This window comes from Antechinus flavipes, chromosome 5 (assembly GCF_016432865.1).
Source record: "Antechinus flavipes isolate AdamAnt ecotype Samford, QLD, Australia chromosome 5, AdamAnt_v2, whole genome shotgun sequence".
Taxonomy (NCBI): domain Eukaryota; kingdom Metazoa; phylum Chordata; class Mammalia; order Dasyuromorphia; family Dasyuridae; genus Antechinus; species Antechinus flavipes.
In genome coordinates this window covers 152,535,797-152,824,154 of record NC_067402.1, presented here as the reverse complement: position 1 = coordinate 152,824,154, position 288,358 = coordinate 152,535,797, and the positions used below count along the sequence as shown (strand labels likewise).

At 32.9% G+C, this 288,358-nt stretch overlaps 1 long non-coding RNA gene across 1 annotated transcript; it reads left to right on the top strand.

Moving 5' to 3' along the window:
- The first annotated feature begins 187,082 nt into the window (after positions 1–187,082).
- LOC127538107 (uncharacterized) lies at positions 187,083–189,082 on the top strand. Its single transcript, XR_007947676.1, has 3 exons — positions 187,083–187,175; positions 187,968–188,037; positions 189,056–189,082. It is a non-coding gene; the product is annotated as an uncharacterized LOC127538107 (long non-coding RNA).
- Positions 189,083–288,358: the final 99,276 nt, after the last annotated feature.

Below are 288,358 nucleotides of genomic sequence, written 5' to 3'. Positions count from 1 at the left end.
TGTTTGAAGAACATGTAAGCCAGTGTCATTAGAAAGTAGAATAACATATAGATAGGTAAAATACAAAAATGGAAAGGTAGAAATAAGCCAAGTTGGGAATGATTTTGGAAGCCAGAGGAATGTACTGGATTTTATTGAATGGAAGGGTTATATTGTCAGACCTACACTTTAGGAAAATCACTTTGGCAGGTGAAGAGAACAAACTGATAAAAAAGTGTCTTGAGATAGAAAAATCAACTAGCTCTCCACTGAGATGGCTCTGGCACACATTGATGAAGGCTTATGCCAGAGTGGCAGCTATTGTCAGAAGAGAAAAGGGCAAGTAGAAGAGAGATGTGGAGGTACAAATGACAAGTCTTGGCAACAGATTGGACATTTGAGGTGAGTGTAAGGGATTGAGGATGTCTTTGAAGTTGTGAGCCTATAAAGTGGTGCCATTGTCAGTTTTAAAAAAAATGGAAGAATTTATGGAGAAGATTTATGGAGAAATTAAAAAAAAAAGATCTATTTTGGTTATGGTGAAATTGAATTGTCCACAGGGCATCTGTAGTGAGCTTTTTCTTCTCAAAACGCAGCCAGGTGATAAAAGTTCAGATCTTTTATTATCTCCAATATAGCCCGGTTAGCTTAGAGGCCTATCTCTCTGCTTGGTTCCAAGAGCTCTCTCCAAATGTCTTTAAATCCAAAGGTCTGGTCCTTCAGCCTCTGCCTCTGCTTTCTTCAGCCTCCAGCCAGCTCCAGTCTTCATGTCATTCCAGTGAAATCTCGACTTGTAGCGTCTTCCTCTCTGAAGAACTCTCTGACTGGCCCATTGGCCTATTTATGCTCCTTCCAGAGAGAGGGATTATGGGTAGTTCTACTTAGTACCTTGTTTCAGGTTCTGCCCAAAACATCTTCTTGTAAGATTAGATCAACTCTAATTAGTTAGCAGTTAGTAAGGATTCCAACATCTCCCCCTTTCTTTTGTTTTAAAACATAGGGGGTTTCTGAGGGGGTACACATAAATCCATCAATATGGGCCAGAACTTTGTAACAGATATACATGGTATACATAAATCCATCAATATGGGAGGCATTATACATAATTTACATAAGTACATAGCAATATAACACAGGCTAGTAGTAATGTAACAACATGAATCAACCTAAAAATTTACACATGATAAGTCCTAGAAACAGTCCAATAGGATTCCATTGTCCATTAGTTCATGTGCCAGGAATCCAATAGTTCCTGTAAGCCCTGAAGTACTGCAAAAGTCTCATCAACAATTTTTCATCTCAGGGAACCCAATGATTCTTGCTGGTTTTTCAAGAAGTAAAACAGTTTCATCTTGTGTTAGGAAATCCAATGATTCCTGAAGTTTTTAAAAGTCTTTTTAACAGTTTCATAGTCAGCCATCTGATTCTTTCTCCATCTGTGGAAATATAAGCAGATCCTCTTCCCCAAGCAATTAACCTAATTCCCTTCTATTTACCAAATTTGGGATTTCTCCTCATCATTTGGTAATTACATTGGAGCCATTTGCACTGGATATTGCCTTGTTGTCTTAAAAGGCCTGTATTCTTCCCAACTGTAATCCTGATTGCTTTTCTGTTGGTTGATGACATCAGAGTTCTGAATTTCTAAAGTCTCTCTGGGTGTAACCTCAGCTGCTATCATGCCCCACCTGTCCTTTGATTGATACTTTGGAGCTGGGCCTTGCCTCTCCTTCCTCTGGGTCAGTATACATTTAGAGGCCCAATGAAAGCCTCGATTACATTTTGGACATGGGGTTTGGGGTTTTCTCTCACCCTGTCTTCTCACTCTATCTCCATTTCTACAATGAGCTCTCAAATGTCCAATTTTTCCGCACTGAAAACATCGACGAGTTTCTCTAGAATTCCTCTGCCAAGAAGGACCTTGTCTTTCCATGTTCATCATAGTCTGGGCATAATAAGCATTTGTGCCCACTGTGGCACAGCGTCTTATGATTTCTTCTAAAGGAGCATCTTTGTCTAGCCCCCATATAATTCTTTTGCAAACCTCATTGGCATTTTCCTTAGCCAAATGTTTAGTCATTATTTCTGTTGCTGCATTATCTCCAATGGTTCTTATTACAGCTGTTTGTAAACGTCCCACAAAATCTGCAAAAGGTTCATTGGGACCTTGCTCTATTTTTGTGAAAGCATTATTTCCATTTTTCTGTCCAGGGAGAGAATTCCAAGCTTTTATTGCAGCCTTAGAAATTTGCTCATACACTGTTATGGGATAATAAATCTGTTCTGAATTCTCTGCATACTGACCTTCTCCAGTTAGTTGGTCAAAAGTGATTTGTACAACAGCTCCTGTTTGCCTATTGCGTTGGGCTTGAATCCTACATAATTCATGAAACTCCGAAAGCCACAATAAATTTTGTCCCGGTTCTAGACAAGTTTTCACTATGGATTTCCAGTCATTCGGGGTTAGGATTTCATAAGACAAATTATCTAGTAACATCTTCACATAAGATGATGTAGCCCCATAAAGAGTGCAAGCCTTTTTCAAATCTTTAATTTTTCCCAAATTAAAAGGAGTGTATTTTCTCTCTTTTTAACCTGAGGAGTTGAGCTCTTCAGTCACAGGATATGCATTTATAAAATCAGATATATCTTCTCCTTCATTTTTTGCCTTAATTAATGCTTTTTCTAATCTTGTCAAATTCTGCTTTACAGGAGAAGCTGACTGTGTTTCTGTCTCTCTCCCTCCCCCTTGTTCTACCCATGAAGGGTTAATTGCGGGGGGAGGGTCATGAGATGTGGAATCACCTAATTCCTCCTTCTGTGAAGTATCATACTCAGAACTGTAATTAACTCCATTCTCATCTGATTCGTCCTCCTTTTCACCTAGTAAAGTTGGCACTTCCTCCTGTACTTTCCTTTTCATCATTCTATCACTTAAATAACTTCTTATAGCCAATTGTATTACATTATATGTATTAATTATTGAGTTAGGCCCATTTTTATCATAGAATTGACAAAGATCCTCTCCAACCAATTTCCATTCATTTAGATCTAATTCCTTATCAAGAGAGAAACAAGGACATATGTCCTTTACAGTTTGTAAAAGTTCAGTGATTTGCTGTAAACTTATAATTAAACCTTGGCTTTCCATAATTTTGACAATGCTCTCTAAACATTTTCCTTGAACAGAAACAGACTGTTTTCTAAATATCTGTCCCATCTTAGCTGAAATTCTACTTTAACTCTTCTGACAAAATTTCTTTGTTGCACTCACCCTAATTTCTGGGTTGAAGTTTTTTCCACTGGATCAGGATCACAGGCTTTTCCACTTGAATCAGGATCGGAGCTTTTCCACTGAAATCCACTGGGGGGGGGGGGGGGTCTGTTTGCCCCACGTTGGGCGCCAAAATGTAGTGAGCTTTTTCTTCTCAAAACGCAGCCAGGTGATAAAAGTTCAGATCTTTTATTATCTCCAATATAGCCCGGTTAGCTTAGAGGCCTATCTCTCTGCTTGGTTCCAAGAGCTCTCTCCAAATGTCTTTAAATCCAAAGGTCTGGTCCTTCAGCCTCTGCCTCTGCTTTCTTCAGCCTCCAGCCAGCTCCAGTCTTCATGTCATTCCGGTGAAATCTCGACTTGTAGCGTCTTCCTCTCTGAAGAACTCTCCGACTGGCCCATTGGCCTATTTATGCTCCTTCCAGAGAGAGGGATTATGGGTAGTTCTACTTAGTACCTTGTTTCAGGTTCTGCCCAAAACATCTTCTTGTAAGATTAGATCAACTCTAATTAGTTAGCAGTTAGTAAGGATTCCAACAGGCATCCAGTATGAGAAGTCTAATAGGCAACTGATCATGCATAATTGGAGGCCATGAGAGAGTTAAAACTGGATAAATGGATAGGAAAATCATCTGCATAAATTCATGAGAGTCAATGAGATAACCAAGTGAAATAATATAGACAAAGAAGAGGGATCAGAACAGAGCCTTGAGGGGCAACCAAAATTACTGGGTGTTACCTGAGGCATGGTTTAGGAAAAGAGACTATGGAGTCATTAGAAAGTTAAGAGGAGAAGCAGGAGATAGCAATCATGAAAACATAGAAGAAAGAAAGGAGAAAAATGGAATCAGCCACATTAAAATCTAAGGAGAACTAAAGCAGAAAGATGTTTGAGGGGAAAAGGCCATTAAATTTGGCAATTAAAAGATAAATAACAACTTTGGAGGGAATAGTTTCAATTGAACAATGAAATTGGAAACTAAGATTGTAAAGGATTTAAAAGAAAATTGAGACCAGAGGAAGTAGTAGGCTTTCTCAGAGAGTTCAACTACTAAAGGGAGGAAAGATAAAGGAAGAAAACTAGGAGGGATGGCTGGATCAAGTTAAATTTTTTGGGGTTGAGAGAGACATGGAATATTTGCAAGCATCAGGGAGGCAGATGATAAATAAGAGTGACTGAAGATTAGTTCAGGTGATAGAAGGGGGAATTTGCTGAGAATATGGGTTGAAATTGTATTAATCATTCATGTAGAAAGGTTTGCCTTGGAAAGTATAGGGACAATTTCTTCATGTGAAATGGGGCAAAGGATAAGAGTTGAGGAAGACAACTGAGTGACAGCAGATAAAGAGAAGAAAAGGAGTTCATGGATATTGACTTCATTTTTTTTTTAAATAAAGTGCTGATGAGGTATTCAGCTGAGGAGATGAGGGAGTACTATGGGTAGCACAGATATGAAAAGGTTTTTAACAGACTTTGTGGTTGATGGGACAATTAATCAGTTAGGGAGATGTGAAAAATGACTGCCTTCTTAATTCAAATGTCAGATTTACATAGTGTTTTAAGGTTTTTCAAGATATTTCCTTCACAAAATGGGTTACAAATGGGTTTTTCAGGATTTTAAGGCTCAGAGAGCTTTATGGAACTGTTTCTTGCCATATGCTTGGAACATAGGAAAAATATACTCAGTTGTTTTGCCTAGTAAACCACAATTCAGTGATCTAAACCAAAATTTGGTAAAATCCATTTTCAATTTGAATGTACCATGCTTTCTCCCATTCTTGTAATCCAGGAAATACATAGAAATAGTTGAAGGAATTGCTTCAACTATTTCTCCTTTCTGCTATAAAACAAAAAACTAGAGCTAAAAAAATAGATTTTTCCCATTGTATTTTAAATAGCCTCCTAATTGAACAGTCATGGTTTAATTTCTCCCTTTACATCTCAGTGAATAGCAAAATGCCTACAAAGTAGGCCATTAACAAAAGTTTTTGTTTATAGAGTGATTGATTTGGATTGTTTCCTGATTTTTTTTCTTTACGACTGTATGTTGATTGGTGATCAAGAGAAGCACATCAAAAAGAAGAATTCAAGGTATCCAAAATTGATACACAGCTATTGAATTTTCAAGAAGAAAATGAGTGATAAACAAGTTTGAGGGCTTAAATCTTTGAAATAGTTGGAAGAAGGGATTGTGTAAAAAGTCCTAAGAGATCAATAAATTGGATTATATGTGTTTAAATTTTTTTTTCCTTAGTGCTCAGTGAAGATCCCTCTCCCTATTCTCCTCTAAATGCTTGAAAATCTCCTAAAGTTACCTCTCATTGAGATGTGGAGATGACATAACATTTTGCCTTTGTCAATGGAATAGTATTATGCAGTATGTGAAATGTTTAACAAAAATGGGTGAAACTTGGAGGATAGTTTTGGAGATAGACTGTGTTGGCCTTTTGTGGACTAGTTAACTAAATTCAGAGAAATTTAACTAACACCAAAAAACAAACCATTGGGTAACAAAGACTTTTTGGCAATGAAAATATATGAAATCAACAAAAATTTAAATGGCTCTCAGGCTGATATAGCACGTATCTGCTTCTATTATAATGGTGGCATGGTAGCCAGAGAAAAAAAGAGTTGGCAGAATTTGTTTCATCTTGTGTCCAAAGGTAACACAAAAGAAGAAAGATTCCATGGCATATTTGAGCATTTGAACACATAAGAAATGAAAGTGGGATTTGTTTCTGTCAGCTCTTTCTTTTTGCAAAGACATGGATTAGTTAGAATAAAGTGAAAACCACCATAATTTCAATTTCAGAAGAAAAAACAAATATGAGAAAGTGACAATTTTGTGTTTGTTTTTTTTTTTTTTTGCCTTTTTAAAAATCCCCAGTGCCTGGCAGATAGTAAGAATTTAATAAATGCTTGTAGATTTGACTTGATTTGTGTAATGAAAAAAGCTAATTTAACTGATCCCTCAAAAAAGGTTACTGGATTAAAAAAATGAGCTTCCAATTTGTGCCACTTTCTGCAGAAATTTAACCAATTTAAAACAGCCATTACAGAAAGAAGCCCAAAGAGTCAATAAACCACATTTACCAGCCTTGACTTCCTTGCCCAGTGGAGACACCTCAATTTCTTTTCTGTGACTGCCTATTCTTTCCTGCATCAAAAATAACTTTCTATTCCTTATTTCTCTGTTTAATTCTACCCACCTTCAAAATTCAAATCAATGTTACTTATGCTTCTGGTTGGAATTTTATAAAAAAGATTATCAGATAAAGGCCTCATTTCCAAAATATATAGAGAACTGACCCTAATCTTTAAGAAATCAAACCATTCTCCAATTGATAAATGGTCAAAGGATATGAACAGACAATTCTCAGACGAAGAAATTGAAACTATTTATAGACATATGAAAATATGCTCCAAATCATTATTAATCAGAGAAATGCAAATTAAGACAACTCTGAGATACCACTACACACCTGTCAGATTGGCTAGAATGACAGGGAAAGATAATGGGGAATATTGGAGGGGATGTGGGAAAACAGGGACACTGATACATTGTTGGTGGAACTGTGAACACATCCAGCCATTCTGGAGAGCAATTTGGAACTATGCTCAAAAAGTTATCAAGCTGTGCATACCCTTTGATCCAGCAGTGTTTCTACTGGGCTTATACCCCAAAGAGATACTAAAGAAAGGAAAAGGACCTGTATGTGCCAAAATGTTTGTGGCAACCCTGTTTGTAGTGGCTAGAAGCTGGAAAATGAAAGGATGTCCATCAATTGGAGAATGGTTGAGTAAATTGTGGTATATGAACGTTATGGAATATTATTGTTCTGTAAGGAATGACCAGCAGGATGAATACAGAGAGGACTGGCGAGACTTACATGAACTGATGCTGAGTGAAATGAGCAGAACCAGGAGATCATTATATACCTCAACAATGATACTGTTTGAGGATGTATTCTGATGGAAGTGGACCTCTTTGATAAAGAGAGCCTTAATTGATCAAAGATGGACAGAAGCAGCTACACCCAGAGAAAGAACACTGGAAATGAATATAAACTGCTTGCATTTATGTTTTTCCTCCCGGGTTATTTATACCTTCTGAATTCAATTCTCCCTGTGCCACAAGAAAACTGTTCAGTTCTGCACACATATATTGTATCTAGGATATACTGCAACCCATTCAACATGTAAAGGACTCTTGCCATCTGGGGGAAGGGGTGGAGGGAGGGAGGGGAAAAATCGGAACAGAAATGAATGCAAGGGATAATGCTGTAAAAAATTACCCTGGCATGCGTTTTATCAATAAAAAATTATTTTAAAAAAAAGATTATCAGATTGTTCCCTTTAATAGTCAACCAAAGGTGTCTTCACTATCATTATTTCTATACACTGAGTAAACAGAAGTATAATTTGGAAATCATGTGAAATCTTAGTCAGTAAAAGTTTTGTTTGTACTTTCCCAAAGATTTAGTTAGAGTTTATGGAGTCAAACTAATCCAACAGACTGATTCAGCTAATTTTTTTAACTGTTAGAATTTTGAAGAAATCATATAGTGGAAAACTCTGACAAAGGGAAAAATATTTATTTTGGAACAGCCAAACTGCCAATCTGTGTTCCAGTTTTGAAGGGTGCCTAATTTTTAGGGGCCTAGTGAATTAAGAATGTGAGTGATGTTTGTTTCCATAGTAAGGACCAGAGAGTCTACCCTTTCTTCTTCCCTAGTTGTTGAGTTCAATTCTAGCATTATTTGATTTAAAATTCTTACTTCTAATTTTTTGGGTTCATTTTGACATATTTGTTAGAATTGTGAAATTTATACAGAGAAATGGACACTAAAAATGTTCAGTATCCACTTGGATTACAGTTGTATGCCACATTCTTAACTATAGGTATGCATAGGTATTAGAACCACCTATATTCTTGGTGCTATGGATTTGTATTTAGTGCAATGGAGGCAAAGACTTTTAAATTATATTGATATATCTTATTGTTTTATATTATCATATTTTCCCCATTATCTCTCCCTCTGCCAATGAGCCATTCCATATAAGAAAGGGATTTTTAAAGACAAAAAAATGGAAAAATTAGTTTAATAAATAATAGCTAATAAAAGCTAACATTTATATGTGCTTAATATATATTTGGCACTGTGCTAAACACTTTGCAATTATCTCATTCAATCATAACAAGAGCTCTGAGAACTAGGTTCAAGTTTATTAATTCCATTTTACAGATAAAGAAATTTGTCCAGGGTCACAGTTACTAAGTGAAGAAGGATTTGAACCCTGAGCTTTCTAACTCCAGGTCAAAGCATCCTAGTCAATTGTACAACCTTGCTAGCTGTGTAACACATCAAAAAAGTTTGAAAATGTATGCAACATAGACCTCTCCCAGATTAGCCATGGGATGGTGTAGGAGTAAATTTTTATCATTCCTTTTGAGTTATACTTTGTTTTAAAAATTGTGACATTCACTTCTTTTGACAGTTATTCTTTCCATTTGCATTACTATAGTCACTTTACAAATTGTTTTTCTGGCTCTGCTTACTTCACTCTGAATCAATCATGCAGATCTTTCCATGCTTTTTTGTATTTGTCACATTCATTGTTTATTATAGAACAATAATATTCCATTACATTCACATACTAGAGTTTGTTAAATCATTCCCAAACTGATGGACATCTACTTTTAAAGGGCTTTAAAAAATTCTGCATGTATACTATATTAAAAGAAGAAAATTTCTTTAAACATTTGGTTTTTTATTTGTATAGATTTATGTAGGACAAAGTAAATTGAAACAGAAGAACAATTTTTGTAGAGACCACAGCAATGTACAGGTAAACAACACTGAAAGTCATCAGATATCAGTCAATACAAGCAACCAATCTTGACTTCATAGAACTAATAGTGAAACATGGTTCTCTCTTCTTGGTTAAGAGGTAGTAGTCTATACAGTATGTAAAAAAGGAGTCATACAATGCAAACATGGCTCATAGATTGTATTTTTCTTAGTTGAATATTAATGTTATAAGGGAGAGCTCCATGTTGGTTATAGGGTAGAAATGACTGTAATACAACAACGTTTTTTAAAAAAAAAGATCTTCCAATTTAAAACATATTTTAAAAGTTTTGGTTTCTCCTACTGGGAGGTCTCCATTTTCCTCAAAATTAATGAATTTGTAGAGTCCCATAATAAGTTGAAGCTTCAAAGACAGGGAGAAATGGAAAGGTTGTACCCCTAAGCAGATGAAATGTAGATAAAAATGTAGTTCCAAATTCAAAATGATGTAAGATATAAACCTCTGCAAATTAGGTCTGCCGAATTAATTTAGACACTTTACTTAGAATGAGTAACAAAAAAAAAATCCTAAATTTTCCTTCCCCTGGGACAGTTTTTAAGAATCCCTTATGTAGACAGTCTTTTCCTGTCTGTCTCCATTCTTACCTGCCTGCATCCCACAGAGCTATTTTTTAAGCATATTAAGTCACTCTTTTTCTCCCACAAAAGAGGGCTTGAAACCACAAGTAATAACTAATATACATGTATTTCTTTGAAGCCAAGGAAATATGAGTTCATGCCAAATCAAACTCTAAACATTAATGCTTTCACGCTTAAAACATTTCAGTCTTATTGTTATATGATGTCCAAAAGAACAATATTTTTTCAACATCATTATGTGAAAGGAGAAAAAAAAAGTAGAACATTTTGATTAAACTAGTTATCTAATAAGATATAAATAAGTTTTCCCCACCTACTTAAGTATTTATTCTAAAGCTTTAAGAGGAAAGTATTTGATTTTTCCCTCATAATGAAAACTATGTGTTGGAACATAAAGTATTTTTTAAATAATCTTTTTCAAAGATGAGTATATGCAAAAAAGCTCCCTGAAGAACATGTTTTCCAAGTTGAAAATAAACATGGGCCTTGTGGATTCAAAGTCAGCAACATAACCAAGCTTTCTCCAGTCTGTTTTTGTTTAAAGATAAAAAAAAAAAAAATACCACCTTGGATTTACATAGTGCTTTTCCTTCAAAGAGTTCAAAGGATAACTGACTGTAATTTCTCTCTTCTACCATAAAATTTTTGATGTCACAAGGCTAAGAAAAATATGCATTTCTTTAAAAAAAACACTTTATAAATGAAGTTGTGAATAATTCAGGCTCTAATCTGGATATATATATAATAGTTTAACTATTGAAGGACTTGTCAAAATGTATTTGGTTTTTAAAAAATGCATTGTTGTAAAAGCCGGTATAGAAATCTGTCTGGCAAATATAAACAAACAAGAAACATTTGGCCTATAGTGAACAAACTCTCCAGAGGGATAATGCTCCTCCTAAAGTTTGTTAAAAATGACCCTATTCATTATAGAATTATAGAATCTCAGAATTGGAAAAGACTTCAGTGTAGACAGTTCTCACTTTACGTAAATAGACTGTTCTGCCGAACTTTACCTAAAATGATTTTTTACATAATATGGATTTGCTTCAGATATAAAGATGGGAGGGAGGGAGTCAGGAAGAATACATTCCTAAAAGGAAGAGATTGGCCCATGATTCAAGAACGCCTGGGGTCAGGACAGAGAAATGAGAATAGAAGGAACTTATGAGAGGGGTTAGGTAAGCTCCGTCCTGTGGGAGACTAGCCAGAATTGAGAAGAAGAATTCATATTCTTGTGGTTGGATGGTAATAGACACTTGGTAGCTAAGGGGAGATTGAGGAAACACAAACACCCCGTCAAGACCCACAGGCAGTTGGCAGAAAGGAGCCACTAAGAGAGACTCACATCAAACCCTTATCTGTTGTAGAATGATGGGTTTTGTACATCCATTTCAGCTATTACAGGAAGTTGTTTTTTTAATGTTTTTTATTTTTAGGATTTTTTTTGGGGGGGGGTGTTGGGAGGCTATGGAGCATCCACTTAAGGGACAAGAGCAAGGAAAAAGGAAGAAAGTAAAGTTTTTTTTTTTTAGGGAAGAGGAGGTTGTCTGTTTTTTTCTTTTAGAACATGAATTTCTTTCAGAATTTTTTAAAGTCAAATTTGTGTAATTTAAATTTACATAAAGTGAGAATTGCCCTTATTTAATCTAATGTATATACGATGAGAAATAATCCTTATAATATACCAGACAAGTGGTCATCTAAGCTTCATTTGCTTGAAGATTCCCAGGAAAAGGAATTCACCATCATCCTGCTCCCATATGGGTTCATTTCACTTTTTGATAGCTATGATTTTTATGTTTTGCTTCTATCAAACTGAAATCTGCTTCTTTATAAATTCCATATATTGCTTCTAATTTGGCTTTTTGTGTTCATTTCTAACTAATATTTTTGTCACATAACAGTCTTTGAAATACTTACAAAAATTTACCATGTCTTCAGATTAAGCTTCTCAAATATTTTTATAAGGTCTGATTTTGAGGCCCTCTGCCTTCCAGAGGTCACTTTCCACTGAATGCCCATAAACTCTTTATATACTTAAGATGTAGTATATTGCTGAGCATAATACTCCAGATGTCCAATCATACCACAAAACTATGATCTCTTTTGTGTTAATCACTAGGACCACTTTCTTTTAACTCTGGGAGATGATTAAGAACCATTACATTGAATTCCCAATCCCTATATTTTTGCACACCTGCATTTTTGAGTTCCTTCACAGGCTAATTGTACAATATTTCAGAGTCCGATTCTTTTTGTACAGCAAAATAACAGTTTGGTCATGTATACTTAGTGTGTATCTAATTTATATTTTAATATATTTAACATCTACTCGTCATCCTGCCATCTGGAGGAGGGGATGGGGGGAAGGAGGTAAAAAATTGGAAGAGGTTTGGCAATTGTCAATGCTGTAAAGTTACCCATACATATAACCTGTAAATAAAAGGCTATTAAAATAATAATAATAATAATAATAATAATAATAAAAAGGACCACTTTCTTTTAAAATATACTATTTATTTATTTTTAATATTCAATTTAAAATAATTCAAAATTCGATATCTTCCTGCAGCCTCCTTCCTTATCCATTAAGATAAACAATATGATCTACAAAACATGTAAAATCATGGTAAACATTTCCATATTTTCTATGTTGCAAAAAGATCAAGACAAATAAAGTTTAAAAAACCACAACCATATTTTAATTTGTACTCATTAGTTCTCTCTTTGGCAATGGATAGCATTTTTTATCATGGACTTTTAGCACTGACTTGGATTATTGCTATTTATCACAGACCATCATCATTAACAATATTGTTGCCACTTTGTACAATGATTCATGCTTCTATTCATTTTACTTTCCATCAATTCATATAGGTCTTTCTAGGTTTTTCTGACACCACCTTCTTATTATTTCTCATAGCGCAACAGTATTTCATCAAAAGCTTATATTACAACTTGTACAGCCATTTCCCAATTGATAGACATCTGCTTACTTTCCAGTTCTTTGCCACCATAAAAAAAGAATGATTAAAATGTTTTTGTACTTATATATGTCTTCATTTTTCCTTTGATCTTTTAACATAAATCCAGTAAGCATATTGTTGGGTCAAAAGTGTGTGCACAGTTTTGTATCCTTTTGAGCATGGTTCCTAATTGTTCTCCAGAATGATATTCTCCAAATGTTGTTCAGGTTTCAACTCTACCAATAGTGTATTAGTGTTTCTGTTTTCCCATGTCCTCACCAGCATTTGTATTATTAGTATTAAAATAAATATAAATTAATATTAAAATTAATCTAAGCAAATATAAAAATCATAAAGCATAAGAAGACTTGTATGAACTGATATGGAGCAAAGTTCTGTGATTCTGCTTACTTCTCTTTTCATCATTTATACATAGTATGATTGAAATTAAGGTGAATTGAAGTGCAGAGTTGCCAATATGATCAATTTATTAGTACAGCATGAATTTACTGATAAATAGGAGCTCAACTTCCCCAGCAAGCTAAGATTCCCTGAATTAGGGGGACAGCTCCCTTTTATAAATTATGGGGAAGAGAGAAGAAAAAATAGGATTTTGTAGATGGGGAACAAATTATGATTTTTTTTTGACATTTTGTTTTTATATTGCCTAATTTTTTTCCTGTATTACTTCCTCTCTCCTTCTGATATAATCTGATATAATAAAGCAATCTGATATAATAAACAATTTGTTGAGAAATATTAATTTTATTATTTAATTGTTTATATTTAATGTTCCACGTTCCTTAATAAAGATTTATTTATAAACCAAAATATTTAAATATAAAAAGAATACAAAAAACAAATCTATAAAATTCTCAAGTCTGCTTTTTAAAAATTATTATCCACTATCTCCTTAAGGCTAACAGTTTTAGCTCTTGTGAACTTAATATTGAAAAGTGTTAAATGACTCCCATAAATATGCCCAAATCAGGAGACCCAAGTAAGGAATCATAGCTCTAGTCGAAAAAATGGATTTAGTGGAAACTTGTTAAAGAGTCTTGGTCAGAGAAATCTCTACTTAGGACAATGACACCCTAACTCTTTTGATTAGAGACCACTCTGATGGGACAAAAGATGCTATTATAGATGAACTATTTTGTCCAATTGTGCTAGATTCAATAAAATTCTACTTATCCAAGCTCTTGCAGTGGCAGCAAACTGCCAACTACAGGCTATGTTTATAGCTAAGACTTTGAGTTTCCAGCAATAATGTCATTCTTAGAAACAGCTTCCCAACCCTTCTGTTTTTTTCATCCAATGAAAATAGGATAATCTAGACATTATTACAGCTCATCCTGACATTTTGAAATAGCCTATCAATCACCTGAAAATAATCCTAATCTCCCTGAGAATTTAAGACATGATCTACAAACAGGAATATGGAAATGATGCAAAAGAATATTTAAAGAAATACATTCTTCGAATCACTCATTGCATATGACATGTGACAGTAAGACAAGGTTGGTTAATATGGTATCTTCAGCAAGCAAGAAAAGATATCAAATAAGATGAATAGAAATACTCTTAAATCAACTTGACATAAAATGCCTCTGACAAAGAGAATGAAATCAATGTTCTGAAAGTTTAAAATTATAATTTTTCTGTAAGTAAACAAATATGGGATATTATTTTAAAGATAACAGCTTCACAGAACATATCTTAAATAAAGCCTAGATCCATTCAAAGGAGATTAACCTGATGTCATCCCTCCAAACACTTAACACCCAAAGTAGATGTCAGGATATGATAGTTATTTATTTCCTTCATCACAAAAAATACTTAAAACACATAACACCCACAAGTGTATATGAAGTCCAACATGAAACAATAGCATATTGTTCTAAAAGGTAAAGGGACTTTATGGGATATCTCTTTCACCTCTGACATACACTGTGCAACTTACAAGTTCAGATTTCCTGGCAAACTGATCTTAAGTTTTCTAATACCTTTCAGTCACAATATCCCTCTGAGAATGATCATATTTTTCAGTAAGCCATGTAAGAACAGGAACCACTTATGCTTGGAAAATCAGCATCAATTCAGGTACTTCTAACTACTCATATTCTTAAAACACCTATGAAGGCTAAAAAAAATTAATCTTTCAAGGTTTCTATTCAACTACTTGTGCTCAGAAAAAGAAACCCAAAGCAGAAGAAGCATGGAAGGAAGGACCTAGAGTTCGTTCTAAGACTTATGAAGGCAAACATATATTGATTGCTCCAGCTTCTGGTGATAATGGCTACCTAGAGATAAAGGATAGTGATGTACCTTTCTCCTCCTAAGCTGGGAAGATGATGGGTAAGATGCACCTCAAATCATCCAAGGCCTAAAAAGAGAAGGAAACCAAGCTTTTGTATAGCTAATGTAATCTCTTTAGGAAACAGCTCCTTCCTAGTTTGATCATCCATAACCTTACACACAGCCCAAATGAATGGGGGAAAATCAGTCTTAATCAGTTGCTTTTGGGAATGCATATCTTTTGCATATGGCCTAATGGAAGAAGCCTGAATGCATTCACAGCCCCATCACTGATTTGATGTATTTCTGCTTCTAGGTTTTCACCACATAGTCATTTGAACCAAACCAAGAGAAGTTATAATCAAATGAATTATACCAGTTTGGAATATTGTAATTTATTCATTAAAGTAAGAAAAAAGAAAGACTTCATCATCGAATGAGATTACAGTAAATACTCAAAAGTGATCCCAATAGTGCAGAAGCTTCAAGAAATCTTACCAATCTGTTATGTGGCCTCTGTAAAATCTGGAAAGTGTGGAATCAAGAGCACATTTCAAAGCATTAGCCTTGGCATGAAGAAGAGTAATATTTTGTCAGAAACTGAAAGAAAGAAGAAGTTGATGTTGAAGACAAGGAGATTTTGAGATAAAATGAAGGGAAGAACAATACACTTATTTTAGGTGTAAATTTTTTCAGTAAAATGAAACACAGGTATCTCACATGAGAGAGTGAGAAAGTGAGAGTGAGAAGAAGACAGATACATAGAGAATGAGATGAATATAGAGACACACAAAGAGGGACAGAGAGAAAGAAAGAGACAGAGAGATAGAGATAAAGGAAGAGAGACAGACAAACACAGAGACAGAGACAGACGAGAGAGAAGCAGTTATAGGTATCTTTAAGAGGAAAGAAAAGGTATAGAATAACTTTTGATCATATTATGTATATATGGAGTCAATGAAAGTAAATACCCTCATGTTTTTAAAGTCTTACGGGAAATTCACAGCAGAAAGGCTGGAGGAAGGTGGTGCAATAGGAGAGATTCAGTTTGGAATAGTTGCTGTAGAGGGTGAGAGTAAATTCATTAGGGAATAGAATAGTTATTTTGCTAAAAAGTCAACACCCAATTGCATGTATATAATAAATGCTAAATTTTATAATTTATCATTAGAAATTAGAAGTTTCTATAACCAAAAGATTATAAAACTGTGTATATTCTTTGATCCATCAGTGTCTCTACTAGGTCTGTGTTCTAAAGAGATCACAAAAAAGAGAAAAGAATTCAAGTATGCAAAAATGTTTGTAGCAGCCCTTTTTTGATGGCAAGGAATTGGAAACTGAGTGGATGCTCATAAGTTGGGGAATGGCTGAATAAGTTATGGTGTATGAATGTTATAGAATGTATTGTTCTATAAGAGACGATTAGCAGTATGATTTCAGAAGGGCTTGGAGAAACTTACATGAACTGATTCTAAGTAAAGTGAGTAGAATCAAGAAAACATTGTACATAGCAATATGAATATTATGTGATGATCAAATGTGATGAACGTGCTCTTTTTAAAAATGAGGTGATTCAGGACAATTCCAATAGATGGAGAGAGTCATCTGCATCCAGAGAGAAGACAATTGGAAACGAATGTAGATCACAGCATGGTATTTTCACTCTTTTTATTGTTGTTGTTTGCTTGCTTGTTTTTTCTTTCTCATTTTTTCCCCTTTTGATTTGGTTTTCCTTGTGTAGCATGATAAATGTAGAAATGTGGAAAACTATCTTTGCATGTATTTTGAAAAATAAAAAAAATCTATTATAAAAAGGTAATAAGTTTCATGATTTATCATTAGAAATTATGTTTATCATTATAAATGATAAAATATTAACATCAAATAAAAGAATCTCAAGTTGACAAATACGAAAGTAAAAAGCTGGGTTATGGAAAGATTAAGATATTCCATCCTTGTGTGTAGTTGAGGTAGAGTAGAAGAATAAGTCAGGGGAACTGAGGAGATTGAGGAAAGGAGAAGGTAAAGTATTTGAGAAAGCATCAATTATAATGTTGAAGACCTGTAATATGAGATGGAGAAAATGATTGAAAGATGCACTGAGTTCATTGAGGAAAGAAGAATGTAATGACTGTCAACAGATAATAGCCACAAACATCTTGATTAATTGTTACTCACCTAAATTCAATGATCTCATTGGGGATGTCAAAATACTCCATATTATTATTTTTCACAGACTCTTACTCTCATTTAGAAACTTATTCCTTTTGGACAGTCTTGTTATTCAGATCCTCCAATGTGCTAACCCCTACCAATCAGAAGCTAAATCAAAATAAAGTGGTCATTTGGATTGCATTGCAGTTAATGTGCTCAAAGGGTTATTATTTATGATACTAAGATCTAGGATCATGGAATTTAGAGAGAGGGAGAATCTTTCTCTAAATGACACATTCCGTACTTCCTGTTCTTAAAAGACCCCCAATTTAGCCCAATGTCACATAGGTAATGATGAGATAGAAGACAATGTTAGATTTTTGCTTCATAGTGATTTTCTAAACCAGAAGAGTGACTTATCTACACAAATCATTGAATTGTGGCATAGATTTTGGAAGGGAGAAAACTGGGAAATGCTAGAAGACCACAAGAAATAATATGAATTTAATTCTGAGTAAAGAGTTTATTACCAGCTAGGGAATCAATTAATTAATTAGTAAGTGGGATAATTATACTCTTCAAATATTCCAGATAATGAAGTTCTTTCTATACAAGGCAATATTTATTAAGAAAAAAAAGTTTAGGGGTGTGATGACCACGTATTTAAAATTAGCCGGAGTCAGGAATTCAGGTTAAAGGAAAAATCTTCAATCTTTATTCTCAGTAGAGAGAATTCTCAGTAGAGGTGAAGAAGGATTGCGATAGCAATATGGGTAGCTGCGACAGGAAGCCAGCTAGTAGAGGGGGATTGGAAGTGAAGGGCCATCACAATAGCAATGAGAGCAGCTATGTCAAGATGCCAGCCAGCAGTCTCTCCTTCCCCTTCCCTTTTCACTCCCCTGCCTCCACCCACCAAAATCATCATTTCCAATACACATCAGGACTTGTACAAAGAGTGGGCAGGGGCCAGTCTTTCTCTAAGCATATGTATTAATAGAGTATGGTCCAATTAATATTTAGCCTCATGTGCTTGGGACCTCAGTGCATCAACTCGAGCCTCAGCCCATTACATAGGGGCAGCGAGGTGGTGCAGTGGATAGAGCATTAGCCCTGAAATCAGGAGGACCTGAGTTCAAATCTGTTCTCAGATACTTAACACTTCCTAGCTGTAGGACCCTGGGCAAGTCACTTAGCCCTAATTGCCTCAGGGAAAAAAAATGTTTATTAATCTGATACAACAATATAGACAACCTATTGAATGAAAAAAAAAATTAACAATTCTTCAGGAATAATAAAAAAAAAAAGATGGTCTTCCTTACTTTATGCATCATTACTTTTGTGGAACTTTAAATGTTAATATGTAAAGTTGTAAAGCAGACCATTTTTCTTTCAAAGATTACATATTTTAATTCATCCTGTAATAAAGAACTGATAGCATGTTTTTTTAAAGGAAATGAGAGCTAGATAGTTGTAACTAGCTAAATGTACTTTTAGATGTAAAATCAGATGTAAGTTTAATTTTTTTTAAATTCCAAATTTCATGAACCAAAAAGAATTTAGTACACTTAAAATTAATTAAAAATCTAAAATAATAAAAATAAACTTTAATAGATACTAAATATTATTTATGAAATAGGGTAGTTTCTGAGAGAGAAAAGGAGAGTAATACAAAAGTAATTGTGATGATGTAAAAAAGTTATCGATAACAATATATTTAAAAATCAGAAACTACAATCTTCTATCTAAAGATGATTCAAGTTCATTTTAAAAATTCAAGGTATTTTATATTGTTTTGAATGATCATATATAAAAATAAGAAATTCAGTTGTATATCTATAATCTATTAAATACATTCAGGTTACCATTTAAATTTTTTTTTTTTTACTTTGTTATCCCAATATATTTACAATTTATTTTGGGATCTTTTCTTGTTTATTTACTTTGGGATAAAGGAGGAATTAGTTTTTATTAATTGGAGGCCAGTGACTCTGGGCAAGTCATATAACCTCTCAAATTTCTAAGCAACTCTCTAAAACTATAAGCTACATTGAAAGTGCTGACTTTCCTTGGGAGTTATCTGTATCACTGCAATCACAGGTCTATCAATTAATGGAAAATTAATTTAGATTTTGCAAAAATTATTATTGTTTTTGCTATTATCATTTAGTTACATACATAACAATCCATGTGATTCCTTCTTCTAAATGACATGAGATCTTTCACTTTCCCTAGACTTTGCTGAAATTATTTCAAAGCTTCCCTAGTTCATTTACAAAGATTCCTGTTTTTATGGTCCCATACCATGCTGTTCATTGACTGGGATGCACATTATAGTTGAAGGTTGAATTTTGTTATGATTATAAGACTCTACTGGGTTAAAGCTTTCTAATCTGATTGTTTAGACTAATTCTAAACCAGTTGTAGCCATGTACCAGATGAAGAACCTAATAATTTCCAGTAGATTCATAAGGTCATATATGAAAGGAAGCCTTTGTTTACTGCATTAATCATTCCCTACTTTGTTATACTATGTAGTCCGACAATGATTTCCTAAATAGAAAAGAAAACAATGAAAATTATAGCATAAAATACAATGATTTGAAATCTATAAAATTTAGTTATTTTCATTTTGACATAGCATTAGGCATTGATTTTCAAAATCTGTACCTTTCTACGATTTCGTACTAAAACATATCATTTGTATACCATTTAAACCAACACATTTCCTACCAGTGAATTTTAACTCATAAATATCTTCAGATTTTAGAGAATTAATTTTGTCAATTTATCCTCATAACCTTCCAACTAAAAGATAATACAAACATGTATATTCAAGTAAGACTAATTTAGAATTGGAAAAATAAACCTAAAATCTTCAAAATAATCACATTTTTAGCATCCAAAATGTTGTGAAATATGGAAAGCATAAATTTAAGCAATGCCCAGAGAAAATGCTCATTTTCATGACTGCCATTTTACATAGTCAATCACTGTCAATCTTACTGACTTAGCCACAATTTAAAGCACAGTTTAATGTATATGACCTATATTCCTAAAGACATTAATGTGTTGAGCAAAAAAAAAAGTTTCAATATCATCCAATAATTGGCTAAACTGTAAGTTCAATTAGTATTCTTCTAAAGACCATTTTCTATAAGATTGCATACATAGCCAACATATACACACAGTAAAGTTATCCCTTTAGTAGAGAAGTAACTTTTTAAAAGTTTATTTTAAATATGATGTTAAGAAAAAAAAATTAAAGCACTGATTGAAAATTTCTTATTATCCACATTGCATAAATGAAATTTCTTTCTCAGAATTGATGTATCTGATAATTATTGTGTTTTTAAATACCTATCATTATTTTACATAATCTTTCAAAAGCAAAAGTAAAGTTACTTGTAACTGGGGCAACTAGTAGCACAATAAATTGAGTGCCAGGCTTGGAGTCATTTTAAATTCCAATCTGGCCTTAAATACTAATTATGTTATTTTGGGTAAGTCAGTTATCCTTGTTTACCTCAGTTTCCTCATTTGTAAAATGAATTGGAGAAGGCAATGGCAAATCATTTCAGTATCCATGCCAAAGAGGTTCCAAAGAGTTGGACATAACTGAAAAACAATGGACAATATTACCATAAATATTAATAGACCCACAAGATACCTTTAGATCTCATATTTTTCTTAGGGCACTAAATAAAAGTGTTAGTAATTAATACACTTTATAGGACAGGTAGGTGGTTCAGTGGATACAATTCTGGGCATAGAATTGGGTAAGTCTGTATTCAAATCAAGCCTCATATACTAGCTGTGTGATCTCAGAAAAGTCACTTAACCCTTTTTGTCTCACAAATCACTACAATTTCTTTGCCAAGAAAATTCTAAAAAGAGTCTGACTCAGAGTCAGACACTGCTGGAAAAAAAAAAAAGATTATGTGAAATTCAGACAAAGAATTAAAAAAAAATATTCCCTAAATGGTAATTCAAAACAGATGAAAATTGTTTATTGAAATATTTTATTGAAGTCTTACAAAATGATTCTTTGATATAAAATATATGCAATTTAATTAGATATTTACAAACACAAAGTTCATTGTCATTTATGATGCCAAAAAATATTACTTACTAATACTGCATCATCAATATACTCTTCATATCAAAAAAAAAAAAAAAAAAAAAAAAAACTTAGAAAGCAATCTGCATCCAGAGAGAAGACTATTGGGACTGAATGTGGATCACAGCAATGTATTTTCACTTTTGTTGTTATTGTTGTAGTTTGATTGCTTTTTTTCTTTCTCATTTTTCCCCTTTTGATCTGGTTTTTCTTCTACAGCATAATAAATGCAGAAATATATTTAGAAAATTGCAGGTATTTAACCTATGTTGGATTACTTGCTATCTAGGGGAAGAAGAAGAGTGGGGAGGGAGGAAACAAGGTTTTGCAAGGGTGAATGTTGAAAATTATTTTGCATGTATTTTGAAAAATAAAAAGTTACTATTATTAAAAAGAATTTAATACTGAATATTACAACAATAAGTTTTTAAAAATAGTTTCATTAACAACCTAGAGCTAATTTTTTGACATCACTTTTGCAAAAGGGCAAAATTTCTTCTACCAAAAAAAAGGTACCTATCATAGTTTTCAAATTATTTATTTATATGAAATAGGACAAACCTAAATAACTCTTCCTTCTTTCATTCTATGCCACAGCCTTATGTTACATGGTAAGAATGAAGGTCCACTGATTACAAGGACATATAAGGGAAGATTTGAGAAAAGCATCATGAAAATTTGAGAATAATTACTTTTAAGGTAATAGTGTCTATCTGGCCCACATTATTCAATTTCACCAGATAATTGTTAAAATGTTAATTTCACTTCATAGATCTAAGAGATTATTTGGGTTATACTTCTCTCCTTTCAATCCCAAAACATCACTTTAATAATATATTATGTTTCACATTGTAGGGAGGTTTCTAACTATAACTAATCTTCCCTCAAAATGGTCACCTCAAATTAGTAGAGCCACTGAAGAAGTTTTGAAGTAGAGACAATATCCCAAAATTCTGGATCAAATTAGAATTTTGGATTCTCAATTGTAATCCAAGTTTCTCTTAGTTTATGAGCATCATTCTCCTCAGTAGGGAGGGATATCAATAGCTTATATAAACATAGTGATCAGACCATTGTTATGAACCATCCATAAAGAGTGTTCATACTATGAATGTAATCATGAATACAATAGATAAAAGTATTTTCCTTTATAAGTAAATGCCAAAAATAGAATAGAAAATACTGGTGGGGAAAAATAATTCAAAGATTGTCAATAGATTTACAATTAGGTAGAAATAATGTGGAAAGGGTCATTAAATGAGATTAAATGGGAAATTTGTCAAAAAGTATGACTCCTTAAATGAAAATGTCTGAAAGTAGGAAGAAAGGATAATAAAAAAACATATGGGAAGTCTTTACATTTAACACTTAAAAGTAGAAAATTATTTTTTTCTATTTCTTCAATCTTACAGTTATAATTTTCATATACATAAAATGCTACTTGTGCCACAACTGGAATGAACCAAATCCTAAGAGATTTAACCATCTCTTCCTGGAACTCTTCCCCTGAACCATGACTTGATTGATTCTGACCTTATCCTACACATGTAGTTGTGGTTCCAGTCACCCTTACCTTCATTGCCTTCTTGCTAGCTATTACCATTTCTTCTGCTTTCCCTTGTCTAGTTCTGGAATATAATTAACTCTGTCCTTATTCCAAAAAATTGATGAGTTTATCTACCTTCCTATATCTCTACTCATCACAATTACAACTTTCCAAACAAAAATAGACTACTTTGGTCCCCATTCCTTTCATCTATTATCTCCTTCATTAGAAAGTTCCTTGAGGGTCAGAACTATCTTCTCTTTTTCATTTCATCCATTTACTCATTCATTCATCCCACCCAAATATTTCATCATTTTATTAAGTTCATTATTTTAAGGGGAAAGCAGTGAAATGATATTCTTTACAAATATAAAGAGTACAGCTCTAATCATCTCCTTGAAAATATTACAAAGAACCAACACCTTAGCTTTCTTATTTCCAGGATAAAATATCAACTCCTGTTTGACATTTAAACCTTTGAAAAGCTGATTCTCCCTTACTTTTTCAGGGTAATTATGCCTTCCAGTCAAAGTAAATCAATGCAGGGTCTTTGCACACATTACATTTCCCATATCTGTGCCTTTGAACACATACTTGAAAAGGTCTTTCTTTTCATTTCAGTCTTTTTTCAACAGAAATCCTCAACTCCCATCAAAGCTCAGCTCAGGGACTACCTCCAAATGACATCTTTACTGATGCCCTCACATGCTTTTGACGTCATCCAACTACTTTGTATATATATTGCATTAAAATATATTCATGTACATATATATACTCATATATCTGAAATATATTTTGTATTTGTGTGTGAATACATATACATACACACAAAATAGAACTTGAATTTTATATATGCTTACACAAATGCGTATGTATATATGTGTATGTTTGCATGTATACACAAATACATATAAATGTATTATATATATCCACATATGCTATTTCCTTCAGTAGAATTCCCTAATTCCCCCAGGAGAATAGTTCCTTGAGTAATGGACTTTTTGGTTTTTCTTTATCATCACTACTTAATAATGTCTGACACAATGTGAGAATTTAATAAATATTTGCTAAATGACTAATAGAAAATAATCATTTTTTTCTTACTTAAAATAACTAGGACAGAAGAAAATCTATATTAATATTATGGCACCTGCTATTTTAAAACACTACTTACTTCTTGGAATTTAGCTTAAATAACAAATATTAGTTATAAAGAAAACCATTAGATTTCATGTCAAGAATTAAATAAATTCTTTTTTTTCTTTTTAATTTCAAAAGTCTGAAAAAAAACCCAACAATATGCCTCCTTGCCAAATCTTCTGTTGTCTGTCACATATGTGCTATTTTGAATTTTTAAAAAGTACTACTTTACTTTTGAATGACATATATAATTTTTGTATTGAGAGACAACATGAGAGACAACAGTTTCTCAATAATACAAATTTTGATAAGAATATAAAAATATTCCGAACAATAAGAATATGATAGAAATGATGCTCACTCAGAAATGATGCTTTGTTCTAAATTATTCCATCTGGTATGGTTAGTAAAGAAAGATAGTGTCCTATAACCAAAGATAATATAAAAATGATCATAGAGTAAAAAGTGTGGGACAAATCTGCAATACTTATGGTACAATTTATAACAACAAACATTTCTTGCAATAAAGAATTGCTTTAAAGCATTAATGCCACCCCCAAAAAAAAACCACTCTTGAAAATGTTCCTTACAGAATTATAGCTCTTACTGAAGCTATGTCTGCACTGATAATCCTTCTGACCAGAGTTTTGCCAACATTTGTCATCCATTCCCACTGCAAAAAAATAAAAAATAAAAAATAAAATAAAATGGATGTTTTCCATCTGCAACAACACACAGTCAAAACAAATGTATTTCAATTGGAAACACTTGCTGGTAAAAGGTCTGCTCTCCATTAAAACATCTGGTTGTATTTTAAGGTCATTGCCAAATAAACGGATGCTGGAACATCCATTTTATATGGCACATGGTTGCTAGTATAGACGCAGCTTAAACCTGTGTCAGTATAAGGGCAACACCCTATTTTAGGGAGGAAAATATACATTTGTTTGAGCCTAGGCAATGGTTTCTTAATAGCAGAACTGGAATGTAAATGTATTTTCTGAACCTGTGTACTCCCATATAGGAAGGGGAAATAACGGACATTCCTTTTAAGCTCTCAGCTAGACAATACAAAGACTGTGAAAAGGGAATTGAAATAGTTGCTACTTGCTAGTAAAGGCTTCCTGTGGTTAGCAAGCCTGCCTGGCTCCATTAGTAAGTAGTCCCTAAATGACTGAAAACTCAAATGAATCTGTTTTCTATCCCTTGTTGGCTCATGGTGTATTCTCTCTCCCCACCCCCCATTTTGAAGGTGATGTTTTTTATGCTGAGATCTCAGCACCTTCCACTGAACCATGAGATTTGAAGGGGGCACATCTAGTCTCTCTCCATTTGTCTTTTTGCCTCCTTTCTTCCTCCAGGACAGCTGGGTCAAGGTAGGCGAACCATCCGAGGCTGCTTCTTTTCCCTAAGGTAGGGGAAAAATGCAGGCAAAGCCATTTGCAGCAAGGTGCAAAGAACAAACCCACTTCTGTAGTGGAGCTCTGCAGGCTAAGTTCTACTGGTAAAGAAAATGTGGTTTTATTTTGTTTATTGATATGATGATTCTTGGATATATTTCCAAGCATTTATTGTGGTATCATAAGAATTTTTTATGAACTTAATATATATGCACTGCACTGTGCTATTTTCAAAAGCAAAAAATAGCCCCTGATCTCAAAGAGCTCACAGTGTAATGAGGGGTACACATGCAAATAATTATGTATAAACAAATCTCTCTCTCTCTCTCTCTCTCTCTCTCTCTCTCTCTCTATATATATATATATATATATACACACACACATATATGTATGTTTGTGTGTGTGTACCTATCTACACAGGATAAAGTGGAGAGAATCAGTAAAGAGAAGGCATAAGCTTTAAGGGAGACAAAAGATTCTTATAGAAGTCTGGATTTCATAGGGGTTTTTAACCTGAAGAATGAATATTTTTTTTAAAATTGATGCTGTGTTTTTAACATAACTAATTTCTGGTATAATCTTATGCAATACTTATATTTTATGCAATACTCGAAAAGGGTCCACTGAACCCATCAGATTGTCAAAAGGGTCCCTGACATAGAAAGATTAAAACTTTTTTTTTTCAATCACACCAACTCCATCTCTAACCTGTGGGTGGCTAGAGCTGCACAGAGCAGGCTAGAGACAGAAAAATCAGGAATCAAACAGAATTTTAATTTCAAAGTGAGGGAAATAGCTTACAATCAAGGAGGTAAATTGGACACATGTGCCGGGGCCTTCCCCTTAATGGAGGGGTCCCTTCCCAGTGTGGCTAAAATGGCTATGAAGTGAATTGTAGTCCTGACAGTGAAGAGTAAGAGCAACAATGAGACAAATTTGATTCAAAGTAGGACTTTATGGCCAGAACATCCATACTGGTCCAGTGCTTGTCCGAGTTCAGAAGCACACCTGGAATTGGTCAAAGCAATACAATAATTATGTGATTTTGTCAGAGAATGAGTATAAAGGACTGTTGTTATGCCAAGCTCAGGGCACATGCTTGCTGGGCCTTAGCTCTGGAAAGCAGAATGTCTCCTAATATGCTGGCACATCCTAGTAAAGTGCAAAGAGAACTGGTGCTTAGAATCAACAGACATGGATTTCAGATGTATTTCTGGGCAAGTGTGTAAAAGGGGGATAATAAGACATCCATTCTCTGTCATATGCAAATACTTTGTTAATTAAAAACTACAGTATATTCATGAGCTACCATTTTGACTCAAATCATATTCATAAGGATATGAATTAGAGTATAGATAAACTTGTATATATAAGATGATAATAAAATAACTAAATGAAAAAATTAAAAATCTAAATTATCAATCTGATAGTTGATCCACATGAATCAATTAGTGTACTAATTTTTTTTACAGAATTGATATTTAATATTTATGTAATGTAAATATATCCTTAAAAGAAAAATTAATTTGTACTTCATTTGGTGAATGCTAAATCACAAAAGTTCCTTCTGAAAGAATTTTAAAATAATACAATACTGAAAGATGTCATTTTATGGAGATAATAGGAATTTCAAGTACAAATTTACAAATGACCAGAAGGAATAAATGCTTCCCCAACTAAGTTTTTCATTTTCTCCTTTTACTAACCACAGTCTATTTTTTATAATTTTAAAAGTGATGATTGCTTATTGATTTCATGGCTTTTCTTCCAGAGTTTGATAAGTCTTAAAATTTTAAGTTTATACTTTCTGAAATGTTCTGGGAATTTTCATTCTGAAAAGTGCAAACTAAACGCAAAAGGGTAGTCCCACTAGAATAAAATGGATAGTCCAGAAGAAGCTTATAAATAAATGCCAGTTTCTGTATTAATACCAAAACATTTAAGAATAGTTTTTGATTTGGGTGAGGTTCATTATGTCACTGAATTCTCCACAGTTATGTGGGCTGTGTAATAAATGCTGAGACAGATTGAGAATTGTTCTATTTCCTCCAAGGGCTACTTAAGGCATCAGTTCAAAAGATTTTCAGTTACTCACGAAAGATCTGTATATTTTCAGTCAAGCAACAAGAATGACTCATAGGGTGAGTAATAGAGCAACCCCTTTCCTTTTTCCTCCCCCATCTTTGTCTCTATTTTCCCTTTCCCAGACAGAAAGAATACCCCATTTGGCTCATTTCCCCCTATCTTTCAGTTAAATTCAGTCTGCTTTTTCAAAGCTTACTTTGATATTACCTGGGGTTGCTTAAAACTACAAACATCATTTGAGAGGGACAGAGATAGAAAGACAGAGGGAAGCAGAGGGAGGGAGAGATAAGGAGAAGAAGAAAGAGAGAGAGAGAGAGAGAGAGAGAGAGAGAGAGAGAGAGAGAGAGAGAGAGAGAGAGAGAGAGAATGAATATTAGTTTGATAACAAGGTGTGAATAAAGAGGTTCATTTAATTGAATCATCTGTTATCTAACTGGGTTACCTTATTGTCCTTATGTGTCATGATATTAGTCAAAGATGAAAATTATCATCATCATCTAATGCAACACCTGCTCCCTCTCCCTACTCCTCTCCAATGTATGGCATCAATAAATCCAGCTAATATAGAGGAACTGTTCCTCTCAGTAAATTTCTTTTTGTTCTAAGTGGTCTCAGTGACTCTTACCTCTAAAAACTCTCTAAGAAAACAGTCATGGAAAATGGTTCTTGTCCCTAGTCCCCAATATGCAAATACTCAGGTGAACAAAACATCAGTTATAGGAAAGGCAAATCTTTTTAAACAACACCTCTCTCAAAATTTTTCTCAAAGAACTATTCTATAGGCTAGTTCAACTCCCCAATACCCATAAGAGGAAATAACTTGGTTTTGTTTAAGAGTCAAGTAACTTTCCCCTCTGGTGAGCCCTACCTTTCAAAGTACCTAAATAGTTTTCCAGACTTACAGCTCTGCCATATGTCACTGACCCTGGATCTCTACATGCTTTGCAATACCACTGCAGGGCCTCCATGGTCCAGGTTTGCTTTCTCATTTTGGCTCAATGTTTCATGGGGCTCAGTTATGGCTCCCACAGCTCCATGTATCCTTCCAACACTCTACCATCAAGTTCATCAATGTTCATCCCTGGAACTGTGTAGTTAGTTACCTGGAGGGATCATGTGATTTTCTACACATGTCTCCAGGAAATCACGTCTTCTATCTTATGTTCTTAGGCTCTCTAGAGTGCATGTGTAGCTCTCTATGTTACTAAAGGTGATACCCAAGTCCAAGAAGAATGCACATGAACTAGTCATAAATTTAAATGTTGTGTCAATGAGAGAATAAAGACCTAGGTTATATCTTGTCAAAGAAGTAAATTTGTCCAGAAAATTTTACACCCTTTTGAGAGAAATGAGGAGTCCTCTTGGGACATAACTGGACATATGCCCTACTTAAAAATAATCAGATTATTCATATTATATATGATTATATATGTGTGTATACACACACACATACACACACACACACACACACACACACACACACACACACATATATATATAAATACTTAAATCCTTGTCTTTGACTAACAATATTTCAAATTAATTTGCCCAAATTCAAATTTCAAATTCATTTTCCTGGAGATACAAGTAGCAATTGGAATAAATGTTATTTCTACTCTACCATACCATGTCATAGTATCAGCAAAGGTGCTATTCCTTATTACAAAGTAATGAGCATTTTATTAAAAACCTCTGGAAATCTGGAAAATAAACTTAAATGAAAATATTTCTAAAGGTGAACTTTGAGGCAGTATAATAGTAAAAGGGCTGTTTGTTGAACAAGGCCTTCTTGTTATGTATAAAAAAAGTACAGTGTAGGAGCAGACATGTCCTTTCCCAATTGAAACAGTACATTTCCATAATTTTATGTGGAAAAGGGACTATTAGATGTTGAAGCAACTTCTAAGTCCATCTAGACCAATATCCATTCCAATAATGAGCAAATGGTATCTGTAATATCCTTGATGGTCATCAGGCCCATATTGAATCCTCCTAGTAATACAATACTCCCTCTCTAATTAAATTACTAATTAAGTTTCAACGATTTAATTGTTAGGATGTTCTTTCAAGCATTCCATTGAAATGCACCTCTTTGTACATTTTTGTATACTGTACCCATTAGTCTTTTTTCTTTGAAAAAAATGATTCTGCAATAAATAAGTCTAATGTTTTTTTTTTTTTTTTTCATGTGATGGTTTTATAATATTTGAGGGCAACTGTTTGAGGACAAGATGTATACAAGCATCATTTTTGTGCCTTTGCCATATGTGTGTGTGTGTGTGTGTGTGTGTGTGTGTGTGTGTGTGTATGTGTGTGTTTGAGCAGTTCTTAGTACAATTCCAGTTAGATAGGACAAGCTTAATAAATGTTTACTGATTCATTGATTAATAATTCCTGATTTCACTCCCATTCATGCTAAATATCTCCATTTTTTTCAACAGATTTTCATAAGACTTAGTTTATTGTCCCCTAGCCATTCTGTTTATCTGCCTCTAGATATATTTTAGTTTGCTAACATGCCTCTTATAATGTGGCACCTGAAATTAAACAAAATACTCTAAAAATTATCTCTCTGGCAGCTTACACTGAGATGATTACTTCTTTATTTCTAGAAATAGAATTGTATTAATTACATGCAAGGTTATTTTAACTTTCTTTTTTGGCAATAGTATAACATTAGCAATATGTTGCATATATAATAGTGAGCAAAATCCCCTAAATCTGTCTGTTTAGTCAGTTTTCCTAATTATATAATTTGATTTAAAAAACTGAATTGTGAGACTTTACATTTATTCAGTGCCATCATTAGGAAATTTATTAATGACCCCACCAGAAATTGTTATAAGGCATTCTATATTAGGAAACAGAGCTTACCCCTTCATCCTCTTCCTAACAATGATATTGGATGGTTGAACTCACATTCATCATTAGCCCAATTTTTCAAAAAAAAAAAAAATGTGGTCATTAATTAGATGTTGATTTAATTAGACAATGACTTGCCTTCCTTCTTTCCCATTCCACTGCCATCTCTCCTCAATTCCATTTTTATTTCTACACAGTGAGAAAGTTTGAGGCCTGAGGATGCCAAGTCTGTATAGCTGTTCCAGTGGCAAGAATTACTATCAAATCCTCAAACTATTTACTTTGTGTTTTCTCCTTCACCTTTTACATGAATAGGTTGGGTTACTTTCCAGTTGAGGTTCTGATATATTGAAAGGTACTGTATCAGTTTTGCCATTAAATGATCCAATATGGTAATAGAAGCTGCAGTCACATATGTTAAGTTTCTCCTTGTTAGAGTCAACCATGATTCTAGACTCAAAATCTTTTTTGGATAATAATATTTATCCTAGTTTGTTGGAATCCTTACTAACTGCTAACTAATTAGAGTTGATCTAATCTTACAAGAAGATGTTTTGGCCAGAACCTGAAACAAGGTACTAAGTAGAACTTATTAAGACAAGGCTTGTGTTCACACCTTTACTCATTGGAGTCCACAAGTATGCTAGCTTCACAAAGTACACTTTCTAACTTCAAGGGAGTCCACCTCCCTTAAAGCTCATTGGGCCAGAGAGCACTATGGGAGAAAACCCATAATCCCATTCTCTCAGAAGAGGCAGATAAAAGGCCAGCGATGAGGGATCTATGGCAGAATACATTTTTTCCTCTTGGCTGGCTGATTGCGCTGGACTCGAGAGGAACGACTCTGGTGCAGAGAACACTTTGACGGATTTCAGTGGAGCTACGCCAGAAGCCCTCTCTCCGCGGCAAGTTGGTGGCTGGGCTCCCCAGAAGGAGATAAGAGAGACCTTCCATCTCTGTCTTGGTTGGAGGCAGAAGAAAGCAGAGGCAGAGGCTGAAGGACAGAACCTTTGGATTTGGAGACATCCGAAGGGCTCCAAGCCTCTAAACCGGCTGTGCTTTGAGAAGAACAAGAATGCCAACATTTGAACTCTAACATTTGGCGCCCAAGCGTGGGATCCAAGGACCCTACTTTCACTGAAGAAGTCTCCAGTGACCAGGAACTGAGTGAGTACAACCTTTTTTGGCTGAAATGGGACAGATCCTAGGTAAAGATTCTCCATCCCCCACCCCAACCCCCCCAACCCCAGCCCCACCCAGGAGTGGTGCTATAGAAAGCCTGCTTAAGCTGATAGAAGATCAAGGGCTACTTGTAACTTGGGGACAGGCAGCTAGACTTCTGGCTACATTAAAACGCACCTCCCCTTGGCTCTTAGAGCAAGAGAAAATCTCTCTAAAAAACTGGGCATTGGTTGGTCAATAGCTCTCCGCATATTACAATGAAAACGGTCCTCGTTCAGTTTCCATTGAAGTATTCTTTTTATACAATACGATACAGATGGCCTTAAAATACCATACTTGTTCTAGGAGAAAAGGAAAAAACTCTAGGAATAGCCAAAGGGGGAAGCCTGAGATAAAGGAGGAAGACAAAGAACAGATTAATGGCCATATCCCCACAGGGCAGGGAGACTTAAGTGAGGCTCAAGGGTGGGGTGAATCTGAGGCAGTCTCAGCCCCACCTAAGGAGCAGGTAATTGACTCTCCTTCATCAACTCCACCCTCCGGGATGGAGGGAGGAGGGGTAGTGGGGGGGGGGCAGTGACAGCACCAGCACCTCCCCCCCAGCATCCAGCACCTCCCCCCCAGCATCCAGCACCTCCCCCCCAGTATCCAGCACCTCCCCCCCAGTATCCAGCACCTCCCCCCCAGTATCCAGCACCTCCCCCCCAGCATCCAGCACCTCCCCCCCAGCATCCAGCTGCTCCTATGAGTATATTGCAAAAGGGACTTATTAAGGCCAGAGAAGAAGGGAAAAATGTATCAGAATTTCGACACCACATTTTTCCTGTAATTCAACAGTTTAATTCTTCAGGTCAAGAAAGTAGAAGATACTCACCTTTTGATATAGAAATCCTCAAAGACCTGAAAAAAGCTTGTACTCTTTATGGGGCTACATCAGCTTATGTTAAGATGCTATTACAAAATTTGTCTTTTGAAATCTTGACCCCTAATGACTGGAAATCTATAGCAAAAGTATGCCTAGAACCTGGACAGAACTACTTGTGGCTTTCTAAATATAGTGAGCTCTGTAGAGTACAAGCCCAACAAAATATTCAAAGTGGAGTTCATACTGCAATCACCTGTGACCTACTAACAGGTACAGGTCCTTATGCAGATGTCGCAGCACAAATTGGTTATTCTGTAGCAGCATATCAGCAAATTGCTGATAATGCTATCAAAGCGTGGGCTTCTCTTCACAATAAAGATGACAAGGGGGGGGGGCCTTCACAAAAATAACACAAGGGCCAAATGAACCCTTCGCTGACTTTGTGGGACGCTTGCAGACAGCTATCATAAGAACAAATGGAGAAAATGCAATAACAGACATTTTGATAAGGCAACTTGCTAAGGAAAATGCTAATGAGGTTTGCAGAAGAATTATACTAGGACTACGCAAGGATGCTCCTTTAGAGGAGCTCATAAGACGCTGTGCCACAGTGGGCACAGGTGCCTTTTATAGCCAGGCTATGATGCAGACTTCCCAAAATCCAAACATGAGAAGACAGAGTCCCTCTTGGCAAGGGACTTCCAGAGAGACTCGTAGATGCTTTCAGTGTGGAAAAGTAGGACATCTGAAAGCTCAATGTTGGTATAGAGATAGAATGGGAAAACAAAGTGGGAGAACAAGACCCCAAACCCCATGTCCAAAATGCAACAGAGGCTTCCATTGGGCCTCAGAATGCAGACAGATTCAGGGAAACGGGATGAGGGGCCCAGCCCCAGGGCCCAAGGCAAAAAACACTTGGGGCATGATGGCAGCCAATGGTGCACCCAGAGAGTGCCTAGAAGTCCAGTACCCAGACATGACCAATCAACCAGAAAGCCATATGATGGGCTCCCCAGAAGGAGAAAAGAGGCACTAGTTAAACAGCTTCCCCCTTGTTCTGTGCTACTTTCCTAATGTGACAAGCATATCACTTATGTCTTCATACATGTTTTTAATAAAAATATCAATCAGAACTCTTTGGTTATAGCTAAACAACCAGTTTTTGAATCTTCTTTGTTGTAAAATCAGTAAGTCTGTATTTCTTAATTTTTTTTTCCTCATAGAATATGTGAAACTTTTGGGAGGTAGTCTGGTATTGTGGAAAAGATTCTGGAGCTGAAGTCTGAGGGACCTGGGTTCATGTCTTGAATATGACATTCTTACATGGGTGACCAGGGTCAAGTCACTTGGCTTCATCATGACTTAGTTTTTATAGAAGCAAAATGGAAGGAACATTAAATGTAATATCTTTCTCATTGTAGTATTTTGAGAATTGAATGAGATTATGAATATAAAAGACTTGGAGCCTCCCTAAAGTCAAGATACAATATAGTTGTAGTATTCCCCTGAACTATTAGCATAATATCCCTGTTTCCAAATGTAAATTGATTAATCTGAAACAGTTTATTTTTACTCAATCCATGTTTATTCCTAATAATTAACTTTTCTGAGGGTTTACAAACTATTTAATAATTTATTCTAGAAAGTTGATAGGGGTCAATTTCCAGTTCATGATATTCTTAAGTCTTGAATTATTCAAGATATTTGTCTGTCTTTAGTCTACTAGCATTTCTATTGCTATTTTTATAATAATGGATCCTAAGAAAACTGAAAAATGGAGACAACTTTAGCTTTTAAGTCAAATAAATGAGTAGAGATTAGGTTTGTATACTACTTGAGAATAATGTTTACTTTGCCATGGAAGCATTCATAGGAGCATGAATATTTTTGGTTACAATGGCTTTCACATTGCTTTGAGTTCTTATTTACATGGCAAAAATCTGATTTAATTATGTAAAATCTATTGAGGTTTCCCAATGATGTTTAATCTGTAGCTAACAGCATGAAAAGATGATCATTTGATCAAACTACACTCAAAACTTGTAGTAGACTTGGAATGAAACCTATACCTCAAAAAAAAAAAAAAAAAAAAAAAAGCAATCCTTTGTCAACTTTAAAGAGAGAACCTTATATTCAACAACTTCTTTGACTGATCCTTTCTTTTAAAAAATTCTATACTGAACTTCAGGAAAATACTTTAACATTTCATGCTATAGTTCCCTACTATCTGGGTCACTGTTTAAAAAAACCCAAGCAACATTTTATACCCAGTTCTCCAACTTGATAGTGAGAAGATAAGAGATTACTTTGTCATTTGTCCGATGAATGTCATTATATATAATGAGTCTAGCAGCCTTTTAATCTTATTTTTATTTACATTGCTGTAATCAATATGAATATTGTTTTACTTTCTTTGCCATACAATACCTTGAACAATTCTCAAGCAAATTTCACTTAATTTTTTAGCATAATAATCCATTATATGCTTGTACTATAATTTGTTTAGACATTCTCTAATTAATGTTTATACTCTTTATAGCTTTTTTTTTTTTGTTGTTATTCTGTCAAAATACTCTATTGCAAGTTTAGTATGTGGGAGATTTAACTATGTCTCCCTTTAATCCCTCATTTAAATTTTTTTCATTTCAATTTATATTCCAGTAGTACTCAACTATACTTTGGAGATCATGTTTATTTAAATAATATAAAAGTCCTCAGTCCATGATAGAGGTGCCAGCTGATAATATTTGTTCTTTGAGGAACCTATGTTCAGGGAATGTATCTCATCTTAACATTGCTTCCTCACAGGTATCTGTCAGAATTTAATATATAAATTTAATTGAACTGAATAGTATGGATAGATTACAATAACTGTGTGTGTATGTGTATGTATGTGTGTGTGTGTATGTGTTTGTGTATAACCAATGATACATATATTTAAGATAATATTTCTGCTTAGTTTTTATCTTTACCTGAAGCCAATTGCCTTGTGGAACTGTTGTGCCATAGTTCCCTTTTATTATCCTGTCTCAGTTTTCCTAAATTGCCCTGCCTCAGTTTACCTAAATTGTTTTGCCTTAGTTTCCCTAAGTTTTCCTGCCTCAGTTTCCCTAAATTGTCTTGCCTCCATTTTTCTAAATTGTTTTGCCTCAATCCCCCTGGTTGCAAACCCCTCCCCCCATCTTTAAGACTGATATAATTTAGGGCTGGCTATTCTAAGGTTATAAATTATAAATGTGTAAACTCAAGATAAGAGGGAGCTCAGACTTCCTGGCTCCTAAATCCTAAGTTATCAAAAATTTATGGTCCTACCCCCAGACCCCGGTTTGTCAGAACCGGATTGATGTTCCTGCTCGCCAGAGTTTGGACTCTACCCCCTTGCCTTTGTCTACCAGAGCTGAGAGCCACATGTATATATATTTCATGGGAATCACATATTGACTGCTGGATTCTTTGCAACAAAAATCTGATTCAGCCCTGAGACCAAAAATGGATCTTTTTGGTCCCAGAAAATCTCTCCCTCTCAGAAATCCAAATAAAATATTTAAAACTCTCTAATCTCTATCTTACCTCAGTTTCTCTGGCATTACAGAACAAATCATCAGAAATAAAGTTAAATATAATCTTCTGTGTGATCAAATTCATGACCTAGACTTGTTTGCATTATCTTTAAACAACTGAGACACATGATACAGATTTTCCTACCATATATTTGTAAGAATTTGTTCATTCTAAAATATCAAACCTTACCTTAAAAGATAAGTTTTTTCCAGCTAAAGTGGGTTGGTTGCATTTTGTTTGTTTTCCATTTCCAATGCCACCACTTTAAGTCCTAATGTTTCTTACTTTTATCTTTCAATAGCTTTTTAATAAGTTTTCCAGCCAAGTACTTCTGCCTAAGACTGTAACTTCAATGGAATCAAGCTGCCCAGTTCTCTCACAAACATTCCAGTAAAAACTTGAAATTTGCATTCGAAGATAATCTACAAAATACTATAGTTTCCTCTTCTTCTTCCACTCTGGAAATGTACAAAAAGCCACTTGCATATAGCCAGGGAGTTCCATCCTCAGGTCTGCCAAGGGTCAAATACTTCTATTTTGGGGAGACAAGGGCAGCAGCTTTTCTGAGCCTTAAATGCTCCTCCTGACTTGAGCAAGAACATTCCCACCCACCCCCATTTCAGAGTAGGCTGTTCCCCAGATCTTCGTCTGGTGTCTGTGGGGTTGCTGAAAGAGAAAGATCTCTAGATATTTCCAAAATTTAGATTTACATGCCTGACCACGGCCACAAAGGCTGCCTTCAGGGCACTAACTGGCTTCCACTATAATCATTATAATCCCAGAGGAGAAAGTGGGGTGACAGGATTTCTACTCCTTTTGAGATTGATGGTGAAAAGAGTTGGAAAGGTGGAATGCTCTTCTAGTTAGTTTTACCCACCAGCAGCAACAGAGGTCTGTACCTTATTGAAGCCCCTTAAAGAACGGGCTATCTGCTGACCAACCTAGGAACTGGATATTGCAAGGGAAAGCCTGGGCTAACCACTGAGCTGCACGAGACAAAACCATGCATAATCCTTCCCCAACTGCTCCAGTTGAAATGGACCTGGCACCCTTCCAAATAGCTTGAAGCCCGGCCTTCACCTAGATTCTAGGAAAGATTTTCTCTTGCTTCACTGGCTAATAAGCAAATAATAAATACCTCTTCTCTCCTCATTATTCTACAGCTACATCTGCTTACCTCCTATGAGCCCATTAATATTTTAATAGCTCTAAAATCAAATTGTTCATAATCACTCCCTACCACATTTTGGAAGAAAAACCAATTACCTGGAGCCCCTGCATTTCAGTGGTAACCCTGATTCTAGCAAAAGCCAATGTTGAGCCAAATGAGCAGAACAGCATCCAAGCAAGACCTGACACAAATGTGACTCTTACAGTTTTGTTTTTGAAGACTTGCAAGAACTGAAGGCTTCAAGAAAGATTCAGGAAAATCAGAAATTCCCAGGGAGACATAAGGACCAGAGTAGTATGGCAGCCTTCTAACATGTATAGCCAAGGCCCAGAAACAAAAGTTCTTACTGCATTGTTTTGAGGTTCCATAGAGCAGGGCTTCCTACACTTTTTTCCCATTCCTGTTAGATTTTTTTTTTTTTATGTGACAATGGCTATATAGACATAAAATAGTTATACAAATCAAACATTTACTGATAATAAATCATAACTTTGCCACCCCCCACATTCTGTTATGAGACTCCATGGGGTTGAAAAACACCTTTTAAGAAGCTGAGCCATAGAAGACTCTGAAGATCCTGTGCTTTCTAATTCAAATTTGAGGGTGGGATTCAGGGAGGGGGTAGAAGCCAACAGAAGACCACAGGAAGAAATCTGTGTAGTCTGGCCTTGGAACAAAGCCCCAATCAGGAACTGAATTTGGAGAGCTGAGTAAAGCTATCCATTTCCTGCCTCAATTCTCTCCTCACTCTGATTCATCTCACTTGACTGATATCAGAGTAATTCTCTCCAAATGTAGCTCTAATTGTAGTACTCTCCCATTTAAACCCAGTGTTCCTTAATTTACTGAGGAAAGTCCAGACTCTTTATTCTGACACAATCCTCCCCCAACACACGTTTCAACTATTGCCCAACACAGTTTAATATTCACAAAAATAATTATTATTGTCATTTCTCAAGCACTTATGCTTTCATTATGATTTCTTCTACTTTCTGCTTAGAATACTAATCCCATTCTCTTCTGAGTAGTTAATCTCTTTCCCATATCGGAATTCTACAAACCACATTGGGATGCCACACTATTACAGATATTACAGCCAGTAGTTATATCTTTCTGCTTTTAAGTCTCATAGCACTTTGTGTGTATGCTTTGGCAAGTATGACACATACCTTGTATTCTAGTTTAGTTTATGTCTTTCTATTACTGAACTAAAAATTTCTTAGCCTAGAGATTAGCTTTATTCTTCTTTGTGTTTCCCATAATTCTTTCTCTAACACTATATGTAGTGTTTTTTATAATAACTTTGTATTTAATAAACAAATAAATTAATTTTGGAACATAGTCATAAAACACACATGTAAGATCATCAGCTCAGCATATTCATTTCTGTCATAAAGGGCTTCTATTCAGGATTCATTTATATAAAATGCAATTCTGGGAATCTGATTCTCTCTCACTCCATCAGAGCAAGTTTTTCCCTCCAGAATTTCTAGGTCATTATAACTCTTCCACACCTGGAGAAGAATTCCAGGGGAAACAATCTTTTAAACAAAACTTAAATTTGGTTCATGTCTAGAGAGTCCTCAAAATGGAATGAGTCCAAATGTACAAAATAGTAGGTAACACCTATAAAACAGCTACCTTTTTTCTTCCACAGCAAAAGAAATATAACAATAAAGACTTACAAGCTTTAATTGACAATTTTTAAAACATGAAACAATAATCCAAAACTGGGCATTCAAAGGAACCCATAAAGAAAACACATGAGATACTCATAGGATTCAGAGGAGTTCATCATCCCATTATATTTTCTGGAAATATAAAATACTCCAGGAGACTATGGTGCTGCTGATTTTGCTTTCACCTCATCACCTCAGTCGGCTCTGAGAGAGAGAGAGAGAGAGAGAGAGAGAGAGAGAGAGAGAGAGAGAAAGAGAGAGAGAGAGAGAGAGAGAGAGAGGAAAAAAGAGGAAGAGAGAAAGAGAGAAGGAGGGAGAGAGAGCAAGCAAGCACAGAATCAAACCTCTTAGGTGCTTTTCCTAGGTCAGTAGTTAATCCATTGTGACACAGAATGTATCTTTCCCCATGGAGTCAGGGCTCATGATCCATATTACGTATGTTTAAGTGTGTTCATATCTTTAAAAATCATACTCCAACTTAAAGATAAATCTTTTAATTTTTACCCTCAACTGCATAGGATTTGGAATCAAAAAATCTGAATTCAAAATATGGCTACTTACTGTTTATGTGAATTTAGGTAAATTTTAGGCCTCAGTTTTTCTCATGTATAAAATTTAAGAATTGTACTTAATGATTATAGTTCTAAAATTGAGTCTATAAACCTATGGGATTTTTTAAAAAGTATTTTGGCATCAGTTAAAAGAAAGAAAAAACATCCAGTTCTCCCTTTCCTATTACCTTCCTCCATTAATTACAAAAGTTCTATATTCTAAAACTCAAGTTTCAAAATCATCATTCATTACCTTTAAGCTATGTATTCTTGGCATTGATGAAAAACATCTTCACCACCTATGGCTGGAAAAAACAACAACCAAAAAACAAGAACCTAGCAACAGAAATATGACCCATGTGTATAGTTCTTTGGTGAAAAAAAAAAAGTAAGTGGATTTACTATTGTGTAAAAAATCTGTTGACTTGTTGGCTTAATTTGAATACATAATAAATAGGTATAAATAAAGGGGAAAAATCTGTTTGGAAAACATTCTCCTTTTGAGTGGTAGCTGAAGAAAGTCTTAATATGAACATCTTCAGGACTCTTTTAATGTGCTCAGGTAGGATTAGATTCAGCTATTGGAGAATTATAATTTTTCATTCATAAATTTTGGTCATTAAATTTAAAAATAATGATGATTTTGTATTTTAAAAAGCTATTTTTGTGGGATCATATTCATGTTTAAATATTTTAAGTCATTTTCTTATAGATATAGATGCATATATTCCTCAATACATTTTAAAGAAGTATAATAAGAAACAAACAAAAAAAATGTTAATCAATACTTTATTCATGGAAGTAGTAGCAGGTTGTTTTCTATAATGCTTAAGAATTTTTTCCTATAAGAATATTTCATAGATTTCAATCATTAATTACTTTTAAAGTAATGTAATTGAGAATTTATAAAATGGCTATAAACATAGGCTAATGTCAATGTTCAATTCCTTAGCATCTGACCATATGTTGTGTTATACTCTTTGAATTTTTGCCTTGCATAGTAAATTGAGTAATCCTAGAAGTCAGATTCAAACATAACTATTTTTATACTTAAGCATATGCCTGGAATATTGTAAAAAAAATTGTTGATTATACTAGAATGCCTATAAATGCTCATTTAAAATTTCTAATAAAATAATTCAATGTATTTGGATATAAAAGACTAATTTTTTTGTGGTTTTATACATAGCATTATAGATAGAGCTGACAGGACGTTATAAGTAAATACATTGTTAATTATAAATAATAATTATAAAATACTTTATTCTTGAAAAAAAATAAATTTTTATCCTATTTTGGCATTCAAATTCTTTATCACTTTATTAAATCACTTACAAAAATAGACTCCATTATTTTATATTATTAAGATCATAGATTCCATTTGTTTTCAAAGACATTGTTAAGTTGGGCTAGTGAACTTGATGTGTATCTTTGGGTCTGCTTTAATGATACTGATTCTAATACTAAAATAGTACAAAAAACTGATAATACTGAATAGAATAGAATAATTAACTTTTACACTGTTTGGGGAAAATAGATTTTTATTATTTTAGTAAAAAATCCAATTCTCTTTTAGGCAAACAATGGAAATATTTTACAATTTTTTTTTGACAATTAATCAGAAGCCTTTTCTTATGTTTAGTGTTTTCCAAGGTTATAACAGAAATCCAGATTTTGATTAACCCTGTGAATTTGCCTGAAAATATGCCTCCTGGTTCACAACTAAGCCGAGCTTATGATAAAGATGTGGTTGGAAAACCAGATGCTTATCATTTTTTGAATAAAACAGATGAATTTATAATTAATCCAGGTATTAATTTTAAATATTTTTTATCATTTAGAGTATACTTGTTGATCTTTCTAGCTCCTGTATATGCATGCTTTACAAGAACTTCTGTGGTATTTAAATTTTCTCACCACAACTTATTTGTGTGATAGTTGCAAAAATAGAACACCATATTTCTTACTTTGTTGAAAAGCAATTATGAGAAACATTCCAAAGTTCCAGCAGGAGAAGGGGAGAGGGATGACACAAAATAATACTTCAAGGTTTCACATGTTGATTAATTAAATGACATAGAATGAAACAGGAAATTATAAGGTTTTTTTTTGCCTCTAAACAAAGATATACAAAATTCTTAAAATACTTTACATAGCAGTTTTAAATAAGAATTAAGTGATAAATATTTATTATTATAAATTATATATGTATGTATGTATATATTGCTAAGGCAATTGGGGTTAAGTGACTTGCTCAGGGTCACACAGCTAGAAAGTATCAAGTGTCTGAGGCTGGATTTGAACTCAGATCCTCTTGACTTCAGGGTTGGTGCTCTATCCACTGCACCAACTACCTGCTCCAAGAATATAATTCTTTAAATAAAGAATTAAATATTGTTTTTTCCTTTAAATATTGGTTTGCCAGTTTGAGTAGTCGTGGATCATTGTTGTTTTTCAGTCATGGTCTACTCTATGTGACTCCATTTAGGGTTTTCTTGGCAAAAATAATGAAGTGATTTTTCATTTTCTTCTCTGTCTCATTTGATAGATGAAGAAACTGAAACAAACAGGGTTTATTCAATAACTTGCTTAGGGTCATCCCAACTTTTTGTAACTAGTTTTGGAGGGGATACTCTGAAAGATAGTATTATAGATCCAGTGGAGTATTTTAAATGAATTTTTCCCTTAAGAACTTTATGGATCTATGCATCTGTTTTTATTTCATTTGTTTTCTGATGTAAAATATCACTGGAGAGTTCTGTGGCTCTGGACAATTTATACAGGAATTTACTCACCTCTAAATTGATGGCATTGAATTAATTGTTCTTTATTGTCCCTCTGAGGTCCAAAAATACAAGATTATGTATTCAGCCTTTAAGGCCTGTTTATATATTACTTAGATTCTGGTGTGATCACAAGTACCAAAATATTTAATTTTGAAACGGATCCAAGAAGATTCCTGTTGATAGTTGATACAGGAGGACTTATGAGACATGTTTTGACAATCAATATTATTGATTTACCTGAACCACCAGACTGTTCTGCTGATCCTCAGTTTTCTTCAGGAACGGGTAAGAAATAAAATTTTTATTCACTAGATTTCTGGATTAGGGAATATCAGAGATGATATATTTGGGTTGGATTTAGAGACATCTGAACAATAAAATAAAAAAAGTTTTGAAAAGTAATGAGAAGTTTATAATATGTAGGCTTCGATATGTGTGTATATAATTGGAAATTTCAGTTGGTATCCCTAGGGTTAGATAATAGAGGCAGGGAAAAGAACAATAGGGATCTTTCTTCAGAATAAAAGGAGGGTACACAATATAGAGAAGAGGAGGAAGTATGAAGTTGAAATATAAAATTCCTATTAAATTCAAAAATCAATTTATATCTGTAGTTGCAAAATGAAACATTGAGAACATGGTCTATAGCATCAAATACCCCTTTTTAGAACAGAAACTTAGGAGAAATGATTTCTTCTATCTTTCTTTTAGAATGTGGAGATAAATGGTAAATATATTCTGTAATTAGATTTAGGAGTTTACCCATTTCAATCCATAAGTATATAGGGGATTTCCCTAAGAATATAGAGGATCAAAGCTATTTTTGCAGTAAACAAATGAGGGCTTATGTTCATGTGGTAAGATATATGCTGAGTTCAATGATGCCAAATTGGCCTATAGTGATTGAATGTAAGGTTTATTGGGACTAGGGCATTGGGTCCACTCCCTTCTTGAGTAAGGGGACCCCTACTTTAGACCCACACTTGCAGTCTGACCAATTTGATCCCAGATCTTGACTTTTAATGAGAAGAGAACTAAATCACCTTTTCTCGAAACTGTCTTCTCATTAAAGAAAATACTTCACTACCTGGAGTGCAAATTGCTTATATAGCTGATATCTAGGGTTTCCCTCAAGGTATTAAATGAAGAACTTAATTAAAGTTTGGAAAAGATATTTTCTACGCAAAAAGAAATCTTGATGGAAATTCAAGACTCATAATATATTTAGAAATAACTTAAGATAAGATTCAGTAAATTAACTTATAATTCTTATATTTTCTTGAGGGCTGAAACATTAGAATATAAAGTCATTTTTAGTATTGTATTTTCTATTTTACCTCAGCTTTGCAATTTCCAAATAAATCCTTCTATGTATATTTTGGTAAAATGGTCAAGGCTTGGGCTCATCCTTATTTATTGGGAGGGTGTTAATACTCATCTGTCTAAGATTAGGATATTATAAACAAAAACCAAACAAAAACCCTATGCCCAGCCCAGGCTCAGACTTGCCTAGACAGGTCATATGCTGAGATGACATATACTCATGTTTGCATAGCAATCAAGGTGAAGGAATAGGAAAAAAGATCTTGTTTTAAGGAAATCATGATGTAATTTATAGCCAAAAGGGAAGAGAAAGCTGATTATGAAGTTGCTCCATTTGAAATGTCTATTGAAGTTATGGCCTTCCTTGTTTAATCATCAAGAAGGGTTCTATTCATCATTTCAAAGCATAGACCCTTTAAACTTAGAGTCACATATGACTAGAAGCAAGCCCCCCAATCCCCATATGATGGAGTAAAACCAGTGAGGACAAATCTGAGCATACTCTAATGGGATGGCCTTTATTATATTTGTTTTAAAAAAGCCTTTTTTTCTATTGAGTTTATTTTCTTTCTTTCCTTTCTTTCTCACTTGAGATCATATTTACATTAAGAGTAAGATATAAGGATAGTTTTTGTTGAATTGCTGTAGTTTGGTTTCTTACTCTTCTGTAGAATAGTAATTAGTTTAAAACTTGGGATTGTAAATAGTCAGCTGACCTTGGAATAAGAATGGGTTTGATTCTTTCATTAGGCACTTAATAGCAGTGAGACCTTAACCAGGTCATGTTATTAAGTGCCTTTTTATGTCTCCAACATAACCTCACTTTCCTCATCTGAAAAAAGGAGCAATAATAATAGAATCTACTTCACAGGATTATCGTGAAGCTCAAATTATACACACACACAAACACACACACACAGACACAGACACATACATCTCTTTATTTCTATAACTTTTCATGGTCTAAAGCTACATATATACATACCATATATATATACATACATATTGTATATATTATGTTATATTGATTTAGAGGCTACCTAAGAAGTTTTGAAATTTCAACCTTTTTGCATTTTAGAATTATAATTAGCAGCATAAAGTATTTCAAAATGATTTCTGAAACCTTTAAGTCTTTTCTCTGGTACTACTTTTTCCAATGATTGTCTGAAACAATTATTCTTAGGAAACAAAAGAAATGTTGGGGAAAATGTTGACTTGAAGTGACTATTGACTTCACAGTACAGAAAGTTTCAGGTGAATATTGTTTCTCCTACCACCTACTATAAGCTCAGGGGAAATATGTACACATACCCACACTCCTAGGGAAGTGATTTCAATACCGGTCATAGTCTTCTATGTTATGCTTTTGAGATTAGAAGGAAAAGCCAACTGAAGGATATAGATTATACATTAAGTTATCCAATGAGGTCTAGCTCATCTGTAAGTTAAAATAATTCTCATGAGTGACAGGAAAAGTCAGAAAATAACTTAAAGGCGAAGAAGGTGCCAGGTCTCTCTATCATGCATATCTAAATTTTTTTTCCTTTGTAATTAAATTTGAAAGGATATTGTTCTTAGTTAAATTGAAACAAAATACACCTTTCCAAATCTAAACTCCTCTTGATAATTCTAGGTTTAAAAAAATATTCCTGCAGGACAATAGGAATTCCACTCAAACCTCTGACACTAATATCTCATTAGTTATGCCTTTTAAAGTCATTCCCTTGAAGTCAAGGATTTCAAACCAATATTTCAAGTCCTAAAGCACATCTTTTAGAGCCCTTAGGGCCTAAGTAAGGCCTATTTAAGATGAAATCAGACCAGTCAATATAAGACAGGTACCATTCCTATGACTGTAGTTTTGTGCTAGATTGTGAAAAGACGTGAATATGAGGCAATGGTGTTTGAACTGTAGGCAAAAGAGAACCATTTTGAACAGAGCTGTGAGAGCTCTGAACATTTTGAATAGAGGATTATGCCAGGTGATCATGTGAAGAATGTATTGGAGAAGAAAAGAACAGAGAGGCTTTTGCAATGATTTAGGAGGAATGAAGACCTATCCCATGGGAGTGGCTGAGGGACCCCAAAGAAACAATGGTATCCAGTGACATTAGATTTAGAGTCAGATGACATTAGTGGAGCTATTTACCTTGGTTCCTTTTCCCATAAACTGAAGGAACTGGATTTCAACTTTCAACTCTAAATCTATGAACCTATGCAAGGAGATTGTATGTAAAGAGGAGGAGGTGGGAAGAAAAGATTTTTGGGGAAAAAATGGATTTGTTGAGGAAATCAGGACTATTAAATGGACTGTGAAATTAGTTTGGTGTAGTACCATTGGTAGTAAAATTAAATTAATAGTCAAGTTAAAAGGGGAGCAAGTTTCACAGAAAAGCAACATTAGCCTACCTTTGGATGTGTTTTGTGGTAATGTTTGAACATTAGACAGAGATATAGGCCTAGAAAATAAGATCAGTGGTCAGGATTTGAGATAAAGATTTGACATATTTTATGAAGGAGCAATAGTTGGAGCCATGAGAGTAAAGTAAAAGTAGTTGCTATTAGAAGTTTTTGTGTAGAGAAAAAGGCTGAGGGCAGAGCCTTGGCAAAAACTACTTATCTTAATGAATGTGGAAGAAGAGATATCAGTGAAGGTTCAGCTATGATCCTTCTGGTCAATAGCTGTGATTCTCTGCTTGGCTTCTCTTCTAAAGAAGCCTTATGGATTCCCTCAGTCACTAATGCCCTCCCTCTCTTCAGAACTGATCTTGATTTTGTTTTCATATATATACATATTTGGGTACACATAATCTCCTATATTCGAATATAAACTCCTCGAATAAAAGGAACTATTTAATTTATGCCTTTATGGCTCCCATACCTAGTCAATAACAGGCACACAGCAGGCATTTAAAAATGCTTATTGGGAGCTAAGATGGTGGAATAGACAGGAAGCTGCTCAAGCTCTCCCAGTTTCCCTTAAAAACCACATGAAGCCGAGCCTCCAAACAGAGTATGATGGAATGAAACCTCTCTCCCTCCAGCTTAAGATAGATTGAAAAAAACTTCAAGAAATGTTAGTCTTACTGGGGTGAAAAGGGTGTTCAGCCCAAGTCAGAAAAACTCTGGGAAAACCTGGAAGAGGGTCTTAATCATAGAAAATCGGCAACTAAGAACTCTCAGTCATGGCTCAATAGAGGAGCAAATCACAGGGGCAGCTTCCAATCCCAGCTCAGAAGGCAAACTCCAAGAAACCAGGCTGTTTCCTGAACAGAGCAGACAAAACTACCCCCTACAAAGACAAGGGCCCTTGTGCTCAAAGCCAAAGCTCAGAGCTGCACAGGAAGCTTGGGACAGCTCCTTCTTTACCTCAGGAACAGAACTCTACCTTAAAAGTTAAAAAAAAAAAAAAAGAGGAAATGCCAAAAGAAAATAAGCAAGAAACAGAAAAAAACCTTGACCATTGAAAACTACTATGGTGAGAGGGCAGAGCAAAACACAGTCTCAGATGAGGAGAAAATGCCCACAGAGGAAACGAAGAGTGAGATCAATTGGTCTCAAGCTCAAAGAGGCTTCTTGGAAATCCTCACAAAAAAATTCACGAGGCAAATAAAAGAGGTAGAAGAATTAAATGGAGCAAGGGAATGAGAGGTATGCATGAAGAGAGCTTGGAACAGGAAGGAAAAAATTGTCTGAAGAAAACAACTCCTTAAAAAGTAGAATAGACTAAATGGAAGAAGAGATACAAAAGATAACTGAAGAAAATCACACATTAAAAACTAGGGCAAATGACTTTGTGAGATAGCAATAATCACTCAAACAAACTAAAAAGAATGAAAAAAATGGAAGAAAATGTGATATGCCTCATTAGCAAAACAGCTGACCTGGAAAATAGATCCAGAAGAGACAATTTTAAAATTATAGGCCTGCCTGAAAGATCATAATGAAAAAAAGAGCCTGGATAGCATTCTACAAGAGGTCATTAAGAAAAACTGCCCCAAAGTTCTAGAAACAGAAGGGGAAATAATCATTGAAAAAATCCATTGATCTATGGAGATCCCACGAGGAAAACTCTGCCATCAATGAAAAACTCCAAAACTATAATCTCAAAGAAAAAAATACTGCAAACTGCCAGACAAAAATGCTTTTTGATTGGGTGATTTCCTACAATGCATGGTCTTAAGGCTGAAGTTATGTAAGACCTTTCTCCTTTCCTCCTATACCTCAATTCTTACCATAGTCCCCTACTTCCCATATTTTCAATTTAAATTTTAACTTATTTTCAGATATATGTTCTTTTCCTCTTATCCTTCTCCTGTCTTTTCCAATTAAGAAAAAAAAAAACTCACATAAACCAGAAGAAAATAAAAACTGCTACAAACATATATAATTAAACAAAGCAAATGGCTACATTGGGTAGATCCCTTCATCCCTTCCAAAAAAAAGTCTCAGTCTCTACTTTGAGTCCATCACTACTTTATCAGGAGGTAACAGAATGTTTCAGCTTATTTCCTTATAATTTTGATCGGTCATTGGATTGCTCAGTGTTCCTAAACCTTTTAGGTTATTTATCACCACAGTCTTTTTAATATATAAAAAAGCCTTGGATATCTTTGGATTCGGGTTTAAATATCTGTGAATTTTAGGTAAATGCAAGTGAAATCTGATTTCTCTAATGGTCTCAGGTTTACATTTAATTTTATTATTATTTTTATAATTATTATTGTAGGCTAAAATTAAAAAAAAAATTTCCATTCCTGTCCTTAAAGAATTTATAAGCTCACAAAGGAGACAATATGAAAACCATTATGTGCAGATAAACTATATACAAGATTAATAGAAATTTAATGAACAGAGGGAAGGCTCTAGAATTTAAGAATGATTATAAAAGCTGTCTGTAGGACTTGGGTTTTATCTGGAACCTGAAGGAAGTCAGGAAATCCAGGTGGTCAAGATAAGGAGATAGATTTTAAGATTTAAGAATATGGGTGGTGGGGGGGAAGTTCACCAAGAAGGGAGAGAGGAACCATGTCATAAAAGGTGTTTGAACACTAGAGGATTTTGTAATTGTTTTTACATAAATAGTCACTAGAGTTTATTGAATAAATATCCTCAATAGGTGATTTAATCTCTGTTTAAAGAAGATATCTTTGGAAGCTGAGTGAAGGAATGATAGACTAGAACTGGGGGTACATAGGGAGATTTGAGACAGTCAGACGAACCAGCAGGTTATTGTTATAGTTCTGGCATCTGTATTAGGATGATGACATTATCAAAGGAAAGAAATGAGCATTTCAGAGAAATTTTGCAAAGGAATCAACAGGTCTTAGTGAAAGATTGATATGGGAATTAAGAGAAATTAAAGATATTGTGAGTCTGGGGCAATAGGAGAATGGTTCTATTTAAATAATATGAAATATTTTTATACCTCTTCTAGAAATTTCTACAGACATTGATCTAAAAAATGTAAATGTAATCAATTAAATTGAAGATCTAACAACTCTTTAAAAGATCTGTTTAGGTAGTTATTTGCACAGAAATTATGAAAAAGTTAAATGAACTCAATTGGAATTAAAATATTTTTCATTCTACCAAATAAACAATATTAAAAATGTAATAACTGTTATTTATTTTTGCTTTGCAGCTACTGTAGTAATTGATGAAACATATCCAATATTTCAGTCCATCTATAGAGTGATGGCCACAGATGAAGATTATGCAGATAATGGTAGACTAAAGGTACTTCTCTCTCTCTCTCTCTCTCTCTCTCTCTCTCTCTCTCTCTCTCTCTCTCTCTCTGTCTCTTTCTCTGTCTTTCTCTTCTGTATCTATTTATGTATCTATGTTTTTATACATCTGTCTGTCTATGGGTCATGGTATTAGAAACAGACTGTGCAGCTCAAATAGAGTACTGCGCTTCAGCAATATTTTAAAGGATGAAATCCAAAGCACTAGTTAAGGACATGAAATCCTTAGTCTATGTTTCTGGTCAGTAGCATTTAATTTCAAAAGATTTGGTTCATGAAAGTGATTAGCCAATAAAGCACATGGTTTATAAATCTGTGGAGATTGTATAAGGAAGAGAGCAGAGTATAATTCTTTTCCCACTTTCCATGTTAACCTTAGAAGAAACAATATTAACAGATGACATTTTCTTGATGTTTTGGAGGAATTAGCATACTAGTCTTTCCAATTAGAAAAAAATACAGTTTAATGCTGAGGCAAGACAAGTACCTTACATTTCTATTTCCATTTCTAGAAGTTTAATTGTCTCATTTATTTTATTTTTTTGTAATGATCTCAGGTATATTATCAATCATGATTTCATTTCCTATTTACCAAATGTCTTATAATTATATCCTTGAGCATCTCATAATTCATCAATGTAAAATCTTTTAGCATCTTGGGAAGTAGAACTCCCTTATAAGACTTCTATCAAATGTTGGCTTAAGTGCTATATCAGATTAGTAAATAGAGAAAGGAGAGTATTTTTTTCTTACTCTTTACTTCATTTTTTGCACCAATAGAAATAATATCATACTAATTTTTTTATACTTCTCATAACATGAAGCAAAGATGTACTCTTAGGGCATTATATAGATATAAAAATTCAGACTCATATAATCAGTATGGGTAAGAAGTGGAACATGAACTTAGGTCATTCTAGTTCTTGGACCTTTGTATTCATTATTCCATATGGCTTTTAGATTCAGCAGTATACTTTATTTTTTTTTTTAAATCAATTCTTTAATTTCTTGGAGAAGGATAGTATCCTGGAAATCAGTTTCCATCTGAAATGAGATAATTTTCATTAAATAAGTAAAATTAATGGAGTAAATAATGTAAAATTTAGATATATTGCTTTGAGGTTTGCAAAATGCTTTATGTGTATCATCTGAATTGATTTTCATACCAGTTTCATTAGTAAAACAAAAAATCCACTTTTAGAATTATTGGCATAGAATTGTAAGGAATCTCAGAGGTTACCTATTCATACACTTACTGTAGAGAAAAATGAAGGTCTGGGAAGTTAAATGGTTCATCTAAGTCAACATAAGAGAAAGGATTTGAATGATGGTTGTCAGACTATATATTCAGTACTTTTTTTTTTCATTAAACATTCAATATAATAGCATTACTTAATCGACCATTTGCCATTTTAGGAAGTGAGAATTAAGCAGTGCAAAAATGTATTAGAAAGAAGGCTTAAGAGTTGCATGCAATCTAAATAAATCTGTATATGTTGGGGGCAGGGATGGAATTTATGGAAGAAGCCATCATGATAAGAAAATTCTCTCTACCAATGTAGTTTTTCATCATCTGCCATACAACCTTTAATCTTGAGAGATTTGCCTGTGGAACAGAAACATTGATTAGCTTGTTCAATGTCACTTAAACAAGAAATGACAAAGACAAGACTTAAAATTAAATGTTCTCGACTCTGAAGGTGACTTCAAGTTATGCAATCTTCATATCATAAATTTATGAAAACCAAAATATTTTAAAATTTAATTATATTCCTATTCTTATTGTTATATTACCATTTTATTTATTGAAACAAGTTATCTTGATACTTAAATATAAGCTATTTGAAAATATCCTTAGATTTCTTACCCAACTTCATATCTTTTGGTATCATTTTGCAAGACTGTTTTATAGAAGAGGGATTAAATTTATTTTGTGTGGCTTAAGAGGATAGAATTAGGATTTTACTTTACTATAATGAAAAACCTCAACAATTTGAGGCATTCAAAAATGAAATGGTTTGTCTTCTAAGGTAGCTAAGTAGCCTGATAAGTGTTTGTTCAGAAGCTGAATGGCTATTTATCTAGGATGTTTTAAAAAGGGATTCACAAATCAATAGGAAATTGGACTCACATCCGAAATTCTCTCTCAAACTGAATTTCAAAACTCAAAATGTTTTCTGACAATCTTAGAAAAAAGTAATAGTAACTTGTTCTACATTGAAGTCAATTTCTAAACACTTGAAAATATTCTAATTGTGTTGAAAAGCTTTACAACTGAACTACAGATAATACCTCTCAAAATAATATAAAATTGTAGCTCTATTAAGAAACTAACCACACTAAAGACTGAAATTAAACAGTTTGAAACTGATAGTATTGCCTAAATATTCCTCATTCACTAGAGTGACATATGATTCAATGTTTTTCCATTCCTTTGATGGTAAGAGACGTATTCTTTTTTTTTTTTTAATAGTATTCAATTGAAACACAATCTTCTGGACCCAAGAATGGAGCAAACTGCTTTGGTGTGGATTCTGTAACTGGTATTGTTAGCCTGAGGTCTGAAGAATCTTTGGACTTTGATGCAGGATATCATGTAATTAAAAATAGTGTTGTTTGGTTCTTTCTTTTAACAAAAATATTTTTGTGGCACGAAACTATAAAATTATTTTGATTCATTTCTTTTTAAAGTGAAATTCAAAGAAGAAACATTTATTTAAACACTATGATCATTAATATACCTAGATGGCTGATAAAATTATTTATCTCTATAATGGTCAAGCCTTATTAAGACATTAATTTATTTTTATTTTATTTATTTATTTATTAATAAATCCCCCTCATTAAAGGGAATAGTAAAGTACAATGAAAAAGTGTGTAGTTTTGGAGTTAACTTCAGAATAAGAGAATTTTAAAGTCAGAGAATTTGAATAATCATCTATCTCAAACTCCTCATTGTACAGATGAGAGAAGAGGGGCTGGAAGATGCAAAGACTAATTAGTGGTTGAACAGGACTAATACTTGTTGGAATCCTTACTAACTGCTAAGTAATTAGAGTTGATCTAATCTTACAAGAAGTTGTTTTGGCCAGAACCTGAAACAAGGTACTAAGTAGAACTAATCAAGACAAGGCTTGTGTTCCCACCTTTACTCATTGGACTCCACAAGTATGCTAGCTTCACAAAGTACACTTTCTAACTTCAAGAGAGTTCACACCTCCCTTAAAGTCATTGGGCCAGAGAGCACTATGGGAGAAAACCCATAATCCCATTCTCTCAGAAGAGGCAGATAAAAAGCCAGCGATGAAGGATCTATGGCAGAATACATTTTTTCCTCTTGGCTGGCTGATCGCGCTAGACTCGAGAGAAACGACTCTGCTGCAGAGAACACTTTTGACGGACTTCAGTGGAGCTACGCCAGAAGCCCTCTCTCCGCGGCAAATTGGTGGCTGGGCCCCCCAGAAGGAGATAAGAGAGATCTTCCATCTCTGTTGGAGGCAGAAGAAGGCAGAGGCAGAGGCTGAAGGACAGAACCTTTGGATTTGGAGACATCCGAAGGGTTCTAAGCCTCTAAACCGGCTGTCCTCTGAGAACAAACTCCAACATTTTGAACTCTAACATTTGGCGCCCAACGTGGGGCTGTTCTTCATACCCTGTGGCAAAACCGTCCATTCATATCTTTTATAAGGCTCAGCTAAATTGACACTGGGCACCGAAAAGGCAAATCTCTTCATATCCTCCTTATCCAGAGGAATGGAATAGAAACAATCCTTGATGTCTATAACCCAAAGAGGCCATTCTCTAGGAAGCTGAGTAGGAGATGGAAGTCCAGGCTGAAGAGTTCCCATAGTTTCCATCTGTTCGTTCACTTTTCTTAAATCAGTGAGCATCCTCCATTTTCCCGATTTCTTTTTTACAACGAACACTGGTGAATTCCAAGGACTTAGAGAAGGTTGTAAATGCCCTTGTTCAAGCTGCTCCTGTACTATATCTAATAAGGCCTGAATTTTATCGCTACTTAAGGGCCACTGTTCTATCCACACTGGTGTATCAGTTTTCCATTGGATAGGAATAGGTGAAAGTGTTGGCAGGCCTTCAACAGCAGCCCTGCTTAAAAAACCGAAGTACTCATTTTTAACCCCAATTGTTGTAAAACGTCTCTTCCCACAGATTGATGGGGATTTTTTCAACTATAAAAGGAGTAAAAACTCCTGTTTTGCCTTCAAAAGTCCATCTCATAGGGGCAGCACTAATTTCAGCTGCTATTGATCCTCTACTCCAGACATATAGGTATCTGCTTTAATCTTTGGCCAGTGACTGGGCCAACTGGCACCTCTAATAACTGTACGATCCGCACCTGTGTCTACCAATCCTTCCAATGGTAGGCCATTTATATAGATAGTGAGCATAGGTCGGTCAGCCGTTACTGCTGCTGTCCAATATATTTCTGGTTTTTGTGGTGTGGAGTCAGAACCTGGGTGACTATCACGAGGCTGCTTATTAGGATTCTGTATGAGTAACCCTGATGCTACTACGTCTCCTGGGTGATAAGTCACACATTGACTACCTGTATTAGTGACTGGGATATTATCTACACATTCCCCAGTTTCCCACATCAGTGTGTGGATGGACACTGTTTTGTACATACAAGAAGGTGAAATGGTCAAGCCTACTGTGCCTGGAGGTAAGGGATCCATAGGCTGGAGAGGAACAGATTTCACCTCTCCAGGGGGTATCTCAGTTGTCCCAGCTGCATATAGCTCTATTCTCCCCAATTGTAATTCCCTTCTGCCATCAGGTTGCTTCCTGGCTGGTTGACTGTGTAATCCCCTTCTCCCATCGTATGGCTTTCTGGCTGATTGGTCATGTCTGGGTACTGGACTTCTAGGCACTCTCTGGGTGCACCATTGGCTGCCATCATGCCCCAAGTGTTTTTTGCCTTGGGCCCTGGGGCTGGGCCCCTCATCCCGTTTCCCTGAATCTGTCTGCATTCTGAGGCCCAATGGAAGCCTCTGTTGCATTTTGGACATGGGGTTTGGGGTCTTGTTCTCCCACCTTGTCTTCCCATTCTATCTCTATACCAACATTGAGCTTTCAGATGTCCTACTTTTCCACACTGAAAGCATCTACGAGTCTCTCTGGAAGTCCCTTGCCAAGAGGGATTCTGTCTTCTCATGTTTGGATTTTGGGAAGTCTGCATCATAGCCTGGCTATAAAAGGCACCTGTGTCCACTGTGGCACAGCGTCTTATGAGTTCCTCTAAAGGAGCATCCTTGCGCAGTCCTAGTATAATTCTTCTGCAAACCTCATTAGCATTTTCCTTAGCAAGTTGCCTTATCAAGATGTCTGTTATTGCATTTTCTCCATTTGTTCTTATGATAGCTGTCTGCAAGCGTCCCACAAAGTCAGCGAAGGGTTCATTTGGCCCTTGTGTTATTTTTGTGAAGGCCCCCCCTTTGTCGTCTTTATTGTGAAGAGAAGCCCACGCTTTGATAGCATTATCAGCAATTTGCTGATATGCTGCTACAGAATAACCAATTTGTGCTGCGACATCTGCATAAGGACCTGTACCTGTTAGTAGGTCACAGGTGATTGCAGTATGAACTCCACTTTGAATATTTTGTTGGGCTTGTATCCTACAGAGCTCACTATATTCAGAAAGCCACAAGTAGTTCTGTCCAGGTTCTAGGCATATTTTTGCTATCGATTTCCAGTCATTAGGGGTCAAGATTTCAAAAGACAAATTTTGCAATAGCATCTTAACATAAGCTGATGTAGCCCCATAAAGAGTGCAAGCTTTTTTCAGGTCTTTGAGGATTTCTATATCAAAAGGTGAGTATCTTCTACTTTCTTGACCTGAAGAATTAAACTGTTGAATTACAGGAAAAATGTGGTGTTGAAATTCTGATACATTTTTCCCTTCTTCTCTGGCCTTAATTAGTCCCTTTTGCAATCTAGTCAAAGGAGCAGCTGGATGCTGGGGGGGAGGTGCTGGATGCCGGGGGGGAGGTGCTGGATGCTGGGGAGGAGGTGCTGGATACTGGGGGGGAGGTGCTGGATACTGGGGGAGAGGTCCAGTGCGAGCAGCTCCACTATCTTTAGATAATCGCCAGGTGATGTGGAGAGACCCAGAAAGTGGTGAATGGAAGGGACCAGATAGACTAACTGCTTGGGGGAGAGGATTTGCTTGCATCTCTACAGGTGGAGAAGGAATCAGATGGGTGCCTACGAGCCGCATTCGCCTTGTCCATCGCAGAAAGATGGAGCAGACCCTTGAAACAAAGGAGAAGACCCAAGAAATATCGGGTGGTTCTGTTGCTGATTGTGCTCATAAGAATTATTAGATTCCTGGCACATGAACTAATGGACAGTGGAATCCTATTGGACTGTTTCTAGGACTTATGGACATGTGTAAATTTTCAGATTGATTCTTGTTATTTGTTACATTACTACTAGCCTGTGTTATATTGCTATGTGCTCATGTAAATTATGTATAATGCCTCCCATATTGATGGATTTATGTATACCATGTATATCTGTTACAAAGTTCTGGCCCATATTGATGGATTTATGTGTACCCCCTCAGAAACCCCCTATGTTTTAAAACAAAAGAAAGGGGGAGATGTTGGAATCCTTACTAACTGCTAAGTAATTAGAGTTGATCTAATCTTACAAGAAGTTGTTTTGGCCAGAACCTGAAACAAGGTACTAAGTAGAACTAATCAAGACAAGGCTTGTGTTCCCACCTTTACTCATTGGACTCCACAAGTATGCTAGCTTCACAAAGTACACTTTCTAACTTCAAGAGAGTTCACACCTCCCTTAAAGTCATTGGGCCAGAGAGCACTATGGGAGAAAACCCATAATCCCATTCTCTCAGAAGAGGCAGATAAAAAGCCAGCGATGAAGGATCTATGGCAGAATACATTTTTTCCTCTTGGCTGGCTGATCGCGCTAGACTCGAGAGAAACGACTCTGCTGCAGAGAACACTTTTGACGGACTTCAGTGGAGCTACGCCAGAAGCCCTCTCTCCGCGGCAAATTGGTGGCTGGGCCCCCCAGAAGGAGATAAGAGAGATCTTCCATCTCTGTTGGAGGCAGAAGAAGGCAGAGGCAGAGGCTGAAGGACAGAACCTTTGGATTTGGAGACATCCGAAGGGTTCTAAGCCTCTAAACCGGCTGTCCTCTGAGAACAAACTCCAACATTTTGAACTCTAACAAATACTCACATCTTCTGATTCCCCTTCAACTATATAATGGCCTTGGCACTAGTGTGCAGGATGTCCTTGGGAAAGAACATGGACCAAAGGAAAAGGACATAGCTAAATGCTGCTGGAGCAAAAAAAAATAATAATAATTAAGAAAATCAATAAATAAATACTACAAAACCTTGAATTCTCTTATCATTCATAATAATTCACAATTGTTTATTGTTTGCTAAAGTCTCATGGATATCTTCTCAGATTTTTATCAAATTTGCCATCATTATCAGTTAATCAGAAAATAGAAGGAAAAGGGAATATACATTTATTAAGTACATACCATAGTTCAGGCATTGTGCTAATTGCATTTCACATATTATCTCATTTTAGCTTTGCAACAATCCTGTGAAGCAAGTGCTATTATTTTCTCCATTTTTCAGTTGAGAAAACTGAAGCAAAGTTTAAGTGATTTTGCGAGGGCCACGCAGCTAATACATGTCTGAAAGGAATTTGAATCTCCCTCTTCCTGATAGCAGGCCCAGAACTGTATTCCCTATACTACTTAGCTATATTTGAAAAAAAATCGTAATTGTCAACTATAGCATATGTCAGATATTGTGCTAGATACTGTTTCTAAAAAATAGAAATGAAATCATTTTGCCTCACTGAATTTACATTGTATTAGGAAACAGTATACAATTCTTATATAAATATATGCAGAATATATTAAGTGCAAGACACTTTTGAGAGGGATACAAACAACAATATGAGGAATAGGAAAGCCTTCAGGAAGAAGATAGTAATGGAGCTGAGCTTTCTGGGGAAATAGTTCCAAGGTATGCATATTGATCATTTTCTCAAAGGTATACCTGTTGAATGAAGTGTTCATTCATTCATTCAACATGAAGGGTTATTAAACAATCAGGGGGTGTTGGTATCCTTACAAAGTGTTAAGTCATTAGAATTGATTGAGACAATAATGATCTAATTTAGCATGGTTCAGTATGATTGATCTGATCCTACAGGAAGATGTTATGAGACAGAACTTGAAACAAGGTGATATCTCAATGGAATTGATAGAAGCAATGCTTGTGTGCTTGGGTTTGCACGTTTGAGAGTTCACACATTAGCTCACACACATTAGTTCACAAGTTTGGAAGATTCACAGGTGTTCACAAGTATGGGAGATACACAAAGTTAGCTTTGTAACTTTGTGAATTCACACCTCCCATAATCCCACTCTCGGAGGAGGAGTCAACCTTTGAGAGAGCATAAAAAGGAGCTGAGTTAGTGAAGTCAGTTCAGTTCAGAAGATTGCAAGGGGTTGGAGTTGATCTAGAGGCAGAAGCTGGAAGAGCTAAAAGACAAGCTGCAAGAGCTCTTGGAACCAAGGAGGGAGAGAGGCCTCTAAAAAAGCTAGCTGGACCCAAGGAAAGAGATAAGACTTGGAAGGAGAAAGTAAACGTTTGGATTTTATCAGCTGGCTGTATTTGAAGTGATGATTCCTCTAAACTGAAACTAAGGCTGCCTCCAGAAAACCTCCCCAAGAAATCTGCGACCAGAGAACCATTATATAATAAAAAAGAGAACACCACAATGGGGTACTGTTGTTATCTTTTGAGAGTATTAATATTAGTGCCGTAAGATATCATATAAAATGATCACTCAATATTTTAAAAATTGATGTACTTTTAGCAAGGATGCTCTCAAGATTTATAGGCTTTGGTCCAGTTGCTCTTCCTAATTTCATTTTCTCAAGTGCCATTCATTTTGACTTACACATATCATAGTATAACATGGACTAAAAAGGTAGATTCTGTTAAAGACCACACCTAAGTATGAAACCCAGGAAGCCTGTGAAGGGATAAAGGGAACTATACCATTAAGTGATGGATTAGTTCTCTGAAAGCCCCCATAGCTGTGAATCATAATGCATGAATTGGGAATGAAATAAATCAGAGGGAAGAGAGAAGAGGAGAGAATCAGAGAACGCAACTTCCTCTTAGTCTCCTTATATTGTTATTATCCTCTCACATGAAGGGATTTATTTTGCTGGTTGGAATTAGATCCCCAGCAGCTACTAGAAGGTTGCTCCCATAACAAGATTCCAAAAGTGTTAGTTATACTGTCAAAAATAAAAATAGATTGTGATAGAAATACTGTCTGACAAGTCTGTTTCAATTCATTTCTACTTTTTGTCCTCTTTCCAGTTTCTCATCTATGAATTCTTATGGGATTATATACTTTAGATGGGTCTTTTAAATTTAATTTTGCTTCTATGAATTCTCACTGTTTATGAAGTGATACTACTTGTAATCTTCTACCAATTTTCATCATAGTGCTTTATCAATGAATTTGATTTTGAAATTTTCCTTGGCGTCCATTTCTGCATTTGGAAATCAAGTGTTTGCTGGTTAACATTGTTTTGTGGTTTGTTTTGTTTTGTTTCTAGTTTGCAGAAAATGGTAATAAACCTTATTAATAAAGCACAGCCTCATTGTATAGAAGTGCTTTTAATTTATTCATTATTTTCATTTCTCATTTTAGCATATTGATGACTCATTTTGGATGGATCAGGTTAAAGCGGTTCCACTTTTATATAGCTTCTTAATTTCACCTCTATCTCTTTTAACTAAATTTGGATGTAAAATATTTGTTTTAACTAATATATGAGACATAAATCTGATGCTACTCATGTCAGTAATTAATTATCTTCTGAAAAAAATGAATTTTATTCACTGTGATTCACTGCTTGTCACTTTCTTCCTCAAAATATGTTGATATAAAAATATACTTTCATAATGTTTACAAGATGTTAGTCTCTTGTTTCTTAAATCTGACCTGTGTTTTCCAATTATTTTCTTAGTGAGCCTCCCCAAGTCCCATTATTCCATTAATTATCAGTATAGAAGATCTCAAATTATCTAATTTTTCTACATGTTCATTATTTTTATTCAATCTTGAGGTAGATAATGCCATTTTTTCCCTCTGAATCTTGATTTGCTGTGGCCAAAAATTTCATCCCTATTATCTATATGACTGATGATGAATCATTCTGTTAATTAAATCTTCAAACAGAAGATTCAGTCAGTTGTCAGGATCTTATTGTGTTAAAAGAAACAAAATAAGAGAATATAAGGACAATAAGCATGTAATAGAGGAAGAGCAAGGAGCATATAAGGAGCACAGCTGGAGCTTATTTTCCTCAGTTATCCTTTATTCTAAAAGAACAAACTCCATGAGTCTGATTCTGGTGATTGTGTCTGGTCATCTTCCAAGATAGTGATATTGACTATCATGTTTTTTTTTTTTTTTTCCTGCTAAAAAGGATTATTGTAGAGTCAGAACTCAGATCCTTTGCGGCCTGGATATTTGTGGAAGGGGTTGCATGATTGTTATTTTAATTTTCATTGACTTTGATCCCTTTCTCTTATCCTGTACCCACTATACTTATCTAGGTTCTCTCATTGATGTGTTCCTTAAATAGTTCCTTAAAAATGGTCAAGGAGGCCTCTAAATTTTGTCTCTGAGGTAAAGGATGAAAAATTAGAAAATTAGTTCAGATTGCTACAAGTGATATTGGCTATTTAAAGCTACATTTATCTGAGAGTCTATCTCCAAGTGTTCCTATATCTTAAGGGATGAGACATTCAGAGAAAAAGGCAGAGAAATACACATTTCTATATATACACATACTGGATTCAGTCCATTCGTGTTAACTTTGGAATAATGGCAAATCATTGATACTTTAAAAGTCATATTATGGGCAATTAAAAATATGGAAATTGAGTGCTGCTTAAAAGACATTTGAAGATAGATTTTTGAGAGTTATCTATGTATAGATCTCATTCACTAACAGAATAAGTATATTCTAAGAAGTTCAGTTGATTGGTGGTCTTTAACATTTTGTAGAACATTAAAGAGAACATTAAATTTGGCCAAAAAGATCATTGTTGACATTTAGGAAAGTAGTGTTCATTAGCTAGAGTGCACTAGATTAAGAGAATAAATGAACAAAAAAATGGAAGTGACTGGTTTAGATTTCTCTATAGAAGATCTAGAGATTGCAGCATTGAAAAGAAGAGAAGTTATGTTTTGTTTTGGGAGATAGAAGAAAGCAAAGTTTTATTTTTTTATTTTTAGGAGAGGGGGAATGTGTGATAGACTAATTGATTTTAAGGTGAGATTGTCTCAGTGTGCTACTCTTTTTGGGGAAAGATGTTGGAAGAAATTTTTTCTAATGCAAGGGGATGATTTTACAATCCTTAGAATTTGGGGGATTATAATAGGCTAATGGTGACAATATTATTGAGGCAGTGGAGAACTTCTTAGAACTTCTAAAATCATATCACATAGGTGACCACCTGTTCTGTCTCCTCATAAAGTTGGCCTTTTTGTGACAGTTGACATCAACCATTCTGCTTTGCCAATCGTTTGAACACAGACTAGTTTGAGTTTATGACTGAATCTGGAATTCATTCCCTTTCTTGTCCAGTTTCATCTCTTTTCAGGGCATATTGCCAACGCATACAGATCTTTGAGTGAAATTTAATGGTGTATCAAATTAGGTGAGTCTGAAATTTATAACTAACCAAGTTAACTACATTTAGAAGAGAATGGTTGTATTTCTTTCAACTGTCTAAAAGTGCAAAAGGGCAAAGCTGACTGAAAAGGCAGCTGCAGAAATTGTGACATAACAGATTCTTGATAGATGAAAAACCCCTAACAGATTCATAGTTACCAGTTTTTTTTTTCCTGAAGTTTTCTTTTCTTTTCTTTTTTTTTTTTTTTTTAAACAGGTATTCCAACTTGCAGTGAGGGCAACAGACACAACAGATCAGTTCTGCCAAGGAACGCTAACCATCATGATCAGAAACATAAATGATGAGAAGCCTCAGTTTGAGTAAGACTATATATTTCTTTTAATTTTTACAAGATTGAGGAATGATCACATTTCGACATAATTATGGTTACTATTTTATATTATTGTGTTATAAATGTGTTCATGGGAAAGAAGGGATTTCTTATCAACAGTCATACAGGTCACATTTCCATTTTCCGATGTTCTTGAGGGAAGTAACTGTCCCTATGTCTTCTGCACCAAAAAGAAGGTATCTAATGATTGTTTCTTAAGAGGAATTGATAGCAAATGAGAGATTTTCTTTGGGATTGAGAATAATAAAAGGAATATTTAGGAAGTTCAAATAATTTGCCTCAGGTAACCCAGAACATACTCATAAAGTCCAGAAGAAAGAAAAGGGGATTATTAGCTCAACACAGTACTTGACTTTGGTTTTGAAGTTCTAAATTAGAATGTTTTTATGGTAGCTTCCATAATTGTTGAGGAATCAATGCATAATGGAAGGAGTTCTGGACTTAGAGTCGGGAAGAATTACATTCAGATTCCTATCCTCGCTATTCTTTAATTTTCTCATTTGTTAAAAGAAGGAATTTGTCTCCTTGATGTCCAAGGACCCTTCTAGGTCTAAATCTATGAATTTCTGAACTCTTCAGAAGAAATGTCTGTATTAATTCAATAAATACTTATGTAATACTTTGGGGAATAAAAAATACATAATATAACTATGATTTATCCTATTCTCAAGGTATATCTACCTACATGAAAAGTTAAATTAAAATGAATTAAATTATTTATATATTATACATAATGTATATGTATTTATATATGTACATGTGTGTTTATATAATTGATATGGTGATGTTATCTACAGATTTGTAATATCATCATACTTTCTTTGTGAAAATTCCCTTCACCACTGCATAACAACAATTTGCTAGTATCAGAGATCTGATAACTTTTTTTTTTTTTAACATTTAAATGTAAAAAATATTCTTAGATCTTAGCCATACAAAATATTCGGAGGGCTAAACAAGCTTTAATTTGCTGAGAATTGCCAAAAAAGATGAAAAACTGAGTGACAACCATAATTCCAGAATCATGTGATCTAGAAAAAGGGATTAGAACTGAGCTATTCTTGACTTTGAAGTTAATCCTTTATTTATTAAGCCACTTGATTTGTCCACATTTTATGCCAATCAATAATACATGAGCTCTAGCAGTATATTATAAAATATACTATTATTTACTAATATACTAACATTATAAATTAGTACCTACAATAAAAGTTATGTTTGTGGAGTGATCACTGAGTAGTAGCAGTCAAAGAGGCTACTTTGAAGAAGTTGATCTAGATCAAAGCCTTGAATAACGAGAAGGATTTGCAAAAATGGAGAGGATAGAAAAGGCATTGTAAGATGGAAAAATTATACTGGAGTAAGTTGTTAATTTTAACATTCTATATGATGCCAGAAATCCAGATGAAATACTAAGACAATGATCGAATTGTTGAATGTTCCAAATCTTAAATGTTTGTTGTTTTGTAATAATGCAAATTACACATTTATATAGTACTCTAACACTTGCAAAATTCTATTTGTGTATGTGCATATAAATATATACATGTACATATCTCATGTTTAAAAAATTTGATTATTTCTCTAACATTTTACATTTTCATCTAACTGTCTGAAGTCATGTTAATATAGCCAGAGACTAAATAGTTTGGAAGAGTTAATATACCTACAAAAAATAAAGTAACCTTGCACCACAGATGGATTTTCTCAAGTACTTGAATAGTTTTTGAAGAAGTTTAAATACCAGAAAACAGGAGGGTGGTATCATCACAAATCTCAGTGAGGTTTTGCAGACCTCCATAACTTGGCAAATGTGTGTGCCTGAACTTGCATCCTCAACATTTTTCATTCAACAGCAAATGATTTTCTTTGGTTTAGATCATTTCCTTTCAATTCCATTAATGTGACTGAGAAGAAATCTGTTGGAGATATTATAGCAAGAGCAAAAGCTTCAGATCGAGATGAAGATAGCAACATCACCTATTCTTTTAAAACTCAACAGACTGTGTTTGGTTTGGACCCTGGTAAGTTGATTACATGCTTTTAAACTATTTTGGTTAAATATCCAGTCTCTAGAAATAACAAAGACAATTAATTTGTGTGTACCTTCCCTTTTTTAGAGAGAGTGTTAATAAAGTCCTCCCTTTCAAAATGAAATTTACTATAAAAAAGAAGAAATAGAGGCTGCCACTAGCCAAATTGGATAAAAATGGCAGAGCAGTGAATGTGTTGGTCACCAATTTGTTAGTAGGCTGGACATGCAGCTTCTTCTCATATCCATCTTTGAGAATCCTTATATTCCTTTAAACAATTTACTTATTTCCCCCCAACAACACTAATCAAAGGGTAAGCAAAAGAAACAAGCACATACATAAAACTAGTCTCCATGCCTAATTAAGAGCAATATTTTAAATGGAGCATTTTTAAAAGAGCTGAATAACAATATAAACATTATTACCTTTCTGTAATATGCTACTGAATTAAAAATAATCATGTGTCCTTTAACTAGTTATTTGTTTGGCACTGGTTCCTTTTAAATAGCTGAAGTCATTGTGTACATTGCATTTTTGGTGATTTTTTTTTTATTCTGCTTCATTTCATATCTTTTATCTTTACATATTTCTTGGTAATCCTTATATTTGTCATTCCTCACAGCAATATAAACATTAAAGACACTACATTTATGCCATATAAGATTCATTGAAGAGACTAAATATATTTAGCTTGGAAAAAAAAATACTTAGCTCCCCACTCTTCAAGATATGTGAACCCTCTTGAAATATTTGAAAGACTGTCAGATCGAAGAGGGATTAGACTTGTTCTTCTTGTACGCCAAAGGCAATAAGTGGAAGCTACAAAGAGTCATCTCAGCCTTTCTTTAAGGGAACATTTATTAATAATTAGAGGTATTTCATAGTGTAATTGGCTGCTTTGGATAGAGTTAGATTTCTCTCAGAGGAAGTCTTTAAACATTAGCTTTATGCTTGACTTTTAGGAATTTTTTTTTTTTTTTTTTTTAGTTTATTATATGAGTGATTACTGGATTTTGAGATCCCTTTCAATTGTGGATTGAAATTACATGAAATTATGGAAATATTCAATTATGTGAATCTATATTAATGTAGGAAAGTTAATTTATTCATCCTTCAATTGTTGGGTACAAATTTTTTGTTTGTATTCTTGCTATTGCTAACAGTTCAAAATATAAACCTAAAATGTAGTATCAGAGTCAAAAAATATTTTTATAGTATTTAATATATATCCCACTATTGTTTTACAAAATAGTCAAAACAATTTAAACCACAGTTAATTGCATATTACTTTGAATTTTCAACAAAATTAAATTGTCATCTTTTATAATACTTGCCACTTTTCTGAGTATTATTACATATTATTACATGATAGTTGTTTTAAGTTGTATTTATTTGATTATTAATGATTTATAATACTTTTAAAATAGATGTTCATAATTTGTGCTTATTTTCTTGAAAATTGCTTGTTTATATTCCTAGATCAATTATCTATTGGAAAATGAAAGTTACTCTTATCAGTTTATAGAAATTACATTGAAATTATTTTGTCTAGTAATTTTTACCTAGTAGTTTCTTTATATTTTACATTAACTTACTTGTATACATGTAGGATTATACCAGTAGAATGTAAACTCTTTAAGGTCAAAAATTTTAGTTATAATTTTATGTATCTAGCACCATTCATAGTATTTTGTATGGTATCTTAAAAAATGTTCATCCAATTGATTTCAATGTTTTTCTTAAAAAAAAAATAAATAAACTGGAAAGAACTTTGGGATAAAATGGGAGTATGACCCGCCCACCCACCCCACCCCACCCCACCCCACCCCACCCCCACACACCAGAGAGAGTAATGATCAAGAAATCTAAAGAGGTAACATCAGTATATTACTTCATTCAGGCAAGAATTTATGAAGTCTATCTTCTTATGAAGACAGACAAAAGCACTGACCACTGGAAAGTTTTGGAAAATCCAAATAAACCCAAGAGAAGAATTCTGAAACATATTAATAGCACATGATTCAGAAATGCCCTAATGGAACAGAAACCCACAGAAACACCTGGATCAGAAAAACTCTCTTGGAACACATGGCACAACACAACAACAAATAAGGGATACTTTGCTGGATTCAAAAATCTATAGCAGCAACACAGTGCTTTACACTGCTTTGAATGTACACATATTTAGAGAAGTAGAAGTCAATGCTAAAAGCCCATGAAATTGAAATTGAACAAGTAGGGACTGAACATTTCATCTAAAAATGCAGTAAGTGATGGAAACTAATCTTGGCAAAAAAAAAAAAAAACCCTCAAATCAGAAACTGAGAAGGGATATATGAGAAAACAGAAGACAAATGCTCTGAAGAAATACTCTGGATAAAGAATTGACTAGAGGTAAACCTAGAAAAAATCAGCAAGTTCAGCACTACAAGTAGCTCTTAAGAGGAAAACAAAGTGACTTGGTCATAAGAATTTCAAAAATATCAGGAAGAAATGAAGTAATAAGAAAAAAAGGGAAATATAAATGAAAGATTTCAGTATTGGTAAACCATAAGGCTAATATCTGGCTTAGGAGAGACAGTGGAAAACTTTTCAAAGTAATGGATTTTTAATCCATTTTGATGAATTTTAATGAAAATTTAAATACTACAAATAACACTCCAAAAAGTTCTGCATGAATACCTAGATAAATGAAGCAAAAGATTAAAAATGAAATAAAAATTCTGGAGGAAAGAAAAGAAGAAAAAATGTGGTAAACCTTACTCAAATATCCCTGAGAATTAGAATAGATTACAGAGAAATCAGTGACTCTAGGAATAAAGATCAATAAATATCATGACAAAAATGTTTAAAATGATGGAAATAAATGTAAGATATATACTTTCAGAAACAACTGATTAGAAAACTGACTTGACCAAAAAATAAAAAAAAATAAAAAAACCCAAACCAAAAATAATTTCAAGACATTTTCATTTAAAAATTTTATTAGAAGTAGAGGAGAAATAGGAAAAATATAATCCACTGGTTATCTCTTGAAACACCCCAAATAAAAATTTCTAGGAGCATTGTTTCCATGATCCAGAATTTTCATGTCAAAGAAAAATATTTCAAGCAACCAGAAGAAAGAATTCAAAACCCAATGTTTCATAATCACTATCCAACAATTTCTGATAGTTATTATGTAATTAGAGAAAATCTTAGAATATAATATTTTAAAAGGGAAAAGAGAAATACTTACAAATAAAAATGACAGATTTTGAAATACATCCTATAGAGGGAAAATGGACTTTTTAAATATGTTGTTCAGGCATGTCCAACTCTTCATAACCCCATGGACCACAGCATGCCAAGGTCCTCTGTTCTCTATCTCTTGAAGATTGCCCAAGCTCATTTTCCATCCTTCAGTAACACTATATAACCATTTCATCATCTGCCTTCCCTTTCTCCTTTTTACCTGCATTAGATTTTTTTCCATTGAATCCTGCCTTATCATTACAAGAACAAAATATTTAAGTTTCAACTTTAGTATTTCTCTTTCCAAGGAAAAGTCAGATTCAATTTCTTTAATTATTGACTGACAGGTTTTTTTTTTTTTAGTTATCCAAAGTATGAGTAAATAAACATGAAGTCGAGGGAAATGAAGAAATGTAAATGCACTTCAGGGATATAATGAAGCTAAACAACATGAGGTTCATTCATCCTTAGGGAAAAAAATCAAGCATCCCTTCAAAATCCTAATGTGTTCAATAGTCATAGAAGGAATTCAAGAAGGCAAACAGAAGAACCAAGGATATTTGTTTGTTTGTTTTGGTGGTCTTAAGAAAGGAAAATTGCAGAGTCATTATATTCTCATTCTCCAAAAGGAATGGACAAAGGAAAACACTTGGGAAGAAATAAGGAAGAAGGTGGCATAAATTACTGTGCTTCAAAATGGGGTGTGTAAGGAAAGTATACACAAATGGAAGAAGAATTTTAGCGAGAGGGCATAGCATAAACCTTATTCTTATCTGAACTGAACAGATACAATAAATTGTACAAAAATTTTGATGAAAACATTATATTTAACAGGGAAATAAGTAGAAATACAGATAGAGTATGTGGAAATTAAGTGGGATGGTAAAATCAGAGAGGAAAGAGTTTCACACAAATTAAATTTCAACTTCAGAGGATAGGTCATAAAGAGGATAAGAAGAGAAAAATAAAGATCAAGAACAGTGATCTGATTCTGGGCAAAGAAAAGGAAGAAGAGGCAATCTGGTGAGGACATGAGGGGAGAGATTCTCTTCAATTAAACATCAATTAAACATTAGTGTTAAGAAAATGTTGTTTTCACCTTTCCCTTTCAAATGAGTAGGGGTGGGGGAGGGAGTACAGCCACATCGCTGCATATTTCCAATGTACTGGAGTAATTTACTCTATTTTACATAATTATAAGTTTGAATAATGTAAATTTGAATACATGTGACTACTTCATACATAGGATTTATTAATCCCACTGATCAGGGCCAACATATAAGAAGATAAGATGGAGGGAACTATACAATTTATAGTCACGACTGTGAATATTAATGAGATTAACTAACCCATAAAATGAAGACTAATATAAGAATGGATTAGAAACTTAAATTAAAAAATAATAGATTATTTATATCAAACACATGTGAAACATAAAGACACATAATTAAAGTTTATTATATAGCATCAGAATTTATAAGTAATTTTTTTAAAGGGATAATAATCATTTTGTCAATTAAAGCAAGAGTAGAAGTAGACATATTGAAAAGGAAAGAGGGATTTTACCTTAAGCTCAAAATCATCAAATAGTGAAATAATATTATTTAATATATATGGACCAAAATGCAGAATTCCCATGTATTCAAATAAAGATTAATTGAACTACAGGGGAAAATTGAGAGCATATTTAGGAACTTCAATATATCACTTTTGGGCTCAGAGAAAAGTCATAAAAAGATAAGCAAGGACGAAACTAAGGATCTAAATACATTTTTAAAGAAAGGTTAGATATGCTAGAACTCTGGCAATTATTGAATGCAAATATGAAAAGTGTGTGTGTGTGTGTGTGTGTGTGTGTGTGTGTGTGTGTGTGTGTGGTATTTTGGTGTACTGGAACAAAAAAAAATCACACAAATAAATGGAAAAAAGGACAAATAACTTACTAACCCTTTATGACCATAATTGTGTTAAGGGACAGGTCAATTCCCCGAGATCCTCCACAGCTGTGGATAATAACATTGGAAGGGTTTGCAAGATAGCCTTTGCTGACACAGGTGTTGCGGACTAGGAATGAAATAAAATAGAGGCAGAGGGAAGAAGAGAGAAGTCAGACAATGCAATATCCTCTCAGTCAGAGAGGTCAGAGAACAACAACTACCTCTCATTCTTCTTGTATCATCCTCTCACAAAAGGAGATCCATTCTGGGTTAGATCTCCAAGCAGCCATTGTTAAGTGGCTCCCATGTATTTCAGCAGATCTCTTGTGTATTCCAACATAATTCCTTGACATTATAAGAAATAAATCACCTTTGAAGAAAGCACTTAAATTTAAATACAGATTATTCTTAAAGAATTAATGGATCTAAGAATAAACAATGGAAATAATGCATAATTTAATCAAATATGAGGACAACAGTGAGATTATACCATTATACCAAAAACTTTCAGGATGTAGCAAAATCAGTGCTTAGGGGGAAATTCAGATCACTTATAATGTTATTAGTTAAAAGTCATTGAACTGCTCATATCATTAAAAAAAAATAGAAAAGCAACAGATAAAAAAAAATCTCCATAACTACACATAAAAACCATCATTAAAATGTTAAAATTTAAAAATAAGACCTTTAAAAACCTTTAAAAATGAAAATTATTAGTTGTTCTGGTTTTTGAATTTTAATTTAATTCTTGCCATAGTCAAAAATGAAAAAAAGAGAATTCACAATAAACAGACAATAAAAGACATTATTAAGTATTATTTTATCAATGCTAAAAAGTTGATTATTTAAATGGAATGGATGCATTTTAACTATATATGTGCATATAATATATATATATATATACATATATATATTACACAAAATAACTAAACAAGAAATAGAGAATTTAAATAAGCTAAACTTAGAAAAATGAATTGAATAAGTCATAAATTAACACCCTTTTAACATTACCAAAACATTTAGGAGCAAATTGATTTATAATTAAACTCTATCAAACAATAACCAAACAATTCTAATATTACAAAATAAAATTTTGTAAAAATAAGATACCCTTAAAATGATCTTGAGATTCAGAAATATTCTTCATAACTAAACCTTTGAGAAACAAAGCAAAGGAAGAAAATTTTAGACCAAAATCCTTACTATCAAAAGAAAAATATTGAATAGACAATCATATATTGTGGCGAGGTTGGATTTACATTAGAAATGAAGGGATGGATCAATATTAGGGAAAATATAGATATTCTAGACAATATTAATAAGTAAAATAACAAAAGTTACATTATTTCATCAAGAAATATAGAAAAAAACACTTGTGACAAAATGCCATGCAAATTTCAGCTAACTACACTAAAAAGCATTGGGCTAAATAGTATCTACCTAAAGCTAAAAGTTAGCATTAAATATAATATAGAATGCTAGAGGCTCAAAGAATCAGGGTTAAGACAAGTTTGTTAATTTTCACCACTATTACTGGCTATTTTTCTTGAAATTCTAGCTCTAGCAATAATAAAACAAAATGATAATCATCAATCAATAACATTAATTGTCTACACTGTGCCAGGCAATAGATTAAATATTTGTAATTCAAATAGGGGGAAAAGATAGTTCCTCTGTTCAAGGAATTAGGAAAATGACATGTAAACAGATATGTATAAAGCAAGATATATAGAGGATAAAAAGGAAATAACAAAGGAAATAAGAAAATATTAAAAAACTAAAGAGAAAGAACATAGTTAATAAGGAAATAACTTTATTTTTTGTAGATTTTTTTATTTAAAGAATCCTAAAGAGTCAAGTAAAATTGAATTGAAAGAATAACTGAATATAAAATAAATAATATTAAATAGAAATCTTGCTTTTATTACAAATGCAATCTAGTAAGAGGAGATCAAAATCTAGGGAGAGTCAAAACAGAGGAAAAAGTTAATAGGTCAATATTTCTAGTGAATATTGACAAAAATAATTAAATAAAATTTATAGAGGAGAATACAGCAACATAACATAAAGATTATAGAGCAATTTTTGTAGCAAAGAATCATAGGATGCTCATCAAACAAATAATGGCTGGAATCATCTTGCATATGAATTTAATAGAATATCAATATACTCCAAAAATGACAAGATTGATTTCAGAGACTCCCTAGAAGATTTTTATAACCAATGCACAATTAGGTGAGCAAAAGAAAAAGAATAATTTATATAATGATGGAAGCATTGTACAGAAAATTAATCTTGAGAGATTCAAGATTTCTAATCAAAACAAGTATATAGAAAATTGATAGCTGTTGTACTAAAGATGAAAAATTGGATATATGTCCTTGGGAGTGCCTGATGTATGAATTTCTTTTGATTGATTATGCTTGTTACCTGATAAATTTTTTGGAAGAAAGTAGAAAATTGAGGGTAGTAGAAAGACTCATGCAATGGTACTATCTAGTATTTCATACCCATAAGAGAATAAAGAAAAAAAAAAGGAAAAAAAAGTCTTATATGTACAAAAATATTGAAAGCAATTGTTTTTATTTTGTCAAAGAACTGAAAACTAAGATGATGTCCATTATTTGGTGAATGGTATTGGGATGTAATGGAATATTAATTTTCTAAAATAAATGATGAGAAAGATTTTTAGAAAGAACTGAAAGGGATTATATAACCAGTTACAGAATGGAGTGAAGAGAACCAAGAGAATAAGTTAGATTATACTAAAAAATATTACAAACTTTGAATAAGTAAAGAAATCTACTCAACACAAAGTTCAACCATAATTTTGGAGAACAAGTGATGAAGAATGACACCCATCTCTTGACAGAGAGATGATAGAATAAATTAGAATGAAAAATTCTAGAAATAGCCAAAAAAATAGAGATTAAAAAAAGAAAAGGACAGAAGAGTTTAGAGCCACATTCAGAGGATAACAAACACAAATGAAACAGTTTTAGAACTGATGTGATATTCTGAGTAAATACTTACTTATAAAACATAAGTTGTAAGTAATAAAATTGTGGCCTCACATAAAATCCTTTTTTCCTTTTCTTTTTTGTATATGAAAATAGTCATTTTAGAAAAAAAATACCATAAATAAATATATTAAAAAGACTGGAAGAAACCCTGGATTTCTCTAGCATAAGCAGTTTAATTAATTTAATTTATTATAATACTTATTATAAGTTTTGATATTTTAATATAATTGTTCTAACAAATTTCTCCTAACACACAATTCTTTCTTACCACAAAGAATCAAAACAAATCAAAATATTGACCATATCTGCCTATTAATGTCTCATTATTCAAGTTTACTTTATCATCTTTCTGCCAAGAGAAGGGAGGTTTTTTTTTCCTGCCAGTCTTCTGAAGTCAAAATTGGTCACAGCATTGATCAGAATTGTGATGTCTTTCACTGTTGTTTTCCTTTACATTCATGCACTCACTATGTAAATTATTTTCTTGGTTCTGGATACCATGCCATTCAAACAAATCTTTCCAATTTATTCTGAATTCTTCATTTTTTTTCCTTTCTTGTAGCAAATAGCATTCTATTATATGCGTGCATCACAATTTGTTCAACCATTTCACAATCAATGACAGCCATTTTCGTTCAAGTTTGTGTGTATGAGTTTGCTACCATGAAAAATGCTATAAAGTATGTCTTAAGATTTGTCTTAAAACTCTTTGGTTTGTATGAATTTGAATTCTCTTTATCCTTATGGATCAATACTTCCTCCACAATTTATCATCTCAAAGCATTCTTCAAGCATGGTACCATGAGTTTAAATGACTTTCCTGGGGTCACATAGTCTGTTAGAAACAGACTAGAATACATGTTTGGACTCCCAGGCTAACTCTTTTTTACTACAACAAACTCCATTTTCCACCTTAGCTATAAGAACTTTATCAAAAATATATGATGTGTTACTACTGGGCTTATATCCCAAAGAGATCTTAAAGAAGGGAAAAGGACTTGTATGTACAAGAGTGTTTGTGGCAGGCCTCTTTGTAGTGACCAGAAACTGGAAACTCAGTGGATGCCTATCAATTGGAGAATGGCTGAATAAATTGTGGTATATGAATATTATGGAATATTATTGTTCTGTAAGAAATGACCAGCAGAATGATTTCTGAAAGGCCTGGAGAGATTTGCATGTACTGATGCTGAGTGAAATGAGCAGGACCAGGAGATCATTATATACTTCAGCAACAATACTATATGATGATCAATTCTGATGGATGTGGCCCTCTTCAACAGTGAGATGAAACAAATCAGTTCCAATAGAATAGTAATGAATTGAACCAGCTACACCCAGCAAAAGAACTCAGGGAAATGAGTATGAACCACTACATAGAATTCCCAATCCCTCTATTTTTGTCTGCCTGCATTTTTGAGTTCCTTAACAGGTTAATTGTACACTATTTGAAAGTCTGATTCTTCTTGTGCAGCAAAATAATGGTATGGACATGTGTGTGTGTGTATACATATATATGTTGTATTTAACATGTATTTTAACATATTTAACATGTATTGGTCTACTTGCCATCTAGGGGAGGGGTTGGGGGGAAGGAGGGGAAAAATTGGAACAAAAGGTTTTGCAACTATCAATGCTGAGAAATTACCCATGCATATATCTTGTAAATAAAAAAGCTATTATATCTATCTATATATATATATATATCTATATATTATGTAAAGATTACCCCCAGTCGATGGATTCATTTATTATGGCTCCATTAAACTTTTGTGCAAAAGTATTTTAATTTAATTCATATTATATATTTTCTCTTTTATGTTCTTGTATCATTTATTTTCTCTCAAATTTCATAATTGCACAAGTATCTTCTTCCATTTGCCTTGAATATTTTTCAAGTAATGTGACCATTTATATTTAGGATACATGTTCTTTTAGATATTATTGCAGTATATGGCTGAAAATATTGCTCTAAATATAATTTCTCCCAAACTGCTAACTTGCTTTATAGCATTTTTCTAACACTTTTGTAGAGAATCATATCCAGTAGTTTTTGTGCTTTGTTATATCCAATATAAAATTAAAACATTCAATTGATTCTGAATCTTTCTATTTTTAAAAAAGTACTAATTTTTTTAATGATTATTACCTCTGTATGTAACATAATGCTAGACTCCTTTAATTTCTGCTATTTTCATTACTCCTTTTTGTATTTTGAGTATTTGTTCCACTAAAATATATTTTATTTTATTCCATAATTGCTTTGATATGGCAGTAAATCTATAGATTAAATTAGGTAATATTTTAATATTTCTTATATTGGCTGGACTCAACTATGAATTAAGATCTCCCTACTTATTTTTCTTTCTTTCTTTCTTTCTTTTCTTTCTTTCTTTCTTTCTTTTTTCTTTCTTTCTTTCTTTCTTTCTTTCTTTCTTTTTTCTTTCTTTTTTCTTTCTTTCTTTCTTCTTTCCTTTCTTTCTTTCTTTCTTTTTTCTTTTTTGCTGAGGCAACTGAGGTTAAATGACTTACCTAGGGTCACACAGCTGGGAAGTATTGCATGTCCAAGACCAGATTTGAACTCAGAGCTGATGCTATATGCATTTCACCACCTAGCTGCCTCATCTCCCTCCTTATTTAAAGCATTCTTTATTACTATAAAGTGTTGATTTGTAGTTCAATCTGACAGCAAGAATTGATTAAGTAGTTATTGTGTGAAAGGCAATGGAAATATAAAGACAAAAACAAAAACAAAAACGAAAACAAAAACCTGAAACAATCCTTGCTCTCTCCTTCAAGGGAGATAACATGTACATGTTAATACAGAACATACATATGTGATTATTAATATAATTAAAAATATAATGCAGTGAGGTGGCATACAGGATAGAGTTTAGGCCTTGTTATCAGAAAGACTTTAATTCAAATCCAATCTGAGATACTTACAAACTTTGTGACAACAGGAAAGTTATTTAGCACTGTTTGTCCCAGTTTCTTCATCTGTAAAATATTCTGGAAAAGAAAATAGTAAACCATTACTGTATCTTTGTTAAGAAAACCCCTATAGGGGCCACAAAGAGTCCGATACAACCAAAAAAGACTAAAATATTATGTATATAAATTGAATGCAAGGTAGTTAAATACAATGTAGTTAGATATTTAGGGAAATAGTAGTTGTGGGCATTAATGAAGGTTTTATGTATAAGTGTATGCTTGATCTGCACTTTGAAGCAAGTGAGGGATTGGATTCTCTGAGTTAGAGGTGAGATGGGTGTACATTCCTGGGAATGACTAAGGCAAAGGCATGGATGTAGATGGAAGATGGAATGCCATGGATTGGAATAGAAGTCTGACTATACTGACTAGAATGCATGAGAAGAAGTGATAAAGAGGTCACAAAAATAGATTGGAAGTAAGTTATAAAAGAGCTTTAAAGCTAAACAAATCTTTCAGAATTGTTGGTTTTTTACAATGCTTTTGCTTTAGTTTAATGCAATGGGAACTGTTCTCTGTACAGTTATCAATGATCTGTTATCACCATCCTAATAACCTCAATCTTTATTCTTTTATGATCTCTTTAAAGTTTTTGACACTAAATCATCTTCCTCTTCTGAATAATACTCCTTCTAATTATCCTCTTACCTATATAATACCTCCTTCTAAGCCTGCTTTCTTGAACTTCATCCAGGTCACACCCAATAATCCCTAAGTGTACCTCATATCTGAGCTATTTCTCTTTTCCCTCTATCCTATTTCATTTAGTAACCTCATCAGCTCCCATGTCTTCAAATCATTTAATTCATCTATGTGCTGATGATTTTCAGATTTACTTATCCTGCCATAACTTTCACACTGAGCTCCAGCCTCTAATTAACTTTATCTGTAAGGGACACAGCTTCTTAACTTTCCTATTCATGTTGAGAGCACCATCATTCCCCAGTCACATAGTAATGCAACATAGATATGATCCTCAACTACTCATTCTCACTTCCAATTTGCTGCCAAATTCTATAAATTCTGCTTCTATAACATCTCTAAAATATATTTACTTCTTCCCTCTGCCACAACTCTGGGATAGGCTATCATCACCTTCTACCTGGACTACTGCAAAATGGCCTGGTGATCAATATTTCTACACTCAATTCCATCCTTCATTTACTTATCAGATGTATCTTTTTAAAGTGCAAGTCTGATCATGTTTTATCTACTCCCAATAAATTTCAATGGTTTTCTGTTGCTTCTAGGATTAAATGTAAAATCTCTCATTTGGCTACCTTTCACAGAGGTTGCAAGCCTATGACACTGACTTCCTTGCTGTTTCTTGAATAAAATACTCCATCTCCCGACTCTAGACATTTTCTCTTACCATCCCCTTTATCTGGAATTATCTCTCTCTTTATCTTTGGCTCCTGACTTTCCTGGTTTCACAGTTCAAATTCTACCCTCTATATATGAAGCCTTTCTTATTTGTCTCAATTCCTCTCAATTGTCTTAAATTTATCTCTCGCATATGTACACAAATATCTATATGCATATCCATATATAAATACATCTATATGTATATATGCATGCATACATGTGTGTACATATGTATGTATATATGTACATGTGTGTATATAAAAACCTATATGTGTATTGTGGGGGTATCTAATCTTGATTTTTGTATGTTCTCATCAGATTGAATGCCTTGAAAGTAAGAACTTTTTATTTTATTTTTTTCCTTGTCTTTGTATACTAGGAGGTTAAGATTTTTTTTTTGGAGGAAGAGGCACATAGTAGGTGCATAATAAAAGCTTCTTAACTTGGCTACTGGTATAATTTGCTCTTCTGGTTCTGTTCACTTCATTCTTAATGATTTTGTTCAATTCTTCCTATTTATCTGAAATGGTCCCCTTTATTGATTCTTTTAGCAAGATAAATTTTATTAAATATATATATATTATATTTATATGTGTATATATATATATATATGTATATATATATATATTTTATATTTTGTTCTAAAATTTGTTCAGCTATTCCCCAACTGAATGGCAAATCTTACTCTCTAATTCTTTTAGATGAATACAAAGGAATATAAAAGTTTTTGTATATAAAGGAACTCCCCCCCCTTTTTTTTTGTTTTCTCTCTTCTGGGTAAAAATCTAGTTATGGTGCCATTGGGTCACTAGATATACAGTATCTAGTAACTTTTGGAGTTATAGATCCAAATCAATTTCCATAATGGCTGCATCAATTCATAGACCCATTAACTATGCTTCAATGTAATTGTTCTCTTATTGCCCCTGTGATATTTGTAAATTTCCCGTTTTTGTGTCACTGTTCTCAATCTGATAGGTATAAGAATCTCAAAGTTGTTTTATTTTTATTTATCTAAGTATTAGCGATTTTATTTTAGCTTTAGAATTGCTTATTGGTATTCTTTGTCCATTTATCAATTGGGGGATTGGTCTCAGTATTTTAAATTTGAACCTGTTTTTTGGAAGACTTATCAGAGAAACAAACTTCAAAGATTAGTTTGTTTTTGTTTTTGTTTTGCCAGTTAACTATTTTCATTTTAATCTTAGCTGAATTATTTGCATTTGGTTGAACAAAACCTTTAAAAAAATGTAAATATCATCCATTTTATCTTCTGAGTCCTCTCTATCCTTTCTTTGGTCATAAATTCTTCTCCTGTTGTGCATCCAAAAGCTAATTTCCTTTTTGCTCTCCAAATTTAATAATAATATGATCTTTTATGTCCTGATGATATATCTATTTGTTACTTGTTTTGGTGAGTAAATATGCAAAATATATGTATTATGTGATAGATATAAATATGCTAATTATATGTAATTAATAAATTATATATATATATTACATTTATGTTATATATATACATATATATATTCTCTCAAGCTATAATTTTTTTACAATCATATCTTTGATATATAATAGTGGTCAATATTCTCCTACCTTAGAACTTTTGGGAAGACTTCTAATGTTTTTACATTACAAATATTTTTAGCCCTTGGTTTTAAATATCTATTGTTTATAGTATAACTAAAATAACCATTTATTCTTATATTTTTAAAATGTTTTTGCCCGAATGATTTTATTGAAAGTTTTTCTGCAACTATTAATAAAATCCTGAGGTTTTATACTATTTGTATTACTATAATTAATGTTAATATTCACAGCTAATATTTATGTACTGCTTTAAAGTTTGCAAGCTGATTTTACATATATAATTGTCCTTGATATTCATTAGAATTCTTTGACACAGGTGCAATTTATTATTCCCATTTTACATAAGAGAAATCTGAGACTATTTGAGGTCACATGATTTTTCCCAGAGTGACATGTTTAGTAAATATATGAGGTAGAATTCAAACATAGGTCTTTCTGATTCCAAATTTGGCACTCACAAATATTAAAATTGTTTTTTCATGTAATTCAGAAAAAGTAAACACTGGATAAAAAAAAACACACACACACAAAAAAAACAATAGCTTGAATGTCTTAGCTGAACAATGATCTTAGAGAAATAGCCAAATATACTTTTTTTGGTTACAATGAATGGGGTACCATGTTTCCTATTGCTACTATACCTTCCCTAGTTGCCTTATAATCTTAATCTTCTGATCTTAAAAGTTAAATGTATAGTTATGTGTTTGTTTGTCTGTTTGTTTCATAATCTGTCTTGTATGGTATGATGTGACTAATATTGAGTAATATTCTATGCCTAAATAAATATATTGCTTATGATCTTTCAGATTTCCTAAAATTCTATTATTAGAATTATATTCTTAAATTTTAGAAAGCTTGATGATTTTTAAGTTTCATACTGAAATGAAAATGTACCTTCATATGAACATTTGTATATTGAGTCCTACATTTTCTTAAATAATAAATGAACATAAAGAGAACATGAAAATATGAAAGCCTGAAGGAAAATAAAAGTCAGTATTAATATTCATTTAAAAATTTAAATAATGACTATTTTAATGTAAAAAAAAAATTGGAGCATGAAGAATTACCAAAACTTTATCTCCATTCTTGAAGAAAAACATGTCCTTCAAGTAAGTTAAGAGGCTCTATTATTTAGTTTTATAATTTCTTTTCTTTGTCATTAGTAACAGGAACAATTACTCTGCTTCAACCTTTGACCCTTGACAACTCAAATCGTCCTAATGCTTACCCTTTGGAAATAGAGGCTAAAGATAATGGAAATAACACCAGCTCCTACTTATTTACAATTTTTGTGGAAAATGTAGATGATCCTGTCATATGTGATCCTGGTTTTTCTACTGGAGGAGGTATGTTAGTCTTCAATGTTCACAACAAAGATTAATGTTAGACAAGTTTTTAAAAGGAAACAACCAAAATCAATATGAAAACAGAGGGTAAGAATTTCACATTTTGAAAATAACACTTGTAATTATGTATTAAAAGCCTCAGCTTCTTGAATGAGAATGATGAAGGTCCCAAATATTATGTGATTACTTCATCTTCTTTATTTATCTGTTTTAAACTTATACATCCCCAGAATGGAGTAAAGTAACAGTAAAAGGGAATGTGTACACCTGGAAGAAGCCCTTCCAACTCCAGAGTGAATAAGATGTGTTGTTTTAATTGAGACAAGCTTCAACTGTTGTTTTTTTGTTTTGTTTTGTTTTGTTTTGTCTTATGTGGGTTGTGTGTTTAAAATGTCTGTATCTCATATAACAATGCAGGCTAGTAGTTGTAGCAATAGGAAACAGAGCCACATTCACTATGATCAATACGTACCTTTGGATCTTTTTCTAAGGTTTTTGTTCCTCACTTCATGCAGGACACTCAAGCTAATTTTTTTTAGCATTTTATTTTTTTCTGAATTTCATTTAAAAACAATTTTAAAACTTGTTTTTAAATTTTTTTGAGTTCCAAATTCTCTCCTCCTTCCCCCCTTCTGGCAATGAGAATGAAAGCTTTTTGATATGTCATATATGTTCAGTAATGCAAAACAAATTTCCACGTTAGTCATATTATAAAAGAAAAAAAAAAACAGACCCAATTGAAAAAAAAAGTATATTTTGATCTGTATTTAGATTCTATCAGTTCTTTCTCTGGGAATGGATAGCATTTCTTATCATAACTCCTTCAGAATTGTCTTGAATTACTATATTACTGAGAATAGTAAGTCATTCATAGTTAATCATCATACAATATTGCTGTTACTGTATATATGTTCTACTGGTTCTGCTATTTCACTTTGTATCAGTTCATGCAGTCTTTTCAGTTTTCTGAGAGGTCTTGATCATCATTTCTTATACCACAATAGTATTCTGTCACAATTTATTTGGCTATTCCCCAATTGATGAACATCCTATGAATTTCCAATCCTTTGCTACAAGTAAAAGAGATGCTATAAATATTTTTCTACCTATAGTTTTTTTTTTTAATTTCTTTGGGAAAATAGACCTAGTAGTGATTTTAGTTTATCAAATATACATAATTTATAGAATTTTGGGCATAGTTCCAAATTGCTCTATAGAATGGTTAAATTCTAATACTAATTTTAAAGGAATTATTTTCTCAAGGAATTTATTTTCTTTTTGCACCTTCTTTTCCATTTGACCAGTTCTGCTTTTTAAGGAATTCTTCTCTTCAGTGAATTTTTGTATATATTTTTCTATTTGACTAATATTGTGTTTTTCAAGGTGTTCTTCTCTTTCATAACATTTTTTCACCTTTTTACTACTTGTTCTATTATTCTCTTCAGAATTTTTTGTACCTCCTTTACCAGGCAGTTGACTCTTTTTTTCCAATTTTTTTTTGAATCATTATTTCTCTTCTTAATTTTTCCACTACCTCATATAATTGATTCTTAAAATCCTTTTTTCAGTTCTTTCATGGCCACAGACCAATCAATTTTTTTTTTTTTTGGCGACTTTGGATTTAGCAGTTATTACTTTGTTGTCTCCTTCAGAGTTTGTGATTCCATCTTCCGTGTCTCCATAATAAATTTCTATAGTCACAATTTTTCTCCTATTTGCTTGTTTTTTCCAGTCTACCTCTTGACCTTTAAGCCTATGCTAAAATTGAATTTTGCTTCTTGAGTGGATGGGGGAAACTGTGCCAACGTTCAGGTTTTTTGTGCAGCTGTTTGCAGAGATAATTTTAGTGACCTGTTTTTTATTCTTCCTAAGATGGCCTGATCTAGAGAGTGATGTGTTTACTACTCTCCTGGCCTATATTTTCATCTGTGAGCACTCTTTTCCATTCTGGAACTGTACCCAGAGTTTGAACTTTATTGTAGACCCCAGGTCTGGTGCAGTAGTGCTCCTCACCATTGGACTGAAACTCAGTACTGTATACCATATCCAAATATGGGCAAGATAACAGAATCTTGCTCCTGATGTCTACAAAGGGACCTCCCTAATCTTCTCTTGACCAGTTTGATGATTTCTCTTTCCCGGTCTTTGGACTGAGAGATCTGGAAACTACTACTGCTATCATTGATTCATTTGCTCCCAAGGTCTGCTGGTAGTTTACTGGGTTATAGCCAGTACTGAACTGTACTCCTCTCTCACCCTGCTGCATCACACCATTTTTTATTGATGTTCTTTGGCTAAAAAAATTTCCATCCCATCTTTTTGTGGGTTCTGATGCTCCATAATTTTGAAGGACATTATTTAAAGTTTTTTGGTGGTGTCTTAGGGGAGAGCTCAGGTGTGCTCTTCACTTTTCTCTGTCATCTTGTTTCTGTGCCATGCTCATCAGCATCATTGCTTGTCTCACTGCAGCTAGTTTTAGGAACCACGGATAGGTGATTTTTACATCTCCATTCATAGAAACTCAATATACAAATGTGGCCATTATTTCTATCTTAGTTCAAAGAAAATGCAGATCACTAACTTATAACATCTATTTCTAAATGGTATCATATACAGCCATATAGCTGTACTCAAAATACTCTTTACAAATGTCACAGTGCATGAATTTAAGATTCAGATTTGGTGGCTTAACTACTATGATAGCAATTCTTTGATTCAATGTATTTGTCCTTTATTAATGTATCTATTCTTTGATTTTTGTTCCTTTGATTTCTGGCATAACATTAAGCAAAAAATCTGTTATTTAAAAAAAATAAATGTTATTTAAAATGTATTTTAAAAAATTATTGAATTACACTGAATAAAAGAGATTATGTCACTCCACATTGAGATATAGTATATACATTTTCAGTTTCTCTAAGGCAACTTTCCCAGACAGGTAAAGAGGCTGTGGTAATGTAAGAGGATGTGTGTGTGTGTATGTGTGTGCGTGTGTGTGTTTCCTCTAATCCATATGTGTTCTATAGCCTTCTGGGAAGACACACAGAGGTAAGAGTTGAATATCCAAGAGTCTGACATGAATGAATCAAACAATTAAATTCTGCAGCTGTTTTAAGGGTGGATCATGTCCCAGTGACCACCCACATTTTACTCAACATGACTGCCATTTAACTTCCCTCCCCTCTCCCCCCATCCCAGCCTCAGTCTATACTTGGCCAAATCTGGAAGTGTATAAAAGAAGGGGCACAAGGATACTGAGACATGTTGGCTAGCATGGAAAACATGGAAAGCATGGAGTCATCAAAACAGCTGTGAGGTTTCTCAGTTAAGAGCCTGCAATAAAAGAATAAATGTTAAAAGCAGGCCTATTCTCAAATAAGAAATAGAAATGGTAATAGTCTATTTTATTAGTCATAATTGTTTCTGTAATGGTTTAGGTATCTCTGTAGTTGTTCCTGAAAACATTCCATCATCTGCTTTCATATACATGATTCTTGCAAGTGATCCAGACCCAGGTCAAGAGGTTGAAGTAAGTTCATAATCTTTTAAAATTATCATTCTCATTGAATTTTTTCCTAACTTCTTTGTTAACTATAAAATGTTATTTAGTAATGAAAATGAAATCATTTCAATTGGTATTTGTTATTTAAAAATTTTAAAATCTTATGTTTACATAGAATAAATACAATGCATTTTGAAAAGAAAAGGCAATAAATTTTCAAAGGTGGACTGAGAACACTATATAAAAATTGTGCTTACTTTTCTTTTTGTCCATTTTATTACATTTACACAAACTGATTGAATATCCTTTCATGTTTCATTTCCTTTTATACATCCCATTTCAGACATATTTTCTTTATTACACACACAATTCATATAAAGGATATTCTGGATCTTTATGTGCTTTCTGGTTTCAGTGTTCTGTAGGATTAATCAAGAAGAGATGACAACATAATTACATATTAGCAAGATTTAGAGGAATAAAACAGATTTAATCATTTTAGATTTTTCCATGGTTTTATAGAGTAAGAATAGTCTGTATTCTAATTATAGTAATAAAAACTATCTAATCTCTTAGATCACATATTAAATAATAAATCATATTACTACATTGAAACATATTATCATAAATTTTGTATTCTTTCATATAAAGTCTCCATGGAATCAAAAATCAAGTTCCTAGCCTTTTCACTTATTCTGAGCTTTGATTGCAGCTATCAATTGGCAATTATTTATCATTGGATTCCTGTTGATGAACTCATACTTACTATTTGAAGAATGAAGTATGTATTAGATCATCACTAGGAAGTTGAGTTGGTTTTGGATTGTTGTTTTTGGATTGATATTTCTGATCTCATCTCAACAATGTATATTTTACCCTTTAACTTTCCAATATGGAACCCATCCAACCCCATCTCCTCATAATTTCACTACAAATATTTCTCCCTACATACAAGGCCTCATACTAGTATCTTGAAATTGCAAGGGTATAAGTGGAACCTATGGGCTGTCCATTGGTAATTCCTCATTTTCATCACATGACCTTTGTTTTTGTTCAAGCATTTCTTTGATGATATCCTTTCTTCTACTTCTTTTTTTGTCATTATTTTTACAATGTATTATAGACTATTCTTATCAGCTGTACAATCCCTTGATACTTATATGTATGTGTTATTATAAGTATGTAAATGCACATAATTTTCTTTTTAGTATTTATAAATACTTTTAGACAGATATCACACACATATATGTATGTATTCATACACATGTAAATGAAAAGGAGAGAGAACTTGTCTTTGGAAAATTGCAAAGTTCTTTTAATGACTCCAAACTTTGCCAAGAAAAAATTCTTTGTTTTAATACTAATATTGTTATTCTTGTTTCATCACTAAAAGACATGAAATTATATTGCCTGTTTAAATCATCTGTTAATCTTGAAGAATAGGACATGAACAAAAGAAAAAAAAATGACAAAAGTTACTATTTTGGGAGATAAGTTAAAACAATGAAAATTAATTGTTATACTGAGAAGAACAGAGAATGCTGGAAACCACTGAGCCATACACTTGATCTCCTTTTCAAGTAGAGTGTTATGGTCAGCAAGTCCATGGATTTGAAGTGAGTTGATTTGCAATCCATTATTGATAAAAGTAACAGGAAATAGTGAGGGACCTATATCTCCTCAACAAAAAGGTAAGAAAGGGGAAAAAAGGAAAGAAGGAAGGAAGGAGAAAAAGAAAGAAGCAAAAAAGGAAAAGAAATGCTATAAAGTTATAATGAACAAACTTATACCTTAGGAAGAAGAAAGAAAATTCTCTACTCTTTCTTTTTTGCAAAGGTTGAGAAATGTAGCTGTGAACGTTTTATATACTATACTTTTGCTGAGCTCAAGATAAAAACCTGCATTATGAGAATGTAAAAGAAAATGATCTGTAGTTGCTGATGTTTTCTCAAGTGCTGGGGTGGGTGTGGGGAAGACAAAATTTTTATAGAATGATTCAGGCAGGCATTACTAGTATATAATAAAACATGAGAAGGAAACAAGAAGACTTTTATAAGTGATTTTCTAGTCAGTTACATCTTCAGAAATAAAGAACTAAGAAATAGGCAAAGTAACTTTAAGATTATTCTGCTTTTTTCATTAGTTTTCAGAATAATTTTATATAGTAAAGCAAAATATTACGTAAAAACTTTTCTCAAAGTAATTGCTTTCCAAATCTTTAAGAATATAAATGATTATATGACCAATGCCAACTACATTTTTTTTGTGTCACCTGCTTGATTGTAACATCAAGCAACCTTCATTTAAGTAATTTATAAGTATCATGTAAGCCATGTTTTACATAATCAAAATAGAAATATTCTCTATGAATGACAAGGTTCTCCATTTAAAGCCCATAACAAACATCATTGTACCAAGTGCTACAATGCCAAAGGTCCTCCTGAGTAAAATCCATTGCTATTTAAGAAATGTTTAGCAACCCATACTGAAAGAAACAAATTATGTTAAAATGTATATTGCCCAATTTATGATATTCTGTTGAAAGAGCTGTCCTTTGCATAGGTCTATCAAGATAAATTCATTTGTATAATACTGCAATTTAGAGAATGAGTTGGCTCCATAACTGAATAGAAAGAGCAAATCAAGGTATATTGCTTTAAGGAAACTGTTAAACAATTCCATGATTTCAACTTTCTTAACTGCTCATCTTTTCTTTAAACACTAACATTCTTCTAGGGGTAGTTTATGACTATGAATCATGAGCAAAGAATTTAAAATGCAAAGGACTCAAAGGAATGATGAATAGTGGTACCAAGAAGTCTATGGCATATTACCAACTATGTAATGTGTAGAAAAAAAAATACTGGGCACTTATATAGTATTTCAAGATTTATAAAGTGATTTATATGCATTGCTTAAATTGATCTTTTCTATAAATTTGTGAGGTATTACTATTCCCATTTTACAGGTGAGGAGAATGAACTTAGAAATATTAAGTAGTGAATTCATCATGGTCTCAGAATTGTTAATGTGTTGCATAAGACATTTAAATCCAATTCTTTCCTAAGTTTAGTTACCACCTTCTCCTGCCCATGTTGCCATTTATAGTATAGTGAATAGCACCAAGACAAGTATATATGTAACAACTGTAGATAGAACTTAAGAGGGTTAAAGAAAATAGATGAATAGGCCATTTGTAGCATTGATATACCTAAAATATGAAAAAGAACCTAAAACTTCAAGTACACTGAGTAGATCCTCTATGGAAGATTTAAAGAAAAATATGAACATACAAAAATCAGATTTAATGAGAAGGGATGGAAAGATTACACTCTATCCCAAAGGAGGCAGTACCCATACCAATGAAATCATGAATCTGAGTATTTTAGTCTGTCTCTTCTAGCTTCCTAAGTGAGGATGTTAAAGCTGAAGCTTAAAGTATAGCTCTCTAGAGAACTGAATCTATAAGTAGAACATTTGCACATAGCAAATTGATTATAATGAAGCATTGTTCTGAAAATGTAGCTATTCTACACACACACACATACAAACACATGCATGCACACACACACACACACACACACACACACACCCCTACCCTCTGTGTAATCTGTCTTGACAATTAAGATATTCAAAAACTTACTTAACTTACTGATTTGCCTACTTTGGAAGACTCATCCAATAACCCATCAGGGCTCCTCCACCCCCAAATCACAGACAAAGGAAGAAAAAGATAACAAAATTTTGGCAACAGGGAAAGAGGAAAGGTAATCTTTTTTAAAAGCATCTCTAATTAGATTTTATCATAAAGTAACCAATTTATCTTCCCAGTAATAGACTAGCCAGCATAAGCCAATTTCCTCTCAAAAAGTTGGGAAATAGATTGAAAATAATTATTTTATTGTTCACATCAGGAATTTTGCTAAAAAAAAAAATGGGAAAATTATTCTTATTTTACACATATTACCTTGGTCTAGACCAGGGGAGGATAACATCCAGCCTGCAGGCTGAATAAGGCCCAGAAAATTATTTGATCTGACCCTGCCAAAGCAAAAGCAAATAATGATGAACTGAAATCTAGGTACAGCAACCTCCCACACCTTGAGTTCTATAAGTTGATAATTTTGTATGGTTTGTGAATGATGTTATAAATATCCAAAAGGCCCTTGGCAGAATAAAGGCTCCCCAGTTCTGGTCTAGAGAATAGGATTTATTATCATTATTATTTTCACACTTGATGCTATTTAGTCAGGCAGGCCATTCTAGTAAGTTTGCTTTAAAAGTTAACTATAGTCATATAAAGAAGCTATGAGTGGAAGGATGCTGATGCCCATAAAAACAGTGTGTTTGTCCAAAATTGTAGTTTTTTTTTTTTGGATGTGCAGATCATTGATATGGAGCTAAAGTCAGGTATTTTCTTCCAAATGACACAGTGCTTTTCCCTTGTGTGGTGGTTGTTTGACTTAGGAAGTAGGAAATAAATTTCTTTATTTTCAGTCTTAAAAATTCAGCATTACGGTTTCAATTAATAATTCAACAAATACTAAATGTTTATCAAAAAGCTGTGATACTGAAACTAAATGATACACACATACAACTGTGTTTGAAAGTATGTATAGATTGTTTTTGAAGTTTGGAACTGAATGAAAGCTCTGCTTGCTTTGTGGAATGTCTTCACAGAATTAATTTGTTTAATTCTTGCCAAATAAGATTTTTTTCAACAATGTCAGGACTCAAAACATGCCTTTTGCTGAAATATTAACCATTTGTTTTTCTAGTTTTCAATATTAAATTCCACAGTTAATGCCACAGATTTCTTTGCTTTGGATTCAACAAATGGTATTCTTTTTAAAACTGTTGAACCTCATCTGGATTATGAAACAAATCTTAAGGTGAGAATTGAAGAAAAAATATTGCCCAAAGGATATCTAAATATGTTACCAATTTTTTTAATGTTTATATGTTTTTGAAGGCAGTTCTTCCCCTACTCCTAAAATCCAACATGATTTTTTTTTCCTGAATGTTTTCTCTCCAACAGTTATAAAGCAATGTTTCGATTGAAATTAAAAATAAACAGAGGGTTCTATAATATGTATTCATATAAAATACTTATACATATGTATGCTTTATGTATGAATGTGTATACATTAATATGTTTATATGTTTACATGTATACATACACATATGTGCACATTATAATGTATAAATGTATGTGTATATGTAGATAAGTATGCATGTATTGGCATTAGTATATGAATAAGGTTCAGATCTGCAATTTCAGTAGTGTGGTGAAGTATCTGTATGGCAATTCACACCATGATTTATAGTTGATAACTTTTGCACTTTATAGATTTAAAGAGTTTTACATGAAAATAAGAAATTATGTAGCTAGCTGATAGTCATGCATCATGTGTCAGATTCAATACTTGGAAGTTAGAACTTTCTGAATCCAGTGTCAAAGTGCTTAACTTCTGTCTGTCCTTCTATACAACTATGTTTTGTTTGTCTCTTCTGTGTCTCTGTATCTTTGTTTCTACCTCTATTACTATTTCTTTGTCTCTCTGTTTCTCTCTCTCTCTTTGTGTCTTTCTCTGTCATTTTCTTTCTTTCTCTATTTGAAAATTCATTTAAGATTAGGAACATTATTATTATTATTACTTTTCTGGGCAAGTAGAAAGAAACCATCTTAATGTGTATCTCCTAAATTTTATTAACATTATTTCAGAGGTTTTTTTGTATCTCCATAGTCATGAAAAATAGATTGAGGCAGCATTTAGAACAATTAAATGATATTATATTTTTTTATTTTATTGAATTATCAGAAGAATTTATTAAATAAGGCTTTGATTTACCATGGAGATCTGGCCTATATTTTAAAACCCCTGATCAAATTTAAATTAGTTAATGTTTGGAAGGAAGAATGAAGTACAAAGGAACAGAACAGTATAATAAATCATTCAGTTTATCCATTGTCTCTTGGTCCATTATAATTTCAAATATCCAAATAAAGTAATGCTGTTATTTCTTTAATGAGATAATTTAATTCTCAATTATTTTGAATCCAATATCTCTTTTCTCACAAGATAAATATAATCATATATTTTCTATTGTACAGCTTCTACTTTTTCTTTGTTTTGGGGATGGAATGGGTATGTGTATCATATGGTCTAGAGGAAAGTGCTTTTGGCTGGAATTTAGAAGACCTAGATTGAAAGTTGTAGATCTACTTTTTTTTTTTTTTTTTTTTTTTTTTGGTATTGTAACTTTAGGTATATTATGGAAGTTTTTGGCTGTCAAGTTTTTTAACTATAAAAGGTGGATCATAGGCATATAGATTTAGAACTGAAACAACTTTAAGAGATTATTATGTCCATATCACTCATTTTACAAATGAGAAAACTGAGACTCTTGAGGTTGAGTGCTTTACCCAATAAATGGCTTAGTCCACATTCAAACTTGGGTCCAATTCTCTTTCACTGTTGCATAGCTTTGTTTTGAAATTAAGTATAATAATATTATAATGTTAATGTAATGATGTAATCTTAAAATGCCATATGAATGTGACATATTTTATTTTTAAGTTAAAATAAATTTCAGAAGAAAAAATGAGAAATTCTGTCTAGTAAAATTATTTGGTGCTATGTCCTAAAAATTTTCCATACTATTTAAAGTTTGATTTTTCTTAGTAGAGTTTGCACTTCTATACCTTATGGTAACCAAATTAGATTCTTGGATTGCTGAAAAGCAGGGAAAGATGGTCACCAGAGCTGAACTCACAATGTTTCTTAATTGTACATGTTCCCTCTTCCCTCCCTTGTCTTCCTCACCCTCAATGGCCTGAATTGAAGTCATATTCTAGAATTTTGACTTTTAGATTTTTAGCAAGAGGTAAACTGATTCCTGTAGTGAATTACTATGTTCAGATATGATAGTTCTTAAATCAATATACCTACTTCAAAACTGTTTTTTTTTTTTTTTTATCTATTAAGAATGAGGTGAGAGAGGATTATTAGGAAAGTTTTTTTTTTTTTTAATTTCTTATTAAATACTAAGTTCCAATTTCTTGGTAAGTAATCTTCAAGGCCAGAATTTCTCAAAATAATTTGGGCACAGAATACTCTGAGGTTTGAAAAATGCTGATGGAACTTATAAATTCATGGCTTGGGGTCAGATTGTTAGACAGTTCTAACTAGAATGGACAAATTAGTATCATTTTTAGCAAAATTAATTTGTTTCACTTCATATTTTTTTCATATTTAACCATGTTAGAAATCTTAATAAGTAGAATAAGATTAATATCTATATTTTTCATTTAACACAGATGTTTTCTTTCTCTGATCTGATGTCTAAGCAATTTGTATCTGACTCTGACCTGCTTAGAACTTATATTTACCAGTAGTATGTTTGTCAAATCAGAGTTCAGTTACATTTGCCAAATTATACTTCATCGTATCTTGTCTTTTCTTATTTGTTTGATGTAGTCCACACTTGTAGAATAGTTTCTTTCCTACAGGCTTGAAGGAGTAAATAATCCTTGTAAAACTTTTTCTCTGTATATCTATCCTATTAAATTATTTGTCAGGCAAGCTAGCAAAAAAAAAAAAGTTAAATGTGGGGAAAACATCTATCATCATTTTAAAACAGACAACCTTTTTTTATTTCTTTTTTTTGGACAGATATTCATCTTATTTTTCATCTTAATAAGTAGCATGAATTATAAATCAGCACATAACAGACACTAAGTGTTGGTTCAGTGAATAAATGCATTTTTCAAATATTTGATCATTAAAGAGTTAATAGTTACATCATTGTCAGTACAGATATGATGTACAGTTTTGCTCATTAGTCCTCGTTTTATAAATGATCAATAATCTTAGTACATTTTTAGATTAGATATCCTGTGTTTTCAACACAGATATTTTTTAACGTTAGTATTTTTCCAGTTTTTTTTAATTGTAAGATTTAAATTTATATATTTTAAGCAAATATAACTGGCTATATATATATAAGATTGCCAAGTCTTTTACTGTGATTATAGATTCTACAAAAGCAGAAACAATTTTCCTTTGTCTATCTTGTAATGCCAATGTCAACGCATTCGTTATATTAGCTATTTTAAGAATTTTTGTTCAATATGAAGTTGATCTCCCTTGTTCCACCATAAACTTTGTGAAGAAAGGAACCTTTGGCTTTTCTAGAGGGTGAATCTTCCCCACCATAGAATAGCACACAATAGGCACTTAATGTATGATTGTGGAATAAATGGAAGGTGCTCAATAAATATTTTTATTAAATAAATGTGCAATTAGTACTTATAATTCCAATATTATTATCTGAGATAAATTTTTAATTTCAAAATCAATTTAATTCACTATCAAATTCAATTCAAATTATAATCAGATCCAATTCTACAAATGTTTATTGTATAGTAATATCTGTAATTATGAAACTCATTTTTCAAGCTTACTTATATAATTTGTGATAAGATAATGTTCTCTATTTATATTTGTCATGATAAACTCCCTCGTCAGTTTTTTTTCCCTAAATTTAAAAATGGTTTCCTTTTGTTCAAAATTTTCCCAATACAATAAGAAAGCATTCTGAATTAGACTTTGTCCTCTAAATACTGAAGTGTAATTGCTTTTTCATTCCTAATTTAAAAAAAAATCTAAATGGTACCTTAATATATTACTTCAGATACAAGATTCCAAAAACCAAAATTTTTATGTTTTATCACATTTATGAGGCAACATAAACCATAAGAATATGGGGGGAATGAGAAATGTCAACTTCCTATTCTCCATAAAAGGACTAAAAAATAAGTAGTTGTTCTGGACTATGCTGTTGTTTCAAACTATCTTCAACTTAGATTTCTAAACATTCTTTTAAAATGTGAAATAATTTAATTTGCACTTTTGGGGGAATAAAAAATGTACTGTCTTCTTTTATTTGTTTTAGCGTTTCCAGATAGTGATTGCTGCCAGAACCAGAGGAAACATGTCTCTTGAGTCATGCACTGGCACCATCACAGTAAACATCCAGAATGTTAATGATGAGATTCCACTCTTTGTGTAAGTTTTGGAAGAAACTAAGTATGTAAATTCTAACATTTTTACCCCCTACCCCAAATACCATGCTGTAATGTAAATAGAATGTGTTGCATTGATTTATATTATTCATTATCTTTAAAATATTAAAGGTAATGTACAAAGTATCTCTAAGAGTTAAACAGCATTGTCTATTTTTATTTATGAGTGAGGTTGGATCAAGTTACTTACCATGCTTTAGCTCATATAGCTGGTCATTTTCAGGGATAAAATTAGAATACAAATCCTTTTCATTTTTCTATTGTATTTTTTAAAAAGGAAAAATGATTAAATGAGAGTGAGAATGGAAATGAAATAAGTTATATCAATTAACTCAATAATTTAAATTTTAAAATCTATTGTTCAATAACTAAAACTTTTTTTGTTTATTTTGAATTATAAAAAAAAAAATTTCCCCATAGATATTTACCAGATGCACCTATAAATATTTATGAAAATCTACCCCTTGGAAGAGAACTAATCAAATTAACTGCAAATGATAGAGACATTGGAGACTCTGTTCACTATGAATTTGTGGGAATTTTTAAACAGTTTTCTATAAACGATGGTAAGCCACAAATATACATTTTATTCATGTTTCCATCAAACATAACATGAAAGATACTAGTCATTATTCCACACAAAACTAATAAGATTCTATCTATGGACTCTGGGAAACAGGCATCTAACAATGTACAATTAATATGAATTTAGGAAGTAAGAAACCTTTGTCCCACAATATGTTTCTTTTTCATTCTTGATTTCACACAACAGCTACCTTGAATTTTCATATGCTAAACTCTGTGTAAAGAGAGCTTTGACTGACCAAGAATCTAGAAGTTGCCACAGCTTACCTTGGCATAGAGAGAAGTAGAAATAATAATTGTTAATGGTTGTATGATTCCAAAGACTAAGGACAGATTTAGGCACTCTCTTCAACTCTGTTTTTATTTCTGTCTCTCTCCTTCTCTTCCCTCTCTCCTTATTTCCTCCCTTCTTCCTCTTCCTCCCTCTCTCCCTCTTTACCTTCCTCTTTTCCCCCTTTTCCCCTCCTTCATCTTCCCTTTCTCCTCTTCTCCTTTCTCATTAATAGAAATGTAAATTAATCAGTATATTAGTATAACATTTCTGTATAACAAATGTAAAAATGGTATTACTGAACAATGTTGTGCTTATCAACTTCATGTTGAAATCAGTGAGTCTCAGCAAGGCTGGCTTGGCCCTTTTCTACCTGTTTTGATCTTGGACAAGTCACTTAAACTCATTGTGCCAGTTTCCTCATCTGTAAAATGCAAAACTTTGTTTAGTCTGATTTGCTTCTGAGGCTTCAAGAAACATTAAATCCAATTCTATGATTTCTGGATTTAGTAGAAGGGCTAGTAGTTTGAGATAAATCTTAATCTAGTCATGTTTATAAGTAGCTAATGAGTATCTAATATATATATATATATTGGAAAAAGAGTAACTTTCATTTAAGACTTTGATAATCTAGAAAAGGAAATAAAAGTGCTTACTTTGTAAACTTTCTCCAAACTAACCAGAATAGAATTGGACCATTATGTCTATCCAGATAGCTTTTGAAAATTCTTTTAAGAAAAGTGATGAAAGCAACTAGGTGGCAATGGATAGAGCACCAGCCCAGAAGTCAGGAGGACCTGAGTTCAAATCTGGTCTTAGATGCTTAATACTTCCTACCTGTGTGATCCTGGGCAATTCACTTAATCCCAATTGCCTCGGGGAAAAAAAAGAAAAGTGATGGAATATGTACATATATTAACATATTATATTTCATGTTTTATCATTGAACTAAAGAAAAATATATATCAAAAGCATCATATATTTGAGATGGGCTATTCTATTAATCCTTGAACCTAAACATCTATAGAATTATAAAATGCCCTTGCATCTTTTTTGTATTTCTTTCTCTTTTTTTTTTTTGTCTTTTAGATTCTGGAGTGATCACAATTTCACAACCATTGGATTATGAAGACCCTGATATTCCACATTCTTGGATATTGAAAATCAGAGCTTATGACAATGATCGGATACATTCCATCACTGGAACACTAACTGTACTTTTACAGGATGTAAATGATAACCCACCCCAGTGTACTCAGGACCATTATGTGTAAGTTGCAATAAACATAAAAATCTTCCCTAATGTTTATGGATCAAATAGGAGGGAAGAGTGGAGAAAGGGAGAAGCAAATCAAAAGGCAAACATTATTATTCTTCAAGTCCTGGAAGGACTCCTATATTCCCAGAACATCAAAGTACTTTGTCTCTCTGGTATTGGAGCCCAGTGGTCTTTCTTATAGACTCATAGAATTGCAAACTTTAGAACAGCAACAAATCTATATAGAGCAACTTTTTCTAGGATGATCAGTCAGCCTTGGGAGCAATAGAGGCAGAATTACTATAAAATACTTATAATTTTTTTTTAATTGCTATTTCGATTCAATATAACTTCAACTTTTAGCTCTAAGACTTTTAGCATGAGAAAGTTTATGCTCAAATTCTTGAAGGTATATAAGAGATTGGAAGTGTTTTTCATGTGATTTATTTCTATAAAGAATTTTTAAGATAATTTGGTTCAATTGTCTCATGTTGCTCTTGAGAAAACTGGTGCCACATGATGTAAAGCAACTTGCTCAAGATCATATAGGTAATAAATAGCAATATTTATTTCAACAATAAATGATTTCAATACAATATTGTTAGATAACTGTATCAGAGAATTATAAAACCAACTATTATGTAACCTTTGAGATAAAAACCACAACCAAATGGGGATAAGGGAGGGGAAGTGATAGAAAGATAATGTGAGAGAGGATAATTTTATTACAGTTTACTGCTCTTTCCTTCCTTTTAAAAAAAATTAAAATTATACATTTAAAGAACTAGAAAATGACTACTTTTAGAAAAGGTTCCAATGAATACTGAACTATCATGGATCACCAATTTTTATTTGTATTCTGTGCTCCAGCTATTTAATTCATCACTTAATTTTACAACTACTAATGATGAGAAAAATGTCCCCATTCTGCATACTGTTTCTTGGTTAGTGGATATGGTCAAAACTTTTGCATTTTGCTAAAATCTTCCAGATTGTGTTTTGCTGGTACAGCCTTTGAGAGGTCAAGGTCATAGCAATATCATGATGATGTACTAGCACAAAACTTTTTTAAGGAAAATTCCTCAGTATAGAAGGAGGGAAATAAAACATTTGAAATTTGAATTTGAATACATTGTTTCAAATAATATTTATGAATGTAAGTTTTCACTTGAAGGAATGTAGGCTGTCATGTTAATAATATATTTCTTTATACATGTTGCCTTAATGTAGAATTGAACTTCCTGAAAATATCCCTGTTGAAACTCACTTGGTGTCTTTAGTTTGTACTGATAAGGATGGAACAGATCCCAATAATAACATCACTTATCACTTGATCGTGGATACATTTTCAAATGAAACATTTACCCTTAACAACAATGAAATAAAAGTAAGTATTTTAAAACTACTCCCTGATAATGACATCGAGATATCCCTTAGATTAAGACATAGGATTTTTATTAATACAAAATTTTAATGAATTTTAATAGTTTAAATAATTGATAGCAGAATATGTTCTCATCTTTTCAAATGAACTTCAGATCACCAACAGCTATTCCAATATTAATGTTGGAATGCATTTTTAAATCATTGGAACAAAATTAGAACAAATTGTTCTCTAATAAATTACTTTTTTTTAAACTTGGGAAAGAATTAATTTATAAAATGTCATTACAATGATCACCAGCAATTAATGCAATTTTGTGAATTAATGAATGTACTCTGGCTTGTAGCTCCAAGACACAATAGCATGTGTATAAGCTATACTAGTAAAACTATCTCAGCACAAAACAGGTTGAAGATAGGCAAGAGGCTATAAACCCATTGGTGATCTCAGGAATACCTACCCTAAGCATTGTTAAGACTTTTCTCCATCTAATAGGTGCACAAGAGCTACTTGTTACAACAACTATGAAGATGGATCAAGGAAGCAATGTAGGGCACTTACAGTTAGGTCAGTCATTAGATATGCCAAAGTCATTTACTGGCTCCCAAACCACTGACAATCATCTTGATCTTTGTCCTGCTACTGTACTTCAGTGACTCTGAAAGAAAGAGTGAGACTAATATTGTTTAACTGCCTCACTTAAATCCAATTCTCGGTTAAGTGAAGATATCTCTAATCCTTATTATTGTGATGTCATGGGTCTTTTTCAAAAACAAAGCATGTCTAACAACATAGGATTGTATTCAATAATAATTGCATCAATAAATTAATATGTGATAGTTATACATAGTTATACACTAGTAACAATATTAGTAATTGTATTTAATAATATAATAAATAGAAAGTGTCATGATTTAAATATATGAGGCATTTAAGTTTATTAAGTTCTACACAGAACATTCTTGCCTTCTTTCACTTTGCAATTCATTCTTTTGTTATCTATTGTATTTCCTTGCTATCTTTCACATCCCTGCCTTTTTTTCACTCTAAATGAAACCAGTGAAGTTCAGATTATCTTTATCTTTCACCTTGACTCCTGTATTTTTTCCTTCCTCCATTTTGTCCTATTTATGTTCCTTTGTCAACCCTTTCTAGAGAAATCTTTCCAATGAACTTAAATTGATAAAATCTAGAATTTTAAGTAACATTCAATAGAGCAATAAGAATTATATTTCAGTAAATATAGCTTTATAGATTTTTTTTTCATTTAGGTTTTTGAATTTTATAAAAATTAAAAGTGTTACAATTGAAGATTTGAATGAAATGCTAGGTGCATGAAAAGAATTTAATTTCTCTGAGCTTGAGTTCTTTACCAACAAAACATGAAGCTCTATATAGATGATCTCTAAGAAACCTTGTAGTTATAAACATATGTTTTTCTGATATTTTGTTTCTGAGAGGTAGCATGGCATAGTAGAAAGTGAACCAGAGTTGTAATTAGGAGCTTCACCTCACAGTGTTTTTGATTCTATCAGTTTAATGATAATCTGCTTATCAATAAAGAAGTAATATTGCTACATGAACTACTTGACTCATAGAATTGTATCTTTAGGTAAAATTAATAGTAGAATGATAGCCCTGTATAATATGAGCTGGAAAGGACCTCAAACATCATTTAATCTGAATATAGAAAAAGGTTCATCATCAATATATAGTGTAAATTTACATGGTTCTATTTCTAATACTTGGTTCTTTCTTGGTTCCTCTTGGTGAGGAATTTCAAAATTCCTCATATATATATTTTGGAAGAATAGTTGTGATGTATTCTTATAAATGTAAAGTGGATAAAAAGGGCATCTTTTTCCTGGGAATTTAATAAATAAAAATATTTTATTAGCACATTGAAAATAAATATAAATATCTAAGCTTGATTAATAACAGTTTAAATTTAAATCAGTTAATTTTGAAACATAAAAAATCATAAATTTTAGGAGATGCTTGAAGTTCTAATCAGTATTGAGTTCACTCATTCTTATTTACATTTCCTCAGATAGTTATAATTTGGATCTACCCCATTCTACTCTTTCATCTTCTTTCATTAGACATTTCATAAAAAATTTGTCTAGAAGTCTTTGTATTTCTCAGATTTGTCCAGAACACTGATTGAAGACAAATTTCAGATTAACAACAGATTAAAGGATAAAATGAAAAGAACCTGCATGCAATTAAAAGTGCCTTTAACTTTACCTATTTAAACAAGTTCTTGACCCTAAAAAATAGGAAACTAAAAAAGCAAAGCAATGATTTTGATTATCACTATTTCTTTTTTAAAATTTATTTTATTTTTAAAAATAGTTAAGAAGAAAAGATAAACAAAAAAGAAATACAAAACAAAATAAAGCAACACAAAAAAAGAACATTGTCATGTGCCCAGCAGAATATCAAGGAGGATTTGAAATATATAAAAACAAATTACCAGATCAAGAAAGTGTGTATGTTAGTAGAAGAAATTACATTCACAAATGTCCATTTTTTCCCCCTTTGCTTCCTTATAAATTATTCTTTGGTTCTCTGCTGTGCACCCTTATTTACTTTATTATTTTCCCCCTTTTACCCCTCCCAATTCCATACAAGCTACAGTTAAGAAAATATATATTATGTATTCATATATAGATATAACCTATATCTACATATGTAGATATATACATACATACCCACATATGTAGATATATACGTATGTATACTTACCCCTCTTACATACATACACATATGTCTTTCCTCTCCCTGATGACTCTTTAATTAAATTCTGCTCCATAACTTGCCTTGCTATTACTTAACCTCCCCCGACCCAAGGATCCCTTTCTTATCTTCTTTTCTCTCAACCTTTGCTTCCCCACCTACCTATCACTCTTCCCTTTTTTCTTTATAGATTTTGAACAGTGTTATATCCTTCATGGTATATATCCAATGTTGCCCATTCCTGATGTGAATAGTTTTCAGAGCTACAAGCCCTCTGCCCCTTGCTAATGCCTCTGTGTCTATTCTTCCTCTGTACCTCATTTGTATAAGATGATTATTTTTACCTTGACTCTACCAATCTTTCTTTTGAACTACCCTATTGTTGATGTGAATATTAAATACATAGTTTGCATTTTCCTTTAAAAACATATAAATAATTTGTCCATGTTTAAATAATTTGTCCAACATTAAATTCCTTAAAATTGATCCTACAATTAACTTTTATATAAAATTTTATGTTGAGTTCAGGTTTGGTTGACAGAAAGTACTAAAAATCTGCAAGTTCATTGAAGATCCATTTTTTATTCAAAGTTTTAGATAATTTTTTCCTGGATATGATATTTTTGGCCACAGGCCTACTTCTTTTGATTTTTCAGTAGATATGATTCCAGGAACTGTGATCTTTTATAGGAGCTGCTGATAAGTTTTGTACAAGACTGTAGCTCTGGTGTATTTGAATTTTTTTTTTGTTTGTTTCTTGCAATTTTTTTTTCTTTGATCTGGGGGTTCAAAATTTGACAATAACATTCCTGTGTATTTTCCCCAAATGATCACTTTGAGGCAGTGATTGGTAGATTTTTTCAATTTCAATTTCCATTTCTACTTTCTACTTTCCACTCGTATTCTATCACTAAATTTTCTTGGATTATTTCCTGTATTGTTTTGTCAAGATTATCATCATTTCTCAGAAAATTTTAAAAGTTGTACAAGAATCCCAAAAAACCAAGAAAGGAACAAAGTCACAGTTTGCTCCTCCTCATAACTCACCACTGTCTTGTTTTTGGGTTTTGGCTCCCTGCCACGGGATTTTCTTTTCTATCCATGCTTTGTCACTTTGGGCAACCATCAGATATTCTCAATGTGTCCTAGTGTGTCTCTAATCTGTTTGTCCAGAAGTGAAAGAGTATGTGGATTGGCTCTTACTCTCTCATGTCCTGTTGCTATACCTATGTTGTACTACTATTTGTGTTCAAGAACTTTTTTTGTCAATTTTTCAAAGCTTCTGCTGCCAGGTGTGACATAATTCATCTTATTTTATTCTATACTGCATCTTCAACTCCCCATAATATATGATACATGTTATTAAAGACATTAGCCTTCCCAGCATATTCACCCTATAGTCTTCTAACTTTTGTTTTCCTGAGGCAATTGGGGTTAAGTGACTTGTTCAGGGTCACACAGTTAGAAAGTGTTAAGTGTCTGAGGCCACATTTGAACTCACATCCTCCTAACTTCAAGGCTGATGCTCTATCCACTGAGCCACCTAGCTGCCTCTTAACATTTCTCTCAAAAATTAATTCCTTAAGTTGTATTAATGACTATTTTTTGCAATAATAAGAGAGCCCACTTCAATTAGTGGAGAAAATAATTGTTGGTATATATTTTTCCTACCTACAGATTGGTCCTAAGCAACTGAATTATGATAATTTTGTTTTTGCTGGGATGCAATTTAAATATACTCTTTTTGTAAGGGTATCTGATGGAGGCACCCCAGAATTATCAAGTAAGTGACTGCTTATTTATTTTATTTTAACATTTCAGCAGTTCTGGTATCTTCTTGATGTAGGCAGATTTCAAACCACAGAAACCTTTTCATGCTATATAAATCTTGTTTTTATCATTTCGTGAATACTCAATAGAGAATTTATCTAATTACTAAAGGCTTCTCTGTAGTTTTTTTTGGTATGTTTGTTTTCTTTCTCATAGCAACAAGTTTTCCATTTCTTATCCTTCATTCTCATTACATAATCTGAAACACCTCCATTTCTATGCACATATCTCTTTACAATGGATATTTCCTACTATTGTGTGCATGCAGTAATCGATATACTATAGTCTATTTATGTCCCATATTTTTTCGTTGTCTCTGTGATTCCAAATTTTGATTCTTTGGAGATTGTGATGTTCTATGACTTGCAGATATACAGAAAAACTAGAAGATTGTTGGTGCTTAAAAGATGGGTTTTTGTTTAGCGTGGTACCTTGGTCTAATTGGAAATGCTGCATAATCTCATAAATGTAATCTATCTCAGTTTTCTTCTTGTTCAATTCTGAATTCAACTCACTGTTCTGTAATTTCTCTTTAAGATATGTGGACTGAAAAAAAAAAAGATACGTGGACTGATATTGATAAACTCAATGGGCTCTCCATTCAGTTAAATTTCCATAAACTAAACAATGAACATTCTCTTAATTTTGTATTTAGTATTAAGCCAAACCTAATAATACCAACTTAAATATAGTTAACTTGTTTAGGGAGATGTAATTTCCTCAGGTTTGATGAAATATGCATAATGTCTTCTGTAAACAAGAGAATCTGGAGAACCACCAACTTTAGAGAAATGTATTCTATTTGTGTTTTCTATCAGAAAATCTCTATGATAGTCACAAATACTTTGATAACCATGTCTCGTTTGGTGGTTTACTTAATGTTAATGATAAAAGTATAGTTTAAATTATATTGATTATTTTATCTATGAAATTTAGTTGGAAAATATTTAGTTGAACAGGTTAATTTTTTAAATCTATTAAATTACACTTTTTGCAAAGCTGCTTTTTTTTTTTTACCTTTTACTATTTTATGTGCTGATACTTTTAACATGCTTTTGCCATTCTTCTCATTTTAAAATGTAGTCATAGTTCAAACACATGTTTTTTTTTTTTTTTTTTCTGCTGTGAATTCAACTGGTATACAATTAAAATTAAACTTATTGAGATTTTAAGTTCTTTTGACTTTCTTATTATTACAATTGCATACCTCTCTTAAAATTGCATAGAAAATAGTGATAGTCCAGATTTGCATTGATTGCTTTATGAAGAAATATAATTGGACTATCATAGGATCTTATTTAAAAAGATTGTAAATGATGATAATTATCAAATATTGAAGTCATAAATGTTTATTCAAACATTCATAATAGCTAAAGAGGTAAAGTGACATTGAGTCGTAAGCTATTTTCCTTTGCAAATATTATCTTTAATATGTGATTCATTGTTGTTTATTTATTGGATGTAGTTTATGAGCACTTTTTCTTAATGAGTCAGAATCCACTAAATATTTAAAAGCTGATAATTGTTTTAAATAAATTTAACAAAAAAAATCAAATAGTAATAATATGAACTAGAAGTTAGGGATAGCTTGGTGGTATGGTAGACACAGGAAGACATCTTCCTGAATTCAAATCTGGCTTTAGACACTTGCTGTGTCATACTATTTGCCTCAGTTCCTCATCTGTAAAAAGAACTGGAGAAGAAAATGGCAAACCACTTCACTATCTTTGCCAAGAAAACTGCAAATGGAGTCAGTAGCTGTAAAATGACTGAAAACTATATTAACAAGTAGAACTTAGGTATTTAGTTGAACTGTATGATGTCATATTTATCATCTCCAGAATCATGGTTTTCACTACCTCTCTCAACATCCCCTTTCTAGTCATCTTGCACCCTTTTGGTCACCATTTATATTTAAATCCAGTAATATTAGTTTGCCTTAAAAGAAAGAAAGGAAGGAAGGAAGGAAGGAAGGAAGGAAGGAAGGAAGAAAGAAAGAAAGAAAGAAAGAAATTTCTGCCTTAAAGTCTAAGGGAAGGCAACAATGTTCAATGGAAAAAATAGTACTGTCCTAAATTAAAGAGGAAAAATATCAAGCAATTGACAATTAAAATCCTGAATAAATATAACATAATAACCTTTAGAAATGAAATTTTTACACTCCAACAGCAATCTGGATTTTGAACTGGTGTTTAATTTCTAATTTGTTGAAGCCAAACATGGCAGTCATTAAAAGGTAAAGCCAGAATTGGGCATTCCTTAATTATTGGTGAGCAGGAGAGCTTTTTAAGAGTAGATGTGGAATTAAATGGATTCTGCAGTGAAGAGTATATTAACATACAACTAGGGAGGCTGTTAAATGGTTTTACAGAAATTCAGAAATTTTAGTGTGCAGTTATTTCTCTACCAAAAATATTATAAATAGAATAGGGAATTATATTCTAAAAGCTTTAATAAACATTGATTTTTTTACATTGATGTCATTTTAAGACAGATGATCTGGGCAATATAGCTATCTGAAATAAGGTATTAGAAAAGGTGATTAGCCACATCATCAAAAAGGTACAAGAATCCTAAACTGGGGGTGGGCTGGGGTGGGAAAGGCATAATGAGGATAAAATAGCACCTACCACTCAGGATTGTTATAAGGACTAAATGAGATAATAAGTGTAAAGTACTTAGCACAGTGCCTGACATAATAAGTGCTACATAAATATTAGCTGTATTATTTTTATTATAAATCCCCTATAAAGTTTGTATAAATTTGTTTGCTTATTTTCTCCCTCATTAGATTGTGAGTTTATTAAGGAGGAACTATCTTTTGTCTTTTTGTTGTTGTTGTTGTTGTTTGTTTCCCCTTTACAGTGCCTGGCACACAGTAGACATAATAAATATTTATTGATTGACTATAAAATTCCTTTCTTTTCTTTTCTTTTCTTTCTTTCTTTCTTTCTTTCTTTCTTTCTTTCTTTCTTTCTTTCTTTCTTTCTTTCTTTCTTTCTTTCTTTCTTTCTTCCTTCCTTCCTTCCTTTCTTTCTTTCTTTTTCTTTCTTTCATTCTCTTTCTTTCTTTCTTTCCTTTCTTTCTTTTTTGCCGAGGCAATTGGAGTTAAGTGACTTGCCCAGGGTCACATAGCTAGGAAGTATTAAGTGTCTGATATGTGAAGGGAAAGGAAGAAGAAAAATTTAGAGAATCAAGAGTAGCTGGAAGTAAAGTCACAATGGTCTGTACATTATTCAGTTTTGTTCTTCAACACTCAACTTGTATCCATCCACCATAGATTACCATGTATTCTTGAACTCAAGTTGTTTGTTATTCATCTCTTCTTACTTGGAAATTACTTCTTTTTCTAAACCTCCTACTTCAAATGCCATGTCATCCATTAAACTTTTCCTGAATCTCTTAGCTGAAAGTATTCTCTCTTGCTTCACATTTTCCTAAATATTTATTGATATGAATTGAATTGAATCAGATAAATACAAATAAAATAAATACAAAAAAATTTTTTTTAAATGAAAAACAAAAAAAACAAAAAAATAAAATACAAATAAATACAAATAAAAACAAACAAACAAAAAAAAACAAAGTATGGTGGGGGAGGGACAGTGGTTACTGAGAGAGATCAGATTTCATGAAGAAAATGTTAATTCTATCGGGTTTTGAGATGTGAATAGGGCTACTTATTATTGAATTTCTCATAGAAACCCCCTAACATATCACTATGGTATTTAACAATCCAAGTGAAGAACAATGTCTCAAACTAGACACCAGAGATGAATTTGATGGATCTATTGGAGTTTACTAAAGAATATTATAGAAGGACTTGACATTAGGATGTGACTTAGTCATACGATAAAATAATATTTGATGAACAACTCTCTGAGGTACTCAAATGTACTTAGTGTATACAAATTTACTTAGGTACAGTTTGTAATCTAAATCAAATTCATATTATTTGCATAAGTTAAATCAGAGTAAAGAAAAAATGTTTTTCTATGTGGACATTAATTTTCTCATTTCTTTATTATGCTTACAATGCTAAGTTAAAAAACTGGGTAGGCAAGAAGAGACACGAATCATACTCAGCACAATATCTATGCAATAATAATAATCGCAATGCAATAATGCATTCATTTAATGGTTATGTATGCAGATTTATGAGTTTAGAAATGACTCTTTATTAGTTATTGATAAGAAATTCTTTATTTAAATAAAACAAACTATTTGAGTGAACAATAAAATGAAGCTCATAGAGTACAGTGATTCAAATAAGAATTTAAAATCTATTTTGAAAACTTAAGAAAAATCATTTTTAGTATTTTTTTAAGTAAGAAAATCAAAATCTAAGTGACATAGATTCATATTTTGGGTACAAGAGAAAATAAAAATGCTTCTTTTTCCACAGCTACGATTACAATTATTTTACGGGTGACTCGTGTAAATGAATTAAATCCAATTGGTAACATCCCAGCTTTTACCTTCAGCGTACCTGAAAACAGCAGGATGGACGCTCTAATTGGGAAAGTTGTATTTACAGATGCAGACTGGCCATTTAATAATATAAAATATGCAATTGATGGAGGCAATCTTGAGACATCTTCCAAGTTTTACATCGAACCAAACACAGGTAACATTGGAACATCAACTTGAAATTCACATTCAAAGATTTTTTTTTGTTTTTTATTAATAAGAATATAACCTAAAGCTTATGTCCATTTACATAAAGTTCTCCTTATTGGTGAACAGAATGATGATTTTATGATTCTAAGTCTTCTAGCTTCATGAGAAGACATGAGAAGATCTGATTCTGCCTGCATGAAATGCAGACATGTAAAATCAAGTGCAATCTATCAATGAGAAAATACTGATGCAAATGGTATGAGTCTCAGGTTATAAGAATAGACATACAGTTTTGTATAACAGTTCAAAAGCTCTCATTGTGCTCAGAAAAACCTAGTTTCAGCATTTTTCTTGATACAGTCTGGCAGCAAATTGAGTCACTTAACTTTTGTTATCTTGGGCAATTCTCTAAAACCATAATGCAGAGCAGATGGCAATATATATTGTGAGAAAGTTTCCTGTTTCAGTGAAATCATAGATCCAGTCTCAAATCCCACTATTAGCTTATATTTCTTTCATGTTTTATAATTTGCAAAACATTTATACATATTATATAAATTGATTTGTTATAATGTCATAAAGTTGATAATAGCATCATTCTCTTCATTTTCTTCTTATATTTTTCTTATTTGTTTGACTTCACCTCAGATGAATATTGGAATTACTTGATGACCCTATAACAGACTTCTTTGAACTTTTGTTTTAGGAATGATAAAGCTGTTGGATTCATTAGACAGAGAGGTTCAAGCTCAGTACAAGTTAGTAGTAAGAGTAACAGATATGGACAATGACATTCAACCTGATCCACTCAGACAAAAAAGTAGTTCTGTTCTTGTGACCATCAATGTTCTGGTAAATATGAGATGATTTTCTTGGGACTATGTATCTTTTTGGGTGGGGCGAGAATGACATTTTTGTTGTTTAAGAAGTGTTAAAAATTTAGTGGACCAAGTTTAGAACTAAATTTAAATAGTCATGAGTTTTTTTCAATTTTTGCTTGAATTTTATTTATTTTATCAATTAAAAATCACAGAGTCTCTGAGACTCTGAGAAAAGACTTTATATGTTATCTAAATCTGGTTGTCATGTAACCATGTTTCATGTAATAGAGATTTTTTGAATATCCTGGTCATCCTCTGAAAATATTACCTAATTTAGCAATATTCTTCCTAAAATGTGGTTTCCAGAAATGAACACAAAATGCCAGCTGTCTTACAAGGTGAATTATCTGACCTAGATGACAAGCAATCCAATATGTTATACATGTTAAAATATGTTAAATCCAATACATTAAAACATATTTATACAATTATCTTGCTGCATAAGAGAAATCAGTTCGAAAAGGAAAGAAAATGAATAAGAAAAAATGCAAGTGAACAACATTAAAAAGAGTGAGAATGTTATGTTCTGATCCACATTCAGTTCCCACAGTCCTTTTTCTGAGTGAGATGGCTCTCTTCATCACAAGATCACTGGAACTGGCCTCAATCATCTCATTGTTGGAAAGAGGATGTTTGACATTTTTACAACTATGCAGGAGGGTTGGTAGTCTGGGAAGAATCTCCACAATCATGATTTTCCCTGATTTCAGGGTCATCCCAACTATAAGAAAGCCTGATTGTCCTCTTTGTTTGATTCTTATCTCATTTCTCATTATGTGGCTAAATATAATCAATTTTTGTTTCTTCTTGAAAAGGGGTGAGGTCTGAGCTTGCAGTGAGATTTGCCTTCAGAATCTCTATCAGAAAGGGAATTCTTGTAAATTCCAAAGTATAAACTCATGGGTAAATGGATCATGGCAACAGAATTTTTCTGACTTATCTGATTAACTATCAGCAAATTATAGATTTTTCTAGTGTTAATTCATAAGCATGGCCATACTTTTTTTTCCTATGGATTAATTTTAATTGCTTTATGTTGAGAACACAATTATTCACTTAGAGACTAGGGATTTCATGAAAGGTAATGGAGACTGGAAAAAATGCTTAGGCCTTGATCTTGTTGATCATATAACCTAGAAAATATTATACCTCCTTCAAAATAACCTAATGTTGCATGAGATATTTTGGCTACCATATCATAACATTGAATTTATTTTGATATTTCAGCAGAACTATCATCTCATTTATGATATTTCCTCCATTGGTTCAGATCTAAACTCTTCGAAATGTTCTAATGTTGTACAATGTTTGCCCATGTCTCCCTATAAATGTGAATGGGTGATCTTACTAATGCCTTAGGGGGTTTTGTCTAAATCTCTTTATATATTATGAAAACAAATAGATGCACTTTCAGTACAAGATTTTTTCAACTTTGTCAAAAACATCTTTATTTGATTATATTTTTGTAGTACTACTCCAGCATATTTTTTTCTATTGGTAACACATTGAAGTTATGCATCTTTCCATTGCTCTGTGACTGAACTTCGCATCTTTGGAAATTATGGTAGTCCTTGGTAATCCTTATGGTAGTCCTTATGGTAGTTAGTTGAAGTCTAAAAAAAGCTGCATATATTTTCTGGATGAATGGCTATTTAGTTACTATCTTACACTTAAGAAATCATTGTTTTTGAAGTTAAGTATAAAACAACATGTATTCCATTCAATTTCATTTTATTGGATTCAACTCAATCGTTATAGGCTATTGAATTGTTTTTGAATCCCTATCACCAATCACATTATCTATGTCACTGATTATCCAATTCAGTGATTATTATTTTAAAAAGCAAAGGACAGAGATTCCTTGAAAAATACTACTAGAAAATCCCTTTCAAGTTGACTTTACATTATTATACTTCTTTGGGCTAACCACTCATTTCTGAATCAGTCTAACTATATTCTTGATTAGTCCATGTGTCTTCTTGTCCACAAGATTATCATGAGAGACTTTATCAAATATCTAAGTACTTTAAAAAATTGTCCAAGTTTAAGACCCGATCTATTGAGTGAGCTTAACTATAAATCATAGACTTAGAGTTAGAAGAGAGTTCAGTAAGTACTTGATCCAACCCTTTTATTTCCCATTTGAAAAAATTGAGAGCCATAATTGGCTCAAGAGATGAGATTTGAATTTAGGCCTCCTTACTTCAGATTCTATAATCAGATCACTGTCAATGATGTCTTTTAATGATGTAGTTTTTTATGAAGTTCTTTATACTCATTACTTCTTTTTCCAGATGTTCATTAATTCATTCCTTAGTAATATATTTCAGTGTCTTACTATGAAGCAAAATAAAGTTCACTGACCTAGAATTTCCATTCTCTTCCCTTTAAAAAAAAATCTAAGTATTTTGCACATTTTAGCCAGAGCAGTAATCTTGGGTAAGGAATTTGAGGTAAGTAAGTACAAAAGATTCATAAGCCAAGTAATACAAAATTTGTCCTCAAATCACTTTTTAAAGAAAAATTTGAACATATGTGAAGCACATGCATGTAGATAGATAGATATAGATATACGTGTGTGTGTGTGTGTGTGTGTGTGTGTGTGTGTATAGGAGAAATCTTGGAATAAACTGTAGGAAACCAAAAAGATTTTACAATTTTTCTCTATCTTATTCTTTTCCAAACTCAGTGAATTATACTGGGAAGATAATAGCTTCTATTAACAGAACCATAAAGCCACAGAAAGTCTTCACTGCCAGTGCATACTTCTATACGGTGAACACTTGCATATGTGTCTTTTGTGAACTGAAGTCCTCATCAGTCCACACAATGACTCAGTATTATAACCCCCACTATAGCCTAAACTTGTCTGGAAAACACAAGGAACCAGTCCAACAATACTCTCTGGAAAGAAATTGAATAAGGTAACTTGAGTGGTTTAGACAGTGACTCAGAGTAAGTCTTATTGTAGAAGCTCATCATTCTGCTATCCTTACACGATAATTTTAAAAAAATACTCTCAAAAGGGAATTTAAGTTACTTTCACAGAAACAACAGCTGAGTAATGGTTACATTATCAGTATATACTTTCTATTCCACTTAAATATAGTTATACCCTTTAACTCTAACGTTTGGGTATTGGGTGAAATGCTGTAACAGAGGAAACAAACAAAAAGAAATGTTCCTCCCCACCACCAGTTACAGAAAGCATTTATAGATTGCTTTCTTTTTGTTTTAAAGAATGTTTTGTATTTTGTGTTTTTCTGTGGGTCAACAGCAAAAATTTACCCTTACTCCTGAGAACTTTGTGTAGTATTTTAATTTGCTCTCAAGAAAACTAGTTTTAGAAATCTGTTTTCCAGCAACTTAATTCATTGATATAAATTAATATTATGCTCTTGTGTTGCACTGTCCATCACCTACATTGAACATGTGCTTGCAATCATTTTTGGAAAATTTCATATTTTGACAAATGCATATTTCTTGAAGAAATTTATAAAATATATTTATTTCATAGGTAATGGCTGTTATAGAATATCATATACTTTGCTATCTAGAGAAAAATGAATTTTTTAAGGGCCATCAAAATCACAGAAATGGATTACAAATATTTGAACAGGGCATGCTTATTATATATTTTAAACTACAACCCTTTATCTTTGCAGAATTTAGTATCTCAAGGAACTTCTGTGGTTTCCTTTTTTTTTTATTTTAATAACTTTTTATTTACAAGTTATATGCATGGGTAATTTTACAGCATTGACAATTGCCAAACCTTTTGTTCCATTTTTTTTTCTTTTCATTCCCCCTACTCCCTCCCCTAGATGGCAGGATGACCAATACATGTTAAATATATTAGAGGATAAATTAAATACAAAATAAGTATACATGTCCAAACCATTATTTTGCTGTACAAAAAGAATCACACTCTGAAATATTGTACAGTTAGCCTGTGAAGGAAATCAAAAATGTAGGTGGGCAAAAATATAGGGTTTGGGAATTCAATGTAATGGTTCTTAGTCATCTCCCAGAGTTCTTTCACTGGATATAGCTGGTTCAGTTCATTACAGCTCCATTGGAACTGATTTGGTTCATCTCATTGCTGAAGATGGCCAGGTCCATCAGAATTGATCATCATATAGTATTGTTGGTGAAGTTTATAATGATCTCCTGGCCCTGCTCGTTTCACTCAGCATCAGTTCGTGTAAGTCTCTCCAGGCCTTTCTGAAATTGTCCTGTTGGTCATTTCGTACCAAATAATAATATTCCATAATATTCATATACCACAATTTATTCAGCCATTCTCCAAATGATGGGCATCTACTCAGTTTCCAGTTTCTGGCCATTACGAAGAGGGCTGCCACACACATTCTTGCACATACAGGTTCCTTTCCCTTCTTTAAGATCTCTTTGGGATATAAGCCCAGTAGTAACACTGCTGGGTCAAAGAGTATGCACAGTTTGATAACTTTTTGAGCATAGTTCCAAATTGCTCTCCAGAATGGCTGGATGTATTCACAATTTGTGGTTTCCTTTTTAAATGATTCTGCCAAAATTAAGGCCTGCTATAAAGATATTTTCTAAAATAATAAATGAGACTAACATTTTAAGTTAGATTGCTTCTTTCCCTATTCTGTTTACAAAGAAATCTCATCACATTCCCTTTTCCAAGGGTGACCCATATATTTCAGGGACAAAAGAAAGAACTCTCATAACTCCTATTCCCTTGATGAACATCAGATATATACTCTGATATCATCACTCAGCATCTTTTCCTTTGCAATTCATATCATTGTTAATAAAATCTATTTGAGAGTGTTTCTGATGCCATCTACTAACCCTTAGATAATTTTCCCACTTTCATTAGTGATAATAAGCACACAGAGCACAATATTATTTGGTACTCCAAAATTTATTTTGATGACAGGTGAACTCCATGATCTACCTTAGCATTAGCATAAAGAAAATATTGATTTTTTTTCATTGTATCTTATAGTTAGAGCTTAAACAGGACTTAGAGACCATTGAGTCTGAAATCTCTCATTTTACATATTAGGAAATTGAGATTATGAGATTAGTTGACTTTTCCAAGGTAACAAAGTTCGTAAATGTTCAAGGCAGAATTTGAATTCAGATTTTCCTGATTTCAAGTCCAGTCATCCATGTATTGTGTTTATCTGTTCATGGAGACAGAAGACAAGGTTTCACCTACTATTTTTTCCACTTGTTAGCTATGTGACTGTAGACAATTCACTTAGACTAAATAATCTTTAAGGTCCTTTCTAGCTCTCAATTTTATCATTATATGAAATATCCAAGAGAATTTAGATCTCACAATCATCCCAAATTACTTCACTTCCAAAGAATCTTAATTCTGAGAATCACTTTTCTGATCTTTTTCTTTTAAATTTCTATTTCTCCTAAAGCCACATATATACTAAACTTATTTTTCTTCTTTATCAAGACCACCATTTCTTTGATCACTCTCCATTCCCCAGTCCATCACCTATATTGGTATTATTTTACCCTTTCAGAATTTTGAACTTGTGTTTAGTTAGTTAATAATTATAGACACTTGACCCTGAGAATTTAACAATAGATTTTTCTCTGAAAAATAGAAACTTTTCCCTAAGTTTCAACTTAGAATCATCCTGCTATTTAATTCTTTATCTTTTACCAAGTTGTTGAATCTACTCACAGGAAATCATGAAACCATTTTTATGGGTTAAACAAAAATATAGCCAGTTTAACTGATAATATTACTGATGTAGACTCAACATAATTTTGGCATAATTAGCTGAAACTTAGAGAGTGGATTTTCTTTGATAGAAGTCTTCCATCCTACAATTTCCATATCACATGTTCTTCCAGTGATCATCAATCATACCTATTTCTATTCCCTCTAAATCTGCAACATGACCATTTGGGTATCTTATCCAGATATGTATCACTAATGCCTCCTATAATCCAATAGCCTACCACTATGGCTTCCAGACATTTTCAATTCTTCCTGGAGTCAATAGCAACTCTTTTCACTATGCCTTCCTCACTGCATCCTCTACCTTCATATCTTTCTAGAGATTTATTAGATCAGTTTGTGGGCTATTTTTTAGGAAGAAACAGACACTCTTGGGATTGGCCCATTTTTCTCCCAGTACAGCTGCCCTAATCATGAGTGAGGAATAATAAAAAGCTTCCATGAAACAACAAAGATGATGGCAATCATAGTCTGAATTATGATCTTGGAGTCTTCTATATCCCAAGTGAAATGCTCTGGACCAGTACTCTACTGCTTACCTGGTAGGAACTTTTCTGGAATGACATATTGTTTTTTCTGTCATGTTTCTCTCTTCCCTGAGTTTTCATCACTTTATATTCTTCTTTGATATACTCTTTCCCTATAGTGCCTTTTTCAAACCTTCTGTTTCCTGAAGTGATCTAAATTATAACTCCACATGGATTTTTTTTTCTCAACAAATACCCTTGACTTCTACTTTACTGAGAAGATTGAAGTCACTTATTTTGAGCTCTCTTATTTTTTCTCTTCATCTCTCTTTTATCTACTATTCCTCTTCTCCTTTCTTCCAATTTCAGGAAATAATGACCCTGTCTTCTTGCCAAATATAACTCTTCACTGATACTCTTAAGCCTCTCCTTGAGAGCTTTTTTCATTGCTCATTCTCTTTGTATTTTTCATCTTCAATTTTCCTTTCTAAAGGCCCTTTTCATCCTGTCATCAATCATGCATAATTATGTAATATCCAAAAATTTTTAAATAACTCAAAAAGCCATTATCATTTTGCTTGCCGCACACTAAAGCTATCTTTCTGTGCCTCACTTCCTCTTTCCTTCTAAATTTCTAGAAATAATAATCTATACAAAACCATGTTAAAATAAAGCCAGGACTAAATGAAGTTCTTAAAGAGTCAACCAATTTCTAGACATACTTCTGTTGAAATTTAAAAACTATATCTTTGACTGGATCAGCAGAATTTCAAGTTACTAAAGGCAACTATATCCAGAATCCCCACCTAGATTTTATGAATTGCATGAAAAAGAAGGATATTATATCTCAGAAGTGAAAACCCAGGTGAATATAAGAATTGCTAGACATTTTCTTCAGTCTTCTGTTCCCTAAATAACTGCAAAGTGACTACCTTTGGCAGAAAAATTAGTGGATTGTGGCCCAACCCAAACTTGTGAGTGTATCCTGCATAATAAAAAAATTATGGACAAAGGTATATATCCTAGTCAAGTAAAAAAAAAAAGGCACATACAGATTACAGTGAAACACAACCATTGCTTTTTTAATTATAAATGTGCCCAAGAAAACATTTCATGCTTGAGGCTATGATTTACCCTCATCTTGTAAGCTTTGCTTTTGAAGTGATAGTTTTTGAATTAATAAAAAGGAAAATATTCAAACTTTAATTATGATAAAAGTCTAGGCAAAATGAAATTTATCAGTGTTTTCTAATAAGTACAGAAAGGAAAATGGAACACATTGTACTGTGAAAAGGTCTCAGACTATATGATAATGCATAAATACTTCTTTTTTTACAAGTGTGAAAATATGTGATCTTGATGACTTTGAAATATATCTATCAATTGATGCAAATTGGAATCAGGGAGGGAGGGGTATCAAAGAAAAAAAAAGAAAAAAAATGAACAAAAGGAAGATTTTTTTTGTTTATCAATAAAATAGTTTAAAACCGATGTGCATCTGCCTAAGGAAACCACACATGCATTGGTATCTGTGAAGGCAATAAGAACTCCTTCCCATTAATAGTTCTTGAGGAAGTCATCTTTGAGCTTCAATAAACATAGTTGCATATTCCTATTTTTGCTCACTTTAAAATAATATCAATGTAGGAATTTAGCTAAAAAGAATTCTTCCCTTTTCTTCTTATATTATTAACAACTCAGTAACAAACAGAAAAAAACAAACTAACAACAACAACAAAAAGGTGTCAATAGATTCTTGGTTTTCCAACAGTAGATATTATAATGAAATATATGCTACAATGGGCTTTTATTGCTATGTAGACATGATAAAAAAAAACACCACTTAAAAATATATGCCATATCCTTATGGCCATTATATTTTCATTATTTAAAAAAAAATAATTTGACAGCAATTTTTCCTCGAAAAAGAAAGTATACATTTTTGAAAAGCAAATTTATATGTGTATAAAGTATATTGAGACATTTCTATAAAGGAGGATTTATACAAGGAATGTGGAGCTAGTTCAATATTAGGAAAACTATTAGCGTAATTGACTATATCAATAACCAAATTAACAAAAACCATATATTATCTCAATAGATTCAGAAAAAGCATTTGATAAAATCCAACACTCATTCCTATTAAAAACACTAGAGAGTATAAGGATAAATGGACTTTTCCTTAAAATAGTCAGTAGCATCTATTTAATACCATCAATAAGCATCACATATAATGGGGATAAACTAGAACCATTCCCTGTAAGATCAGAGGTGGAACAAGGTTGCCCACTATCATCATTACTATTCAATATTGTATAAGAAATGCTACCCTTGACAATAAAAGAAGAAAAAGAGATTAAAGGAATTAGAATAGGTAACGAGGAAACCAAATTATCATTCTTTGCAGATGGTATGATGGTATACTTAGAGAACTCCAAAGCATCAACTAAAAAGCTATTAGAAATAATCCATATCTTTAGCAACTTTGCTATGTATGATGATGTAAATCATCAGCATTCTTATACATCACTAACAAAATCCAACAGTAAAAGATACAAAGAGAAATTCCATTTAAAATAACTATTGATAATATAAAATATTTGGGAATTTATCTGCCAAGGGAAAGTCAGGAACTATATAAGCAAAACTACAAACTTTCCACACAAATAAAGTCAGATCTAAGCAACTGAAAAAATATCAAGTGCTCATGGATAGGTCAAGCAAATATAATAAAAATGACAATACTCCCTAAACTAATCTATATATTTAGTGCTATACCAATAGATTCTCTATACTCCAAAGAAACTATTTTACAGACCTAAAAAAAAAAAAAAAAAAAACAAAATTCATCTGAAAGAGCAAAAGATCAAGAGCTTCAAAAAAAAATTAATGAAGAGAAAAGCAAATGAAGGTAGCCTAGCTGTACCAGATCTAAAACTATATTATAAGTCAGTGGTCATTAGAATTGATAGAGACAATAAGTACTGGCTAAGAAATAGAGAAGTTGATCAGTTAAATAAATTAAGTTCATAGAATAAAATAGCCAATGACTATAACAATCTAATATTTGACAAACCCAAAGGGCCCAGCTTTGGGGATAACAATTCATGATTTGACAAAAATTGATGGAAAAATTGGAACCTTAGTATGGCAGAAAGTAGTCATAGACCCATACCTTAGCACCACATAGCAAGATAAGATCAAAATGGGGTCATGATCTAGATATTATAAACAAATTAGAAGAACACAGGATACTTTACTTCTCAGATTTGTGGAGGAGGAAGGAATTTGTGACCAAAGAAGAACTAGAGAGATTATTGATCATAAAATAGATAATTTTGATTATATTAAATTATTTTTTTTGTACAAACAAAACTAGTGCAAACAAGATTGGAAGGGAAGCAATAAACTGGGAAAACATTTTTACATCCAAAGGATCTGATAAAGTCCTCATTTCTAAAATATAGAGAGAATTGACTCAAATTTATGGTAGTTCAAGCCATTCTCCAATTGATAAATGGTCAAAGGATATGAACAGATAATTTTCAGATATAGAAATTGAAAGTATTTGTAGCCACATGAAAAGGTACTCCAAATCACTATTGATCAGAGAAATACAAATTAAGACAACTTTGTGGTACCTCTACACACCTGTCAGATTGGCTAAGATGACAGGAAAAGATAATGATGGATGTTGGAGGGGATGTGGGAAAACTGGGACACTGATACATTGTTGGTGGAACTGTGAATGGATCCAACCATTCTAGAGAGCATTTTGGAACTATGCTTAAAAAGTTATCAAACTGTGCATATCCTTTGGTCCAGCAGTGTAGAGGGCTGAAACTCCAAAAAGATATGCTTGAATCAGACAACTGAGCACTTAAGGCTAATTACCTATTTGATGTGAGACAATGACTCTTTGGATAAATGTTTCTTCTCACTATTGGGAGCTTGCTGAATGTTTGGTGTTAAGATAGTCATAGTCAAGAGTTGGAATCCTTACAAAGTATTAAGTCATTAGAATTGATAGAGACAATAATTATCTAATTTAGCATGGTTCAGTATGATTGATCTGATCCTACAGGGAGATGTTATGGGCCAGAACTTGAAACAAGGTACTAAGTGGAATTGAGGAAACAATGTTTAAATCTAGTTTAGAATTGATTAAATCCTACAACATATAATGGTTTCTCAGTGATATAATGATTGGTGTATACTCAGTGTACAGCATATAAGCAAGCTCTCAAGGCCAGGGACAGAACCCCATTCTTGGAGGCAGAGACCAAGTCATTCCATATTCTACCTTTGTGCTGGCTGGAAACATTCAGAGGGAGCTAGGGGCTAAAGCTCAAGACTTTGAAGGACACAATAAAGGACTGGATTTTAACTCCTGGCTGCATTTGAAGTGATTATTACTTTGAACTGAAACTAAGGCTGCCTCCAAAAATCTCCCCAAGAAACCTGCTCTCAAAGAGAATGATCATATATTATAAAAAAGAAGAGAACACCAGTCAAGGATTGGAGGGCAGAGAGAGAGAGGGGCCAGTGAGTCACTTGGAGGCAGTTCAGGGAGGAGACAGGCTAGACTCAGGACCCCAGGATCCAGGAGAGATCCTGGATTTGTCTGCCTCCTTCACTTCTCCCCCTAAAGACCAAGAACTTTAATTTACCCTGACTCTAGCTGATCCTGAAGCCCTCCAGGAAGCTAGCCTGTACTTTGCATTTGATGTCCAATGTGTGGACCAAAGATCCTAATTTCACTGAAGAAGTCCCTGTGACTAGGAAATAAGGTGAGTATTTTTAATGGACAAACAGGGAAGTTATTTTGTTAAGTAACTTTTTCTACCTGAAATGGGCAGATATTAGGAAAAGATTTTCCCCCATCCCCACTTCCATCCCCATCCCCATTCTAAGGGAGTTCTATAGAAAGCATACTTAGGTTGATAAAAAGGCAAGATTTGCTTGTAACTTGGGAGCAGATTGGTGGACTCTTGGATACATTAGAATGCATGTCCCCTTGGTTATTCAAGGAAGAAGAAATAGAGAGAGATAATTGGAATATTACAATGATAAAGGTCTTGATTCAATTTCTAAGGAAACATTCTATATATACAACATAATACAATTGGCCTTAAAGAATCTTGCAAGTTCTAGAAAAAAGAAACATTTTAAGAACAGCCAGATGAGAAAGTGTGAGGAGAAAGAGTAAAAGAAGGGAGAGATTAATGGAAATATCGCTGGAAGGCATGAGGAGTTACTGTGAACTTGAAGGGCCTAGTGATTCTCACTCTCACAGACCAGCTTTAACTCCACCTACACCTGTGCAGGCTCTTGGCCCTCCTCCATCAACTTCACCTTCCTGGGTGGAATGAGTAGTAGGACTGGGAAGGGCAGTGATATCACCAGTACCTCCCTTCCCCTCCCACCCCCAGCGATCCCCCTCCTATGACTCGATTGCAAAAGGCACTACTTAAAGCCAAAGAGGAAGGGAAGAATATAGCTGATATGAGAATAGAATGTATCTTGTGATTGAACAGTTTAACTCTTCAGGGCAAGAAAAGAGAAGATACACTCCTTTTAATCTAGAAATTATCAAAGATATGAAAAAGGCTTGCATTCTTTATTGGGCTATATCATCTTATGTTAAGATGTTACTACAGAATTTGGCTTATGAAATTTTAAGCCCTAGAAATCTATAGCAAAGACATGCTTAGAACCTGGACAAAACTTGTTGTGGCTTTCTGAATATAATGAGCTCTGTAGGATACAAGCCCAATGAAATAGGCAAACTGGAGTTAATACACCAATCACCTGTGACCAACTAACAGCTGTAGGTTCTTATGCAGATACTTCAGCACAGATTAATTACCCCATAGAAGCATATGAGTGAATTGCTTCTTCTGCTATTAAAACATGGGGTTTTCTCCCAGGCAAACAGAACATAGGAGAAGCCTTCACAGAAATAGCACAAGGCCAAATAACCCTTTGCTAATTTTGCGGGACATCTGCAGACAGCTGTCATATGAACTATTGGTGAAAATGCAGCAACAGAAATTATGATAAGGCAACTTGCTAAAGAAAATGCTAATGAGGTTTGTAAAAGAATTATACTAGGACTACACAAGAATCCTCCTTTAGAGGCAATCATAAGACATTGTGCCACAGTGGGAACAAATGATTTTTATACCCAGACCATGATGCAGCCTTCCCAGGATCCGAACATGAGAAGACAGGGTCCCTTTTGGCAAGTGACTTCCAGAGAGACTTGTCAATGCTTTCAAAACAAAACAAAACAAAACAAAAATACCTGGGCCATGATGGCAGCAGGTGCTACACACAGAGAATCTTTAGAAGTCCATTAGTCAGACATGACCAATCAACCAGGAAGCAAGCTGATGGGAGAAAGGAGTTATACAATCAATTAGCCAGGAAACAACCTGATGGGAAAAAGGGATTACATTTGGGGAGAATAGAGTTGTATACATCTGGGACAACTGAGATACTCCCTGGAGAGATGAAATCTGTTCCTCTCCAGCCTATGAATCCCTTGCCTCAGGCATAATAGGCTTGACTATTTCACCTCCTGAGAGAACTTACAAAACAGTGTTCATCTATACATTGATGTGGGAAATTTGGGAATGTGTAGATAATATCCATGTTCACTTATACAGGTAGACAATGCATGACTTATCAACGAGGAGAAGTAGTAGCATCAGGTTTACTGATACAGACTCCTAACAGGCAATCTGATGATAGTTGCCCAGATTCTAACTCCAAGCAACAGAATCCAGGAATATTATTGACAGCAGCTGTGACAGCTGACCAACCTATGCTCATTATCTATGTAAATGGCATACCATTGGAAGGGTTGGTAGACACAGGGGTTGATCATACAGTCATTAAAGATACCAAGTGACCCAGTCACTGGCCAAAAATCAAGGCAGACACCTACATGTCTGGTGTAGGAGAATCAATAGCATCAGGGTATAAAAAGTATTTGTTCCCACTGTGGCACAATGTCTTATGATCTCCTCTAAAGGAAGATTCTTGTGTAGTCCTAGTATAATTCTTTTACAAACCACATTAGCATTTTCTTTAGCAAGTTGCCTTATCATAATTCCTGTTGCTGCATTTTCACCAATAGTTCATGTGACAGCTGTCTGCAGATGTCCCACAAAATTAGCAAAGGGTTATATGGTTTTGTGCTATTTTTGTGAAGGCCTCTCCTATGTCCTATTTGCCTGGGAGAAAACCCCATGCTTTAATAGCAGAAGAAGCAATTTGCTCATATGCTTCTATGGGGTAATTAATCTGTGCTGAAGTATCTGCATAAGAACCTACAGCTGTTTGTTGGTCACAGGTGATTGGTGTATTAACTCCAATTTGCCTATTTCATTGGGCTTGTATCCTACAGAGCTCACTATATTCAGAAAGTTAGTGCTACTCCTTTGAGATGGATGTTTGAAGGTGAAACAGGGGGTTTTACTCCTTTTATAGTTGTAAAACTCCCCATCAATCTGTGGGGAAGAGACATTTTACAACAGGATTACAAATGAGTACTTTGGCTTTTTTTTGGCAGGGCTGCTGTTGAAGGCCTGCTAACACTCCCACCTGTTCCTATTCAATGGAAAACTGATATACCAGTGTGGATAGAACAGTGGCCCTTAGCTAGCAATAAAATTCAGGCCTTATTAGATATAGTACAGGAACAACTTGACCAAGGACACTTACAACCTTCTCTAAATCCTTGGAATTCCCCAGTATTTGTTGTAAGAAAGAAATCTGGAAAATGGAGGATATTGACTGATTTAAGAAAAGTAAATGAACAGATGGAAACTATAGAAACTCTTCAGCCTGGACTTCCATCTCCTACTCAGTTGCCTAGAGAATGGCTTCTTTGTGTTATAGACATTAAGGACTGTTTCTATTCTATCCCTCTAGATAAAGAGGATATGAAAAGGTTTGCCTTTTCAGTGCCTGGTGTTAACTTAGCTGAGCCTTATAAAAGATATGAATGGACAGTTTTGCCACAGGGAATGAAAAATAGCCCTACTACTGCGTTTCACCAATAATAAGACACTGTCTTATTAATTTTTTTGGACAGAAAACCACAAGAGGGCTTATTTTCAGGGGAGGGCTTATTTTAATGAACATTGACAGCAATTTCAATAAACAGGTAAATGTGAACAAAAAAAAAGTACCTTTATTCAATAATGTTTTAACCCCATCGTGCTCCCTGAGTGCTCCTTCTATCCTCCATGATGCCCCCTGAGTTCTTCCTTTATCCTCCATCATGCCCCTTTTATCCTCCATCATGCCCCCTCACTCCCGCTTACATACCGGGTTTTTATGTTGTCCTGCCTCAGCTCTCCTCCACGGCACTGTTCTCAATGGCACCAGCAAGCAAATCACTGGGGAAGAACAGGATGACACACTCACTGCTTCAACTCTGATTGGATGCAGCTTGGAGTGCAGTGTGCATTTCACCCGGGGGGGAGAGGGGAGCTGGGACAGTGCATGCAAAGGGTACCATAATGTAGCGTGTAGCGCAGGGATCACCTTCACTACAGTAGCAATCTCAATAGGGCTTATTTTCGGGGGAGGGCTTATTTTAGAGGAATATTTCACAGTAAGGGGAGGGCTTATTTCCGGGATAGGTCTTATTATCGGGGAAACGTGGTATATGTCAAATATATGTTGCTGCTGCTCTTACTCCAGTAAGAAAAGCATTTCCAAAAGTAATGTTATTACATTACATGGATGATATATTGTGATGTGCACCTTAGGAACAAATGTTAGAAGCATGTCTATAAAAGACCATAGAAACACTAAGGAACTACAAATTGCACATAGCTCCAGAAAAAAAATTCAAAGACATGCTCCTTTTCAATATTTAGGATATGAAATACATCCTAAAGGACTCACAGTACAAAAACTTTCCTTAAGAACAGAGAAGCTAAACACCTGAAATGACTTTCAGAAATTGATAGGAGATATCCAATGAATGTGTCCAGTGTTAGTCTTGACTACCTTTCAATTACAACCATTATATGACATTTTAAGGGGAGACAGTGCTTTAAATTCACCATGTCAGCTTTTGTTGTGTATTTCTTCCTGTAATTGGCTTAAAATCTTCCCTAGGAATTTGCCTGATCTGCTACTTGGTGCATACATATTAAATATAATTACTACTTCATTATTTATAGTACCCTTTATCAAGATGTACTTTCCTTCCTTATATCTTTTAATAAGATTTCTTTTTACTTTTGCTTTATTTGACATCACTATTGCTATCCCAGAATTTTTTTAAAATTCAGTTGAAGCATAATAAATTTTGTTCCAGCCTCTTACCTTTATTCTGTATTTGTCTCTCTGTGTCAGATGTGTTTCTTGTAAATAACATATTTTTTGGAGTCTGTTTTTTTAATCCACTCTGCTATTCACTTTGATTTTATGGGAGAGTTCATTCCATTCACATATACAGTTATGATTACCATCTCTGTATTCCCTTCAATCCTGTTTTCTGCCCTGTGTGTACTCTTGTTGTCTCTTTTCACCTTGTCCTTATATGTTTTATTTTTACCCATTCCACCTATTACCTTTTCTTCCATCATTCCTCTCCTCTTATCTTACCTTTTCCCCTCGTGTTTCTGCCCTTGCCTCAATCCTTCATCTCCCTTTTCTTTCCCCTTTCTCCTACTTCTTTATAAGATTAGATAAATTTCTATACCCAACTTAATGATTGAGTCATTTCCTCTTAGAACCAAAACTGATTAAATCAAGCTTCAAATAATGCTCATTTCTCTTCCTTCTTTCTCTCTATTATAATAGGGCTTTTGCACATCTTCATATGAACTAATTGTCCCATTATATCTCTCCTTTTATCTTTTTTCAAGTACAGATTTTTTTTTCTATTACTTAATGCATTTTTTTTTTTTGATGTTATAACATCAGAGTCCATTCACAACCATTACCCTCAGTCCATGTGATGTCCCTCTTGTCCCTGTTCACTGTATGAGAATTCATACAGTTCTCAAGAATTATAGATATCATTTTCACATCTAGGGATGTAAACAGTTTAACCTTTAAATAATGTATATTTCCTCCCTGTTTACTCTTACTTTATTGAAGATCTAATTGCCTTCCTTGAAAGATGATGTCTATTTGGCTAGTAAATTCTTGGTGGTAACCCTAGGCCCTTTGCCTTCAAGAATATGGTATTCCAGGCCCTTCTATCCTTTATTGTAGAAGCTGCCAGATCCTGGGGTGATCTTGACTGTTGCTCCTTTATAGTTGAATTGTTTTTGTCTGGTAGCTTGCAGTATTTTTTTTTTCCTTGTGGTTGTAGTTCTGGAGTTTTGCAATAATGTTCCTCAGGGTTTTCCTTGTAGGGTCTCTTTCCAAAGGTGATCAATGGTTTCTTTTACTAAGAATTTCCCTGTTTCTAGAATTTTGGGCAAGTATTTCTTAATGATCTCTTGAAGAATGTAATCCATGTTCTTTCTTTATTTTTTAAAATCATGGCCTTCAGGTAGGCCAATAATTTTTAAGTTGTCTTTTCTTGGTCTATTTTTCAGGTCAGCTGCTTTTCCAATGAGGTTTTTCACATTTTCTTCCATTTTTGTTTCACCAATTCTTATTGTCTCACCAAATTATTAGCTTCCATTTGCCCTGTTCTAGTTTTTAATGTCTGATTTTCTTTAGTTAACTTTTGTATCTCTTTTTCCTTTGGGTTAATTCTACTTTTTAAACCATTGTTTTCTTTAGGCAATTTTTTTTCCTTCCTTTTCCAAGCTGTTGACTCTCTTATGCATACCTCTTATTTCCTTTCTCTTTTCTTCTCTCACTCTTATTTGCCTTTTAACGGCTTTTATGAGCACTTCCAAGAAGCTTATTTGGGCTTTAGACCAATTCATATCACTGAGATTTCTTGTGTGCACATTTTGTCCTTGTTTGAGTTTGTGTTTTGATCTTACCTGTCACCATAATAGCTTTCTATGGTCAAGATTCTTTTCTGTTTCTCACTCCTTTTCTTTTGGTATTTCCTCTTTTTTTACTTTTATGGTTGAGTTTTATTTGAGGTAAAGAGGGTGCTGTTTCAAATTTCCTGTGCAGCTCTATGCCTTGGCTTTGAGCACAGGTACCCCTTACATTTGCAGGGGGTGGCTTTGCCTGCTCTTTTCAGGAAACAGCCTGGTTTCCCAGAGTTTGATTTCTGAGACGGGACTGAAAACTGCTCTACTGATTTGGTTCTCTACTGAGCCATTCCTCTGTCTCCCATCCATATATGTGAGGGCAGGGTGGGGGTCAGGAGTGGGCATTACTAAGGCCGTGTCTTAATTATTCTTTTATTTTCTTTCTATTCTTTCTCCCTTGGTGATCTCATCCTAACCTACAATTTAGATTATGTCTGGATATCAAGCATCTGTCCTATCCTAATCCCTTCATCTTTTTTTTTTCTTTTTATACCCAGGTGGTCCAATGACAAGATCACTTTTGTTTCTATCTCAGTTGATCTTTGGATAATTTTTTTTTCCTTTTATTGTTTCTATATTTCTTTACATGAAATTTTAAGTATACAATTCTACTGCTGCCCATTATCCACTCTATTCCATTTTTTTACCCTATTTGTTTTGAATAAAATGTTTTTCCAAAGTGATATTCTACTTATCAATCCTCTCTTAGTGATCTATATCCTTTCCTTATAATTTGTGGTTTACTTTGAAACTCATAATTTATGCTTTAGTATGTAGCAGCTGAAATCATATATCAGGGTTATCTTCTTTGTTGGATTTTACTCTTTTTTAATGTATTGCTACTTCTGTTTTTTAGACAATACATTTCTAACTGTCAGATGCTTGAAAGCAAAGACCCCTTTTTCCCTTGGATCCCCAGAACTTAACATAATGCCTGGTACATAGTACATACTGAATAAATTCTTGACTTGACTATTCTTCCTATATTAAAGCTAATTTCTATGCTACTTAGGTGGGTAGAAAAATGTAGCCATTTTTCTCCCTTCTATTCACTGTTTAATGTAGGATTGGAGGGTATTAGATTAACAGAAAACTAGGTATTTCCCATTGGATGGTTCAGATTTTTTGTGGGTATATTATCCCTTCAACTGGCAACATGATTTAGCCTTAGTAAAACATTTCATTCCGCCTCTTGCTGAGGATATGGTGAAACACTTTTGGAAAGAAAGGACAAAGAAGGAAGTAAGGGAAGTAATTAACCTGAATGAACAGCCCTATCTCTGAAATGTTTCCTACTCTTTACTTATCAGTTAAAGCTGCTTTAACAAGCCTTAGGCATTATTTACATTTTATGCTCTAAATTTACTTTTGCTTGTTTCCTTGATGGGGATTTGTAGAAGATATAGCAATCATCTCTTCCCTCCCCCCCCCCCCCCATTTACATCAAGCCAAATAGAAGACTCTTTTCTTTTATCTCTATTTACTACAGGCCATCCACTGGCAACTATCTTCCCTTTCAACAAATAATGAAGCATATAGAAAGGAAGAGTTAATTATTTCTCTAGCTGTTCTTGAGACTAATGAAAATAGCAAGTCAGCAACTATTTAAAAAAAAAAAACGGGAAAATTTGGTATTAGACTTTTTAAATGGAAATAGAACAGGGAAATAGAAAGTTCATTATCTGCATAAATTGTTGGTTGGGGAAACCACCCAAATCACTAGACCCTCCCTGTACTCTGGCCTCAGCTGTCTCATCTGGCTCAGTGCTAGCTCCAGCAGTCATGGTGGAGTAGTCATGTTCAACACCAACCGTTGCCAGGATTGAATTTTTACTCTGACCTCTGATCCCTTCCCAACTTTCATTCAGCCAACTCTGTTTGAAACCTTTGATTAACCTCTCTCCTCCCAACTCAGTATCCAAAAAACATAGAATTACATGACAGCAGCAGCATTGGCCAAGACAATCTGATCCCTCTAACTCCTAGAGGGAACTTTCCCAATAGAGTTCCTCCAATTTCTTGCCATCTCATATGACTCAGTTTCTATCGTCTCTCAACTCTTTATCCATCCTTGTCTTGTCTCTCAGGAGAGTCTCTTGGTCTTTCCAGGATGGAAAGAAAGTGTCATCTGGGTCTTTATTTCCAAGAAACTTATATAACTAGATTCTGAGAAGTTTCTCCCTCTGTTGTCTTCTAGAGAAGACAACAATAATTTTAAGATTCCCTGACCTTAGGGTGCTTCTGTTCTAACAATCTGTCAGTGATTCTAAATATTCTGGCTTTGGAATCTGTGATACTGAAACCCTCTGATCTAGGAATGCTATTGTTCTATCAATATCTATAAAAATTTTCTGGCCTAGGAATATAACATTTTCCCCCTTGAACTTTAGTGATCCTGCAACTCTGTAACCCTTAGAATACTGTTGTTCTGACAATCTTGTCTGTCAACGACTCTGAAGTCTTCTGGCTTTAGCATAGTCTGTTGGTCAGTGATAATCAAATTCCTGAGACCACTCCCTCAATTCTACTTCTAGGTCATAAAATTAGGATATCAATGACAGGAAGAATTTGATAAAAGTGTCTTCTTGCTTCTGGTGCTTTGCTAAATTCTTCTGGACTTTAGCCCTGATCAATTGTTGTTAAAATTACAAAAAAGTTTGCTTCTTGACTTGGATATGGGGTCATGCCTGCAAATTCTTTTGAGACATCTCACATCAGCAGTCTGCCACCCCCAACCTTTTGGGGTCCCTTCTCAACTTTAACACTTCTTCACTGAGAAAATGGTATATCTAAAATGTCACCACAGTTAGTTTTGCAAAATTCCAGATGAATGCATAATTGTCATATCTTAACCAGTAAAATTCCTCCCTGACCAAGAGCCCATTATTTCAATTTCAGATTATGATACAATTCAAAAGACTCTCAGACACTATTTTTTAATCAACACATCCCCTTTTCCTTTAATCCATCCAGTGTACAAATCTTGTCAGGGAAAAATATTTCTGAGCTTCTGCATTTTCTATGGGATGAAGAAAAAAATCCTTAGCTGAATATTTAAAATTCTCCACGACCTATACCTTACTTTCCTTTCCAACTTTATTTCTCATTATACATTTCTCCTAAGGTTATTTTCATTCATTACATATTATATTCTTCCATTTTATAAGTGGCTATTCTTTCATTTTTTTTTCCTTCCTCTGGATACTTGTGTAGGATGTTCACAAAGCTTTGGAAGAATACTAAGTGGTTGTTCCTTTCCTAATTGAATTTACAGTTTCAATTGGGAAGAAAAGATCAAATTACAAGAAAAAGTGATTGTATATGATAAACATGTTTTAAATTGTTTTGTAGAGATCAACAAGGGCTAAAGTAGGTAAGAATAAAATATTTCCTTAAAAATAAAATGCTCTTTGAACATCATTTTAACTTTGGAGTTATCCTATACCAAATATGCTATAAGAAACTTCCGATTTTACAGCCTTCCCTACCTCTCTGAATACAATTGCTTTGAAGGAAATGGCAAGGTTTTTCTAATGGCAGTCTTGGGTAATCTTTCCTGACCTTAAGTCATAGTCCTACAATACTTTCTTCTTTACAACAACAAGCAAACAAAAATGGATTTCAAAGTGAAGGTAGGGTGCATAGTCTATAACATATCAGATTATACAGATTTGAAATGCATCAATAAAATAAATTGTTATGTAGATGCATTTATGGTTATTTAAACATAAATTTTATGACAGAATTAGGTGTGGTTTTCCTTGTTGTATAACATTTTTCTGTTATCAACTACTAATAACAAATTTACGAACATGAAGGTCATTTGGCCAATTTTAATAATTAGGATTTTTTGTGAAAATTACATAAATGTGCCAGTGATCATAAATATTATAATGTGATTGCAAAAATTATATAAATTTTGGGTTATAAGTAATTAATTATTATTTATAAAGGGATATTTTGTTCTAGTATTAAATTATTTAGGGAGTAACCTTTTTTTTGGGGGGGATTAATGTGTCTGATTTGTCTTTGTCTTGTGTTTTTATTGGAACTTTGTTGCTCTGTGGGTGATGAAGAAGTGCTCAGCAACGGTGCAAAATATGATTTTAATATATCCTTATATATTATAGTTGTTTCTGAGAACATATCAGATAGCATATATGGAATTCTATATTTAGTTTTTTGCTATAATAAGTATATAAAATAAGCATCTAAATGATATTTATTTCTTTAGCAACTTAGAATTTACTGTCTCATTTGAACCTTAATCCATGAATTATGTCCTAAGAAATGGTTAGCCATACATGTCTTACATGACTTCTTCCCAGTAGTTAAAAATATTTGAACTTCAAATCTTCATATAATCAAATAGCATTAAAAAAAAAACCAACATACATACATATATATATTCTAAGAACTCTTCTACTCACTAGACATAGAAATATTAAAACAAACAAAAAGCCCTGCTATTGAGAAACTTTCATTTCATATAGGAAGGGGAAAGCAACATAAACATGCATAGCTAAGTAAATCCAAAATATCTTCAATGTCATTACAAAGTAATTTCCTAAGGGGAAAGAACTAGGAACAGGGAGGGATTTAAAGGGGGGATGAAATAAGGATCACTATAGGCCTGATAATGGAAATAGAACTTAAGCTGAATCTTGAAAGAGGCTACAAATTCTGTGAGGAGATGAGAAATAAGGGAATAACAGACTTGTTATAAGTATAAGAAAGGAGTAAATCATAAACCAACCAGTTAGTATAGCTAACATCATGCTCTATAACCAAATACATTTATTGGGTAAAAATAATTCTAGGAATATGTTAGTGAATCAGGCAAGCAATTAAAAGCATAAAAGAGGTAAATATAATTTCAGGATGTCTCTTTCAAACCAATCAGTCAATTAAAGGTATCTATTAGGTTGTAGGTTATAAAGAATGAAGTACATCAAGCCATTGAATAAACCAAATTAGGAAATCTATTGGGTTTTGGTGAATAATTACACATAACTCTCAGTCTGTGAATGTTAGGGAAAAAAATGGCAGGAGTGTTCCAACAATTGATTCAGCCATCAAATGGACCCAGTAATGGATCACTGTACCATTCTATGTATTTAAATAGCCTCTCATTAGAATAAGCCATGCATCTTGACTGATCTACTCCTTTTTGGTCTCCTGAGCTGTATGTTTATCCAGGTCACAAAACTAAAAATGGACATCCCCTAAGGCTCTGTTTCATGCTCTCTTCAGTTCTTCCTCTAGACAGTTTCTTACAAGGTCCCATGGATTAAATTGTCATCTTTAGGCAAATGATTCTTAGATCTTTTTGTTCCTAATTTCTCCTGTCCTTCCTTTCCTCCAGTATTGAATTTCAAAATATCAATTCTATCTTTCAAACTAGGTGTACCATAGATATCTTAAACCCAATATATCCAAAATGGAATTCATTATCTTTCTTCTGATCCCCCTCGTTTCCTCTTTCCTATTATTGTCAAGAGTACAAACAACCTTCCAGTTACCCAGATTTACAACCTAGCTGCCATCCTTGGCTTCTTACTCTTTCATACCTCCATTTCCACTCTATTGCAAAGGACTATTGATTATATTTTTATAACATCTCTTGTATACATTCCCTTCCCTCCTGACATTGCCACCCACTTTGTACCGGACAATTGTAGAAGCCAGCTAAATGATCTCCCTGCCTCTAATCTCTTCCCATTTTAGTCTGTCTTGATCTCAGTTGTCAAGTGCAGGTGACCATGTCACTCCACAATCTCCATTCAATAAATTCCAGTGGCTTCTTGTTATTCCCAGTATCAAAAATCAAACCCTCTAATTTTAAAAACTCTTCCTAATTTTCCTTCTTCATATCTTTCTAGATTTCTTATGTTATTTCCCCCTCCAGTGAAACTGCCCTCATTGCTATTCTTCAAATTAGACCTTCCAATTTTATACTTAGCATTTTCACTGTTGTCTGCCCTTCCTGGAACTCTTTTCTCTTCTCTGTGGTCTGGATTCTCAGGCTTTTGTGAAGTTTAATCCAAAGTCTTTCCTTATAAAACAAACCTTTCCAGTACCAGTGCCTGAGTTAGTTTCCAATTATTCTTATATGTGTATATAAGCTTTATATCTTGTTTGTTCCTAGCAGTTAACATCTTGTTTTTCTCCTTTATTAAAATAGGAGCTCTTCAAGGTATTTTAAAATGATTTATTATAAGCAATGAATCCTTGACATAGTTATAGGAGGGAAAAACTAAAAAATAGTAATAGGGGAAAGGGAGAGCAAAAAAAAAAAACAAAAAAAAAAAACCAAAAAACTATGATTATTTGTTTTTACAAATAGAGTAAACATTATAAGTCTAGACAGAGACTTTTGAGTGGTACAGCTACAGTGATGACAGAGTAGGATCTTCAGACTTCCTTCTCTTTTATCTATGGTTGTAAACCTCCTATTGCTGCATGTCCCATGAGATAGGCCTAGAATTACAGGAATAAATGAAGGTGCTAGAGATGTACTTCTTGTTCTAACTAGAACTGTCTATCTAAATAAGGTTGAGAATACTCTTGATTGCCCATCTCTGTGAAAGGGCTGTCTAGTGTCAAATCATCAACTATAACAAATGGAATTTAAAGGTTGTGTATACTTTGAATAAGTAGAGATGATGGAAGAAAAACATAAAGACATAGAGGTAAAAAGTATTAGACAAAGAACAAACATTAAGTTTAAACTGTATGCCAGATACTACATTAAATATTAAGAGCAACCCTCCCCAACATAAATACACATACACACAAATTAAAATAAATGCTACCAAATCTATTATATAAGGAAATAAAATATATAACATAAAGTAAATACAAACATTAGGAGGGGACACTATTAATACCTTCCATGGTAAGGTGAGCTTTCATGTAGGAAATGATACTTGAGTTAGGTTTTGGAGGACATTAGAGATTCTAAAATGATATGATAAAAAGAGCATAATTCTATTGTGAGGAATGGGTAGAAGATAGAATATTGTTCATAGAAAAGAGAAAGTTGGTCAGTTTAGCTGGAACAGGAAGTGTGTGAAGAGTAATCAAGATGACATCTGGATTGTGAAGAGTTTTAAATGCCAAACAAAGGAATTTGCATTTTATTCTAAAGGTGATAGAGAACAAATAGCATTTTTTGAGTAAAAGAGTTACATGGCTAAGTATGAGTTTTAGAAAAATCACTTAGATGAATATATAGAAAATGAATTGAAGAGGGAAAGAGTTGAAACAATTAGGATTCTGTTATGAGAATCTAATCAAAAGATGATAAGAAGTTGCACTAGTGTGTTATTATGAGTAGAAAAAAGAAAAAAAAAATGCAAGAATTGTTGAGTTCATATTAACAAACTAGGCAATTGATTGAATATATGACATAAGAACAATGAAGAGGTAAGGATGACTTCAAGATGATGAATTTGGGTAAATTGGATGGATTCTGGTACCCTTGATAGTAACTGTATAGTTAGAAAGAGAAGTGGGTTTTGGGAGAAAAGATAATTATTTCAAATTCTGACATGTTGATTTTGAGTTGCCAATGTAATATTAAAGAAGAAATGTTAAATAGACAAGTACTGAAGTGGTATTGGACTTCAAGAAAAGCTTGGGGATAGAGATATAAATCTGAGACTCATCTCAATAGAAATGATAATTAAACTCAAGAATGATAGAAGATAAGAGAACTTTGTGGCATACCCACAGCTGGGGACAAGATATGAGTCTTGTCCAATGTTGAATATATGGGAAAGACATTCAGAAAAAGGAGCCAGACAGGAGAAGTAAAGGGGGAAAAAACACCACAAATGCCCAAAGAAAGGGCAATATTTAGGAAGGAAAGAAGTATGTAGATATAAAAGGGTATAGACTCTGTCAATTCACTTATTGGTAAAGAAATATCATGGAGAAAAAACATCTTTTATAGAAAAAAAAAAATGATGTTTTTGCTACCACCTGTGCTCTGGACTGACTTCCACTTTGCTATCATAGATTTCTCCTGCTGACTTCCTAAATTATTTTAGGCTGAGAAAATGTACCACTTTGATCTTTTGTTGGCTCTGCTGCTCTAAAATTTGATTTGATGCAATATTTTAAATTTGGAAGGATTGCTGCCTCTAATCTCCATATTAGGTGCACTCCCTCCATCTCTTTATGTCTAATTACATGATTGTTAACCTAATTCAGGCTCTTATAATCTCTTGCCTGTAGTATTGCAATGGTCTCTGAATTGTTATCCCTGCTTCAAACATTTTTCTGCTTCAATCCTTTCTTTCCTCAACTGGTAAAGTGATATTTCTAATGTGCAGATCTTGATACTTAGTACACTCCCATGGTTCTTATTGCCTTTAGAACAAAACTTAAAACTTCTTTGTTTGGTGTTGGAATCCTTACTAACTGCTAACTAATTAGAGTTGATCTAATCTTACAAGAAGATGTTTTGGCCAGAACCTGAAACTAGGTACTAAGTAGAACTAATCAATACAAGGCTTGTGTTCACACCTTTACTCATTGGAGTTCAATGAGTTCATACCTCCCTTGAAGCTCTTTGGGCCAGAGAGCACTATGGGAGAAAACCATAATCCCTCTCTCTGGAAGGAGCATAAATAGGCCAATGGGCCAGTCGAAGAGGTTCTTCAGAGGAAGACGCTACAAGTCGAGATTTCACCGGAATGACATGAAGACTGGAGCTGGCTGGAGGCTGAAGAAAGCAGAGGCAGAGGCTGAAGGACCAGACCTTTGGATTTAAAGACATTTGGAGAGAGCTCTTGGAACCAAGCAGAGAGATAGGCCTCTAAGCTAACCGGGCTATATTGGAGATAATAAAAGATCTGAACTTTTATCACCTGGCTGCGTTTTGAGAAGAAAAAGCTCACCACAGTTTGGCTCTTAAATCTCTTCATAACCATGCTCCAAGCTACTTTTTCAACCTTGTTACGGAATACCCCACTTTATATAAAACCAGAGTTGACATTCTTTGCGTTCTCAATACATTGTTCTTCATCTAACATACCCATTTCTTTGCAGTGACTTTCCCTCATGCTTGAAATTAATTTCCTCTCATCTTTCTACTTCTTAGAATCTTTTGTTTCATTAAATACACAGTTCTAACATTACTTTCTCATCCTGTAAACAAACATTAGTGTCTTTCCTGTCCCTCTCTCTCAAATTGCTTAGATTTATTTTGTATATATGCACATATACATGTGTTGTCTCTGAGAGTCTCTGCTTCTTGAGAACAAGGATTTTTTTTTTTTATTCCCAGAGCCTAGAAAATAGTAAACTTTTAAAAAATACTTGTTAATTGACTTACTGAACTAGGATATGACCATGGATGGATAGGAATAAAACATGTAGAGAAGTCATAGTAAGTAACTAGATATGGTATATGAAAGAGAAAAATTATATATGTCTGGTTGAGAAGCAGGGTGAGTTAGAGATTCATGGTACTGTTTATAGGAGTAGATGAATCAGGAAGAAAAACTATTTAGAATGAAGAGGATTTAGATTTGGACATGTTGAATTTGAAATACTAGCTTAGAACAACCACTGCAGGATGTTCTCCAGTAGTTTTTTAAAAATCCATTCCTTTTTAATTATGGAATACTAGCCAGAAGCTGACAGAGAGTTCCAGATTTTGTTTTAGCAGGCATCCTCAAACTGGCTCCAGTACCATTTTCTTTGTGTGTGCTACCTTATATTAGTACAATCTATCAGATAGAATAATATGAGCTATGGAAACCAAGATTTCTCATGAGATTGATGGTACATTAGAATTCCAGCAGAATTGGAAATACCACACACACAAAAAAAGCTTTTCTTGCTGGATTTTAGTAATTTTACATCTTTTTCAGCCAAAACAAGGATATCCAAAAGAAAAGTCTGAATATTTTTAGAACTCTCAATAAAAGTTTGAGCCATCTAATTTAAAAAAAAAAAAAAAAAAAAAAAAAAAAACCTAAACCACTTTTTCTTCTTAAGCAATGGAAATATCAATTAGAAAACCAAGATTAGGAAGCATTGTAATTAACTTTTTTTTTTTTTGGCATGTGTGCAAAAGTGAGACCATTTAAGAAAAGAGATTAGGGGAAAATTACAGCTGTGCCCACCCACAAGTGGGAAGTCCTTTTAGGTTAAAGTAATTAAAATCCAGCCTCAAGCTATAGCCAGTATATGTCTAAATCCCAGGACTGATATAAAAACAGCTTTTCAGGGCTCCTTTGAGACATATGATGTTCAATCAACTTCCAAGAACTCCAGAACATGTGTTTTATAAGAGACAAAGCCAAAACACAAACTTTCCAGTAAGTACTACAAATACCATATGGAAAATTGATCCCACAAAGTACAAAAATATTGTAAAGGAATGTTTTTTTTTTTTTTTTAAGAGAGAATAAATAAATAATCCCAGTAGTCTAGCAAAGAACATGTTTTTAGTCCTTTTTTCTAGTTATCAAAAATGAAAATAAGATGAATTGGATTTAATAGTATAAACTTAGATTCCAAGACCTTTATCCTTTGTTTCTTGGAGAACTAGCAGATATTCAGGCAAGAGTTTCACATTCACAGTGTTCCTTTGTAATGCACAGGAACTTGAAGGCAGGCAATTAATTTTTAATGAATGAATGTATAGAGTAACAAAGGAATAACAGAATGGAATGAATGATACATAGACTTATCTTACCTTGATAAAATGTAACTTCTTCTAAGGCAGGGACTTTATCTCATTTGATATTTGTATCTTTGACACTTAGTATAATTCTTGCACATAGGAGGTATCTAAACAAATCTTGTTGAATAGGTTAGGAAGTACATACTTTTTATGGTTATCTAAAAAATGGTCACCAGAAAACACATTTGAAGGTAGATACAATATGGCCATTTTTTTGCCCATGCTTACTTCTTGGGGAATCAAATTTATGATCATCTTTATAATGAAAAATAATCTCTTTTTATTTGGTTCTGGAAACTGGGAGAATTATTCAATGTGGTAATTACTTCAGTGCTTTGAAAAAAAAATAATCCATCATTTCATTGATGTGGGTACTCCCTCTGCCAATGTATATCACAACCCTTCCACACCTTAGTAAATGATCATGAATTGCTATCCAAAAAAAAAAAAAATCATCTGTTAGCCAACCTTCTGATAATGAGCCTTTCTGAACTTAATTACAGACAGAATAGTGTTATTAGACTTTTTACTTGAAGTCTTTTTTAGCTTATGTACCATTGGTATAACTTTTGAGAAAACAAAATTATTTCTGACCATGATACAACATCAGCGATGGATAAAAACTCATTCTCAGAATTAGGAAGATGTACATTATAGTCCCATTTCTAACATAAACTGATTGTATGACTATAAACCAGCCACTTAGCAAACTAGTACTATGGGCAACTCTCTTAAGATTCTAACTTGCAGAAAAATTGCTGGATTGCATTGATGTAGGGAGTTCCCCATATCAATGAAATTATAGTTCTAATATATATCCATGTACACACACACACACACACACACACACACACATATTGTTAGGGCCATACTTCCTAAATTAATTTGAATTTAATTACTTTGTGCATTTTAATATTTATGCCTTTTTACATACTGTATATATTGATGTATTTATTTCTTCTCTCCCTTAATAGAATGTAAGCTCCTTTTCATTCTTTGAATAGAAGATTTGTAGATATACATATATGTACATGTGTGTGTATGTGTATGATAATATAAGTTCCAAAGCAAATGGTGATTTGTATTAGTAGAAAGCATTTTATTCTTGGGAGTTCTGGATGCCAGATTGTTAAGTTGGTATTGAATTAGTTATATTTTCATTTGTATTTGTGTGTAAATATTTATAAATCTGTATTATATGCACTTATATTCCCTTGATTTCCATCATAGTTACCTTTTATAAAGCAATAATGTTCTATAAAATTACCACAGCCATTGATCCTAGGGGAAATACAGGATTAGAATTCTATGAAAGTCTGATCACAAAGTTTATTTTAAAATTTTCCATAAAACACAAGTCAGAGAACTGCTTCTTCCTTTTTTTTGGGGGGGGGAGGGGGGATGCACCATTTTTAAAATTGATTCATCAGCATTGAACTCATGACTGACAGCACTGTAAGTCATGTTTTTATAAAGCTTTAAATCACTTTTTTTTTCCATTAGGCACATCACAGCATTCTTGTGCTTAGGAACCCTGGAAAGATATCAGCATTATGCTTGGACCATTAAAACAGTAAAGTCACCAACAAAAAGCATAAAAGTGTAAAATAGACTGTGAAAAGACTTATTTACTGTATTAGTGCTGAATCAAGAAAGCAATGTCCACTCACTCACTCAACCACAGTTGACAATATGATAGATAACTAGAGTTTTTCACTGCTCTGCACATGTGCCAGAATGACTCAAAAGTACCACAAGTATTTATTTTGGGATTACCCATACATTTTAGTGAGTAGGTGAATTAAAAAATATAGGGTGCATGAATAATAGGTATCAAATGTATGTGTGTGTTTACAAATTTGTTTTAATAGAGCATTCTGGGCCATTTTCTTTTCTCTTTACTAAGAAGGAAATAGTAACAATTTGCAAGCAGTTCACATTCCAATGGGCAAGTAAATATATATGATTGTATTTATACTTACATATTGATTCGTGAGCAAAATTATAAAGTAAGTACAAACATGCATAAGTAGTTAAATTCACATTAGTTTATGAGGTAGACACCAGCAATATATACAAATAGGAAGAAAACCAGCTTTTTTCATTGATATGTGGAAATCCCTCTATGTAGAAACTCCCTTCTACACACACACACACACACACGCACACACACACACACACACACACACACACATACACATACATGCACACACACAAACATACACACATGCATACACAGAGTCATTTTTACATATGCTTTATGGCTGTCACCTTTGACTTGTTCTTACCTCTCAATTTCTCCAATCAATTGTCAAATGTTGGTAATTCTCCCTCAGCATTTTTCACAGAAGTTTTTTTTTTTTCTTTTCTTATAACTACCAAATTAATACACATCCTTACTACCTCTTCTTATCTGACCTTTTACAACAGCCTCTTAATTGTATTCTTGACTTCTAGGTTTTTTTTTCTCTTTTCCAATTTATTCTCCAGAAGGCTGCCAAAATTTTACCGCTAAGACACAAATTAAATTATGCCAGTCCTCATTAAAGAAAATTCAAATAATTCCTTCTGCCACTAGGATGAAATATCAACTGCTTAGGAGGACATTTAGATACATTCACATTCTGGTTCTGGCTTTCATAGACTAGATTATTACACTTTTTTCCCATTTACCCAAAGTACTCAACATTCCAGTCAAATTGGGCTCTTTGTTCTCCAAACATAACATACTATCAGTTATTTTTTTGCCCTTTCACAGGCTGCTCTCTAAGCTGGGAAATGTGGTTCTTCTTTGGCTCTTCCTCTTAGAATACTCAGTTTCTTCAAAATACTTGCAACATCTAAGTGAAGCCTTTTTTTGTTCTCAGTACTCCCTCCTTAGATTATGATACTGATGCCGCTATATTGATATGTGATGCTCTACCAGAGGAAAATAAAATTCCTATATGCAGATATGCCTTAATATCTTCAGTATCCTTTGCACATATCAGTGACTAATAAATTTGTGCTGTTTTGGTTTCAGAACTGTGCTTCTGTCCTACCTCTTCTAGAAAATCTTCCCTAAATAGTGTAGTCTATACTGACTTCTGGAGGCAGCTACGTAGCTTAGTGGATAGAGGGTTGGGTCTGGAATCAGGTTAGAGCTAAGTTCAAATCCAGACTCAGATACTTACTAGCTGTGTGATGCTGGGCAAGTCACTTAACTTTGATTTGCTTTAATCCATTGGGGAAGGAAATGGCATACCATTCTAGTATCTTTGCCAAGAAAATCCCATGGACAATATTGGCTTGCTATGGTCTATGAGGTCACAAAAAGTTGGACACAATTGAATAACTCAAAAACAACAACAAATAGATTTCTACAATTTTCCAACTTATGACAATATCACATTGTATTAAAATGTTGTAATTGTTTCATGTGTATTAGCTTCGTTCACTAGCTACATAAAAAACTGCTTAAGATTAGTGACCATGTGTTTTCATTTTCTACTTCAAAAGATGGTTTGTGAAAAAAAAAAAAAAACTTGATTAATTGTTTAAATAAAGAAAATAGTATGGACACATTATAAATAACTAGTTCAGAATGAACTAGAAAACTATGCAATGTCATTATAAGTTTCAACTATGCTCTGGTGATCATCAAACCCCTAATTGTTCCTTGACTGGAGGTGAAAAATCAAAGTTAAACTTTACAAATAATGCAGTTATACACTGACACTATTCAGAATTCTTGATGCTCTATTGACACAGCCTCCCCTTTTTTTTTTAAATAACTAATGTCTCTTTAATAAGAAAGGAAATTTTTGATAGTGTTAACCCTTTGATAAGGTGTAGACTTGCTCTTTATTTTGTTTCTTTGACCACAGTGAATTATGATTAGTGATTGATGATTGGAATTCATAGTTCACACAATTTGGGGGTTCTGTCTTTGAAAAACAACTGCACAGAGACAAAGCTTGGCTTCTATTTGATTTTTTGTTGACCTGAGTGTTTACAGGGAAGCTGAAATTCCTTCTTCTTCTTCTTCTTCTTCTTTTTTTTTTTTTTTTTTTTTTTTTTGTTGTTGTTGTTGGAGAGAGTTAGACCCAAGTCAAAATTCTGATGTTCCCAGGAGAAATAGGGGTGGGTATGGGGGATGAAACAAAGAATGTAAATTTTGAGGAGTCTGGGCAATCTGCAAAAACTCTGAATTTTAAGTCACCCATAGGAACCTCTAAACTCAGACGATGGAAGTCATCAAAGTCATCATTTTTTAGGTGAGGAAATTGAGGTTCTGAAAAATTAAATGATTAGCCCAACATCATATAGATAGTAAATGAAGGAAATGAGATTGGAATGGAAGGCATCTGATAATAATGCCAGCACTCTTTTCATTGTAATTCTGAATGTTTTTCTTTTCTTTTCTTACTTATTTTGGAGGTAATAGGAATTAAGTGACTTGGTCAGGGTCACACAGCTGAGTGTCTATGGCTGAATTTTGAACTCAGGTCCTCCTGACTCTAGGATCAGTCATCTATCTATTGGGAGACCTCTATGATTGTTTCTTTTGAAACTAATTTCTGCCATTTATGAACTATATGGCCTTGGGCACTGGAATTTCTCAAGTCTCAGTTTCCTCTATTTGAAAAATAAGAGTATTTCATTTGACTGACACTAAAGCCCTTTCTAGCTCTACATTCATGGTCCTAATAATTGGACTTTTGTGAGATTAGAGCTTTAGAAATGGAAAACAGATTATATGTATAGTATTTCTATTCAAGTGACATAGATAGCTTCAAAGTTACTTAAGGATTGGGTACCTCAACTCTCTGGGTCACTGAAATATCCTGTATATACTACTTACATAAGTTTCCTGTTATGTAAGACATTCATTCAATTAATCAACATTCAATTCAAAATCAATTTAATTCCATTATAAAATGCTTTCATAAATTTTGCTAGGCAAAATTACCTAGAGATATTATTACTGTCAACAAAGAAAAACAAGCTGAGTAAATGCTAATTTCAACAACTTGAAGCAAGACAGTCAATAACACCTTGGAAGAAACAGTTTGTCATAATTAATCCACTTGTATATCAAAAGTCAGATAACTTTGTAATTGTTTGATTAGCAAAGCCAGACATAGAGCCACATTGTTCAGAGAATAAATATCTCTCAACTCATCAAATCTTTGAACTGAATAATTCAATTCACTCTCCACTTTTTATAAAAGTATAAATTCTAGAAGTGAGACTCATAGAGTTTAATTTGTGTATGTGTGTGTGTATGTGTGTGTGTGTGTGTGTGTGTGTGTGTGTGTATAAGTCACATCTTATATATAGTAAAAAGCTTTCTAGTTCAGGGAATATTGTAGAAAATTCTATTTTGAAGGTAAACTTATTTTATAATACAAATAACCATTCTTCCTTTGATAAATTCAAAACATTAGCTATGTTTTACATAAAGCTGAGATACTTAAGTTATATAAACATATTCACATTTTATATTTTCTAATCTATTAATTTTGGAAAATCCTGGATTTACTTGAACAATTTCTTCATTTTATTCTCTCAACTTTTGATACAGAGGATTTAAAATTTAATTTGAAAATACTGGTTCCAGCTTTGAAAGTTTTTGAATATGCAAGCAGAATTAATTTATATAAACTATTCATTTGGACATTTTGTTGAATGTAAAAAAAATGTATATAACCTTAGAATAGTCTTTAACATAACTTACATTAAAAGTACAATATTCATATCATAATTTAGATGTGAAAAATCTCTCACTTTAGTCATAAAACTGCTTTATTCCTAGATATCTAAATATCTAGTTTCTTGTGCAAAGTAATTTCTTCATGTCCCTATGTAATGGATAATTCAGTGTTGTATATCTTAAGATTTGAAATAATTATTCAAATATTACACTGCATTAGAATCTATTAGAGAAGGGATCTTGCCTCCATAATGTTTTATAATGTATTTAATAAGAATTTTTGATTGAGTAAATTATTCTGAAACTTACCATGCATAGATATCTACATAGATGAGACTATATATGGTTTTTCTTGTTATGATATTACTAATATCAACTCCTCCCCCCCTACTGAGGAAAGAAAATATATTTCTATGATGCAAAAGGAAAATTACTGGAGAGGTAAGGCAGTTATATAAGTTTTAACATAGTTCCTAATTAAGCATTAAACAAGATAAACATTTGAATTTTTTCATACATTATATGAAGTTAATCCAGACTCAACATATTTCTCCTATTGGGAACTGATTTTTTAAACCAGTACATTTCTAAACACTTTGTTTAGATTCATTCTCTGCAATTCAACATTTGCTGTAATGTACTTAATGGACATCTACTCTAAAGCTCACATGTAATGCTAACATCTCTTTTTCAGGCTGTAGCACTTAAGTTTTATGGCTGCTTATGAAAGAGGAGGAAGAAAATATTCCTTAAAGAGAATAGGCAATAAATAGGACTTTTTTGGCCATAGATACTTCAACAAAATGAGCATTTTGGCTTTGAGAATGTGTGAATAGTTAAAAATTTGGCATATCTATTTCTTATACCTTTGTTACTTTGGAAAGACCAAATTTCTCTAAATCAATAGTTATCCTTCTAATATTGTTTATTAGGAACATTGAGAGAAATGAATGTGCTGCATTACCCAGTAATTGGAGATTCAGTGAACCAGGGTAATAATGGTCCTTTGCCAAAATTCACCTGGCATCAAGCCCTGGAATATTATATTAAATCCCAGGCAACAAAAACAACACCACAGAAATAAGGAACTGATGATTCAAGGTTGGCAGGATTACCTTGTACTCAGTGTCAAGATACAGCTCTGATAGACTGTTCAATAAGAATGTTGTATAATGGAGCATTTCTAACCTTCCAGACAGTGCCCGGAGTTCAATAGTTATAATGAATACATCAACAGAAAAAGTAACAAGGTATGACTTTGAATTCGAATGTAAAGAGACAAACTGGAAAGTTTAATGGGGCTTGATAGTTATGAAAGATTTTACATAAATTATTTAACTTGATGCTCACAAATACCCTGTCAGGTAGGTTTGAGAGGTAGTATGGCAGAACAAAAAAAGTTCCTTCTAAGTTTTAGATCTGAGATTTCAGGACTGCATTTGGATTTCTCCTTTAAAACTTAATAAGTACATAAGCAAGATTAAGTTACTTAACACCTCTGAATCTCATTTTGGTAATTTGTATTTAAGTTTGGAGAAGGGGAAATTATCTCCTTCTATTCTAGCAACTGAAGTCTAACACTTTATGTCAACCACATCCATAAAGCCAAATCCTTGAAGAGCCAGATAGAGAGGATTGTGTCATACATCTTAACCATTAGAAATGGGGAAAGAAAGATTTCAAGTCAGAGACAGCAGGCAGACAGAAGAGTTGCAAATAGCTGGCAAAATGAGTAACATGAGGATCTTTCCTTATCTGACTTTTACCTACCTTCCTCAGACAAAACTGTTAAGTAAGCCAAAAAACACTTCATGGTCCATGACAGTGACAAAACCCTAAAACACCAATTTTCAATGTTTCCAAGGTTTTTAATGACAAAGCATGCTCAATGCATGAATTGAGAATCAGATTTGAACTGTGTACCTTTTTTTTTTAATGCTTTTATTTCTGTATTTAAGCACTAGAAGCTTTAGAGATTAAGTAAAATTAAGTGTAGATTTCCAAGAAATCCTGGGCAAGAAGCTTATGTCCTATCTTGGTAATTTTATTGTCTCATTGAGGCTATGGCAACACAGAATAATTTTAATGTTTTGTTTTACATTGTTTTATTGTTATTACATACATCTTGCTTTTATTAATTCAATGGCAAGAGTAAAACAGTGTATACAGTATTGAAACATATATGGCCATTTTTTGAGAAATAAAACCCCTTATGCCAAAGTCATATGACAGAAAATATGGCAAATTAATGGAAAAAGTTGGGTTCAGTAGTTGGAGTATAAAAACTAATTATAACTGGTTATATCCATTATCCACATCATTTAGTTTTCGTAGTTAGAAAAGAGAAGTTAAGAATGGGTTTTCCAGTTTCTCAGACCGTAGTGAGCTAGTTACCTCTTTCAGCTCCTATTCTTTCCTCTCTAATAGGAATAGGAAAATGGCACTCTATGTTACTAGTAATGTAGTGATCTATAAAGCCTGCAGTTATGTGCTTTATAGCAGTCTTATAGGGAATTAGGTGACAAGACATTGGCACTTCGCAAAACTCGAAGAAATGTGTGTGAATTTTAACTATTATCACTGATGATTGAAAATTAGTATACTTTTAGAGTGCTTGATAGGAAGAATATATATATGTATGTATATATATGCATACATACATATATATTATATCTAATATAAATAATGAATATATGAAATATAAAATGTATGTGTGTATATATATATATATATATATATATATATATATATATATATATATATATATGGCAGCTTTGCTTGTAGAATAGTAAATCATTCCCAATCATTCAAGCTCACAATCTAGGTGTTATCCTCCATTCCTATCTTTATGCTTCTTTCCCTTCCCTATATCCAATCTGTTACCAAAGACTATCAGTTTCATATTTGTAGCATATTTCAGATGTGTCCCCTTTTCCTTTGATACTGTCAAACATTCTGGTGCAGGTCAATTTTTGCCGTATACCTAGATTGTTGCAATAGCCTGATGGTAGTTCTGTTTGCCTCATGGCTATTCTTTACTCCAATCTATCTTCCCTTTCGTCACTAAAGGGTTTTACTGAAGCACTGATCATACCATGTCATTCTTCTGCTTAATAAACTCCAATGATTCTCTATCACCTTCAGGCTAAAGTACAAAAATTTTATATTTGATATTCAGAACCCTTTTTAACTTAGTCTCATTCTCCCCTTTCCATTCTTCTTATATATTATTCTTCACTATCTACTCTTTGATCCAATGACAATGGTTTTCTTGCTGTTCCATGAATAAGATACTCCAGATTTTTTTTTTTAGACTGCCCCCTATGCCTGGAATGCTCTCCCTTCTTATCTCTGCGTATTGTCTTTCTTGGCTTCCTTCAAGTCCCAACTAAAATCTCTCTTCTATAGCAAGACTTTACCAATCTCTCTTAATTCTAGTACTTCTCCTTTCTTAATTACTTCCTATTTCTGCACATTTATTTCTTTATTGTCTTTCATATAGTTTTATCTTCTTGAAGGAAAGTTATCTTTTGTTTTTGTTTGTTTGTTTGTTTGTTTTTTTTGTATCCTTGTCACTTAGCAAAAGCCTTATGCAGAGGAGATACTTAAGCATTTATTGGGGACAGCTAGGTGGAACAGTAAATAGAGTGCCAGACCTGGAGTCCGGAAGATTTGTGTTTATGAGGTCAAATTTGGCCTCAAAACTTTTCTAACTGTGTGACCACGGACAAGTTATTTAATCTTGTTTGCCTCAGTTTTCTCATATGCAAAATAAATTGGAGAAGGAAATGGCAAATAACTCTAGTATCGTTGCAAAGAAGCTCAAATGGGATTATAAAAAGTTATTGCACAGGACTGAAAAACGACTGAATAATAAATAAAAACAAAATAACAACAAAATATTTGTTGTCTTACTGACTTAAAGAGAGTTGGCCTCAGAATACAAAAGATTTGAAGTCTCGATTTTGACTTTTAATAAATAAATTTCTTTTTCAGTGACCTAACATAACTTTTGGATTATAAATTACAGACTAGGTACCAATCTTTATTGGAAGGTAGAGTTTCCTCATGGGGAATTTGACTGTGGATAAAATCACAGGAATAGTTTTACAAAAAAAAAAAAAAAAGTTATATAACTTAAGAAAGATCACAGAATTAAAAACGATAGAGCTAGAAATAGAATCCAGTCACTGCTCCCAAATTGAGTACAATCTGAAGTACAACATTGATATTCTCTTTTATAATGATTTATATTACATTAATTATGTATATATATATATAATATTAATTATAATGGTTTAATGACATTAATTATTGTTAATGTCATTAAACCATTATAATTAATATTATATATTGTCATACTGTGTGTAGCAGTTGTTTTCATCTAATTGTTTCTGCAAAAAGTTAATAATAGAATAGCAATTAGTTAACTTTAAAAAATCTCATAAGCATTTTTAAACTTTAGTAATGTAATTCATGTCATTTTATTCTTATTTTTGATACTATATAGGAAATTCATATTAATAGCTTATTTTAAATGATGCAATATAAAAAAGAACAATATAATTTGGAGACATTTTTTCTCTGTAATGTTGACTTACGTGAGTTTATTTTACTTATTCTTTCTCCAGTACTTCAATGGAGCTCTTCAAAGTGTATTATTCCTACTATCAGTACATTTTGAAACCCATGTAGGCCTTCATATTCTATAATCTGTTCCTATTCTTTCCCAGGCCTATAAACAGGCTTTTCTATAGGTTCTCTTTTTGGCTTGGACATCAATAGAACATCCTGACAATTAATTTTTTTCCCTTATTTTCATGATATATCAAACTCATGTCCCTATTTGAATACATTATTTTCCCACTATCCCTTGTTGCACTTGACTGTAAATAAGAATTGGAAATATTCCACCATTTTCTTTCATTTACCATATAATTTTCATAGGTATTTATGTAACTTAATTCCTTTTCACATGATCAAAAATGGATCCAAAATACAATGAATTTTATTCCATAACAAATTTACAAGTCAAATTGATTTTTTAAAAAGAATGAATTAAATTATAGAGATGAATATATATTTAAAATAAACTCCCAAGAAAGATCATTGTTCATAATTATCTAGAATCGAGAAATTCTGACTAATTCTGACTTTAAATGTCTGTCCATTATAGACCCCTCCAGTCATTAGAGGTATTAAATACTCAGTTTTACTTAGCATCATTTAATTCTTTGTAATTGAAATGCAGTTCTCAGATTAACCTATCAACCACAATTAGTTATGAAATTCTGTATTTATAATTTATTCCAGTTCATGAAATTACCTTGATAATATTATTCAGTCTGCTCATCATCAATTGAAATCATATTTGAAATTTAACACAATGTTAATGATTGTTGAGGGAAAATGTCTGCTTTTAATCTGGAATATGAAGGATTATGTTTTTTTTTTTTTTTTTCCTGCCTACAACTTGTTGATTCAGTCAATTGGCACTTAGTTATCTATTTCCAAAACTTTTGAGTAGTTTTATTACATTCTTCCTGTACAATGTTATTCAAGCTTTTTAATATATCATATTGTTTTTTGGAGATTGTGGGTACCTATAAACTTTTAATTATTTTTGTATTTCCTGTCTTTAAGGTAAATCTTTTGGGCTTGTTCAGAATTCATAAATTCTTCCAAATTTGTAGTTTTTTTATTATTTCAACAAATGTTCTTCTAACTCCGTGTTTTTGAATTCAAATCCATCATTCTTTTTTTTTTTTAGGTTTGCTATAATTTTTACAACTTCTTATCTACCTTATTGTTCCATTTATTTCCATCTAGAAATTTCTGATGGCCAAACCTAATTTCCATATAAAAATTATCTTTTAAAAGTTTGAAAATATGTCTCCTGTTGGTTTTACAATTCTAATCTCCACACTAGGCCACCAGAAGCCATGCCTAAGAGAAAATAAATCATCTGCATCCTTACTCCTTGGTACCATACTTTCCCATCTTTACCCAGACAATTTTCCTATTTTTGCTTTGTATATTCTCCTTGTCCTTCTGTTTCAAGGAACTATAATAAAATTATAATTACCATTTTATATGGAAAAATGTGTGTCAGTGGATTGTCTTTTGTATTTGTAATCCTATGTTTAATATAGTACTGATTACAGTACACAATTTGTGTTTAATATTCTCCCTCCCTTCCTCCCTCTTTCCTTTCCTCCCTCCTTCTTTCCTTCCCTCCCTTCCTCCTTGCCTCCCTCCCTCCCTCCTTCCCTTCTTTCCTCCCTATTTCCCTCCCTCCCTCTTTGCCTCCCTCCCTCCTTCTTTGTCTCCCTCCCTCCCTCATTCCTTCCCATCCTTTTCTCCCTTCCTTCCTTTCCTCCCTCCCTTCTTTCCTTTCCTCCCTTCCTCCTTCCCTTCCTTTCCTTCTTCCTTTTTTCCTTCCTTCCTTCCTTCCTTCCTTCCTTCCTTCCTTCCTTCCTTCCTTCCTTCCTTCCTTCCTTCCTTCCTTCTCTTTTCATTTTTATTTCCCTCTATCGCCTCATATTTTCCAGTAGTGTGATTTCATTATTTCAGGGAATTTAGGATATGAAAAGTCTCTCTACTGTTGCAAATGGGCTCTTTAAAAAATTCAGTTCATTTTAAAGGAGATGTGCATATTGTCTACTAGGTGCAAGCCACTGTATTTTGATTTGGGGATACAAATATAGAAAGAAAATAGTTTGCTATCAATACTTACCTTCCACTAACATGCACTAAGATAACTAACCAGAAATTATATGAAGAATAAATACACTGTATGGGGCTGGGGGGTGAGAGTGGGGAAGGAGGGACCATGGAGAGAAGCACAACACCTTGGACAATTAAGAAAGAAAGGGCTTTTATAGGAAATGGTACTTAAAAGTTTCACAGAGGAGGAGTTCAGTAGGGAGACTATCATAAGCAAGGGTAATAGACTATGCTAAAGCCAAAAAGCTTTAGCTGTAGTGTGATATAGGGAGAAGAATAAATAAGTCAGTTTGGCTTGAGCTTTGATTGAATGAGGGTGAATAATATGAAATCAGTCTAGAGAGGTTGTAACCAGATTGTAAAAGATTTTAAATGCCAAACAGAGAATGATGTATGATGTGGAGTAAGCACTTTTGTGAATAGATACCCAGATAGTGAGTATTAAAGATTATATTACAGTCTACTACATCATTGAGATGCTGGTCCATGCTATTAGTTCCTTGGCACACACCATAAAGTATTAGATATCACAATCCCATGATACCTCAATTTAGGGAGAAAGTGAAATTCTCTCTTTCTTGAGATTTAATTAGCAAAAAGCAGTAATTCTTTTACAGTATGGCTTTCATAAAAATAGAGACTATTTCTATTAGTAAATATTAACTAATAGAAATAAAAAGTTTAATTTTTACCAGCAAAATCATCAGAGAAACAATTGAACCTAAAAAAGATACTATGAGCTTCAAATTGCTTTTTGGGAGCCCTTTAACTTTAGTAAAGTGAATCATTGTATTTGATAAGATAATTAAAGTTGGAAGAAAGCAGAAAAAAAATTATGTTGAATTAGTTGCTTACTGCATTCAGACAATTCTATTTTTCAGAATGACAACTAGATACTACTGCTATCAAGATTTCTTATTGTTTGTCTTTTAAGCTCTTCTGCTCAATAGTTCTCTTCTTTCATAGTCAAGTTTATGTCTAAATGCTATAATTATATTTTTTGGCAATAATTTTAATTTTTTAAGTAGAGTAGTTGATTTTTTCTGGGTTCTCTATCTCAATTAGTGGAGGAAAAATAGATTGCAAATCTTTTTTGGTCTTGTGAAAGATTGCCACATCTATGTTGATGGCCATCAACTCCCTCTAATCTCACAATGTGTGCATTTTTTTAAAAATTATGTGCATTTTTTTAAAAAAGGTTAACAATTATGTATTAAAAACCTGTTGTTTTTAGAGTGCTTCCCTATTTGTTCAGCTTGAAAAAAAGATCATGTTCTCAAAAATCTTTCAATCACCAAGGGAATAAATTTTATGTACAGATAAGAGTTAAAATGCAGTAAATGAACAATAAAGGTAAAAGTGAAACATTCAGTTTTGAGAATCTTTGTAAAAGAAATAGTATCTGGTTGTGGTTTTGAATTTAAGTAGGTTATAATGTGAAGGGTAAAGTGAGGGTTATCTATGTTAGGCATGAGAGAAGACCTGCACAAATCCACCCAAAATGCAAAGAGAATCAGTTATTAGATCAGAGTTGCTAGGAGGTCTCAGCTGGCTGTAACACAAAATGCTTGTAGTTTAGTACTGTAAAAAACAGGTTACATTTAAATTGTTGAATGCCTTGAATACTTGGCCAAGGAATTTTTATATGACATTTTACTTAATAGAAGCCAAGGAAGGTTTTTAAGCAGATGAAAGTTTGCTAAGATTTGTGTATTATGAAGAATATTTTGGCAGTTCTGTGAATGTTGGATTATAGATAAGAGTGATAGGAAACAAGGAGATAAATTAAGAGACTAACCAAATGGTCTAAATGTGAAGTGATAAAGAAAGGCCTCAGTTAAGATAGTACTTTGTGAATTGAGGACAGAGTACAGATGCAAAAGTCATGGCAACTACGGAATATAACTGGAGACTTAAGAGATGAATAAAAAGTTCACCATGTATCCAAAAGGCCATATATTAATTAGCCCATGGCCAGGCCTGAGCTTAGTACAAAGAGGGAGTAGGCTCTGGGACATACTTAGAATTAGAGAATAATGATGATCGATAGGCTTTGTCCTATAGGATATGGAAATTTCTTTGTTTCAAGCATACCAGAAGGATCTGAATGGATGACATGATACCTAGCAATTCCCAAGGTCAAGTAAAAACTGCTAACAAAGAGACTTTTTATTTCCTTAGGTCTAGTGGATTCCTTACCCTCTAGGGACTGTGCTTCTTGATTGATCCATTACTTACTATCTTGTGATATCAAATCACTTTATTCAGGCTTCAGTTTCTTTTTCTGTAAAAAGAGTGGGTTAGGCTAGAGCTCTTCAAGCTTGAAATCTATGATTAGATTATACAGTTGAGGCTGTGGATTGCCAAGGGCTGGAGAATAACAGGACTGAACTATGAAAAGACGAGTGTTAGACTGATAGATGTAAGAGAATAAAAACTGTAATTAAATAAGACAATTTCAGAGTCTTAAATATAGAAGAATTTCACTTAATGATGGGACAGATTGACAATACCTATGAATGATAAAGGTACAATGGAGATGGAAGTCATAATGTGAGCATCTTGAGAAACTGAGAGCCCAATGTACCAAAATTTCCATCAATGTGAATTCCATCAATATGAATATGGACATATCTACCTTTACTAGTGTGATGACAGAAATGGGAAAATATAGAAGAATCTGAGGAAGGTAATGAAAAATCACTGAGGAAAGTATGAAAGTACTTTAGAATTCAGTAAATGGCAGTGATGGCAAGTCGAAGATTAGAAAATGCTGGGAGGAATGAGATATGTGTGTGTGTGAAGTGTATTCAGTCTATTCCTGTACTGGAGATCTTGAGATTAGGAGTGGCCAATAGTAAAAATATGATAAAAAATCTGGTACCCTCAGAGAAAAGTCATCAACTTGATGCTTGGAGATAGAAACAATCTAATAGGAAGAGATAAATATTGAATAAAAAGTAATATAGTAGAGATTCCAAGGAATTTTAAGGACTTTAGAGACTGTGTAGGAATAAGTATGGTCTGAGAAGAAGCCTTTGTAAAAAAAAAAAGAGATGTCAAAGAGTATGAAGAGCAACACTTTGAAAGGTAAGCTTAAATGATTTGATGGGTGAATGGTTGTTGAGACAAATGTTGCCTTAAATTTATCTAGATGGTAATGTAATGGAAACTATAAAATTGTTTTCCTCAGGATATCAATAGACTTGATTGGAATATCCTTAGGCTTTTGTGCGATACTGAATCAGTTTTGATTGCAAATGATCTGTTTTCTGTTTGGCATGAAAGTCATAATTTAAGACATAATGACCATTTTAAAAATTGCAGGATTAATTTATTCAGATTAATTATTCATCTATTAGAACATTTTATTTTATTATGAAAAGAGCATGAATGTAACCACTATGAATCTCCTTTGTCTCATGTGTGAAACAGTAGTAGTTGGATGATGCCATTTCATCATGGAACTCCTAGCCAACTTGAATGTTCAGCTCCCACACGAGGTTCTTTCCATACAAGCCTTTCCTTATCTCCTTTCCCAGTTCTCTTTGGCCTTCTTTTGACTTCCAAATCACTTTATATTTACCTATTTATGTACATGTTGGTGCCCCTCTGTAGGATGTAAATTACTTTTTATGGACTTTTCATATACTAAGATGCAAACTCTTTTTTACCTTGATAGTATTTTATTTTTTTTCAAACACACAAAAATGTAGTTTCCAACATTCATTTTTGTAAGATTTTGTGTTCCAATTTTTTCTACTTCAACTCTTATCTCCCCCATCCCCAAGAGAGGAAACAATCTGATATAGGTTGAACATGTACAACCCTTTTAAACATATTTTAATATTTGTTATGCTGGGGACATGAGAATATAAAAAAAGAAAACAAACAAAAAAGTGAAAATAACTATACTTTGAATGTGTGTGTGTGTGTGTGTGTGTGTGTGTGTGTGTGTGTGTGTGTATCCAATCTTTATAGTTTTCTCTCTGGATATGGATGGCATTTTCCAGAATATAACTATTTGGTCAAAATCTATTTCATTTATTTTCTTTGTATTCTGAATACCTAGCTCACAGTTGACACAATAAAAAAATGTATTTCCTCAAATTTATTGCTCATTTGTCTTAAAAAAGTAGACTACTTAATTTACAGGTTTATGATATTCTGATTTAAATGGGAAATTTATATAAAACTAGTGTTCTTTACTTTTTTTTTTATTGTGGATCTTTTGGTCAGTTTGAAGCCTATATATTTTTTCTTGTTTACTTTTTACTACATAAAATAAAATAAATAGGATTACAAAGAAAATAAATTCTGTTGAAATAAAGATGAAAATTTGACATGACCCTGTAAAATCTATCTATAAACCTCAAGGGATCTATGAACTCCAGATTAAGAGCTCCTGATGTGTTGTACTTTTAAATAATAAAAAACTAAATAAATGACATGTTAGCATATAGAACCTCATTCATGTCTATCCAACAAATGTATTCAGAAGAACAGCCTCAGTATTGAACCATTTGTCCATGTTATAGAATATAAATGATGAACCTCCTATCTGCAATCCACCACATTTGGAAAAGATTATTTATGCTGCAACTAAGATACCCTTCCTTCAGCTGAATTGTTCTGACAAAGATTCTTCTCATAAAGAACTCAGCTATTCAATTATAAGAGGTAAGCGTAATAAATTAAAATTAGTTTTTCTGCAAAAAGAAAATATTCTGTTACTGTTGGAATTATATCATTAGGATCCTTTCTGAAATATAGTCTTGCCTAGATGAGACAATAATAATTACATTCTACATGAAATCATTTTTGGTTCTAATTTTATTATTTTATTGTTCCCAGGAAACATAAACAACTGGTTCATCCTAGAGAGACCAGGTGTTGATCCTCCTTATTTGGCCATCACTAAGAATTTCCAATATGATGTTTTTCGAGAGATTCAAGATCCCACTACTTTCCAGCTACTTATTGAGGTTACTGATGAATTAGGTGGGAATAAAGCTAGTCAGCTGTCCACCACAACAACTGTAATAATTCATATGTTGCCCTGGACTACCACTCAACCAACTATAGCCACAAAAACAACAATTACAACAACTGTAAGTATTTAGTGATGAAACAGAACTCCAGAGTAATTTCAATTAATCCATAGGAAGCATAAACAAATAAAATGTTGGCAAAGTCTAAGAGGAATTATTCCTATTTTTTGGCACCAAGATTCATCAATGAAGCAATTATGTCAGTCTACTTGGATTTTCTTCAAAAACAGGGGAAAAGTATGGTAGCTATCAACCATTAATTGGGTCTCAAGATAAATGCATTGGTAATATTACCCTGAATCGTTCTCTACCATATGCCTTCACTATGAATTCATATAATAAGTCATATGTTGTTTTTTGAGTCTTGATTATACAGTGGGGTTTTTAAGACCAAAAAAAAAATCTCTAATATTCCCTGATTCACTTGTGAATGGGGCTTTCTTTTATGTGAAAATAAAAGCAAAGTATTCAAGTTCAGTAGCTTATTTTGTATATAGATTATTTTAAATCTAAATGTTATTTCAAAATATTTAGTAGATAATGCTTTATATAACTATAAATAACACTTGTATTTGGATAAATAACAAATAATATTTAATAAAAGATAGCAATATGAATATTGATACTTATAAGAGATGTCATCCTCTTCAAAAAGGATTTTGTATAATTGTAGGTAGAAAATGTGAGAGAAAAAATCATTTGGTCTTTAGTGAGAGAAACTACATTTCAATCCTATCTCTGACATGGGCTATTTGTATAATGTTGGACAAGTGATTTAATCTCCCTGGACTTCTATAAAAATGGGGAATTTGAAATAGATGGATTCTGAGTCCTATATGTTCTTAAGGCAAAGGTAAACAGTACTCAGATGGTATGAACAGTGTGAGCAAAAGCATAGGAAAGGGGGAAAAAATCATGTTATGCTTGCAAAAACAGTGTAAAGCATGGATTTCTATTGGTGAATAGTAGAATTGTTATCTTCAATACTATAATGAGGAATTTTTAAGTTTCCCATAGACAATGGGAAACTATTAAATATTTCTGAAAGGGTGGGTGATAACAAAATTGGAAAATGAAGACAGCATTGAGAGAAATAAAAATTAAATGAAAATGCTAGATTCCAGGGAACTTGAACTTGGCTTAGAGGTTAAAGTAGTAACAGAAAAAAAAAAAAAAAAGGAAACAGCTTTTTTGTTGTTGTTGAATGGAACTAAATAATACAGCACATTCTGCAGAAGTATACAAATCTATTCAGGACCCCTTAAATTTTAATGTTGTCGGGGCAGCTAGGTGGCACAGTGGAAAGAGTACCAGCCCTGGAGTCAGTTCAAATTTGATCTCCAACACTTAAAACTTCCTAGCTATGTAACCACAATTGCCTCAGGAAAAAAAAATCTGTTATGAGGGTCATTTATGAATGTGTACATTCATATAAATTGCATTACTCATTATAAACTACATGTAGTACTTGATCGACTCATTTCAGCAATCCAAAAACTCTTTCAGAATACTAATGAATTTGATAAAGACCATTGACTGGGCAGTGTTTCTACATAGACATGAGATTTTGAAATAGTTAATAATATGTATATGTGTACATATAAATAGATATATTCACATATATAAAGACACATACACTCTGGAATATTGAATTTGTGAAAACTCAAGATATATTATCCAAATGATCATTTATTAAGTATCTATACTGCAACAGACATTATATTAGGTAATGGGGATTTAAGGGGAAAAATACTATTAAAAGTATTTATATAGTAAGAGTGGTGCTAATGGTGCAATGGATGTAATGCCTAGGTCTGGAGTCAGGAAGACCTGCATTCAAATATTAACTCAAACAATTGCTAGCTATGTAACTCTGAGCAAATCATTTAGTTGTTTGCCTCAATTTCCTCATCTGTAATATGATTTGGAGAATAAAATGACAAACCTTTCCATTATTTTTGCCAAAGAAAACTCCAAAAACAGATGAAGAGTTGGATGTAACTGAAAACACAAGAACAATAACAGCAAGAACAACAATTTAGAAAAGTAAAAGCTCTCTTTCCCAATAAGAATATTTGAGAATTATTATTTTGAGGGTCAGAAAATTGACATTTATTACTTAAATTTAAGAACAGGTTATGGAAAGTGTGGAGGAGGGTGCATTCAGAGCAAGGAGTCAAAAGTAAAGCTGAGGAGACAGAGAAAATAGTGCCTCTTGTCTGTGTCTGCTCTTGTGGGCGGTGATCTAGATTTCTGAGCCTTGGTCCAGGTATACAGTGAAACACAAGATAAAATGAAGTTCCAGTAGGTACAATTTTAGGAAAACATCAAAGGATGGCTAGTTTTATACATCCAACCTTAAAGGGGGCTAGGATTCTACTTGGATGAGCATCACTGCTTCCTTTCAAGATTCTCGGTAAGGTTTGTAATTAGCACTATTGCAGTCTGAGAATGAGTTCATGCTAACCTGAATCCCAAAAGTGAGACCCTTTGGGTTTGATTCACACATGTATACATGATAATATACATGATAGAGGGTGACAATTAATTCTTGTATCTATAATTGATTTCAACATATCTCCATTTTATTAAATATATATACTTTTAAACTAAGTAACTTGAATCAGTCAAGTATTTAATAAATACATTGGAAGGTACTTGGTACTCTATGAATAATACAAGATAGTATTCATATGTATAGGATATATCATATATGGTCAGCCAATTATGCTTAAAATCAAGTTATTGCAATTATATATCTTTTACTCTATGCTAAAGAAACATTCAAAAGGGATTGCTTCCCTGATAAGCTGAGTGCACTATGTTCCATTTATATAATAAAATGCAGATTTGCTATTAAAGGAAGGATCCCTTAATACAAAAAGTTGAATGATACCTTTAAAAAAATACATTAGATAAATCCAGACTGCAGGGACATTTTTCAAATGTCTTATTAGTTCTGTATAATATTTTCATTTTTTTATGAATTGAATTTGTTTTTAGTTTTTATTCTACATCAATATGTTTCTCAGATTTTGAAAAAAATTGTTGAAAGCCATAGTGATCTCAGTAATAAGCTTTTTAAAACAGCATTTAAATGTACTATTTAAGTTGTTATTTTTGGCAATTAAAACTGACATCAAAATTATTAATCCTTTTAGTGGTTATGAAAGAAATATATGTACATATAGACATACACATATGTACATACATATATGTTTTATATATACACAATACATAACACACACCCACACACACATACACCCACACACACACACGCACGCACAAATTAAATTTTGTATTTATCAGTGTAGGGTACTTCCTGAGGAGGACCTCTACTCATACTAGTTGCTACCAATTTTATAACATAATCTTAGACAATTGGCTGGGTCACTTAAAGGATAAATAACTCCTGGTAGCCTCTTGCCCATTATATATCATAGATGGAATGTTGTGGGATTAGCTCTTTGCTTACCTACTCTGTGTTTTCTCTGTTCATGAAGTATTTATACATTATTAGTCTTGTGAGCATCATCTATGCTCCTCCATCTATGACAGCTATGAAAAGGGCTTAAAAACAATAGAGGAAATCATTTCTTTAAACATAAATCTTTTAACTTATGGCCCAAAATTCTTTGTTAAATAAAGTGCCAGCATACAAGTCCAGTCAAAACCTAGGTAAAATAAAAATACTATAAATTATCCATTAATCTACATATAAAGTTTAATTATAGGTGTTTGATACAGATTAATGAAAGGGAAGAATAAAATACCTCAAATTAAAGTCTTCCCCCTTTAGGTTTGAATTTGACATAAAATCAGTGATCTAATTAGTTATGTGTCATTTCCTTCTGAACTTCACAGTCCTCAAATCTGGAATTTTAATTCATGAGACAAGTGAACTCTATATAGCAATTGTGACCCATCCTAATGAAGAGAGTTTAGAAAATGCATTTAAGTGGCATGGAAGGTGATACCATGTTTTCTTATCTGTACTCCTAACTATAAGTTTGTTTTTTAATCAATGACAAAACATAAATTTAATCTCTAAGGATAATACAGAGTAGAATTAAAAAAAAATAGTGTGCATGCATGCTTTAGTATATGTCTGTGTGTGTAATAGAGAAGTAGGGAAAGAGGGAGGGAGGATTCCATGATACAATGGAAGCATTGTTATTAGCCATGATTATAGCTGGTAGGTCATCAAATATTAAGACAACCATGACCAAATCTAGAGTCTTACAAACTTTATGTAGGAGTTCTACATACATTGGACTACTTCCTTGTGCTATGGCAAATTAAAATCCCAAAGGTTGCTAACTATTTCTCCCCTCAAGGTTTGAAGCATGACCCTCAGATTATGTTGGATATTCAAGTATTGTTACTTATGAGTTTCCATCTAGTGAACCTATTTATTATTAGATGAACAATTAGCTTTTAAAAAGAAGTATTTTCTAATTAGGTATACTAATCAATCTAAAACTTTTTGCCAGCACCCCAACCCCTGCCAAACGCCTGAGACACACTCTCCCATAATTACATGGAGATATGGAGACAGTAGACATGAACTTAGACATGAACTTGGGGGGAGGGGGAAATGTTAACTCAGAGTTTCTGGTTAATAAAAATGCTTTTCTCACTTCATGAAATCCTTATGAATTTCCCCTTAGATACCTTTTTGCTTGACTGAGAAACTAGATGGCCTTGTTGACACTTAAAGCTATCTTTCCTTGGTGTATCTTTCTTTCCTTGGTGTTTTAACTAGCTCCCAATACAGACACTGCTATCAACCACTGATGCTACTCCAGGTTTACCTATGTCAAATTTCCCAGCATTTTGAAAGGTTGTTTTCTTAGTCATAGGATGGAGGGAAAAAGAGAAAATTCATTCCCCCAATCTTATTTATTTATCTATCACTGGACTTTTTTTTTTCATTAATCTCCTTTAGCAGTTTCTTCCAAATTGGCTTTCTATGGCATACATAACCCAGAGTTGGGAATGATTCTTTTTACCAACACTGATACATTTTCTATGTATTTTCATATGTTTTAATTTTGTTATTAAGGTAATTTACATCTCCAAAATCTTTTAAGGACTTGGCCACACCAACCTTACAAGCGATTTCTTCAATAGATTACTAAGACTTTTTCTCAACTTAAATTACACTTGATTAATTGACTGATTCAATGAATGTATCTAGGCCTTCTGTAATTATATTAAAGTAGATTTCATATACCTCTTAGACTTAGCTCTTGTGAAAGAGTATAGAAAACAGAAATAAAGAAGGGATAAGAGGAAAACTTGGGAGATATTTTGGATTCACACCTCCTTGGTAGTAAGAAGACAGTTAAAATTTTTAAAGAGGAACCAAGGCAAAAAAATGTACCTCCCTTTATGTAAGGGTAATAATTCAATGATACTTTCCTTTTTTCACAGAATCAGCTTATTCTTGGAGTGTCAAGTTTTTCTTTTCTTCCTGGTAGATCACATATAATCTAAGCTTTCTACACAACTTTAAGTCTTCTCACATTGCTGGAAACGCTATCCAGTATCTTAACTTGAATAATTTAAATATTTTGGGGAGAACAAATCTGACTTCCCTTGCTTGTAAGTGGTCATCAATTTTGCATTTCTTCAATCATGTATCATCCCCAATAAAATTTTTGGTGCCTCTACATGAAGGATTCTTAAGATAGGGCCCACAAGCTTATTTTTTTTTCTTTCATTAAATGAATTTCAATTTAATTGGCTTTTTGGGTAAGCTGTATTTTATATTTTAAATAATTAAAAAATATTCCAAGGAGTTCATAGGTTTCTGTGACTATGATTAAAAAAAATAAGAACCCTAATTTATATTTTTTTCTAGCCTTTTTTAATGAAAGGGCTAAAATAAAATGGGACAGTTCTCACGCTCTTCTTCATATTCCATGACTAATTGTCAGTTTTAGTCATTTTCTGTGTCAATCGTATTGAAACTGGATTTTAGCCTGTGGCTGGACTCAAACAAAGCAACCTAGAGACAGGAGAGTAAGAAATCAAACAGAAATTTAATTTCAAAGTGAGGAAAATGCTTGCAAGCAGAAATCCACCTTCCTAAGAAAGAGGCCTTAATTATTTATAATGGGTAGCGTTTTTAAGAATTTTAAGAAGGCAAGACACAATGCAGTTATTCTTATGTCTTGAACAAACAGTTCCTGCAGTTGGCATATTTGGGGACAATAAAGGTGTTCTTAGCTCCCATGGAAGCAGTCTGTAAGTAATTGGAATCATTGAGTTTTCTGATTGTCTCAAGTCCTCGTGCCTTATGATTGTTTGGTAGGATATAGAACCAGAGTTTGCATGATGGGAACAGGACCTGGCTTGGTTTACTTAGTTATAAGCACAGGAATTGTTCAGAGTGTCAGGAGATGTGATTGATCACTTTCTGCTGCAGTATATTGGTTGCAGCCCCAGACTTGGGGTAGCATCTCCTGGGAACTAGAAAAGCTCCAACAAATCTCATTAATCACAAATTTATAAAATCATAAAGGCCATTACAGCATTTGCTTGCTGGGCCTTCGCTCTGGAAAACAGTGTCTCCTAATATCTTAACATTTCACTCTTTTGGACAAAGAGAGTGAGTGCAAAAGAGCCCTATCCTTATGGCCAGTTAAGGAGAGGCAGATATAATTTCAATATGCATGAGAGGCCATTTGGGTCAGGACAGGATGTTTGTTGTCCAGAGTATTAATTCCTTGAGGTAACCTTTTGGGGAAGTGTGTCCCTGTTTGCTTGTAAGCAGAAAATAGAGGAACAGGAAAATAGATGGAGAAAATACCAAAACATGCTTGAATCAGGGCCTTAGTTGTTGGGCATAAAATAAAAGGGAAGAAGGGGAAAAAAAGGAAACCTAAGACAGTATATTTAGCCCTTGTCTGGAATCTTGGGACAGCTATCTCATCTGAATGTTGGCTGCTTCTAGGTTCATACTAGACGAACTTTGAGGTCCCTGGAGAGTTTTGGCATACATTTAGATACAGGGACTTTCTTCAGATGATCCAGGACTCCATACCCAAAAGTTTGGCAGCTGTGGGAGTAATAAGAAAGATCTGGTAATGGACTTTTTAGAAAACTCCTTGCATCAATCTTTGGATCTGAGTTTTTCTGATCAGCACAACATAGATCTTTAGTTAAAACTCTCTAAACAACATATAGAGATGATCCAATTTTCCATCCACATAGAACTAGGTTCAAGCAATGCAATATTTTTTTTCTCACAATTCCCTAAATTGTACCTGAAATCAGATACAGATCAAAATATTTAGAGATCTCACAACAGACTGATTCTGAAAAGGAGGATTTACATGTTACCAAGGTAGCCAGGAACCACCAGTAATAATTATCATATAAATCTCCCTTGTAACCCATTTTCAATATCCATTAAAGCAGCACACTTTGAGTTGCAGACATCTTATGTAACTATTTGGTCCTTAGATATCTTTTCTTGGAAATAGGCTCTATTCTAGAACAATTCTCCAATTCGCTGGTTCTAAAATTTAGAGGTTCCTGGACAAATCTAACAGTGTAATTTAATATAATAACTTAAATTTGGTTCTTAAGTCTTGAAACCAGAGAATTTCAATTTATATACTGTTTGCTGTTTCTTTCCTTACCTAAATCCTGTATCTGACTTAAGAATCTTTAAAAATTTATAAAAATCCCAATTTAAAAAAAATGCTCCTCTGCTTTTAAAAATTATCAGAGAGAGACTTTAATAATGGAAAATGATTTCACTTTCTTTACCTTTATCCATTCAATTTATATGTAAAATCCTTATTGTTTAATTTTGAAAACTTACTAAAACATGCTCAAAGCCTGAATTTCCATGATAGGTAAATTTGAAAGATACTCATATAGATATAGATATATTTGTATGTATATATATTTCTTAGAAGTAATCTAATCATGTTTCTTTCTCAAATTTTACTACTTCATTTATTTAGAAACCAGCCAGCAGTCTCTCTTTCCACTTCTCTTTCCATTCCCCTGCCTCCACCCACCAAAAACGTCATTTCCTATACAACATATCAGGACTTGCACAAAGAGTGAGCGGGGGCCATTCTTTCTCCAAGCATATATATTAATGGAGTATGGTCCAATTACTATTTAGCCTCACGTGCTTGGGACCTCAGTGCATCAACTCAAGCTTCAGCCCATTACAATTCTCCATGCAATAAAAGCTCAAAACAATAGTAAATTACAATCCCAGAAATTTTTACTCTAAATAGCAAAAATTTGATGGTCACAACTTAGGACTTGAACATATTTCCTAATGGTTCCCTGACAGTTAATATTTCATTTATCCTTATAAATTGTTAGAATCCTTACAAAGTGATGTTAGTTGCCTAATTTAGCATGGTACTTAGCAAATTCTTTAGCTCACTAATGTATTTAAGTACTCATTGGAGTTCACACTTTTGGGAGATACACAAATTAGTATTCAATATGAAATTCACAAGTCAGAAATCCACAATCCCACTCTCTTGGAGGAGGAGTCAACCTTTTACACCAAACATAAAAAGAGCGTCAGTGAGCCAGTCAGAGTCAGTTCAGAAGAAGCCATGAGTCGGAGTTGAGCTAGAGGCAAAAGACTAGCAACGAGAACTCTTAGAACCAAGGAAAACTGAGGCTTCTAAGAAAGCTACCTGGGCCCAAGGAAGGAGAAAATAAACACTTGCATTTTATCAGCTGGCTGCATTTGAAGTGATTATTACTCTGAACTGAAACTAAGGCTGCCTCCAGAAAACCTTCCCAAGAAACCTGCTCTCAGAGAATCATCATATTATACAAAAGAAGAGAACACCACAATAAATTAAGGCTACCCATATTCTGGGGCTTCACACATGCATCAAATACCTGGTAGTTAACTCATCATTAATATGTTGAAGCTACTTCTTTTTTATTATTATTACAGCTTTTTATTGACAAAACATATGCATGGGTAATTTTTCGACACTGACCCTTGCAAAAACTTCTGTTCCAACTTTTTTCCTCTTTCCCCCCATCCTTTCCCCTAGATCACAGGTAGTCCTATCCATGTATACATGTACATATATAAATATGTAAAAGTATATGTTAAATACAATATATGTATACATATTTATATAGTTGTCTTGTTACACAAAAAAATTGGATTTAGAAAGATAGTAAAAATAACCTGGGAAGAAAAACAAAAATGCAAGCAAACAATAATAAGAAGAGTCTAAATGCTATGTTGTGGTTCACACTCATTTCCCAATGTTTTTTCGCTGGGTGTAGCGAGTTCTGTTCATTACTGATCAATTGGAACTGATTTGGATCCTCTCATTGTTGAAGATAGCCATGTCCATCAGAATTGATGCTCATATAGTATTGTTGTTGAAGTTTATAATGATCTCCTGGTTCTGCTCATTTCATTTAGCATCAGTTCATGTAAGTCTCTCCAAGCGTCTCTGTATTCATCCTGCTGATTATTTCTTACAGAACAATAATATTCCATAACATTCATATACCACAATTTACTCAGCCATTCTCCAATTGGTGAGCATCCATTCAATTTCCAGGTTCTAGCTACTACAAAAAGGGCTGCCACAAACATTTTTACACAAGGAAAGGTCCCTTTCCCTTCTTTAATATCTCTTTGGGATATAAGCCCAGTTAATAACACTGCTAGATCAGAGGGTATGCACAGTTTGACAACTTTTTGAGCATAGTTCCAAATTGCTCTCCAGAATGGTTGGATCCATTCACAACTCCACCAACAATGTATCAGTGCCCCAGTTTTACCACATCCCCTCCAACATTCATCATTATCTTTTCCTGTCATCTTAGCCAATCTGAGAGGTGTGTAGTGGCATCTCAGAGTTATCTTAATTTGCATTTTTCTGATCAATAATGATCTTTTCATATGGGTAGAAATAGTTTCAATTTCATCATCTGAAAATTTCCTGTTCATATCCTTTGACCATGTATCAATTGGAGAATGGCTGATTTCTTATAAATTTGAGTCAATTCTCTATATATTTTGAAAATGAGACTTTTATCAGAACCTTTAATTGTAAAGCTGTTTTCCCAGTTTATTGTTGAAGCTACTTCTTTAAACCACCCTATACATTTTAATAATAGCCAACAATTTCAAATGAGAATTTGCGAGAATACTTTGCAAGAAAATATACCTCACTAAATATTTAATAATTTTTAAATATCTATTTTTATCACATCTTTTCAAAAACCCAATTCATATGTAACATTGCATAGAGATTAAAAGTTGTTTTGTCTCTCATTCTGTAACATTTCTGTTACAATGGTCTCTCAAAGCTTACAATATAAGAGAATTTTAAAATACAATAATAGAATAAACAACATCATGTTTTTAAAACTTGAAACAAAATCGGGGGGAAATTATCTAAATACTATTTTATATAAAAAAAAAACTTTATAAACTTTAGTTCTGAAAAACAGGGGGTCCCAATGTCTTAACATTTCAAATTGTTTTAAAAGTGAATAAAATAATTTAAAAATAGTTTCATACTGAAAGTTCCTAAACATTATGGGTTGAGTATGATATATTTGATACATCCTCAGTGGACAAGGAGTATGTGAGAACATTTTGGACTTCCTCTTATGCTCTAAAACATTGAAGAAGATAGGTTTCATCTTGCTATGTTTGTTGCTATGCCTAGTCTGAAAGAATTTTTTCCTTGGGAATTCTCATAGAATTTTACCCTCTTTTATGACAGATACAAAAGCAAGACAATGTTTGTTCATAAAAAGAGAATAATTTATTTTACTTGCATATATCTTTATACACTTTATAAAGAAATATTCTGTGAACACAATATGCATCAATAAAATTTTGTTTTAAATTTTTTCTTATTTCTAGTATAGATAGTTGTTCACTAAACATTTATTAACTGCTTTCTATGTACTAGGTACTGTGCTAAGCTCTGGGGGTACATAAGGAAGCAAAAAATGGTCTCTCCCCTCTCCTCAAAAAGCTTACAATTTAATGGTGAAGATAACAAATAAAGACATATGTTCAAAGAAACTATATACAGGATAAATAGAAAATATTTGAAAGATAGAATGTACTAGAATAAAGTGTAGGGAAAGGTTTTCTGTAGAGGCTAAGATTTAATCAGCATTTTAAGGAAGCCAGAAGTAGGTAGAGATGAAGGAGAGCATACCAGTTATGGGGTGGGAATGGGAGGACAGTCAGAGAAAATGCCAGGAGCTAAAAGATGGAGTTCCTTGTTAATGAAATATCAAAAAGGCCAGTGTCACTTTCTTCAACCCTATCCAGTGAAATGTAAGAAGACTAGGAGGGTTATGGAGGAATAGGTCATGAAGAGCTTTGGATACCAAACAGATTTGTATTTGATCCTAAAAGCTACAAGAAGTCACTGGAGTTTATTAAATAGAAAGATAAACATGGTCTGACCTATGCTTTAGGAAAATCATTTTTGGGAATGAATGAAGGATGGATTGAGCTGAGGATAGAATTGAGGCAGGCAGACACATCAACAGGCTATTGCAGTAGTCCAGTTATGAGATCATGAGGACCTCCATTAGAATCATAACTAGCTGGTTGTTCTTTGTAGCTAAAGAGAAATACACTGATATCACTATGTATGGGTCAAGGTGCATTGTGTCTGATTATCTGATTAGTTCTACCACAGGTCAGTCACAAATAGTTTATATGAACATTTGGAGTGGCAATGTCTCTAAATGTGTGCATTTTGTATTTCGTTTGATCTACTACAATTCTGCTTTGCTGTAGAGCACAGTGCCATCCTTGTGAGATTTTCTTCTGATCTCTCTATGAGTGCTTTTCTTGTGAGAGTTCTCCATAAGACAGATTTTTAGGCAAACATACATTTGGGATTTGAACAACATGGTCAGTCAGTGGAGTTGTGCTCTCTGAAGTAGAATTTGAATGGCCAGTTCAGCTAAAAAAGGGCCCCCAGTGTCTGCTGCTTATCTTGCAAGATCTTCAGAATCATCCTAAAACAATCCAAATGGAAGTGATTCAGTTTCCTGGCATGCTATGAGTATACTATTCATTTTTCACAGGTATAGGACAATGAGGTCAGCACTGTGGTTCTATAAACTTTCAGTTTTGTAGGCAGTCTAATACCACTTTTTTTTCTACACTTTCCTTTGGAGCCTCCCAAACATTGACCTGACTCTGGCAAGGTGTGTATCATCCTCATTATATTTGGGTACATCTCCTGCAAATTATACTACTGAGGTAAATGAACTTATAAAATGTTATGGGTGATGTTTTTTGACTTTTGTATAAATTGTACTTAAGTGAGGCAGAATTGTGTGAAGTTGTAGACCTCAGTTTCTCTTCCACAGTCATTAGGGCCCAGTGTGGCAAGGCAAAGTCAAAATGACTGGTTATGGCTCAGGATGCAGGGGATTGCCTTTGCATTTTTGATATTTCACCAAGTTATAAGCACTCTATAGCACCTGTGTCTACTGCTTTCATGACTTGTTGGAACAAATTGTTCATATCCACCTGAGAACCACATGCTTGGAACTGATATCCCTTAACTCATCAAAGTGTTTGACACCTGTTTATGTTGGGCATCCTTAATCTGGTTAAGCTTGTCTGTAGGAATAGTTTTACAATGATGTGATCACAGTGTATGCTTGGAGCCATAAGTAAGAGCTGGGTGGCAGGTAGATATCAAAGATGGAAAGAAACACTGAAAAGTGTTCTGTCACCCTCACAACAGTGGTACCTGTCTTAATTTAATACTTTGGACACCTCAGATTAGTGGCAGTGTCAGAAAAGAAAAGAATGTATTTGAGAGAGATTGCAAAGGTGATACCTTCAGGGTTTAGCAGTAGATTGGATATTGAAGTTGATAGTGAGGAATTGAAGATAAAAGCTAGGTCATGAGTGGAGACCCTGAGAGATGGAGTTGCCCTATATATAAAATGGAAAATAACGGTGGTAGTGGTGGTGATGGGGTTTGGGGAAATAGATAGTGTGTTCTGTTGAGGATATGCTGAGTTTAAGAGTTTAAGATTTGAATTTACAGGACCTGAGAAGTCTGAAAGGCAGTTGAAAATGTGAGATTAGCAATCAGCAGAGAAATTTGGGCAGGATAGGCAGATTTGACAATTATTATCCTAGAAATAGCAATTAAATCCATGGAGCTGATAAGATTACCAAGTGAAGTAGTATAGAGGGGGAAAGAGAACCAACTCTGTAGGACACAGAGTTAGAAGACATGACTTGAATGAGGAGGCCAGGGAGTACAGTAGATAGAGTACTTAAATTCAGTCTCAAATACTTACTAGCTGAGTGATCCTGAGCAGGTGACTAAATCTCTATCTGCCTCAGTTTGTTCAACTGTAAAATGGGGTATAGGGTTGTCCTGAGAATCAAATGTGACAATATTTTCAAAGCACTAAGTAAAGTATCTGGCATATAATAGGTGCTTAATAAATGCTGCTTCCTTTTCCTTCCCTTTTTAACCTTTCATTTCATTGAAAATTTTTATTCTCAAAGTATTGTATAGAACTACTTTTCTAAAAATTCCTTTTTTTCCCCTTTTGATTCAATTTGGATTATATATGTAATGCACCTATGTGAATAAGTCACTAAACTACCCTAAACTTTAATTTCTTCTTTGTAAAGGAAAGTACCAGACTAGCTGGCTTTCTGAATACCTTCAGCTCTAGATCTATAACATTATGATCATAAATACCTAATTAAGCTTTGTTATTCTATCCTGGAGAATAGGGGAAATATCATAAAGTACTGTATTTTATCTTTTAGGGGAAAAAAAGAGCACAAAAGCTTACTCTGGTGTCTTGGTTTATGCTATGGAAGCTTAATGGAAACTAAGTACTCATAAATGAATATAGAAGTATGCCTTGTAAAAATTAAGGAAGTGTGTTTAGTCATATATACTAGCTTTTCTATGAATTAGGTCCAAAAGCATTTGGCAGTGTCTCTAGCCTAAAATTTTATAGTCTTCTCCTATATATGAACTCCATATGCTGGGAGTGCTCTGAACAGCTTTATTTAGAAAGAAGCTCAATCCAATACAGAAGAAAACAATAAAATTCAGCTTTATCACAGGGAGCTAATAGATTTGATTCATTCGTCACAGAATTACTAATGTCCACACAGGGGCATAAGCATTAAACTCAATTGTCTTTTGTTGAAAATTTGGAATATGAAAAGACTCTTTCTTTGGAAAGGTTGTTTTATTAATATTATTTTTAAAGAAAGGACAGTATTTTTGGTGTTTTCAGAAATATAAAGGAAGGCATATGTTCTTCACAGATACAGTGTACAAAGCAAATAAAGGGTAAAACATCATTTCAAAAAGGTTAAATGTTAATATGTTTTTGCTGTAATTCTCTCTTCTTAGTAACTTTTGCCAAATTTTTCTTAGAATCTAGGTGTTTGGTAAAGGGGACATATCTATGTCCAAAGCAGGAGGGGGCTGTAGAGTAGCCATTTATATTCTAAATCTATTAAATAAGTTTCAGAATATTAGTTGGTGCTAGAAGTATGATATATAAGGAACTTGGAACATTGGTTATTGAGGGAAACACTGGGCAAATATTAATGTATGTGAGGAATAGAGTTGAGTTGCCCTTCTTATAAAGTAGTACTTCTCTTACAGAATTACTCTATTATACTTCAATTTGCACTCAGAATTCATTAGTTGTCTTTCTGGAAATAGATCATCTTTTCCACCATGAGTCCTTTGGAATTGTCTTGAATCATTGTATTGCTGAGAAAAGCTCAAGTTATTCATAGTTGATCATTGTTAAAAGACTGTTATCATTATGTGCAATGTTCTGGTTCTTCTCATTTCTCTTTGCATAAGTTCATTTAAGTCTCCTAGGTTTTTTTTTTTTTTTTTAAACCTCCCCTCCCCCCGCTTGTCATTTCTTATAGCACAATAGTATTCCATCACAATTATATACCATAATTTTTCAACCATTCCCCATTTGATGAGCATTCTTTCAATGTCTAATTCTTTGCTACCAAAAAAGAGCTGCTATAAAAAGAAAGGCTTATCAGAAGGAATAAGTAAATGGAAACCTTCCAAAGTACCTATGGTCTCTGTAAGGGACAAGAGTGTGTCCCTAGGGCACTTACAGATATAAAGCAGTCCAAATATGTCAGGAATTCCTTAAGGGTTCAAACATTTCCTTTCTCTTGGGATCTGAGGAAAGGTAAGTATACTCCTTCCTCTCCCTATTCATCCCTCCCATCTCTTTTGCCATTTTATTTTGGTATTAGTAAGCATATACCTGCTTCATTTTCCCCAATTTATTTCGTTTAAAAATGTTATTTATTTTAAACATTCATTTAAAAATAAAATTTGAATTCCAAATTTGTTCCTACCTCTACTCCCTCCCCCATCAATTGAAAAAGCAATGTGATATCAATTACATACATGGAATCATAGAAAACAAATGCCTATATTAACCATGGTGTAAAAAAAGAAAAGACAAGAAAAATAAAGAATGGGAAAAATATATTTCAATTTCAACTCATAATTCATCAGTTGTCTCTCTGGAAATAGATCACATTTTTCAGCATGGATCCTTTGGAATTGTTTTGTATCATCCTATTGCTGAGTGCAGCTGAAGTCATTACCTTCTGATCACTATTATCATATTGCCATTACTATGTACAAGCTCTGATTCTGCTCACTTCACTTTCCATAAGTTCATTTAAATCTCCTAGGTTTTTCTTAACCAATCTGGCTTGTCAATTCTTATGGAATTATAGTATTCCATCACAATTATATACAGTAATTATTCAGTCACTCCTCATTTGATGGGCATTCTTTCAAAGTCCAATTCTTTTCTATAAAGAGCTACTATAAATATTTTTATGCATATAGGTCTTTTCCCTTTTTCTTTGATTTCTTTGAGATACAGATTTAGTGATGGTATTGCTGGGTCAAAAAGGTATGCACAGTTTTATAGTTTTTTTAATATAGTTCTAAATTATTTCCCAGAAAGATTTGACCAATTCACAACACTATCAACAATGCAAGTTGTCCCTTTTTTTTTCACATCTCCTTTAGCATTTCTCATTTTCTCTTCTGTCCTGTTAGCCAGTTTAATAGGTATGAGATGGGATATCAAAGTTGTTTTAATATACATTTCTCTAATCAATAGTGATTTAAATAATTTTATCATGACTATTCTTAGCTTTGATTTTTTCTTCTGAAAATTGTCTGTTCCTACTTGACCATTTATCACCTAGAGAATGACTTTTAATTTTATAAATTTAGTACAGTTCTTTAGTTGAGAAATGACCTTTATCAGAGAAATTTGCTATAAAAATTTCCCCATTTTTTATTAGTTGAAATTCTTTTTAAAAATTCTTATAATTAGTGAAAATCTATCTTTTCAACCTATCACTTATCCCTATTGAAAAAAAGAAAAAACAAAAAAAAATGCAACTAGTGGATATACATAAACAAACCAAATTCACACATTGTTTTTCCATTGTTGTTCCTTATTGCTTTCATGTTGCTCCTACCCTTCTTCTTCCTGGTTCTTTTAATATCCAGCTGCCTTTCCCTAAATGCAATTTACTGTCTGATATTTAGATATTTTGCTATAGAGTATTTCTAGAGAAATATTATAGAGGAAAGGGGAGTTACAATAACTAGTAAAAAATGAAATTTTTTAAAGTAATGTTATAGCAGTGCTCTTTACCCTAACTGAGCAGCTAGGGGGTACAGTGAGTAGATTGGGGGTCTGGGATCAGGAAAATTCATCCCTCTGAGTTCAAATCTGGCCTTAAACACTTATTAGCTAAATGACCCTGGATAAGTCACTTTATCCTGTTTGCCTCAATTTCCTCATATATAAAATGAGTTGGAGAAGGAAATGACAACACTCTCCATTATCTTTGCCAAGAAAATCCCAAGTGGAGTCACAAAAGTGAAAAGGACTGAACAAAATGACTGAACAACAACCACAATGAAAATTGGTCCATATAGGAATTTAAACACTGTTCTTTATTATCTCCCTCCTCTCTAGTAAAGAAAATTTTCTGCTGCATCATATTCTTGATATTAGCTAATTTCTAGCTGTTGCACATACTTAGCAAAGATAGTGTTATAAACTTTCTGAATCTTTCCCTCCCAAACCTCATTTTCAGATAATATGTGAAGAAATGATCTGAGCTAAGTGTTTCTTTTTTTAAAATCTCTCTTTCTCAGTCCTTTGAATGGATTCTTTTCACTAGACCATCTTGTCATATTTTTGGTGGGGTCTCCACATTCACTTCTATTTTACAACTCAAAAATAAAACTTTATTTCTGCTGCTTTATGTTAACTCCTGAAGTTCTATCTAAATCCTGAAGATTGAAAAATCTTCACTAAATTCCTGGTCATTTGTGCTGAAGGAATGTTTATGCTTTGGAGTTTGAAATTTCCTCATCTTCCTATTTCCAAAAACGGATATTACTTTTGTCTTACTTTCATGAACAGCCTTCAGAATCCATCTCTCTGATGTTAACTTCCTCATAAAGCTCCTACCATGGGTTTTCTTTTAAGACTCAGCTGCTTAGGTTCTTAGAATGAACCCCTGATAGCCCCTGTGACATTCCTCTCATTAAGTAAGTTTAATGTATGGACATACTTTAAAAACAACCATTTTCTTTACTCTGAATTATTCTCTCTTCCTAGGACTTTGAGTCATGACTTAGGCATTTTCCTAGGAATTAGTTGTCTTATGAATTCCACATTTCATAAATATGATAAACAATATTTGGCTGCTTCCTTACATCTACATATTTTTGCACTTTTGGCCTTCCTTCCTCTACAAAAAATGGGACAAGGTCATGGCATCATGATACTTAACAGACATAATAGTTTTCATTTTCAGAATTTTCATATATAATATGAACAGTTTTTTTCAACTACGAGGAAGTTTGTAATTCAGGTCTACATAGCATTAAAAAAAATAAAACAAAACAAAATCCTCAATAAGCGTTATTGCTTTTGGTCAGCATAGACTTCAAATTTGAATAATTTGAGCAAAATCCCTCTTAGACTATGTCACTATATGCAGGAAGAAATGTGGAATTCAGAGAGTTGCCCAGTTAATTTATCACCAAAGTCTAGGCATTTAAAGTAAAGCTTTTTCATAAGTTGATTGCTAAATTTTTCCATTTCTTTATGATGCTAGGTTGTTTGGTCTTTAGAAAAAATCAAAGCCATCAGGTGAAGAATTTATATACAATGTATATGAAAACATGTAGTAGTAGATAGAACACTGAATTAACTATTAAAATATTCATATTGTGGTCATTACTGGCACTTCCTCACTATTTGACAATTGACATGATAATCCATGAATGGAGGAAATGTGATCTATTGGATCAAATTTTCTCAAAAGTCACCTCCAGACCTAACACTCTTTGCTTTCCAAATTGCTTTCATCTAAAATTTTTGGTTAACAGGCAAAAACATGTATTTTGCCACAATATTTTAGCTCATGTAGAAATATGCTCATAAGCTTTTTTAGATCTGTCAACATTGCATATCATATTACCATTTGACTCTGATGAATGGCAGTTTATTACTGACATGGAAAGAGTTAAAACAAAAACAAAATTACTAAAATGAGAATTAATTGTAAAGTTTAAATTGTCAGTAGATATCCTTTAGTGTCTTGTACATTTACCCTAAAATAATATCCACTGATGAAAGCTATCATGACAAGACAGAGTACTGTCACTGTCATTTTTTTTGGATAATGAAAGAACTTAAGTAATTAAGTTTATTTATCAAATCAAATTAACTGCATACAGCTGTATGACACTGAATGCATGACCAGATGGCAGATGGTAATTTCTATTTTTTCAATGGTCACTTTCTTAAAAGTGAGATGAATGTCTGATGACATACAAACTCGGATTTCTGTACATCATTAGTCATTTGTTTCAGCACTTTTTCATGTTTGTAATAGAGAATTACTCAGCTGTTCAGTAGAAATGATTTTTTTCTACATTTTTGGTTGATGTTCATAAGTTATAAAGAAAAAAAGGAAATTTTTCTTAACATGATAAAAACAGATGATTGTATTAAAATGTCCTCTTGTGCAAGATAAAATACTTTTTAAGAACAATTTTGGAGTGTATTTATATATAGTTGTCTCATGCATGGAGAGAACATTACTTTACATGCAGTTTATTTTTAAGGGGTAATGTTCCTCTGGCAACTGTTTATTTTCTTATAAAGATACAATTTCAATTAAATGTGAACTTTCTCCTCCCCCATATCTCAAATTATTCTTATTGAGGTACTTGCATCCAGGTACTATTTTGTTATCTTTTTCAGATATAGAATTGACCATACATTATGAAAATAGAGTAAATTTTAGAAAGTCCTACCAACTTGGAAAACTTTTGAGTACATACTATGGAGTCTATGTCTTCCATTCAAGGAATGAAGTTCAGAAAGATTCATAGCTAGAATTTTAGCCATCCAAAAGTAACCTTTTGGGCTGCTGTATTAGACTACTGCAATATAAAGTAATGGGGAAAGTTCCCAGTGATAAAATTTATATATATTTGAAGGATCTGTGGTTGAAGATTTTTGTTTCATAGTAGTATTCTAAAACTACATTTGAACTTAGATTTTCCTGACCCAAGGATCAGTGTTCTATCCTCTACAGCAGCTAGCTGATTCCAAAATTTGTATTAAAAATAACTTTGATAGTCATTTGGAAGATGGATTGCAATGAGGAAAGATTTGAGGCAGGCAGACCAGCTTGAAGGCCTTAGTAATATCATAGATCAGAGTACAGTGCACAGAGGAAGGACTGAACTAAGGTGGTATTTCTGTTAGTGAATGGAGAAGAAAGGAACCTAAGAGAATGTTATGAAGGTAGCATAGTTGACAGTAGATTGAATTGACAAGCAGTGATATCTAACATTAAGTTGAATTCAATTGAATAAATATTATTTTCTCCATTCTTCTCCCATTTCTGAAAGCTACAATAGTATGATTTTGGTCCCATTCCCAGGAATGAAGTCTATCTGAAGAATCCTCCAAAATCTAGAACAATCCAGAAAATCTGGCTTGATCAAATGTGATCATTAGATGTGAGAACTAAATGGCGACCTAGAGAATTGGATCTCACAAGACACCTAAATAGTGAATTGAAAATATATCTATATAACTAAAAGAGCCAAGCTTGTAATTAGATACATATTTAAATATTTACTATAGGTATAGGTTTTAGAGAGGAGATTAGACTACTTGTACTTCCTATTTCATGAGAATGTTGTTAGGATCAACTGAAATAACAGACATGAAAGTTATTTGGAGTGAACATGTTATATAAATTCAAGGCATTGTTATCATTAATCCCTGTAGAAAGATTTTTCTCTACATATACTTCCTTCTTTTTAAAAATTCAAACTTTTGAATTTTTGATTAACTCACTAAAATCAACAGATATGTCTTTCTTATGAATACAAATATAGCTATATGTGTCCATATGATACATATATATATATGAATACAAATAAATGTATAAATATGAGTGTGTATACACACATTGGAAGAGAGAGTTGTTATTTTGCAGATAAAAGTGTGAAAAGTATTGGACAAGTACCCTTTGCAGATTATTTTTTATTGTTGTTCAAACATTTTAGTCATATCTAATTCTTTGTAACCTCATTGGCAAAGACTCTGGAGTGATTTATCATTTCCTTCTTTAGCTCATTTTACAGAGAAGGAAACTGAAGCAAAAAGAATTAAGTGATTTATCCAGGTTCATATAGCTAAGAAGTGTCTGAGGTTGGATTTGAATTCATGAAATTGAGCTTTCCTGACTTTCGGCCCAACTCTCTATCCTCTGTGCCAATTAGTTGTCCCATTGTAGATTACACCTGGGATTATAAAGATAATTTAACTGTGTAAATTCTTATTACTACTGCTTAGAGAGTTATGAAGAAGTGCTGAGAGTTTAAGTGATTTGACTGTGGGGATTTTAATGATATTGGGGAAAGATCATGAATCCAAGTTTTTCTAATTCTAAGGTCAGTTTTTATACAGTATACTATGTGGTCATTTTTGGCAAACATAATTGTATACACACATATATATGCACACACACACACACATATATATGTATATAAATATGTGTGTGTATATGTCCCTGTAATTGTTATATCACCTATCTTTATTTATTTATATTACAACCACCATCTTGCTACAGAGGTAAGATTTTGCTTCTCAAGAATGTTAAAAACTATACTTTTTAATACATTAGATTGAACCCTTTTTTTATTATGTTAAAATTTATTGATTATTTATTGGTTGCTTGGTTGCCCCCACACACACACACTCTCTGCTTCTTTTTCAGAACTTACATTGGTGGTATTATTTCCATATGATGTTGTACTAGGTAAAGGTATCATTTCCAGATGAATTGAGAAGGAATTTGGGTGTTTAATGACAGATCTATATTGTCCCTAGCTAGTCTAGTAAGCACTTGTGATTATAGCAGATTGCTTAGTTTAAAAGGGAGTGATAAATGAGTGGTTGATCTGTTATGTAATATGGAACAATTGGCACTGTCAGTATTTATTCTCATCTCTTGGTCTTCCTTTGTCCAGACATGCCCAATTCTTACAATGTAAACTATGTAGAGTCATACAATCTTTATTCTTTACCAGAAATTTCCAGTAATCAGAATTGTTTTGCTTCACTTTAAAAGAAAATCATTGCTTGAGCTACTGTCCTTAAAACAATTATCTTCTTGGGTTATTTCATTTGTAAAGTTTCAGGTCAACTTTTCCTTTCTATTTGTGGAAATCCAGCTTTGTACCTTATATTGCCTTAGAAAATGTCAATAAACAAGTTTGACAAAAACTTATGGTGTGCTGTTCTGCCATCTCCTGGCAAAAGTGGAAATTGTTTAAATGTGGACAACTTTAGTTTGGAATTTTTTGCTACCACATGTACCTCCTCCCTTTTGAAGGTAATTGGATATTTTTACCTATGATCTATCTGGTCTATATTTTGTGCTTGTTTCCTAAGAAAGGTAAGGACAAGAGAAAACTTTTTCTTAAACTTAACAGAAATGTCCTTGAAATACTGTTTAAATTAAGAATTTTAAACTGAAAATGCACAAGTCTATGGATAAATTTCTGAGAATGGATAATGTTTATGGGGTGGGAGGGGGGAGTGTCCCTATATCTTTATTTTTACTAAACTTTGATTTACTTTGTAAAATTATTTATTTTCTACATATAAAAACATCATTCTTAGAAGAAATTTATAGAGTGCTCATTAGCTTGACATATAAGTTCATGACAGCATAAATAGATATATTGATCAAATAAAAAACCCTGGTCTGATTGGATAAACTGAGTTAGAATGCAGATTTAATGAATTATGCATTTCAAATTTTATTCTTATTTGAAAAACTTATTTCATTATAACACAAACTCTAGCAGATTCTGTCACTGTAGAAAGTCTTGAGTGTAGTGTCACAGATTGTTTGTTTCCTGAGGACCAGCTCAGCTACATATAGAAAAATTTATTACCAGTAAAATGGGCATAAGGTGATGAATTCTCTGGCAAGGGAAGCCATAAAATAAGAAAAAATACAAAACTGTTTTCAGTCCTCTATGGATCTCTTTTGTTTCTGAAGTAAAAATATTGTAATTGCAGAAAAGGGAATGTATGAAATCAGAACTTTTAAGCTAACCATAAACTTTGATTCAGCTGTTGATTGGCTAAATCCTTATCCTTTTCACTGACCAATGACAATGGAGGGTCCAAACTATCTCAATATTGACATCTTGATTAAAGTTATCATAAGTGAAACCACAACTCATATTATGACTAAACAGAGGGATGGTTAGCAGATTCTCATTGGAAAGGTAAATAGGAGTTGGGGAAAATTGTTTCATCTGGACTCAAAGGAAGCAAGAAATATTATTATTGATCATCTTGCTCAAACCATCTGATCAACATGGGCAAAGAGACTTCCATGAAGATAATTATGCCTTTTGCAGAAGATGAAGTGATAGAAAAATTTTATGAAGAATTCAATAAATTAATTCTTTTAAATCAAATTAGCATGTACATGATATAAAGACCAATGTGAAGGTAAAGATAAGGGTAGATGGAGAAAATGCATTTTAAAAAATGGTTTATAATTAAGAAAGAAAAGAGGTTAAAGATTAGATATGATTGATATTATACATATTTGAGGCATTATCTGAACTTAGGTCTTCTTGACCCCAATTCTCATACGTGTGTCTCTTAATTAATTATTGGAATTTATTTTGATGGAATTTGTTCATTCAATAATTCATTTATTCATCTTTCATCCATCAGTGCAGCCATTCATTTTTCAATGTATTTAGAAGATATGTTTGAACACCTTCATTTTGTCCATCCTTGTAACAAGTGCTAAAGGAGACAGGTAGAATTCATAGATGAATTAGATTTTGAGACTGGGCGACCATACGAATGGTGTTACTATTAGCAAAACTAGGGATTTTTTTTCTTTTGAGAAGAGAGAAAGGTTTTAGAAAGGAAGGTAAAAATTCAATCCCACTCTTTAGCAAAGTTGAATATCAAGGTAATAATGTTCAACAGATAATTGTGTAAGCCTGTGGATCAAAATCTCTTTGAGATTTTTAGTTCCAATACCTATAAATGAAGAGACTGGGAATGGAGCTGTGCATATTCTACAGAAAATTAACTTGTTCCCTGAATTTAGCTTCTTTCTAGGGAATAAGGAATTAATAAATGGTGAGGAAGAAAATATAGCAAATTGAAACTACTTTTTCTAAATATTTTTCAGTGAAGAGGAGAGAATGAAGTTAATAGTCTGACAGGAATGTCGATGTTTTTAGGCTGAGAAGTCAGTAGTGATTACTTAGTATCTGCTATTTTATTACTTTGTAACTATATTCATTTTTAAATATTTGTTTTCTCTTCTTGAAACTGAAATTTTAGATGAATATTTTAAAGAATCTTACATATGACAATTTTGAAAATTGATCATTAATGTTACTTTTTTCTGATTATTTGGGAAGCATTAAAAAATTTCCTTCTTGAACTTTCACTTAAAAATAAATTTTGATATCTTTTTTCACATTGCCATATTTTCTCCCATATTCCTTTCCTGCTCTCAAAGAAACATCCTGTATTACAAATGATACTGTACAAAAAAGAAAAAAAATCAGGAAAACTTATTTTAAAAACCCTCAAAATAACTGAAAACACATTTACAGTACCAAACCAATGAGTTTTCCATCTCTACAAAGGAGTAGAGTATGACTAACTTCTGATATCTCTCATTTGGAGCCATGATCATTGTTTAAATTTTGCAACATTCATCTGTGATTGTGTGTATCTTTGTGTGTATGTTAGTTATTTCTGCCTAAATTATAGTTAGTATGCATATTGCCCTCTTGACACTACTTAGTTCACTCTGAAGTAAATCATGTAAATTTTTATATTATTTATATTCAAAATATTTAGTATTCCATTACAATCATATTACATAATTTGTTTAGCCATTCCCCACTTGATAGATGCCTATTTTATTTCTAATTCTTTGCTACCCCCCCAAAAAAGATGCTATAGATATTTTGGTAAATAAGAGAATTTTCATCTTATCAATGGCCTACTTGGGGATATAAACAGAGAAGTGAATCATTGTGTCAAAGCGAAGAGTATGGATGTTGTAATCATTTTATTTTCATATTTTTAAGTTCTCTAAAAGTTTATCTTGTTTTATAGCTTCAACAATTCAATACTTTTGACACCTTTGATAATTTTCAGGTATAAGGTAAAACATAAGAATTCCTTTGATATACATTTGATATACATTTCTCTCATTATTAGTAATATGGACCATTCTTTCATAAAATCACTAATATTTTGAAATTATTTTTTGAGAACAATTTTCATATCCAAATGGATTTTGTTCACATATACTTACATGTTTGTATTTACAAATTATATGTTATACATTTATTTAAATATGTGTATGCATATGTATATATGTATATGTATACACCTATATGCACATATTGTTTATAGAAGTAGACGTAGATGTAGATATAGATACTACATTGAATAGACATCGTTTATCTAGGAAATGTAATTCAGAACTACATTTTTTTTCTTTCAAATTTGATGGCTTATATGCTTGTCCTAAGTGTACTAATTTTATTTCTATAGAAACTTTTCAGTTTATGGTTGTTCTTTGTTTTTCAGTTATGTCTGACTGTGACTCAATTTGGGGTTTTCTTGGCAAAGATAGTAGATTGGTTTGCCATTTCCTTCTCTAGCTTCTTTTACAGATGAGTTGATTGAAGCAAATGGGGTTAAATTTTCCCAGGTTTACACATCCAATAAGTGTCAAAAGCCAGATTTGGACTCAGTTAAGTGACACCATGGATAGTGTATCAGGCCTGGTTTCTGATTCCAGGTCTGGTACTCTATCCATGGTGTCACTTAACTGCTCCCATTTTTCATTTACATGTAAAAAAAGTTATCTATTTCATCTTTTAAAATTGCCCAAATTTGAGTTAATAATATAATTCCAACCTATATCTCTGAAAAGATATGATATATTCCCTTCTAATTTTTATAATATTATTTTAAAAATTGATAACATGTTTTCATTTGCAATTTATTTTAAAATGGGATATAGCATATTAATCAAAACCTAATATATGCAAGTTTTCTTTCTAGATTTCCCAATTTTTGTCAAATAGGGAGCTCTTCCCTAAGTAGTTTTATCCAAATATTGAATTGCTGAATTCCATTGTTTCTAATTCTCCATTTTCTAGTCTCTTCTACTAATTTACTTCTGTATTTTTTTAAACCAGTACAACTGTTTTTAAATGACTGTTGTTTTATAATATAATTTGAGATCTGAAAGTTCTGTCACCTTTTCATCTCTGATTTTAAAATTATTTTCCTTGATATTATAGTTCTCGCATTTCTCCAAATGAATTCTGTTATCTTATACAGTTCTATATATATACAGCCTTTGATGATTTGATTGATAAAGTATTAAAAACATAAAATGAAATTGAGTACTAAACTTGTTATATTGTCATGGCTTAGCCATGATTACCAAATATTTCTTGAGATATTCAAGTTTTTCTTTATGTTTTTTAAAAAAACTTTATAATTTAACCTAAAAACCATTTTGTGTCCATTAGTAAATTGTTTCTATGCATGTTGTAATTATGAGAAAGGAATTTATCCATTATTGCCTCTTGGAATATACTATATTGATAGAAATTAAACTTATATAGATTTGGATTTTATAGAAATACAGCCTATCACTTAGTTGAAATTGTTTAAGTGTTTCAATTAATGTCTTTCTAGAGTTTTTGGTACTTTTTTATAATGATGTCCTCAATAAATAGGAATATTTTTATTTCATCTGATTATTTTTATTTTTTCTTTTATTTCTGCTATTATTAGCATTTATAGAATTAGATAAAGTAATATCGAGGGGAATAGAACACTTTGCTTTTCTTCTGTATTTATTGAGAAAGCTTCTAGTTTATCCCAGATGCATGTGATGATTAGTGTTGTTTTTGATAGATACTTTCTATAACATTAAATAATTTTCTTCTATATATGTACTAGTTAGAGTCATTATCATAAATGACAAATTGTTTTCTATGTCTATTGAGATAACGATATCATTTTTGATGTTTTTAATATGATTAATTATGTTGATCATTTTCTTTATTCTGAACTATTTTTTTGTCCCAGGTACAAATCCAACTTGAACATAATGAATAATTGCTTAGATGAATTTGTATGGCCTACTTGACAAAATTTTATTTAAAAAAATTTCAGTCATCCATTGATGATATTGTTCTGTGATGTGACTTACTCTTCTCTGTTTTAGGCATTAGGGCAATATTTATTACATGAAATGCATCTGGTAGTGTGCTTTCTTAGTTTTTGAAAATAAATTAAATTGTATTGGAACTAGTTGTTCTTTATATTTAATAGAATTCTGCTGTAACTCCATCATAGTTAGGAGTACCCATTTCTCTATTCCTATTACCATTGATGTTCTATTTCTATTATGAGACTGGATTATTTAAGATCTCTAACTGGTTTATTGTTAGTTTGGGTATTTTATATTTTGAAATTATTCTCCATTTTAAAATTCTTAATTTGTTAGAATACAAGTGTACATAGTAAGTCTTTATTAATTTTTTTTGCTGATTCCGTTATTCTTTTCACTCTTTTTTTATTTTATTGGCTTCATTCACACTTAAAGTTATGTGTTAGATTTATATTTCTATCTATTTTTGTCTATTTTTTCCTTCAGTTAGAATTTCTTTGTTTCTCTATACCTGGAAAGACAACTCTTAATTTCTTCAATCATTTTTGTTAATTCTATTTTAATGCAACTCTATTTCCATGGGTTTTCTTTACTTCAACCTTATGTTCCACTCCTACATATTATAATTTTCCTAGTTTTGATTTTTTTTTTATTTAGCCTATTAATTCTTTTGTCTTTCCTCATTTTATCTAGTTATTTAATTCCTTCCCTCTTTTTTTCTCTAAGTTAAATAGTCAGTTGAGATATCCCTTTGTCATTCTATTTGTTTTGTTAGGTTTTCTTTCTTTCTTTCTTTCCTTCTTTCTTTCTTTCCTTCTTTCTTTCTTTCCTTCTTTCTTTCTTTCCTTCTTTCTTTCTTTCCTTCTTTCTTTCTTTCCTTCTTTCTTTCTTTTCTTTCTTTCTTTCTTTCTTTCTTTCCTTCTTTCTTTCTTCCTTCTTTCTTTCCTTCTTTCTTTCTTTCTTTTCTTTCTTTCTTTCTTTCTTTCTTTCTTTTCTTTCTTCTTTCTTTCTTTCTTTTCTTTCTTTCTTTCTTTCTTTCTTTCTTTCTTTCTTTCTTTCTTTTTTAAATTTCAGGGAGAGAGAAATGGCTATCATAGTGTGGCTCTTTTCTCCCACATTACGGCAAGGGAGACTCATTCCTACCTAGAGGGGAAACAAGTATTTGGGTTTAGAAGTCACTGTGGTCTCTTTAAAGGGAATGGGTATAAGATTAAAAGTATATTTCTCTTCTCTGTTAAATATTATCCATCTGGGATATATGATAAGGTTACATGTAACTTCTCATCACTGTCATTTCTAGGTGAAAGGAAGATTCCAAGTTCTATATCTAAGGCATAACCTTTTTTATTCAATAATCAGTTCCACTATAAACATATAAAAATAGAAAAGAAAGCCATTTATCCAAATTATAGTAAAACAGACATCTGAGGAAGTTTATACCTAGGAGAATATATATCAGACAATACAGAGTGAAGGAGCTTTCCAATTAGAAGTGAAGTAATGCAGATCAACTTAGAGAAACGATCCCAACTCTCACCCAAAGCAAACTCATCAGTTGTTGTTGTTGTTGTTGTTTTGGGGGGGGGGTAGAGAGGTGGGGAGATGAGGAGTCAGGTTTAAATGATTAGTCCAGGATCACATGGTTAGTAAATGTCAAGTATCTGTGGCTAGATTTGAACTCAGGACCTGCTGACTCCAGAGTCATTTATTTATTGTACCTCAAATTCTTCAGTATAGCAAACTGGACTACCAGTTCCACTCATGTCTTCCTGGGATTTCTTCCTCAGCAATCTGAGTGGTGTTAGCCTCTTGTATCTTCCCCCTCAAAGCTAGAAGCCATAAGTGCCAGGAATGAGTTGATACTTGAAGAAAACTTGAAGCTTGGAAAGTTCTTAAAGGAACTAGCACTTGAAGAGTTCAGAAAAGAGGTTGGATGAGAACTGAAGCTCTCTTGTTTCTTGCCAGCTGTATCCTGCCCCTCACACAGTGCAACATTTTTCTATACCAATAAGGAGAGAATGCCATATTAATGGGTTCCAAGACAGGATTTTATTTAACACATGTATCTAATCTAAGACATTATTTTTAAAAAAAGGATTCCATTATTGTTCTATTAAAAAACAATCAACAGGATGATTTCAGAGAGGTCTGGAGAGACATGAACTGATGCTAAATGAAATAAGCAGAACCAGGAGATCATTGTACACAGCAATAACAATATATGATGATCAGTTCTGATAGAGGTGACTCTTTCCAACAATGAGGTGAATGAGGCCAGTTCCAGTGATCTTGTGACAAAGAGAGCCATCTACACCCAGAGAGAGGACTGTGGGAATTGAGTGTGGATCACAATATAACATTCTCATTCTTTTTTTTGTTGTTGTTGTTTTTCACTTGCATTTTGTTTTCTTATTCATTTTCTTTCCTTTTTGATCTGATTTTTCTTGTGCAGCAAGATAATTGTATAAATATATTTACATATATTGGATTTAGCACATATTTTTAACATGTATAACATATTGGATTGCTTGCCATCTAAGGGAGGAGATGGGAAAAAGGAAGGGGAAAATTTGGAATACAAGGCTATGCAAAGGTCAATGATGAAAAATTATCCATGCATATATTTTGAAAATAAAAAGCTTTAATTAAAAAAAAAAGATTCTATTTCCTCATCTTTCTCATTATATATCTTCCCTTTCTATGTGGAAAGAACTTTCTTCCTGGGTCAGCTAGGTGGCACAGTGGATAGAGTACCAGCCCTGAAATCAGGAGGACCTGAGTTCAAATTTGATCTCAGACACTTAACTCTTTCTAGCTGTGTGATCCTGGGCAAGTCACTTAACCTCAGTTGCCTCAGTAAACAAACAAACAAACAAAAAAAAACCCAGAAATAAACTTTCTTCCTTTGATTCATGGCTTTTGCATATATTCTTTCTTTATTATCTGTATCTCTCATTAAATTAAATATTCTAAATTACCTATCTTTAATTCTCTTTTATGACTTTGTAGATTTGATCTGATACCTATACCCTGTCCTTTATTATAGCCCTCTTATTCCAGGGGATGGCAGTAACTCAAGCATGATTGTGAAGGCAGTCTTCTAGAGGTCATTGGAAGGGATATGATCATTGGCCTTGGCAAGATAATGAACTATTATTTCTTTTGAAGCTAGAATAAAGGAGAAAGGGATGGGAAGGCGGGGGGGGGGGGGGGAGGAATATGTCAAGGTGTTTTAAGATATAATTCAGGGAAGGAGAGAGAGATAAAGATGAATGGCAGGTTTTTCCAGTGAATTATGGGGGAAAGTCCTCTTATGGAAGAGGGAAGGGGATGTTGTAGAAAGCTTGAGAAGAGAATATTTGGAATAACTTCATTGGAGAATACAATAGATAATCAAATTGAAAATGGTGAAAAAATTTCCTGGTGAAGGCCCAGTTAAGATTGGGTAATATAAATTTACATATGACCCCTATCAACTGGGTTGTATGATGTAATGGGCTGAGGCTTGAGTTGATGCACTGAGGTCCCAAGCACATGAGGCTAAATAGTAATTGGACCATACTCTATTAGTATATAAGCTTGGAGAAAGAATGGCCTCCGCCCACTCTTTGTTCAAGTCCTGATGTGTTGTATAGGAAATGACGATTCTGGTGGGTGGAAGCAGGGGAGTGGAAAAGGAAGGGGAGGAGAGACTGCTTGCTTTTGCCATTGCGATGACTTTTCTGTTTGTTTCTCTTCTTCTTTTTGCTTTTTGCTGAGGCAGTTGGGTTTAAGTAACTTGCCCATGGTCACACAACCAGGAATTGTTAAATGTCTGAGGCTGGATTTGAACTCAGGTCCTCCTGACTTCAGGGCTGGTGCACTACCCACTGAGCCATCTCCTCCCCTTCCTTTTGTGCACAGTATAAGATTTTACACACCACTGGCATACCCTTTAATCCTCAAGGATAGGCAATAGTAGAGAGGAGAAACAGAGACATTAAGATGCTCCTCCAAAAACAAAAGAAAGGGGGAGCCACAGGTAACCCTAGAGAGCTTCTAAATCTAGCTCTTTATACTATTAACTTCTTGATTTTTGACAAAGATGCACTGGCTCCAGCAGACAGGTTTTATAACCCACTGGAAGGGCAGTGTCCAGTGCGAGCAGCTCCGCTATCTTTAGATAATCGCCAGGTGATGTGGAGAGACCTAGAAAGTGGTGAATGGAAGGGACCAGATACGCTAACTGCTTGGGGGAGAGGGTTTGCTTGTATCTCTACAGGTGGAGAAGGAATCAGATGGGTGCCAACGAGCTGTATTCGCCTTGTCCATCGCAGAGAGACGGAGCAGACCCTTGAAACGAAGGAGAAGACCCAAGAAACATCGGATGGTTCTGTTGCTGATTGTGCTCACCATTGAAAGCGTGTGGCAGTTATGGTGTTTGACTCATGGACATAGAAAATCATTGGACCTCCAAACCCTCGGAAATCATTGGATTCTCTGAGACATTAGATTGTTGTAGGACTTTAAATCCCTCAGGAATCATTGGATTCTTTGAGACATAAGACTTGAAAGCCCTCAGGAATCATTGGATTTTCTGAGAAATGATAAGACTGTTACAGGACTTCAAAATCTGCTGGAATCATTGGATTCCCTAAGACATAAAAAGACTTTTGCTGGACTTCAAAAACTTGGGGGGATCATTGGATTCCCTGATATGTGAAGCGATGGACAATAGATTGGTTTTGGACTATCTCTTGGCTGCTGAAGAAGGTGTATGTGTGACTGCTGTTTACATACTCTCCTTCTAGGACTTCTGGCAATCTTTTACAACACAATGTCAATTTATATTGTTTGTTATACTGTTATTTGGGTGTGTAATTCATATTTGTTACACCACATCAAGCCTGCACTGACTGTGGGGAGAGTCATCACTAATAGCCTCTGCATTGTTGCTATGTGCTTGTGTAATACTTCCCATGCTGATGGGTTTGTGCATAATAAGACCCTTGAGCCCAGAAACCTGCGAGCAACCCCCACTTCCCTTTGGTGCTTTTCATCTCCCTTCCTGAGATGTCAGGGAGGGCGTGATTATCTCCTTTTTAGTGCTTTCACCTCCTTTCCTGAGAAGTCAGGGAAGGTGTGATCACCTCCCCTTGGGGGCTCTCACCTCCCTGAGAAGTCAGGGATGGCATGATCACCTGTGTTCTAAAACAAAAGAAAGCGGGAGATGTAATGGGCTGAGGCTTGAGTTGATGCACTGAGGTCCCAAGCACATGAGGCTAAATAGTAATTGGACCATACTCTATTAATATATAAGCTTGGAGAAAGAATGGCCCCCGCCCACTCTTTGTGCAAGTCCTGATGTGTTGTATAGGAAATGACGATTTTGGTGGGTGGAGGCAGGGGAGTGGAAAAGGAAGGGGAGGAGATGGTTCAGTGGGTAGAGCACCAGCCCTGAAGTCAGGAGGACCTGAGTTCAAATCCAGCCTCAGACACTTAACAATTCCTGGTTGTGTGGCCATGGCAAGTCACTTAAACCCAACTGCCTCAGCAAAAAGCAAAAAGAAGAAGAGAAACAAACAGAAAGGTCATCGCAATGGCAAAAGCAAGCAGTCTCTCTTCCCCTTCCTTTTCCACTCCCCTGCCTCTACCCACCAGAATCGTCATTTCCTATACAACACATCAGGACTTGCACAAAGAGTGGGCGGGGGCCATTCTTTCTCCAAGCTTATATATTAATAGAGTATGGTCCAATTACTATTTAGCCTCATGTGCTTGGGACCTCAGTGCATCAACTCAAGCCTCAGCCCATTACAGAAAGACTTCCTCCAGTACTGTTTAGCCGTTCAAGAATAGAATTAGAGATGGTGGCAATAATGCAAGGTTGGGATTTGGCAAGTCATAAGCAACAATAATTACAAGCAGACAAGATTCAACAGTAGAGAACAATTTAAAGCTGAAAAAGTTAGAATAGAGTTAAGGCTTGTAAGGGAAGAATGTGAAATGAACAGTGACAAGGGCTTAGAATAGAACCGAGTAGAGAGGTTGGAGGTTATCCTTGGAATAAGTAATAGGTTTCAAACGACTAAGACAGGGAAAGGTAGACTGGCACAAAGTTCTCTTAGAAGAATATCATCGTATTTTTAAAAAAATAATTTAATAGGAACAGCTGTCAGAAACTAATACAGGGTTATGACTGGCCCTGGGTGTAGTTAAGGAGTAAATGTTTATAGGTCACAAGAGTTAAGGAGGTTGATATATTGGGAAGTTGAAAGTCTTTACAAAATATCAGTATGTGCTTTGAAATTCACTAGTATAAATGGATTGAAGAGGAAGATTAAAAGCAAGAATTAAAGATCATGACAAACATGGAGAATATTCAAGGAATAGATAGATAACTTAGAAGAGTATTTGAAAGGAGTAATATACTTTTCCAGCCAAATTCAAAAAAGGAGTGGATATTAAGTCATAGTAGCAGAATGAAAGTCTGAAAGTGACAGTTAAACAAATAAGCTTATTCTCCTTCTTGGACTAGTGTGTCAGAATGAGATCCTTTTTAGCTTGAACACTATGTGATTATATAAAACATCTGATTAATTGAATCCATTTAGTGTTTGGGTATTAAACAACCATTAAGAAAATACAAGGAAAATTGCTTATGAAAAAAAAAAGTTATTTTAAAGTGGTTAAAATATAAAGCACTTAAAATATAGATAATATTTTCATGAAAAATGCATATATATTAATGTGATTCTTTAAAAAAGCCTTCAAATGATCCTGTACATATAGATGAGACAAGACTAGTTAGGAAGACTAGTGCCAAGGGCAGTAATATTTAAATCAATTATGTGCCACTTTTATCCTATCTTGTTCTGGCCTATAATGAAAAATGATTTTCTCTTAATCATATTAAATCTAATTTCCTGGGCTCTTGACTTTGCTTTCTCTTGGTTTCAATGTGTGAATCTTAGATTTAAATCTTTATGTTTCTGATTCTTGGCTGAACTTAATTCCTTAATCCTTTCTCCTTATCCTTTTAGCTTCTGAATCATTGTTCAAAATTTAATCTTCACTTTTAGTCAACCTAAACATAGTGACAAGAAAATTATTTTTTCTCTTGATAATTTGCTTGTTATATTATTAGCCAATAACTTTTTTCCACATAAGATGTAAAATTATCTAATATTTAATGTCATATTCACTAAAACTACTTAGGAGAACAGTTAATTTTTTTTTATTTCTGTAGACAGAAAATTAAGTATTCAAACTTAGAAATGTTTTATTCTTTTAAATTATGCTAATAATAACAGTCAGAACTTCATTTTATTAAAAAATAAAGTTGACCTACAAGAATGGAATACTTATAAGCCATCCATCCCCAGTGAAGAAAAAAAAAAACTTCAAGATATGCTGTTTCTAAGGCATCTAACTATTAATGCTTAATAAATGTACTCTTATTTTCAGATGACTACATCTATATTAATGAGAATTTCATATTACTGGACCCCTGATAATTGGATTTCTGCAGTGATAACTATAACAAGTGTCCTTTTTTTGATATGTGTCTATGCTGTGGCATGGTGTCTCTTCAAAGAGTAAGATTTGAATTATTACTTCTCTTTAAACAACTTAATTCCCTATAAATACCATTAAGGATGACTAAAAAAGATCATGAAAGAGTGTCTAGGCTATGGACTAAAAAAATTATTAAATAATTCAAGATCCTAAAACAAAATAAACTTTTGCCTGAATGAGAGTAAATTAAAGAACATGGTGGCTAGAACATATTTGTCTAATTAGACAGAATATCTCATTTTCCATCTTACTTTGTTAATAGTTACTGGAATTGATATATTAAGAAAAAGTATGGTTGCTTTGTTTTGAAAAGAAGATACAGGGTAAAATAGTGGTATTATAGCAGTGAGATATTTTCCCTTGAAATTCAACCTGAAGATTCCAGGATTCATTTATTTAGGCAACGATCTGTAACATCCTATAAAGGTGTAAATGTCAGATTCATTGGAAATACTACCTGGGACTAAGGAATGAGAGTTTGGCTATGTAAATTATTTTTTTTTAAATAGGTTCTTTGTGGTAACAGTATATCGAGCTCATAGATAGCAAATAAATATTTATTCATTAGTTCTGGGTTACTATAATTAATAAAAAGATAGACTCAAATGGGATGAGGTGAATTTGAGTAGGAAAAATTTGTTTAAAAACTAAAATACAAGCAATCTTAGAGTAGCAAATTTAAAAGTAAAATAACTACTATCTTAAATAATTAGGAATATACTGTCTTGTACAGCTATATTTCAGTTAGACATTTTGCAAAGTTTCTCATGATATCCCTGTGAAGAAGATAAGAAGCCAATATAGTCAAATGCATTCAGAATTGGTTAGATGACTGGATGTGGCCCAAAGAGAATTGATTGTCAGATTAATATAAACTAAAGAGACACATGTAGTGCTTTGCTGAAGGGTTTTACAATCGACTGTGTCTTTATCAATTTAACAGTTGCATACTTCACAAATTTGCAGATGACATGAAATTAGCAGGGATAGTTGAAACTTTTAATTGATTGAAATTCAAAAAGATCAATAGATTAAAATAATAGATGAAATATATCAATGTCTATTAAACACATAAAATCAGAATAAATTTGAATACACTTAAGCTAAAAAATCAACTGGAAATATAAAACATACACATAAAGATCACTAATAGTCATTTATGTGAATTTTTTTCATTTCTTTTATTAATAATTTAAATTAATATTTCATAATATTGCTCTGTCTTTGATCTGATCATTTCTAATTATTCTTGACTGGAAAATCATCCTTGTCCCTCTGTTAGCCATATTTTGCTGGACATCTCTACTGTATTGTCTTATAGACAGCTAAAACCAAATTATTATCTCTCAATCTAAACCCACCCTTCCTAAATTTCTTATTTCTTTTAAACACATGGACATTTTTCTAACCAAGCAAACTTGCAAATTTAGAATTATAAATAGTTCTTTATTCTTCCTCTTGTACCCTTTATCTACCAAATTGTCAAATATTCTTCATTTTTCTTTCATAATATTTCTTGCATACATTTCTCCCTTTCTTCTCACATAACTATCCTATATCATTCTCCTCTGAACTGTTATAATAACTTCCAAATGCGTCTTCCTTCTTTAATTCTTGTCACTTTCTAATCCATCTGTCAAATGAAGTTTTCTATATTTCAGATCTAATCATGTCACATATACTTCAATTTAAAAATCTTCGATATCCTCTAAAATCTGTCTCTTTACTGTTCAGTTGTTTTGTAGTCATATCTGGTTCTTTGTATACCCAAATTTGTGCTTTCTTGGCAAAGACATTGGAAGGGTCTGTGATTTCTCCTTCCAAGTCATTTTACAGATAAGGTAACTGAGAAACAAATAGGATTTTCCCAGGATCACAAGCTAGTAAATGCTTGAGGTCACAATTGAACTCAGGTCTTCCTCACTTCAGGCCTGGTTATTTCACTCTGTCATCTATCTTCCTTTTCTACTTGAAATAAAAGGGGATAATGAGAAATGAGATGGGAATAGTAGGTATGGATGGGCTTTAAATATTAAACTCAGAAATTTGTATTTCATTCCACAGGCAATAGGGAGCCAATGAAGATTTTTAAAGAAAAGAATAACATAGTAGACTTGAATTTGGGTAAATTACTTCATCAGCTGTGTAGAGGATGGTTTGGAAATAAGTGTTTCCATAGACATAGTGTACCTTGTGTGAATATTGATTAGCAACTATTTCATCAATATTAATGTTAACTACTTATGCTTTGAGTGACTATGTATCTCATGTCAGCATATATTGTTTCCTTAAAATTAGTGCTTCGGGATGTTCAAGATTCTTTCCCAATTGTTACCAGCATCAAGTGAGCCAGCCAAGCGTTAGTACTAAGGAGATCATTGAGATGCCCAGGTAAGAGAAGAGCTCATATTTGTCTGTTAATCTCATCTTTAAGATTTTAACAATGATTCCAATACATTTTAAAGGTGAGGACATAGTTAAAATTATATGCATTATTTTTAATTTAAATGATCACAATTAATTTTATAATTTTTGAAAAAAATTAGTTTAATTTTAGGATTAATTTTTCCTGCTTAGCAACTGTAACATAGGCTTTTGCAGAAGGCATATGTCATTTACTTATGAGCATGTGCAATAGTTGCCCAGTCCCTTCGCCACTTTCCTTCACTATATAAATAAGGCTAACTAAGAGAGAAAAAGAGAAAAAGAGACAGAGTCAGAGACAGAAGAAAAACAGAGAGAAAGACAAAGAAAGGAATAAAGACAGAGACAGAGATTGAGAGAGATATACAGAAAAACACAGAGTGAATGGGCATAAAGTTGGATTCAATTTTCATTTCTGACAATTATTAGATATGAAAGTTATGACACCTGGGCAAATCACTTAACTGTTCCATTCCTTAGGCAAGTCCTAAAACTGAACTTCTGAATTATGCATTGTATATTTTATCTAGGTAGAAAGAATTACCAGGAGTGCCTCCTGAAGATAAAAACACAAATCCTCTATATGATGAATGTGTATTCTGTTAGTTCCTGATTCTGTGCTGAGTAATTCTTGATACAACCATGTTCACATATTATTTTTTCTCCAACAATATGTAGTTTGATTACAATTAGAGACAAAATATTAGGGGAAAATGCCTGTGCATAGATTCTCAATATTTCTTTGATGGTATTATTTAGGAATGTGGACTCACTTAACAATCAACAAAAGTCAAATGCAAAGCCAACATTACTACCTGGAAATGAAAATGTAAGTATAAAGAGGAAAATTAAATCAGTGTTATTAAACCCAGCACTTCTGACCCTTCAAGCTTGCAGGGGAATAGAATGTAGTAAGAACAAAAATAATGAAACTTATAAACAAAGAAAAAACAAAAAGGGAAACAAGCATGATAGAAAACTGAAATAAAAGAGTAGAAATGTAAAAAGACAAACATTAGAATCCTTTAACCCATGAATGACCATTGGAAACTAGGGGTAAAGAACTTTAACTATTTAAATGAAGAATAGTAAAGTAAAAAATTCTAATGGACTAAGATTTTAGTATAGAAAATTCGTACTTATTTTGCTTTTGTTCCTTTGAAATGTTGAAAACCATGAGGTAAATTATACCAATTTGAGAATTCCTGGAAAATATGGTAAAGGCTGAGAAGTAAAGACTAAGGGATTCATTAAGTATAAAATAACCAATTACATTTGTCCTTTTGTGGAAACAAGGTTTAAATGATAGAAGCAACTGTTTATATATTCTGTCATGTATATGTATGTGTATATATATATATATGTGATAGATATTTATACAGGCATATGCCTATATTATGCATGTATGTATAGGTGGTATATATGTATATATAGAAATAATGGAATTATATACATATATACACACAATAAGAATTAGCTTAGAGTAATATAATTTTAGAACTAATATCCATTATTCCAACTTCCTAATTTTACCATTGAAAAAATTGAGGTCCATTGAAGTGAGGTACTTTATCAAATTTCATAAAATAAATTGGTAGTACCAGCATAAGAAGCCAGGCCTCCTTATTTTCAGTCTACAGTATCTTGATGCTTCAAATTATTACTTAGGTTATAAATTATTGTGATTCAATGTTATATTAGTGATTCTAAAATAGTATGAATAACAAACAGAAAAAAGTTTAAATTCTATTTATATAGCAGAAAAAGCATTGACTGTACTACCATGTAGTAATATGAAGACACATTTGGGATAAAGTAATACATTTTATTTTTTCATTTTCTTATAGATGGCAACAGTTTATGATGGACGCGCACTTGATCCTGGTAAGAGGCAGATAAGTTTAAAAAAAATACACATATTCTCAATGTTTACAGCTTTGCAAAAATCTATGAATAAAGAGGTAGCCTTAAATGTCAATTATAATAATGTTACCAATAATATTGATTTCATGGATTGTTTTTCTAAATGTAAAATGAATTGGACCTTTTCATCTAACTTTGCACCATTTCTGAGACTGCAATTCTAAGGTCAAAAGTGCTAAAATCTCATCACCTTTTCAAATATAAGAATTATTTGAGCTATTTTTATTATTAATTAATATTAAGAATTATTTAACCCCTTAAGCTAGTTGCAGCATTTGACATTATTGATAGTTTTTCCTCCTGGATTTTCTCTCATTCTTTTATGATTTTACTTCTGCTCATTCTTCTTCAGCCTCTTTTTTGTTATAATCCTCTTCTTTTTTTTTTTTTAATAGTTTTTTTTTATTTACAAGTTATATGCATGGGTAATTTTACAGCATTGATCATTGCCAAACCTTTTGTTCCAATTTTTCCCCTCCTTCCCCCCACCCCTCCCTTAGATGGCAGGATGACCAATACATGTTAAATATATTAAAGTATAAATTAGATACAAAATAAGCATACATGACCAAATCATTATTTTGCTGTACAAAAAGAATTGGACTCTGAAACATTGTACAATTGGCCTATGAAGAATATAAAAAATGCAGGCAGGCAAAAATATAGGGTATAATCCTCTTCTAATGCCTTTTGTAGATGTCCCCTTAGGACTTTCCTTGCTTCTTCTATTTGGCTTTACTTATTGTTGTTGTTTTTCCCCCAATTGTATCCATTGTGATCCTCAATTGGTTTTTTCCTAGCAGGGATACTGAAGTGGTTTGCCATCCCTTTCTCCCACCCATTTTACAAATGGGAAAGTTATATTAAGTGATCATTCCAGACTCACACATAGCTAATAAGTGTTTGAAGCTGGATTTGAACTCAGGTCTCCATGACTTCAGGTCAAGTGCTCTATCCCTGCACCACCCACTTGCTTCTTCATAACTCCAGTTGGGGTTTTCTTGGCAGAGATACTGTAGTAGTTTGCCATTTTCTTCTTCATATAATTTTACAGATGAAGAAACTGAAGGGAATAGGATAAAGTGACTTTCCCAGAGCCACACAGATAGTGTCTTTAAACTCATGTCAAGAAGATGTCTTTTTTACTCCAGTCCCAAGATTCTCTTCACTGTATCAGCTCATTGCCCTGGAAATACTTGAAGGGTTTGAAAAGTTCTGTGTATATAGGCAATTTTAGAATTTCTTAACTTGAGATCTTAGCTGTCCCCTGAACTAAATATTGTATCTCCAATTGCTTGCTGGATATCTGTACCTGAATTTTGTTGCAAATTCAACATATAAGAACATCATTTCCTTCACCTCTGACCCTTTTTCAGGTGTCTTTTTTCTGAATTTCAATGCTCGGGTTGTTGAAATTATTATCATTTCAGTCACCTAAGCTTAAAACCTTTAGGTCATATTTGATTTCACGTAGCCTTTCTCTTAATTTAGCATTCTTCCTCCCCCTCCCTCTTTTAAAGAACTTTTTTGGTTGTGTTGTACTTTTGACATTTTTCAAATAGGGAAATTGAGGCAGAAAGAACTTAAATGATTTGCCCAGAGTCACACAGCTAGTAAGTGTTTTAGAAAGTTTTGAATTTAGATATTTCTGACTTCAGATACATAAATCTATTTAATAGCTTCATTAAATATAAATGCACTCCATGTTTATGTTAACTCTCATGAAAAACAGCATGATTTTGATGTACAAATCCTTTTTTAATGCCTTAGAGTTCTAATTTCAAACAATGACTGGTGATGAGATTCCTGATGACAATAAGATAAGACTGGAGGATAGTTCACAGTATTATTTCACTATGGGCTTAGAGCCAGCGAAGAACCTAAAAAAGGATGATAGCTTGAGAGAGTACTGAATAGAAGTGGGAGTGAAGAATATAATTAAGAGGCTCTCTCCTTTGCTTCAACTCACCTCATTCCTCTGTTTCATACTCTTCTATGATCTATGACTATCTGTGTGTATGTATGTATGTATATATATATATATATATATATATATATAGCCTCTATCTCTGTCTTTGCCTCTCTTGGTCTCTGTCTTGCTGTTTTTAGCTTTATTTCTTTTATCTGTGGCTCTTTCTTTTTGAAGTGGAAAACCATAGTCACTCAATGACACTGATAGGTGATTGTACATAAAGAGCTGGAGAAAGTTACATTTGTCATCTCTCTAAAGGAAAGCAAGATTCAGATTCAGGACTTTTCACATTAAGAAATGGAAGAAAAGATCAGACTTTCTAGTTCAAGAAAAATGGAAAAGGAAGGAGGGAAGAGAAAGAGGGAGATCATATTCAAGTGGCTCTGTTAAAAAAAAGAATTTGGACAGATATGATTTTATAGGATAGCAATAAGTGATTGAGGAGTATATGCATGGATTTACCTTTCCTTCCTACAATACTTCTCATATATCACTACTTAACAAAACTCATCTCTGGACTGGAGGCTAAGAGGATGATATAGAAAACAAGCTCATATAGTAGAGAGAAAGAAAATTCGTATAATCATTGGTTTTCCATAGGAAGATATATACATAAAGAAAAGATTGACAGAAAGGAAATAGATGATTTCTGGATATATCATAGGTGCTGAGCAGAGGACTCATACTATAACAATGAGATTACAATTATGGAGACACCAACTAAAGCTCTAGATCTCTATTAAAGGCAGAGATACTAATAACTTCTTTATTAGTCAATAATAATAATGCCATATTTCAGATGGTAGAAAAAGCAAAAATAGGAAATTCTATTTTTTATCTGATCTTCTATTTTGGAAGGAAGTAACCACTGCATTTTACTAAAAGAACACTGCTGCACTGAGAAAATAAAGAATAAAGAGGAGGTAATTCTGCTCTATTTTGTCCAAGTTATTTCATGTTCTTAGAACTACTTTTTAAGATATTGACATATTCTAGAATATTTCAAGGAGGGCTCCCAGAAGAATGATAGGGTTCAAGTCATATAAGGATCAATTGACAGAACTGAACTAAGAATTGTTACAATGGAGGAGAAAACTTTCAGGCAGATAAGATAGCTCTTTTCAAATCACTTCATATAAAAGAGGGATTAAACTTGAGCTGTTTTGCCCCACAAAGAAATAGAAACAAAGAGCGGAAAGTACTTAGACAAATTTAGCTTTAATAAACTTCCTAAAAATTATCTCATCAAAAATAAAACAGCTATGTCAAGAGATAGTAGACCCACTTATCTAGCAAAGGCTAGTTATTTAGACCATTTTGTGTCTTGCAGAAGGGATTCTTTTTGGCAGCATGTGTGGTTGTAAGTCATCCTTGAGGTCTCTTCAAGTTCTGAAATTCTATGATTCTATGATTCTGTACATAGGTCAGCAAGTATCTGTAATTATAAGTGAATTAAATGTTTGACAGATCATTCAGTGCTTAGGTTTCCCAGCATGAGAAATAACATAATTTTGGTAAAGAGCTCCTTTTTTGATCCCCTAGAGTCCTAGTTTTAAAATTTTAGGATTTATTCCAATGGTTTTATCTGGCTTTGAGCCTGCTTGAAGTTTATTTTGGAGAGTGTCTGTTTATGCACGTGTGTACATGCTAGGTCAATGAATCGTTTATGATTAGTAGAGGATTGATTTTCAGCTGAATCTTTTGGCTCCATATACTTACTAGTGTTTTTTTTTTTTAATGCAGAGTTATTTGCAGAATATTCATAATAAATGACATATGTATGCTACATGTACCCTAAAGCAGACATACATAATGTTCAATAGAATATGATGCTAACTTACAAATCTAATTTGTTCTCAAATAAAACAAGAACATTTATAACCATACTTCTGACAAATAATTATAAGAATTTCAATGCTTCACTGAAAATTTACCAAAGAGTGACAAAAGAGAAAATAGCCAATGCCCTAGAATATAGTATATATACTAGTTACTTCCCAAATGTACCACATGATGTCAGCACTACACCACCAATATTAGAATTGATAGTTGAATTAATGAAATAGCTACTAAAAAAAAATACCTTTAGGCTTTTAAAAAATGAAATACAGTATACATTGATAACCAATTCACCCCTTATGAGAGAAAATTCTATAAATTAAAATGTGACCAACTTTATGATGTTTATATTAAATATTGGTGGTCATTTTTGAGAAATCTCTAAATGTGCTATTTTTATCTTCCATAAATTGAATTATGAGCAGAAAAAAATAATTCAATTAAACAAGCATAAAATCTTATACTAGCTGTTCGTACTACAATTTGAAAAGTAAATAATTGCTGTTCTCAAGGTGTTATTAAAATGAGCTGCATACTTACATATCTATATTTTTATATATACATATTCATATGTACATAACATATATATAGGTAAGTAATACCAAGTAACATGTAAAGACCTAAATGAAGGCAGGGGGTCAGGGATAGTTTCATAGAGGTAGCAAGTGAGCTGAGTCCTAAAAGAAGGAAAAAATTTCTAAGAGGCAAAGTTGAAGAAGCAATGCATTCTAGGCATTTGTGTTAATATGGAGGATTGCATTGTTTCTGTCAGGTTACATGTCACATAGGAAAACTGTTCCTAATAATGTAAAAAAAAATGAACCAAGCAATTAATTATCCAGACTGCTTCACTGTGTTCAAATTGGTCCATCAAGTTGATGGACTTCCAGAGGTGGAGCCAAGTTGGTGGAGTAGAGAAAGCACACATTTGAGCTCTTCCAACATTCCCCTTAAAACAATTTAAAATAATGTCTCAAATCGAATTTTGAATGACAGAGCCAACAAAAGGTCAGAATGATATATTCTTGTAGTCCAAGACAACATAAAAGTTTGTAAAGAGAGATCTTTGAAACAGAGAAGGAGGCTGGCCCTGAGCCCACATGGATGAAACACTAGTGGTGGTAGTGACAGAAGTATCAGCAACTTTAGGAGCTTTCAAGCCAGAGACAGTAAGGGGGCCTGGCAACTGGTCAGAAAGTGATTAGAAAGTACCCATGTTCCAGCACCAGGAGACCAGATGCTGTTTGCTTATACCCACCTCTAGGTAATAATTCAAAGACTGAGAGGAGCACTTTTAGTCAAGAAGTCAAGAAGGGATAGTATGAATTATAATCCTAAGAAAATATGGGTCCTTTTTGGGTAAAGACCAGAGTGCAGACCAAGAGAGCAGTGATCCCAGATCACAATGCCTTGGAAGGACTGAAAACTTTCAGACCCCCAGAACCAACTTTGAAAACTGAAAAAAACACAAAGAACCTGAAGCCTGTATTTACAAGTGAATTCTACCAAACATTTAAAGAACAATTCATTCTAATACTATAAAAACTATTTGAAGAAACAGAAAAAATGTCCTACCAAATTTCTTTTATGACACAAAGATGGTTTTGATGCTTAAATCAGGGATAGCAAAGACAGAAAAAGAAAATTACAAACCAATTTCCTCAATCCACTTGAAAAGAAAATGGCAAACTACTCTACTATCTTTTCTCTCCCCTGAAAAAAACAAAACAAAACAAAAAACCATGGAGATTATGATCTGTGTGATTATCAAGAGTCAGACATGATAAAATAGCAAAAATCATAGTAAACTACCGTTTGATAAAATCAAAGATCCAAGCTTTGGGGGCAAGAACTCACTATTTGGCAAAAATTCCTAGGAAAACTAAAAAAGTACATTGTATATCAAAATAAGATCAAAATGGATACATAATTTAGACATAAAGTGTGATATCATTTGGGCAGCATGGAAAAATGTACTTATAAGATATATGGATAAATGAAATAGGGAAGTAAAATAGACAATTTTGATTAAACAAAAATAAAAAGTTTTTGTATAAACATCAGTCAACATTAGAGGAAAATGTGACACTGGAAAAATTTTCAGAAATTTTCTCTGAAAAAGCCTCATTTTTCAAATTTATAAAAATAAGGGGATTCTCTACTTGATATTATTATTATTATTTTGTCAACTAGCATTTTTTAAATCTTTACTATATATTTAGCACTGTGGAAAGTATAGGAACATAAGAAAGGGAAAAACATATTTGTTGTCCTCAAGTAACTTTCATTCAGATAGGGGAAATAACATATAAAAAATAGGGTAATAAAAGATATATAGGAGTATATGCATGAAGAATATTAGAAATATTAGGGCTGAATATATAGATTTGAGAGTCATTTGCATTGAAATGATAATTGAAACTATGAAAGTGAGTGAGAATACCACGAACCATTTTGTAAAATGGAGAGTCCAGGACAAACTCTGTTAGGACCCTTTTGATCAGTAAGCATCACATAGATGATGGACCAGCAAGGGAGACTAAAAAGGAACATTTGAACAGATAGAAGGATTACAGGTGACAGCTGTGTCAAGGAAACTTAAAGAGAAGGTGATTCTGTCAAATGCTGCAGATAGGTCAGGAAAGATGAGGATTGATAAAATGTCATTTTAATTATAGTGGTGAATGGTAAATAAGGAAAAATATGGTAATAAGGGATGAGAAACAATGGCTATTTGCTCTAAACAAAGCACAAGAATAATCATATAAGTTAGTATGAAAGTCTTTGACTACAGTTTTTATGCTGTTGAGTTTCTTGAAATTGTTACAGTATGTCTTACCTCAAACCTCTTACACGATATAAAAAGAAATTGCCCCATTTGGAGGAGCCAAAGTAGTAGTTTTATTTTTGAGTTCAAATGCTTTTTTTATTTTTTTGCAGCTGAAAACATTGCTGGCTTCTTTTAGCTTATATGAAAGATTTTGTATGGATAGTGATAAATATACTTAATCTGGAAAATCATCAGCAATGTTACAGTAATAATATCTTTGTTGAATTTCATTGAAAGAAATATTCTATTACAGAAGGTGAAACAATTATTTTAATTTTGAAATACATGTTTGCAAATAGAATCAATATTTAAGTTTGGTAAATCAATAAAAAATTTAAATGTAATGCTTTATTATTAAATTGAGCTAACAAAGATGAAGAAAAGTAAAAGGATTATATTAAGGGATCCCTGATTCCTTGAGTAGGGATGTGCCATCTCCTGGTTTTAAAAAAAAATGCTTTGGCACTTCACTCTATGCAATTCTTGTCCATTTTTTCCAATGATCTTCGAGTGAGTTTCCCAAAATTCTAGAGAACATCTATTACAAAACACAGACACACATACATATATATACAGATACTCATATATATATATATATATAATTAGATTTAAGGTATTTATTTTTAATTATAATTTATAATTATAAATTTCTTAATTTATAAAATTTGCAAAATATTATAAAATATTAACAAATCTATAACATCCTATTTTTACCATTTAAAACATTCAAAATTGAATCTATTAGCACTGAGATTGAGAAGCAAAATGGAATAGTAGATAGAGTAAGTGCTGAATGTAGACTCAGGAAGAACTATGTTTAAATATTACATTATAAACTTGATATCTGTGTGGAAAAATACAATATCTGAAAAATATACATTACTTCTCTCTCTGCTTCTCTTTCCACATATGTGGGGCATAATACTAGCATCTGTTTCACAGAGTTGGAAGTATCTAATTAAATAATGTTATACAAAATTCTTTGTAGACCATTAATTGCTGTATAATGAAAGTTCTTAGATGGACATGACAATAGGACAGTCACAATAATGGATTTTTTTTTTCTTCAGTGACAGGAGAGCAGTATCTCTTCAATAGTCAGACAGGTGAAATCAAGATGCTGAACTAGTGGAAAAAAAAGAAAGAAAGAAAAACTACAGACTCTAATAGAAGATGTTTGATTTGACAAGCATAAAGGTCATTATATCTTTTTATCTTCATGTGTCTTTAGAAGTGTTTAAAAATGGCTTTTTCAAAAAATAAAACTTTTAACAAGAAAAAAGATAGCCAACTGCTTATATTTTCATGCTTTTGTGTAGTGCTCATGTTTTTACTCATCTGATTAATTATTTGTTGAAATTATATTAATATTCACATAGTATGCAGGTGATTATTGCTTGTTAGATAAATATTTCCTCATAGTCAAATATTAATGGAAAAGAAAATGAGAGTTGCAGAATCTTGTAGATAAGATTGTTTCTCTTTCTTAAATTATGTTGATGCATTTTGAATTCAAGTATGGACAAATTAAAGAAATAAAAATAAAATATCACAAAACTTTTCTTCCAAATACCTCAAAAACTGACTCAACAATAATTATGTTTATGTGGTATCTTTCAGTTCTAAAATTCAATAATATTATGGCTTATGATAAAATCATTCAGAAAGTTATTTTTTTATTTTCTTATTAATGTGTTGAAGACAAAAGTATTTAATTTGGGTAATTAAAACTATTGCTTATAGTTGTTACTTTAATTTTCTCTCAAATGAGGGTAAAGTACTATAATCATTAGACACTTTGAAACCTAAGACATGTGTATTTTTATTACTTGCCCTGAAAGTAAGAGATTCCCACAGTTATAAATTCTTCAAAGAGGAAGCTTACCTCAATTTTGATTAAGATAGTAATACTCATCATTTTTACCATTACTACCATAAATGATAGCACTATCTGAATCATTCTCTTCCATTCTCTATACACTTCAGACAAAAATGGCTTCTTCTCTGCCCTGTCTGAGCCCCAAAGGCATATAGCTTTAAGTCTTGATTGATTGAGATTGATGCATAAAATGTCCTTCATCCTTTTTTCTTGTTGAATTCCAAATCAAACCAATTTAATCCCAAATTCCTCTCTTCCATTTAGCGTAAGCTGAGGGAAGAACAGTCAGAACTACTGAATAACATGAATAGGATGATGATAACTAAGATACAAAGAGAAAGCATAGTTGTTCAACTTTAAATTTGCTTCTGTCATCTTTTAAAGAATGACTATTGGATATAAACAGACAATTTTCAGATGAAGAAATAAAAACTATGCTCATATGAAAAATGCTCTAAAATATTATTAATTAAAGCAATGCAAACTAAGACAATTCTGAGGTACCATTTCCCATCACTCAGGTTGACTAAGATAACAGGAAAAGGTAATGATAATTGTGGGAGGGGGATGTGGAAAAATCGGTGGAATTGTGCATTGGTGGTGGAACTGTGAATAATATAACCATTCTGAAGAGCAATTTGGAACTATGCCCAAAAGGCTATAAAACTCTGCATACTCTTTCATTCAGTAATGTCTCTGATTGGCTCTATATCCCAAAGAGATCAAAAAAAGGAAAAAAGAAACCACATGTGCAAAAAACTATCTTAGCAAGTTCTTTTTGTAATATCAAGGACCTAGGAATTGAGTGGATGCCCTTGACTTGAGGACTGGCTGAACAAGTTTTGATGTATGAACATAATGGAATATTATTGTTCTGTAAGAAATGATGAGCATGTTGATTTCAGAAAGGCCTGGAAAGACTAATATGAACTGCTACTAAGTGAAGTGAGCAGAACCAAAAGAACATTAACACAGTAACAACAAAATTATGTGATAATCAGTGTAATGGACTTGGCTCTTTTCAACAATGAAGTGATTCAAGGCAATTCCAATAAACGTATGATGGAAAAAGCCATCCATATCTAGAGAGAGAACTATGAAGACTGAATATTGGTCAAAGCATAGAATTTTCACCTTTTGTTATTGTTGTTAGTTTGCTTGTTTTTCCCCCTTTCTTATAGTTTTCCCCCTTTTGAGCTTGGGTGTGTGTGTGTGTGTGTGTGTGTGTGTGTATGTGTATGTGTCTGTGCAGCAAGACAAATGTGGAAATATGTTTAGAAGAACTGTATGTGTTCAATCTATCTTGGAATTGCTTCTTGTCTTGAGGAGAGGGAGAAGTAAAAAGAGGGAGAAAAATTTGGAACACAAAGCTTTACAAGGGTGAATGTTGAAAAATATCTTTGCATGGATTTGGAAAAATAAAATAGTATTAAAAGCAAAGAAAAGAAAAGAATGACCTTTGTACTGGAAAGAATATGACAAAAATGGCAAGTAGGTAGTTGATACTCATGATAAATAAAAACACCTCTTTTTAATTTCCTTTAATTTTTTAAATAACTTTTTATTTACAAGATATATGCATGAGTAATTTTTCAACATGGACAATTGCAAGACCTTTTGTTCCAACTTTTCCCCTCCTTCCCCCTACCCCTTCTCCTGGATGGCAGGTTGACCAATATATGTTAAATATGTTAAAGTATAAGTTAAATACAATATATGTATACATGTTCGAACAGTTGTTTTGCTGTACAAAAAGAACTGGACTTTGAAATAGTGTACAATTAACCTGTGAAGGAAATCAAAAATGCAGGTGGACAAAAATAGAGGGATTAGGAATTCTATGTAGTGGTTCACAGTCATCTCACAGAGTTCTTTCCCTGGGTGTAGCTGGTTCAGTTCATTACTCCTCCATTGGAACTGATTTGGTTCATCTCATTGTTGAAGAAGGCCACGTCCATCAGAATTGATCATCATATAGTATTGTTGTTGAAGTATATAATGATCTCCTGGTCCTACTCATTTCACTCAGTCTCAGTTCATGTAAGTCTCTCCAGGCCTGTCTGAAATCATCCTGCTGGTCATTTCTTACAGAACAATAATATTCCACAATATTCATATACCACAATTTATTCAGCCATTCTCGAATTGATGGGCATCCACTGAGTTTCCAGTTTCTGGCCACAAAGAGGGCTGCCACAAACATTCTTGCACATACAGGTCCCTTTCCTTTCTTTAAAATCTCTTTGGGATATAAGCCCTATAGTAACACTGCTGGATCAAAGGGTATGCATAGTTTGATAACTTTTTGAGTGTAGTTCCAGAATGGCTGGATGTATTCACAATTCCACCAACAATGTATCAGTGTCCCAATTTTCCCACATCCCCTCCAACATTCTGCATTATTTTTCCCTATCATTCTAGCCAATCTGACAGGTGTGTAGTGGTATCTCAGAGTTGCCTTAATTTGCATTTCTCTGATTAATAATAACTTGGAGCATCTTTTCATATGGCTAGAAATAGTTTCATTTTCTTCGTCTGAGAATTGTTTGTTCATATCCTTTGACCATTGAAAAACACCTATTTCCATGATCTGAGGTCAAATCAGTAGGACCAGAAAACTCCATGCCAGGGTTCTCTAAGAACTGATACATATGATACAAAACCAATTTCAGTGATCATGGAAGAGGAATGAGAACCAATTTTATTAAATACTTATGTGCCATTGTAATATGTACAATGATGTGCATATTAAGTATATATGTGCTAAATATGTTTCTTAAAACAACACTAGGGGATCATGGATATTCTTAGGATCCCCATTTTGCAGTTGAAAAATTGAAGAAAACAGAGATTATCTGGGATCACATAGGTAATTAAATATCTATGCATAGAGATTAGAAAACTTTCTTGCTTCAGGCCCAGAGATCTATCCTTTCTTTTACCTACCTATTTCATAGAAAATAAGAAGAGTTGGAGCAGGTTAAATGTTGTCCAAAATTTCAAAACTGAAAAAAGAATTGAGTGTACAAAATATAGGCAAGTGAACTTGATTTAAGTTCCTTGCAAAATGATACTAAATTGATGTACCTTTAGATTATAATGATAACAGAGTAGTTAGATTCATAATTAGCTGAACCATTTGATATGAGGAATAGTTACAAATTCATTATCAGCTTGGAAGACATACTCTAGTGAAGTATTCCTAAGATTTGTACTGTTTAACATTTTTATCAATAACTTGGATATTAGTTGTCATAGATGCCATAACTTATATGTTTTATCTTTTCTAATATCTAGTTTTGATTCAAAGTAAATTCTTAATAAATGTTAATTGTACTTAAATTTGTATTTATAGTAGATAAACAATTAAAAACAATGAGGAACAAGAAATGGTGCAGTAGATACAGCACTGGCCCTGGAGTCAGGAGGATCTGTATTCAAATTCTTTTTCAGATATTTACTAACTGTATAATCTTGGACAAATTTTTTATCTATTTGTCTTATCTTCTGGAGAAGGAAATAGCAGCCATTTATTTTTCAGGAACTTCTAAATGAAGTTATGAAGAATCAGACAGAACTAATCAACTAAAACAATAGTGAAGATCTTGTGATAGGATTATCAAATACTAAAAATGTATCTTCAATATCCCTTCCATCAATTGGGTGTAATTTCCTACCATCCCTAGTTTACAGTCTACACTGCCAAACCTTATCCATCCCTATACTTTAAGAGCAATGCCAAATGATGTGAACTTTGTCTGCTATATCCCTTCCTAAAATCCTATATCCCTTGTGTCTCATTCCCTCAGGACCCTGGAGTCATCTAGGTGACAGCTAGCTAATTTGATAAATTAATCATTAGTATTTTTTTATATTCATTATAAATGAGAGATGACCCTTAGGTGATATATGTTTTAACAGTGTTCTTCTGAAGATAATGTCTTTAACCAAAGGCAGAAACTATATAAATAATTAATGCCAATATTATTTCAGTTAATTTGAGCATAAATAAGATACTTAGAACACCTCTCATGTAATTGAATTTCCCTAATCTGCCATTTTATCTCTTGTCTGTGTCCACACAAAAGCTGTTGACAAGACTTGAAATCTACTATATTTTCATCTACTATCCTCTACTTTTCATCTCTAGTACAAGGATAAAAATATTTGGATAGAACTGACTCAATCATTCACTTAACTCTATTAGCATAGACCCAGCAGTACTAAAGTATGTTGGAGGGGGAGAGAAATTAGACTAAATTATATTCAACAGAGTTATATAATTTTTTTTCCAAAAAGAGTATCCTTTCTTTCTGGTGATTATACAATCTGGAAATATAATGCATCTTTGCGTATTATTTATTTGATTTAATTTTTATGAAACCTAGTTGCTTTATTGGCCTTTCTGCCTCATCTTTCTTCCGTTAGTTGAAAATTTGTGTTAAGGAACAAAGACTGGTTGTGTATGGAAGACCAATGATTCATAAAGAGGAGGCTGCAAGATGCCAGTTAAATGTTTATTGCTGATTATTTTCTTTAACAAATCCTTTCTTATTCCTAGCTAACATGTGCCATCTGCTGGTTTTGTAAAGAGTTGCTTATTACTATTTCACATGTCATGAAATTTATTCATTATCCAATTTTGCTTAATACAATTTGCTTATAATAATGAATCATAGAAAAATCTTGTTTGAAAAAATTGAATTATATAATTGAAAATGTGTAGAATTGTATACATATGTGTATATATATATGTATATATATATATGAAATAATCATTATACCTATTCAATGAAGTAACAAACATATAACATCTAATTTGCTAAAAAAACTCTTTAATGTTGAAAAATTACTGAAAAACATAGCTTTCTTCTACTTAATTTTTAACTAAGAAAACTGGAAGAACATATGACTAATTAAATTCTAAAAATGTAAAATCCTTGAATTGTCATATCTTTTATAAAGCCTTATTTTGTTGATCTTGTTGTCAACCTTTTCTAATTTCCCATGCATCTCCTGATCAAATTCTCCACTGTAATAAATAAGATTAATAGATAATAAAGCATTATGGAATCTTTACAATACTCCAAACACTCTTCTAAGCTTTGGGAAACCTTGATTTCTGGGAACTTTGGTAAATAACTACTAATGGCATATGTTTTGTCTTAGATTTGGTAAACAGCTATTAATGATGCATTTGTCTCTCAAATCTGGAAAAAAACAATTGATATATGCTAGAAATGATATTAGCTTTGATTGATAGTTACCTTTCATCATAACTTAGGTTACTTTTCAGTAACTTGTGATCTTTGAAGTAATTTGTAAACACCATTAGCCAAGAAAATAAAAACTCAGCAGAAGCTTCAATTAACTTTTACTAGTATACTAGCATTAGGTCTCAATCAGGACAGACTCCTGTTTTCCTTTCCTCCCCCTCACCCCCATTTTGGAAATATGAGCATCTTGTGTTCACTAGGAACGGAACTGATTGTCAGAGATTTGACAGAATGCTACCTGGGCAAAAGTGGGGTATGTAGGAGGATACGTGGCCTCTAGCTGGACAAAGACAAAGCACTGATGTGTGATGTTTCCAAGGACCTTTAGAAATCAAATTTTTCTTTTTTTTTTCCTAGAGGGCTTAATTTTTGTGCTACTAAATTTTTAATAAAATTGGATTTCATGTATTGGTGAGTGTTGTCTTAGTGCATTATCAGCTCTACCAAGTATATGAAACAGTAAATGTTAGTAATTTTTTTTATTGCTTTATGAATACCATGCATTACACCTTCATGCTTAGAAAGCACTTCTTTCTTATTTCTACCTCCTTTAATTTCTGGCTTTCATGATGAGTCAGTTTAAACATCATCTTTTGATAGAGGCCATTGCTTATATCACCCCCTTCAGTGTATCTACTTTTTATGTCTCTCATCTCATCTCATATCTCTTTCTGTCTCTCTCTCATCTCTCTGACTCTGTCCCTCTTTGTCTCTCTCGCATGTTTGGGACAAAAATACCTATCCAAATTGACTACTACAGAGATCACTCATAGAAAGCAGAATTATTTATTAGAATCTCAAGAAGTGGACCCCATCCTGGTCCGTGAGCCAAATTTCACAGCAGGATAGGGCCAGAGCCTTGAAAATGCTCACAGCTTTTATACATTTCAGACAAAGAACCTTCAAAATCCCACATTCTGTATGTTGTGATTGGTCACATAAGTCTACTGTTCCCCTAGTTGGTCAGTGGAAGGTAGTAGACAAGGTGATATGCAGCTTCTTCGGCCACATAATCCCTTCTTTGGACAATGGAACGTAGTCCAGGCCTTATCTAAAATCATGTGACTCTGGAGAAGCTGAAACTGAGGCCTGTAGGCTTGATCAACTTTAGCTAACAGTCTCTGATCAATATGTGTTTAATCTAAGTTCTTCACCTTATCTCTCTATTCCACAAACACAGTTGCTGTCTCTGTCTCTTTCTTGCTCTTCTCTCTCTCTCTCTCTCTCTCTCTCTCTCTCTCTCTCTCTCTCTCTCTCTCTCTCTCTCTCTTTCTCTTTGTCTCCCTTCTGTATCAAGGAATTATTCACATTTTAATGATGGAAACAGCATATATAATATGTGTGTGTATGTATAAATATATATATATATATATATATATATTGTTTTCAAGGTAGGGATTGTTAAGCTTAGCTTTTTCTTCATAATTTAGCATTTTAGCACAGTGTCTGACAAATTTTATTCTTTTATCCAGGTGTATAATTATCATATCTGTCATGATAATGTTTATGAATATATTGGACTCAATCCTGGAGCTTGAATCGTTAGTTGTTTATTTTCCATTTTTGAAGAGGATATCATGAATGATGTCTTGATTCATGGGTAAATTGGATTTAGGCAGTCTATCTTCCATAGTCATCAAAGTCCAATGGCAAGACAAAAATCAAGATGAGTGGCGATGACCTTGCAGTGGATGATCTTGGTGTCCTTGATGTTTGAGCAAGCTCTAAGTATTCCACTGTACTTGCTTCAGCTGCCTTTATGACATTGGAACAAATTGTTCCATTTGCCTATAATGCAAATAGAAGTTTTCACATGCTCAGGCTAGACAATCACCTAATTATCCAATGATTCTGATGCCTGTGGGTCACACTCAAGCTGTTATAACTCATCTGCTGAGATAGTTTACCAGGGTGTGACTGCCATGGCGTGTGCTACAGCTTCTTGAAACCACAGATGAACATCTAGCACCATGTAGACAAAGATGGATGAGCAGCTTTGAAAATAGTTTGGCAAGCCCTCACACCAGAGATGCTAGTTCTCCTGAATATCTCATATACTCCAGACCACTAGTAAAGCAATGGAGTAGCATCAGGGAGGCAGAACCTACAGCCATTCTTCCATATGTAGAATTTATAACAAAGAGATGCATATTTGTGTATTGTAGTAGGAAAATAGTAGTAGTTGTAAAAATAGTATTGTAGTAGAAAAAGTACTAAATAAGGAATCCCAAGAACTTAGTTCACATACTGGTCTAATACCTACTACTTATTTGGAAAAGACATTTAACCTCACTTTGCTCTCTCACCTGTAAAGTGAGAGAGATGATATATCCCTATTCTACCTTCTCTACATTCTTGATCAATAAGGACAGAGTGGAAGGAGGGAGAGTTCTTCCATCTCTAACATTTCTCCACAATATCTGCTCCTTTTCCTGATGTAGCTATCTCTGATCCCACTAGTGATACTTGTAGCCTTGGAGCCATCCAAATAATGAACAATTTCTGTCTTTCCAGAACATCTCTATCAAAATGTCCTCATAGAATCATAGACTTTCTGCTGAAGTGACTTTAAAGACTTTCTATTCTAACTTTCAATTAAAACATGAAGCCCTTACTAGGTCAGGCTCGTAATTCTTTGTGTCCCTCGCCTTCAGTATATTGACTTCTTGGTACATAATATTTATGTAATAATGCTGAGGGAATGATTCCTAAAATCTTGCAGCCATTTCATAAGTACTTTTTATTTTTGCATTCTCTCTTATCCTCCAATACATTACGCAAACCTGTATGAAATCAATGTAATTACCATTTCACCATTGTGCTCCTGTGTCTTTCCTTTGTCTAACAATTAAAGGTCAATTTCTTTAGCTAGGGTTTCAAGGACCTACAAATTTTAAAAGCAACTTTTATATCCAAACTTATACCGTATAATTTACCTTTTGTCCTGCCTTTGTCCTGCCCAGTGCCAAAGAAGAGTACTAATTAACCATTAGATACATCTCAGACTCTATTTCTATATTTTCTGAAATTCTACCCCTTCTTCAAGACCTACTTCCAATTCCTGGCAATTTATCTGAGTGAACCAAATGAAAATACTCTGTCATTCATCATTTGTCACATATGACTTAGAACAATTTTGGATGGTATGTTTCCTGAAGGAAGGGAGCATGCCTTTTTTTTATATCTTTATGCCACTTACTATATAAAGTAAAAAAACAGTGAATATTGAATAGTTAGCTATTTAATAAATGCTTCTTGATATAATAAATATATTGATATGTCAATCATTTAGTGACCAATTCTCATTCCAAGTTTATGAGGAAATTTACAATAAACTAGTCATTTTTCTTACCTATACATTGTGAATGTTAAAGTTTATATACCTTATAGATTTGTCGAAGTGAAAGTATTATTTCTTTTAATTATAACAAAAAGATGAATATTTTGAAATTACTAAATTGATGTCTTTTTTTTTTCCTAATGATGATGAAGTATTTAACACATGTTTTTAAACCCACAGGCAGTAGTAAAAAATGAATAAGATATATAAATTCTCTTCATGCTTAAGGGAATCTTAAAAACAGTCCAAATTTTTTCATAGTGAAATAAATTTATCAAATGATATGAATTACAGGTCATTTCTACTATAACATTCTTACTACTTGCTTGCCAGTGTGCTTGGATCATATTAAAACCATCTGTTATCCTGGTGGTGTTAAGTAGTCCATAAGCACTTTTTTCTTTTACAAATTCAAACTACAATACTAAAATATTGCAGAAGTTGTAGAAAAGAAAAGTGGAATAGAGAACTCATATAAAGTGAGATTGTACTTCTTAATGAAAAATATTCACCCTCTTTCCATATGTGTTAATGCACTCAAAATAAAAGTTTTTCACTCAAAATAAAAGTTTTATAGGAGTTAAGTTCATAAGGTATATTTTGGCTACCATTTCAAATAGAAAATGACATACAGGAATTATGTTGATTTCTAAAAGTTTTTTTTTTTCACTAGATATAAGATTCATAGATAATAGTTGGAAAACTTCCAATTTTTATAAAAATATTAGTACTTTTTTCAATGATCAATGAATATATGAAACTATTTAGATAAGTGTATTAAATATTATTAAACATTAATTTATAAATATTAGCATTTATATAATTTTATAACTTGTAAATTAAGAATGAGTTTTTATATTATATCTTAACACAAATGTAAATGGTTCATATAAACCATTAAGTGCCTCAACCATGAGGCATCTTTTCAATTTTTTTTTATTGTTTCAACATACATTTAGCATATAAGTACTGAGACATCATTGTGTCAGTTTTAGCCATCATGGGAGACATAAATATGAGTAAAACATCTTCCCTGTACTCAATAAATTTAGAGTCTGGTAGATCAGATGATGTATACAAATGATTATAATACAAGACTATTTGTAATCAATAGATAGAGGATTTAGAAAAATATTATGAGGGGACTGAAATACAGACCATCTGGACAGAAGGAAGAAATAGATGCAGAAATCAGGAAACAGATCATGAACCTCAAAGAAAAACATCACACAGTAATGATGGAGGACTTTAATTATCAACACCTGGAGTTCTGTTTTCTGCCAAAAATAAAGTAACTGATAAATTCTGGACTCTCCTTAACACTAATTTCACTCTTTGAAACTAAAAAGAAGGAATTATTCTTTAGGGACTAATTCTGACCAACTTGTTGCTGAAATAAAAATAATTGAAATCTTTTTTTTTTTTTTTTTTTGGAAGTGAAAGAGTAAAGGTCAACTTCAACTTCAATCACTATCTAAAGAAGTTTATGAAAGAAAAGAGAGGACAGAAATTATTTGAAATATTCCATAATTGTGGAGAATATAGTTTTCAGAATGTTTAGAAAAATAGAGGTGTCTACATTGATTCTGATAGTCTTAAATTCTACATTTTGTAAAAAAAAACACATGTTATCAAGTTTGAACAACCTACGTGTCAAAGTACTGGAAGAACTATGATTGCTGAGTCTATTTTGAAAATTCATGGAGAATGGGAGAAGTATAGCAGCAGAGGTGCTAATTTTCAGAAGAGAGGAAAAGTTCACAAAAGTTATAAACTATAGACCAGTGAACTTGACTTCAATTCTTGGCAAAATTGTAGAAGTTTTATTCTAGGAGTAATTTGTATATATTTTAAAAGCAAAGAAGTCATCACAGCTTCTTGAACAATAGGAAATGCCAAACAAACCTCACTTGTTTTGGTGACAGTAAATAAACTTTTATGTTCCAAAAATATTGTAGACACATTATATATAATTTCTAGCAAAATATGAAACCAAGCCTTTCACAAACCTTGCAGATACTTTATGAAGATGTTGGCTAAATTACAGATAGTTATAATAAGGAAATTTAGATCTCATTAAGTCATTGCACATTTATTAAGCACCAATTGTATCAGGAACTGCATTGAATCCTAGAAATACAAAAATATGACAAAATCATGGTTTCTGCCCTCACACGAGGAAGACAACATACAAATAATTATGGGCATACAAGATATATTTATTGTCTTTTGTTTTGAAGAGGATCAGTGACATCATGATTTGTGCATGAACTGTTTTTAGGTGAGGTAGAATTGCACAGTACTTTCTTCATTCTCTCTTCCAGAAGCATCAGAGTCCAGTGATATATAGACTAACTGGAAGATAATCTGAGAGGGAAAGTTCTAACATGAGCATAATAATTCTGGTAGCTGTGAGGAGGATGTGTTGAAGAGGCAAGAGGGTGAAAGCAAGGGAATTATTTAATAGTAATTGTGCAACATTCCAGACTGGCCAGTGGAATTACTAAGGTAGCAAGCAGATAGAAGCAAAAGTTCAGACATGGAGACATGATAAAAGAAGATTAAACAAGACTTGATTGCCAGTTATCTAGAAAGAAGGCCAAAAAAATTTTTAGAAGAAGAAGTCAAAGGTAACTCTAAGGATTTATGCTGGGACAAGAGAGGAATCTTTGAGAAATATGTCAGGAGAGACACGAATTAATTCAGTATTTTTTTCTCTCCTTTTTTTTTTTTTTTTTAGGAAGAGGGTTATGATGATAAGTTTATGTTGAATTCAAGGTGTCTACTGAAAGGTTAAACATACACATTCATGTTTAGATGAAGAATTAGCTTTTCAATAAATTCTATGCTGACCGTTATGTAACCCCACATAATATTAAAGTTTACTTTTCATATGTTTTTATTTGAAGACTAATGACAATGGAAGAGGCCAAAAATACTTTATTTTCAGTGTTTCCTTGAGTAGCATTTGTCTAAATTTGGCTCATTCTCTCTTTTTTAACTTTTGCTAATCCTGACCATTCTTTTTTGTCATGTTTCCAAATGTCAGTAATGAATAATTTTGTCTCTGGCACACCTTTGTTTTCAATTGAAGACAACATTAAAAAAAAAAAAAGATATACCCACACCCACACACTGTCTTTTCAATATTGCTAATTTATTCCAGATTTCAATTGGGCAGGTTTATGTGGAATTTGAGAACCTTTTCAATTAAGAAATAAAGAAAATGAATATTTAATAGCAGAGTGTTATTAAGAATAAAGTAGAAATGATTTTAATTATCTTGTTCTGATATTTTTCTGCATTAATTCTTTTTGTCAAATAAATGAATAAATTTAAAAAGTTGACTTTTTTAACTGACTTATCCTAAGTCCTACTATAATTCCAAAAAAAAAAATTCTAGCAAAAAAGGCAGATTCAGTAAAGCTGACATAAGTAATCAAAAGAGACTACAATAAATTGACAATGGAATGAACTATGAAATTTTTAAAAAGGGGCATACTGGCAAACTGTATCACCTTGTCTTATATTCTGTTCTGGCCTATATGACTGGCTTCATTAAAAATAAAAACCCAAATCAAAAAATGGCCTATGATTTGATATGGGAACTACTTAAATTTTTCAAATACTCTCAAATACTGAAATGAATACAGTAGTAGTAAAAGACAGAAAAGAAAGCTATAGCAAGAATTCATAGAGACCACTGAATTCATAACAGATATTCTAACATAGTCTTCAAGAGGAAAGCTGACTAGGGTTATAATTAATAAGATATTTCTGATTTTGTGAAAAAAAATTATTAGGGGTTTTTGACTCCTATTAAACAATTTACATTCCTTAATTACCAGAGAGGGACAGGGACGTTCATTCATTCCTAAATACCAATCCTTTCCTAGCTATGACCAACTGGGGATAGTTAGGTGGTACAGTGGATAGAGTTCTGAACATAGATTTCTGATCACACTATGTGACTCTGGACAAGTCACTTAACTCTGTTTGCTTCAGTTACTCATCTGTAAAACAAACTGGAAAAATAAATGGCAAGCTATTCTAATATCTTTACCAAAATAACTCCAAATGAGGTCATGGAGAATCAGACATGACTGAAATGAATCAAGAGAAAAGGATTGATTGTACTATTCTCTCACTACTCAGAACTTTTCTTTTTTTAACATCTTAATAAAATGTTTTTTTGGGGGGGAGATAACTTTCTCATCTCTTTGGAGTTTGTGGCCTTTTGCTGGGATGTTTAGAGTAGCCTATTTTATTAATTCCTATATGTATCACTGTTAATAAATTGTTATCTTGCCTTGGAGAAAAACTGTGCCTCGCCTTCATTTTGTTGCAGTTTTTGCCACTGCACACATATATGTACACACATGCATATATCTATATCCATACATTATATATATACATATACATATATAATGCACACATACATATAATGCACAATATAGAATGTGCATATAGATCTACAGAACACATAAACATACACACATATATATGTATTATATATATGCCTATATTTGTCTATCTATTTATTTGTTGTTTGGCCTTCAAACAAAATTTCATGAACTTGTATGTTCTGGTTCTAGAACATAGCAGTAAAATGAGAACACATACATGGTAGAAGCAGGGTGTATGTATGTGTGTATCTATGTATGTATGCATGTGTATATATGTGTATATGTGTGCATGTTTCATGCTGGAGCCAGCACAAGTTCACTGTGAAATTTTCAGTGTGAATATTTACACCTTGGGAAATGGGAAACACTCCAAATCAGGATTTGATTTATTCTTTCACTGATCATTTGAGACTTAATAAAGTGATGGAGCAAAAGCTACAATTGCAGATTAAATTTTAAAATATGCCATATGTTTTCTGAGAGCCAGTTATTAAAATTTTACCAGAATATCCTTGTGTCTGACTACACCCCTAACCCCATTTGGGTCAGCATTTTCAGTTGATAGGGGTACTCTCAGTGGGTAAATTCTCTGCAATTTATAAATTTGAAATTGTCTAGACCATTGAGAGTTTAAATGATATGCTTTTGATCACACAAACAGTATGTTTCAGGAGCAGAATTTGAAACTGATTGTACATTATACTGTTATCTTTCTTGTTACCACTAAATTTCAAAATATTTTTTAAAATGAGTGAACTACAAATGAAACAATCTAGGTAGTTTATAGTAATTGTTAAATGTTCAAGTCTTTTATTAATAGGAAAAAAAGGGGAATTTTTATGTAATTTTCTTTAGTTTGACAAATGATTTTCTGCATTGATATTTTTTACTAGATAAATTAGACTTTTCACTATATAGCCTACTTATATGTGTAATCTACATTTATGATGGATACATTATTTCATGATTGCCATAAAATGGAAATAGTACTTTAAAAATATGACAATTTTTATTCAATAGTATTTCATTTTTCTAATAACATGTAAAGATAGTTTTCAAAATTTATTTTTGTAAGATTTGGAATCAAAAACTTTTTTCCTCTCCCTCTTTCCCTTCTCTCTCTCCCCTCTTCCATACAGTAAGCAAGGTGATATAGGTTATACACATATGATCATTTTAAACAAAAAATGTGACAATTTTTTAAAATGGCAGACATGGTCCTTGGCTCTCTTATAACCCATAACCTCTTAGGTTCATTAGTTGCCAAATAATTTGCTTTAATAAAGGTTAGGAGAAATGAATGATTTGGGGAATAGTCTAGTCAATTCATTAGCACCTCTGTCCATGGATAAGATGATAATTGCAAGATTTAGTGCCTGGTATATATGGATAATATAATATTACAAAGCATCTTACATTTTCACCCTCTCCTATATTTAAATAATAAAAATGAATATTTAATATATAACAATTGCCAGAAGAAAGTATTACTATCACTACTGGTGAAAATGATGTCTTATACTTTTCCTTTGAAAAAGGAAATATCATTATTCTGAATACTTGGGTAAAAGATGCCTAAGGGAGAAATTATTCTAAAATTATGCTGTGTCTTTCATCTGAATCAATGAGAGACTTCAGAAGTCAGCCGGGAGAATGATTCTGAATGATTCTTACTATTCTTTCATCATAAAGAAAAACATAGAAAATTGGAAGGTTGAAAATATATGGCAGCAAAATATCAAGAGTTAAATGAAGTTCAAATGAGTTTTACTCAAGGAACAAGATCTAAAAGTGTTGGAGTTCAAATGATGAGTTCTTGTTCTTCTTTAAAATATTATAAAAGTTCTCTCTGGGTGCCTTCCCTGGAATCAGGATTTTGTCGGTCCCTGTTCGGGTGCCAAAATGTAGTGAGCTTTTTCTTCTCAAAACACAGCCAGGTGATAAAAGTTCAGATCTTTTATTATCTCCAATCTAGCCCGATTAGCTTAGAGGCCTATCTCTCTGCTTAGTTCCAAGAGCTCTCTCCAAATGTCGCCAAATCCAAAGGTCTGGTCCTTCAGCCTCTGCCTCTGCTTTCTTCAGCCTCCAGCCAGCTCCACTCTTCATGTCATTCCGGTGAAATCTGACCGAGAGCCTCTGTCTGTTTCTTTTATCCAAGAGGGAGGAATTGTGGGATATGAGAGAGAGGGATTATGGGTTTTCTCCCATAGTGCTCTCTGGCCCAAAGAGCTTCAAGGGAGGTGAGTTCACACCTCACAAAGGTACAAAGTTTACTTTGTGAAGCTGGCATACTTGTGAACTCCAATGAGTAAAGGTGCAAACACAAGCATTGTACCAATTAGTTCTACTTAGTACCTTGTTTCAGGTTCTGCCCAAAACATCTTCTTGTAAGATTATATCAACTCTAATTAGTTAGCTGTTTGTAAGGATTCCAACATAAAGGGATAAAAAACCATGAGAATAAAAGGCAAGACAATCAGACTCTAAAAATTCATAGACCCACCTTGAAGATATCTATGAAAAATCACCTACAATTCAGGAGACCAACACTTTTCTTTTTTGAAAATGACATTGTCCCTGACTTGTTAAAATGCTTACCTTAGGGGGAAAATCTTGTAATCATACAATACTGGGTTTAAAATTACCACACTGGAAGGAAAATAAACCAATGGGAATAAAAATTACAAACCCACAGAGAAAAGAAGGAAGACTTTTCTCCTGAGTTTCTCCAAAATTTGCTCATTCAATGTTTATTAAGTTCCTACTATTGGCTAAATACTGAGCTAAGAGCTAGATAGAGTTACAAAAAGTGGCAAAAGATAATCTCTTCCCTCACAGAGTTTTTCATTTTATGGGGAAGATAATGTGCAAACAAATATATTCAAAGCAGACTACATAGAGGAAAAAGAAGAGATAAATAACAGAGAGGAGAAGCTGATATTTAGAGAGGTAAGGAAATCTTTCTGCAGAAAGTGGGATTTTAGTTATCATTTAAAGGAAGCCAGGGAGGTCAATACTTTGAGCCGAAGGGAGAGCATTCCAGACATGGGAGACAGCCAGATAATCTAGATGTCATGAGAGTCAGAAAGCTCTCATGCGCTTGCATGAGTAGTAAAGAGATAAAATGTAATAAAGAGTGCTTAGCACAGCACCTGATACATACTAGGCATATTTTTATTCCTTCTCAATCTCCCTCCTAAATGCTAATGGACCCTCACCAAAAAGAACGAATTGTTTTGTATATAGAACAGAACGTCCTTGAGGGAAGAGACCGGTTCCTTTTGGGTTTTAGATCCTCAGTATGTTTCTTGACACATAGAAATATTTAACTTTGTATTTAGTTGATTGAGAAGTTTTGCCTTCTGTCACAAGTAAAATTTCCATGAACTGTATCAAACTTGATTAATATCCTGAGTGGAGTTGTCAAATGGTATCAACTTTTTTTTAAAAAGTAAAACAAAAAAAGATAAAATAGCATTTGGATTGTATCCTCCCTATAGCTTTCTGACTCTCATGACATCTAGAGAAAATTAAGAATTCTATATCATTCCTTTTTTTTTTTGTCTGTCAGAAATCATAATTTAATGAAATCTTTTATAACAAAATTTAAACTGTGTAACATTATTTGATAAAGTATTCTAAGTCACCAACAATTTTGAACTTTGTTAACTTTATTTTTAAAAAAAAAAAATCAGTCTTTAAAGATAAGTAAGCTTTACCTAGTAAAGATTGGGGTATGAGATGATTCCAGAAGAGAGAAAACTATGATCCTAGAGCTTCATACAGCCTATTATAAAGGTTCAAAGGGAAGCCCTCCATAGTTTTGTTTGTTTGTTTGTTTGTTTGTTTTGTTTTGTTTTGTTTTTTATGGTTTAAAGGAGGTGATTTGTTGTCCCCTGAAGAGTCGGGAAAGAATAAGGCTAACTGTTTTCAAACTTAAAGTTAGAAATGTTACCATCTGGGTGAATGACTGGAAAAGATTGTGATGCAATTCTTGAAAAATCTTTTATATTGAGTGCAGAGATAATCTTTTCTTGGCAAATCCTGATAGTATGTTTTTTAAAGATCCTACTGCTTGATTTAAATTTCTGCTCCATGGACAATAATATGTTTATGCATGTATGTATGTTAAAGATGCCTATTATTTTCACCTATATTATCTTTTTAGAGACAACTTATCACAAATGACTTTTAAAAACAGGAACAAAGTAATTATATTTCCTTTTCATAAATGGAAAATAACAAATATAACATTTTCTCAAGTGTGCCTTGATCAGTGAAAAATACCATTCACTCAAAATATTTATTGTCACCTTTTATTACAGCTTCAGGAGTAGATGTGTTGAGCAAAAGTTAAGATTTGGTCCTTCTCAAGGAATATGCCATAAGTGAAGTAATTATACTCAGATACTTTATTTATAATATTAATAAACATATGAGAAAAAATATACTCAAGGGACTCCTGCAAAGTGCTCTGAGATCAGATGAAAGAGAGAGAGAGATTGTTATCAAAAGAATTCAGGGAAGACTCCATTGAGGGAGATTGATTTAAGCTAAGCTTTGAAGAATGGGGAACTTTTCAAGAGAATTAGGAAGGGAGAGCATTTCAAGTGTCAAGAATGAGGGACAGAATTTTGCCTTTTTGAACATTTTTGGATCATTTAAAAGATGCTCTGATTTTTCTCAACAAATTCCCTCCTAAGTATTTTATAAAGATATGAAAATTTTCAAGTATGGAATTTAAGTGACAAAATAAGAGGAGAAAGCAGAACAAGCACTGTCAAAATTGTAAATCAAATAGAACAGTGGTACACTGGGTCAAAGACAAAACTTTGTGAAGTTTTCAGTTTAATTTTCTGACTAATCACATCCAGATCAGCAGTTTCATCAGTGTAATTATAAAGACAAAATAATCCCCATGTTTTGGTGTCCTGATTTTTATATTAAATATATTAACACAAGCCAAGTTGTATTTGCAAAATTCTAGGATTTTTTTAAACTTTCCAAAAATTAGCTGGTGATTCAATATGTAAAATATTTTGGCCTGAAATATTCAAATAATTAAGGGAAGAATGCTCATTTTAATGATTTTTTCACAATGTTTTGATAATCACCTCATTTCCCCCTTCATTTTGCAAGTGTAAACAGCCCAAGTATCATGCCTTATTTCTACCCTGAACTAGAATATATGAAATTCATTAGATTCAAACTAATTTGGACACATAGGATACAGTTCTAATTGACCTTATTTTCAAGATACTTGAATGATTTCCAGGATATATTAATTTCTTCTCAAAAGTCATTTCAAGTTTTTCACATCTTTTAGAAGAGAGAGGAGGGAGTCATTTACATTAAGGGTAATTGCAGATTATTCTGAATTAGGCATGCAAAAATGAAAATTAATTAATGAAGCAAAACAACTCTAATAGTGGTCCTGTGTTTGGGATAAAAGAATGATTTCAGATGAAAAACAGATGGAAAGGGATCTAATTTCTAAGAAAGATAGAGCTTATATATACTCATTCTTCAAGCCTAAAAGGAAAAGAAAAAGGGATTTGTAATTAAAGAATTCTTTTTGAAATATTCTTTGACAATCCCAGAGAAAAATATAGGTTCTCACTTTTACCTTCAAAAAAAACCCTCAACCATTCCATTCTAGTCTGGGTAAAAAGACAACAGGGTGGTATTCCAAATTGTTCTGGGTAAATCACTGTGATACCATCTCTCTAGCTGATTATAAAGAGCTTTTTTACACCTAGTAGGCTCTCAGTCAAGATTGTGACTTTCATTTAATTAAGAATCAGTGTGTTTGTAGCACTGGCAGAGATAGCACTGACCTGGGAGGATTTTAATTCTATTCCTCATTATATCACAAAATTGACTATGAATTTTTAGGTAACTCACTTGAATCCTCCATGCCTCAGTTTCCAAATCTGTAATATGATACGTAAAGCTAATTAAAGATATATATATATATATATATATAATTAACCAGCCTGAAATAGATTTTTAACAAGATAATAAAAATAATGTTTGCAAGCCATTGAAAAAATATCCTATTTGATAGTTGTGGTACTCCTGTGAGCTATATGGTTTTCTTATTCTCATTTGACAGATGAAGAAACTGAGGCAGAGAGAGATTTGTTGTCTATCTTGTTGCCATGTGATTAGTAAGTGTGCAAGCAGAATTGGAATGGAGGTATCTCTGATTCTAAGTCTACCACTTAATCTGCTTTGCTACAGTCTCCTCTCCACCAAAATAAAAGACATCTTGAGATCTCAGATAAACTAAAAGAAAAAAAAAAGTATTTGATTGGAGAGGTGACAAGAGACTGGGATGGGGTAATTAGGAAAGTTTTATATTTTTTCTTGGTTGAACCATTTAAGAGAAGACTAGAAAGCCTTTCTCCCTAAATGTACTGGATAATCCACTATCGAAGGGCAATCTAGGCTAGATGTTATTTCTCTTTATAATTTTACTAAATGAAACATTCCTTCAGTCAATGAAAACCATGTAATTCATAGCTATTGTTGTAATAGCAGTAGCTTATATCAGTAGAGTGCTTTTGAATTTATTTACAGTGAAGAAATATATGGTTTTCCAGTTAATTTTTGAATTAGATACCTAAAAACTAAAGGAATTTATAGGTGCTATATACAATGAATAATAAAACTTTTGTCAAATCTATAGCTTATTTACATTATTAATGAATCTGATCATGATATTGCTGATTTCAAACCAAAATGAATGAAAAATGGTTGATTCTATGGACAAGATGTATAATTCAGGCTGACAGCAATCAGAAGTTGACTGCCATTTCAATTCAGGAAGAGCCAAGGAGTACTCTTTACATCTTGAAATTACATACAGTATGTTGTTGGCAGTGAGGTAAAAGCGATTACTATCTTCACAGCTGCAGCTAATTAAGAGAATTACTTCCTTATACCCAACAAAAATGGCTACAGGGCTTTTCCAATAAAAACTAGTTAGGAGCATAGAAATACTACTCTTTGACAACAGCCTTTTCTTCCAAGTTCACTGAAAGATTTTTCAGAAGATTCCAGGAGCTTAGCTCTGAGGCTGCTGACCTAGTGTTATTTGATGATTAATTCATCACATCAGAGTGTGTGTGTGTGTGTGTGTGAGAGAGAGAGAGAGACACAGAGACAGAGACACCCACAGAGGCAGAGACATAGAAAGGCAGAGACATTTAAAGAGAGAAAGGTAAGAGACACACATAGACAGAGATAGAGAGAGACAAAGACAGAGACAGAGACAGAAAGAGATGTGGAGGCAGAGAGAGAAAGAGAAAAAGGAGGGAAGGAAGAAAAGGGAAAGGGAGAGAGAAAACAAGAGAGAAATAATGAACAGGGACAGAAACAGAGATGGGACAGAGAAAAGAGATATATAGAGAGATAGAGATATATAGAGACAGAAACAGAGGCAGAGAGACATAGACATACAAAAATAGAGACATAAAAAGATTAACAGAAGAGAAGAAACAGAGAAAGAAGAGATAAAAGATAAAGAAGAGGTGAGAGGAGATAAGGAGAGAAGATGGGAAAAAGAAAGAGAAAAGGAAAAGAAAAGAGCATTTTTGTTGCTCTGTCAGATAGTTTTTTATCTTGTCTTTTCCTGGGAGATGTCTTCTCATGAAAATCCATTTGTCTGTTTCTCTACATATTGAGTTAGTTCATATCCCAAAATACAGGGGCCAGTAATAGTATTAGTCTCCACCCATAAGCCTCTATCTAGGATCATGCCTTTCCAAGTTGAAGCCTGACCTAAGTTCCCTGTTAAAGAAAGCAGTCCAAGAAGATACAGACTGTGTCAGAGGCAAAGAACAAGGCAGTTACATTGCTAAATCTCTCACAGTCATTCATCAAGTATGCAAACTATTATTCAACTTAATCTTCTTAAATTAAAATTAGCCTGATGATAGGAATGAGCATGTAGCTAAAGAAATAAAAAGAATAAGCAATTAATCATACTAGGACATTGGTTTTAAAATATACCCTATGATGTCAAATATCACACAAAATATGGTACAATTCTTTTTGTTCTCTGATGATAATTTAAATATAGTTTTAATTTAAAAAAAAAAAAAACAAGCAACCAAATTGGGGTTAATGTCAGGATTGACTTTTGCCTTGCTACATTACTCCAGTAAGAGAATCCAAGCTTTCAAACAAACGTGAAGTTTTAACCATTTTTGATATAGATCAGCTGTTAGAAGAATTTCCTGTTTCTCTGAAATTTTTAAGTCAGAACATTGCCCAATGCTGATTTAACTCCATTAGAAAACTTGTTGAAGTACCATGTTTTCATTCCTATCCTAAATAGGGGAATATAGGAAGTCAGTGAAAAAAAATTTTTTTTTCAAGCATCTAAACTCAATGAAGTGTCCAACCTGAGAATTACCATAGTTCCATTCCCTTTTGCATGATGTGATAGGAGATAACTATTTTTTAAATTTATTGGTTAGATTTCCTGAAAGTGAATATAAAAGTGAAAAACTATGCAGATCAAAGCACAGCCCAAACAGATGCTGCACAAACTTTTTAAGCAATTCTGCCAAACTATATTAGTTTTGACCTGAAACATGCCCTGCTGTTCTAGTACATGTCCAAAGAGCCAGATTCTCTTCAAATTATATAGAAGTTTTTGCTCTTAACAAATTGTCCACAAAGGACTCAGGAGCCTGCCAAGTTCATGTATAAACTTAGACAGATTTTAACATGTCTTGAGAACAAAAAGACTAGGACTTTACAAAATGTTTAAATTGGACATTTCTGAAAAATGAATGGCCAAATCATTCTAATGTGTACATGGACGTTTAGAGACAGAAAATTTAAATAACAATATTTAAATTTACGAATGTGGTTAAGTCCATTCATTTTCAAATGAAACCAGAGTTGGTAATATTTCTCTGTATTACAAGCCAAAGCACAACAGGATATTCTATTCTTGCTCATCTGTCTTCTTTCTTTAGCTGGTGATGAAATGAATACTATTGAGATGGCCATGGAGAGAAAAATAGATTGTAGTTCAAGAGAAATGGGATTCTCTTGCTAATGATTTGCCTAGTCTTGCGAAAGTCAAAAAATGTGCCAGTTTCCCTTTTGGAGGGGAAGAAAGTTGAATTTGTAATTTTATCTTTATTTGTAATTTTTGCTAAGGAAATCTTTTCTATCAGTTTAGGCAGGGAACTACACCATAATTTATAAAGAATTTACCTGGAATATTGAGAGTTTGGGTGATTGGTCCAAGGTGATAAAGATAGTTAAGTCTAAGACAAAATTTAAATGTAGGTTTTTTATACCTGGAGGCCGGCTCTCTTTCCCTTTTGTCATTTTTGCTTTTATTATAAAACAGAGGTCCACAAAACTGATTTTAGAATAAAGGAAATCAGAGTTATGAAAGTACTTTGAAAAGTCAGAGAGACAACAGAAGATAAAGCAATCTTTAGAAACATCATGTCTCTGATATATATTGGATTTGTGGCTCTAAATAAATCACTTAATTCTTATTGTCCTAAGATACTCTCTAAGTCTAGATGTCACAATCTCCTTTGGCCCCAGAAGTTCTCTACTGTCAGAAAAAGTCTTCTTAAACTTTTACTACTCATGATCCCTTTCAGGTCAAGACATTTTTACATGACTCAGGGTATAAAGGAAATAAGACAGATATACAAATCAAACATTTACTAATATTTCATAATATTTTTTTCATATATTTCATAATATTTCAACCCCCACATTCAGTTATGTTACCCCACCTGGTTCATGAAATGCAGTTAAGAACCTGAGCTTAAGACCAAGAAATCTCAAGACTGGTGCAAAAACCAGAAAAGAAGCTCCAAAGTTATATAAAATTAAACAAATATAAGTAATGTATAAACATCTTATATTTTCTCTTGTTAAATGCTTTATATTTGAGTCTAATGAATACAAATATGAGATTTGAGTGTACTATAATGAGACCAGTTGTATGTAGCTTGGAGGAACAGTCTCTATACTTTAGAGAAAAATATACAATTTGGGAATGAACAACCTTGCTCCATGTTCCATCCCTATCTGCCCAATCCCCCCAAAAAAAACCCAACAAACTATAAATGGAATAGAACAATTGTGAAGTCATGCCTTATAAAGGTTTTTCATTATTTTGACCTAGTTAACATTCAATTCTAAGAATGGATTGCATTACTTTAGCTGAAGGAGAGAATCAGATTAAAATGGAGCTGGATGCTTATAGTAAATTTTAATGTTCAAGGGACCTAACATTTTTTTAGTATGACTGTTGTGCTCAATGTAAGGGTGCTGAAGCTTTTCTATGTCACGTATTCCTTTGGCAATTTGAAGAGACCTGTTTCATTTTTTCTTAGAATGATATTTTTAAATTAATAAAATAAAATAAATAGCATTATGAACAAAATCAAGTGTATTGGAAGAGATAAAAATTTTTAAAAGAAAGTTCATGAATTCTGGTCAAGAAACCTTTAGCCTAATGGAACAGAATGCATCCTGATCATTCTGTGTGATTCATGTTTATGTTTTTTTCTTCCATAAATCTGTCACAATGGCTCTCCCCAATATGCTAGAGATCTTCCTTTAAGATTTTTAAAATATTCTTTGAGCATTGGTCATTTGACAAGAATCTCAGTTTTAGAAAACAATACTTAAACTGTTGTATATAGATAATCTAAAAACAAATTTAATTCATTGTATTTCTTGACTTTTTCAGCTCTTCTAATTCAGGAAAGAACCACACATGTCTGAGGATCACTTTTTATTTTTCTTTGTTTTATGGGTTGCTATGAGCAAATAATTCATCACCTATGAGTGATAAGCCTTTTTTTGCTTAGCTAGGCTAATCCTTGAAAAGCAGGCCAAATCTGTCACCAGTACTAAATTTAAAACATTTCTAGCTTGAAAGGATTTGCCAGAGTTTAATTCAATTGGCATACCCTTCAAGAAACTTGCACTCCATGATGAGATATCCATCAGATTATGACTTTTATACAGGTAATTCCTAGAGGAAGTAGGCAATTCTTGCTGAAGTGAAAAAATTTCAAACTCACGAGGATCTAGGGAAAAAATAACATTTTAAGAAATTAATTCATTTTCAATTAATAACCATTTTCTTTTCCTTCCACATGGACCATCCTAAATGAAAAAAGAAAACAACAATTACAAGAAAGTCCTTGAAAAAATACACATAGTAAAAAAAAATTAAGGCCACATAATATTGCATATTCTATACATTAATGCTTATTAAATGTTTCTTGATTTTATTTTATAATCATAGGGATCATAGATTTAGAAATAGGAGGAAACATAGAAGCTACATAATCCAAACTCTTTGCTTTATAAACAAGGAAACTAAGTCTCAAAGAAGGTAAATAACTTATCCAAGGTTTTCAGATAAGTAGAAAAGCCTACATTTGAGATTAGGTGCTCTGAATTCAAATTCAGCATTTTTTTCCAGTGGAGCATGCTAGTTCCTCAATCAAATACTTAAGTAGAAGAGAAGACCACATCAGTAATAATTTAAATGGAAGGTACACTGAAGATTATTTATAATGCAAATAATCAATTTACTTTCTCTCTCTCTCTCTCTCTCTCTCTCTTTCTTCTCTGTCCATTTGGTCATTGGAAGTGACTGATCTTTTTAGTTATAAAAGTGGTCATTTGTCAGCCACTCTCAAACCTGCCTCTTAGTTCCATCCTTACCATTTCTTTTGTTTCTAAAGTTTCCTCAGCCAGGGAGCAAAAGCTGACACTATATAACAGAGCCAGATGCTCTGAGTGCACAGAACAAATTATTTCCCATTCTGGCAATAAGGCAGACGTTAGCAGCATTTTTTTCCCAGATAATTCAGACAAAGTGCCTGTTTTATGGTTGTAGGCAAGCTGTGTCTAGACTAATAGCAAAAAAAAAAAAAAAAAAAAAAAAAGGAAAAAAGAAAAACCAATCCCTTCCAATCATAAGTTTTGGTGAGAGTAGTGCTGTCTGATCTGTAGACAGTGGCAGAATCTGAAGTATTAATTTTGAGTCCACTGTTCTTGCCACAAATAAAAGCCAATTCTTAGACAAATCATTGTCATGATGCAGCTTGAGATGCCTACAAATTATGGATCATTTTGCATTTATGCTACTTGAATTGGAGGTGTCCATACTGAAAATACCTCAAACTATTTTGATTGGAAAATATGAATGTTCAATTAAAATCAGGTTTATTACTTAGTGTTCAGAAACATGCATTTTCTTTTTTTTCTCACTCTTTTTTTATTATAGCTTTTTATTTACAAGATATATGCACGGGTAATTTTTCAGCATTGACAGTTACAAATCCTTTAGTTCCAATTTTTCCCCTCCTTACCCCAACGCCCTCCTCCAGATGGCAGATTGACCAATACATGTAAAATATGTTAAAGTATAAGTTTAAATACAATATATGTATATGTGTCCATACAGTAATTTTGCTGTACAAAAAAATCAAACTTTGAAATAGTGTACTATTAGCCTGTGAAGGAAATAAAAAATGCAGGTGGACAAAAATAGAGGGATTGGGAATTCTATGTAGTGGTTCACATTCATCTCACAGAGTTCTTTCACTGGGTAAAACTGGTTCAATTCATTACTGCTCTATTGGAACTGATTTGGTTCATCTCATTGTTGAAGATGGCCATGTCCATCAGAATTGATCATCATATAGTATTGTTGTTGAAATATATAATGATCTCCTGGTCCTACTCATTGCAGTCAGCATCAGTTCATGTAAGTCTCTCCAGGCCTTTCTGAAATCATCCTGCTGGTCATTTCTTACAGAACAATAATATTCCATACTATTCATATATCACAATTTATTCAGCCAATCTCCAATTGATGGGTATCCACTCAGTTTCCAGTTTCTGGCCCCTACAAAGAGGGCTGCCACAAATGTTCTTGCACATACAGGTTGCTTTCCCTTCTTTAGGATTTCTTTGGATATAAGCCCAGTAGTAACATTGCTGGATCAAAGGGTATGCACAATTTGATAATTTTTTGGGCATAGTTCCAAATTGCTCTCCAGAATGGCTGGATTTATTCACAATTCCATCAAGAATGTATCAGTGTCCCAGTTTTCTCACATCCCCTCCAACATTCCGCATTATCTTTCCCTGTCATTCTAGCCATTCTGACAGGTGTATAGTGGTATCTCAGAGTTGTCTTAATTTGCATTTCTCTGATTAATAATGACTTGGAGCATCTTTTCATATGGCTAGAAAGAGTTTCAATTTCTTTGTCTAGGAATTGTCTGTTCATATCCTTTGACCATTTATGAATTGAAGAATGGTTTGATTTCTTATAAATTAGAGTCAATTCTCTATGTACAGAAATGTGTATTTTCAAAAATTGTACTGTGTATTTTCATTCTAAGAAGTGTCTGATCATCACCAGAAAATATAATTTCTATACAGAAGATTGACAGATTGCAAACAGAAAATAAAATATATTTATTTATGCTTAGTTTAGCCTCAATAATATAGTGCTCAGAAAGCTTCATGAAAGATGGCATCTACTTCTTTCTATTGCAACCTCTTCTCTTTCCTACTCATGAAAAGAAATTACATCTAGAAGATAGAAATTATAAGGAAAGTACTGATATTATGAAAAATGAATACCTAAAATTAATTTAAAATCAATTTATGTTATAAATAACATAAAATACTTTATTATTACTAATAATAGCTAATGTATATGTGCTTGAAGATTGGTAAAAACTATGCAAACATCATTTTTTTTCCTCCCCATGATCCTTGGAGGTAGGTTCTATTGTCATTCCATATTTTGCAGATGAGGGAAACTGAAATAAAATTTCCTTGCTTTGGGTAATACTAATATCTGGTGAAGTTTTTAATGCAGGTTTTCTTCATTCCAGATCCAATATTCTGTGCATTTTGCAATCATGTCTTCCCATAATTATGAATTATGTTTGACACTGGAAAAGATAGAAAATATATATATGTATATATATATAATTCTGTTCAATACAATTCAACAAATTTGCTTAATTATCTACTATATGTAAGAACTGTCCCAAATTTTAGAGATATGTTGAGGTTGTTTGTCCTTCATTCTTGAAGAGGACCATGACACCAGGAAGGTGATGCCATGACATCCAGGTGAATTGGATTTAAGTAAGGGAGGACTGTGCAAGATCACCTGCCTCACTTCCCTCCTCTCCCCACCTCCAGAGCTGTCTGGGTCCAGTGGCAAGTTGCAGATCAAGAAGACTGGATATGACCCCAGGTAAAATGGTAGATGTTGGCCTTTTTAAGATAAGGTCTTCAAAAAATCTCAGTTTGACTGAGACTATATCCATTCAATGATTAAGGCTAGGTGGCAATTGAGGCAAAGAATCTCCTTTTTCACCTAGTCCAAAGAAATCTAAAGAAATAAAGATGAACCCTAACATCATCACTAAAACAACATAATAAAAATTGCTATTTTTACATCATTGGGGTTTTATAAGGAAAATGTTTTGTAAATCTTAAAATTATGTAGATGTTATTGTTAATTAATTATTATAATTGCTGTTTATTTATTATTATCATAATTTAAATAGCAAACATGTAGGAGAAAGCAATAAGTTCTTGAACTAAATCTTCCATCCATAACTGTCAATGAATCTTTGATATTATCCATGGAAGTATTTCTTTCATTAACAGAATTCATAAATTATTTTTACATCTGCTTTTTGATTATGTTCTTTTTTAGATCCTCCCAAAAGGATGTACTAAATATGCTAGAATACTTCCTCTAAATCTTATTCCATTGCATGAGTAGCTGGGAGGGACAGAGGACCTTAAAGAATGGAAGGTTGTGATCTTGGACTGGACCTTGAAGATTTGTTAGTCTCTAGGTAAATTTGAATGTTATTGTTTATAGCACTAGCCCTTAAGTTAGGAGAACCCGAGTTCAAATTTGGTCTCAGACACTTAACACTTCCTAGCTCTGTGTGATCCTGGGCAAGTTACTTAAACCCAAATAGCTCAGCAAAAAATAAAATAAATAAAATAAAAATAAAGAATTTAAGCCTGGAGTCCCCAGTCAATGGAAAAAAGGTCAAAAGGGTGTGGAGTTTTCCACATTAGGGTCTATATAATCTTGTGTTTGTAGCTTGTGCTTTGCACTCCTCTATTGAAGACACCTTATCTGTGGGAGTTACTCCTTTTCCCCAAGATCTTAATAAATCTTTTTTTTTTTTACCTTGATAGTATCTGATTTTAATTTAGGTAAGGATCAATGTCCCACATAGGCCTAATTAAAGGGGAAAAACTCTTCTTGATTATGCACTATACTTGAAATGCCCTGCCTTAGACATTCCTCTCATTGGAGATCTTCAAGTAAAGGTCATGGTGAAGGGCTGTTATGGAAATTTTTTGGGGGAGGGTGGTTAGATTAGATGGCCACTGACATTCTCCTTACAGCACTAGGATTTCATTTTTTCTGTAATTTGGACATTCTGATTTGATTGGCAATTGATTTCTCAGTTGAGAAGTAACATGAAGGCAGTGTATTAGGGAGATCAACTTAATAGTTTAGATTGGAAGAAAATGAGACTGAAGAAAAGGACATCAGCTGAGAAACTGTTGTAGGAGAAAAGGCACAATAGGAAGGATGAGAAAAGTGTCAATTAGAGATGTTAGAAAGAAAGAAATAGGACTTATGGAGATATTCAATAGAAAAATAAGGAGGGGGAAAGATGGGGTTCAGATAATTACAAAATCTCTAGTTTGTGATACTTGAGGAATGTTATTCCATCACATCAGGCTATCACAATCTCTGATAGAGTAGGAGAGAGATCATAAAATATTAACGATGACACTATTGCTGATCTTTTTACGCTATCTTTTCCTAAATGCTCTAGTTGGTAGGCAGCTTGGCATAACAGCTGTCAGAAAAAAAAGTGGATTTAAATTTTGATTCTGATACTCCTTTATCTATACAATCATGGACAAGTCACTATCTTATCCTGACATTCATTTTTCTCTTGAGTTAAATGTGCACAATAATTATAATACCTATAAAATGACATAACAGTGGAAAGAAGACAAATCTTACTCCAAATACTGACTACCTATTAGACCCTGGACATGTCAGTTAATGTTCCTGAAACTCTATTTCCTCATCTAAAAAGTAAAGAGATTGGATTAGGTTACATTAGAGGTCCCTTCTAACTCTGTGTTTCTATTGTAAAGTTCAAGTATTACAATTTATGCAAAGTACGTAGGGAAATGTAAAAGATATAATTTTCAGTTATTATTATTTTCATTAACAAAAACAACAATAGAAACAGTACTATTATTTATTCCCAAGACTTTGTATAACAATAGAACATAGTCCATGACTTTCTTGGCAACATACATAACAGAAAGGAACAAAGAAATAAACAGGAAAAGTTTAAAATGATATATTTCCAAAGATGGCCTGCTCTGTTGCATGAAAGACTCACCTAATTCCCTGTCTCTTCTTTAAATATAATTGGTTAGTAACTCAGTATAAAAGAATAGTTTAAGAAGAGAAATCTAGACATCCTGCTCTTTGTGCTTTTATCTGCTATATTTAGTTAGCTTTTGACATGTAAAAATACACATGCACACTCAAATCTACTGTTTTTCAGCTCTATATATTCAGGGCTGTATGGTGAGTCTACAAAGATTTATTAGGCAACCACTGCCAACTTCTAGTCATTCATATGAAAATAAGTAATCCCATCAAAAGAAAAGCTAGGGTCTCAGAAGAACTGAAATTACAATCATCCAAATGGCAATAGAAGAGGATGTCAAGAACAGTTTTTGTATTTTAAATTTGAGTTGATGGTTAAAATTTCATCCGAAAAGTTGTGAATGTGGAAGAACATGATTAGACAAAGAGAATGATGCAGATTTGAGACCCACATGGAGGTTTAGAAATAAGGCAATTAGAGTAGAATCCATGATTCCAATGTAGTTAACCAGTAATTTCCCTCTAACCCTATGTATGACAGGCCCAAATAATTTTCTTTCAAGTAAATGTCTATCTGTTTTCACATTATTTAGGCAAAAATTCATCATTGGTAAAAATAGCTTGTGGTTACTCTAATACTCATAACTCTTAATACTTTGTTGATTGTAGAAATCTGAGATTTCATTCATGTGAATGAATTTCATTCAAGTAAGGATTTCATTTCTTTTCCAGTGTTGATTACATCACTTCCATACATGCTCATCCAGTTTAATTCTTGTCAATACATTGCCATAAATCCTAAATAAAGCCATTATGGTATAATTTACCATGAGATGGAGCTTCCTTCTTATTCTTTTACTATCTCAGGGGAATCATTGTAGCACTTGAACTGTCCATTTTTTGTGTTTAATTCTTGTTATATGACTGATCCATCAATTTTTTTTAGCTATATCTGTCCTTGAAAATGCTTTTTGAAGCACTTCTTGCATGAGTCACTGCTTGAAAGCTTCTGCTACTTAAATGTACTTATTATGGGAACCATGTAATTCCACAATTTTATAAAAATCATATTGCAAATTATACATTTCCATTTCCATTTGGAGTTTATATTTTAAATTCTTCTCAGCCTATATTGTCCTATGATTTTTATCAATAGAACCTTCCTAGAAGAAGTTGTGAAAGGGATTGACTTTTATACCAACTTGGGATCACAAAAACTCTGTTTTTCAAATTCATTCTCATTCAGTTTTATCCTCCTAAATATTGGGTCTAACCCTTTGTTCAAATGCCATCATCATACATGATGTATTAACTTCATAGGCTATCCATTTAGCCATATGTCTGTACAATATGCATTTTTTTATCCACTGTCTTTCTTCCTACTAGGTCTGGCTAAACTAATTATTATTATTATTATTTACATTTCCATGAGTTTTATTTTTTGTCTTTGTGACACAAAGAAGGCATTTAATAAATACTATTTTACTATTCATCAAGGAGGCTTTTTAATTTGGTCTCAATGAAACTAACATGATGCCATCTGACATTAAAATAATTTGAAGAATTTCACCATATGTAGAATATCTTTCTTCTCTCTGTCTCTCTGTCTCTCTCTTTCTCTCTTTGGCCATTGGGCAAGATAGCTTGTCATTGATAAATACTTGCATTAAGGGGTACTTAATCTTTTGCGTTTGTAAGTCATGGATTTCCTTGGCATTAAAAATTCCTGTTGAAAAATGTAGTATGTATAAATATCTGAATACGTATGTTGCATGTTTTAATGAAGAATAACAGCATCAATAATTGACTTTTAAAATAAAATTTTATTTAAGTATCTTATTTTTCTCAGTAAAGAACTGACATATCTTTGTCATCTATCTAACTGATAATCAGACTACAGTATGTACAGAGGAACACTAATATGTGTAGGTATGTATATAAACTTTATAGGAATTAGACCTGTGATTCCATTAATATATGGGAACTACTAGGAAAAGAAACTTTCTCTACAAATGTAGATTGGCAGCTTCTCTTCACCTCTTTGTCTCAGAAAGTTTTCTAGAGGCCAAACTGTGGGTCAGGATCTCACGTGAGGTCACATAATGAATATGAGGATTGCAAAATTATGATTTATTATACATACATATATACATATATATATAATGTATACATTATACATACATACTTATATACTGGGAGTCACATACAAATTTCTTGGGTGAAAAGGAGTTGCAAGTGGAAAGTTTAAGAAATCCTGAGCACTAAGAGATTAAATGATTTATGATTTATAATATATCCAGTGTCTCATCTATATAATAATAAGTATGAGAATCAGGTCTTGAATTCAGGTCTTAGGTCAAGTGTAGCAATATATTAAGTATACCATGCTGTCTCTTGTTATAATAAAAAACAGAATACAAAATAATTTGCTAAAGATGTTTATCTTTGCCAATATTGAACAGTTCGCCCACATACTAGTTTCATTGATAGTTTTCTCACTCTTAGTAGTATTCTCATGAATTCCAAAGGACATCTTCTTAAACGACTCATCAATAACTATTCTGCATTTACTCTTTGCTGAAAGCCATTGTATAGTCCTAAGAAATGCTGCTCTGTTCCCTTCCCCCATCTTTGAACTGAGGCAAGATCATTACAGACTCAACAGGAATACTGTAATTAGGTAGCTTGAAGCTAAACTGCTCATAACTTTCATTATGGATTGGTCCTCCAAGCTTGGTGCATGCTGTGTGTAGCCTCTGGACCAGCATGTGACATGAACTCAAACAATTCAAACATCTGTGAACCCACACACATACATACATACATAAAACAACAATGATGACACAAGGGGAAAAAAGATCCGGGACCTAATATTGGTGGTCCACAGCTGTACCACTCCTTCCATCCTGAATTAGTCTGTCCCCGGCATTCACCCCATTCTTTGTCAGCACAATTTCTGATCCCACCCCCTAAGTACCCTGGTAGAAGTGTTGCTACAATCAGCAGTTTCTGTGGGAGCAGCCCTAGAGTGCAAAGAATGTCCTAGATGAATGTTCCAACACAGCTCAAGCCTATGCTCTCTCCCACCTTCAAACTCAACAACAATTTTTGAAAAATTAAAATAGCATTACTGATGATTTTATCAGTAAGGCTATATAATGCAAACATTTCCTGATGAAACATAATTGATGTTTAACTCATATTATAAAAGAATGCAAAGGAATTATAAGATGATAATGTTTTTAATGACAACTAATTTTAAAATTGTAGTAAAACACTTTTTTATGGTCCTTCAAATGATGTTTCCATGAATATAAATGGAGTGGTTTACAATTGTAAAGCAAAAAGCCAGTCTGATCATTTTTACAACATTTTTGGATATTTGAGATAATCAATATCACTGAAGGAGCTTATTTAGGTCATCCCCCTCTCCTGAATTGGTCTCACCTTGGAATTCTTTACTCCTGATTAGCAAGCGTTCTCTATAACTAGTTTTTCTGCCAAATTATTGTATTTTCACTCTCTCATGTCCTCCCTAGCTTTGGAAGAAATAATCCAGTCAACATTCCTGGGAAGATTATGTAAACCAATTGTTCCAGTGGCTCTATTTTCCTTTCTTTTAACTTCCCTGTGTAAAATGCAAAATTGGTAACTCTAAAAGTTTTAGGAAAATTTAAGGAGGGAAAAATCACTTTCATGTGGATGGGTTGGGGAATCAGAAAAAGTTTTAGGGTAAAGATAGCAACCAATTTAACTTTGAAGGGAAAGAAACTTGAAACACTGAAGAGGTTTAGTTATAGATATTATTTATGTTTCTCAAACAAACAAAAGATCATTCTCAACCACCATCATGCTAGTATATAATATTTTTGTCCAGTTGGAAAATGACAGGGGCTGTATATCCAGCAGGACTGTTAATTAGACTTGAAATTCACTATCTGATTATTTGTTTCTGTATGGTCGAAGGAATAAAATGCACTAGTTGGCTACAGAGATCTGCAAAGTCTGAACCTGCAGTGTGACCTTCACAGGTAAGTAGAGAAACAGAAAATAGAGCTGTGGCAGGAGGTGGCCAGATGGGGCTGCTCTGTGTTAATAAGTTGTTTTATTAGTCTTCTTAGCTTTGTTCTCTGGAGAGGAGATGCTTCAAAGCTGAATTATGGTAAGAAAGTCTGGTTGGTGGCATATCTCTAAAAAATACCCTCAAAACACAAAAACCTGCTTCCACATCATAAATCCACAATCCTGCCACTTCTGGAAGTAAAAGGATTGAAACAGAAGGGAGGTTTCAGATGGAAGTGAGTCATGCTGGCCTCTTTTTATAAAGCAGCTGTCAATTTGTGGTGTGTGTTTGTTTGTGTGTGTGTGTGTGTGTGTGTGTGTGTGTGTGTGTGTGTGTTTTATGAGTGTCAGAGTGCCTACTTTTATTTATTTTCTTTTGGCAGTTTTAATAGTTTCAAGTGTCTTAGGATCTCATGATTGAATAAAGATGTGTTTGAGAGTTCAAAGACAGATAGGTAGCAGCAAAGAAAATATGCATTTTCCAGGCTGTTGAATATTTAGGGCTGCCTACACCTGGATGGTATTTACAAGAGATTTAAAGAATGTTCCAGTGCATATTCTAAGTCTCTGTAGAGCTGCAGGTGATTATTTGCTTAATAATTCTGCAATGAAGCAACTAATAGTGAACCATACAAACATGGATTCTGGGAAGAATTAATCCCATGATAGAGAAAAGATATTATTCTTGGTGAAGAAATATCACTCACTTAGTATGTATTAAGTACATACCGTTGCCAGGAACTATGGTAAGCCCTATAAGTAAAGTGAATTTAAAAAACGAAATAATCCCAGTTCACAAAGCTCTTATCACCTCATAACTTGTTGATTTCCTTGCTACAAATCTCCTCCTACTTCAGCCCATCATCTACAGAGTTAAGTAACAGCATTGTTTGGTAGTAAGAACAAAAGACACAGTTCTAATTCCAGGTCTGTGACATTATATCAGTTATTTAACTATTTTGGTTCAGTTTCCTCCTCTAAAAAGATGATCCTTACACTTGTAAAGTTCAATAATATTCCCTCCTTTTTGGCAGGAGTCCATGCTTTTATATGCCATATTTGAATGGAGACTATTTGAGCTAAGCATCCATGAAAATTTTAACCCTGAATATCTTTAGGCTTTATGATAAATTTCCTTTAAGACCTCAATAAAAACAATTATTATTCGTAATTATGAATGCTCAGTAGCATGATAAGGAGTATATTAATTATGTACTCATTGTGTTAACACTGAAAATGTTGCCCAATAACCTCTTCCCCACCCCCACCCAGCATTGGTCTGGTTTCTGTATTAGAATTAATTCAATTTTCCCTTATAAGATCATTCTGAATTGTCAGAGCATAATTATCTGCTGTTTCCAAAGCTCCAGAATTATATTGGATAAAGACAAATGATCACTTATTTTCATAACACCATTTATCCACATTGATATAATTTCTCTGATCTAAATTGATAGATCTCTTTTCTATTTTATATATTTATTTCTATTCTCTGCATTTCTAAGAAATTCAACATATTTTTCTATTTTTTCTTCACATACCATATATATGTATAATACATGTTTGTTTGTTTTTTGTTTGATTTGAAAGAAGTTTCCTTTCAAAATTAGAAATGAAAATTAACATGTATTCTCCCCTCCCTTTCTTCAAGGTTTAGGAAAATAGTGTAATGGAGATAAGCAAGGAAACTTATTGTACAGATCTACGCCTGGAATAGGGAAAGTAGGGGAGATCCTATACAGATCCTATATAGTATGCATGGTGATGAGATCTTCAGTAAAGTATTTCCTCCTGGTTGGTCTCCATGGCCCCTGTCATTGGGAATTATGTCAAACATAATAGGCAACTGAGAAATGAGTCCTTTATTGAGGGGATGAAACAATTTCCATGTTGTTTCTTTCTTTCCTTCTCTCTTCAGTATTCTGGGACTCTGTTAACTTCCTTCCCCCCTTTTCAGGAACAGCTTTGATGGCTATATGCACAGCATGATTGTGAATACATATGCTTAACTGAGACAGGATCATAAGTCCCTAGATGCCTCTTAAGCTTTTTATTTTTTCCATTGAACAGAAATAAGGGAAACAGAGATCCTGTTAAGGGTGTTCCTAGCTTTTTAGATGGTTGCATTATGAATTTAGGAATATGAAATTGAAATTTTTTAAATTTAAATTTCATTTCAGGTTATCATTATATATCACCCTATTGTAAGGTAAAGAGGAGTAAGCATACTGAGAAAGTGAAAGTGAAATTTAATGAAATTTAAATAAAAGAATCTATAAGGTAGAAGTGATTTCTCATTTTCTAAACTTTTCTAACATATTGTTCATATATTATGGGCCAGAACTCTGAACTTGAAACAAAGGATTCTTACAAGGGACTAAGTCAGTGGAATTGATAGAGACAATGGTTATCTAGTTTAGCATGGTTTAGTATGTTTGATTTAATCTTACAACAAATAATGGTTTCTTAGTGATATAATGATTGGTCAATACTCAGTGTAGAGCATATATAACCTAGGAGTCTTAGCCAGAATTCATTCAGAGAGATTCAGAGGACAGAGAAGACAGGCGGGAGATCAAGCTCTCGGAACAAAGGAGAGAGATAGGGCTTTAAGAAAGCTAACTGGACCATAGGAAAGGAGATAAGACTTTGAAAGATATAATAAAGGATTTGGACTTTAACACCTGGCTGTTTACATGGTGATTACTGAACTGAAACGAAAGCTGCTCTCAGAGACTTCTAAGAAAACCGAACCAGAGAACACTACATTTATACACCTCAAGTTCATGTTGCTTATATTTGTGTACATTTTAAATTTCCATTAATAGTTCTTTGAGGAAAGAGACTACATTTTACACCACTAAAGATGTAATCCCTTGTTTCTTGAACAATTCCTTGAATATGGAAGGAATTTAATAAAGTTTTAAAGTTTGAGGAAATAAAGAGAAAGAACTTGAATTCTCCAAATGTCATATTTTTGTATTGATATTCTACTTCAATGCTATTACTCTGGGATACATGATTCATTAAAAAATTTTAATAGCTATATTTCAATAGAATTGGTTTCTTTTGTAATCGTATATGTTCTATTTTATGCATTTAAAAATGTTATTCTGGAGCAATTAGGAGATGCAATAGATAAAGCACTGGATCTGGAGTCAAAGACTTGAAATCAAATCTGGCTTCAGGCACCAGCTGTATGACTCTGGGCAAGTAATTTAATATTGATTCCCCCAACTCCCCAAACAGATTATTCTGTAAAGAGATCTATATGCTTCATGAGGATTGTCAAAAGGGTTGATGACATAAAAAGTGATAACATTTTCATCTTTATGTTAAATTTAGAAAACAGGTCAATTGGGCAGGTGAATGGCTGATTGATAGATAGAATTCCAGTAATAATGAGAAAAACACATATAGAAAGATTAAAAATTTTAACTTAATTGTTAGAACCATACCATGAAGACAAAGATGATAATTTTAGTTATAATTAAAATGGTTATTTTCAATAGTTTTCAGAAGAACATTTTTGGTAACAGTGTCCCAGTTCCTTCAACTTATCAATTGCATTCATTACTTTTTCCCCTTACAATTGCTAGTATTTTCTAATACAAAATTTACCACTATATATTTTGAAGGAAAAAATGAGATCTATCTATAATAGCATTTTTTTTATTATAATCTAAAGATAGGAATTGGACCTTTGATTTTATTAGTAAAGAAAGTCACGAGGTAAAGAAAAGCAGGTTAGTTTCTTTTCTGCAACTTGGTAGAGTAGAGCCCTGATTAGTGACGTACCTTGCCCAAGTCACATAAGCAATGTGAAAGAGGCAGGACTTAAAGCTATGTTTTCCATTCTCTTAAAACAGATTCTCTCTCCATTCTACCATGTTGCCTTTCCATATGGTATTGTATAATTAGAAAATGCTTTTACATATTTTATCTGCCTTGATCCTCACATCAATCGTGTGGAGTAGGAAGGGTACAGATCATGTCCCCATTCTTCTGATGAAAAAAATTGATGGTCAAAGGAATTGTGGAACATATTGCTGTTTCGTTTCCAATACTAATTTTCTTCCTATTGTAGCAGGCTACCTCTGGAATCATAGAGACATTGAATAGAACAGGATCTCAACTCTAGATGTTATCATTTAAACTGCAATGACTTAATCTAACTATACTCTAATCCATTCTCTATCAATTCATTTTGGCAATAAAGACTTAAAAATTAATATGCTCTGATGAAAACCAGATAGATGGACATCTAAGCTGTTGAAAGAGACTGCAGAACAGGCAGCTGTGTCATTTCTTCTCTGGCCAAGTTCTTGTGGTTTGTTTGCCTTAATGTCTGCATTATTTGCTTCTTCATTTCCAACAGATAAACTGACACATTGTTGGCTTACATAATGAAACTATTAAACTAAATCTAAATCTAAATATCCTTCAGTTCAGGGACCTATGATTCTCCTTTCTAAAAGAGATATCACAAGGCACATGCCTTGATTGTCCTTCTCAAACAAGGTATGAAAAACTTGGGACTTCCACAATGAACATAATTCATCAACTCAAATGAGAAATTTCTGCCAGATCTTATTCCATTTGTTTGTCAGTCAGCACTGCAGAATGACATTGCCCACGTTATCACCAGTGGTTCTTACCATGAGAAGGTCATATTTAAAGTCTTATAAAAATCCATTGATAATTAGAATAACTATCAGGTTGTGCTGCTTATACTCAGAGACTATATACTTCCACAAACTCCAATTTGCTATTCTCAGGCTAAAATTCCTTCTATTCTATTATTAGCTTTCATTCATTTTTCTGGTCAATTTAGGCTTCCAAATTTTGGAAAAAGGAAAGAAAGGAAGGAGATATATGGAGCATAGTTGGATCTGGTAGTTGCTAGTAATTGCACATTTTGGTTCCAATGATCCCTGCTTGCCTGTTATAAACTTTCAAAACTGCTAATTTGGTTTTAAGCTTTTCTATAAAACTCTCATTTAATTAAAATATTTCAGGACTGTCCTGAAGATTTTCCTAAATCTACTTTTCCTTCATTTAAAATTAGGACAAAATTTAAGTGTGTCCAGTCTTCTGATATGTCTGCCAAAAGTGATGACTATACAATTTTCTTTAAAATTCTTTCTGGCCCTTGGTTTCATAGTTCTACATAAAAGGCTTAAATATTTTAAATACATATATGTATATATGTGTTTATATATATATTAATGATTATGGTTCAATATAAATTTTTCCCATGCTATTTTATATATTTAAATATATACATATATATATTATATATAAAATAAAAAATATATTTATATATTTAAAAACATATTTCCAAGGTGTCCATTGGCTTCACCAAGATGCCAATGAAGTTCGTAACACAAACATGGCTAAGAAAACCTGTTCTTGGCAAACTCTTTATTCCTCAGGCTTTCAAATGAGGCAGGATCTCAGAATACATTTGTCTCGCACACAAGCTGGTGTCTCATTATTTACCACCCAACTCAGTCTACTAATAGAAATTCAATAGGTTAAACTTCTACCCTTTGTAAAATAGGCAGAAAACCACTTTACAACAAAGTCCTTCTTTCACAGACACAATAAGATAATTCCATCCTGGGCCTGTGGTTGTAACTCTTCCTTCCCTCACTTTCAATAAAAGATGAGGAATTTTATAATAGAAGAGACACAAAGTAGGGAACCAACAGACAGCAAAGTTAGCCAGATCCAGCAAAAGTAAAAAGGAGAGTTTTACTCCAGATAGGCTGTTGTTCAATGTATTCCCACGGTGATTCCAACATACTGGACTGTGTAGGGTTTGTTAACTAAATATCATAAACAATAACCAGAAGATAGAAAATCCCTGCTGTTTTCTGCTACTACTTTATGATGCTGCCTCCATATAGGTAGGCAGTCACTGGCTTTGATGTATTCAATCGTATAGCACCATCACTTTATCACAAGTCTCTGCTTAGTCTGCGGTGGTAGTATTCTTTGTGTGGATACCTGAGATACAGACAGAGCACTTCCAAGATAGTCAAATTCGCTTAAATGAGTTAAGACTCTATCTGTTGACTATAACTGAACTTAATTTTTCCTATTCAAAATGTTAGTACTCACCCTTGTGTTCTAACTTTCATTGAAGCCCCCTTACAGTGGAAGCAATCCTAGGTCCAATCCCTTTATTTTACAAATGAGGAAATTGAAAACTTGGTGAGACTCAGGGAGTTGCCAAATTCATAGACAACGAAAAGTTTCTGAGGGATCATTTAAATTCAAATCCTTTTCTTTAGAGGCTATGCTTTTTTAGTGTTTCTTAGTGCTCTAATTCCCCTTTAGAGAAGTTTTTTTTTTTTTTTTTTTAAGATTTATTTCTATTTATTTATTTATTTTCTGAGGCAATTGGGATTAAGTGACTTGCCTAAGGTCACACAACTAGGAAGTGTTAAATGTCTGAGGTCAGATTTGAACTCAGGTCCTCTTTATTTCAGGGCTGGTGGTGCTCTATCCACTGTACCACCTAGCTGCCCCTAAAGAAGTTTTTTTTTTTTTTTCCTTCAACTTCTTTAACAAAGAAGTTAAAAGAAAAATAAGAATTACATATTGATGTTTCCCCTTTCTCTTTTGTCTATTATAATTACATCACTTTTTCTAAGCAATAGATTTATCCTTTATTTGTTCTTCTTGCTCTCAGAACACCAAAAAGACGTGTCTTAATTATTCTTAGGATTTTTTACAAGTTGGATCAGTATGAGTTTTAGGCTTCTTGATGAGATTTCACACTAATTTTCTTTATTCATCATGGACATCTACTATGAATAAATTTTTTTAAATCTGAGATTGTCTAATCCCAGAACCCACTCTTAGTAGAACATTTGATTTCTTAAAGTAGGATTTCAATTCACATTATTTACAAATTATATGTAATGGCAAATTCAGACAGCAGATGGAGCTACAGAATGTACTAATGCTTATAAACAATCTTCAAGTGAGAATCTCGACTAGATTCTGTAACAGAAACAGATTAACTAAGGTTAATCACTATCTCATCAAATCTTTTTTTTTTTTAATTTTAAAAACTAAAATGGGTTTTTATTCCTACTTATAAGATAACGTCAGCATTTCTAAAACGACTAAGTCATTTATATCTGTGTAATTTCATGCTTATAGTATAGATACTTATTTAGTTATGGGAATAATTAAATAATGACTTATTCCTAAATCAAACTTGACATAAAATCTGTTCATTTATTATTTTATTCCATTTAAAATGATGATTATTATTTTAGCTTTTAAAGAAAAAAATCTAACGTAAAGAAATATTGAAAAACTTTTGGCAACTTTGTCTATAATCCCTTCTTAACTGAGTCCATGTTAAACAGTTGACAATTAGTATATCTTAATTTTTGTTATTTAGTCATTTTTCAGTCATGTTTCACTCTTCATAATGTCTTTTTGGGACTTTCTTGACAAAGATAATGGAATGGTTTGCCATTTTCTTCTCCAGTTTAGCTTACAGATGAGGAAATTGAGGCAAACGAGTTTGTGATTTGTCCAGAGTCACACAACTAGTGAGTGTCTGAGGCCAGATTAAGCTCTCTAATCCACTATGCCATCTAAGTCATCTCTATCTTAATTACCATTTTGGAATATAACTTTGCTATTAAAGAATCCACAATATATTTTCTTGAAATTTCTGATAAATTCTCATTTCAGTTCAACCTCTTCTTTGTTTCCTATCCTCTGATTCCCTAGAAGAAACTTGACATTTTCTTCTAAAATTATGCTTTTCATGTTTTTCCCCACTATCCAAAGTCATTTACCTTTTTTTGTCAGTGCACATTAAGCATGTCCTTAAAGATATATTTTAGATGGACTTCTTTTGGGAACTGCTTCCTGGTGTTAAATCTTTGAACACTAAGCACTTTTAAATACCTTTCTATGCCTGAACAATAGAGCTCCCTGAGGCTATTGCAAATCTTACAAGGCTTCAGAATCTGTTTCTACCTCTATGTCCAATATAATTACATGTTTCTTGAATGCTTCAGCCAAAACTGATCTCTCTCTGTCATTTTCTTTTTTCTGTATCCATCTCTCTGATTCTTTTTTTTCTGTCTGTCTCTCTATCTCTCTTTGTCTTTCTGCCTAACTTTTCCTCTTTTACTTTTTATGCCTCCTTTGAATGCCTTTAATACTGAATCCATTATCACTTCACTATTTACTGACTAATATGTGCAGTTTTCTATAAAACAATATTGTAAGCTTGAAGGCAAAGAAGATATTTTACGTTTATAATACCCAAAGGACCTAATGAAACATGGTAAATAAACATGCTTAATAAAAATTTGAAAGGAATCAATGAATATATATTGTTTTTATATAATGCTTACTCATGAAACTTTTCATTTGTTTTTGTTAGGTAGTATAGCTGATGCAGCTTGGTTGTCTGGTGGATAGATGTTTGACTTAAAGTCTAACTTCAAATACCATTTGAAATATTTATCACTAACTGCAGTAAGTTCCTGGGAAAGTCAATATTTCTGTCTCTCAGTTTCCTCATGTGTAAATATGAATGGCAATATCACTTGCCTCCTAGGGTTGTGAGAGTACTGTTAGACAATTTTTGTAAAGTGTTTTGCGATCCTTGAAGCACAATAGAAGTACTAGCTATTATTTATACTGTTATTATTTGAAAGTGAAATTATATAAATAAAATATATAAATCATTAGTTCTATATTGTTCAAATTATATTTTCTACTCAGACCAAGATTCACTGAATGTAATAGCTTGAAGAGATGATCTAGTGACTTTGATTTTACTCATAAGAAAAGGGAGTTTTAAAGAGTATCTGGGACTTGCTTAGTCCCATTGATAATGTGTAGAACAGTGCTTTATATTGTAGAGATCTAAGATGAATAAAACCTTTGTCTAGAATTCTCAAGACATCTCCCCCCATCCCCCAGATTATTCTCGTTATCATCTATGTTGATTATTTCTCTCTTTCTTTCCTCTGTGTGTGTGTGTGGGGGGGTGGGGTGGAGGGTACAGAGGGAGGGGAATGATAAATTGGAAGAGCTCAGAGAAGCAGATACATATATTTACACAAAAGTCTTACTTTTAGAATCATGAAACAATAGGACTGAAAAGATGGAAGAAAATTCAAAGTTCATCTAGACAAAGAATATGCCCCAACAAGTGGTCATTCAAACCCTATTTGAAGACCTTCAACAATGAGGAACTGTTTATGGTGAATTTCTTCTATTTTTTTGAAAAGCTTCACAATGGATGCCTCATCTTGTCTAAGAGGTAATCACAAGCTATTCCTTAAGAGTGTAACCACAGTTGACATCTATCATTTTGTAAAGGTTTTGAGTCTATTTTCATAAACAGAAGTTTTTGTGTCCAGGGACTAGCTGGGCTAGGTACTGAAAGGCTTTTCATCAATAGACATCATTTAGCATTGAAATATTTGACAATGGCAGCTGATGAAATAAAGAAAAATACAAAATGCTACTGAATCTTTGTGTTCCCCTTCTGTTCTTGTGATGGTGGCAAAAAAAAAAAAAAAAAAAAAGATTTTGAATTATAGAGGTGTTAGGTTTGGGATCATCAATAAATGATAACTCAACTATTGTACTCTAAATGTAATGCCTTTCTCCAATGAGCAATGAGTTGAAATAGCATTAGAGAAACTGAATCATATGAATAATTAATCCTTGCTATAAATTAAAGTAAAACATATAACAAAACTTGATACTGTGAAAATGGAAGGATGACTCACTGGGTTGTCTTAGAAATACCATTAACACTTCGTGTTAAAGGCAACTTGGTTAACATGGCAACTTTGATAGAATCTGATTGATTATGTACCAATTTTTTTTTAAAAAGTATGTTATTTAAAAGGATATCTGGTCAATTTTCCTTATAATACTTATTATTAAAAAGAGAGGAAACAGCAACTATGAAAATGTTTGTAACTTTTGCAGAAAACTGTTCCAGAAAATGAAAAGGTAGAAAAATTACCTGAAGAATATGATTAAACCCTTCAGAATAAGTTAATTGTAGAGTGCCAGTTTCTTGAGGACAAAGACTCTTCTTTTGGTTTTGTACCCCAGTGTCCAGTAAATTGCTTCATGCTTAATGTAGTAGATGTTTAATAAATATGTGTTGAAATAAACTAAATCAAGCATAGTAACTTCAGTACAAAAATAAACTCAGGCAAAATGTAGAGAAAAATATGTTGGAAAATATAATTCAAGATTAAGAAATGGAAAAGGTCAAATGATTAATTTTGTGCCTATTTTAAAAGCTATTTATTTCCTTCAGAAGAGAGTCAATTAGCAGCAGAAATAATATAGAATAGCATTCAAATCAATGAAGTTGATTACATTGAAACATATAGACAATTATTTAATATTGATCCTAGATTTAAATCATGTCAAATCAAATCATCAGTTTATTAGAGCAAATACAAACAAATCATCATAGGTTTACAAGAAAGAATAAAGAAGGAAAGAAGCTATATTATTGTATCATAACTCTCCTATCTGGTCAAATCAAAAAAGCCATTGACAATAAAAACAGGAAATGGAGCAATGAAAATATATTAACATAATATATTGATTTATTTGAGAACTTCACTTTTCTGAATCAATTACCAAAGAAGAGACAAAAGGAACTTAAAACTGAATAGTTCAAAAAGAGCAGGTTAGACTATTTAAGATCAATATTCTTCGATTGATTCTATATATATTTGAAATTTGGATTGCTACAGTTGCTTAATAACTGAAATTAAAGATCATGCAAAGGATAACAGAGGAACAAAGTTGAAAGTGATGAGACTCTTATGACTTACAAATGATAAGCTGTACAGAAAGTCATGTAAAAATATTGGAAGATGCAATGCCAGAGAAAGAATTTGGGGAGTTAGATATTGGGACAAAAATGAGAGATATCAGATGATAATTCAAGTGTGTTGCACTGACATCCATACTATTTTAAAAAAAAAACTTAAATAAGGTCTCTAATATAGTAAGTAAATTATCTGTGAAGGAATCTTGGGAGGACAGAAAAGATTCACATGGCATAGTAAAGTTTTATTAGTTTGTAATTTTTTTTTTTTTTGCAGGAAGCACAGCACTCAATGCATGAGGTACTTAATAAATATTAGTTGTATTGATCCTAAGATCATAGATTTAAAGCTGGAAGACACCTTACATATCATCTAACCTATCTTTCATTTATGAAGATAATCACTTAAATATTGAAGCATGCATCTGCATATATATACATATACACACATAGCCACAATGCATCTATATAAACACTTATGTATACACATTTGTGTACATGCGTGAGTGTACACATGCAATCTATTTAAGAATACCACATATAATAACATGAGCCAATGACATAATAATTCAGAGTAATAAATTTCTAGAAACAGAGTACTCAAGAGTCAAATTCTATAGGAAGATCAAGAAGATTTAGGATTGGGCAAAGGCCCATAGTTTATCAAAACTAAATTAAGTGATCATTGGTAATTTTATACAAAACAATTTCAATTTGATTCATCAGAAGCCCAAACTCAAATGGATTTTATAAAGCAACAAAAATAACATAAAGACCAAGCTTTATTTAATTTGTTTTATTTCTTTTTTTCTAGTTATACATGTATATTTAGATTTTAATGAATATTTATTTAAGAATCATGTTGGGAAAGAAAAAAACAAAACAAAAAAAGGAAAAATATGAGAGCGGAAAAAAAAAAGAAAAAGAAAAAATATATATTGTATTGATTCTTATTCAGTTTCCAATATCAAGCCCAGTTTTAAACCGAGAATTCCACAATTTCATGCACATCACTCTTTTAGAAATAACCATTAGCCCAATCTCTTCATGTTGGCTTCCTTTCAGTTAATTGTAGGTGAAGATGAACAGAAATTTTCTATAGGAAACTGATAAAAATCAGGATATTGCCCCAATCAATAAGAATTCTAAAACATTATAATCTTCATGGACAATTCTTTGTATAATGTCAAATTCTCCATTTCTTTTCAAAATTAGTAGTAAACTATAAAAATTGCTATACTCACTGCAGAAAAAGAGATGAAGGAGAAAGGGAAAAAAGAGAAGAGGAGAACAAGTAATTGTAAAGACAGGTGTGTTGTTCAGTCATTTTTGAGTCAAGTCTGACTCTTTGTGACCCTGTTGGAGATTTTCTTTGCAAAGATATCAAAATGGTTTGCCATTTCCTTCTCAAACTCATTTTACAAATGAGGAAACTGAGGCAAACTTGCTCAGGGTACCATATCTGGCAAGTATCTGAGACTAGATTTGAACTCAAGACAAGTTTTTCTGATTTCAGACCAGGCAATCTATCCACTACATCGCATAGCTGCTCCTCCCAAAAAACCCAGGAGTTGTTTTAGAGGAGTTTGCCCCTTTACTTTCAGACCAGAAATAGCTACCATTTTGTTCTGTAGTGTTTTTAGTTTATATTGATCTGAGAGATTTGCAAAACTACTTTACTGACAATTGCATATGTTTATAACTTTTGTTGTCAAAATTTAGGGGATTTCTCCCCTCTCTTCAAAGATTTGCATGCATGGCATCTCTGCTGAAACCTTCCAATTACAAATACATTATTTATTATATATACATGTATACATGTGTGTGTATATATATACACACACACACACGTATACACACACACACACGTATACACACACATACATATCAATCTTCATATCTACCTATTTACCCAATTTTATTTTTAGGAGGAAAACAAAACAGAGTGTTCAATGAATATGCCTAAAATGTTTTAATGTTATTTTTAAAATCTAAGTCACTATAAACCCAAAGACCATAGTTATTAAAGACAGACTATGTGATTAAAAGTTGCTGGAAAAAGTGGACAGCTTTATAGCAGAAATTCTGTTTAGGTCAGCATATCACATCTTTCATCTAAATAAGCTCCAAAGGCTTAAGTGGATTAAGTAATTATTAAAGAGAAAAGTCTTCTCATTCTTTTCCTGACAATTTATAAGAATATGAACAAAAATATGACAAAAGATTTAAGGATATTTTTCTACTCTGTTAAATTTGGGCCATCTTTGTGGAAATTAGTAATTATATACAATCCAAATGATTCAAAAGACACAATCTTTTAGATTTTGTGTTAAGGAATCATGAGATATAGATAACTTCTGTGTCATATTTCCTATTCTGTCCTCTAGATATAGGAAAAAAAGTGTTTCTCTGAAAGTAGGGATGAAGATCCTGGGGTTGGGGTTGGGGTTGGGATGGGTGTTATCTATTACCCTGTGTCCTTATACCTTGAGGAATTGGTTATAACATATTGTCAAATGTCCAGGACTTCCTTCTGGGTCTATCACAAATTTACAGAATCTGAGGATTATAGACTTTTTTTTTAAGAGTTAGGAAGGATGTCTGACCTCTATTTAAAGGCCCCTCATCAGGTAAAAGCACTACTTTCCAATGATGCCCTTTCCAATTTGAGACAATTCTAATTTTTAGGAAATTTGTTCTGACATAAACCCTGAACTTTTCTCTTGACAACTTTCATCCTTTAATCCTGGTTTTGCCCTTCAGGGCAAAACAGAACAATTCTCATCCTTCTTGTACATTTTATTCCTTTACCTTGCCATCTTCTGCTGAAAATTTCCAATTTTCTTAAAAATAGTCTTCATATGACAGAGTCTTAAGGCCCTTATCATCCTAGTTGCCTTTGTATGGAAATTCTCTAGTTTATATTATGTTTCTTAAACTATAGTGCCCAAAATTAAGCGTAATATACCAAATGTGCTCTTTTTTCAGGGCAGTGTACATTTATTCCTAGAAGTAGGTATCTTTCACTGTAATCTCAGGTTGTTAATTTTTTGAGCAGTCACATTATATTCCTTAGCTTTAATCCTCCAGATCTCTTAGATATCTTTAAACTATCTACTTTCTAATTATTCCTTCTCTATTTTATACTCATTATTGTTTTAAAATGTGTAGTAGCTGGAGACACTTTCTATCTCATAGAGATGTTACCCGAGATTCAAAGAACTCTGTGGGATAGCATCTTCTTAAAACCATATTTCATGAATCTGTATCAATGTATTTTTTTTGAATATTCATCTGGAAAAAGGAATTTGTTCAAAGCAAAGGCATGCAGTAAAGCATATAGTATGAAAAATATTTCCTCCCTCAAAAACAAAAACAAATCTGAAACAAAACATTTTCCCACAAACCACTGAATACCTTGAGAACAAATAAAGATAATATTAGAAGGGAAAGTGATCACATAAAAAGAATGCATGTATCCATGGCAGACATACAGAAGTACCCATTGGAACCATGTGGCCAGGGGAAAAGCAGCATGTTATGCTATCAGTGTTAAAGGATAATCGTTGCCTTCTGATGATGTCAGCTGTTGCCTTCTGCTGATTTTATTCTGCTACTCCTTCTGGTCTTTGACAAATGATGACTTGCTATATTCTGCTCCAGTTGACACTTAATCTCTGCCAGATGTAACTTCCCTGGAATTATACTCTGTTAGAAGCTTTCAGGCACATTCCCACTTGCCATGGGATTTTGGAGCTCCCAGCTTGCTTCTGGCTCCAGCTGAAGCCTGGTTATGGTGCTACTCCTCAATGTGCTTAGTTCCAAAAGCCAGAAGCCTGTTAAACTATCAACAATCTTCAGGGAAAAATTATACCCTCTCTGCTTTTCATTTTCAAACTCCTCTTTTTGTTCTTTTTTGTAGAATATTGGTTAGAAAGCATTTATATCTAGCAGGAGCTTCTTTTGCCTAGGCAACAACCCCCTGAGTATATGGAACAGGATTCTTCCAAATACCTGAAGTCTTTGGGCTTCTTTATTTGGACTAAACTTTTTGATACATAAAAGATTTTTGTCTCCCTGATAGAGGGAAGCATTACTTTCTGATTGTAATCTCTAAAGAGATTTTTAATGAACAATTTACTGATCTGTTTACTGAACAATTGCTTTGAGATTTGTTTCCACTTTTCTAACCAAATATCCTTCCCATTTTGAAACTTGAAATATACTCCTGGGATCCTGGACTTTGATAGATGAGCTTTTGTCTTCTCTTGCTCAGTACTAGGATACAATTTCTCTTCCTAGTCATTTCCCAACTATTTACTAACCTATAGTTAGTTAGTTTATAGAATAATAATATTCCATTACCTTCCTATACCTATTCCCTAACTGATGGTCATCTACTCATTTTTTCAATTCTTTGCTAACACATAAAGAGCTGCTATAAACATTTTTTCACATATGGGTCCTTTTCCCTCTTTTATGATTTTCTTGGGATACAGACCCAATAGAAGTACTGCTGGGTCAAAGGATATGTTCAATTTGATAATCCTTTGGGCATGGTTCTAGATTGCTCTTCAGAATTATTGGATCATTTCACAACTACACCAGCTATAATTAGTGTCCCAGTTTTCCCACATCCCCTCTAACAGTTATTATTTATTATCTTTTTTGTCATCTTAGCCAATCTGAGAGCTTTGAGATGGTACCTCAAAGTTGTTTTAATTTGCATTTCTTTGATCAGTAGTGATTTAGAACATTCTTATATGACTAAAGATGGCTTTAATTTCATCATCTGAAAATTGTTCATATTCTTTGATCAAATTTGATCAATTGGGAAATAACTTATATTCTTATAAATTTGACACAGTTCTTGATAAGTTTTAAAAAATGAGAACTTTATCAAAACCTTGGCTGTAAAAATTGCTTTCCAAGCCTTCTACTTGCCTTTTAATCTTGTTTCTGTTGGTTTTTCTGTTATTTTTCCTTCAAATTTCAATGACAATGGCTCAATAGCCATATTCTTCAGCTCTTTCATTATTTGTGCATATAATTCATGTGGACTAAATGATATTATATTCTATAATATATATTATATAAATGCCATTTACAGAATAACAACAACAACAACAATAACAACAATAAAACATAGCATGGAAGAGAGTCAATGATAAAATAGAAGTGTGACTCCTCTCTCTTTTAAAATATTTCAAGGTGGGTCTCATCAGCTGAAAGATATAATCCTATTATTTAAATTGTCCTTTTTCTCACAATATAAGCTATACAACCACCATAAAAATGCTCTTTATTTTTTTCCTTGGCTTTCCTTGTCAGAATCATCTTACTCTGAATTTTAGTATTCCTAACTTTAGTCCTACAGGATATTCTTTTTCACCCTGCTTATTTGTCCTTATTTCTATCTTTGTATGTATATACATATATATATTTTTTTTTTCAAAAATCCTGATTTATGTTTCCCCTGTGAAAACTCCTATTTTTTTTTCTATTCCAAACAGTGAAAAATAAGAAAACAATATTAAGGTCTGGTTATCAGTGCCACAAGAATTGGCAGCTACCAATAAAAGATGAAAAGAGCTTGGAATATGATATTACAAAAGATAAACACTAACAACCAAGAATAATCTGTCTTACGTCTGTTTGATGAAATAGAGGATTTCCAAACATTCATAAAAATAAGAACAGAAGTGAATAGACTTTTTGAAGTGAAAAGTCATAAGATAAACATAAATAGATATATACATTTTGACTAATTGAGGGGAACTATATAGAATGAGTTGTTTACATACTAAAAATGAAAAAAAATAATGTTTTGTCAGAGCATTAACAAATTCAAGGGTGATAGAGACAGTAAAACAAGATAGACAGATATGGGTGTAATTTTATTTTTCATAGGAGAAGAAAGAAATCGGAGGGATAAACAACTATATGGGGAGAGAAAAAGAAATGAAGGAGATAGAGTTCTATCTCTAAATGGGGTAAAATTAAATGAAGAGTGGAGGAAAAGTTGGAAGGAATAGGCATCTCATGAAACTCATTCTCATCTGAACTGGACAGAAAAAGATAGAACACAATTACACAAATACTTAAATACACAAAGAGGGTTGTATAAACACATTAAAATCAACCAAGAAATAGATGGAAAGAGGCATAGAGAAGAGAGATTGAGAGAAAATATTATAGATAATAGAATAGTAAGAGACAAAACAAAATCTAATTTCTGAGGAAAGAGTATGAGTATTAAAAGGCATAAAAGTATAAAAATCTGCGATTGGTGAGGTGTTTGGGAAAGAAAAGATGAGCAACAGAGTGAAAAGAGAACCTTTGTTTATAAATGATAAATATCAAGCAAAATTTTATTTTATTATCTTCTCCCTTGTAAAGAGGTGGACAGGAGCAAAGAGAGAAAGGGATAAGAAAGTACTAGATGATTCATTCATACAATGGAATTATTTTCATGATATTCTTTTGAAGATGCTTATTTGTTGTACTGCAACACAAAATAACTACCTTGTGAAAATCATATTTTTATTGCCTGTGGTCCTACAATGAAACCAATTCAGTTCATTCCTTTATTTCTTTATTTTTCTCTCCAAGGGGAATCTGTCAGACAGGTATCCAAAATATTTTTATTTATTTCATTATTCTCACAATGTCAAATTTGAATGATTTAATTTCTTTACTAGCATGTCTGCTCAGCATTGGGGTGAAGCTCTCATACTTTTAGTAACAATAGCTAAATTGTTATTTATATATGTTCTAAACATTTAAAAATTTAGAATACATGTATATTTATATATACCTATACATATTTGTATACACATACACACATATGGAGTAAAATATAAGGTGATAGAATAGATAGGTATGTAGTAAAAATAATATGTATATATATATATAATACACCATTATAATATAATATGAATTCTACAATTCTATCACTTTGATTAAAGAAGTGAATAGCATAATACAAAACTTTATATGATTTTTTGCATTTTTCTTTGTTTTCAAATGTACTAGGAGCAACATTCTTCAATGAATGGAGAGCCAACTGATGATGAGAATTAATGTTATTGAGACCTTAAAAATGCCCATTATCAAATATCCTTCAGTGTTGCAGTAGTATATTGTGCAATGAAATAAGTTTTAGATTGAGCCTGATGTTTGAAAAGATAGCCTATTAACTTTGGATAAGGACTTTCTCTTTGACAAAAACTTGAGAAGCACGGAAAGTAGCATTTTTAAGAAATTAGGTTTATATCTAAATATTACAAATTATTTCACAATAAGCTTAAAATTGGTCCATGAGTCAAATAAACATCATTAACACAAAAAATAATTGTGATTTCATACAATTATCTCTATAGTGAAAATTCTCTTTGAAAAATTAAACAAGGAGTTAATCAAAAAAGACAGGGTGAAATGATTTTGACTATACAACATTTTTAGAGAAATAAATTTATTGTAGTAACAATAAAAAGGGAAGCAGATAATTGATCTCTGATACAAAGAATTGATCCAACTATCTAATTATAGCAGTCATTCCCTTAGTACATAGATAGTGAAAAGACATATTCAGACAGTTTTCAAAAGGGTAAATGTAAGTTTTTTTTTTCCCCCTCTGCTGAGGCAATTGAGGTTAAGTGACTTGTCCAGGGTCACACAGTTACAAAGTATTAAGTTTCTGAGGTCACATTTGAACTCAGGTCCTCTTCACTTCAGGGCTGATGCTCTATCTACTGCACCACCTAATTGCCCCTAATGTAACCTTTTAAAAAGGATTCTCAGGTCTGAGGTTTAAAATTGAAAGGTACTATACATATATATATATATATATTTACTTATTTTTAAAGTAACTCAAATTTAAAAAAATAATAATAATAAATGCAATTTAAATGAGAAAAAACAGGAGATCAATGTATACTACAACAGCAAGACTATACAATGATCAGTTCTGATGGACATAGCTCTTCTCAACAATGAGATGATTCAGGCCAGTTCCAATGATCTTGTGATTATGAGAACCATTTAAACCCAGAGAGAGGACTGTGGAAATTGAGTGTAAAACACAACATACTATTTTCACTTCTTTTGTTGTTGTTTGCTTGAATTTTATTTTCTTTATCATTTTTTCTTCCTTTTTGATCAGATTTTTCTTGTGCAGCAAGATAATTGTATAAATGTGTATACCTATATTTGATTAAAACAAAAGCAATTCAATAATTATTCAGGAGATTTTTCTATTTTAAGTAAGAGTTCTGAACGGTTTGAAGTAGAGAAACAACTTTTCAGTTTAACAAAATATAGCTAAGTTTTCCCACATAATTATAATATAATAACAAATTGGCCTATGATAGTACATTTGTTAAAGTTTGATATATATGAATATAATATTTTAAATTAAAATATTAAATATAATCATTTACTTAATTAAAATATAAATATATGGGAATTAAAGTGATTTTTTTTAATTTAAAGGATAACATTTCTGTGAAAACTATTCTGAGTTGTTATTTTGCTTTCAGATGAACATACTCTCAGGTGAGCATAAGCAATCTGCGCCTAAATTAATTTAGCTTTATATTTTATATATGTATGCATATACATACATATGTGTGGATGTATACTTACATAAAACTGAGAGATTCAGTTTCAGAGTGATTTGTAGGAATTTAAAAATATTTTCCATGGCTGCCTAGCAAATAACCTTGTAGTTTATCTTATCAGTCATGGTGTTATTAGGGATCCTATTCAATATAAAATATGTTTGGCATACAATTATAGATGGCAAAGACATTTTTTTTGGTACAGAAGCCAGGCCTACTGTGTATTTTGTTGAAAGAACCTCCAGTTACATTTGTTTTTTTAATCATTATTGTCACAAAATCACCATGAAGTCTCTTTGGATAGTTCCTCAGATTCCACGAGGAATTAGTCACACAAAGAAAAACATACATGTCTATCAATGTTAGTTTAAGAGTTTAAATTTTGATTTGTTTCCAAGCCGTCTTGTTTTCTTTAGAATAAACTAAATCCTTTGCAAGAAAAATAAAAGGGGTAAGACATATAACAGGGAAAGAAGAAGAGGGGAAGAGAGGAGGAGAAAGATAAAGCATATTAATATGGCAGGTTTCTATATGCATGCAAATGCATATAGATACATACAATTACCTCAATGTTCTTTCTCTGAAAATGCCATTACTGGGAAAGTTTACAATAATAACCAAGGTGTTTTGAAAGGAAAGAAAAGTCTTTCTCAAATAAAATTCTCAAATAAATTCATTATTTTGCCAACGGTCAACATAAACCCAACACAACATGGTGCAGTGAAAAACATCATAAACATTGAATTTAGACTCACAAGAACTGAGTTAAAAATTCATTTTTTGTTATTGTGTGATGTTGGGCAAATCTCTTTATATCTTTTAGTCATACTTTCCATATCTTGAAAATGAAATATTAGGCTAAATGACCCTTAAGATTTCATCTATATGTATGATAATTTCTATTTCTATTTACAATTTGAAAATAGTAAAAATGTAGAATCAGGGATTATTAATCATTTAGATATTCCAATAATTTCAAATGAAAATGAAAGATCCAACCATATCAAGGCAACTCTATTCAACTTAAAAATTTTTTTTTTTTTATTAAACATCTACTAAGTGCTAAACAGTGTAATTGCCTCTGGGATCACTAGGACAAAAATGAAAAGCAGCTCTTACCTTCAAGCAAGGTAAAGGGATAACTTAATCAGAAAAAGTAGTAACAAATGGACATTGCTTTATTTTATCCTTATTTATCTAGGAGATTTCCAGGAGTATGAGGAAGTATGATATAGAAAACAATTTGGCAAAATAAATAGAAATAAGATCTCGAAGGCAAGAAAACTTGGGTTTGATTCCTGCCTCTAAGATCATGAACAGAACACTTAATATTTAAATGCTCTAGGTCAAGGTTTGGCTAATATGTTTTCTGTACAGGGTTGGATAGGATATACTTTAGGTTTTGTAGGCCAAGAGATGAAATAAAGGACATTATATAAATATTCATATAGCATATATCAAATTTCCATGCATTTTTATTGATGAAATTCAAAATGTAATAAAAATATTAATAATAATAATAGAATCATTATTTTGTAATACAGGTATACTAATAAGAAGAATGAAATTCCTATTTGGTGGGGGGAAAGAGGATAACATTTCATTAAATTGAAGTTCCAAATTTGTATTTTCTATCATCACTATTAATTGCAAAGTTTCATCTATTAATGTGGATCACTAATGAGATTATATATATTTCATCTTTGAAAATGCCTTTATGTCCATTCATTTCAGCTGTATTCAACTTTTCATAACTCCATTTGGGATTTTCTTGGTAAAGAAATTGGCATGGTTTGCCATTTCCTTCTCCAGCTCACTTTTCAGATGAGGAAACTGAGGTTAAAGAGAATTAAGTAACTTGCCCAGGATCACATAGTGAGTGTCTGATGTCAGATTTGAACTCAGAAAGATGATAGTTCCTGACTCTAGACTTGACACTCTATTCACTGAATCACCTACTTAATCTATTGATATAGATATGACATTGCCAAATATCAGTTCACAAATATGTTAACTCAGCATATCCCATCTCTTCAAATACATTTATAAAACTATATTAGATATTTTCTTTTTTTTAGCACATTATAACATTGCTGATAAATTACTTCCAATACAAATTTTGCTAAAAGCTCCCAAATTACACTGCTAAATGGTTTTTAGAACATGATTTTTTTTTGCATCAAAGTCTTAAAAATGCTGCTGGAACTATAGTTAAGATCAGAAAGTATGTCTACTGAAATTTGTATAGAAATGCTCACCTCACTTCTCTTTTTAACTTTTGATAACATGAAAGTATCTAAAGCAGGTTGATATTACATGTGATTTAAACAATTTTAGTCATCATCAAATTGTCTTTTCTATGGCACCTTTTTGTATACAAGGACTATTTTTCCTTATAAATGTTGTTAATTTTTTTTAAGTCACCAAAAGTGTAGCAAAAGCTAATTTCCAAAGCATTAAATATTTGATAAAGATTGAGGGCAGTTCTTTTTGATTAAAACTTCAATCTTGGCCCTGAACTAAAAAAACAAAACAAACACATAACAAAACTTTTGTTTTCTTTCTTTTTGCCTTATTTTGACATGATAGAAATATAATAAAAAATAAAATGTTACAATATTTTTCTAAATGATGGCAGTCACAATTGTATCAAGTTTATGTTATGATTTCTCTTTTATAATTACTTAACTCTGCTGTATAGTATGATAGTAGTCAGAGATAATACGCAAGGGAATGAGTATGACTATGTTCTAATAATGATTTTTAAGGGATACTGAACTTTACAATTATATAATTTCCCTGAGTCACAAAATATTTTATTTTGATTTTTTAAACTATTTTAAAAAGTCAAAACCATTCTAAGCTCAACAAGCAGTAAAGCTTATAGTTTACTGTCTATGCAACTAGTCCTGCCAACACTTTAGAATAATAAATTGTAAGAGAAGGAACTGATTTATATCAGCAGAGGGAGTTTCTTCATAAGAACTCCTTCTACCAATGAAAGTACAGGACTATTCATTCTCTCTATCCCTATCTAAAAGAGATGAGGATGAAGAATATGCTAAATAAAGGAGAGTGGGGAAGCGTAGCATCTGCAAAGAGATGGACATGAGGGATGTTCTATCATGTACAGGGAGCAAGAAGGAAATTAGTTTAGCAAAATTGACCAGTGGTAATGAGGACCAATTTGAAGTAAATCTGGAAAAATGGGGAGGAAGGCCATTATAGAGGGCTTTAATTTCTTCAAGAGTTTGTAATTTGTCCTAGAGGCTAGGGGATCAATGAAGTTTTTAAGGAGAGAGCATATGGTAATATCTATGTTTAAGTTATTATTAGCTATTTTAAGTACCTCCTCCCTCCCTTGTCTTTGCTCTTTTATTGGCTAATGATTATAACAGATGGAAATTTATTGAAAATTCTAATGGCATGGCTATTTGCAAAGGAAACCAATGTCCACAAAAATCTCAATTTTCTACCTTAAGTAATGGGACATAATTGATAAAGTACAGAATTTGAAATCAAGAGTCTTCTTTTTATGTGAAAATCATAATATGAAGCAATGTGAGACTATTCTGGAAAGATGGGCTGAAATAAGATCATAAAGGATTTTAATGCTATTAAAATTTTGTATTTATAATCTAGAGACTATAAGTAATAAACAAATATTTTAGAGCAAGAGAATAACAGATATTTAGAAATTTAGAAACTTTTGGCAAATCATTTACTTTCTTTGAGGCTCAGTTTCCTAATCTGTAGAATGAGGATAAAATAATATCACAAGTAGCATTGATATCATTGGGTATTGTGAGGTTCAAATAAATATTTTGGTTATTTTAAAGTTCCATATAGATTTTAGATATTATTAATTGTTTGCAGATACTTACATTCCAAGAATAAATCACTTTTAACTAGGAGATCATTGATTGTCAAATTGGTAGGATGTAAATAAGTACTAACACATTATCTTTCCTTTAAAAAGATCATTCTTACTCTATCTTACACAGAGAGCAAATATGCATATCTCCCCCCCACACACACACACATACAATTTAACCAAAATATTGCAAACAATATCTCAGTACAGAACTCAGCCTTGAGTTATACAAATGCTATATCTACTTTCAAACTCTGAAAAGCAGTAATTTAAATGGATACAAATACATTTCTCTATTGATTCTCTCATTTATCAAATATTTATTAAATGAAAGACACAGCTCAAAAGATCCAATAGATATGAAGATGAATAAAAAACCTGTAGTCTGAAAAGGCTTATGATACAGTAACAGAGATAAGCCAGATATACAAATCCATCTAGAATTTACTATTATGAAAACTTGTTTCAGGCATTATTTTTGCATTTATTGAAAATCTGTTGAGCTCCTGGAAAAAGATTCTGGGGAGAAGAAGGGATCCAGAACAGAGAAGAAATTGAAGGCTCAGTTTCTGAGTAGTTAAAATTAAATGGAATTTGATTGTGGGAAAACAAATCAAAATTTATACTTTTTATCACTCTTCAAGTCAAGGGTGAAGGGGTTTTGGGCAGAAAGGGGCAGAAGTTAGAGTTTAAGGAATGATGAGGTTGAAAGAATAATTGATATTTTGTTTCCATTTTAAAAAAATGCTGGAGTTCATAAACGAAGATAATTTTTCCATATTTACTAAGGGAAAGGAATGATATTAAAATATCCAAATGGAATGAAAAATGAAAAAAAAGTAACAAATATTTTAAAATGGAATTTTTCTTTAAACAGCCAGACGTCCTTCCCAGCCCTTCACCCCAAACCAACAACTCCACAGCTCATAATAAAAAATGATATGGTTAGTTAACTTTATTCTTACCCATTCTTCCTAATACATATTTTTTAAGGCAAATTTTGGCTTGAGAAAAATCAAAAACAAAACAAAATAAAATATATTTTATTCTAAATGATCTCCAACTTTTCATGCAAAAGTTTGTGACCATGATCTACAATTGCTGGAGGTAAAAACTAATAGAACGAGTGAAACTTCTAAAGAACCATGAATGATTTCCTTAAGTGTTAATTACAAAAAAAGAATAGTTTTGACAATTAGCATTTGAATGGAAGATTTTCTTGTTTCTCAAAAGTATTCCCTTTAAAATTTATATATTTTACTTTTTTCAGGAATCTCTAATATCTAAACAATTTTTGTAGGTTCTTAACATTTCCTGGTTTTCTAGTAAGAAAACATTTTTCATCTTTCCATTTGTTTTTTCTGTGGTTCATATTATCATTTATTTAACATTATAACAAGCTACTCTGTTTATTTTCAGTCCTCAGTTACAAAATTTTTGGTGGTTTTTCCCCAGCTTGATGTTGAAGTTTTCCAAATAAGCTATGATGGCATAATAGCATATTCTGAAGACTCAGAAAAGTTATCCTGATTTTTGTAGTCTCCTTATATTATCTATACAAAGGCATCTATGTGAAGGGCAAAAGAGTTGAATTGATTACTGTCAACTGGACTCAACCTGGCTTCTAATCTATGAGTGGTTAGAGCTGAATAAAGTAGGCTAGAGACAGGGGAGTTAAGAATCAAATAAAATTTTAATTTTGGAAGACTCATTTGGCTTATGACAGGAGCAGGGTTTTTTAGCATGAAAACCAGTAAAGTTGGACCACAACACAGTTATTCTTAAGTCTTGAGTGAGCAGTTTCCACGATTGACTTTTTTTGGGGAAAAATACAAATGTTCTTAAGTATTGTGAAAAGAGTCTCTAAGTTATTAGAATCGTGAAGCTTTGTGATTGTCTGACACCATTAATGTCATTGAGCCTAATGACTGTTCAGGCCGAAACAACATACCAGGAAGAGGAGTGAAACACCTGGTTCAGTTAATTTAGCATGTCAGGAGATTTGATTGATCATTTTCTGCTATAGCACATTGGCTACAGTACCATTTCCCCATGAATCCCTGGAAAATAGGGTTCATATGCTCAAAAAATTATCAAACTGTGCATACCCTTTGATCCAGCAGTGTTTCTACTGGGCTTATATCCCAAAGAGATACCAAAGAAGGGAAAGGGACCTGTATATGCCAAAATGTTTGTGGCAACCCTGTTTGTAGTGGCTAGAAGCTGGAAAATGAAAGGATGCCCATCAATTGGAGAATGGTTGAGTAAATTGTGGCATATGAATGTTATGGAATATTATTGTTCTGTAAGGAATGACCAGCAGGATGAATACAGAGAGGACTGGCGAGACTTACATGAACTGATGCTAAGTGAAACGAGCAGAACCAGGAGATCATTATATAACTCAACAATGATACTGTTTGAGGATGTATTCTGATGGAAGTGGATCTCTTCGATAAAGAGAGTTAGTTCAGATCAAAGATGGACAGAATCAGCTACACCCAAAGAAAGAACACTGGGAAATGAATATAAACTGCTTGCATTTTTGTTTTTCTTCCCGGGTTATTTTTACCTTCTGAATTCAATTCTCCCTGTGCAACAAGAAAACTGTTCAGTTCTGCACACATATATTGTATCTAGGATATACTGTAACCTATTCAACATGTAAAGGACTGCTTGCCATCTAGGGGAGGGGGTGGAGGGCGGGAGGGGAAAAATCGGAACAGAAATGAATGCAAGGAATAATGCTGTAAAAAAAAAAATTACCCTGGCATGGGTTCTATCAATAAAAAGTTATTAAAAAAAAAGAAAGAAAATAGGGTTCAAAGCAATATAAAATTATATAATTTTGCTGGAAGTTAAGAGCATCCAGAGAGTGAAAGCAAAGGATTGCTGTTACACCAAACTCAGGGCACAGTTTGCTTGCTGGGTCTTAGCTCTGAAAAACAGAGTATCTTCTAATATCTTGACAATATGGTTTAAAACTGTGATATTCTAATGAACCATTTGAAATATTCATAGAATTGAATAAATATTTTTCTAGAAATGACTAACCTGTTATTTAGTCATTTTCAATTGTGTCTAACTCTTCATGGCCCCTTTTGGAGTTTTCTTGGTAGAGATACTAGAGTAGTTTACCATTTCCTTCTCTGACACATTTTATAGAGGAGCAAAAGTGCTAGTAATTTGACCCATAGTCAAGTAAAGTGCTCTATCCACTTAGCTGCCTAAGATATATTATGTCCCAAGAACTCAAAATGACATTTGAGTCATTTAACAAAAGCATACAAAATTCCAAAAATGGCCTTTCTTCGAGTTTTCTACAGGGAAAAATTTCACTTATTTATTCAAATGCTCAGGTCAATACATAAAATACTTTCTGTAAATATATTTTAGTATACAGAGAGATATTTGACTTCCCTAGGATAGAAGCCTAACAGTAGTATCTCTGAGTTTAAAATTTGCACCTTTTAATCGCTTTTTATTAAAAACACATAATTCTAAGTATTTAGTGTTTGATAACAATAGATATGAAAATCAGAGGTTAAAGATAATATGAGAAAAGTTTGAATCTTTAAACATTAATGAACATAAAAATACTAAAAAAAAATAGTCCAGAGAGAATTATATGATCTTTAGATACATTTGGAATATGATTGCTTTGAGGTTAGGCTGAATTATCTGTTCTCTCAGAAGAAAACAGTAGAAGATAAATTGAGTATCTTACCCAGGAAGTACTGTACACCTTGCTTGGGTTCTCCCAGCCAAGAAATTCAAGTATTTGGTGCTTGTTTGGAGAAGTGATGATATATGTTGTAAGTGTTCATTTGTTTGTTATCTTAGCTTTATTGTAATGGTGATCACTGTGTTTGTTAATTGTGTATTAAGTTTATGCTATAAGTTTCCTCCTCCCTTATGTCTTGTTCGAATCAAAGTTCTGAGTAGTAATAAACTTATACTCACCCTCTTTGTCTGTCCTGTTGAATGTGAATTCTAAATCTAGATTGATCTTGCAAGTATTTTCCTGGTTCTGCTTTCTTCACACAAAATCAGTTCACACAAATCTTTATAGGCCTTTCTAAAACCATCATGTTCATCATTTTTATAGAATAATAATATTCCACTACTTTCATATACCATAACAAATCTAGCCATTCTCCAATTCATGGGCATCCACTCAATTTCTAATTCCTTGCCACTACAAAAAGAGTTGCAACAAACATTTTTGCACATGTGGCTCTTTTATCCTTTTTGTGATCCCTTTGAAACACAGATCCAGTAGAGACACCTCTGGGTCAAAGGGTACATACAGGTTTATAGCTTTTTGGGGATAGTTCCAAATTGTTCTCCAGAATGGATAGATCATTTCACAGATCCACCAACCATACATTAGTGTTCCAATTTTCCTACATCTCCTCCCACATTTATTTTTAACTTTTCCTATCATCTTAGTCAATCTGTAAGGTATGGATACCTCAAAGTTATCTTAATTTGAATTTCTGTAGTCAGTAGTAATTTAGATCATTTTTTCATATGAGTATAAATGGCTTTAATTTCTTCATCTGAAAATTGTTCATATTCTTTGACTATTTATCAATTGAGGAATTACTTATATTCTTAACATTTTAACTCATTTCTCTATATATTTTAGAAATGAGGCTTTTATCAGAAATATTAGCTGTAAAAATGTTTCCAAGCTTTTTGCTTTTCTTCTAATCATGGCTGCATTGATTTTGTTGGTGCAACCCCTTTTTAATTTAATGTAATCAAAATTATCCATATTGCATTTCATAATGTTCTTCAATTCTCCTGTGACCATAAAAATTTCCCTTCTTCACAGATCTGAGAGACATCTACTATTCCTTGCTCTACTTAGAGTATTATCTTTTATGTCTAAATCATGGACTGATTTTGACCTTATCTTGGTATAGTGTTATATGTTGGCCAAGGCCTAGATTCTGCCAAATTATTTTCTAATTTTCTCAGCAACTTTAATCAAATAGTGAGTTTTTATCCCAGAAGCTCGAGCTTTGGTTTACTTAAATGGGAAATTACACTAGTCATTTTTTAAAAAGAGGTGTCTTGTGTACCTAAACTTTCCCACTGATCCACTACTCTATTTCTTAGCTAATACCAAATGGGTTTTGATGAATGCCACTTTATAATATAGTTTTTTATCTAGTATGGCTGTCATCTTCCTTTCCGCCATTAATTTTTCCTCCACCAATTCCCTTGATATTCTTGACCTTTTGTTCTTTGAGATGAATTTTGCTATTTTTTTCTAGTTTTAGAAAATATTTTATAAAATATTAATTGACTAGTATGGTGCTGAATAAGTAGGTTAATTTAAATAGTATTGTCATTTTTATTATATTGGCTCAGAATCAATTTTATTTATGTGACAATTGTTTTATAATTATTTTCAAAAATTCCTCACTTTATCTTGGTAAGTAGACTACCCTATATTTTATATTATCTGCAGTTATTTTAAATGGGATTTTTCTATCTCTTGCTGTTACACTTTGTTGGTAATATATAGAACATTTTTAAAATCTTGCTTCCTTTTCATAAATTCTTCTAGAATGCACTTGATTCATATGCAGATTATTCTCATAAAATTTTGTAGAGATGAAAAAACAGATTTGATTGTTAGCTATTAATAGTCTATTAATTTTTCTAAGTTCTCCACTTTTGTTATCTTCCCTTCTTTTAGATATTTTAAAAGTCAGTCTTTCAACACCTTAAAATAATGGTACCTCCAGTATTCCTTTAAGGATACTTGATCTATTGTAGAAAGTTTCATCTTTGTTCCCTTCAGTGCCATTTCTTCTTTGTCATGTAAACCATTGGATACTTAAAAGGTCCCAATGCTACCATTCTTGATAGCAAAAAGTTTATTACTTAGTCTTTTCAGATGTTTTCTACTTTTTTTATCTGTTATCTATAGTCCCTCTATTCCATTTTTGCAATGATTTTGTTTACTTATGTCTTTCATTGAAGTTCTTTTAAATTTATTTTTCAATATACTGAAAAAGCTATTAAACTCAAAATTATTGTGGTAAAAACTTAATGGTAACAGTTATTAAATGATTTTCTTTTCCTTTTATTTTTACTTATTATTCATTTCTCTCTCTCTCTCTCTCTCTCTCTCTCTCTCTATATATATATATATATATATATATATATATAGGTATGTAGGTATCTCCTTATCTATCACCTCTCTAATGTCCAGAATTGTGATTGCATTGAAATAGCGAATTTTCCTTAAGGAAACTTCACCATTGCAGATTTGCATCTACTCTGCAACTGACAGTCCTATAAATTTATCAAGGAAACAAAGAGGTTAAGTGAGTGAATCCAAGTTTATATACAAAGCATATAGCACATCAAATTTGGAATTTGATTCTAGGTCTTCTGAATCCAGAGCTAGCACTCTTTTCACTGAGCCACAGTATCTCGACATAAGCCAGTGACTACCATAGGTGAATAAAGAGGAAAACATTACAAACATGAAGTGTAGATAGCCTGTGCGAGGACATACAAGCCAAGGGAAGGAAATGGAATGATAGGTGCAGGGAACAACAAATAGGTAAATTTTACAGAACAAAGAACATGTCAAAAGCAATAATATGGGGGAGCAGAAAGATAGGTTAGAACCTGGTTGTCACAACTACTATGGGTGGCTGTTGCAAAGAAGCAAATTAAGCTTTATATGGGGAAAAATCTGTGACAATTTTGTTGTTATTCAGTTATATTTGATTCTTCACAACTCTATTTGGAATTTTCTTGGAGAAAACACAGAAGTATTGTTGCTATTTCCTTTTCCAATCCATTTTTGTGTGTGTGTGCATGAGGAAACTAAAGCAAACAGGGCTCATGACTTGCCCAGGGTTGCACCAACTAGTATCTGAAAGCCAGATTAGAACCCAGGAAGTTGAGTCTTCCAGATGATAGACCTAGCACTGTCTACTACACTAGTTAGCTACCATATAACAGAAATTTTTGTTGTTTGTCCTTTGTTTTTGAAGAACAACATGACATCAGGAGGTGATGCCATGACATGCAGATGAATTGGATTTAAGTCACCTGCCTCACTTTCCCTTCCAGAGCCATCAGGGATCCAGTGGCCAGATATAGATCAGGATGACTGGAGATGACCCTAAATGAAATGAGAGCCTTTTTATTTCATTTGACATTTGGTTCCTCTGCCTTATAGTGTTTCTAATAAGGTCAAATAAATAGGACACCATGAAATCACCACAGTTAATATGCCACCTACTACAGAGCTCATATTCATGAAAATACTAAATTTCTAATTCTGGATTTAAATCTAGTTCTCCCAACTCCAAATCATGTTTTCCTTCCACTTTGCTATGGAAACATAATTTCATGGGGTTTCTTTGTCTTCTGGTGCTCAAAATGAGAGCAAATGAATAGGACACCATGAAATCACTGTTAAGCTATACACCAACACCCACTGTAGAGGCAGAAATAGATCAATTCTATGAAGAGTCTCACTACATACTCAAAAACCAGATAACATTCTTAGATAATTTCTGAAAACATTAATTACTAGCTAATATCACCTCAAACTTCTGTTGAAGAAATATGTCTCATAATTTCTTAGAAATTATTAAAAATTTTATAAGCACAGTAGTGGTGATAAGTAAAAATTTCAATTTTAGACTTAATGTTTTGTTTCTGGTTTTTGTTACTCATATGTAATTTCCACTGCTAGGATATTTGATTTTCTTCTCTGTTGACATCTTGTCTTTAAAACCATTACTTAAGGATGGTGAATGGATTAGGGGGATGGTGAGAGATACCTACAATTTGAATGGCTGGATTTCAGAAGTGATGGGTTTCCTTTCTAGGAGATCTCCAAGCAAATTTAGGATAAAAACGTGTCAGAAATGATACTGTGGTGAGTTGTTATTGTATGGGGTGAGTTCAGTGATTATTGATATCCTTCCCAATTCTCAAGTTCTATGATTCTTTGTAAGAGAAGATATTTGAGTACCAGTTTCTAGATTCCAAGACCTATTTTTTTTTATTCATTACAACAAGCTACCACTTTGTACATAATGCATGACTTCAAAATATTATAGAGAAATGAGGACTTTTGACATATATTACACTGCTTTCAAACCCATTGCTAACTTTCCATGTAAGAAGATATAATATTTTAAGACATTCCTTTTACTGTGGTCAATAAATATGAAAGGATCCTATTATTTTGTAACAGTACAATAGCTACAGGGCTAATTAACAAGAGGTTTATAGCCTTTTCTGTCACATGGGTTCTAGAGCTATCTTACTACTCTATTACTAAGAAATAATTACTTTTCATGCCACTAGAGCCTTTGAGAGGGAAAGCAAGATAGAACAAATAACACAAGGCAAACTGATAAAGATAAAGATACTTTCAGAATGGGACATATAAATGTTTGACTTTCCCTTCCCCCAACAGTGATTCATATCCATAGGATAAACTATCTTCTTTGACAGATTCTGGGTTTTGATGACACAAAAAGCCCTGACTAATATAAAACATAAGTTAATTGAAGATTTTATTTTAACTTGTATTTTTATAATTCATATAAAGGAAGAATCTGAAGTTTGACAGTTTTGTTGTAATATATTGGGAACTTCCATTTCATTAAACTATTCTTATTTATTTATGTGAATTTATATGAAATTATCTTCCATTTTGTCTATTAAAATTCTTTCAGATGATTTGATACAATTCAGCATGCATATCTTTAGCTTTTTTATTGTTGTTGTTGTTGAGGCAATTGGAATTAAGTGATTTGCCCAGGGTCATATAGTTAGGTAGTTTTAAGTGTCTGAGGCCAGATTTCAGGGTCAGTGCTCTATTCACTGTGCAATCTATCTGCCCCCACAACACTGATTTCTTAAGGACATACTGTTCACAAGACACTAAGGTCACAAAGGCAAAAATAAAAGAATTGTCTGTTTTATTGAGGGAAATAGATTAGAAAGCACACATAGGAAATATATGGAACACAATTTGGGAGAAGAATAATTATGTATAATCAGGGTCAAATTTCTAAGGTCTGAAATGACAGAAAACTTTGTATTTTGTCCTAATAGAAAGATGACATGGTAAAACCTTCATTTTAGGAAAATCAGTTTGTCAACTGTATAGAGGATGGTTTAGAGAAGATAGATATTCATGAAACAAGGCAGTAAATAGTGAATTTATCATAAAAAATAAGAGGTGATATAGATGATATAAATATAGATAGTGATATAACAAAAATGGGAAAGCAATCAGGGAGATTGATGGCAAATGAGCTAATATTTTTCATTCACATATCAATTGTATCAGTGCTTGGGAGCAAAATAGCTTCATTGACCTAGTCTGAAGATAGCTCCTCTTTTGTGGGATTGGGGATAGGATTGGGAGTAGTAATGAAGTTTGGAATCTTGGAAATGGCATTAGGGAGACTCAGGAACTATTGGAGTTAAATGGAGGTTACAAGGAGTTTTCTAAACTTAAGTCAGATAACTGTCACCACAAATATATAATGAGGTCCAGGCAGAGAAATTCAAAAGAATAAAGATAATCTTAACTTGAGAGTATATTGGTTGACTTTTGCCACTGAGGTTGGTATAGTAATTCATAACCTTCTCAGCCCTTATCTTGTTTATTTCCAAATATATGATTTTCACCTGTGGGGCCTGATCACATGTTCCTCTTATATACTTCTTCAAATATGTTCCCTGTCCATATGTTTCCTAACTGTGTGCTCTCCATTTGCATCTTTAGTCACACAAAGCTTTTGTGTGTTGGCAGTTTCTCCCTTAGCGCTATGTCTCCCTTTGTGAGATTATACTCTTTGTGCATGGTAATCTTTTCTTATTTTATTTACATTGCTATTTAATTAAATTTATTTTGTTATGAATTAATATATCCATTGATAATTAGTTGTGGAAAGTAGTAAGCCATATTTTTCAGGAGATGCCTAACCATTGAAAATTTCTAATATGTTATACTTTAAAAATAGATCATTGTATGACAGAGGACTATAGATGCTACACATAATTATTAATTATTTTACCCTCTCTGAATAACTAGAGCCATAGTTAATTGTTATACATATGTTAGTTTTGTTTTTCTAATGGGTTGTAGTTTCCTTCAAAGCTGTGGCTGTGGATGATACTTTCCTTTCACTTTTCGTGGTACTAACAGAGTCATGTGTCCACTTGAGTATGTAAAATGTGAAGTAGGTAGGTGGGGAAATGACTGATAGATGGATCTGGGGTCAAGAAGACTGATATGCAAAGCTGGCTTCAGATACGTAGCAATTGTAAGATCCTGGTATCCTCTGTCTGCTTCAATTTGTTCATCTGTAAGATGGAGATAAAAATAACCCTTCCTTCCCAAGGTCATAGAGATAATTAAATAAAATATTTGTCAAGTCCTTTGTAAACCTTAAGGTGCTCTATAAATTCTAATTATTATTTTATAAAGCATTCAATATAATTATTAATTTATTTGGTTGAATGTATACAACAAATAAGGGTCTTGGCATGGGGAAGTGGAGGAAAATTAATTTTATGGATAGAAGAGTCCCTGTCACTGGAAAAAACTTATGTTTTACTTCCCCCATGGCTAGATATAGAACTCAGTTTGAAACACATGCACCAATTCTTATTGAAGTGAATAGGAATAGTAAGTTAACATAAGGCAACATTTCACCCAAGCCAATGCTTTGAAAGGTACTTTGACTTTCAAAAACAAAAATATGGTCTCGATCAATACTTTTATCACTTACCACTCTATCATGTGTTAGGCCCTGATGAAAATGAAAAGTCATATTTGGGGAGCATTTTGATTTTCACAAAATGATTGACTCACAACAACCCTGTTAGGAAGCAGTAAACACGTTATCATCACTCCTCTCCTGTCCTCCTCTTAGAATTGTGGAAACTAAAACTGTGCGAAGTCATTGTTAAACATTGATTAAGCACCTATTATGTGCCAGGCATTGTGCTAAATGCAAGAGATAGCAGAGAGGCTAGAGATACCCTCTGGTTTCAAGAAACTCACAATCTAATGGGAGATATGAAATACAAATAACTATATACAAGCAGGCTATATACAAGATAATTGACAAATGTAATCTAGAGGTAATCGACAAAGTAAAGGTACTAGATAAGGAATAAAGAGAGATTTCTCATGGAAGGGACTTGCTCAATATCACATTCATTAAATATCTTAGATGGGATTTAAATCCAGGTCCCCTGATTCCAAGACCAGCTCTCCTTCCTTAATTGCTACCAGATTTTATGCTTGCAGTTATAACAGAGTGATGTGAGGCCATAATAAAGATTCAACTTTTTTTCTTTCTTCTTGATGCTACATATCCTGACCTCTTCTCATCTTTAGTTGTTCATGATTTTTTATTTTATTTTATTTGCATTAATGATAAGTTAATTGACATAGATGAACTCTAAACACTCATTTTTATACAATTTGTTATAACCTTTGCTACAAAGTGTCATAGATTTAGAGTTAGAAAATATATTATTAAGAATAGTTTTCTCTTTTTACTACTAAGGAAACTGAGGCACAAATTGGTGAGTGATTTACCCAGGGTCACAGCAGCTGATTACATTATCCAATCTCATCCAAGGTAGGCTTTTATCATTGTTTTTCCTGAGTCCAAGTATAGTTTCCTAAGCATTGTACCAAATTATCTCAATAAATATATTTTTTTCTTCAGAATTTCAGTCACTGTACTTGCATGTTGTTAAAAACTGGCTCACTCAAAACAGATATATTTGACTTAATTACACAAACATACTATCTCTCTGGCAATCTCCTCTTACTCAACATCTCTTAATGATGCACATTTATAATGTAGCAAACACTACTCAGGGAAGAAGGCTGGATTCATTCCACCTTCCCAGGAACCAACTGCCAGGATCCTTTGTATTTAGTCAATAAAAGAGGGGAGTTTAATAAGTGACAGGACTCACAGATGTGCCCATATATTTTTAGGGACATTTCCAATTAAGTACAAATGTAGAATTATACTCTAAGACCATTAGATTTTAGAATGAGAAGGGACCATAGGTCCATAAGGACCATCAAGTCAGATCCCTGTATTTCATGTATGCAGAAATTGAGGCCAAATAAAAAATTAGATGAATTGTTCAAGGTCACATAGCGAATAAATGGCAGAGCTGTGCTTAAACGTGTTGATCTGCAGTGGAATAGATTAGGTTCACAGGACAAAATAGTCAATAACTATAATAATCGAGTGTTTGACAAACCCAAAGATCCCAGCTTTTGAGAAAAAAAAAATTCACTGTTTGATAAAAACTGCTGGGAAAATTGGAAATTAGTATGGCAGAAACTAGGCATTAACCCACAATTAACACTAAGATAAGATCAAAATGGGTTCATGATCTAGGCATAAAGAATGAGATTATAAATACTTATAAATAATAATTATAAATGTTGTTCTAACAACATAGGATAGTATACTTCTCAGACCTGTGGAGGAGGAAGGAATTTGTGACTAAAGAAGAACTAGAGATCATTATTGATCACAAAATAGAAAATTTTTATTATATCAAACTAAAAAAATTTGTACAAATACAACTAATGCAGACAAAATTAGAAGGGAAGCAATAAACTGGGAAAATATTTTTATAGTCAAAGGTTCTGATAAAGGCCTCATTTCTAAAATATAGAGAATTGACTTTAATTTATAAGAAATCAAGCCATTCTCCAATTGATGAATGGTCAAAGGATATGAACAGACAATTTTCAGATGAAGAAATTGAAACTATTTCTAGTCATATGAAAAGATGCTCCAAATCATTATTAATCAGAGAAATGCACAACTCTGAGATACCAGTATACACCTCTTAGTTTGGCTAGGACAGGAAAAGATAATGATGAATGTTTTAGGGGATGTGGGAAAACCGGGAAATTGATACATTTTTGGTGTAATTATGAATGCATCCAAACATTTTGGAGAGCAATTTGGAACTATGCTCAAAAAGTTATCAAATTGTGCATACCCTTTGATCCAGAAGTGTTACTACTGGGCTTATATCCCAAAGAGATCTTAAAGAAGGGAATGTGCAAAATTGTTTGTGGCAGCCCTTTTTGTAGTGGCTAGAAACTGCAAATTGAATGGATGCCCATCAATTGGAGAATGGCTGAATAAGTTATAGTATATCGATGTTATAGAATATTATTATTCTATAAGAAATGACCAGCAGGATGATTTCAGAAAGGCCTAGAGACTTACGTGAACTGATGCTGAGTGAAATGAGCAGAACCAGGAGATCATTATACACTTCAACAGCAATACTATATGATGATTAATTCTGATGGATGTGGATCTCTTTAACAATGAAATGAACCAAATCAGTTCTAATTGTTCAATAATGAAGAGAACCATTTATACCCAGTGAAAGAATTATGGGAAATGAGTGTGGACCACAAAATAGCATTTCCACTCCTTGTGTTATTCTCTGCTTCCATTTTTGTTTTCCTTCTTAAGTTATTTTTACCTTATTTCTAAATCTGATTTTTCTTGTACAGCAAGATAACTGTATAAATATGTATGCATATATTGCATTTAATATATACTTTAACATATTTAACATGTATTGGTTTACCTGCCATATAGGGGAGGGAATCAAAGGAAAGGGGGGAAAGTTGGAACAGAAAGTTTTGCAAAGGTCAATGCTGAAAAATTACCCATGCATATGTCTCATAAATAAAAATCTATTATAATAATTTAAAAAAAGACGTGTTGATGTGAAGCTTAAGACCTCTTTCCACAAGTCAAATTTTCTTTAGTCAAGTTGAACTTTTAAAAATGTAGTCTAAATGTACTAACTTAAAAAAAAAAAAGATATGGAAAAGGTGCAGAAGCACCAGGGAAGAGCCATTGTGGTTATGAGTGGAGTGGCAGTAGATGGTGAGCTCTCTGAAGACAGCAACTTTCCTTTTCCTTTTTAAATTCCCAGTGCTTAACCAGTTCTTGGCATGTAGTAGAGTCTTAATGAATATTTATTGATTGATAAACTCCAATCTTTACTAGATGACCACGAGGGAAGAGAAGTCCATTTCATCTTGAGAGAGGTTACTCCACATTTATTGTTGATTTTTAGGCATTTCTGTTGTGTCTACATGATCCATTTTGGGGGGTTTTATTGACAAAGATATCAAGGTGATTTGCCATTTTCTTCTCCAGGTTATTTTACAGCTAAGGAAACAGGCAAACTGGAGTAAGTGGTTTCCTGACATTCTCCTTTTCACATCTTTTGGTTGAACCCATCTGGAAACAAAACCTCTAAGCAATTCCATTCAAAACTTATCACCAAACCAGCAGCTGAATATCATATATACTATCATATGGGTAAATGTCTTCAGTTTTTATGAATTACTTTTATTGTCAAATGTATACTTCCCTATTTTTAAAAAATAATCTATCTATTTATTTCCATCTCTGTCACACACACAAAATTGCACTGCATCTAAGACAAGTCATTGATTTTTTCATAGCAAGTTAAAATGAAGCAATTCTTGCAAGCTAGATTTTTATTAAGACATTGCAATACAGTTATCTTAAATCTTGAGGCCAGTATATTTTGAAGAAATATAGTTTTCAGCACAATGAGGCTTTTTAAAGAGAAATTAATGAGCCACATCATTTGTATTTATTATATCCTGAGAAATATCCTGATTTAGTATTTCAGAAGTCAAAAACTAATTTTCAGAAAACTATCATAAACTACCCTTTGGTATTCATGCTGAATTTCTGGAATTGTTTAATTTCTCCCATACTGCCACATTTGTAAAAGAGTCATGGCATATGGCATGCTATTGCCTGTCTGGAAATGTTTTAATGATTTCTTTCCAATCTTACCAATTTTATGTAGAACAAAGAAATGGAGGAATCATTTGGACTAGAGCTGTGATTTCATTGTTATAGGGAAATCCCAGATGAAGAAACTCTATGCAGTTCAGCACCTTCCTGCAATGTATAATATTATGGAGCTGTCTAGAGAATCTGGGTGGTTAAGTGTCCTACCAACAGTCATACAGACAATATGTCAGAGAAGGAACTTCAATTCAGACTTTCTTCCTTTGAAGTTTGCCTATCCTGCCCAACTGCCTCTACAATATTCTTAGCAATGGGATCATATGATAAGAGATTAAAGATAGGAGGAAAAACACAGGTCATTGTAATCCCCTCATTTTACAAATGATAACACTGAGGCTCAAAGAAGAGTATACATTTTTTTTCCAGGATCACAGAGCTGAAAAGTTACATGGGATTCTTTCAGATTCCAAAATCAGCATTCTTTTCAACACCATATTATTTCTACAATACTCAGCAATAGAATTTCTACTCTGAACATTCCTTTAATTCAATGTATTAAATTCCCTTCTCTATCTCATGTTAATTTAAAAACAAAACAAAAGAAAACATTTTTCTACCATTGTAAAAAATTACAATGATGTTCACTTTTCATCTCATTTACTTTATAAATCCTCTAATGGATCTTTTATACAATATAACCATGCAAAGTATTATAATGGCAGACAATAAAAAAATAAACAAAAGAAACACAATTTATAATATGACATTTGGACATAAATGTCTGTAGAAATAGCTAATGGTTTTACATACACATGTTTATAAATGGTACCTCAGTGAAATGTGAAAGGGAAAATGAAATGATTTGGCAGAGAGATATGGTACCACATTTTCAGAAAGCCACCATTAAAAAGTAATTTAAACTAATATCATTGCCTATATTGTTGTTCATACTTTTAATTGAAAAGCAAACAAATTGAAATATGCATGCAAAGAAGCAATATAAATTAACACATGACTGAAGAATATACATATGTGTGTGTATTGTTATGTGTGTGTTATGTGTAAATGTTCATATCCCTGCACGTGTACAAATACTTGAAAAGTTTTTACAAAAAGCCCATTGACAAAGAGGTTTTTTCCCCTCATTTGTTCAAAAGAACCTATTCAAATGGAATCAAGATTCTGGTGGAACTGAACAAGTCTCTTGGAAATATTTTATGATTGTGGCTAGAGCCAGATGAGGATAAAAAATGGCCTATAGTTTCATCAGTCTGTCCAGGTTCATGGTAATATTTTCCAAAGTTAACATGAAACATTTTGCTCAGTTTTCTTTTTCCTGGACTAGAATTGGATTATTTGATTTTTTTTTTTCTTTTTCACATTACTCAGTTTTTTAGTGTCACACAGATACAGCACACAAGTGAGGAAAAGTCAAATAAAAAGAGGAAAAGTAATAGAAATTTGAAAGAACAAAACACACTCTGCCAATTTTTAATGAAAAGAAAAATTTACTTAGATTTTTCTGGAGTTAGAGCTCAAGTGTTCTAGGAGAGCATTCGAAAAGCTAAATAAGGCTTCGGTGCAACCACATTTCCTCTCATTTCATTCTTGTTTGCTTTGTTAGAAAGGGATAACTTTACATGTTTATGTTTTTGTCATATTATTTGCCATGGACACATACCATGAACAGAATCATGTATTGAATCTATGTTAAATGTTTTAGTGAAATTCTTTTAGAAATACATGGGATAGGGATTTTTGTTGCTTCACAGTTGTATCCAGCTCTTCATGGCTTAATTTGGAGTTTTCTTAGCAAATATGCTAGAATGGTTTGCTATTTCCTTCTCCAGCTCATTTTACAGATAAAGAAACTGAGACAAAGACAATTAAATTATTTGCTTAGGATTACATATATTGTAAGTGTCTGGGATTTTATTAGAATTCATGTATTCTTGACTCCAAGCCCACTCCCCTATCCACTATGCCACCTAGCTGCCCTGTAAGATAGAGATAGGGATCCAGAATTTCATTTATAGAGTGAATTCCAAGGGAAAGAAGCTTTCCAATGCATTTCAGAGCCAAAGCTTTGCCAAAAGCTTGCCAAAGCATTGCCAGAGTATTTTCTCTGCAATTCACAGTCTGAAAAACTTGTCAAGATCACTGAGAGTTTAAGAATTTACCCCAGGTCACTTAGAAAGAGGAACCAAACATTTATTAATCTCCCACTGTGTCCCAGGCACTGTGCTTTTGCTTGTCCTTCATTTCAAAGAAAACCAGTAACATCACTGTGTGATGCCTTGACCCTGAGTGAATCTGATTTATGTGAGGCAAAGTTATATAAAGTCATTAGCCTCACTCTGTTTTCCAGATTCAAAAGACTCCAGGGACTAAAGTCAAGATAGATTGGATGATCTTAGTGTAATGTTCTGGTTCAGCTTTCTGTAAGTCTTGGGACCAGCCTTTATTTCAGCAGAGTAATCACCAGGAAAATAGCCAAGGATAATGTTCAAAAGTCTTTGTTGTCTCCTTCACAATCTTGTCTCCTTGCCTGGGACTTGGCTAGCTTTCTGGAGGTCCTTCAGATGGGCCTTGGTTTCAGAGGGGGAAATAAGAGGACAGACCAGGCATCACAAGGCTGATGAAGATAGAATGTCTTTCTGAGTCTGAGAGCTTGAGCTCTAGCTTCCAGTCCTCTGTCTTCTCTGAGTCTGTCTCTGGCTGAGTTTTTCGCAGTTTATATGCTCTATTACTATTACATCATTATAGTATACTGAGTAGAAAGGGAACCATTATTTGTTATAAGAGTAAATCAATCATACTAAACTAGAGAACTCACATGTTAAACTTGATAACCTTTGTCTTGTCAATTCCACTGAGTTAACATCTTGTAAGAATCCTTGTTTCAAGTACATTTCTTCAGAATTCTGTACATTATATCTTAGTATCTTCAATGTCTAACTGACCGCTAATGATTTTATTATAGTGATGTTCTCAGCCACCTTCAAGGATGTTGAAATAAATTGTTCTTATCTGCCTATTCTTAAGCAGAAGAAATGCATTTTCGGGTAGTTGTTCCCGTAACTCATTTAAAGGACAACCATCAATTTGGCTTAGTTCATTTGCTGAGGTGGTTCACATTCAGCTGTGAATATTAAATTTTTTTGGAACATCTGATGAGAGTTTGGTGATGGTGGACACCAAAGTGGATGAGCAGCCTACTTGAAAAGAACTCTCAGCAAGTCCTCACATTAGAGATGCTAATTCTCTTTGAATACTCCCTAGACCAGGCACTTTGCTAAGCACTTTACAAAAAGTATCTCATATGATTCCCACAACAATCCTGAAAAACAGGTCTTACTCTTACTGTGGAGGAAACAGATACCAAAACATTAAACAACTTGTCCAAGGTAATAAAGCTATTAAGAGACAGGATTTGAAACCAGTTCTTTCTATATCCGTGACTAACAATTTAATCACTATGCCATCTAGTTGCTTCTACTGAGATAATATGTATCAGAGTTAGCAAGCCTTTGAGTAATGCAGGTCTTCCTGGATCCAAGATTGGTTCTCTATCTACTATGCCACACTACCACTTGATCAGGAATAAATGTAGTTTGATTTTAAGAATACATTTTCCCCTTCTCACTGTCTTTAAAGTTCATTATTTCTGACATAGTCCTTCTTTTCCACATAATCATTTCATACATTCTTGGTAAATTTTAAATGGTGCCAAATTAGCTTCCACGTCACAAATGTTTTATTTTTATTTTTTTATCTTTAATACTTCCAATTTAGGCAGTCAATTTTATTTCTTACTTGGAGATTTGGAAATAATTATTGTTTCCAAATTAAGCTAGTTGCTTTATCTGTGCAGTACTTATCCCTTAATTACCATGAATAATTGTGAAATGGCTATATAGGATTTTCATATTTCACCTTTATATAACAATTTAACATGTTTATTGTATTCATTCCATACAAGGCACTATATGGGTACAAAAGGAAACCTTTCATTCTATTGGAGAATTCATAGTAGTGCCAGAGTAAATATTTAGTGAAGGAGACTTAAATGGCAAAACACATATATTTGTATACATATATATATGTATATTTGTTCATGAAGAATAGATGGCAACTGAAAATTATTAAAACAGCAAAAATTAACAACTGCCTCTCTATCATTAATAATATTTTCTCCAGCACATTTAGAAGTCCAGATAATCAACAAAACAATAAATCAAATCCTGGTCTGTAGTCTGCTAATTTTTAAGGAGTAAATGCTCACATTAAAAATTTAACTATTGGCCCTTTGTTAGAAATGACACAGCACACCTCTGGGGTGCACATAATGCAGATACATAAACATAAATATGTTGTATATACATAAGTAAATGCAAAGTATCACAAGGGAAAGTAATCTAGTGAGAATCATGAAAGTCCCAAAGGGATCTAAGAATATATTACTATTTTAGAGTTTACTAAGTACATTCCTTCCAACAAATCTACAAGACAGGAAAGTAAAAATATTATTAACCCATAAAAAGTAAAGATTACAGAGTGGTCCCAATATAAAGAAGACATGCATTCAAATCTTGCCTCTGACACATGCTAGATAAGTTATTTTAGTGCTTTGGGAAATTCCTTATAAGTTTTATATTGCAGAGAAAGTGTCAACCTGTAGTGGTTTCTCACCAAAGTGTTGCATATACTAGTGGAATCATAGGACTAGGCTCTATTGGCATTTTTAAAAAAAATAGATTAGGGAAGTGAGATTGGGAGAATTTTAGTAGCTTGTTCTAGATTACAAAGGTGGTAAATGAAGAAGTGAAAATCTGAAACTAGATCTTTTCAATCCTAGATCTAAATTCTTTCCATTATACTAGGTCGCCAGATCATTTGAATATATTTTCTTATCCCCTTTTAAGATCATTTGCCTCAGTAAAAAATAAAATAAAATAAAATCATAATCTGAAAACAGTAATTGAATCAAACCGTCACTACCATTCTGGAAACAGTATATTAATCAATTTGCCCTAAAATCCCAATCATCATCTTTTGGATTGTCCAATCTAAAACATTCGTCTGTGGATATTATTTCCCTGTACTTATGATCTTTTCTTAATAGAAAATCCTTAGGAAGAAAAGAGTGTTTTGTTTTCTTCTACCTATTTCCTCTGCCTGCACAGTACAGCGTCTGCCATAGAGTAATCACAGGATAAATGCTTTTTCATTCATCCATTTTCAATATGATGAGTCTTTTTCACTCTTGGAATCAACTTGCCAATGCTCAATTGATATTTTAAAATTTATTTTGAGATCAGATTTAAATACACTTAAAAGATATTTCCCATTGCTTAACTAATCAATATACATTCACTAATTCAGGCTTAGGGATCTGAGCCATGAAGTTCAATATTAGAGTAAAATTTCTCATTCTGAAGTGATATAAGAAACAAGGATGGGGTACCATACGGCAGTATCAGGACATATTGCAATTCCAGGAGCATGTGTTTGGCAATGTATTGCAACAGCTGGTAGGGGGTGGACCCTGGCAAGCTACTTTCCAGGGATGTGATAGAGATGTCACAATAAGTTACCACGCGATTTTCTCATTTTGAATACAAATTACTGCAACTGTTCCTGTCCTTGTTATCAATAATCTACTATCATGAAGTCTGCATCCATCCAGATAGATCTTATTCAATAAAACAAAATTGTTGAAAACCAAACTTTGTTTGAAGAACTGGGTGCTTTGACCCAAGCACCTCTTCATATTATCTAGATGCCTCTTTTGAGTAATTATAAATTTATTAAATAGAAATATTTGCATTGTTTTAAAAAATACTGTTCTCTAAAAACAAACAAAATAAAAACTAACCAATAAAAGCAACCAAAAAATAAGCAAGAATAAAAATAAAAGTTAAACTAACTTAATCCCCAGACTGTATCTTTGTTAGTTCAACCAAATAAGAAATCTAATTTCTCTCTTTATAACATAAAGGTCTATTTGATACTTGAAAGTTTACTTTTTAATTAAAAAGATGATTTCAGATATTTGGAGATACATGAAGGAAGATCTAAGTTGAGCAAAAACCAAAACAACACAAATCAAAAAAAAAAAAGTCCAGGTTCTAATATGAAATAAATATTTTTTATTGCTAATTTGGCATTCTTTTCCAATTCAGAGGATCTTGATATCAGAATATTAAGCCCAAGTTAGAAAAATTTATGCTTAATTGGGTCACCTTTAAGCAGCTTTATTACTTACTAGAAAAAAGTTTGTGGATTACCTTTGAAATGATGTTTCAACTCATTTTACAATTTAACTCAAGACTACTCAATAACTTTACCTTTTAATCTTTCTATTTTGCGATAGACTGTACTATTCCATTGTCCTATGTACTATAGCATAGCATTTTGCTATAACAATGAATGAAAACTTGTTGTCAGGAAGGAATAGGGATTAAAAATGAAAAGCCATCATTGAAGAAGATACTTAAATTGACTTTTTGCCATTTATACTAAGTCTTTCATGCTTTGCTGTTATCTTTTAATTTGTCAGAGATTTAGTTTTTTTGCTGGGAAGTACTATGATAAATTAGATATGAACCATCATACTATTCTACCGAAAACTTCTGGACATCTGTGCTCCTAATGCTCTGCCAGGAAACCAAAAAAAAAAAAAATCAAAAATAATAACCGTGTTCTGATTGGATTACAGATGTTAGTTTCAGCCATTTCCTTGCTTTGTCAGATTGTACTATTTTTCACATTCAAAGTCTTTGTTTTCTTTTCAGATTGTTATATAATTTGCAGTGTAAAGTTGTTGTAACTAAAAAAAAAAAGTTTTGTTTATTAGACAAAGCATTGGACTTGAGGATCAAACGATCTGTTTTAAATCATAAAATTACAGAGTTAGAGCTAGAAGAGTTACAAGATGCCACCTAGTTATTCCTTCATTCATAAAAATATTTATTTCTCTTTTGTTATGTCAGACACTGTGTTGAATTCTTTGGATATAAAAGGAGGTAAAGACAGTCCCTGATATCAATTTGCAGCCTAATGTTTTAATCCCTCATTTTACAAAGGAGAAAACTAAGAAGCTAGGAAAATTACATAATTTCCACAAGGTCACACAGACAGTAAAAGTTCACTTTCCACAGTATCATTTCTCCTTCCAAGTGTTCTTATAGCAATCTATATCCCAGTGAAGTCAAAATCAAATAGATATTGAACTATAAATTCCTCCCTTATTATATTATCTTAGAAAACCACAAATTTATATTATATATATTCTATTGTGGTTTTATTTATTTTGTTATATAATTCCCAATTTTATTTTAATCCAATTCCTTGGCATTCAGCAATGTTTCATGTTTGACATTTTTGCAATACATTATCATCAAGGATAAGGAAATCCTATACTGTGGCAACTAGGTGACACGGAATACCAGGCCAAGAGACAGGAAGACTCATCTTCCTTTGTTCAAATCTGGCCCCAGACATTTACTAGTTGGGTGACCCCCTGGTCAACTCAGTTAACCCTGTTTCCCTAAGTTTCTTTATGTGTGAAATGAGTCAGAAAATGAAATGATAAGCTACCTCAGCATCTTTGCCAAGGAAACTCCAATTGAACAACAATTGAAGAACACAACTGAACAACAACAAATTGTTATATTTTCTTTATTATATAATTATGTTAATTATGTATTATATAATAAATAATAATATTTATTATATTATCTTTAAAACAAATCCAGAAGAAAGAAGGAAGTTTTCAGCTAAATAGATGGATGGCTTAGAAGGTCTCAGAATTATGCAGTTTTTGTCCTACAACAGATAATTTATGTATAATTCAGTTCAATGCAATAGACATTTATTAAGCACCTACTTATATGCCAAGCATTGTGCTAAGTAGTGAGTTTACAAAAATAGGTAAAATATAGTTCTATTCTTAAGGAGTTTACAGTCAACCTAATGGAGAAACAACATGCAAATGAATACATAAAAAGAAAATTATTAGGAAAAAATGAAAAGAGGGAAAAACAAACATTTGAATTAATAGGGTTTACAAAAAGCTTCCTGTAAAAAGTAGGAGTTTAGTTGGGACTTTGAAGAAACAAGGGAGGTCAATAGCCAGAGTGGAGAGGGGGGAATTTTCCAGGGCAAGGGTTCAGCCAGAAAAAATATCAGGAGCCAACAGTTGAAATGTCTTGTTTGCAGAAGAGCCCAGAAGCCAATGTCACTGAGTTGAAGAATATACATTGGAGAATAAGATGTAAAAAATGGAAAGGTAGATGGGGGCTAAATTATGAAGGTCTATGAATGTTATATAGAACATATTAGATTTGCTCTTAGAGGAAATAGGAAACCACCGAAGTTTGTTGAATGGGGTCGGGGGTGGGACAGAGAAGGAAGGAAGACAGAGAAAGGGAGAGAAAGATGATAGAAGATAGTTTGGATTGTAATGGTAGATCCACCAGCAAATTATTTCAGTAAACCAAGGACAGGTGATGAAGGCCTGTACTATATTGATGTCAGATCAGAGGAGCGGAAATATGGGGAGCATGTAACAAAGGTGGTCAGGCCTTGGTAATAGCTTGAACATGGGTTGCCTGTGATATAGATTAGATAGGTGCATATAGAACTTGATTTATCATCTCTGTGCCTTTCCTCTGGGTGTACTCTATGTTTGGAATGGACACCATGTTACTTAGAATCTCTAGCATTCTTCAAGGCTCTTTTACATGCATTCTTTTTAGATGTACTCAATTTCTCTGATTTGCATATATTTTCTATACTCATAGATGTTTCTTTCCATGAAACAATGCATATTTCTTGCGAGTAAAGACTATTCTACATATGTGGGGGAAATCAGTAGATTTTTTTAATACCAAAAAATTGCAACCAGACTGACCAAGTACTGACCAACAGAACCATTTTGTTTTTTATACAAATCTTTATGAGAATCATGAGCACAAGAATTAAGGACAACCATTAAAAAGAATCTTAGTAAATATTGTGGGGGCAAACTCACGGAATACATTTGTGTGAACCATTTCATGAACATGAAGATCATGATGCAAATCTTAGTCTCTTTCAGTGAGCACGTTTCTTGGTTCTATACTATGCAACAATTCCTGGGTATAAGTCATCACTGATAGCCTTGTGAAACTTCTTATGTTCAGCATGCATTTTCCATTTTGTTTTTGGACCATTGTGATTTTTTAAAAAAATTGTATTGTTCACTGTTGTTTAGGTATATGGTATTGTTCACTGTTGGATGTGTTGAAAAGGTGAGCTTTTGTGTCAGGGAACAACTTAGGGTCACTAAGAATACCACAAATGGTTTCCTGAAAATATTCTAACAAGAACTTGATATGGAAGTTTAAATCATTTCTACTTTCTAGACTATTGCTTCATTGCTTGTCATCTCTGACAGAATTAAAGGCTTTAATTTGACATGAATTCCCCCTACTTAATATTTTTAGGAAAAAATAATTATATAATATAGACTGCATAGAAGCATTTTTATCCTATAATTCCATAATTATAGCTGCTTATGTTTTTGCCTCTTATAATCTGAGCATGAGGGTACTTTATAATTTGCACATAGGTTTAGCTTCTAAAACAAACAATCATGTGCTATCACATTGAAAGTGACTGAAGTCTTGTATCAGCTATGACTTTCTTTTATGGAATAAGTAAACACACAGACTTCAGTTCACATACAAAGACTCCCCTAAGTGTTACAACCTGTTAACAGTTGCCATATGAATTCCTTTTAAAGGATAACACCCAATAATTATTTTGGTTTCCATGATGAGTACTATCTGATAATTGCAAAAAATCAAGTCAGCGGATCAGCTCAGGAAATTTTACTGAAAAAAATAAAGTTTTAAAAAAGGTAATAAAATAACTAGGTTTTCTAAGACTGGTACAAAATGTCCTTATATGTTTTAAGCTGAAATGTTCCAAGTGGCTCCTGATATAGATAATAGGAAAAGAACATTACTTTTGTCATTAATGGAAGATTTTTAAAAAAAGTTTCATTCCTTTTGATAATTAAATAAATGCCTATAGTTATCTGAATTTAAAAAAAAAAAAAGAGTTAAAGATAAACCTAATTACAACTAAAATTAAAAAAAAAAGATGACTGTTTACTAAATTTACTTTTGGGCGGGGAAAGGAGAGATAGGAATTAACTGGAAGAGTTATCTTTATGGTTTTAGTCTTACCAATATTTTGCCATACACTTTGGAATATACTTTGGTGATTTGGTGATCATATGCAAAAAAAAAAAAAAAAACAAAAAAAAAAAACACCCAACAATTTTACATTTTATCGCATTATAAAATTTCAAAACATTTTAAAGGCATCATCTTCTGTTCTGCACAACAAACTTAAAGGGTGTGTGTGTGTGTGTGTGTGTGTGTGTGTGTGTGTGTGGTATAATTAAGAAAACAGGATTCAGAGAACTTCAGTAATTTATAACCCAATATCACAGGTTTTATTTGGACATAAGTCTATCTGACTATAAGTCTGATGCTTTTAAGTCCAGCACTCCACACTACCTTCTTATTTTAAAACAAATCTATGAGTAATACTGCTGACTTTATTATTTTTATTATTATATTATTAACCCACCAATGTTCCCCCCACCTCCACAGCTAGTGGACTAAAGAAGTTCTTTCCACCAAGGGCCTTATATTGATTGCCAAGTGGTTCAACATCAGCAATCATTATGGTTTTATTAATGTACATGGCATTAAAGGAGATCATTTCTATTGCTTTGCCACTGTGTCCTAATGGCAATGAGATATTCCCATCTGACTGAAGTTCAAACTCATATATGTGGTCCCCTACTATTAGAGTATAAACTCTAACATTAGAGGCTGTCTTGCCTTTCTCTCAGCATCCTAAGCACTTAGACCAATGACTTGCATACTGTAAGTTTTTGACAAATGCCTTTTCCACTCATTCATTTATTCTTGTGAGAGGTGAAAGAGAAGAATTAAGGATGATAGATTTTGGATCTCCACATCCTGGTTGGTCGCTGTGCTTTGTTCTTGAAGAGAACCAAAATGGCATCACTATGTTGAAGTCAATCTAAAATATGAACAACTGAAACTTATCAGATCAACAAGCTCTTAGAAGCCTCTGCACTTTTGCTTTGCTCATTGAACACAGTGTCATCTTTGATGTGGGTATGTCATGCTGGGAAGTCTTGTGCTGGTATCACCCATGCTTCAAATTGATTTCAAACTTCTTTAGATAGACTTTGAGAGTGTCCTTATATTGCTTCTTCTGATCATCTTGTAAGTGCTTGCTTTGAGTGAGTTTTTGTAAAATAATTTTTTAAATAGACCTTTGACATTTGAACAACGTGGCCATCCCACTAGAGTTGAGCTCTACCATAGGGTTGAAAACTTGGCAGATCAGCTCAAGAAAGGACCTCAGGGACAGGTTCCTTAACATTCCTGATGATCTTCAGAATCTTCCTAAGACAATTCAAAATGAATCAGTTCCATTTCTTGGCATGGTCCTGATAGGATATCCACATTTCTTAGGCGTACAACAATGAGGTCAACACAACACCTTTATAGTAGGCAGCCTAATATCTCTACTGCCTCACACTTTCCTTCAGAGGATAATAAACAATGAGTTAGTCCAGGTAATATGTACATCAATTTGTGGATTTTCTTGGAAAGTATACTGCCACGGTAAACTTCTTCACACCACTCACAATATCTCCATTTACTATAACTGATGGTTCCACATATGGATAGTGTAGTTCTGGCTGGTGGAGAATCTCTGTTTTCTCAATGTTAATTGTCATGCCAAAATTAACACAAGTGGCAGAGATTTCAAGTTTGTGGACCTTCACTTCCTATTCCTTATAGTATGTCCTATTTTAGCATCAGATTTATCTGCACATATAACATATTCCTCCTATTAATTGATTCTATCATATTTACCTTCCACGAGGGCTTAACCCTATCATATTTATTTTTATATCATAGTGTATATTTCAATTCCCTGCTGGTAATACATTTATTTAATCAAATTGATTTATGACATGAATGGATTTCTCCTTGAATATACTTTTTTTTCTATTTAATTAAAATTTCAGGTAGCATTTAGAAATATATAAGCTACTCAGCCTAGTGCTAAATAAATGTAAAGGGACAAATTGCTTTAGGAATTCTCATCCTTTTTAGAAGCAAGTAGACTATATTTGAGTGGCAAGAAACTTGTTCACTCAAGTGAACAATTGCAAATTTCCAGAAGATCCTTTTTATAATTGAAACCTGAAAAAAAATCAGTGAATTATAGGAGCTTTAATAAAGTTACTCTTTCTTTTACTATATTAAAATCAAGGAAATGACTAGGAAAAAAGGCTTTTATAATTTTTTTTGCATTTTAATGTGATTATATTAGACTGAACCATTTTTAAAAACTTTCCTGCTGGCTTATTAACCTGGTTTATTCCTGCAAATTGGTTTAATAATATGGATCATGGGATTTCAAGCTGGAAGAGACCATAAGAGATCATCTAATTCAGCTTCTCATTTAGTGAATGATAAAATAAAGACTGGGGGAGGATGAAAGCTTCATCCAATAGTAAACATGGAATAAACAGATGAGGCAGTAATCAGAGGCAAGTCTGAGGAAAGAAAGTATTAATCATAGAGATTAGGTTTAACAATATTTCATCTGTGTGTGTGTGTGTGTGTGTGTGTGTGTGTGTTTCCTGAAAAACTGATACATTTACCAACACACCCCTGATTCAAACCTAGGACTTCTGTTTCACAATGCAGAGCTCTTTCTTCTACACTAATATATTCCTTGCAAATGTCTAATGGTCCTGTGATGAGTATTTATTATAAATATATCTATTAAAGTGCTTATTTCATTACATTGCTATACTCATCTCTTGGAAAGTGTTTTAATGTCATAGAACAAATTAGTTCAACTACAGCGAAGGAAGTATCAAAAAGACAAATAGTTGGCCAAGTATTACCATTTATTAAAAATATCATTTGTAAACCAGGCTCCTAGAAGACAAAGATAAAAATTTTACTAGTTCAAATAATATTGAGGCAGACTCCATGTATTTTGGTTGTTTGATCATTTTTCAGTCTTGTCTGACACTCCATGACTCCATTTGGTGTTTTTTTGGCAAATATACTAAAGTGTTTTGCCATTTCCTTTCCCAGCTTCACATGAATCAAAAGGAGATAGCAATTGAACTGAGTTTTGAATGGAAGTAAGGATTATGAGACAGGCGAAAATGGAGAATTCTGAGAATAGAATGCTATCTCTCCCTCTCGCCCAATACTCCTGGTCTGCCCAGATCAAGTCCACTTTAGGGGCTAATACAAAGAATCATTTTTGTTGGCATAGTATAATGGAAAGAACTTTTGCATTTGATTAGAGGATCTGCAGTACATATCCCACTTTGGAAGCTTATTATCTCAGTCGCCATTAGCAAATCACTAACCTTCCCTGCACCCCCTCCCAACTTTATTCATAAAATAAGAATGTTAGGTGAAAATCCTCAGATGATTTCCATCTCTATTTCCATGATCCTATGGTTTTTAGCTCATCTACCTTTATCTAGAGTTATCTCTGAAAAAAACTTAGAATATGGCCACATTCATATTTTTGCAGATGTGAGTAAAAGGAGTCCCCATGTCTGGGATAAGTACTTAAGAAGTTATTATGGTACACTAGTTATAGGACAGCTTTTATTTCACTGCATAGATAATGGTGAAGGCATATGGGACTCATGCTAGCCTATAAACATATATTGAAAATGCCTCTCAGAGAGATGACACATGGTTACATTAATTCCCCTTGGGAGGAACTACTGCTAAGGCTGCCAACAAAGACATACTTCAGCTTTCCAGTGAATCCCTAGCTCTCCTAGAGAGTGCTACATATTCTTTTCCAAACTCATTGTGTCCCCTATAGTATGGCTTCCCTCTTTGTAAAGAAGGCAACATAGTTTTTGTGTTACAGGATAGGCTGTGACCTTTCCATCAGATCTGTAATGCTTGAATAACTTACTGTAACAGTGTGTGGAGAGCTAGGGAATGGATGAGATCTTAATCTTTCCAATGTCTTGCTTTTAAGTCTTTAATTGCTCTCTAGTTGGCAGAAGTTGCCTGAGCAATTTTATATTCATAAGGCAAGCCACTAAGGAAGTCTTTACACTCCAGAAGTCTAGGTCTTTGAACTCTAGAGCTCCTCAAGGGGGTCTGCAAAATAAACTCATTAGAATGGGAAGTCACAGCAAATTCTTGGCTACATACAGACACACAGAATACACATATGTGCATATATACACATATATATTCATGTGTATCTAAGTATATATATGTGTGTATGCATGTGTATGTATACCTATATTCTCTCTTTGTTATTTGTATTCTTCAGTAATATTGAGTGATAAATCTTAAAATACACTGAAAAGAGAGAACTTTGTTTGATGACCCTCTGTTAATAAAGCATAACAGACATATGCTTGACAGCAAACTATTTGCCATTGTCTGGGAAGATGTTCCATGCAGAATCCCAGTGGAAAAAGGGTTCTTATAGATTGTAAACTTCTAGAAAACTCCACTTTGCAACAGATTTTGTTTTATTTTGATCAAGTCCTGGAACATTGTACATTTTCCTAAGTGAGATCTATAATTAATCAAAAGTTTGTGCTAATAATCCACCCAGGCAAGGCCAAAAAGATAAAAAAATGACTATTGTCCAGGTTTTGATATACAGTTGGGTGAAATGTTAAAGTGATTCATCAGGACATTTACTGGGTATTCTAAGAGTCTTAGTTCAGTTTTAAGCCTGAGTAATTTAAGCTGGAGTAGTCCCTCAAGATGAATGAAGCAGTATACAGTTTCAAGCCTGGATAGATTAAAATTGTACTGTCTTTTAAAACATTCTATATCTTGAAAAGACACCATGAATAGGCAAGTTGAGACTAGAATAGAATATATACATGAGAGCAGGCTCTATTATCTTCTGGAAATTTTGCAATATTTTAAATGACTTCAAGTTTTTCCTTGCATATTATTACTGCACATAATATTCCGGAGGTCCTAGATAGTTGAGACTCTTGAAATAACAGTCTCTATAAAGAATGAATGTTATGGGTGACCCACAGGGCAATGGAGAAGTTAATGGTAGGCACTTGTGAATTAAACATGTTATTAATGAAGAAATTTAAAAGAAAAAAAATAGGATGTCATCAGAGATATGTATAACCAGGAAAGGAGAAAAGGAGATGGACTAGGCCTCATGCAAGTGCCAGGGGTAATTAATGGACAACCCATGGGCTTCATTTGTATATAATAATAATTCATAAAGCATGTACTATGTGCCAGGCACTGTGCTAAATACTTTATAAATATCTAGCTTGATCCTCATATCAACTCTGCAAGGAAGGTGCTATTATTATCCTCATTTTAAAGTTATGGAAACTCACCAAAGAGTGGTTAAGTGAATTTGCCTGAAATCACACAGCAAATGTCTTAGGCTGAATTTGGATTTAAGCTTTCCTAACTCCAGGCCCTGTACTCTACCTTATCCATTATCCTACTTAGCTAAATGAGTGTAATATCTACACAGTTTATCTAAATAAAGGTCCTAAGCAGGTTGGGGGAAAGGGGATCTTTTGGGGAAAACTTCTAGAAGGATATGAATAGATATAGGACAGGATATAAAGATGTGCATAGTTTTCAGTTTCTGCAGGCAGCAAAAAGAGAAATTACATCTATGAGATCAGAGGAGCATTGATGTTGTGCAATATCAATTTGTTGAGGAAGTATTTTTAAAGCATCTATGTTGAGGCATTTTGTTAGCAACACAGAACACAGAGATAAAATTTTTTTTTTAAAAATCCTTCTCTTAATATATTTATAGTATCTTGCAGTCTATTAATTATTTGAAGCCTGATATTTGCAGGGGACTGAAGAGTCATCCAACTGATATACCAGATTTTAATGTTATGACACCTACCAAATGCTACACATGCATTGTAAAAGGAGCTAGTGATAAAAATATAAGAACAAAACAATAACTACAAGCAATGAGCTCACGTTCTTAAGGGGAAATATAAGAACAAGTATTATATAGAATAGAAACAGAAACTTAATCAATGCAAATATATGACAAATAGTTAAATATACTGTAGTGGCTAAAATTAGGGATATCAAATAGAAAAGTACAAAATTAAACTTAGTTCATCTATCCAAAAAAAAGAAAAAGAAAAACTCAGATCAAGGGCTTCATTTCCTCCTGAGTTATAATATTAATGCAGTGTAACATTATCCTTTTTAAAAGGCCAATAAGAAGAAATATAAAGCAATATGGAAAGGACAACATGAAATTATACAAAATAATATTAGGGCCAGCCAGCATTGAACACCCACTGATTATAATAAATGAAGAAAAGAAGGAAGACAAAATCAAAAACAATAAACTAGACAATGAAGTCAGTCTTATAGAATTGGAAATAGTGAGTAAATGTGTTTTTTTGTTAATTTTTATGTTTCAGTTTTATTCTGTTAAAAGCTAAAGATATTATTTTTGAACTTTATGCCTTTTTGAGTGTTTATTGGATTATTTGCTTTTGTTGATGGTTACTGAAGTTTATAGCAAATAAGTTCAAAATTTTTATAATTTTTATAGAAACATTTCAATATTTACAAAATTTTTTAAATAAAGGATTTAATTTCATATTGCTCAGTTGACATTGTATTTTCATATCTTCATAAGTTTACTTTCCTCAAAATTAAAGTCCAAAATAATTAAATGAACCACTTCTGCTGAAATACAGAAGAAAACAAGTAGTTATATAAATAAGGTAAATAATAAATGTGTTAGCTTGAATTTCACTTGGGCAGCATAAACAAAATCACTTAATCTAGAAATGCAAATCTGAGGATAGTTCCTCAAAATGAAGGTAATTCACTTAACCTTGGAGTTCAGTTTCTTCATCTGTCAAATAAAAATTGTATTAGATGGCCTCTGTGGTTCATTATCATTCTAGACCTATGATTCTATGAATCTTTTAAATGATAATTTAAAAATATAACAACATATTATAAAGTATATTTTTAAAAGAGATATTACTGAACATGAGGTGTAAAATAGATTTGTAAAAATAAAATGAAAGCCATTTGAGAAAAAAAAAATTAGGTCATTTTCCCAAAGTAGCTCATCTAACATTTTTATCCCTCTTAAATATTCTATGATATCCCCCGAATCAATTTTCTGAGCTGAGGATCTTGCCTCTACTTGCCAAAAAACTGAGGCAATACCAGAAGAGTTCATATTCTTTCCTCTTCCTTATCTCATCTCATGCTGACATTTTACTCACTTTCTTTTCCACAACTCTTCTCTGATAAAAGAAGGGGCTTTCTCTTTTGCTCCTTTGATAGTTACTCTTGTTTTTATCCCTTCCCTCTTGCCTAAGTATTCCCCTACTATTCTGCCTTTTCATCTTTTTTTTTTTTTTTGCTACCCACTAGCTTCTTTTTTACTATAAATATGTCTATATCTTCCCCAAGCCTTCAAAAATCTTCACTTGAACCTATTGTCCTCTCTACCCTTTTCCTCCTTTCTGGTTCAATTTTTTTTTTAAAGCTGCTGATATTCAGTTCCTCTACTTCCTCCCCTCCCACTATCTTCTAAACTTGCTTCAATCTATTTTCCAACTTCATCATTCTTAGGCCAACTGATTTCTCCAAAGTTATTAATAACTTTTTACTTGACAAATCTAAAGTCTCTTCCCAAACCCCATCTTTCTTCCCTTCCACAGCATTTAAAAATTTCAATCACCCTCATTATCTAGATGTTCTCTTCTCTCTGGGTTTTCTTGGTACTGCCCTCTTCCTAGTTTTCTTTCTCTCTATCTGTTATTCAGCCTCATTTGCTGCTTCTTTTTCTAGGTTATGTCAACAATTGTGGATGTACCCTAAAGCTTTTTCTTTAACCTCTTTTCTTTTTACTTTATCCTACCTCATTTGGCACTCTCAGCTGTGATGGTTTTAATTATTTCTTTGCTGATGATTCCCAAATGTATATATCTGGTCCAAGTCTCTGTTCTGATTTCCAGAGTCACATAAGCAACTCTATTTTAGATACTTCTTATTGGCTATCCCATAGGCATTTTTAAACGCAATATATGTAAAACAGAATTTATCATCTTCCTACCATCAAATTCTCCCTTTTCTCAAATTTCTCTTTTATTATTAAGGGTACAACCATCCTCTTAGCGTGGCTCACAACTTCACTGTCATCTTCAACTGACTCCTCACTCTGTTTTAATGTTACCGCATCCTATCATTTATGCCTTTAAAACATCTCTAATTTAGCTCCTCGTTTTCATTTTGCTCACATGAATACTCCACTAGTTCTCATTATTGTGTGATCTTCTAATTTATATCTCTGACCTAAATCTCTTTCTATTCCAATCTTTCATTTGTCTATCAAAGTTGTTTTTCTAAAGTTAGGTCTGAGCATGTCCAATCCTTATTCAAAAAAATTTAACAGCCTCCTACTATCTCTAGGATCAAATAAAAAGTCTTGCTTAGGCCTTAAAGCTGTTCATAATCTGGTCCCTTCCTGCTTTTTCATTCTTACATTTTCCTACTTTAAATGTGCTCTATGATCCAGATATACCATCCTACTTCTTTGTTGTTTCTTCAACACAATCCTTCCATCTCCTAACTCAGTGCCTTTGCAATTGTTGCTTCTTGTGCCAGAAATGCTTTTCTTTCTTTCATCTGCATTTTCTCTAGGATATTCTTTTAGTTCTCTTCTTCTGTCATTTTCTATCTCCTCTATAACCTGAATATACCTACTTCTTAATATTTTTC